Consider the following 260,876-nt stretch of genomic DNA (forward strand, 5'->3'; position numbering starts at 1 on the left):
GCATAATGGTCATTTGGCATAATGGACGTTTGGCATAAAAAAATATTAGAAAAATAAACATAAAGAGCTTTTTTTTGAATGGTATAAGGCTACCCATGAGGACTTTTCGTGATGATAGGACTGACAGCTAAAAGTGTGAATGCAACCGAAATGAAAGAGTAAACAAATCATGCGAGTGTTATCGAAGCTTCACATTTTCTTTTGTAATCGAAAAGTCACTCCGATCGCGAAACGTCTAAGGCACATGGTAAACAAAGAAACCAGCTGATCGCAGCTGTCTCATGGATTGCCTTATTCAGTTGGAGTGCCTGACAGCTAAACTTATCAAGGCTGAGCCCTCGGTCTGGCTTTTGCCAAGTTTCCCCTCTACCAGGACCAATACTCAGACGGACTAATGGCGCCCACATGAACACTGTTTTTTTATTAGTATTGTGACGTGGTAGATTTTGCAAACTACCCATATTCCCTTGCTTCTTAGAAAAGCATTGTGAAAATCAGCAGCTCCATCAATACTTGTTTGATTTAGTAATGTAGTAGTGTCAGACAGTATTCTAGTCGAAATGGTTTTGAGTAATTTGTCATTCAAGTGCTATTCTGATTACTCCTGTCTTTTACGTAAGATTAGAGTCCTAAATGTCAACTGTCGTCAAGTCTTAACAAAATTAGGCTGTTTAGTAATAGTTCTAGTAAATTTCATTATTTGTTGTTAAAAGTATTTATTGGTCATTACGTTCATATATCCTTAACACTTCAGTCGTCGCGCTGTTGTATTTTGTACAACACTGTTGAAAAAACTTCGCTTTTCGTTCACAACAGCAGCGTGGTGGTTATGACGGTGGCAAACCGCGCGACGACTGGAAGGTTAAAGAAAAAAGACGCTTTCCTTGTCTGTTCAACAATTTTTCGAAACCAGCAAGTGAACCCTAATGATCGATCTCAGCGTGTTACCACAGACAAACAGACGTAACACTTAGAACAAATCTCGATCCAAATCATAGTCACGAGGACATGTACGCCCAATGCTAAAATTAGTGTATTTGGCCGACGGACCAACAGATGGCGGTAGTGTGTAAACGTCAAACGTGAACAAAAACGATGCGAGCGCTGCGGGTGGCGGATTGGCCACCTACCATATTTTTGAATCGACCGTTAAAAAGGTGGTCGATGGACAATGATGAGAGTGTGACGTCTGTTTGTCTGTGGTGTTACTTTCCAAAGTCATTTTTATAGTGAATATTGAAGAGTAAAGTTACCTTAGGCTTCTATTACAGTCTCCTACAAGATTCACTTTTCGGTGGCAAATGCAATGCTTCACAACGCCTACTTTCTACTTGTAAATTTTGTGAAAATGAAGCTGGAATTAGATTACTGCCCATAAATGCATAACAGTCCCACGTGACTTTTTGTCATTTTTTAGTTAATTACGGGAAACGTCATTAAATTGAATGTACTTTCATTGTATTATAAGAAAATAATACGTTTGTTCTAGAAATGTTAAAAACAATATCGAACTTGGTCTGTCCCACGTTACTAATAAACGCATGTCAGTCTCGCGACTTGTGTGATAAGGACTAGCGACAAATTGTGTTGCTAAGTAAGTCAAGTAAAGGAAAATATACTTATCCACTATTGTTGCCGTAACCCAGAGTGGTCAGAAAAAATCTACGACACACTTAAACGGAAGAATCGTTTGATTCAGCCAGATGAAATACAAAGCTATTGGATTTCCTTGGATCGTCTTCCTCGTACTTGTACCGACGCCGTCTTTGAACATCCACTCGTTCCCCTCGTTCCACGCACTGGCGTATATAGCTGGTTTGCTCTCGTGAATCCAATGCCTGGAGCAACGTGCTAAGACGAATACGGGGTTTCGGTATTTTAAGCCTGTAGCTCATTATACACCCACAAGTGACAAGCTTTACTTGATGCGATAATCGACATTTCTTGGCGTTGTGTGTCGCTATCATTTTTTTTTGTTCTCTTGCGTTTTTGGCAAATCAACGGCTTTTTGACTTCCGTCTGAGCCCATTTCATCAGTCCCCGTCACATATATAGTGTCCAAGGATTTTAAATAGCTTACCCAATGCTACGTCTTCGGTGGAAACTGAAATATGCCGTCGCCGCCAGCATTGCCGTCCTTATCGTCGAAGCCAGCGATCTTGTCTTCAGAGCCCGCGTCATTGTCCAACGGGACGCCATCGGCCAAATTCCTGCACTCATCCTCGGAACTATCAGAAGTACCATAACTTTTCAAATAATCGAGAGCAAACATTTTCGCGACTTTGAATACGGACACTAAACTGTCAAATCAACAATAGCTGTGTTCAACGAGCTGCTCGAACTTGGTTGCAACCACTTGCGAGTCAGCTTTTGGTGTTCATTGAGCCACTCCAACCTACTTCGAGTCGCTCGGGTTTGTGTTCATTGAGCCGAGTCCAACCAACAGTCGCAGTCCGAGTCGCTCGAAACAGGTTGGAAGCTAGAGTCCGAGCTAGTTCAACCAGCTCGCAGTAGCTCGTGTTTTTGACGTTTAAAAACGTAAACATTCAGAAAAAAAGCAAAATTCCGAAGCGATACGGATTGTTAAGTGCGCGAATTTTTTTTCACGTGGAATTCCGGTAAATTAGTAAAAAGAGTAAAAAGAGCGTTCATTGAGAAAGCAGCTTGGAGTTGCTCGAAGTAGCTTTGACAGTTATTTGTTGACAAAAAATACGAGCTAGTACAACCAACCCCGAGCAAGTTCGATCAAAGTCATTGAACACAGCTAATAACACACATGTGAAGACCGATGCATCATAGTAAGCACTGATACTGTTATGCGTTTATTCTCGTACATTCAAGAGCAAATAAACGCATATCAGTCACGCGTACATTTTTCCGTATATTAACTAAATATTTGAGAAAATTAATAAACAAAATGTATGTAATACTGTAATCAATAGTTCATTGCACCATTTGAGTTCAAATTTGGGTGCGAAAACATCGCATTTTCAATATAATTGGAGTAAAGAAAGCATGCAGGTGTTCAAGACTTCTATCGCGTTTTTCTTGGGTGCGCTGTTTTGTTAGTGTGACTGGTATGCATTTATGGGCAGATTATTTATACCCCTGTTACAAAAGAGGTACTTCTTATTATGGCAATGTAAAAACCATATTAAAATAAGATTGTCGCCACTTATTTCTACTCAGTGAATCTACTAGTCATTTTCCTAAGAGTTCCTAAGTATTCCCTACGTCGTATATGACAACGATGTATCTTGCTAGCTAATAGTAAGAGTAGCTATGGATCATTCTGGTTAGCAAAAGGCAAACTGAACGTCACCAATAGTATTAGAGTCAACTTCGAATAGATTAATTATTTGAAATGGGCATCAATTCTATCAATGACGCAGAATGTCCGTTGGATCACATCCGAGATATTATTGCGTCTATGCCATATGAATTATGACGCGGCATTAGCAAAAAATGCCAAAATGTGATACCACCACTACAGGTTACGCCTTTGGTTTCCATCATATGGACTAAGGCGGCATCCACAAATTACGTAACGCTCGAAGGGGGGGAGGGGGTAGACTCCAGCGTTACGACTCATACAAAATTTAAAAAAATTCTATACAAAAAGCGTTACAGAGGGGGGTGGGAGGGGGTCGAAAATTTCTTGTTTTAGCGTTACGTAATAAATGGATGCTGCCTAATGGATTATGCCCTCCCATCGCGGCAAGGTCGCATAACCAAGGGGAGGGTGCTACTTAAAAGAAGAGCTTGTGATCAAAAGAAGGGAAATCGTCGATGAAAATGTTAGCGGTTATAATGCCAACGTATACGTCCTATAGGAAAGAAGGCAAAATTGTCAATGAAAATGTTAGTATTTACAATGCCAATCACTAGTTAAACAACTGAATTAGAAAGAACTGCATATGATAAAAAGAAGGAAAAATCACATATGAGAATGTTAACAATGATAACGCCAAAAACATAGTTTTATCAGATTTTCACTGGTGCGCAAATTGCAATAATAGGAAAATAGGTAGTATCCATAAAAACTTTTCCTCACTCAGTTTTCAATGATTATGCCAAACGTCTATTATGCCAAATGACTATTATGCCAAACGACCGTTATGCCAAATTATTTTATGCCAAACGGCTTTATGCCAAATGACTTTATGCCAAATGACGTTCCCCCCTCCTAACAAACATCTCTCGGGCGGGCCGTCCCAAACAGCATCATCTCTCACGCGGGCCGACCCAAACAGCACATGTCGAACGCGGGCCATGCCAGGCAGCAAATGCTGATGAATTTCAACACTCAAACAGCGGGATGCCTAGCAGCGTTGTGAGCCAATCTCGTTGCGTATACCCCCCCTGGAGAAAATATGGACCAATAGGCCTATTCACATGACGTCTCAAATCAGCTGACCAGGATTCCAGTTGGAATCCCGAGGATTCCAGTCGGACTCCCGAGGATTCCAGTCGGAATCCCGAGGATTCCAGTCGAAATCCCGAGGATTCCAGTCGGAATCCCGAGGATTCCAGTCGGAATCCCGAGGATTCCAGTCGGAATCCCGAGGATTTCAGTCGGAATCCCGAGGATTCCAGTCGGAATCCCGAGGATTCCAGTCGGAATCCCGAGGATTCCAGTTGGAATCCCGAGGATTCCAGTCGGAATCCCGAGGATTCCAGTCGGAATCCCGAGGATTCCAGTCGGAATCCCGAGGATTCCAGTCGGAATCCCGAGGATTCTAGTCGGAATCCCGAGGATTCTAGTCGGAATCCCGAGGATTCCAGTCGGAATCCCGAGGATTCCAGTCGGAATCCCGAGGATTCCAGTCGGAATCCCGAGGATTCCAGTCGGAATCCCGAGGATTCCAGTCGGAATCCCGAGGATTCCAGTCGGAATCCCGAGGATTCCAGTCGGAATCCCGAGGATTCCAGTCGGAATCCCGAGGATCCCAGTTGGAGGATTTCAATCGGAATACCAAGGATTCCTGTCGGAATCCCAAGGATTCCAGTTTAAATCCTAATGATTTCAGTCGGAATCCCAAGGTATTGTTCAAATATTACGTAACGCAACAGGGGGAGGGAGGGGGTCTTCCGTTCTGTTATGGTCCACACAAAAAAAAATATTTTTTTCATACAAAAGCTGTTACGTGGGGTAGGGAGAGAGTCTAAACTTGGCAAATTTAACGCAAAATTAATATCATAATATTTGAATCAATCCCAACGTTTTTATATTGAGCTTCTCGAGAATTTTTAGCATTTCGACCACTTCCTCTTTACATCGAGTGTTACGCGCCATGGTCTGGTACTAGTTGGGCACTTTGCGAATCTTTTCTCAAAACCGCAGACCACCAAATAAGTTGCACGCCGATCGATTATGCGCTGAGTTGTGGGTCGGTCAAAACGATTTCAGTCGCTTGCAACTTGAACACAAGAAGGTATGAACAATTTTATTCCACATGTTTTGTATCGATAAAACAATCATGATCGCTCTCCAGTTTAGGACTCGAGCCCTAAAACTGATCCACTTCCTCGGTGAGATGTTTTGACATATCTTCATTTACTTTTTGGCTGGCGCACAACTCGGCGCATGGGCCACCGGCGCGCAACTTGTTGGACAGTCTGCGGATTTAAGTAAAGATTCGCAATAGTTGTTTTTTCAAAGTGGGTACTTTTTATCTATTAGAGTACTTGTTTATATGGTCTATATGTCTCAGGTCTATGAGCCTATGCATGCTATAAAACGTTTGACTTTTACTGTGCGCCCTGTTTTCAAATTGCCCGTGAGAGAGAGCGAGACAGCACCAACACACGGCGCACAGTAAAAGTCAAAATAACAAAAGGATTTATGGCACGTACAGAGGCTCATATGCTTGAATGAAAATTACTTGAATTTGATTAAACCTGAACGAGCGTGCAATGTACTTCAAACCGGGTGGCAGGCAACACTGAACAGCTGCAAAGTGTCAAATTCAATCAGTACGCGTGTGTGTGTGTGTGTGTGTGTCTCGAAAAGCCATCAGCAAGAAAATCCGCGAGTTCCCGTGTCGATAGTCGCGGTCCGAAAACAAGTTTTCTAGCTTTGCCATCCTGCCTCAAAATGTCCGATGAATCAGCCCAGTCAGAACAGAGGTAAGTAGTTTTCCTTTGTTTTCCGATTCGATGTCCCAGTGCAGCGTGTGAGTCACGATTCCAAGTTTACAGGACGAATCTGCCTCGGAAGAATGTTCCAAAATTTTTACATAATCAGTTGCTGTTCAGTCGGAGGATTTTACGAGGGGGTGACAACGGTGATAGTGGGTTGTTGGGCGAGGAGGCAGATGAATGTCCGCCAATGCCGCAAGAATGGACGTTTCAATGTGTGATAAAAAGAAAAACTATAATTGTGTAATCTAAAAAATCGGTAGAATGTTGGAAGATGGAGGCAAACCTAAATGTAGAACAAAATTATGAAAAAGCTTCAATTGAATGTTGGATTTTTTGATAAAAATTACAGAATATTAATTTATTAATCCAATATCAAAGAAGCGACCTTTACCTTGAACTTGTTATCTCCGTAAACAAAAATTTATGTGTGGACTGGACAATTCAATACAGAGTCAGAATTAGGGCGAATGTGAAGACTAATACATTCTCAGTAAAATCGGTTTGAAGTTTGCGGGTTTAATTTTAATTCTATATTATGTTTCCGATCGATTTAATCGCATGATGCATTTTTGTAGGATCCATTACAATATTATTTTTGTAGCAAAACATTTAACTTATTTAAATACAGTCATCTCTCCCTTACTCGATATTGAAGGGACCATCGAGTTAGGGAGGTATCGAGTTACAGAACACAAAAGCAGTGCAACTGCGTTCCAAGGGCACGGAGAAAAATCAGCACAGTTTGAAACAACCAAAATGTTTGTTGTTTTTCAAATTTGTATTTTAGTTGTTTCAAACTATTGTTTTGTTGTTTTAAAACTATGTCATTAGTTTGGAACAAACTAAATGTTTGGGTGATTCTAACTCGAAATATTTGTCAAGTCAACAAAAAATATGTTTGCTCCAAACTAAGATTTTTGGTTATTTCTATCTAAAATACAGTTTATTTTCACCAAATTTTAATTTGTTCAGAGCTGTGATATTCAAACTACAATTCTAGTTTACTTTAACAAAAATACTATGTTGAAGTAAATTGATAACTTGTCTAAAGAAAACACAAACCAAACAACGATTAATTCTATCCTAATTTATAGTATGAACGGAGTGCGCTTTCATTAGCTTTATTCACCATGCTTTTTCAGTTTGTTCAAGTATTTCGTGTTCTGTTCCGAAATAAGAAAAAACAAATCAAGTTCAAGGAAAGACCAACATTTTGCCCTCATGTAAGTAGTTTTTAGTTCGCTAGCCAAAACTGAATTTGATAACAAAAAAAATCAATAATTTATCGTATGTTTCAAGTTCCGGAACCGAATAGAGATGAAGAAGGCTTGCGACATCAATTTAAGGTTGAAACACGTTCAAATGTCGGCAAATTTATATCACCAAGAATCACTAGGTGGGTTGTATATTCTGTTTTATTTTGATATAAAAATAATTATTTCTACTTTTTTCGATTACATTTCAGATGAAAACAGAATTTCCGATAAAGGTCACTGGGGCGTAATACATCATATTTTTTCATGTAAACATTTCATCGATTCAGGTTTCAACATAAATTCCAATTCAAAAATAAAATTATCAAGAGGATCCAATTTTGAGTAATTATTTACAAATAAAAAAAAAAAAACAAAAAATGCAGGGAACGCTTTCTAACGAACATGTCCATTGTTTGATTCAAACAAAAATGTTGGTTGATTCAAACAAAATTGTTAGTTGATTCAATCCAAATATTGGTTAATCCAAAATAATCGATTTGGTTGAAACAACAAACATTTTGGTTTGTTTCAGGAGCTGTCAAATTGAAACAACAAATAGGATGGTTGTTACAAACAAATATTGGTTGAATTTAACTAGACGGCCCCTGAACCATTTACCTAAGATTTTAGTTTGTTTCAACAAACACGGGAAGTAAAAGCAAACTAACTTTTTGTTTGTGCAAAATTCAATGTAGAATGTTGGTTGAAATAAACTAAAGTTTGTTTGTCTTTACCAATATTTTTTCTCCGTGGGAGCATCGAGTTAGCCATGAAAACCAACTGTCATCTTCAGTTTGACAACAGCGATTGCGCCTTTTGACCTCGTCCTTCTGGTTTGACTATCATCAGCTTCGCCGTTCTCGCGTAACAATTCAAAAGGGCCAATCCTCAGATAGTTGACTCTGAGAAAATTCGATTTGAATATTATTCACCACATTTTCAATTCCTATTTTTCAGTATTCAATTCAATCAATGTGATTTCTTGCTAGTTGAGTGACGATTTACTATTACTACACGCTAATAATTGATTTTATTCTGAAAACTGACAAAAATGTGGAAAAAATGATAAGTTTAAATGCTTGTTTAAATAAATAAGAGAGTAATTGGCCTCTCACCATGCTAAGGCCAATAACAGTTTGCGAAATTTTCCGATTATAGGCCCTCTTGATGGAGCGAGAACCAATCATTAGCTTTTTCGAGTGGGAGCCAATGAATGATTTGGAAAAAAGCGGTTATTGGCCGTTTTGAAAACCGAGTTTATAACGGTAAGTTTTATGATTATGTTGACAATGTTTGCATAGTTTGTGGGTGTTGGAAGATGCTATCGAATGGTATCAAAACCCGATTTGTTTACAATTTGATCATTGGCCCTTTAGAACGCAAGCGTTCTGCTACGCTTTATCGCACGAAGCTTTATCGCTAACGCCCTTCTGCACACTCAGTTTGAAATGCGCCCTGCTGCCACACTCAAGCTCAAATGCGCACGTTTACCGCAGAGGGGGAAGATGGGCGAAATTGACATCAGAGTTCGAATCGAAAGAGAATATCAAATGCGCCTTTATGTTTTTCTTACTTATTTCGTGAAAAACGTTATTTTTAGGGGACAGAGGTGCATTATATGATTGCAATTTATCAAACAAACTGTTAGGTGAATAAAACTCAGTTTGTTTACAATTGTCAGTTAGGCCGTTAATCTGGTACTGTATTGAATTTGTTTTAACTCTTATCGGATCATGATTTTATTTTTATAGTAACCCACCTTAGTGAATATGCTCCACATTTCTTTTATTTTTTCAATTATAGGTACATTTATTTTTTTGTTACTTAATTCCTTTATTAGTATCATTTCGAACATTACTTTTTTCATTTCTTATGTCTAGGTGTTCTGTCTTCGGTAACATTGTCATCCTAGTTTGGTACAACTAATTTGAGTGATTATTAACATTTCGTTAACAACATATTTATTACATAATATTATTAATCATTATCATTTGATGTTGCAGTAGTTCAGGATTTGTTACAGATGAATAAATTGAATTAATCTGCTTATAAGAGAAAAAAATTGTCTTGTTAAGCTTAGCACCTATTGTGGTAAATAGAAAATTGCAAAGATTTTTGTCATCCCTGAGGTAACTCAGGTATGACAGATATAAAAAATATTATACAATTTGCTACCAGAACGTTACCTTGAGGATCACCACCTCTTATCTTTCAAACTTGAAATTCTGATAATTAGCCTGAAGTGTGCGATTTGGCAGGTAACTTTGAATTATTTCAACAATGTTTGTTAAAAAATAGCTTTTTTTTTAATTTTACAATCAAACTTTCATGCTAAACATTGTAATATGCTTTTTCTATGTCTATACCTCCAAACCTCAATTTGTTAAGAGCACAAATGTGGAGAACCAAGCATTTTCAAACGGGTGTTTGGTTTTCCATATTTGTGCTCTTGAACATTTGAAATTTGGCTTCGTTTCATCTTCATCTTAATAGCCTTCATATTTGTTGGAACGAATCAAATACGGGCTTCGTGGCTAGTTCGATGTCTAGTGTATTGCATACTTTAAAGGACAATCGTCCACTGGAAGCATTAACGTGTCAGTGTCTTCAAAAATCGTTACACGTAAACGTTTATAAGGTGTCGAATGTCCATGTTTGAACCCGAGCTGTTCATTGACGAACATTAAATTTTCGCTTATGTATCCCCATCATTCTGTTCAAAATAACTTTTTAAATAAAGCTTTGACAGGAATTTTGTCCGGTATTTAAATTGGTACAACCTTGGCATTTTTTCATTTGTCAGGAAAATATGCCAACTAAAAGATTTGTAGTGTGTGCTATAATAAGGGCGTAAGTAAAACGATCGATTTATCTTCGTCGATCCTCTTTTCCGTGAATAAATTGTGAATTCCTAGACTTCATCCATTCCTCAACTATGGAAAAAGAGTGCGCTGTTGTCAGCTCTACTGCCTCCATCGAACAACATTTTGTTCATATTTTTTTTTATTTTTCACTATATTTTTACAACTTTTGCTCACTTTTTTGACTGAACCGAAATGGAATCAAGATGGTGAATGGTTATACTAAATGCTGAGAATCTGAGTAAACCTAGGTGGGAAACCGATAAGTCAGCAATCAAGACAACTGACTTCGGCGAAAACATTTTTAACTTTGGTGCTCGGCACACAGTGTAGCCGAGATACGGGTAAAAATTAGAGTTGACCGAGATTTCAGTTCCAGGTGTTGCCGAAACTCAGTTACAATTATTTTTCAGCGGAGTTTTTAGCAAAATGTGAAAACGAGTAAGTTCAGCAATTTCAAATGCCGAGCTCGCGAATAATTTTTAAGTGTGCAAATAAATACTTGAAATGCTTATTTATTGATTATGCCAATTTCACATCAAATCTCTAAAAAAAAAACAAATAACGGAGATGCCATTTAATGTAATTAACTTTACGTTCAAGATATCACTTTTTAATTATTTGTTAATATATTGCTGCCTCTTAATATGCTTTTTCTCACATTTTTTTAACGCTTGATATAATGTTGTAACAAGTATTTTGTTTTGATGCTCAAAATAAATACAAGAACAGTACATTGTCGTTCCTCCCACACTTTGGGAAGTCATGTCATTAGAATGGCTGTTGTACCAATACTAATTTAATAGTATTTTATTGTCCCAGCGTCCTCACTAAAACTACTTATTAAATCAAAATACAATGTTGCAAGTGCATTCATATCGAAGTATTAGTAGCGAAAATTTCATTATTTTGTATATTTATTCCAGTAAGCTATAAATGTACGAGTATGTACGAAATTCTATGAATATTTTTATCATTGCCAACAACTTTGAAGCAGACATCATGTGTACGCGCTTCACATCAAGAGCTTGAGATCAGCTTGCCATGAGCGCACAAAAATAACCACGCGCTTGAGCACGTGCTATAGTGAGACACATTTTTTAGATCTCATGTAGCAATGTACCTGGGAGGGAGGCACCGATACTACACACGAAATATGACACAAAGTTATTTTGAACTGCAAGAAAACTCCAGCTTGCCAACGACAATCAAGGCAGACTTGATGAAAATCGCTAGTTTTCTTTTGTTGTGTTCCTTCGATCGTTCTGGACAAACATGGAAAAAGGGCGAAAGTTTTCTATGCATTTCATTTTCGTTTTCATTGGAAAAATTAAATATTAGGAATATTTCAATAATTTGTATTCAATCAGAATAAAAAGTGCTATTGTGACATTACTTTTGAATAAGCATGAATAGCTTTTCAATCGATTTTTTGTCACATTTGATGAAATGCAAAAATATGTTTAAATCAATTACGCGCTTTTGTCATGTTTGTCCATTGTTTTAGATCTGGGCTCACAGTGACAGTTCGTGACAGCAGAATCTCGGCTCACCTTGACGTACATAAATTTCGTATCGGTTTCTCCCTCCCAGCAATGTACTAGCTCAAACGATCACATCTGCACTGGCTCATGCGCCGTCTCATGAGAAAATCTCAATGTGACAGTGCATTTGAGCCTCACAGGAGAAGGTTTCAGAAGCAAGGAAAAGGGATTAAAGTATGGATCGAACTGCCCGTAGGCAGTTTCAAAGGACTGACGTGATTCAACGCGGTTAAGATTCTAGAATCTGAATTGAAAAACTTGGGCTGGCCTCCGAAGAAGCATAGGCATAGAACGAATTCGTATGCTTCCGTGGGGTCATTGTACTAGGCAAACATAACTGCATGAAAGTACTCCTAGTAAGCGCATGTGACGAGCCTCACGAGATGTCTCATGAGACTCGCTCACTAGGATATATTTTGTACGTATCTGCATCTCGTGTCTCACATAATCTGTGAGCTGCGATATGGAATATCGCATGGCACACTAGCTCATTCAGGTATACATGAGAAATACGACACTTTGCTTTGAAGGCACGCTGCTAATTTATTTGCAAATATTTGCAGCTAGAACCTTTACAGGTTCATTTTCCTACTCAAACATGATCACTTGGTGGCAGAAGTTCGATTAAATTTGATTAACCCGTATAGGCCTGAGTGGAGGAAAAATTACTAAAAATCTCACCGGTCAGCGAATACTTAACGGATTTCAATTATTTTTTGTCAGTATACTCGTACACATATCTAGTTTCTAAAAGTGGTCAAGGGATCTCGGGAATGTTCTTGTGGCCGGAGTTATTGCGGTGGACCACTGGGTCAGGTCGGGTGACAAGGGTTCTGTGCTTCTATGCCCCTGAAGGTAGGCAAATTTCAAGTCACAGATAATTTCCAGAACCGACTATAATGTGGCCACTATATCAAGGAGTTTTAAGAAAATCGCATCAGCGTAAACCTTCTGATAATCGATTAAATTGAATAATTATGTCAACTGCATTTGGTAGATCCTACAAATGACCATTTTCGGGTCACCGGGATGCCTCACATTTATGATAAAGTGCACAATTACAGTCATCTTTCCCTTACTCGATATTGAAGGGACCATCGAGTTAGGGAGGTATCGAGTTACAGAACATAAAACCAATGCAACTGCGATCCAAGGGACCATCGAGTTAGCCATGAAAACCAACTTTTACTATGGTTCTCTAACTCGATATCGAGATACGGAATATCGAGTAAGGGAGAGTTAACTGTAGTATCTTAACATCTGTGCCAAGCTTATAGGAACGCATTTTAGTGAACTATTGTGTTCAATCTATACTTTTAGAGATTTTAAACGGTTTAGTACCTAACAAATCTAGAGCCGGGCATTAAGTCCGAGTGGCCGCATCTGGTACACTCTAAACGGTGGAAAACTATTAATTTAGAATGTTGAATATCAGATCTTAATGATTTATCCAAATTAAAATGATTGCCATTGGAAATAAATAAGGATAACTTGGCATGTCCCAAACAATTGCGTTTTTCTACCCGACTTGACCCAGTAACCCACTGCACTAACTCCGGCTACAGGAGTATTCCCGAGTTCCTCTGGCCACTTCTAGAAACTAGATATGTGGGTCAGTATATTGACAAAAAATATTTGAATTCGTTAAGTATATGCTGAGTGGTGAGGGTTTTAGTTTTTTTGCTTTCACTCAGGCCTATACGGGTTAAGGCGCCACCCATAAATTACGTAACGCTCTAAGAGGAGGGGGGGTAGGCTCAAGCGTTACGGTTCATATAAAATTTGAAATTTTTCATACAAAAAGCGATACGGACGGGGGGGAGGGGTCGAAAATTTCCTCTTTTAGCATTACGTAATAAATGGATGTTGCCTAAGAACATATTCAAAAACTTACTTCAAATAAAGTGATGTACTTACGAATTAAGTATGTTTCTATCCTCATTACTCACATCAATACTGACTCCTAGATGTCAAATAACACTCTAAAATGTATCGTAAGTGATAGATATGCATCTATACCAATGTTCTGTAATCTAATTTGATTGATAAATCATTTGATTCTGGTTTGGGAAGACAATAAACAAAGTGATGAAATCGCTTTTTTTTAACGTGTTTTTAGCACATGAAAAATACGCTCAATCATTCATAGCCCTACTGTGCACATCATACAGGAACGTCTATTAGTTTTTTTTCAATAATTGAGATCATAATTGATCCATGAGAAGGTAAAGGAATTGATACCAAGACATTGGATTTTTCGATTTACGGCCTCCTATGATATAGATACCTCGCAATATCGGAACGTCCCCACACTACAGATAACAACGGAACATGATTCTCGAAAGCTCAAAAGAGTAAATTGTGATCATTTCAACAGCTAAAAAGTTCAGAAGAAGTTTGAATTATAAATTTTCCTTGACGATTAGTATCATTCCATATATGCAACTTAAACGAACTTTATGACAAAACATTCTCTTACACCCAAACTTTCATTTTTTGGATAAAGTTGTATCATGCGATAAAAATGGTTTTATATATCTCTGAATGCACTAACTCTTCAAAGATTGGTCAATAATAGTATTCAAAAAACATGAGAGAATCCTTATTATCTCTGTGAAGGTTCTAATTAGTATGACCTTTTTAACCTGATTGATTCCGTTAAAAGTTATATAAAACATATCCACTTAATTTTGTTTCTCCATATCTGAAAACACTTACAACTAGTAAATTGTTGTATGGTACAATTGCTTAACCGAACTTTGATCCGCAAAAACAAAGCCTAGAGGCAGGCAATTTTAAATAAGCACGTTTATTGGAAATGAACGGTTTCATGATCAAAAACCAAAGGTTCAATTTTTTTCAAAGATTTAAAATGTTGATGCTTAAGCCGAAATAATAATTTAATAATTCGCAGGGGCAGCCTGCGCTGCATCGGTGACCTCATCCAGATGTTTACACTGGAGAGCCACTTCTGCAGTCAGGGATCTTACATCAACCTCGTCGCCAAGTCCTTCTTGTGTCAGTTGTTTATAGACTGCACCCTTTTGCTTGGCGTCCTGCTTTAAGACTAGGATCATTTCACCAATCCTAGTCGCCTTCTTCTTCTTTCTGGCATTACGTCCTTCCTGGGACAGAGCCTGCTTCTCAGCTTAGTGTTCTTATGAGCACTTCCACAGTTATTAACTGAGAGCTTTCTTTGCCGATTGACCATTTTTGCATGTGTATATCGTGTGGCAGGTACGAAGATACTCTATGCCCTGGGAATCGAGAAAATTTCCTTTACGAAAAGATCCTCGACCAGCGGGATTCGAACCCACGACCCTCAGCATGGTCATGCTGAATAGCTGCGCGTTTACCGCTACGGCTATCTGGGCCCCTCGCCTTATGCTTCGCATATCTGCGCCCAATGGCGATAGCTTCTCCGTGCTTCGCATCGCCTTCAGAACCTCAGCATATTTCGCTTCCTCCGTTTTGATAACGAGGGCCTCACCTAAATTCCTACGTTTGGTTGTTTTTCCTTGGACTTTGTTTTCGGTTTTGTCTTTTCTTTCTTTTTTCCGACTCGTATCCACGGGTTACTGTTGCCTTGCGCCTGTGGTTCCTGTGGATGCACTGCCTGGTTCGGGCTACCCCATGGCTCTTTTTTCTTGGCTTTCTTGGGCTTAGGCTTGGTGTTGGTCTCTACTGTTGCCATGTCCTCTTGATCGCGGAGTTTGGCTCGTGCCAGCTTTTCCGCTCTGGAGGATGGCCGTAGGTCACTTTTCCCTTAGCAACCGTACGTCTTTTCGCCACGTATTCATCCTCGGAAGAACCCCTCTTTCGCATCGCGTATCGAATAATATCATCAGATATATTTGCGTTGCCCACGACTTAGTGTCTCTTTTGCCTTCTACCTTGCCAAGTTGTGCCTTGGCTGTCTTGTAGTGTTGCTTTGCAGCTAGGACTGATCGTCGCAATTTCAGTAGACTTGTTTTTAAGTCTTTGCTGATATTGCTTTTACTCTTAACAAACTCGATGATGACATCAAGTTGTTCAGCAGCTACCTGAATTTTTGGGAGGTACTCCCTATAGTGGTTATCACGCCCAATTGTATGGGTGCCCTGATGTAGATGTAGTTGTGAACCTTAGAGGAAAACAATTTGCACTCTGTCTCGAAAAATACCACGAATCCGAGTATAAATTGTTCAAATTGGGTAATATTTCCATATGCATTTTGATGAGTCTGGAAAGCATGTGCAAGTTTCTTTGAGGAAAACAAAAACAAACTGTGTATGACGAGCGTATGCTAGTCTACGTGTGTTCAAATGTCACTAAGCTCTATTGCGATCGATGGCCTCGATTAGTCCCGACCATCGATCACCTCACATGTTGCACTGGAGCGGCCAGTGTGCTATACAAATGCAGAAATGGTCAATTCGCAATTAATGCTCTCAGTTAGTTACTGTGGAAGTCTTCATATGAACACTAAGCTGAAAATCAGATTCTGTTCCAGTTGAAATGTAAAGCCAAAAGATTTTGTATGGTATTCAGTTGGAGCTGTCTGACAGCTTAACTTGTCAAGACTGAACCCTCGGTCTGGCTTTTGCCAAGTTTCCCATCAACCAAAACCAATACTCAGACGGACTAGGCTATGGTGCCCACATGAACACTGTTTTTTATTCGTATTGTGACGTGGTAGTTTTTGAAAAATACCCATATTCCCTTGCTTCTGAGAAAAGGAAGTATTGTGAAAATCAGCAGCTCCATCAGAATTTGTTTGAAATAGTAGTGTAGTAGTGTCATTACTTATACTGACAAGTCGAAATGGTTTTGAATATTTTGTCATTTAAGTGCTATTCTGATTACTCCTGTTTTTTACGTAAGATTAGGGCCTTAAATGTCAATTGTCGTCAAATCTTAACAAAATCAGGCTATTTAGTAGTAGTTCAAGTTAATTTCATTTTTTGTTGTTAAAAGTATTTATTAGACATTACGTTCATATATCCTTAAAGAAAAAAGTCACTTTCCTTGTCTGTTCGATTTCTCGAAACTAGCAAATGTACCCTAATGATCGATCTCAGCGTCATACTTTCCATAGTCATTTTTATAGTGAATATTTAAGGGTAAAGTTACCTTAGGCTTCTATTATAGTCTCCTACAAGATTCACTTTTCGGTGGCAAATGCAATGCTTCACAACGCCTACTTTCTACTTGTAAATTTTGCGAAAATGAAGCTGGAATTCGATTATTTATACCGTTGTTACAAAAGGGGTATTTCTTTTTATGGCAATGTAAAATCCATATTACAATAAGATTGTCGCCACTTATTTCTACTCAGTGAATCTACTAGCCATTTTCCTCAGAGTTATATTCCCTACGTCGAATATGATAACGATGTATCTAGCTAGTTAATAGTAAGAGTGGCTACGGATCATTCTGGTTAGCAAAAGGCAAACTGATCGTCACCAATAGTATTAATGTCCACTTCGAATAGATTAATTATTTGAAATAGGCATCTATTCTATCAATGACGCAGAATGTCCGTTGGATCACATCCGAGATATTATTGCGTCTATGCCATATGAATTATGACGCGGCTTTAAGCAAAAAATGCCAAAATGTGATACAACCACTACAGGTTACGCCTTTGGTTTTCATCATATGGGCTAATGGATTATGCCCTCCCATCGCGGCAAGGTCGCAGAACCAAGGGGAGGGATAAAAAAATAGTTAATAATAATAATTGATATTATATTTTCATCTGTTTGAAGTTAGTTTTGCTAGGTATGTACAACTCAAAGTACATACAAAATATCTTATTTTTACAAAATACTTTTGAGTATATAATATTTGTTTTTAGTTCTATCTTTATGCACTTCTTTGAACAAAAATGTGTACACATATTTGCTTGCTCATAATGAATCAATTACTCCTATCTACCTACCACATCTTCAACCTCCATCACGCTTCACTGCGCATCGTGTTCTGTACTGGCCAAGCAGTAATTAGTTTGGGACATCCACACAAATTTCAGACGCAAGTAAAGCGAACCGACAATTGGTGGTGGCCCCGCGGTTGGACATTCCGTTGGCTTCCATTGAGATACCGTTCTCATGCAATGTCTGCTTTCGATGAACTGAAGCGTCTCAGCCCGATCGAGTGAGTTGTCTTTGTGAAATTATTTTAGACCTAATTCGGCCAAATTAGAGATCGTTGTAATTATACCATGCTCATGCCTTTTCAAGAATGACGGAGGCACTGATTGGCTCTTTTTAATTTAATTTGCATAATCAGAAAAGAAGACTGAAAATGATATCGAAATTCATTTTGTAGATTTCTTTCTTTTATGTAGTTCGGTTGTGTGGTAGTACAAAATTTTGACTTAGAATTTTATTCGTTGCCCTAGAGGTATCATGTGTTGAAACTCAGACTAAAACGTCTCATTTTCTTGGCATCATTTTATTTTGCAGCGAACTGAAATCTCCAACAGTGCACGTGATTCGTGAGGTATACGAGGGGGAAAACGCACACGAAACCTTCGAACTTGAGCTGGACAAAGCGCTGTATGCCAAGGCGGACTACATCATCATCGAACCAACGCGACTCGGCGAAGAAACGGGCCGCTGGATCGCCGTCGGAAATTGTCTACACAAAACGGCTTTCGTCAGCGGGCTGGCATCGGTGGCGGCCGGTAAGTGAATTGGGGGTTCTTTTCATTTATTACCATAAATTCATCAAAATCTTTAAAGATACTTTTAACAATATTGGAGAACGTCAGTAACGACTACCTGTTAACAAAAATGCAAAAAAGCATAACAACAAAAGCAAATCTCTCTGCCATGGCTTTTCCCCAATCCATACACTCCCGCATGAACTGGTGTAGATGCAGTCGGACTCTGCAGTGGGCCAGTATAAGTGCAACATAATTTCCTCCCCCTTCCCCACATCTGCATTCTGACGTGGCAGGCGCCATTGTTGCCTAAAAATATAAGATCACCAGCACTTATACACTGAGGGTGTCCGTTAGTCCCAAGCAGTAATTCGATTGGTTCCTTTTTTAAGTGCAGCTGATCTGGCGATACTGGAGTAGCACCCAATAGAAAATACCCAACGGGTAAAAAGTTACAGCCATTCAAAAGTGGTGCAATTTGATTCCGTACACCCTTTAAAATGTTATCTATAGTTAACTCCTTGTGAGATCTCTGACAAGACTGTTTTATGCATTACTGCTGATTAAAAGCGGATTTTTCAAGTACCGTTTTGTCTCAAATTCCGAATAGATTCATATTTCGAACACTCGGCTTTTGTATGGCGATTTGTTTGAAATGTTTCGCTGAAATGGCAGTCAATTATTATTGAATATTAACATCTTCCAATCTATTTTATAGCTCGGGAGAAGTTATGATTCTCTAGTTCGAGGTCTGTTAAACTAGCTCAGATTAATTTATTTGCAAAATTGTTCATTTGAATACAATTTATTCGTGCTGTTCGGAATTTGAATCAAAGTGTTCGGAATATGTGTAGAGACGTCTACTTCAGTCTAAGTGTGAACTAATAATGATTGCTTTATTGAATTGAACAGGGTGACCAGCGCACCGGAAATTCGGGAAACCTGGGAAAAAGCCGGGCATCTCAAATCACCGGGAGAAAACCGGGAAATATACTAGAATTTCAATTAATACCGGGAAAATATGGCATAGTAATGTAATGCACAATATTTATATTTTTTTGGATTTTATTATAGTTGCGAATGTCAAGTTAGTCAATAAAGGGTAGTTCATGGAATCATTATACAAATTTTACCACTTGGTCTATTTCAGTAAATAATTAGCCAGGAAATTATAAAACCTTTTAATTAGGAAACATGTTGCGAAAAGTGTTTTTCTTTTATAAAGTTTCATGATAGGGTTCGTACTCAAATTATGTTACGCTCCAATGGGGGGAAAGGTTCAGGAATAGCGTGACAAGCCTTACAACATTTTAGAGAACTAATACAAAAATCGTGCCAAAGGGAAAGTCGTAATTTAGCGTTACATAGTTTGTGTACTATCCCTTACAAATCGCAATCTTTGGATGTTATCAATTACTTTTCTCCAAGCAAGCATGAAATACATTCGATAAAGTCAGATGAGTTGCATTTACAACTTTTTATGAGTTTATTTACAAGTGCTCTCAATATTTTTTGTTGCTAATGATAAGTTGCTGACATCCTTAGAAAAATATTATTACAATCATTTATCGGAAACAACTTATGGGAAAGTTTACCTATTTTATCGAACATTGAAAAGCCTTAAGTTCGCAGAGTATGGGGCCTTCACGGTATATCGTTTTTGTCATGAAGGTCTCTCCTTAGATCCAAGAGCTTCACCAGATCATGTTTTTTTTTCAGAAAAAAATAATTTGCATAGGACTAGCCTGGAATTTATAATTCATAGAAGACGACTGTGTTTTATCGAATTTCATAACATTAAACTGTGTTTTTTTTTGCTATTTTCAGGACTGATATGGCGCGATAGATTAGTTTTTTGTGCACCCCTTTGTGCAGTATCGGTATTTTGTACCGGATTGTACACAATATCGTGGTCTTGCGATCCCTGTGTTCAATATCAAGTAAGTATGGAATCGTTGATTTTTGTTCAATATCTCATTGTTTTTTGTCTTGTTTTAGGTTGAAAAAAATCCTAAAAGTCTGTCAAAAGTACCGAACGTGAACGATTTTTCTTCGCCAATAGTGTTAGTCTACACCAGCAATAAATGCTCCAAATACAGCCATCGGATAGTGACATTGCTAGCCGCTTCATACTGCGCTTGGCGCGTGTATCAGCTCTTTAAGTGAATCTACGTGGTTTGTATTCACTAGATTTTGGTTTGGGAAAGGCTTTCAATCTCGCGATTGAAAGCAACACGCGGGGTTTCAAATCTTATGTATCTTATTATGTTTGAAATTGTTAGGGGATCGGTTTTTAAATTATTCTTTCTGGAGACTTGCACTAAAATGTTTTGGTAGAAGAAAACAAACCATGCTTTTAATGCACTTGCAAATAATTGCAATACAGCATGAGAAACGTTTTTTAGTGCAACGTTAAGTAAAAACTGTAGAAAGCTTAAAATGTCAGCTAAACAAACTTTAGATGCTTTTGATTTATTCAATTATTCTGTCGCAAATAAGAATGACTAGGTTAAACATGAGTAGCATTGGCATTACTATAAGCTGCTTAGAAGAACGGCTGTTTTCTATGGTACATTCATCTTGGGGGTTGTCCATAAACCACATGGACCAAGTTTTAAGTTTATCTGTCCGCGGTTTTCGTGATATGTCATATGAAAATAAAATGGAACGTGGTCTTTGTTCAGAATTTCTTCCTTAAAAACACCATGTGATTTACGAACGACCTATAAGAGTGTAACCACGTTCATCATAAATGCAGCTGCTCAGAGCTTAAGTGAAAAGTACACCAAAGGCAAAGTAAATTTTTGATCAAAGGCAAAAGTTTAGTTTTGTTTTTGTTTGTTTGTTACATTTTTTTGCTTTTCTTTTGGTTTGTTGAAATCTCAAGTAACCTATGTAGAAAACGAATTACAGAACTGTGATTAGGCGCCAGTCAGAGTGCGATAAAAAAGACATTGATTCGAATCATAGAACAATTAGTGTGGGAAGGATTGTACCCGATGCGAATAGTTGCGATGAGTGTGAGGAAGGAGCAGTTGCATTTATTTGAGCCTTCCTGATTCCTCGTGTGTTCGTGCGTTCCATCGCGTCTTCTCTTCTCATACAGACTGCCTGTACAATTAAGCTGATATCATATTGATATCGATTGTGAATGGGCCAAGCACATTCGTTACTAAATTATTTCATCAGCTTCTCTGTATAATGACAAACCTTCTGGAAAGCAGATTGACGACAATCAAGCTATCTTGTTTGTTCGAAAATATCGTTGTGTCGTTTCGTTTGTGTTTTAGAATAATTTATCAGCCACTAATCGTTTCGTTCAAAGTGAAGCACCAGAGATCAGGTAAAACGTGATATTAGAAACGCAAGGACAAGTTTTATCGTTACTGTTTCCACGCGGGGAGTGAAACAAAGGCGTTATAAAAGGTAATTCAATGCATTTAACTTAGAAATGGAGCAAAAACCTGGATGAGGGAATTGGTCAAATACTTAGCTGCACAATTGTTCTGAGAAGGGAGAAGGTTGGTTTTAGTTTTGCTCAAAGTTTTAGCACTTTTGGTTGAAGGTTTTGGATTTCCTTGCAATGTGATTGGCGTCAGCAAATGAAACACCAATCATATTAGGGTTGTTCGTTTTGAATCATAAATCAAAAGCTGCAAGGAAAAGAGAAATCCACATGCTGTAGTATTATGTTTTAAATTATACGATCTATGCAACAAAGTATGTTGATAAAATAACTGAATAAAACCTTGTAAAAAGTAATTATAAAACAGTCAGAACTATCATGTTAGAATTAAAATAAAAGAAAGTTTAGTTTTGCTAAAAAACGTCTATTGCAATTTATTGTAAAGAAAATCTCCTGGTTTCTCCTGGCGGTGGCTGAATGTGTGTGCCTCGGTTCATTGGAATGTCGGATCACAACTGCAGCGAAGAAATTCAAAGACGTATCATTGCTGGAAGTCGTGCTTTATACGGACCCCACAAGACCTTGCGGTCTGGTAAACTTCACCCCCGTATTACGTGTACCAAGTACAAGACGCTGATAGGACCAGTAGTTATCTACGGGCATGATACGTGGACAATGCTCGAAGAGGACCTGCAAGAGCTAGCAGTTGCTGAACGATGTGTATGTGAAAACGGCGTATGGAGGAAAATATGGCCCCATAGGATGAATGTTGGTACTCGTCGTCACATCCCTTTACCCGTAAACTATCGTGATCAGAATCCGGTTCACCTCTATCTACGACGTCGAGCAACCCCAGCCTCACTTCGCTAACCGCATCCATGCTTGTCGAACTCGTCCATCACCTCCTTGTATTGCTTTCTCGACGCTTACCCTTAACCACTGATTTCGCACCGCAGATCAAGGCGACGATGGAGCGAGTGATGTGCATAGTCCGAGTATCAGGGCCTTTCGTGTTTACTGTTCAACATTGCATTAAAGCAGTGGTCACCAAACTGCGGCCCTCAGCAAAGTTTTTTTGCGGCCCGCGGAGTGATTTTGAATATTGGAGTAGTGTGGCCCGCATCTTGTAATTTCAGAAATTGAAAAGTTCTCTTCTGTAATATCTGGCAAACGTATCTCTGTAGAAATCCAATCGATAATTTTACAGATTTTCTCTTTCTCATGCGTTATGCAGTGGATTGGTTATCAAGAAACGAAGGAAAATTGATACAATTTGTTATTTCTTGAGTTTGTTCGATAATCCAAAGTTTTTTTTCAAGTCTGATATCATCGTTTCTGTAAAACTCCAAAGTTTTCAGCCTTCTCGTAGCGTAGTTTTCAAAGTTCAAGCAAGAAAGTTGTTTTCCAAATAGGTATTCCAAAATAACGCTGAAGTTGTAGTTTGTATGTGGCTAAGGTTTTTTTTATTATATGGAATTTATTCTAATGTTTAACTATTATATCAAAAAATGTTGTTTATACTAGAAGTTTATCAAATATATTTTCATTTTGGAAAAAATAATCCACCCGCCTTATCTCTTGAATCGGTATTGAATTGATGATGATCATGATGTTTCTCTTTTTGAAATCCTATAATTTTCACATGTGAGCGTTTACATCGACACGTTCGGTCGCTTACTATTTCACGGTCGAGTTTTTTTCGCGTTTCTCTTCAAGTAATTGCGCTAATTACTTCCGAAAAATAATGAAAAATATCCCTTCGCTGCCAGTGATTTAGTGGATAGTGAAGATTTTGATAACAGCTGTCCCAGTTAAGTGGAAAAAGAGATTTAGTTTTACAATTGCTCAAACGAAAGGACGCCACACAACGTCGCCATCGTGATAAAATAACCCCACATCAGCTTTCTCACTCGAACTTGCACGCAAGTTCGTTTGCGTCGCTTGCATCTTCTGCTCGAGCCAGTCACTCAAATCGACGGTTGGTTTTCGCGTACGCAGGATAAGAAAATAATTAACTAGCACTTAAAAAGAAACATACGAAATACTCGATTCATTGGTGTTCCACATAATCAACACGCCCCACCAGCGATGTCGCTGAGTGGCGGCTATCCTCCCCTCCCCGGTGATCCTGGAGGAGGGACTGCTAATTACATCGACGGAACGTACACTGGAGCAACATTGCCCAGTTATATGGACCCACAAGGAAACTGCGGTGAGCTGATAGTGCTGCGCATGGAACCAGTGAACGGCAAAATGCCAGAACATCCGTTCACACTACGTCAATCAATCGAGAAAAGGGTAAACGGAAGGATCGAAGGAGCAATTCCTGAAGCTCAGGGCCGGTCATACGCACTGAAAGTCAGAAGTAGGCACCACATCGAAAGGCTTCTAACGATGACGCAACTCACCGATGGTACCGCTGTCAAAGTTTCCTACCACCCGGGACTCAACTCAACACGATGCGTGATCAGCTGCCGCGATCTAATGAAGGTTAAGGATGACAACGAGATCCTTGATTGCCTGAAGGACCAAAACATCATAGGTATCCGTCGAATAACCAGGAAAGTAGGTGAAGATAGAGAACTCACACCCACGGTGATTCTCACCGTAAGTGGAACTACACTTCCCGAACACATCGACATCGGTTACCAGCGTATTCGAACCAGGCCCTACTACCCTGCACCAATGCTCTGCTACCAGTGCTACCAATTTGGCCACACCAGGCAAAAATGGCAGAAGCAAATCCCGACGTGCGGAAACTGCAACCAGGAACATGAACTGACACAAGGTGTTCGATGCCAAAACCCTGCATACTGCGCTCGGCAGCCGTAAATGTCCAGTCTACCAAAACGAGGACGCAATACAGCACATACGAGTGGATAGGGGGTTGTCTTATCCCGAAGCCAGAAGAGCTTTTGAAGCAAGCACTGGTCAACGTTCTTTCGCAGGCATTGCAGTTCATAGCAAAGATAAAACCATCTCGGACTTGTCGGCGAAGTTGGAAGCTCTCTCTGTACAAATGGTTGAAAAGGATAGCAAAATAAAGACTCTCGAAGATCAAATCTCCTCAAGAAATGTTCCCAACAGCAGCAACGAATTCCAGCGTCTCGAAAAACTGATTATTAACCTGCAAAATCAAATACAAAAGAAGGATGAAAGGATCCTAAATCTAGAGAAAGCCTTAGAGAAGGACTCCAGGTTGGATCTGGTCCGCAAGCATGGGACCATTGAGGACCTTGTCGCTAAAGTCTCGCTCCTTCAAGAGACCGTAACTAAAAAGGACAACGAAATTAGAATTCTACGCGCGCACACCAAAACCACTTCTCTCGACAGCAGCAACTCCAAATTACAACGACAGCAACCCACCAAAACTCAAGTCCCCCCCTCATTTCCCGGCTCTCAAGGGCACAACAACCAGAAAGATAGAACAAGCAAGGCAACACCAGTCACCGTAGCGCAGAACCTGTCGATAGTCCCCGCGACGCCGATGGATGTAGTCGCTTCTGAGACCAACACCGGAACAAAACAGAAATTGAGGAAAAAAAAATGCAGAAAAAAACAGCGGCGATCTCCATGCTAAACGAACCAAGGCCAACGAATCAGTAATGTACATCTCCGATACAGAAGATTTTCCAGCACCTGAAAACGATATTTGCAATGAGTCAGAGGTAGAACACCACATTTCGTCGTCTTCAGACGAAGCAATGGAAGAGAGCGTGGCATCAGGAACATTTTAGCAAGCTACGTCCTACCTTTTTCCACCATCCGTAATAACAAATAACTACAATGAGTTATAAACCAAACATTATTTCATGTCGAGATAAAAACAACATGCATCAAACAGAGGACGATACCCCCAACAAACTCCTGAACAAACTTTCCTTCCCCGCTAACATAGCGGCTCAAACAGCACTCCCGAACGTCCAAACCTTGGGATTGGAAACTTCTGGGTCGCGTGATAACTTCACTCTCCCCCTTCTGGACTCCGAGGGACTCATAAACACATCAAGCAAACAAGATAAGGCCTCGGGTAGTCGGGGCCCCACCAGTGCGGAAGACTTTGGTGAACCGGAACTGGTGGACAACCTCCGACATCCGTTGGCAAACTCTTTGGAAATAAACTGCGTTGGAACCATCGGTACTCCGTTTGTAGAAAACAACGGGTCGCGTGATAACATCATACTCCCCCACCCGGACTTCGACAGAACCAAAAAAACAAGCCAGCATGATAAGGTCTCGGACAGCCGGGGCCCCACCAGTGCGGAAGACTTTGCTGGACCGGAACCGGTGGACAACCTCCGGCGTTCGTTGGCAAACTCCTTTGGAACGGTCAGCGAGGGAATTAAGGCTTTGCACTGTAAGGAAAACAACGGGTCGCATGATAACATCATACTCCCCCAGGACGACGAGCAAACTAATAAGGAAAATGCCTCAAGTAGTCGTAGCACCACCAGCGTGAGAGCCTCGTGTGAATCGGATCGTTTGGACAATCCCCGGCGTTTGTTGGCTCCCAGACAGGAGACAGTTTCGCCTGCACAGTTACAATTTGATAATCCTATCCCTCCGGAAGCTCGGTCGGATGCGCAAAAATATGACCAATGGAAGTACAGAACCGACAACGCCGCTATTCCAGCTGCTGGCCCTTCATCCTTATTGACCTTCATTCCTGTGAGCTCAATATCCTCACCGCTAGAAAGACCCACTTTAGCTGTTTCTGCCTGTGAAGATCCATTGCGATCTGCTTCCAGTCTTAAGTCTTCCTGCAAACCCGTAGGACTAGCACGCAGACGAAGTACGCGAACAAGAACCCCTCCCTCACACCCAGACAACGCGAGTAGTAAGAAGACGAAGCATTCATCGCTAGCGATACAGTGGAATATGAATGGCTATTCGAACAACCTTGCTGATCTAGAACTGCTCATAGCAGAGTCTACACCCGTTATAATTGCCCTTCAGGAGATTCATAGATCAGACACCAAAACAATGGAAAAAACTCTACAAGGCCAATACAACTGGATCCTGAAAGGTGGGGCAAACATTTATCAGTCTGCAGCAATTGGAATCCATAGATCAACAACCTACGTTGACATTACTCCTAACTCAGATCTGATCGCAGTAGCAGCTAGAGTTGAATCTCCCTTTCCAATAACCGTTGTCAGTATTTATATACCAACATTGGATTGCAAGAACATTGAGCAGAGGTTGTCCAATTTTCTCGATCAGCTTCTCCCGCCTTTCCTGATCCTGGGCGATTTTAACGCGCATCATGTTAGCTGGGGTTCACGAAGGAACACTGAAAAGGGCTTCCAAATTCTTCGGGCCTCGGAAAAAGCAAACCTTCGTATACTGAACGACGGCTCTCCCACATTCACGCGACCGCTTATCAGTTCCGCCATAGATATATCTTTCGCTAGCGAAAACCTTTTAGGACGCCTTCAGTGGTCAATTTCCAAGGATCCCATGGGTAGTGACCATCATCCGATATCGATCTACTGCAACTTCCCCACACCAAAAACAACCAGACGTCCACGATGGAAATATGAATTAGCTGATTGGCAACTTTTCCAAAATACCATCGAAATCAGCCCTATAGAAGATGATACTCCACTAGAAGGGTTGATTAGCACAATCCTTACAGCAGCCTCCGAAGCTATTCCGAAAACAAGCCCAAACGCTGGCCGTCGGGCGCTAAGATGGTGGTCACCTGAAACCAAGACCGCTATTAAATTGAGGAGGAAAGCCCTAAGAAAAATGAAACGGATTCCGAAAGACCACCCTAACGCAGAAAAAATAGCTGCGGACTACTGTTCAAAACGCAACGCATGCCGGGACATAGTTCGTGCTGCAAAGCGCAAATCATGGGACGAATTCCTGAACGGTATAAGCAGTGACAGCTCATCTTCCGAACTGTGGAAAAGCATAAACGCGTTGCAAGGGAAACGCGGCATCAACGGTATTGCCATTAAAACCAGCAACGGCATCTCCAGGGACCACAAAGAAATTGCGAACATTCTTGGTGGTTTCTTCGCTAAATTGAGCTCTCGGAGCGGTTATAACCCTGATTTTACTCAGCTTGACGATTTTTCGACTACCGTTGAATCCATCTCAATCCCGCGTAGCCGCCCAGGTGATCGATTAGACAAACCCTTTTCTTCTGCTGAATTGTCCTTTGCATTAGGTAACGGTAAAGGAAAATCAGCTGGGCCAGATGACATCGGCTACCCTCTCCTTCGTCACCTTCCACCCATCGGAAAAAGAGTTTTACTTAAAAATTACAATAGAATTTGGGAAGATAGAACTTTTCCCGATCAATGGCGACACAGCCTAGTCATTCCTATTCCCAAAAATGACTCGAATCGTACTGAACCGAGCGGATACCGCCCCATCTCCTTGACCAGCTGCTGTGGTAAGGTCATGGAACGAATGGTCAATCGAAGACTAACACAATTCATCCGTGACAACGATCTCCTCGACCATCGACAACACGCATTTCGCCAAGGATGTGGCACAAACACGTACTTCGCAACACTCGGCCAAGTTCTAGACCAAGGTTTTTATAATGACAGGTTTATCGATCTAAGCAGTCAGTGGGTGCGAGGTAAGGTCAGCTGTGGGGGAGATGGAAGTGACAGCTGGTGAGCTGGCTAGCTGGCGGGTTTGTGTACACTGTTTTTCACTCTATGGTTTCTATGGCGTTGTTAAGGATTGTTTACTGCAAGAAACATAAATACAGTGGAGCGAAAATTTTCACCTGCATCCATGAAGTTTCAAAAACGACTCGAACTGTCGTCATTAATGTAATATTCCAGTACTATGAATCGCAGAAGAAGATGTTCTGATTAAGAGCCATTTATTTTTAAATTCGGAAAGACAAAGCATGGACTGTTGAGTGCTACCACAAACTTGAAAAGATGATTAGGAATTATCTGTGATGTGTACCCCGTGAGAGTGAAAGTAACATTCTATTCCTGCTTTGTGACGCCCTGCACCTGATATCCCTGAATCACAAAAACGAATTCGGTGAAATTAAACTAAAATCAAGTCAAATAAGTCAAAGTATGTGCTTGAAAAGCGATCTTTATCGAAGAATATGTTTATGGTATGTTTTTGTCTGTGGTATGTTGTTTCTATGTAGTGTTAGTTCACAATCAAAACAAACCAGTCAGCTGTTATTTGGTATTTCAAAATGGCGGAACGGGAAATCTGACACATTGGGGTACCTCCCCTCTAGATACCTTGTTCTAGACGACGCCATCGAAAAAGGCCTCCACGTGGACTTGGCCACACTGGACCTTTCAAAGGCGTACAATCGTACTTGGACTCCAGGAGTGCTTAGAACACTGGCCAGCTGGGGAATCAGTGGCAACACTTTTGCTTTCATCCGTAATTTTCTGACGAACAGAACCTTTCAAGTATGCATCGGAAACACGAAATCGAACTCTTTTCCGGAGGAAACCGGCGTACCTCAAGGCTCCGTGTTGGCGGTAACCCTCTCCCTTATCGCCATGAACGGAGTTTTTGAAACGTTACCAAAAGGCGTTTTTATATTTGTGTTTGCGGATGACATTGTTATCCTCGTTGCAGGACACAAACCAACTTTGATCCGCAGGAAACTCCAAAACGCAATCAAAGCAGTACATGATTGGGCACTATCTATAGGCTTCGACCTATCACCATCCAAAAGCCATTTCTCCCATATATGCTCAGGAAGGCATCGCACCAAAAAGAATCCTCCTACCATCGACGGCGAAGAAATTCTCTTTGATGCTACGATCCGCGTCCTGGGATTATACTTAGACCGGCATCTGAGTTTTCAACCGCACTGCGATCGTATCAAAAAACAATGTGAAAGTCGACTGAACCTGCTACGAATTATCACCAGCAAGCACACCAAAAACAACCGCGACGTGGGTCTGCGTGTTACCAAAGCAATTGTCTGCAGCAGGCTACTGTACGGTGCCGAACTGCTGTGTAGAAACTCCGAAAACGTGATCAGCAAACTTGCACCGACGTACAATCGGTGCATCCGCAGTTTGTCTGGACTCCTACCCTGTACACCAGCAACATCCACATGCGTCGAAGCTGGAATTCCCCCCTTCCGATACATTTTTGCGATATCCGTATGCTCCAAAGCTGTCAGTTTCCTGGAGAAAACAAGCGGGGATGACGAGGGAGTGTTCCTCCTCAAAGAGGCAAACAAACACCTTCAGCAATTCGCCCACCAAATCCTCCCCCCAGTGTCCACGGTCCACTGGGTTGGAGATGAAGCGTGGGACTTCTCTCCACCCAGGATCTACTGGACACTCAATACACCAACCAAGCAAAACCTGAATCCCACTTCTGTGATTCCACGTTTCAATGAACTTATCAAAAGAAAGCTGAACGGCTATGAACTCTTCTATACTGACGGTTCAAAGACTTCTAGCGAAGTTGGCTTTGGCATTTTTGGACCCAATATCAATAAATGCGGAGGCCTACCCAAATCCACCTCGATCTTTTCGGCCGAAGCTACGGCTATTCTTTCGGCGGTTACAGAATACAGCTTTACCTGGAAAGCTATTGTTACCGACTCAGCTAGTGTACTGAGAGCTCTTGAGAACCCAAAGAACAAACACCCTTTGGTGCAAGCAATCAGAACAGCTTCAAACAGCAACACCATATATGTCTGGGTCCCCAGTCATTGCGGTATCAAGGGAAATGAAGCTGCTGACAAGCTGGCAGCAGAAGGCAGATCAAAAATACCAGCGCACCCTGAAGTACCTGCAGCCGATTTGAAAATATGGATCAAAACAGTTTATACTTCAACATGGGAGAACGAATGGAATCTAGCTCGAGATTCTTTTCTACGGAAAATAAAAGGTGACACACATCGCTGGACCGACACAAAAAACTGGAAGGACCAAAGAATACTTTCTAGACTACGCTGTGGTTACACTAGATTTTCGCACGACCTCGGATCCCGGGATGGTTTCCTCAAACAATGCTCGGTGTGCTCAACCCATATGTCGGTAGAGCCCTTAATTATAAATTGCCCTGCATTCCAAATCATCCGAGATCAACATGACATCGGCCTGAGCATTAGAGACGCATTATCTAATGACGCAGACAGAGAAAAATCACTAATCGAATTCCTCAAAATCACCGGCTACTACCAATCAACATAGACCTGCGTAACTACTTACAACTAGGTAAACGGATGGGACTAGATGAAACTTGCTTACTGACAGGACGAACGACGATGACACCCCGAAGGCCAGAAACTAAAGAAAACTAAATCCATATTTCAGAATTCCGTAGGAATTTAAGAAAACTTTGATATACGTAAACTCTGTGAAAAATAATCTAATTCTCTCTTTTAAAAGAGACGAACCAGCCCAGGGCTGAAAGTCTCTATAATAAAGTAATTAAAAAAAAAAAAAAATCCTATAATTTTTTACGTTTATCTTTGCACGAAGGATGAACTCTTGAGAATCCAGGGACATCAGTGTTATTTGAAAAGATTATTGAAACCGATAGTAACACCAATAGGCATGCATATCTCAGAAATCTCCTGTCGACCCCTAAAACAAGATGTGACACAATTCTTATTAGTTTTTTTCTTCTAGTAATGTCTTGTAAAGTGAGAGGTTTAAAGATTTCTGTTTTATATTCGATTGTAGTAAAACACGTCTTGATTCGATGGTAGTAACAAAACTTCATTTCTCGAATATTTCACCTAATCCATACATAGCTGAAATTCCCCTAAATTCATTTTTCTCTTTTCATGCTATCTCTCGTTTTCTCTGAGCGAGTTCTCAAGCGTTTGTCACTACTACACTATGATACTACACTTGTATGATCTTCGTGTTGCTAGAAAACTGCTACACATAATTGAAAATTGCAAAGGAAAAGAAATAATCTGAGCACAGAAGGTGCTGTTGAAGTTACGAACAACAATCATTGCTGGCAACGTAGTCTGGCGGTGCAATCAGAGGCTGGTTCATTTTGGCACGAAATTTAGATACGTGTTGTCGTTTCTGGTCGACCCCAATAGTGTCCCATTCAAGTTGAGTAACAACTGTCGATAAACTCAACTGAATTAGTAGCGCCAAGCGATTTTTTTTGTCGACAGTAATTCTAATCGCGTCGTGTTGATCGGACTTATAAAATATATATTATTTACATCTTGTGGCCCGCGACGTGTTTTAAGAGTAAAGTAGTGGCCCTCACAACCAGTTAGGCTGAGGACCACTGCATTAGAGGGTGTGATAAGAAAAGCGGGATTAGCTCCGAGTGGTACGATCTTCAGAAAGCCCGCTCAGTTACTTGGTTTTGCCGACGGCATTGATATTGTTGTACACAACTTTGAGACGATGGCGGATACGTACATCCGACTAAGGGCTCAAGCTAGGCGAATCGGACTGAACATCGATGTATCGAAGACGAAGTACATGATAGCGAGGGGCTCAAGAGAAGACACGGCACGCCTCGAGTTCATATTGACAGTGATGAAATCTAGATTGTCGAAGAATTCGTGTAGTGTGCAGTGAGTCCAATGGTGACCACCGACAACGACACCAGCAGAGAAATTCAGAGACGCATCGTTGCAGGGAATCGTGCCTACTTTGAACTTCGCAGAACGCTTCGATCGAGCAAAGTTCGCCTTCACACGAAAATAACCATCTACAAGACGTTGATTAGACCGGTACTCCTCTATGGGCACGAAACATGGACCCTACGTGCAGAGGATCAACGCGCCTTTGGTGTTTTCGAACGGAAGGTGTTGCGAAACATCTACGGTGAAATGCAGATGGAAGACGGAACGTGGGGAAGGCGAACGAACCATGAATTGCACCAGCTGCTGGGAGAACAAACCATCGTCCACTTCGCAAAAATTGGGAAGTTGCGGTTGGCCTGACATGTCACCAGTATGTCGGATAACAACCCGGTGAAAGTGGTTCTTGAAATCAGCAGACATGGACCGAGTCGAATGGAGACGTCTCCTACGTACAGCAGAGGCCACCCAGGTCTAAACCTGACTGGTAAGTATGCAGTTATTCGCTACCTTGCACGTTAGTGACCTAAGTTTCGAAATCTCGTAGAGCTGCCGTTTCACGGTTGTGGTGTTGAAGACAACGGTGAAAGTAGTCGACGAGAAGAAGAGTTATTCGATGTTGATGGGGTACGGTATCCAATCAACATTTACCAGGCGGCTCCGTTTGCGCATCACACCAGTCTCGTCCACAGACGGGTACAGCTTGTATATTTTACTAGATTTTGAAAGCGTACCATAAATGTCATATGGCCTCCCTTTCGTCTTCTCCAACTGTTGTAGCTCTAATGCAAAAGACTCAGCTTGCGTTTGAATCCACAACGATCTATCGGCAACCACCAACTCGTCCTGCGTCAAAGCTCCTAGTATACGCTCATCGTTTCGTTGAGATCGTCGGATGAATCGATGTGTGTAGGCCATGGTACGATGTAGCTTCTCCCATTTACTGAACGTAGCGACATCCACCAATGACGGTCCTATTATCTGATGCAGGTTACACATCACCTGCTCTTCCTCCGTAGTATCGATCTGATCATCTCTTCCTGGCTATGATTCTTCTGGCTGTTTAAGAAACGCTGGCCCTTGAAACCATCGACTTTCTGATTCAACATCTGGTCCGGTTCCTCATTTGGTTGCGTCATCATCTACATTTTTGTTGAGGGTTTCTTCCGCTACTTGTTGGCATCCGTTATCGAGAGAATTGCACCGATCTGATCGAATCGAAGCAAGAACGGTATTTGAATCGGACCACAGCACACGCTTCGTCACTGGGAGAGCGTACATGGTTACTACACTGTGGAGGAGACGTGATCCTAGAACTGCCGCCTGGAGTTCGAGTCGAGGAATAGTCTTTAGCACCAACACCTTCGATTTTGATGCAACAAGGCTGACTTCAGGACCTTTGGCTGTTTCCACCCTAAAGTATACTGCGCTTGCGTACGCAGACTGGCTTGCATCCACAAATACATGGACCTGCAACTTGGAATAGCTATTCTCTGTTGCTCTACTAAGGTAGCACCGATTATACGAAGTGTATTCAATTTCGGGATAAGTCCAATCCACTCCTTCCATTGCTTCCAGATTTGGTTGGTGATCGGATCATCACATCTTATGCCGGAAGCCCATATATCCTGCACTATTGTACGTCCATGGATCATAAAGAACGAAATCGGCCCCATCGGATCGGAGAAGCTAATGACAGTACGCAAGACTTCTCGTTTCGTTGGAATATGGGAATCCTCCAGTACGTGCAAAGCAAAGCAACGGTGAATGTGTAGATGTCACTGCTAGGCATCCACTTCATGCCCAGTACGGGTTCGACTCGCTCATGTTTATGCATACCGATGTTCTTTTCCGCCTCAAGCGACTCGTCGCCGACTCGTGCGGCTTTCGTCAGATCAAAGGACAAAACGATTCCGATCTCAAAACCTCCTTCGGCGTGGTTATTCTTCACCTGTCGTCCGATCTTTATCGCATCTTCGACGGTTCCAAAACTGTCCAGATAGTTGTCAGCGTGATGACGATGAATGACGGCTTCTGCTGCTCGTGGATACGACGCTTCAAACTCCTTGGTTTTCACGATCTTGATGCATTGGGCGCTGCTCGGGGAACAAGCTGCCTCTATGATGGCTACGTCCACGACGTAAGTCGCCGGCTCTGCTTGTGGATGATCCCTGAACGGATGAAGAATCGGTGAAACATCTCCTTGATGTCTCCGGTTAAAGCATACCGATATAGCCGAAACTTTGCAATGACTGATGGTAGGAATGCCAAGAAGTCTGACTCTTCCTACAGAGCAGTATTCAGGGAAACTCCATCGACCTTAGCCCCCGTCCCAAGTCATCCTTAGCTTGTTCGGCTTCTTCGGGTTCAGGACTATACCCAGCGGCAAATACCAGCACTGGTCAGCGTTGGTTAAGGATAACTCGTGATGAGTTGCCTTGTGCGTTGCCATATTGCTTTTCCTCGTATTCTCGTACTTGCTGTCTGACACGTTCGTACAACGTTTGATCCTGATTCAATCGCTTTTCCAGAGAACACATGCGTTTGTATGCCATACCATAGCTGTTCGGGAACTGTACTTCATCTGTTTTCCACAGTAATCCCGTCTCGAAAGCTCCGTCGATTCTCCTGGTAGTTGTTTCCAGTAACATTCTTGCCCATTTCGTGACTACATCACACTCGATAATACAGGTGATATGCATCCAGCAACCCACTTGGAATCCGAAGAGGAGGATTCCAAGTGGGTTGCTGGATGCATATCACCTGTATTATCGAGTGTGATGTAGTCACGAACCAATTGATTTAATTCTTGATCTTGATCGGTCCATTCTCCTAATTCTCCAAAATGATGCCCACATACGATAGTCGATGCTGGTGTCGTCGCGCATCCGTAGATGCTCCATCCGATGCGGCTCTTGGCGGCTATCGGATCTACCCACTTTCCTTCTCTAACCTTCAATGGCACCGTGAGTTTCAAGTTTTCAAGAACAATCAAGAACTTTGGCGACACCTTTTCGTTACTGCGTATTGGTAAGCCATGAAGATGTGGATATTGACTTCACATTTCTTCGTAATTAGCCGTCTGAGACGGAAGCAGCAAGCCACCTACCGTACGAACGTTGAAGTGTTGGTACTGTTTCCGCGAATCCTGTGCAGCAATGTATGTACTGATTCGTATTGATTTTGGCTCACTTCGCTCAATGTTTCCGGTTCACTACAAATTCGGGTCTGTTGGTCATGCCAGCTTAAGCTGATCTGCTACCGAGTCCTCCAGCAGCGTGATCTTTGATTACACGGCCATTTGTCATGGGAGTTTAAACACTATCGGTATATACCGCTGCACTACATTCAACCTTCCACGAACGTCCATCGATTTGAATCGGCTGCATTCCGTCACTCAATGTCCTTCCATTTTACATACTACGTATGGTTGCTTCGGGTTCCGGGTACCCAAACTGCTGTTAACAGATTCACTTTCAATTTCCACCGCAGATTCCGTATGTGTCTGCACAATACACGCTCCTTTGACTTCTGCTTCTGAACCTTCTCGTTACTTGAAAAATCGTCCGCTACATCGTAGGCAAGTTCTACTACGGTGGTTATGAACTCCCCGAATGTACGCACATCCCGGTTATGTCGCATGCTTTTGTAGGCTGACCACTTGAGCTTGTAATCGACAGACAACTTACCCACCATATCGTGTAACAACGATGGATTGGATAGATGTGCTTGTTGATTACAAGCTCAAGTGGTCAGCCTACACAAGCATGCGACAAAAAGTCGCTAAAACTGGAAGGGTACGATGGGTTGGGCACATTGTGAGAATGCTGGGCAACAATCCCGCAAAAATGCTGTTCACTTTGAATCTGGCCGGTACAATACGAAAAGGGCCGAACCGAGCTAAATGGTTTGACCTCGATAAGAAGGATCTTGGAAGTGTGGGACGATTTAGACTTGAGCATAATTGATTGGTCCGTTTAGAAAGTACAATCAACTCCCTATAACGCAATATCGAGTAATGGACAGTTGACTGTGTATCGTATTTAGTTAAACTCTAGTTAAAGTTCCCATTTTAGTAATTTCAAAAATATTAAAGCAGACAGGTAATTCTGAAAATGGTTCCCGAAAAACTGAGTGGTCTGGAGTTTGCTACAGACGCATTCCATCCAGAATGAGTGGAAAGAATAAAAATAAAAATCGTGCTCGATAGTTTCCGATTTGCAAGGCTGGTAGCGAGTTCACTTTTAATATGAATAGGCTTTTTTTTATTTTGGCTAAGTTTTAAGATAGGTCATCACCAGAACAACTTCATGTCAGTATCAAAATATTGATTCATGGTTTTCTTGTGAAAAAAGCTTGGAAAAAAAGTTAATCTTACATAAAGTTGCACGTAACATGTAATAGTATCTAAGTTATTATTAGTATAGTGTTAGTTCATTGTTATAAAATTAAAGGTTTAAATGAAGTATTCTGTTTGAATATTTCGTGCATATTTTATTAAATTTTTTTTATACCTTGTGAACTAGATGTTAATCTTTTATTGTCGACCACTGAGTTTAAAATATTTGTCGTCGTAATTTGTTTTTTTTAATAAAACCTTTATGGTATAAATCACATTATCTCTTTAAAATTTTGCAAAAGCTATAATATAGGTATTTAACACTAAAACGCAAAACAAAGAATAATGATTCAATCATTTCAATGTTCTATTTGAGGTTAAAAATTTATCATACAGGACAGACTTTATTTACAAACCAAACCTTTATAAATGGCCGGACCTAGAGTATACACTAAGGTTTTTTTACGTCGTACCGCGTAAAAAACCGCATTAATAAAAAACGAAGTAAAAAGCAGTTTTATTTAAAAAACGACGTAAAAAAGTCCTCGTGTTTTTTGACGCTTTATGACCATACATACAAAACATTGTTTTACAAGGAAACAAAATTTGGCTTAGGTTTTTTACGTCGTTTTTTTTTTTCAAATGGCTCGGGTTATATGCGGTACCGCGTAAAAAAAAATTCAGTGTAGGGTAAATTATGTATTTTGGACAGGCTGGAAGCAGTGATCGATTAACTGAATTAGATACAAATATTGTAATTCGTAATGTTAGTTATATGCTTAATATCCCATTGTACCTTGAGTTTCTGGGGAGAAAGCTTTCAAACTGTAGTATTAGCTTCCAAAATAGCGTTTTTTTGCGGGCTGTCTGTCATACATTTCGGACACCTAATATACATTTTGGACACCCTCATGTGAATATAATTTGGACAGAGGCGTTATCTCAATATCCATACAATGGTTTCTTAAAATGACGGTCATATCATAAAGTTTTAAAAGTTTACAAGTGACTTATGCATTTTTTCGCTTATTGGATGTGCATTAGAGTGATGCAAATTTTGAAATGTTTGCTCCCCTACGCTTAAACGCTTTTAATTATGTTAATAAGCATCCTCCCAAAGTTTGAAGTGATTCGGAAGAAATTTGACTGTGCACAGGCCATTTGAAGTTTATATGGAGATTACTATGGAAAACGCCAATCTTTTGTGTTCAGCCCTCTATCGCTTCATCATAATATTTTATGGAAAAGTGAACACATTCTTCTAATGTGAAATCCTCCCAGCTACAACTTTGCCGAAGACCACTTTTTGATTGGACCTCAGGGTAAATTGTTATTGATCATCATAAAGTTGGTTTACATGTATCATGCTTCACTAACTGTTCGGCAGGCAACAGTGGTGCTCCTGGCGGGAAGAATAGATCAAAGTAATCCAGGCTACTATGTTCTACAGCAAAAAAGCAGTGTTGCTCTGAAAGTAATAAAATGATCATCTCAGCATGATTTAGACTTTGTCATCAAAAATAACAAATTTTCCTTACATCCCATCGAAAAGTGGTCTTCGGCAAAGTTGTAACTGGGAAGTTTTCACATGAGATAAGTGTGTTCACTTTCCCATAGATTATTATGACGAGCAGTTAGAGGACTGAACACAAAAGGTTTGCATTTTCCATAGTAATTTACATATAAACTTCAAATGGTGTGTGTACAACCAAATTTCTTCCGAATCACTTCAAATTTTGGGAGGATCATTTTCATCATAATTGCCATCAGGCCCATGACAACCATATATCGATACACAGTGTTCACATGGAGATGTTGACTACGCTAATAGTCGTCCCGTGCCTGTAATATCTTGTGGGAGATTGGGTTCTAAACGATAATTAATCACTTATGACCGAGACTGTGATACGGTAAACGGAATGATTATAAACGCGCGTCTGTTCGGGTGTGCAGTCAGTAGATAAACTGATTCGTTTATTATTCTATCTCCACACTGCTGTTCCAGACAGCCAGTGATGTAGCTAGGGTGGATGCTACAGTTCTCCCCCTTTTAGTTTAAAACATATTTACAATAGAATATGCAGCAAAACCTGACTGCCGCAACCTACTGACTCTCGGCAAAACTCGACTGCCGGAAACTTTCAACAAAACTACGGCTAAACTTCACTGCCGTCTACATTTAAAACGAACGGTAAAACTGAACTACCGAAAACTTTTGAACTCGGCAAAACATAACTACCGATAAACTAGTTCATTAGAACGCCTCCATGGCAAACAAACACAACTGTTCAATAATACACATATTCCACATCTTTCTTCAGACGCTTAGGTCGCTTAGAACGCCTGACACTCTCCTGTCGATTCTTCGATGGTGACGATTGGCACACAGCTCGATGCGACGGATCAGCCTGCGATTCGACCTCCTCAACTGGCAAACTCGACGATCTTCGTAGACCTTCCTCTTCACGTGACACACTTTGACGGCGCGGAACATCTACCTCCGCCTCAGGACTACGGCTTGAAACACCGTTACGACCGCCCCCGTCACTGTAGATGAATGAATCCGAAGGAAAACCGTAAAAGTCCTCTTCGTCGTCGTCGCTAAACCTATCGTCATCGTCATCGTCCTCTCTAGTACGTTTTCTGCGTTGGTTCCTCTCGCTCCTCCCCAAGAACATACCTCGGCGCTTTGGGGTGCCAACCAGCTTTAGCTGATTTCGGTGAGCAGAGTAGACTCTCCCTCCAACGGAAACCTGAAAAACATTTGATGAGATACGTCTGAGAAATTTGGCTTCTAACCATCGTCTAATATCCGTAGGTCTGAAATTTTTATAATAAACAGTATCTCCAGGACGCAACTTGTCAATCCAGTCATGTTTCTTACGACTAGGACTATATACAACACGCTTATCCACTTCCTTGGGCTTCGTCGAATGATGTTTAAAACTATTCTTTGGATGGATTAAATCCAACAGCGTCTTAGGCTTAAAACTAAACAATCTCTCGGACGGAAACGAATGTCCATCTTCCAAACAAGTATTCCGGTAACCAAACAAGAAGTACGAAACCATGTCTTCAGTACTCAAACCAATCATATCCGGATCCAAAAGATACTTCTTTAAACCTTCCTTTACTACTCTGACCATGCGCTCCGCTTGACCGTTGCTCGATGGGTTGTACGGTGGACTCTTCATCACCTTCACTCCATGTTTCTCGAAGAAAACGATAAACTCTTTCGAGCTAAACGGTGGTCCGCCATCAGTAACAACTACGTCAGGTAACCCAAACCTAGCGAAAACGCTCATAAACTTTGAAATGACTTTCCTGGCATCTGTTCCAAACTTCATATATTCAACTTCAATCCATTTTGAAAAACTGTCCTTCTTGCCATCTGCTTGATTTTGGTGATTCCTGAGTGATTCCGATGCAACAACTTCATCAACTGCTTTTGCAAACTAGCAGGAATAAACACACGATCCTGGTACAATAAACAACCATCGACCAGTTCGAGATCTTGATGTTGTGCATAAACGTCCAACAAACAACGTTCCAACTTTTTTGGCCAACCATGCCTCATGTATGAAACAACTCTTTGGATAAACTCGTCTTGTTCTGACTCTTTTGCAATTAAAACATGGTCCAAAGGAAACTCATCGTAAACATTCAAACTTTTGATAAACTCCTGTTGCAACGAAACTGGCACTTCAACTGGTAAAGGAAACCTTGAGCAAAAATCTGCATTGCCCATTTTTGATGACGGTCTGTAAACAATGTCGAAATCGTAGATGTTCAGTTCCATTACATATCTCTGCAGACGCGTCACAAACAACGAATTTTTGCCTTCTTTGCCAAATATGCCTATCAACGGCTTATGGTCGGTATACACAGTAAACTTCTGTCCAAACAAAAACTTGTGAAACTTTTTGATAGTGCTTACAACGGCCAACGCTTCCAAGTGTAAAATTGGGTAGGATTTTTGTGCTTTAGTTAAACTGAAGGAGGTAAAACTAATAGGCCTCTCTTCTCCATTGATTTCGTGAGCAATCACGCCACCTAACCCATAACTGCTAGCATCTGTCACAACAACGACAGGCTTTTTTGGATCGAAAAACACTAAAAGTTTTGAAGACAACAACGATTGCTTACTTTGATCAAACACACGACGACACTCATCGGTCCAGACAAACTTAACGTCTTTTTTGAGTAAACGATACAAACAGCTTAAACGTGAGGATAAATTAGGGATAAACTTACCGTAGTAATTTATCAAACCCAAAAATGCCTTAAGCTCGGTGACGTTGTTCGGAACCTCGGCTCTACGAATCGTCTCGACCTTCTCTGGACACGGCAACAAACCTTTATCAGTCAACACATGACCCAGAAATGGCAAACTTGTCACAAACCACTTGCATTTTTGCAAACTAACTTTAATGTTGGCATTAGAAAGTCGCTCCAAAACCAAATAAAGCTTTCTCAAACAGTCCTCATAATTCTCACCCGCTATTAAAACATCGTCTAAGTAGCAATAAACACCATCAATGCCTTTCAAAACTTGATCCATTACACGTTGAAAAATAGCAGCACTTGAAGAAGCACCTTGTGGCAAACGATTATACGAAAACAAACCTTTGATCGTATTAATTGTCATGATTTTTCTTGACTTTTTAGACAACAACAACTGTGTATACGCTCCGGTCAGATCTAAGGAACAAAACACTTTAGCACCAGCTAGTGAAGCAAACATATCTTGTGCTAACGGCAATGGATAGGTATTCGGGATGATCACCTTGTTGATCGAAACCTTGCAGTCGATCACCATCCTGATTCCACCGTCTTTCTTCACTACAACGATCACCGGCGATGCCCACTCACTCGCATCAATCGGTGTTATGACGCCATCTTTTTCCAAACTCTCCAAATGTTCAACAACTTTGTCCTTTAAACGCAATGGAACGTCATACGCACGCTTGAAAACCGGTGCTGCTCCTTTTTTCAACACTAGATCTGCCTCAAAACCTTTTATCGGAGTAAACAAAGACTTATCAAAAACATTGGCAAACTTACTTTGAATATCATTCACGACACGTTCCTCTGAAGTCGGCAACGACAACTGGTTAAGGTTTGTACCACTGCCAAACGCATTCCTCCATTCAGGGAAAAAGATATCCAGCCAATCACGTCCAAGCAACGGTGTAAACGAACTTCCACAGCGTAAAACAACCAGTTTAACGGATTTCCGTCTTCCGTTCAACTCCACCTGCACTGAAATCTGTCCTTCGACCACCAAACGACTTCCGTTGATCACCGCTAACTTCCTCGTACACTTCTGCAATGGTATATCGCCGAATTCTCCCTCGTACGTCTCCTTGCTGACGACAGAAACTGCAGCTCCACAGTCTATCTCCATTTCGACACGGATACCCTTGATCAAAACGGATCGGAAACACGGTTCGTTGATTTTTCCAATGGAAGAGATCAACAAACATTCCATATCCTCATCATCCGAGACAGATCTGTTCAACCGACGACGCAAACTTTTTTGATACTCCGTCATCTTCGGCTTTGCTGCTGGAGAATCGACAAACTTCACAGATTTTTTCTCCTTGCTCTTCAAGTCGTAGCAGAAACGACGCGTGTGACCATCTCTGCCACAGAAATTGCAGCGAAACTTCCGTGATCGTGATGAAGAACGATTTCTACGGTCAAACGAAACTGATCGGCTACGGCTCCTGTACCGATTACTTGGTCCACGACTCCTACCACGGGATCTCTCACGTGAAACTGTTGGCTCTTGCCTCTTACCAAGCCTGTTCAACACACTCACTCGACCGGATTCACGAGAAACTAGCTTTCGGTTCGCTCCAGCTAGCTCCCTGTTGATGATAATCTTCTCCGCTTTCGCAAGCGTCAAAGCTTCCTCATCAAACAAACGCTGTTGAACATCCGGATCGCGAATGCCACACACAAGCTTATCGCGGATTGCGATGTCCTTAAACTCGCCAAACTCACACAACTCCGCTTGCAGCTTCACAGCTAGAATGAAATCCTCCGCACTTTCAGTAGGGCCTTGAACTCGTTGATAAAACTTGAAACGTTGGATCATATCGCTTTCAGTCTTGTCGTATCGCTTCTTCAACGAATCGGTGATTTCCTTGAACGACACCGTCTTCAAATCCTTTCCAGGAAACAAAAGCTTCAACTCGCTGTACACCTCCTTTCCGCATGCCGCCAGAAACGATGCTTTCTGCTCATTCGCATCCGCCATCTTGTTGTCGATGAACACCCATTCCATCTGCTCCAAATACTGGCTAAACGGAATCGTGCCGGGTACATACGGCTCGATATGATTCACCAACGGCATACTGACAGCGATGAAAAACGACGAAAAACTGAAAACGATTCGACAAACTATTACACGAAATTCAACTACAAATTTATTTCAGTGTAACAATCGAATAAACTTGATCACAACAAACAGTTGACTAAACAAACGCAAAAATTTAAAAACTTTTTTGCAAAACTTTTTTTTGTCCAATTTTGAAACAATTTGTCCCACAGTGCAAAACATAAACTGCTACTGTGTCAAACTAAACACTTTTCAACTGTTTCGAAACGATCGTATGCAACATGCAACGACAAACTTTATCAACGAAACGTGAAACACAAACAAACCAAACAATTTTGTTGCTCAACACTAGCATAAACTTCGGTTGCTATCAAACATGAGCATAAACAAGTGCAACAATCTATCGCTACAAACCAATTTCTCGCGATACAAACTTTGTTGCAAACAAACTTTGGCGCAACACACTACAATGTTGACGAAACAAACTCCTCGTACGTGACAAACACTTCGGCTGTGATTGATTTAATTTTTATTATGCACACACAATGCCGGGTCACAGTACGGGAAAACAAAATGAAACACAAATTCTTTGCTTGCTAGGCAGAAGAAAATGGCTCATAAACTCACTTTAAACACACAAACGGCATGCAAAATAAAACAAGTTTTCTCTTTTGAGAAAAACTTACGGTTTTTGCAGCAAACCTGTGCAAAGTGAAACCAAACCAACTCCTGCAGTGTAGGTACTGCGCAGCGCAAACTGTTGCTTTCCTCCGTCGGCAAAACTGAATCCAACGGGATGAATGGATCGCTTGCAAACAAACTGTTTCCCCCGGTGAAATGCACCAAAAAATCACTGGGAAACCGGAAAACTTTCACTGATTTGCACTTCCCGGGACGCGAAAACAAATCTCCACCTCGTCGCCACTGTAATATCTTGTGGGAGATTGGGTTCTAAACGGTAATTAATCACTTATGACCGAGACTGTGATACGGTAAACGGAATGATTATAAACGCGCGTCTGTTCGGGTGTGCAGTCAGTAGATAAACTGATTCGTTTATTATTCTATCTCCACACTGCTGTTCCAGACAGCCAGTGGTGTAGCTAGGGTGGATGCTACAGTGCCATGGGCCTGATTGACATCGTTTAAGCATAGGGGAGCAAAAACTCCAAAATTTGCATCAGTCTAATATGCATATTAGTGAAAAACAATAATTTCGTTTAATGCAAGCAAATATCCTCAGATCCACGAAAAAACGTCTGCAAGTATGCATGCATGCGACATTCCAGTGTGTTTCATCAGATCAAATTACATCAACTGAACAAAAACCAAATCTATTTTGGAGAACACTTGATTTATGCCTTTTATACTCATGTTAAGATTTTAGATGAACTTAGCTTAAATTTTAGAAATATTTAATCATGTTTCCCCTTTCAAACTTTTTATGAATGCCAATTCTGAGCGCTATTATTGCACAATCGACAAGCATTTCGCTTAATACTATTTATACTATAAAAATGCCGGCATTCAAAAGATTAAATTGAAAACACTTAAACAACAAATGTTTATGCTCTATCGCCACCTTTCTAGGCGAATCCTGACAATATACCTTCCCAACCTCCAACTCCGTAGCACTTATGAGGGTGTCGCTGAGTCGGTGGCCTCTCATTAAGTAAGTGCTACATCAACATTTCCTTCCCCTATCCCAAGTTACGGGCGTGGTCGGGAATAGTGATATTCATGCTTTTAGTATTCTTGTTTATGATTTGAACAAGGTATATTCCCCTGCCTTGTTCCTGAAAGTAGTCAGGATGAGATTATTAAAAAGAAACATGAATGTTGCTAGTATCCAATCTACGAAGTATACCGTAACTACGCTAACGCTAACGCTAAATTCTGAGCGCTATTATTGTATTTAATGTAGGTTCTTGAAATGCACATCCTCTTGCATTCGTAGGTTTCACGGATAATCTGTAGATACAATTTACAATTTTGATATTTTTGAAGCCAGTTTGTAATTGCTATGAAAATGGTCATGTTTAATAAGTAGCATAATGTATTAATAAAGCAATACATAATTTCCCGTACATGTATTCTTCACCATCTCATTGGAAATAAGCATAGAACGACTAGTCTGTCCAAATTATATACGTTACCCTACTTCCTTTTTTATTATGCATGTGTTTAAGAATCTATTTAGGAATGTATGTTATCAATTGTTTCTAAACATATTTTTTACACCCGATTCTGTTTTTGCACGGATTTTTTTTACACGGCCGTGCAAAAAAAGTTACCATTTTTTTTCCGCCAAAACCTTATTTTTTCATGAAACGTCGAGAAATGGTGTTACTTTTTTTGCACGGTTTTCGAAATTTTGAACTGAAAACTTTTTATTTGCACGGTACGCATCCCCCGTGCAAAAACAGAATCGGGTGTACTTCGAAGTTGGGTTAATTAATAAGAATTTTAATACAGAAATGCTTCAAAGAATGTATCGTTTCGATTGAATCGTTTATGAAATCATGCATGCTTTCTTCAAAGAGATGTGGGGTAACGGATTATCTTCTTTGCTTTTTTGATTCACTTCGGCAGGAAGTGTTTGAAAGCCACATAGTTTTTAATTGACAATAATATGCGCATTATTAATTTTCTAAATATTGCATAGTTTATGACAATTCGAACGACTATAAGCCCCAATGTCAAGTGAATCATGAAAGCCTCCAAGTAATTTTGATTGAAATATTAGAAGCTTTGTGCTAATAACTAACAACTATTTTTAACGAACGTTTATTTTGTTAACAAATTTAGATTTTGAAAATCGACCAAGTTGTCCTCAGAAAAACTTTTTTATTAAAAATTTCTCCATCATGAAACTTTGTCCCAAACATCTGTTTACTATCAAGATTCTATGATAAACATCTAAAAATTATTAAAAATGGGGTTTTTGTGTAATATAAAATTTAAGTTTTATTTTTGAATTTTTCATTGAAAAACATATGATATTTTTTCAGTGTGTATTTTTTTTCTTGTAGGCCAAACGGTTTCACTACAACATTTTCATAGAACATTTTTCTCTACAATCAACAGTTTCGTAGTTAGAATTTTTCAAATGCATTGCATGCAAAAATTTATAGGCCATTTTCAAAAGTTATTCTCGTGTCAAAATGATCGATTTTTCTATGGAAAAATAAGTGTGTCATACCAAAAACATGTGTAAAATTTACTGCAAATCAAAGATGGTCGAGTTCTGTGATTGACCGATTTGACATAGAATTCGTCTACATGAATGGGGTAACCAATATATTTTGGACCCCTTGGGCCATTTTCCTGCAAATTTCCCAGTTTAAATCGAAAGGCCAACTCAATTCGCATGCCATTTGGAAAGATAGGACTATTCCGCACTTGCATCAACCTTTTGTACATAAAAAATGTGTTTAATTTATTTGAAATTATTTTAATTTAATCGTTTCATCCATGCAACCGTTACAACACGTTACACACAGAATTGAAGCCGTCAGATTTTTTTTTTTCATATGTAAACAAAATCTTTTTTTCAAATTTCTGAACAAGGAGAGTAGAATTTCTTCGGTTTTCCATTGTCAAACGATTGATTAGACTATGTACAAGTATGTTATATAACTAGTGTCGTGGACTTTGTCGCCAACTGATATAAAATGCCGAGTGTCCAAAATAAATACTTTAACGGTGCAAAATGTATTGGAGTTTCCAAAATAATGAAAAACAATTCTATTATTTTCGACATTTTTTGAACCCTACATGACCGTATGGGTATTTTTATCTCGTAGATCAAGTTTGTCTCTACATTTTGGCATGTTCTTTGACTTGGTTGCGATGTGCAATTAATTAATTGGACCAAAAAACTAAAATCACTTCCTTAGGGGGTCCAAAATACGATCGACCCTAGGGTAACGGTCGTATTTTGGACCCCCTAAGGAATTGATTTTACATTTTTGTCCCAATTAATTAATTGCACAGCGTAACCAAGTCAAAGAACATACCAAAATGTAGAGAAAAACTTCCTCTACGAGATAAAAATGCCCATACGGTCATGTAGGATCTAAAAGACGTCGAAAATAATTGAATTGTGATACACTGTTTTTCATTATTTTGGACACACCAATACATTTTGGACCCTCAAAGTATATATTTTGGACCCCCGGCATTTTTTTTTATCGTTTGGCGACAAAGTCCACGGCACTGGTTGTATAATATGCTTGCCCATAGTCTAATCAATCGTTTGACTATGGAAAAGCGAAGAAATTCTACGCTTTTAGTTCAGAAATTAGAAAAAAGTTTTTGTTTACATTTGAAAAATTTCTGACGTCTTCAATTTTTGTGTGTAACGTGTTGTAACGGTTGCATGGATGAACCGATCAAATTAAATTAATTTCAGATAATATAAACACATTTTCCATGCACAAATGCTTGATGCAAGTGCGGAATGGTCCTATCTTTCCAAATGGCATGCGGATTGTATTGGTCTTTCGATTTAAACTGGGAAATTTTGCAGGAAAATGGCCCAGGGGGGTCCAAAATATATAGAGGTCCAAAATATATTGGTTACCCTATATGTTTAAACTATGGGGTTCACCCAGTGTTTACCGACACATAGTGGGTATGGATGCCCTAGTGTAGATGTGGTTGTGAAACTTAGAGGAAAACAATATGCACTCCGTCTCGAAAAATACCCAGAATCCGAGTCTAAATGTTTCAAATTGGGTAATATTTTCATATGCATTTTGATGAGTCTGAAAAACGTGTGCAAGTTTCTTTGAGCAGTGTTGTCCAGACTCATTTTCCCGAAAATCGAATTGTGAAGCCATGAACTGTTATAACTGTGCGTTGTATTCCTGAGATGGTTGGGCTTGAGTGTTGCACATGGGATCCGGGTTTCGATCTCGGTGGGCCGCAATTCAAGTTTCGGTGAAATGATTCGCACTCACTCACTTACTCATTTCATTTCACCGAAACTTGAATTGTGGCTCTCTGGGATCAAAATTGATCGATTTTGTGTGCAGTACTCAAGCTTAACCATCTGCTTTTCTATCTTAGGAAGACAGAGCATGGTTGTAGTAGTTCGTGGCTTCGTAGTTCGGAAAATGTTATGTTCTATTGACTGTTTAACGACAAACTTGCGACGATCGACGCGCCACCATATTTCATATAACGGAGGAAATTAGAACTAACTTGGAGGTGATGATTTGGAGGTTATTTGGCAATTTGGATTGCTGTCCAAACACTAGCGATTTTGCGGTGGGATGTTGACGTTTGATGACGAATACTCAAATCTCAATCAATCAAGCGCTCCCGCGAGAGCAAACTCATTAGAGATCTGCTACGCAAATCTCATCTCTTTTTCATGCAAAATCACTCAATCACACTCAAGCCGTCAAAAATGATTCAGTCATAAAACACAACAAAAACTCGTAAAAATCGAATTTTGTTATTTATCTTAGAAAGGATTACTATGATTCTATCAACAAACTAACAAGAAATCATTGCTTTCATTGTGAAAACTGTGGAAATACGGGGCAATGATTTTTGCGCTATTGCTGAGTTGCGCGATTGACAACTCACGAATAAAAAATCTCAAGCGTGAATTATAAGAATTTGAATTTCTCACAACACTGGGTTCTACAGACGAGTTGAGAAGATGGGGTAATTTCGATGCGTAACTGAACCGCACTTGTTGTATAATATTGAACTTAAACTTTTCATTAGGAAAGCTGACGTACAATGAATTTTGGAATAATTAATATGCATATAATTTCAACTCCATGAACAACCTGTAAGGAATAGTGATATCCGTGAATAAAAAAGATTAAATTTTCGAATTTTATTTCTCTATTACTACCAACTGTTGCAGTAAATTGTTTCACTATTCTAAGTTCTACAATTGATTCCTTCTTTCACTATTATATTTTTAATTCCGATAATCTGTAACATCTGCGTACATCCATCATTTCGAGTTTGCGTTCGCCAATTTGTTGGATTATATGTCATCTAATATCATTACAACATTTCATTTAGTTCTGACTCTAGTTTTGTTTTCTTATACATGCTCGAAGAATAAATTCATTCCTTTGACGAATGGCTGTTGAAATTCCTTCTTCTAGATTCATTGCAGTTAATTCTCTCCTAGTTTGCAAACAACAACAGTAAAGTGTATGGGAAGATTTGGCTAGATTTGAGGATAACATCAGAGCATGGAAAATACGTACGTCTCATTTGTCGCTACTGATGAGAGAGTTAAAATTGAAAGAAAAGAAAAAGTTTATATTGAACAAGCTTTAGAGTCAAGTAGACGTACCTTACTCATTAGACAATTTTCAACGGACAAGAGAAAACTAGATTTCAGAAAAATAGAGACTTTTGTTTTCATTCTATCATATAGACTTTTGCTCCAAGCAGCAGATCGGCTGAAATTTCATATTTAAAATCCACCTTTGCCATCTCTTTAGCACTTTTCGTTTCAAAACCATTACAGGATTTTCCGATAAAATGGCTAATCCATAAACATGCATTCTTATACTATGCCGAACCCCTGAATCGTATGTTTAGTACCTATCGTATTTAAATATTTCAATGATAAATGATTTTTTGAAAATGATCTGTATCTAATTTTGCAACCTACTGACTCATGTATGTTTGGTTGGATTTGATTATTTTGGTGATGTTTCCTTTTTGTATGGGTTATCCTTTTCAACATTTACGTTTATCTGCTATTATACGTGAATAAACTATAATAGTCTATCATTGTAACTGCAGTCACTTTATTCACAGTCTGACGAATAGAATAACAGCATTCGCTTACTACCGTTCGCATATAAGCCAGAAAAGCATGATGTTAAGAAGTAGCATGCTTGTGTAACAACTTTGGTGTCATTTTCTCACCAGACTTTGAATATGGTGACTTTAAATTGTGACCAGGTTAAGATTTTTTATATGACTTTCGCAGTACTATTCCGTCGTGTATATCAATGCATGAAAGAAATATGGTTTTCCAATTGGGGTTTAATTTGCTTTTTCTCTTACTGGTAGTTTTTGATTTTTTTTTTCAATTTTAAGATGTTACTAGCAAATATTTTGCTCTAACTTATTTCATCATTTGAGAGCTCCTTCAACAGTACTACTAATATTCGACTGGTTAGAGTAGACTACGGTGTTCTGTGTTCGACTTTTGTATGAAATTGGTGTTATATATGTATTTCCCATAACCGATCGTTGGCGAACTTTTTGTATTCTATAAAGTGTATATCCAATTTTAAAACTGAAAACTTGAAAAACATTTCAGTATAATTGACTGTACCGTCTAGTCGTTTCGCTCCAAAATAAAAATGATAGCATATGATAACATGGAAGTGAGCTCAACAAATGCATTATGTTGAAAAATCCAATGACGCGTATACATTTTTAATGGGTATAAAATCAACTTATTTAAACTAGGATTTGGGGCTAGTCTTGGGTGCCAATTCAAACTCGACTTTTTAATGATGGGGAGATCTAATAGAATATCTTAAGTGGAAGTAACTGAATCATTTAACCTTCCAGTCGTCGCGCGGTTTGCCACCGTCAGAACCACCACGCTGCTGTTGTGAACGAAAAGCGAGGTTTTTTCAACAGTGTTGTACAAAATACAACAGCGCGACGACTGAAGTGTTAAAAGAAAAAGAAAACAGTTACTCAAAAATTTGTCAAAAAAAAAAAAAACATTTTTGATTGGTTCAATTGAAGTTTGAATAAATATGTAGGAAATCTAATTTGTAAAGTTAAATACCGTTACCTTCTACCTATAAAACCAAAATATTTTGAGATGACTGGTTGAAAGTCCATGATACAGTTTTATGCAAGTATCATACTAAGTTCCAACTTACATTAAAGAAAAATGCAGATAAAAACAAGTAGAAATATATGTTTGTTCATTATTTTGTTTGGCACATTTTTTTGAAACAGGTAAGTACCTAGCATTCCGTCACAATATTTTCCAATGAATGAGAAATAGTTTCAAACAAATAGCCTTGTCTTAAAAATGTTAAGTTGCTACTATTTTACTGTGAATTCGGCCGATGTTTTAAAATATAATTTGAAATTTTGGTCAATATTTTTTTTGCCTCCGTACGTAGGCGTAACTAAGTGTCTGACCTGCGTTATTTTCACTTATTTTTACTTAAAACTCCTACACTAACTACTTTTGTAAAATGTATTCCATTCGAATGTTCGTAATGTTGATTTCCAATTATGTGATGGATTTTTTTTGCTTGTTTTGTGATCTACTAAAAAAATGATTAATATATCTACTTTTTTGGTTTTTGTTCTCTTGTTTTCCAGTTTGTTGTTTAGATTTAAGTCAGTCTCATTTATGTAAAGTATATGTATTTGATCAATTTGCAACTTTGCGCCATTAATACAAAGAACATGTACAAAACTGAGTATTACAGAAGCGATCGGTTTAAAATTATGCTCAAAAATTCCACTAACTAATGACGATTGGATCAACAGCCGGCAGTGGAGATTAATCTTTTGTATGACCTTCGTTCAAATAGGGGAACTTACGTATTCTCGGCAGCTTAAGGTGAAACAGTTTTGAATCAACTTCTCAGATTGCACTAAAACTTTAAAGGCACAAATCTCGCGAATAAAGCATCCAACAACTGTGCACTTTTTATTTTGGCCTTGTGCACTAGCAGAAAGCTTAAAATAAGAAGATCAGAAACGTTCTTCAACTATTTCTCTAGTTTAGTGCCTTTGAAAACGTGAGTAGGGGCACAAGTCGGCCATTGTGCCAGCCATCTTTGGATTCTGAGATGTTTCACCTTAAGCCGATGCCGTGCTTCTATTATAATTTTCTCGGACATCAGCAGACAAATTCCGTGTTTGTCTATTTACATTTATGCGTTGCTCAATCCTCTATCGATTCACATCGTCAGACTTGTCAAAATGCTTTTGGAAACGTTTTAACAACGCTGCGAACATCCCTTGTCTGTGTGACTATTGTCGGCAGCCTCAATCTCTTCGGCAACTTTCCCATAACAACTGCTGGTGAATCTCTTCGGCAGCTCCAAATCAGTCGCATTTTTGGGTGTGCTCATTTGAATTGATGACATCTTCGGCGATATCGTTTGTTTAGTCTCGAAAATCTCGCCAGCGGGAAGGGGAGAGAACAAAGAGTCATCTGAATGTTTCCACTGACGTGTTTTGATAGAAAAATACTGTGTACCGTAAAATCGGGTGTAATTGATCAGAAGGGTGAAATTGATCATCGTATCACACAATTTTATTTATTCGTAATGGAGCACAAATATCAATGTAAGCTGCAGTAAATGAACGTTGCTTGTCGTAACTATTGTCGAATTGTGTGTTGTGAAGTCTTTTGCGTTAAAGAATGTTTATTACTATGAAAATAACGTAAAATTTCAAAATCATGCACGGTGCAGTATTGACAAACACCTATGAACTTCTATTTATAAGCAAGGATTTGTACATGGTATAAACCAGAAAGTTTGTGAGGATGCTGGAGATGTATCCCTAGACCAGATTTCATCACCAAAACTCGTATAAATTAACTCTTAAGGTTGAAATAATTGAATTTCTGTTAGATATAATTGAATTCCTTAGGAAATTGCATACATTTAGGCGTTTTCGGCGTAATTCTTGAAATTTAACTATTCGTTATTTATATAAATATTGCATTGTTTAGAATTTTACAAGCATATTCGGATTCAACGATCACAAATTTATAATATAGAGTTGTTTTGGAAACTAACAATAATTGCATTGACCAGTGATCAATTTCACCCCGAAATGAGATTCTCTGATTTTTTATTTTAGAGGAATTTGTTAACACTAAAATGACATTAGTTAGAAAATTTCGGTACATAAGTCGATGAGGCTCACCTTCGTACTTGTTTTCCCTCATTTAGTTGTTTGACATTGTTAACATTATAGAAAACAGACTAGAAAAACCGTGAAAAATGATCAATTTCACCCGAAATTACGGTATTTTGCGTTTGAAATTTGGTTGCCGATAATAGTCGAATGGTGCCGAAGCCGTAAGTCTCCCTAGATACTTTTCTGTTTTCCTATTCATGTTTAATTTTGATTAGATAAACCACGCTTACAGCAAATTTTAATATCTTGTTGACCCTGTACCAATTACATCGTTTTCCGTTTTACGTTAAGACTAGAGCTTTATAATACAGTTAAAAATTAATAAACCTGGAAATAAATTTGAACTTAGGCTTAGAGTCAGTCAGTTTTTGTTTAGCGTTCCATTACTTGGGGTTTTCATTACGTTAGAAAGTCAAAATTTTGTTTTCAACTGCCTATAATAATTTCCCTTTTTTGATTTAAACATTTAATTGTTTCCACCTATTCACTGAGAGAACAATCTATCAACAGTTAAGTAAAACATGAATATTAATCCGTATTGCTCTTTCGTGGACTATAACACCAAATCCACGCTCTTGATCTCTCATATTGTTTTTCTTCACACCAACCTGAGATTCAATCAGCTAGCTAAAATATTTTAATCCTGCAACCAGTAAAAACTTTTCAATAAACAATTCCGAGTCAAGAACCGCAATGTGAGCGGCTCTACCGATCAGGGCATTCGCAGTGTGCGGGAGAGCGTGATGTACATCGTAACGGGCCAACGTAAGATCTTGTCTGGCTAACATCGGTGCAATGATGTTATGGACCATTTCGCTGAATGTTGAGAAATACATTGGAATAGGATTATTGTCATTATTGATTTCAACATTTCATATATTTATGTAGGTAGGTATACATATTTTCATCCATATGATCTTACCGATAGACGACTCCAAGGTTAGATTGATCTCTAACGGCGGCCTTGCACAACTCGAGTCGTGCCGAATGCGGTGGAACATATCGATCTTGTGACGATCCACATAGGAGAACGTTCTTGAAGTGGTGCAGGGTAGTACGTTGGCTCAATCTATACAAGAAGCTCTGCCGAGGATCGGGTGCATCTCGTAGGCACAGCTGCAGAAGAGATCCACTCTTTTTCCATTTCTGCATGAACCACATACCTGTGAAGAAAGTATTTTCAATGGAATGCATTTCAAGTATGATGACAGCCATGCTGCCATCTGTATTTTATTAAATTTTTTCTTCGAATGATTTGTTTTAAATATGAACATTGGAGCGATCCTGCCTTGTCTGAAAAAATACGTCTAGAACTCCAAACCATGCACCTTTCTAGGCCTAGTTTAACCGCGGTTAACCCCTCTACCGGCAGCTTCATTTTTACCACAAGAAAAAAATTCAAATCGCTACAACTTTTTTGTTTCCTGTTATTTTTGCACCATTTTTTCACAAGTTCTCAAAAAACTCTTCTAGTTTTAGGATCTGTGTCGATATTGATCATCGGTCATCTGATTTTGAAGATATTCCAAAATTCCTTGAGGGACCGACGCGTATCCATAACCCACGTATATATCTCAGGCTACAGATATTCACTATTCAAAACTATACATTAGTGAGAGTATGTAGTGAAAAAATGAAGCAATTTAATTCAGCCGTTTTTGAGTAATCAGCACAAGAATACGTTGCGAAAAGACACATGGTTTCTAATAGAAAAGTGGCTTCCGCGGCTGACCTCCAGAGCGGAAAAGCTGGCAAGAGCCAAGCTCCGCGGTCAAGAGGACATGACAACAGCCCAGAGGTCAACACCACGGCTAAGGCCAAGAAAGCTCAGAAAAAAAAACCACATGATAGCTCGAACAAGTGCTTCCTCAGAAACGACGGGCGCAAAGCAACAGCAACCAGTGAATACGAATTGGAAGCAAGAAAGTAAGGAAAAACCGGACACGGCGACCAAGGAGTATCTTAAACCGAAAACAGTGAAACGTAGGAACATAGGCGAGGTTCTCGTTATCAAAACGGAGTGGGTGAAATACGCTGAGGTTCTGAAGGTGATGGGAAGCACGAGAAAGAAGGTTTCACCATGGGGCGCAGATGTGCGAGGCATAAGATGGACTATGATTGGTGAAATGATCCTAGGCCCAAAAAAAGATGCCAAGAAAAAGGATATAGCTTATAAGCAACTATGGTAGTCCGAAGCACCTTCTTTCCCGACAAAGTTATCCATAAGGCCACCTGGAGATCACCCGATAATCTAACGGAGAACCAAATCGACCACGTTCTAATCGACGGAAAATTCATCTCTGACAATACCAATGCTCGCACATACCGCTGTGCGAATATAGATTTGGATCACTACCCAAGTAACCACGAAGCTTTATATGAATACTTTTTGTTTGCTCTATAGTATGCTATCAGATTTTGTTTTAAAGTGACATAACCTTTAAGAGCTTTATAAAGCATAATTAAAGTGGAAAAGCGCCCCACAACAACCAAATTAATGCAATACTTGGTAAAGCAGTTTTAATGCACAAGCCCTACTAAAGCATTTATGTTTGTATATTTAGGGTTCATGATGTATATTAGCTTAAAATAATGTATGTTTAGGGCTTGCGTTAAAAATAAACAAAACAATGAATCCATTGACTACCTTTCAATGGTTTTCTTTACCAGCTTAATGATTTTTTTTGTTGGAATCAGGATTCGAGCCCACAACTAGGATGTGCTGGATGCCTGGCGCATTGGTGTCCTGTGCTAAAGCTGCTGATGTAATAAGGTATGATAAAAGTTCCTTATAAACGAAGCCACTGTGTGTTAACATTACTATTCGCCCAGTTATTACGAATAGAAAGAATCCTCTTCGGCGATTAATTTCCTTTCCTCACCAAATGAAACATCAATAGAAATAATTTGATCACTATTCTTTCTCGTAGAGAAAATAACAGAACTTAACCCACAAAACAAAGCCCTAGCGCATTAAACAGATTTCGGGGGAGAGATCGACATTTCCTCTCGCTCCTTATGAATAAGAGTCTCATAGATAAAATACAACAATTTTGAATGAATACATATATCCTTAGGTCATGAAATGGGGGTTCGAGATGAAAGAAAGTCATTTCATTATTCTTCCATATCCCACAAAACGTAATGAGCGAGTGGGAACGTGCTCGATCGTCTTACTTATTTATTACAGATTCGAGTGCGTTTAATTACTTACTTATTTGGCTTTACATCAATTATCTTGATAAAGCCTCGCCAACAATATTTCGCCAATTCCCTCGGTTCATGGCCGCTTCTCTCCATCCTCGACTGTGACCCACGCTCTCCAGGTCCTGGTGTACCTGGTCAATCCACCTAGCTCGCTGCGCCCCACGCCTTCTTGTTCCGACCGGATTCGTGGCGAACACCATCTTTACAGGGTTGTTGTCCGGCATTCTTGCAACATGCCCTGCCCAGCGTATCCTTCCAGCTTTAGCTACCTTCACGATACTGAGTTCGCCGTAGAGTTGAGCGAGCTCGTGGTTCATCCTTCGCCGCCACACGCCGTTCTCCTGCACGCCGCCGAAGATCGTCCTTAGCACTCGGCGTTCGAAAACCCCAAGAGCTTGCAAGTCGAGTGCGTTTAATGAGGTTATGTAATCTTGTATGACAGCATAACTGTATATTCACTCTAAACGCTTAGCATAATGCTATATTGAAATAATGCTACAAAGCATTTACAATGTTAATCAAATGCATCATTGCTTGACAGTTATTGAATAAATGCATGATAACATTAATAATGCAAAAAAAGTTGACTTTCGACCAAATTAATGCAATGTAGTGATCCTTTATAGAGAGATAAGCGGAAGTAAAATGGAATGATTTGGCAACAGAACAGCAGTGCTGATTTTGCTCGGCGTCGAGAATAATATTGTAACACGTACATGACTTCCTCATTGCTAAAAAGTGTAATATGTTTCGGTATAGATCTTTGAGCTACATATCCAAACTAATAAACAGCCAAAATATCAACAACTAAAAATCGCATAGACAAAAATTTAAAAAAGAAAAATATTTCATTATTTTGCTTCATGCAAAATTACTTTTACCGAAATAATTTCAAGCGGATTACATTACTCCTTAAGAAAAGTTCAAAACAAACATAACACATGTTCGTTTGGCTCACACTTTGACAGCTCTCGCTGCTCGATTGGCTCACACTTTCACAGAAATGCCAGCTTCCGCAAATCTCTCTTATAAAGGATTACTAATGCAATGGTATAACGCTTGTGGCTACTTGGGTACCTAGTTGCTGTACACGCTGTACACAGATAAAAATATTTAAATTTCAATGTAACGTATACAGAAGAGCAGTGTTGTGAAACACTCAATTTCTCATAACTCACGCTTGAGATTTTTCATGCGTGAGTTGTCAATCACGCAACTCAGTAGTAAAATAATCATGGATGAGTTGGCTCACAATTTTGACTCATTGTCTCGTATTTCGATAGTTTACTCACACACGGCAATAATTTCTTGTTGGTCTGGTTTAATTATAGTAATCCTTTCTAACGTAAACAACAACATTCGGCTTCCACGAGTTTTTGACGGGTTTGGCGACTGAATCATTTTTTAACGGTTTGAGTTGATTGAGTGTTTTTACATCAAAATATGAAGCGTGAGATTTGCGAAGCAGATCTCTAAGGCGGCATCCACAAATTACGTAACGCTCGAAGGGGGGGGGGGAGGGGGTAGGCTCGAGCGTCACGACTCATACAACATTTAAAAAAAACCATACAAAAAGCGTTACGGAGGGGGGAGGGGGACCGAATTTTCAAATTTTAACGTTACGTAATAAATTGATGCCGCCTAATGAGTTTGCTCTCACGGGAGGGCGTATTGATTGAGATTTGATTGTGAGTCTATCAACACTGCAGAAGAGTATGGTAAAAGTAAATCAAACTCATCTATTGTTACAGCATTACGTTTAATTTTCAACTAAAGATGCCTCAATGTTACATGATCGTGTAAATTTAAAGTGCAATCGATTGAAAAATCTGGACAAACATTTCAAAAGGGCACATCGACATTGGTAAACATTGGCTTTGCAAGACGCTGTTGAGCCCAATTCAACTCGATCACGCTCACCAATACCACTATCAGGAAGAGCTAACACCAATCTTCCCTAGCCGTGTAGTTCCGGCGTATAGAATAGAACTACGGACGACCTGTTCCGGTGGTAAGAGTCCACCAAACGGGGTAACCCCAATTCAAGGTGTGATGCGAAAAACCGTGCTGAGGAATGAATGGTCGAAGGGGTGAAAAAGATGTTCGGCCGTTAACGGAGCCTGTGGGGCACCTGGGCACCCCTCACAGTATTTTGTCCCTTACCGCGTTAATGCAGGGTGATGCGATCATCATCAAGACGGAAGAGTCCAAGTACTCGGAAGTCCTGAAGGCGATGCGCAGTGACGCGAAGCTCGCAGATCTTGGAGCCGACGTACGCAGTGTCAGACGCACTCGTACAGGTGAAATGATTCTCGAGCTTAAGCGCGACAAGGAGCGCAAGGGCGCCGCCTACAAAAGTTTGGCGGAAGAGGTCCTTGGCGAGGGTGTCGAAGTGAGGGCTCTGACGCAGTCAGTGACTCTGAAGGTGATGAACCTTGACGAGATCACCAACGCAGAAGAGCTCGTCACAGCACTGCGGCAACAGTGCGAGATTCAGGTGCCCACCGCTGCCGTTCAGCTACGGAAAGGTCCGGCAGGTACTCAGGTGGCCTTAGTACACCTACCTGTGGCGGACGCAAATAAGTCCGCTAAGGTAGGCAAGATCAAGGTTGGTTGGTCAGTATGCTCACTGAACATACATGAGCAACCGGTGATCTGCTTTAGGTGTAGGGAACCAGGACACAAGTCCTGGGGCTGTAAAGGCCCTGATAGGACCAAGTTGTGTAGGCGTTGTGGTGAGGAAGGTCATAAGGCACTAGGCTGCAAGAACCCTCCCAAGTGCTTGATTTGTTCCGGCAAGTCCGTGAACAACAATCATCCAACGGGAGGCTCAAGGTGCCCGACCTTCAAACGAGCCATTAACGAAAAGTCACAGTGCAGGTAACGCAGCTGAACCTGAACCACTGTGACGCAGCTCAGCAACTGCTGTACCAGGCAGTTGCTGAGTGGGGGACGGACATCGCCATCATATCGGACCCATACCGAGTACCCGCCGGCAACGGCAACTGGGTCGTGGATGGATCCGGAAAAATGGCGGCGATATGGACGACGGGTAAATACCCCGTCCAGGAGTTGGTGTCTACTACCTACGAGGGCTTCGTGATCGCCAAGGTAAACGGGGTCCTCTTTTGTAGCTGCTATGCGCCTCCGAGTTGGTCGACCGAGCGGTTCACGCAGATGCTGGACTGCATGACGACCGTGTTGACAGGGCGAAGGCCAGTAGTAATAGCGGGTGACTTCAATGCCTGGGCCGTGGAATGGGGAAGCCGCATCACGAACCAGCGAGGTCAAATCCTGCTAGAGGCACTGGCCGTGCTAGATGTCGATCTGGCTAATGTTGGTACCAAAAGTACCTTCAGCCGAAACGGAGCGGAGTCGATTATCGACGTTACTTTTTGTAGTCCTGGCCTAACGAGTAGTTCGAACTGGAGGGTAGACAATGCCTACACTCACAGCGACCACCTGGCGGTTCGCTACAGTATCGACTACAACAACAGCAGGCAGCGCGTAGAGGAAGCGGCTAGGTCACGGCCAAGCCCTCGTAGGTGGAAGACATCGTACTTCAATGACGAAGTACTTAGGGAGGCGCTCCGTCGTGAGCGTAACCTACTCGGCCTAAGCGGGGACGAACTGGTAGCGGTGCTTTCGCGTGCGTGCGATGCGACCATGCCTAGGAAAGTCCACCCTAGAAATGGGAGACCACCGACGTACTGGTGGACTCAAGCAATTGCGAACCTGCGCCGTGCCTGCCTACGGGCCAGGAGGCGGATGCAGCGAGCACGTACCGAGCAGGAGCGTGAAGAACGACGGGCGGTGTTCACCGCTGCCAAAGTCGCGCTGAAGTCCGAGATAAGGGCAAGCAAAAAGGCCTGCTTTGAGAGACTCTGTCAGAGTGCCAACGTGAACCCGTGGGGTGATGCCTACAGGATCGTTATGGCGAAGACAAGAGGTGCAATTGCTCCTACGGAGCAATCTCCACAGATGCTGGAGGGGATCATCGAGGGGCTCTTTCCGCGCCACAACCCTAGCCCATGGCCTCCTTTTGTAGGACAGCCGGGGATTGGGGCTGGCGATGAGGATAGAGTAACCGATGAGGAACTTGTATGGATTGCAAAATCCCTAAGCATGGGGAAGGCACCAGGTCCGGACGGAGTTCCAAACCTGGCCCTCAAAGTCGCAATCTTGGAGGCTCCCGGTATGTTCAGATCTGCTATGCAGATATGCCTGGACGAGGGAGTATTTCCAGATGCGTGGAAGAGGCAGAGCCTGGTACTATTGCCAAAGGCGGGGAAACCACCTGGTGACCCGTCGGCGTATAGACCAATATGCTTGATTGACACGGCGGGGAAGGTGCTCGAGAAGATCATCCTCAACAGACTGTTGAGGTACACTGAGAGTGTAAATGGTCTCTCAAGCAACCAGTTCGGCTTCCGGAAAGGGAAGTCCACCGTAGACGCTATTCTGACGGTTAAGAAAACCGCTGAGATAGCACTCCAGCGTAAGAGGAGGGGGATTCGCTACTGCGCAGTAGTGACTCTGGATGTAAGGAACGCATTTAATAGTGCCAGTTGGGCGGCTATTGCCGATGCGCTCCTGCGTCTGGGGATACCCGAGTACCTGTACAAGATTCTCGGAAGTTACTTCCAGAATCGGGTATTAGTCTATGACACAGAGGTGGGTCGGAAGTGCTTTCACATAACCTCAGGAGTCCCGCAAGGTTCCATCCTGGGCCCGGTGTTATGGAATGTCATGTACGACGAGGTGTTGAGATTAAAATTCCCGGCGGGTGTGGTCATCGTTGGCTTTGCCGACGATATTACGCTGGAGGTCTACGGTGAATCGATCGAAGAAGTGGAATTGACTGCAGCCCACTCGATCGCAATTGTGGAGGAGTGGATGAGCTCCAGGAAACTGGAATTGGCTCACCACAAAACTGAGGCGGTTGTTGTCAACAACCGAAAGTCGGTGCAGCAAGCGGTGATCAGTGTAGGCGACTGCACGATCACTTCGAAGCGCTCCGTCAAACACTTGGGGGTGATGATCGACGATAAGCTTACCTTCGGTAGCCACGTCGATTATGCCTGCAAGAGAGCCTCCACAGCTATTGTGGCACTGTCCCGGATGATGTCCAATAGCTCTGCGGTGTACGCCAGCAAGCGAAAGCTTCTGGCCAGTGTCGCCTCGTCCATACTGAGGTATGGTGGCCCGGCTTGGGGCACGGCCTTAAGTACCAAGAGCTACCGTAGCAAGCTAGAGAGTACTTATAGGCTAATGTGCCTGAGGGTTGCGAGCGCGTACCGTACCGTGTCACACGATGCACTCTGCGTCATCACCGGTATGGTGCCTATTGGTATCCTTATCATGGAAGACATAGAGTGCTTCGAAATGCGCGGCACAAGAGGCATACGCAGGACTGCCAGACTGGCCTCCATGGTCAAATGGCAGCGTGCGTGGGACAGTTCCACCAAGGGAGTGTGGACTCACAGGTTGATTCCGAGGTTAGATATCTGGGTCAATAGGCGCCATGGGGAACTAACATTCCACCTGACACAGGTCCTTTCGGGCCATGGTTGCTTTAGACAGTATCTACACCGTTTCGGTCATGCGGGTTCTCCCGAATGTCCAGTTTGTGCAGGTTTAGAGGAAACGGCGGAACACGTTTTGTTCGTGTGCCCGCGTTTCCGCACAATGCGTGACCGCATGTTAGCCACATGCGGTCGGGACACGACTCCGGACAATTTGGTCCAGAGGATGTGTGAAGACGAGTTTGGCTGGAATGCCGTTTCATCGGCTATCACCCACATCGTCTCGGAACTGCAAAGGAGGTGGCGAGTGGACTCGAGGAGTGGCTAGTGCAGACGCTAAACAACAGGTGGTCCAAGGGTTCGCAGTCGGCCACGTAGGTCATACCGGTGCCCTACGGTCGAAATCGACCCTTACAGCGATTAAGTGGCCGCGGGGAGAACATCCTGGTAGCGCTGCTGTCGTGGCGCCGGCCTACTGGGTGGATACGAGCCTCTGGTTGTTCGGGGCAGGTGGAGGCCCCTTCGTCAGCAATCCCAGCTGGTGCTAGCTGATAGGGCCTGAGCCTTCAGTAGGTCAAATTGCGAAGCCCGCAGTATCAGTTCTTGATACCTGCGGTGCAGCTGGGTGCGGGCGTAGTGGTCGACCCTGCCCGCTTTCAGCGGACAACGGGAGGTGAGGACCACTTGGGAAGCTGGCAAAGCGCCAGCATGCTACCTTGGTGGACCCCCCTAAGCGTGTCATCGATGTTCGTTGCTGCATGGCTACGCAGCTAACCTGGAGGATGCGATGTGCAATAGCCCCTCTTCGAAGCAATGCCTTCTTGGTGGTCCCGGAGAGACGAAGGGTTTGGCGGCAATGGAAATGGTTTAGTGGGTCGGGGGTGTAGTCCTGTTTACTGCTTGCATGTAGTAAATGGTCCCTAACCCCACACGGCGTCTGTTGAGCAGATTATCCCCCCATTGCTTAGAAAAAAAAAAAAAAAAAAAAAAAAAAAAAAAAAAAAAAAAAAAAAAAAAAAACACCAATCTTCCTGATAGTGGTGTTAGTTTGCGTGGGAGGGCTTAAAAGGGCTCAACAGCAACGTTTCTGAAAAAAGGCTCAAGACCTCTTGGGCCCTTTTCAAATGTTTGTCCAGAAATAAGCGTTTAATCGTTGACATTTCAATTTATTTTGATGCTCCAAATATAAGTTTAGCTGTGTATGTATGCGCTCAAAACATTCGATGGTGACCAACTCGCGTCGAAGCCGAACGCCGCGGCTTGACATCGAGCGGCTACGGGACTCAAAAGTAACCCAAGAATATGCGCAGAAGTTGGAAGTGGCCCTACCAACGGAAAGGCAGCTTGGCGCCGCCACTCTTAAAGATGGCTGGAGGCACATAAGATCCACCATAGGTTGCACCGCAACAGCAGCACTACGGAAACGACTGGTACGACGGCGAATGCGAGCAGTTGAAGAATGAGAAGAATGCTGCAATCAGGGTTGGGAAAAAATCTGAACGTGAGGTGGTCGAAAGACGGCGGCAGCACTACGACGAGCACCTTAATGGTGATGTACCCACACATCATTTATCCAGCTTTTTACGCTAGCTTGCTATAAACTTTGAATCACCCATTTTTGACTTCTCTTGCGTACACTATGAGCCTCTGTACGTGCCATAAATTCTTTTGTTCTCCTGACTTTTACTGTGCGCCGTGTGTAGGTGCTGTCTCGCTCTCTCTCACGGGCAACTTGAAAACAGGGCGCACAGTAAAAGTCAAACGTTTTATAGCATGCATAGGCTCATGGTCTAATCCACCGGTGTACTAAATTTACTCGGTCTGAGAATTGTGACACTTGAGCGGGGCACGCTCCCGTATGATCCCCACGTGATCTGGACCCGCTCTAGTGTCAAAATTCTTCAACCGAGTCAGTTTAGTACACCAGTGGATAAGACCATAATATCTTTATGGTTTAATCAAAGCAAACCTTGTGATGTTGAAAATTTTCCAATGTTGTTTGTTTGGAACGCCAAACAATATCGTTGTTGCAGGAAATGGAAATTTAAAACTATTTTACTGATTTACTGTTTAATACTAATGTTTTTCATTATTTTAGGTTTGTGATTAGCATTCACCAGAGGGATTGGATCTTGTTATTTCTCGAGATGAATCATATTGTTAACTAAACTCCGTGAATAAGTGTTACAAACAAAACAACGAAACCGAAGAAACTGAATAATTTTGTTCTTGATTTCTCTGTAACACAGGCATTTGAACGAATTTGTGCATTTGGAGAGTTTAGAGGATAATTTCGATCGATAAAACAGCTCAAATCATGGCTGCAGCGGTTCCTGACCTTTTATTAAATAATAACTGGTGTGAACTGTGAAGGAAATTAAGCAATTTTACCTTTTACCATAATGTGTTCTGTTTTCGACGTCCAACACTTGGACTATCCTTCACAAATTCTGGACCTGTGATTAAAACAAGCTAATTCCTTAGCCAGCCCGTCAATCAGGAATGTTTTAAGTCATAAAAGAGCATGTATTTTACTGTTTTTGAACTTACAATTTACAAATTATTCACAGACCATCAGAAGATCAATATCTGGTTTTAGTTCACTTTTCTGCACGAAAGTTTTACGGAAGATATCAAAAATCTAACGAGCGAGCCCGCCAGGGTTACGCTATGTTTGCTGGCTGTGTTTGTCAGAATATTCCACCCACAAAATGCTATTCTTTAAAAAATCTTTATCTCTCTTTGAATGGCTTAGAAACGCTTTCCATTGTGCTCAATTGTGATTGACTGATGCCTAAAATAAAAAAGAATGAAGTTATGTGAAAATTTAGACAGATAAGCAGAATAAAAGAACCGCAGCTGCAAAACAAATCCTGTGAAAATTATCGACATTTCAATCAACAATCTAAAATCGTTGCCTACTAAGACTAAACTATAAAATTGGCAGACAAGAAATGTCAAAGTCAAATCACCCCCCTTTGTTTTATAGCTAGCGTAAAAAGCTGGATTCATCGATTTTAAATCGACCTATGATACAATAGATCGAGAACAGCTATGGCAGATAATGCACGAATACGGTTTCCCGGGCAAACTGATAAGATTGATCAAGGCGACGATAGAGCGAGTGATGTGCATAGTACGAGTATCAGGGAAACTTTCGAGTGCCTTCGAATCTCGCAGAGAGTTACGGCAAGGTAATGGCCTAACAGTGAACAATAAACGTTCAACATTGCGTTAGAGGGTATGGTAAGAAGAGCAGGGATAGACACGAGTGGCACGATCTGCAGAAAGTCCGTTCAGTTACTTGATTTCGCCGACGACATTGATATTGTTGCACGCAACTTTGAGACGATGGCGGATACGTACATCCGACTAAAGGCTGAAGCTAGGCGAATCGGACTGAACATCAATGTGTCAAAGGCGAAGTACATGATAGCGAGGGGCTCAAGAGAAGACACGGCACGCCCTCCACCTCGAGTTTATATTGACAGTGATGAAATCGAGGTTGTCGAAGAATTCGTGTACTTGGGCTCACTGGTGACCGCCGACAACGACACCAGCAGAGAAATCCAGAGACGCATCGTTGCTGGAAACTTTGGACTCCGCAGAACGCTCCGATCGAGCAAAGTTCGCCATCGCACGAAGTTAAGGTGAAGATGAATCGAAGCCAAACTTCAAATTTTCAAGAGCACGGATCTGAAGAACCAAACATCCGTTTAAGCTGAAAACTTAATCGATTGGTCACTAGCTGGTGGTGACCAATCGATTAGGTTTTCAGCTCAAACGGATGTTTGGTTCTCCAGATCCGTGCTCTTGAATATTTGAACTTTGGCTTCGATTCATCTTCACCTTAACCATCTACAAGACGCTAATTAGACCGGTACTCCTCTATGGGCACGAAACATGGACCCTACGTGCAGAGGATCAACGCGCCCTTGGTGTTTCGAACGGAAGGTGTTGCGGACCATCTACGGCGGAGTGCCGATGGAAGACGGAACGTGGAGAAGGCGAATAAACCATGAATTGCACCAGCTGCTGGGAGAACCAACCATCGGCCACCTCGCAAAAATTGGGAGGCTGCGGTGGGCCGGGCATGTCGCCAGAATGTCGGATAACAACCCGGTGAAAATGGTTCCTGAAAACAATCCGACCGGCACAAGACGACGTGGTGCGCAGCGAACAAGATGGGTCGATCAAGTTGAGGACGTTCTGCGGACCCTTTTTTTTCACAACAAGTCAAGCGAACCGGCGCAGTTATAGAAGACATACGAATGAAAACCACAGAGCCAAATCTCAATCGGCGCCCAGGCAGCCGTGGATGGTGAATGTTTCTAACTTTTGCTAGAAGTGCGAGAAATCTATAAAAAAAACCCAGGCCTTAGCCTGACTGGTAAGGTAAGATTATAAGCAACTAGCACAAAAAGTACTTGACGACTAGGTTGATATGTTGGAGCCATGACTGCAGAAGCGACTCTCCAGTGTAAAATTCTGGATGAAATCACCCATACACCAAAGGTCTCGGCTGCCCTCAAAGAGCAGTGTGACATCGACGTAGCCAGCAACCCAGTCAACTAAAATGTACGTATAACGAAATCACCTGGATGCTTTGTATGTGCAACATTTCACTTATAAGATGTCGCGAAAAGGCCTTCTACGTACAAAAATGGAGGCGATATGCGTGCATATATTATGTGATGAATAATAACATACAATGCGAGTGTATAAATATTCCACCGAACTAACCTGTGATCTTATGCGACTTAACTTATGATAACAAATGTCGATTTGACAGCTGCTACGGATTGATTCGACTTGCTTTGTACGAGTGTACGGGACGAAACAAAATGTCCAAATAAACTCAGAAAAGAAGTGTTTTATGCGAGGAAGCTCATCAATCTGACGAGTTTCTCAACGGTGTTTTGCGAGTTTGATGTAATTAATATGAATAAACGAGTTGTAACATGAACTTTCATGCGATTTCTGGTTGTCTGGGAAGGCCACCTATGAAAGGGCTCGCAGGGCATCCAGGTGGCAGCGATTAGACTGCCGGTTGCAGAGGCCAACAAAGCAAATAACTTAGGCATACTCAAGGTGGGCTGGTCAGTTTACTGGCTGAGCATTCAACAGCCTCTTGAAGTTTGCTTCAAGTGCTTCGAGAGGGGCCATAAGTTGTGGAAATGCGACAGAAGTAAGCTGTGTAGAAAATTCGGCACCGAAGGCCATAGGGCAAGCGGACCCAACGGGTGAACCCTAATGTCCGGGCACAAGCGGAGCATCAAAACAGCCAAAACGAAAGTAACATAGTTGAAGCCACTATGATGCAGCCCAATAGCTGCTTTGGCAGCCAGTCTCGGAAACGGAGATCGACTTGGTGTTACTATTGGACCCATACCGCATACCAACCAACAACGGAAATAGGATAACGGATAGGTCTCAACTCTCAACAGTTAGCAGATTTAGGGACGACAGGACGATACCCAATCTAAGATGTAGTCTGAATCCCAAACGACGGTTTTATGATACAAAAATCAACGGCGTGTTCTATTGCAGTTGCTACGCGCCACCAAGGGTGTCGATTAAGGAATTTTCCCAAATTGTCGACATGATGATAGCCGAATTAGCTAATCGGCAGCCACTAGTAAAATCTGGTAACTTTGATGCATGGGCAGTGAAGTGGGGTAGCCCAGAATCTATGAATGGAGAGTTGCGCAAAGAGTGAAACCAAATCTACCTATCGAACTGTCAAACCGTCTACCTATCGAGCAGACCAGCAAAACAGATAGGGGCTGTTTTCGAAGACGAAGAAGAACAACCATTCAAAGAAGTCTCTTCGCGCAACTCTCCATTCATAGACTCTGGGGTAGCCGTTGCACCGACCAAAGAGACCAATTATTGTTGGAATCCCTGGTCGCATTAAATGTACACTCAGAAACACGGGTAGTACCAGAACGACTAAATTTTAGTAATTTATGACTATTTTCTATCTGCTTCTCTTTCATTCTGCAGGGAATTTTATTCCAATTTGCCAATTCACCTGGGTTGAAGCATCGCTAAGCTTCAACCCAGTCGAAATGACAGTTAGTGTGAAAGTTCCCAGCAGAATGAAAGAGAGGCAGATAGAAAATAGTCATTAATGCATAAACTTTAGTAATTCTATGACTATTTTTATTTCTGAGTGTAGAGTTGGCAATTGTGGGTACAGTGAGTACCTTCCGATTATCAACGTGACGTTTTGTAGTCCTAACCTTTTAGGTACCATGAACTGACGCGTTAATGACGGTCATACTCATAGCGATTATCAATCGATTCGCCATAGTATAATACGAGGCGGGCGGAAGGCAGCGCGATGTATCGCGACTCCAGTTGGAAGCCGGAATCGTCGACACGCGACGATCCATTTTTCTCAAAATCTATGCATTGAACCTAACGTCGGGCATAGTGCGCAGGACAGCGGATTTGGTGGACTACCCAGCGCACCTTGCCCGACGTAGCTCCGACGCGTAGATTTGGAGAAAATCCGTTTTTCGCGTGTCGAAAATTCCGGTTTTCAACTGTGTGAATAATAGTTCGCCCAAGCCCGAGGTTGGAAAACAGCGCGCTTCGACAACGAAGTATTCACTGAAGTGCATTTATCATTTTGCATTCTTTTATGCAAAAAACATTCTTTTATCAAGTAATTTCCATCGAGTGTTACGTCCAAACTGGAACAGAGCTTAATCAGAAGCGAAATATTCTATGAGCGTTCCATGATGAATAACTGCGAACTTTTTTTTGCCAATTTACTGTTTTCAAACATGTATATCGCAGCAAGCTCAAAGATACTCTATATTCTGAGATAGAGAGACCCGTCACGAGTTTTATTTAGTAATGCTCTCTAATGTCACAACAATTTTTGAAATTCTTAGCTTGGAAACTGAACGAACACTACGCTTGTTTGGAATCTACCAACATTTTTTGCTATGAGCTCGGTGGTGTTGATCTCGGTAAAAGCTTAAAAAATGCCGATATTTATTTTAAGTTAATCATTATGCCAAACGACCATTATGCCAAACGACTTTATGCCAAACGACCTTATGCCAAACGGGGTACAATCGTACGATGACGTATTGAGGCTGCCCCTTCCGACGGGTATTAAGATTGTTGGCTTCGCCGACGACATCACAACAGTGGTCTATGGCGAATTGATGGAGGAAGTAGAGTTGACACTGGAAACTCGGTACGTGGAACTGCAAATCTCTCAACTTCTTTGGAAGTACTCGCATACTCTCCGATGTACTGAAGACCCGCGGTTTCGACATCGTAGCGCTGCAGGAGGTGTGCTGGACAGGAGCATTGGTGCGAACGTTTAGAGGTAATCATACCATCTACCAGAGCTGCGGCAACACACGCGAGCTGGGAACAGCTTTCATAGTGATGGGTGATATGCAAAGGCGCGTGATCGGGTGGTGGCCGATCAATGAACGAATGTGCAAGTTAAGAATCAAAGGCCGATTCTTTAACTTCAGCATAATCAACGTGCATAGTCCACACTCCGGAAGCACTGATGATGACAAGGACGCATTTTACGCGCAGCTCGAACGTGAGTACGACCGCTGCCCAAGACACGACGTCAAGATCATCATAGGAGATTTGAACGCTCAGGTTGGCCAGGAGGAGGAGTTCAGACCGACGATTGGAAAGTTCAGCGCCCACCGGCTGACGAACGAGAACGGCCTATGACTGATAGATTTTGCCGCCTCCAAGAACATGGCCATTCGTAGCACCTATTTCCAGCACAGCCTCCCGTATCGGTACACCTGGAAATCACCTCAGCAGACAGAATCGCAAATCGACCACGTTTTGATCGATGGACGGCACTTCTCCGACATAACCGACGTCAGAACCTATCGTGGCGCCAACATTGACTCCGACCACTACCTGGTGATGGTGAAACTGCGCCCAAAACTATCCGTCATCAACAATGTACGGTACCGACGCCCGCCCCGGTACAATCTCGAGCGGCTGAAACAACTGGATGTCGCCAATGCGTACGCGCAGCATCTTGAGGCAGCGTTGCCGGATGAGGGCGAGCTCGATAGGGCCCCTCTTGAGGACTGCTGGAGGACAGTAAAAGCAGCCATTAACGACGCTGCCGAAAGCGTTGTCGGATATGTGGAACGGAGCTCAAGAAACGATTGGTTCGACGAGGAGTGCCAGGAGGTTTTAGAGGAGAAGAATGCAGCGCGGGCTGCAATGCTGCAGCATGGTACGCGGCAAAACGTGGAACGATACAGACTGAAGCGGAAACAGCAAACCCGCCTATTCCGGGACAAAAAGCGCCGCCTGGAAGAGGTGGAATGCCAAGAGATGGAGTTGCTGTACCGTTCTCAAGAAACGCGGAAGTTCTATCAGAAGCTCAACACATCCCGCAAAGGCTTCGTGCCGCGAGCTGAGATGTGCCGGGATAAGGATGGGAGCATCTTGACGGACGGACGCGAGGTGATCGAAAGGTGGAAGCAGCACTACGATGAACACCTGAATGGCGCAGAGAACACAGGCACAGAAAGTCAGGACAGCGAAGGCGATGGCTACGTCAGCACAGCGGACAGCGGAAATCAACCAGCTCCCACGATGGGGGAAGTTAAGGATGCCATTCAACAGCTCGAGAACAACAAAGCCGCTGGCAAGGATGGTATCGGAGCCGAACTCATCAAGATGGGCCCGGACAGGTTGGCCGCTTGTCTGCATCGGCTGATTATCAGAATCTGGGAATCGGAACAGCTACCGTAGGAGTGGAAGCAAGGCGTTATATGCCCTATCTACAAAAAGGGCGACAAACTGGAGTGTGAAAATTATCGTGCAATCACCATCCTAAACGCCGCCTATAAAGTGCTATCCCAGATTCTCTTCCGTCGTCTATCACCTATAGCAAACGAGTTCGTGGGAAGTTATCAAGCAGGTTTCATCGACGGCCGCTCGACAACGGACCAGATCTTTTCCATGCGGCAAATCCTCCAGAAATGCCGTGAATACCAGGTCCCTACGCACCATTTGTTCATCGATTTCAAGGCGGCATACGATAGTATCGACCGCATAGAGCTATGGAAAATCATGGACGAGAACAGCTTTCCCGGGAAGCTCACAAGATTGATCAGAGCAACGATGGACGGTGTGCAAAACTGCGTGAAGATCTCGGGCGAACACTCCAGTTCGTTCGAGTCTCGGCGGGGACTACGACAGGGCGACGGACTTTCGTGCCTGTTGTTCAATATTGCGCTTGAAGGTGTCATGCGGAGAGCCGGACTTAACAGTCGAGGCACGAGATTTTCACGAGATCCGGACAATTTGTTTGCTTCGCGGACGACATGGATATTATTGGGAGAAAATTTGAAACGGTGGCAGATTTGTTCACCCGCCTGAAACGCGAAGCAACAAGAGTCGGGCTAATGGTGAATGCGTCGAAAACAAAGTACATGCTGGTTGGCGGAACTGAGCGCGACAGGGCTCGCCTAGGAAGCAGTGTTACGATAGACGGGGATACCTTCGAGGTGGTGGACGAGTTCGTCTACCTCGGATCCTTGTTGACGGCTAACAACAATGTTAGTCGGGAAATACGAAGGCGCATCATCAGCGGAAGTCGTGCCTACTATGGGCTCCAGAAGAAACTGCGGTCAAGAAAGATTCACCCCCGCATCAAATGCACGATGTACAAAACGCTCATAAGACCGGTAGTCCTCTATGGGCATGAGGCGTGGACTATGCTCGAGGAGGACTTGCAAGCTCTTGGGGTTTTCGAACGCCGAGTGCTAAGGACGATCTTCGGCGGCGTGCAGGAGAACGGCGTGTGGCGGCGAAGGATGAACCACGAGCTCGCTCAACTCTACGGCGAACCCAGTATCGTGAAGGTAGCTAAAGCTGGAAGGATACGCTGGGCAGGGCATGTTGCAAGAATGCCGGACAACAACCCTGTAAAGATGGTGTTCGCCACGAATCCGGTCGGAACAAGAAGGCGTGGGGCGCAGCGAGCTAGGTGGATTGACCAGGTACACCAGGACCTGGAGAGCGTGGGTCACAGTCGAGGATGGAGAGAAGCGGCCATGAACCGAGGGAATTGGCGAAATATTGTTGGCGAGGCTTTATCAAGATAATTGATGTAAAGCCAAATAAGTAAGTAAGTAAGAAGTAAGTAGAGTTGACACAGCGCACTCTATCTCCATAGTTCAGGAATGGATAAGGTCTTGGAAACTGGGACTGACCCACCACAAGACTGAGGTGGTGGAGGTCAACAACCGCAAATCTGAGCAAATGGCGCTCATCACGGTGGGTGATTGCACCATAGAGTCCAAGCAACTCCTTAGCAATCTTTTAACGCTTTCGAGGATGATGTTCAACGATTCTGCTGTGATTTCTAGCAAACACAAGCTCCTGGTAGGCGTGGCGCTTTCTATACTGAGAGATGAAGGACAAATATCCCCAAAAGCGCTTACAACAAGCAGAAACCTAGAGTGATTTGAAAGCACGTATAGAGAATTAGCCCTGCCGAGGCTGGTCCCCTGTGCCATTGTTTAAGTCGGAGGAAGCAGTATGTCGAGGCTAATTCTACTACATGTGTCAAAGTGCACTCGCCCTCCTCGAAGTAATACCGTAATCTGTGCATTGTATACACTTACAGAGGGCTGGTTTTAGTGTGTCTTCGGTGGTGAGGAATCCCCATACTCCCTGAGTTATCTTCCAATCAGACCCCTAATTGCAGGTTCCCTCCTTGTAAAAAGGCAATTGGTAAATCCGTAACATATGGCATTTTGGGTAATTCGTTTTAAACCGGTGCTTTACGACAACAATCATAGTGTGTTCACTTTAACATTCACTGAAATGGAACTTCTGTAGACGCATGATAGCTCACCACCTGAAAAAGGGAAAGCATCTTCCAGCTGTCGCGCGGTTTTCCACCGTCAGAACCATCACGCTTATGTAGTGTACGACAAGCGAGGTTTTCCACCGCTGTTGTGCAAAATACAGCAGCGTGACCACTCAAGTGTTAATAGGCTGACCATACGTACCGTATTTAACGGGACTGTACCGTTTTTACTACTGGAACGAGCTGTCCCGTCGTATTATTCAAAATGTTCAAATTGTCCCGTATTTTTAGAAATTGATAATTGGGACAGCATATTAAACAACAATTGAATAAAATTCAGCAATCTAGCAAACAGCGCTTAATTATTTTTGAAAATATTATATCTCAATCATCTGTTTTCTAGTAGTTATTAGTTTCTCATTCAGAATTAAACTTGATGTTTAGAAAGCATATGCTTGTGATTAATATTTTTGGGTTTGTGCTCTAATTTTCGACTGTTTTTCTAAAATTTGGGCCATTATTATTATTTCAGAGGGTGGTGATTGAAACAAAACCTCTCACGACGAGGACCTGGGATCGAATACCAAAACCAAACACTAGCCCAGGGTTATGAAATGCCTGTTGATGATTATGAAATAAATTTCACAATCTCAATAAAAATACAAAAAAATATCATATGAGACCAAAAAAATATTTTCCTAAAAATTTTGATTAAAATTTCGTATGGAATCGCAATGTTTCCCGAACTCGAACCTAAAATTAAGGCTGATTTACTTGAACTTAACAATTTCTTTTCCATGATCTGCCGATTTCCGACGAACACTAGCTGAATCGAATTAGTACGATTTACTCAATAGATATTGGAATGTATTTATATTTATATCATTTGTCTCACTAGACATAAAAAAGTTACCCAACGAAAAAAAATATTGATAAAAAAGCAACTAACTATTGATTTTCAATGACATTTCAAAAAATGATTTTGAATAATGACGCCGTTTTGACAGCTAAAATGTCGATAAAAGCTGTGGGAAAGAAAATGTTAAGAAGACCAATTTTGGAGATAAGGATAACAATCGAACCTATTTACAATCTCCTTTCAAATTTTCTTTGACGAAACTTAGAATGAAACTAAACAAACACTTTTTTTTAATGCTCGTCGATATTATCGACCAAAATTGGAGACCATCGATATCGACGTGTGTTATAAACATATTTAAAATACATAATCCCAAGAAAAAAATTATTGAGAAAAAAGTTACCTACAATTTACTATTGCTATATATTAGTTCACTTTTCAAATCTATCTTCTAAAACCTATAGATCTTGTCATAGATACACTATCTAACCATCATTTTGAATTATTGCTGTTTGCGTTTGACGTGCAAACCTTGGCTAACTTGGCTTCAAATGCGGTAACACAAAGCAATCAAAGGATACTTAGCAACCAGGATCCAAATCACCGCCAACCTAGCAAAGAAAATCAAACTTTGACTTCGCCTTCCTTGTGGAAAATCTTACCGCGTTTAGTGTTTCCGCATTTGATATTTGCGTTTCAAACGCACACAGCAATATATTAAAGGACGATTTCACTATTGATATCGATTAGATTTACGTTTGAAAAGAGTGGATTTTTTCAAAGAATTATAACAATTTACGTATGGTATGGTCGTTATTATTAAAACATTTCCATCTTACTTACCTAAGAGGAAAATTCCCCTTAAAATCGCATTGAATGTTATAAATAATTTTCTTGGAAATGAAATTTCTTAAGAACGCTATTTCTCAGAAATCATCATATAAATTTCTAGCTTCCGAACTATTTTCAAGTGAAACATAAGAAAATGTAGTCTTAATATTATTTTTATTTTTCATGGGCATTATGTCCCTAATGGCACAGAGCATGCACAGTTATTAACTTAAACCTTGTCATTTTTGTATTTGTTACCATTTTTGCATTCGTATATCGTGTGACAGGTACAAAGATACTATGCCCTCGGCAGTCAAAGAAAACTCCATTACGATAAGATCTTGGATCGACAGGGAATCGAATCCAGACAATCTCAGCATGGCTTTACTTTGCAGCCGTGAACATTAACACTAGGCTAAGGAAGGTCCCTATGTACATAGTCTATGAGAGCATTATTTATGTTTTTGTAAGAATGTCCCGTATTTGTTCCTCATTTGTCCCGTTTTTATCTGGTTAGCTTATGGTCAGCCTAAGTGTTAAAGATCACTGAGGGAATTCGATTTGATTTTGCTGTTTAAAAAGCAAGCTGCATGTTTTTTTAGTTTTGCTGCATTACGCACATGAAACTGGATACTTACCCATATTCGCCAGTCCACTGGAGTTATAAAGCGTTCCGAGATGGGGTCCTGATAGCGACAGAAAAGTGTGCAGTCTCGACAGTAGCGGTCGCATCTGTTGCCTTGCCAAAGCTGATCGAACGATGATTGTTCCAAGCGAATGGGCAACGAACGAAATTCTCGTTGGGTTCAGTTGGTATGTTTCGATGTGGTACAGTACTTCGGCTACCAAGCGATCGGTCATTGTTTCAAAATCGGAAAACGTATCGCCCTGGTTGCGCTCCGACATTAAAAACTCCAGATGAGCTCCGGGTAGGCCCAGCTCCAGATAAGTTCGCACTAGCCTTAGATCCGCTGAATTCCCATCAAGTCCGTGGACACATATCACCAGGTGCAACCCGTTTGTAGAGAATGGCCGAAATTCGTCGCTGATATGGAAATACGGCATCTCGGATGCTAGTTTCTGATAGTCCGAATAGATTGATCCAGAGTAGCTTATTTGTTTGCGGAACTCTTCTCGACATTTTTCGAATTCGAGAAGTTGCATGGGTGGATCAACCCGTTTTTTGGTCTCGTCTTCCTCCGGCTTTTGTTGAACCCTTTCTAGATTTCGCATTGATGATTTTCGTTCAGGAGGAATTGGATTTTCTTGAGGATGTTTCATGATACCGTTTTGCTGCGGTATGCTACTGTTGATGGTGGCATTGGGATTGTTCAGAGTTTCTGCACATTTGGCCATTGCGGCCAATTCGCTGGAACTTTGTGATTTAAGTACAGGACGTGGAGCTTTTACTACCTCATAGATGTGGTAAAGTGGGTTGTCGATGGCTTGCACTTCGTATTTTTTGATATAAAGATGCTGATTTATAGGTGGCTGGATCGGTTTGCTGTACTGTGGTTGTTGAATGACTTGTTGGACCGGAACAATTTGATACTGTTGAGCTGGTGGAATGATTTGCTGTTGTTGGACAATCATTGAAGGCAGAGCTTGAGTCTGGGGAACTAGAATAGATGAAGGCTGTTGTGGCTGTGGTTGCACTGGTGGATGTGATTGCAGCGTTTGATGGGGTGTCGGAGGTTGAGGTGCAGCATTTGGTGGAGGATTCTTTTTAGATAAAGTAGGCACCTCTTTCTGAACATCCTCTATCAAAGATGGAGGGTCTCTGAACTCATCTGGCGGAGGTGGAGCCAAATCACGGAACTGTTGAGGAGGAAGTAATCGAAGATCATCGAATACGTAGTCAGAGATATTGGCCAAATCGAAGTCAGATTTAGATTTCTCTTTTTTGGTACTTCTTTTCTGGTGGCGCCCCTCCATTGTAGAATGTTGAGTATTTCGTCTTCCGTCATTACCCTTTTGTATCGAACGTGGCTCATTCCATTCCTTTTCTAGATTGTTCCAGTTTTCGATTTGTACAGAGCTTTTTATGTTATCAGTGTTGGATTTTGATTTCATTGAACTTTGATTGCTTCGAACGAGAAATTCACTGATGTTCGATTGATTACTGTTCTTCCTTTCCACCAACCGAGGCTGCTCATTCAAAAGTTTCAGTAGCTTTTTTCTCAACTGTTCGCCATTCACAATTTTTTGGTCATTCCTGAGTGTATCCGGACTGGATGGACCTGTGCTTCTTCTACTGGATACCCACCCGGATTGCTCGCTCAACGAAGAAGTTGATTCACTACTCGAATGCCTCCGCCTTAAACGTAATGGTGGCTTTGGAGAGTTGCTAAAGGCTGGCGGAGGTGCGAGGTTTGGTAAACTTTCACTGAAACCAGCGGTGCCACCAGCTTGTTCAAGTTCTAAATTTTCCAATTTGAAGGGAACGCTGGCCGACGAAAGAAGTCGTCTTTGTTTGCTGCGAGTTTTAGGAGTGATTGCAGGACTGTTCGAACTGCTTGATTCGTTGGTTCCGTTTGCTCCTTTACTGTTTCGTCGTTGATTGTTGACCATCTGTTTGAAATCGGAAACTCTTATCCGAGCAAACTCCACAGGTCGATGTGGTAATGTATTACTATTTATGTTGGGAGTACCGTTTTGCATTCTCAACATTTGGGATGAGTTGCTACGGGGAATCGTGTTCGAATCGGTTGTGGTGTTGAGTGATCCAGTAGATTGTTGCTTTTTACTACGGATCGGTGGATACGAATTTCTTGGTGGAATTGAAAGACCCATGCTTGCGTTTTTCGGTAGAGAGTTGTAATAGCAAGACTGCAGCTGATGCGCTTGCTGGCCGTTTGATTCATGCTTCATTGGTGTTTGATTGTGGTGCTTTACTTCATGGATGTAGTCTGTTCTGGGCACGGCATAGCCGTTAATCTGTTTGGGCATCCTGTTCAAAGTTTGTACATTGGTTGATGGGTGGTGTGTTACGTCCTTTACTTCGTATATGCTGGTGCTGTTGGAACTATTTGAATTGGTTGTTTTACGAGGATCTCCTGGATTCTTGTATTTTTCTCTGAATTCGTTTATGTTCTTTAGAAGGTCTTCAGCTTGAACGGGGTTCTTCTTAGGCTTTGATGGGATTGCCTGTATAATAGCATTACCTGGTTGATGGTATATGATTTGTTTTTGATTAAAATTATCGTAATTGACATTATGGACGTGTTGTCGGGGAAGTGATGAAGTGTTGTTCTGGATTTCGAGCTGATCCAACGATTTACTATGTCGCGTAGGAAGAGTGCCACCCGTAATAGTCGTTCCTGGGGCGTATACTGCTTTAAACTGATCCCATTGACATTCAGGCTCTAAAAGCGTAGAAACTGAATGCCTAGAAAGAGTTTTAGAACAAATTCCATTCTGTGACGCCGCTGCTGCTGGGGTTATCGTCAAACTTGCTTGCAGAATATCACCTCCTAATGCGTACCGTGTTGTCATTAGTCCCATGTAATTATTACAAATTTTTGGGATTGGCTCAATGTAGCATGATGCAATTCCACAGGAACATTCCTTGTTGTTAATAATGGGTGCAATTTTGTTTGGATGATGGTGGTTTTTCATCTTTCCTAATGTTCCACTGTGACCGTTTAAATGGGGTTCGCTACCGGATCGTCGCTTGCTATAGTCCTTCGAATCCGTATAACGGTCTTCAAAGATCAATGGCAGCGAATTGGCGTCTCCGTCTAATGCAGTGCAATGTACCGGTAAGGGAGGCAGTGATGAAAGATATCTGGATCTCCGTGCCATTTCACATATGGTTACATAGTTTTGGTAGTTGGAATCGTAGCATCCACTAGCAGCGTGTCTCGGATTTTCAATAACGAAAAAACCTTCAGCAAAACGACGAACGCGCAGTGTGTGATGCTTCTTAGCCAATAGGCTATGTACCGAGGGTTGGTTGGCTGCCGAAAGTACTCGCCTCCAATAAAGTATGCATTCTGCACACAGTTGAGCTATATCGGAATTGGCTCGTGCGGCTAGATCGTCTTCGGTATCCATCAGCTGAAAAAAGGGAAATAAATAAAGAAAACTGTTTGCTTACTAGTTTTATAAAAGTGTTTATGGTTGTTCAGATTTCTTGTTGTCTCAAGTTTTGTATACGACTTATATTACAAGCTATGGTGGTTTTAATTATTGTTCCTAAATCTTATTACCTTAAATTCTTAATAGTTCTTAAGTATGAATCAATCATTTTACATTACAAGTCTTCCTACTTGTAATGTAAAAGAATTGACTAATACTTTTCAAGGTCGACAATTAAGAATTTAAGGTAAAACAGAATGTTCAATATTTTCACTACCTAACAAAATAAAGCATAGCCCAGTTGGTAGTGTAACGGTCGTGTTAATACCACTGGTAGCTTATTTGTGGCACTGACTTATCTTTCTTTCTGACTCATCTTGCTCCTTCCTACGTTCTGTTTCTGATTTTGTTCGGGTTGAACCAGTGCGACCAGTTGTTCAATCTTCTATAATAAACCCATGCCATTTGTATTTAACAAGAAATATTGAAACAAATTTCAGGAGAAATCTTTGTAGGAATCCTTAGATTTTTCTCGAGAAATCCCTGCAAGAGTTCGTGGAAGAAACTCTGATAGATACTTAGAAAAAATTCTCAGATGAATATCTGAAGGTATCCATGGAATATTTCTGGTAGAATTCGAGATGGACTGCTAAAGCACTGCAAAAATCTTCTAGAAGAGTTTCTCTAATTGTTAACTTTTTTTTCCAATCTAGAAATTCAAAAAATACCAATAATTTAAAGTTGTCTTCCAAATGCATTTGCAAATTCTGCTATGTCTACCAAATCACTTTCGTTTTTCCAAATGTCTTCCACACTACTTAAATTTCTTCCAATGGAAGGCATGTCTTTCAAACTGGCATCCCTGCTTCCTAGCTATCCTAGCACTTGAAGTCGGGAAAAACTTATTTCATGTATTGAAAACAGCTGCAGCTTCTGATTGAGTCATTTTTCCCATTTTTCCACTTCGACCTCCTCATCATTTAGGACAATATTTATCTATGGAATTTTCTACAAGGTTTTTATTCAAAAAAATCCAAAAAAAAAATCAAATTTTTTCAGGAAAAATTAAGAAATTTCATAAAACAGTCCTGAACTTCTCCAGGAATTTATTTAATGTTATATGACTTAAAGTCATTGACTTTGGATTTTAGTTTATGGCTTCTTCCAGAATTCAACAATTTATTGGAAATCCTTGGCGAATTTTCCAGTTATGCTTCTCTGGATTTTCCATAAAATTCTTCAGTTTATCTTCCACAGACTTCAGTAACATTTTCTACAACATTTTGTTCTAGGTTTCTTCAAGTTGTCTAGGAGTATCCCAGGTATTATTTCAAAGATTCCTCCAGAGTTTCCTTCAGAGTTTGCTTGATGAAATTGTTTTGAAATTCTCCCAGAAACTTTCCCTGGATCGAGGCTTAAAAACAAAGCCATGCTGAAGGTGTCTGGGTTCGATTGCCGGTCGGTCCAGGATCTTTTCGCAATGGAAATTTTCCTTTATTTCTCTGGCATAGAGTATCATCTTCCGAGTATCGAATACTAAAATAGCAGCTTAGGCAAAGAAAGCTTTTTTGTTTTTTTTTTGTTTTTTACAAGGGGGAAATCTGCAAACAGATCCCCTGAGAAGATAACTCAGGGAATGCGGGGATGACGCACCAACGACGACCCGCTAAAACCAGCCTATGCACTGTGCTTGAGCAATTCATTTAGAATTGCTCAAGTGGTGAACAGTGCATCGACATGACCCTTGGACTCAGACCCTCATCTCCCCGGAACCACCTTACGGTATTTCTTCGGGAAGGGACCAGTGCATATAGCACAACACGTGTAGCAGAAGTAGCCTAGGCAAACTGCTTCTCCTAGCCGACTTAAACAATGTTACAAGGGACCAGCCTCGGCAGGGCTAATCCTCTGCAGCCAACTCTTGGTCGGCGCGCCATAGACGCTGCAATTCTAACATAATGTGAGTGACAGCCGTAGTTACTGCATTCCAGCACTCGGCATCCGCACACATTCTCTCTATAATATTGTCGGGGGACGTGTCCCCTCCGCATGTAGTGAGCATGCGACCTCTCACAACAATGAAACGGGGGCAATCGAACACGACATGCTCCGCTGTTTCCTCTACACCAGCACAATTGGGGCACGCAGGAGATTCTGAGTGCCCGAACCTATGCAGGTACTGTCTATAGCAACCATGTCCTGACAGAAACTGCGTCAGGTGGAAGTTCACTTCCCCATGGCTTCTACCATACCAATCTGACACATTTGGTATTAGCCGATGGGTCCATCTACCCTTAGTGGAGTTATCCCATTCCTGCTGCCAGCTTCTGAGCGTTTCCTCTTTACACGTGTCGCGGACTCCTCTGGTACCCCTTTGGTTGAAGCATTGAGCATCTTCCTTGATGATGAGCCCGATGGGCCCCGGCTATGATGCACACGGCCTCTTTAGATACCGTCCGGTATGCACTTGCTACTCTTAAGCACATTATCCTGTACGTGCTTTCCAACCGCTTTAGGTTTCTTCTCGTTATAAGCGCTTTTGACCAGATTGGTCCTCCATACCTTAGTATGGATAGCGCCACGCTTGCCAGCAGCTTGCGTTTGCTGGCAATTACAGCAGAGCTGTTAGACATCATCCTCGAAAGCGCCGCTATAGCCGTAGATGCCCTTTTACAGGCATATTCAACGTGGCTAGCGAAGCTCAGCTTGTCATCAATCATTACCCCAAGATGCCTAAGGGATCGTTTGGACTCTATGGTGCAATCACCTACCGAGATAAGCGCCCGTTGCTCGGACTTGCGGTTGTTGACCACCACCACCTCAGTCTTGTGACGGGCCAGTCCTAGTTTCCTAGACTTCATCCATTCCTCAACCAGGGAAATAGAGTGCGCTGCTGTCAACTCTACTTCCTCCATCGATTCACCATAGACCACTAGGGTGATATCGTCGGCGAAGCCAACAATCTTAACACCCGTCGGAAGGGGCAGCCTCAGTACGTCATCGTACATCGCATTCCATAACAGCGGGCCCAGGATTGAACCTTGAGGTACTCCCGCGGTAATTCGAACGCTTTTCTGCCCCTCCTCTGTGTCATACAGTAGAATCCTACCATCAAAATAGCTTTCTAGAAGCTTACACAACTGCACCGGTACCTTGAGGCGGTGAAGCGCGTGTGCTATTGCTTCCCAGCTTGCGCTGTTGAACGCATTCTTCACATCCAGAGTGACAACCGCGCAGTAACGGATGCCGCTCCTTTTATGCTCGATTGCCACCTCAGCTGTTTGAACGACCGACTGGATGGCGTCCAGAGTAGATTTACCTTTTCTGAATCCAAACTGGTTGTTGGACAGGCCGTCCGCACTCTCCGTATACGGTACTAGTCTGTTGAGAATCAACCTCTCCAATAACTTGCCCGTCGTATCTAGTAGACAGATAGGTCTATACGCCGACGGGTAACCTGGTGGTTTCCCCGCCTTTGGTAGTAGCACCAATTTCTGTCGCTTCCATACATCCGGGAAGATTCCTTGATCAATGCAGGCAAAGAAAGCTATCAGTGAATAACTGTGGAAGTGCTCATAGAAAACTAAGCTAAGATGCAGACACTGTCCAAGTGGGGACGATATGTCAGGAAAAAATAAGGAGAAGAAGAAGAAGTGCTATAGTGCTGACATGCATATTCAGCTTCAAAGTAGTGCTATAAGCCTAAGAGCAGTGTTGTAAAAATGTCTATATCTCAAGCTTGAGATTTTTCACGCATGAGTCGTAGCTCACGCAACTCAACTCGATTATATTTCCACAGTTTTCCACGCAAACCGCAATTTAATTGTGTACTGTTGTGTATAGGACATAATCTCTTGTTTAGAAAGAATTCACTGGGCTTATAAACGACCCCTTAATTTTAGTCTGTTTGGCTGTGATGCGGAGCATGCAATTTTATCTTTTCAACTAATAATTATATGAATATCAGAAAACCATCAAACTCACCTTTGCCGAATCGGCCAACTTTTTCAGTCTTTGTTCGGTGTCCAGGTTGGACAAGGGTGTCGAACCCGTCAGCGCTGCCCATTGATGCGGCAGTACGGTGCAAAATTCCTGTAACGATAGCCTCAGCGATTCCAGTGCTCCCAGCAGCAAGGCACAGATTTCCTTATGGACATTTCGAGCGTGCAACAGGCGACCAGCTGATCCACCGCCGCACTTGGCACCTCCTCCAACTTGCGGTCCGAAGAAGATGGCCTCCAGAGGCCCGGGGGAGTTTCCACCCCGGCAGTTCAACTTCGACCCACCGATCCAGGGTTTTGCCGTCTTTGGGGCACTGGTTGCCATGGCAGAAGGGATGGAAAGAAATAGAACAGTAATTAATACTTCAGCAGTCCTTCCAAAGCTCATTCAGGCGAATGAAATCGTGTTGCAGAAATGAATTGAACGGAAAAAAGGATTGTTTTCTTCTGACCGAGAAACTTGTGGGGGTTGGAACTGGTCGATAGAACATAAGAGGTAAAGAAAAATAACAACATATGAAACGTGTTCCACATATGGATTATCTTATTGTGAGTTTGCAGCATGCAGGAGCTTCACCATCGAAAGCAGAGAGAAAAAGTTGTTTAGCAAAGAGTAATCAACAGTCACTTTATTGACACGTAGTGACAATTATCAGTTTGTTTTTATAGTTTTGCAATCAAGCAAGAATCACCATTAGAAGAGAGTCCAGTTGAAACAAAGGAGATTTTAATTATCTACTAGGCAGCTACGAAAATGTGCACATATTTTTTCAGGTGATAAACATCCTATAGAGCAATAATTTTTTACAATCAGAAGTGGTAACGGAAGTCAGAAAAGTTAAATCATTTTCAATTGGTCTTACCAACTTTGTACACAGTGCATAATGGATTTCCTTTTGGAATTTAACGTTTCAGAAATGATGTTTGATGGAGTGAAGAACCCGGATGAGCAATGATACAAAAATGTATTAAATGAGAAATAAACAAACATTAATTTTAAAGCCAGCATCTAATATATTAAAGCACAAAACATATGGACGAATAAGAACTCAAAATAATAAATGAGCATTGCTTGGTACGCAATTTTTTTGGTGGATGTTCTACGATCCTAGGATGGATATTAGATTTGCTTTTCAGTCTTGACAATATTATTTTATTTTGTGCGAAGATTGTGGATCTTTTCCAGGGACTCGAAAGTTGCAGTTCTTTTGTCCAAGTACCGTAAAATGAGGTGAAGTTGATCACTTTCGAGCGATTCAGTTCTGTTATTCCTAGTAGAATCCATGCATTATTATCCATATATTTTTAAAACATGTACTGGTTAGATATCTATCGAATCATACAAACAAAATTTCTACGAAATGTTCATTTAACTACAAAAATATATTTTAAAAATCAAAAAGTGGAGTTTTTGATTCCGGGGTGAAGTTGATTAATTATTGCGATAAGTTTCCTAAAATAAAGAGATATGATATTCACTAAATTTGGGGTCGCTGAATCTGGATCAACTCTCAAAAATCTTACAACTCAATGACATATCGGTCAATTTTAAATTTGAATGTTGTAAATTACAAAACACACCATATTAAACGCCTAAATGTATGCAATTTTCTTTGAAATTAGCAACTCGCGCGCAAAAAAATACATTTTTTACTCAGAAAATGATTGTTTATTCACAATGCAAACTCAAAACTGGATTCACAGAACATATCTGGAATGTATGAAACAGTTTTTTTAAATGATGTCTTTATATTGCCTTGTCAACAGTTGATTGTTTGGAGAAGAACCCTTCAACAGTTCATCAAGCATTTCATAAAAAAATATGTTTTTCCATGGTATAATTATCTTGAATGTCATACCGAACATAGGAACATCAAGAGCAGCCATCAGGTAATACGACGTCAAAGAAATTGTGCTAATTGAATTCGAATCATAGCTCTCTTGATAGTTTATACATGTGGGTACGTGAATGATCAACTTCTCCCCACTGATCAACTACACCCCGAATTACTAAATTTCGATGCTCAAATAATGATTCGATTTTTTCCACTGAAAAAAAAAACTATCAAAATTGGCTTTGATTGTTGAGGAAAATTCGATCCACCACACAAATACCTGTTCCACCGAACCACGCAGGACAAAATATAATTGAGTCCCCCAAATGGGCCAGAACTTCGATCACATTGAAATAGCAGTTTTAAATTTTGTCAAGACTGGAAAGTCTTGAAACTACAGTCGAAATATCAACGATATGATGTAATGCCTTCATAGCTACATCAGTAGGTTTGTGGTGAAAGGCTTCAATTTTGATTTCGAAAAATTGATGAACTCTCAGTAGATATTTAAGACCTAATTCCTTAAAACCTAGTCATTTCATCAACTCTCAAGGTATTCATAAGAAAATTGGTATAATTCATACGAAATAAGGTTTTCAGGCTGCTTTCAATGGATTTGAGAACATATGGTTGATAGAACAAACAGCAATATTTAAATGAAGGTATACTCGGATCATTTTGATGAAAAGTTTAGCTTGACAGCAGCCTGGCTGCTTGTTGACATCCTGTTCGCAACCCCCAGCCCAATACAATAGTTCAAAAACGTGAAACTCATCAAGCAGCCTTTCTTGGGTGCGTGAATTCTTTAAAGCATTAATGTCATTGAAGGCACCAAATTTGGGAAAAATACAGTGTTAAATAAAACATTTTTCTACTGTAATTTTGGGTTACCCTTAGCAACGGGTGTTTTGCTATTTTCAAGGCTTTTTGCCTACAGCGGCGATGGGCGTGAGTTTCACTGGCTTTGCTGATTGTGAATTGCTTGGCTGGGCTACTGCACAGGAATTTCGAGATTTTTCCCAACCCTGCCAGCAACTCCTATCCCTACCTCCTCGCGGTACTGGCCGGGATATGAGTAACCTTAGGAAAGATCGGGTAACCAACCCCGGTGGGAACTCTGGTCATATGCTGACAGGGAAAGGGGGGTTTGCTTTTGCTCTTGCTTCTGCAAATCTGGAGCGTCTGTAGTCCATGTTAGGAGCGGCTCACAACAGCGTCTGTTGCCCATGTCAGGAGCAACTGATCATAGTCCGAGTGTCAGAGAAGGACTCTAAACTAAACTGCGCACTATGTTCCTCCGAACATTTAGGAGGAATGGTCCTCCGGAAATCTAGGCGGTTGGTGTCAGGCCCTACAAGCCAGTCGTTAAACATCAAGCAACGAATAATCAACGAGAAAATACGAACCGGGACAATCGGCGAAGACCACTGCGACGTAAAGGGACTAGCGATTGGAAGCTCGGTACGTGGAACTGCAAATCTGTCAACTTCATCGGGAGCACACGCGTACTCGCCGACGTGCTGAAAGACCGCGGATTTGGAATCGTAGCGTTGCAGGAAGTGTGTTGGAAGGTATCAATGGTGCGAACGTTTAGAGGTAACCATACCATCTACCAGAGCTGCGGCAACACACACGAGCTGGGAACAGCTTGTATAGTGATGGGTGATATGCAGAGGCGCGTGATCGGGTGAGGGCCGATCAAAGAGAGAATGTGCAAGTTGAGGTTCAAAGGCCGGTTCTTCAACTTAAGCATAATAAACGTGCACAGCCCTCACTCCGGAAGCACTTGTGATGATAAAGACGCTTTTTACACGCAGCTCGAACGCGAGTACGACAGCTGCCCAAGCCACGACGTCAAAATCATCATATGAGATCTAAACGCTCAGGTTGGCCAGAAGGAGGAATTCAGACCGACTTTTGGAAAGTTCAGCGCCCACCGGCTGACGAACGAAAACGGCCTACGACTAATTGATTTCATCGCCTCCAAGAATAGGCCTATTCACATGACGTTTCAAATCAGCTGATCGGGAAGCACTTTGACAGTTCTTCTATGAAAATGACAGGCCCGTGTTAGCACCGGTCCTCCACCGATGTAAACAAATGCATAGACGGATCTGTCACATGAAAAGGCCTATATGGCCATTCGTAGCACCTACTTCCAGCACAGCCTTCCATACCGATACACCTGGAGATCACCCCAGCAGACAAAATCATAAATGGACCACGTTCTGATTGATGGATGGCACTTCTCCGACATTATCGACGTCAGGACCTATCGTGGCGCTAACATGGACTCTGACCACTATCTGGTGATGGTTAAACTGTGCCCAAAACTCTCCGTCATTAACAAAATACGGTACCGACGGCCGCCCCGGTATGATCTAGAGCGGCTTAAGCAACCGGATGTCGCAGCACTTCGAGGCGTGCAGCACTTCGAGGCTGGGAAGAGGGTGAGCTTGATGAAGCCCCTCTTGAGGACTGTTGGAGAACAGTAAAAGCAGCCATCAACAATGCAGCTGAGAGCAACGTCGGGACGTAGGACGGAGTCGACGGAATGATTGGTTCGACGAGGAATGTAGGCAGATTATGGAGGAGAAGAATGCAGCGCGGGTGGTCATGCTGCAGCAAGGGGCCCTTCAGAACGTGGAACGTTATAGACGGAAACGGTAACAGCAGACCCGCCTGTTTCGGGAGAAAAAACCCCGCCTGGAGGAGACGGAGTGCGAGGAGATGGAACAGCTGTGCCGGTCTCAAGAAAAGCGTAAGTTCTATCAGAAGCTCAACGCATCCCGCAACGGCTTCGTGCCGTGAGCCGAGATGTGCAGGAATAAGGATGGGATCATTTTGACGGACGAGCGTGAGATGATCGAAAGGTAGAAACAGCACTTCGATGAACACCTGAATGGCGCTGAGAGCACAGCCAATGAAAGACGGGACAACGGAGGAAATGCCTTCTTCAGTACTGCGGGCGATGGAAACCAACCAGCCCCCACTTTGAGGGAGGTTAAGGATGCCATTCACCATTTCAAGAACAATAAAGCTGCTGGTAAGGATGGTATCGGAGCTGAACTCATAAAGATGGGCCCGTAGAGGCTGGCCATTTGTCTGCATCGGCTGATAGGCATAATCTGAGCAACAGAACAGCTACCGGAGGAGTGGAAAGAAGGGGTAATATGCCCCATCTACAAGAAAGGCGACACGTTAGATTGTGAGAACTTTCGAGCGATCACCATTCTAAATGCGGACAACAAAGTATTATCACAGGTCATCTTCCGTCGTATGTCACATGTAGTAAACGAGTTCGTTGGAAGTTTCAAGCCGGCTTCGTTGACGGACCAGATCTTTACTGTACGGCAAATCCTCCAAAAATGTCGTGAATACCAGGACCCAACGCATCACCTTTTCATCGATTTCTAGGCGGCATACGATAGTAGAGCTATAGAAAATCATGGACGAGAACAGCTTTCCCAGGAAGCTCACGAGACTGATTAGAGCGACGATGCAAGGTGTACAAAATTGTGTGAAGGTTTCAGGCGAACACTCCAGTTCGTTTGGATCCCGCCAGGGACTATGACAAAATGATGGACTTTCATATCTGTTGTTCAATATTGCACTAGGAGGTGTTATGCAGAGAACCGAGCTTAACAGCGGGGGTATGATTTTTACGAGATCCAGTCAATTTGTTTGCTTCGCGGATGATATGGACATTGTCGGCCGAACATTTGAAAAGGTCGCCGCCTGAAACGCGATGCAGTGCAAGTTGGACTGGTGGTGAATGCGACCAAAACAAAGTACATACATGCTAGTTGGTGGGCCCGAGCGAGACAGGGCTCCCTAGGTAGCAGTGTTATGATAGACGGGGATACGTTCGAGGTGGTCGACGAGTTCGTCTACCTTGGATCCTTGCGACGGCTGACAATAACGTTAGTCGTGAAATACGGAGGCGCATCATCAGTGGAAGCCGGGCCTACTATGGCCTCCACAAGAAGCTGTATCCAGAAGGTGGCCAAAGATGGAAGGATGCGATGGACATGGCATGTTGCAAGAATGCCGGACAGCAACCCTGCAAAGATGGTGTTCGTGTCGAATCTGGCTGGTACAAGAAGGCGTGGAGCGTAGCAAGCTAGGTGGGCGGATCAAGTGCGCATCGATTTGGTGAGCGTGGGGCAGAACCGAGGATAGAGAGATGCGGCCACAAAGCGAGTATTGTGGCGCGAAATTGTTGATTCAGTGTTAAATGAATTAAAGAAGGAAAACTTTGGTCAAACGTACATACGCCTTACGTCAATATGTAAAACGTACCGTCTCTACTAAAAGTATATTGTACGTAGGCTATGGTAGAAAAATAGTAAGTAAATTCTACATGAAAACTAAACTTGATCTTAACCATGATTGGTCGCCCGTGGTTGCTACTCCAGTATCGCCAGATCAATTGCACATACACAAGGATCCAACCAGATGACTGCTTGGGACTAACATACACCCTCAGCATGTAAGTGATGGTAGTTTTCTATCTTTAGGTGATAATGACGCCTGCCACATCAGAATGCATACCAATGAGGGGAAGGGAGAGGTGTTAATGTTGCATTAAAACTGGTCCACAATAGACCGGATATACCCCTGCATTCACGCCAGTTCATATGCGGGAGAGTGTAGTTATTGGGTAAGGAAATTTTATGGCGGAGAAGCTTGCTTTTGGTTAGCAGGTCTTGTCCGTCTCTGGTTCTAGTGATTGCTATGAACGAATTGTTTAACTGTGATAGATTGAGAGTGGAAGATAGAACTACTTACTTATTTGGCTTTACATCAATTATCTTGATAAAGCCTCGCCAACAATATTTCGCTAATTCCCTCGGTTCATGGCCGCTTCTCTCCATCCTCGACTGTGACCCACGCTCTCCAGGTCCTGGTGTACCTGGTCAATCCACCTAGCTCGCTGCGCCCCACGCCTTCTTGTTCCGACCGGATTCGTGGCGAACACCATCTTTACAGGGTTGTTGTCCGGCATTCTTGCAACATGCCCTGCCCAGCGTATCCTTCCAGCTTTAGCTACCTTCACGATACTGGGTTCGCCGTAGAGTTGAGCGAGCTCGTGGTTCATCCTTCGCCGCCACACGCCGTTCTCCTGCACGCCGCCGAAGATCGTCCTTAGCACTCGGCGTTCGAAAACCCCAAGAGCTTGCAAGTCCTCCTCGAGCATAGTCCACGCCTCATGCCCATAGAGGACTACCGGTCTTATGAGCGTTTTGTACATCGTGCATTTGGTGCGGGGGTGAATCTTTCTTGACCGCAGTTTCTTCTGGAGCCCATAGTAGGCACGACTTCCGCTGATGATGCGCCTTCGTATTTCCCGACTAACATTGTTGTCAGCCGTCAACAAGGATCCGAGGTAGACGAACTCGTCCACCACCTCGAAGGTATCCCCGTCTACCGTAACACTGCTTCCTAGGCGGGCCCTGTCGCGCTCAGTTCCGCCAACCAGCATTTACTTTGTTTTCGACGCATTCACCATTAGCCCGACTCTTGTTGCTTCGCGTTTCAGGCGGGTGAACAAATCTGCCACCGTTTCAAATTTTCTCCCAATAATATCCATGTCGTCCGCGAAGCAAACAAATTGTCCGGATCTCGTGAAAATCGTGCCTCGACTGTTAAGTCCGGCTCTCCGCATGACACCTTCAAGCGCAATATTGAACAACAGGCACGAAAGTCCGTCGCCCTGTCGTAGTCTCCGCCGAGACTCGAACGAACTGGAGTGTTCGCCCGAGATCTTCACGCAGTTTTGCACACCGTCCATCGTTGCTCTGATCAATCTTGTGAGCTTCCCGGGAAAGCTGTTCTCGTCCATGATTTTCCATAGCTCTATGCGGTCGATACTATCGTATGCCGCCTTGAAATCGATGAACAAATGGTGCGTAGGGACCTGGTACTCACGGCATTTCTGGAGGATTTGCCGCATGGAAAAGATCTGGTCCGTTGTCGAGCGGCCGTCGATGAAACCTGCTTGATAACTTCCCACGAACTCGTTTGCTATAGGTGATAGACGACGGAAGAGAATCTGGGATAGCACTTTATAGGCGGCGTTTAGGATGGTGATTGCACGATAATTTTCACACTCCAGTTTGTCGCCCTTTTTGTAGATAGGGCATATAACGCCTTGCTTCCACTCCTCCGGTAGCTGTTCCGTTTCCCAGATTCTGACTATCAGCCGATGCAGACAAGCGGCCAACCTGTCCGGGCCCATCTTGATGAGTTCGGCTCCGATACCATCCTTGCCAGCGGCTTTGTTGTTCTTGAGCTGTTGAATGGCATCCTTAACTTCCCCCATCGTGGGAGCTGGTTGATTTCCGCTGTCCGCTGTGCTGACGTAGCCATCGCCTTCGCTGTCCTGACCTTCTGTGTCTGTGTTCTCTGCGCCATTCAGGTGTTCATCGTAGTGCTGCTTCCACCTTCCGATCACCTCGCGTCCGTCCGTCAAGATGCTCCCATCCTTATCCCGGCACATCTCAGCTCGCGGCACGAAGCCTTTGCGGGATGTGTTGAGCTTCTGATAGTACTTCCGCGTTTCTTGAGAACGGTACAGCAACTCCATCTCTTGGCATTCCACCTCTTCCAGGCGGCGCTTTTTGTCCCGGAATAGGCGGGTTTGCTGTTTCCGCTTCAGTCTGTATCGTTCCACGTTTTGCCGCGTACCATGCTGCAGCATTGCAGCCCGCGCTGCATTCTTCTCCTCTAAAACCTCCTGGCACTCCTCGTCGAACCAATCGTTTCTTGAGCTCCGTTCCACATATCCGACAATGCTTTCGGCAGCGTCGTTAATGGCTGCTTTGACTGTCCTCCAGCAGTCCTCAAGAGGGGCCCTATCGAGCTCGCCCTCATCCGGCAACGCTGCCTCAAGATGCTGCGCGTACGCATTGACGACATCCGGTTGTTTCAGCCGCTCGAGATTGTACCGGGGCGGGCGTCGGTACCGTACATTGTTGATGACGGATAGTTTTGGGCGCAGTTTCACCATCACCAGGTAGTGGTCGGAGTCAATGTTGGCGCCACGATAGGTTCTGACGTCGGTTATGTCGGAGAAGTGCCGTCCATCGATCAAAACGTGGTCGATTTGCGATTCTGTCTGCTGAGGTGATCTCCAGGTGTACCGATACGGGAGGCTGTGCTGGAAATAGGTGCTACGAATGGCCATATTCTTGGAGGCGGCAAAATCTATCAGTCGTAGGCCGTTCTCGTTCGTCAGCCGGTGGGCGCTGAACTTTCCAATCGTCGGTCTGAACTCCTCCTCCTGGCCACCCTGAGCGTTCAAATCTCCTATGATGATCTTGACGTCGTGGCTTGGGCAGCGGTCGTACTCGCGTTCGAGCTGCGCGTAAAATGCGTCCTTGTCATCATCAGTGCTTCCGGAGTGTGGGCTATGCACGTTGATTATGCTGAAGTTAAAGAATCGTCCTTTGATTCTTAACTTGCACATTCGTTCATTGATCGGCCACCACCCGATCACGCGCCTTTGCATATCACCCATCACTATGAAAGCTGTTCCCAGCTCGCGTGTGTTGCCGCAGCTCTGGTAGATGGTATGATTACCTCTAAACGTTCGCACCAATGCTCCTGTCCAGCACACCTCCTGCAGCGCTACGATGTCGAAACCGCGGTTCTTCAGTACATCGGAGAGTATGCGAGTACTTCCAATGAAGTTGAGAGATTTGCAGTTCCACGTACCGAGTTTCCAATCGCTAGTCCATTTTCGTCGCTGTGGTCTTTGCCGATTGTTCCGGTCCGTATTCTCTCGTTGACGTTCCTGTGCTGATGTGTTTTTACGGTTGGCTTGCAGGGCCTGACACCAACCCCCTAGATTTCCGGAGGACCATTCCCCCTAAATGTTCGGAGGGAATCTATGACAAAAGGTCGAAAGACAAAAGGTCGAAAGGACAGAAGGTCGAAAGACAAAAGGTCGAAAGGACAAAAGGTCGAAGAACAAAAAAGAAGGGACAAAAGGTCGAAAATCTTTTTTCAAAGAAGGAAAAATTTCCCACCATGCAAATCATTTTCGACCTTTTGTCCTTTCGACCTTTTGTCTTTCGACCTTCTGTCCTTTCGACCTTGTGTCTTTCGACCTTTTGTCCATAAACCGTTCGGAGGGCCATAGTGCGCAGTTTAGCTTAGAGTCCTTCTCTGGCACTCGGACGATGATCAGCCGCCCCTGACATGGGGAACAGACGCTGTTGTGAGCCGCTCCTAACGTGAAGTACAGACGCTCCAGGTTTGCAAAAGCAAACCCCCCCTTCCCTGTCAGCATACGACCAAAGTTCCCACCGGGGGTTGGTTACCCGATCTTCCCCAAGGTTACTCGTACCCCGGCCAGTACCACGAGGAGGTAGGGATAGGAGTTGCTGGGCAAGAGGCTAAGGACCGCACAAAGGGGTCTATTTTATTCCTGCAGGTACGCGAGGTACCAATGGTACGCCATGCCCAGCCATTTACCGCGCCAGTGGAAGATAGAAGCAAGTTATAAATACAATTACAAAGCAGCATGGCTCGTTTCTACGTTATTTCCAGGGACATAACGTTTCGCATGAGGAGCCTTCCCATAATTCTATCGATAGGCCTTTGGCATTATATGCCCTACTTACAATGATGCATGTTCTTGTACGAAACCATCATCATAGCTAATTAATACATGTGCTATCAACTATGAAGCATTGGATGCTACTCTTTGATTGCATTCTTGTAACTAGCACTTTTACTCAGGGCTTACAGCTATACAGGCAAAATATAGCTACTAAAGTTTTTTCAACCATTACTTTTTCGATTATTTTGTTAACCCGTATAGGCCTGAGTGAATGCAAAAATACTGAAACCCTCACCGCTCAGCGAATTCTTAACGGATTCAAATGATTTTTTGTCAATTCACTGGCCCGCATATCTAGTTTCTGGAAGTGGCCAGAGGAACTTGGAAATATTCTTGTGACCGGAGATATTCCGGTGAGTCACTGGGTCAAGTCGGGTAAAAAAGGGCTATTTTTTGGGACATGCCAAATTACCTTTATGTATTTGCATTGACAATCATTTTAATTTGCATGAATCATAAGGATCTGATATTCAACATTATAAATGAAGAGTTTTGCACCATTTAAAATTTACCGGATGTGGCCATTTGGACGTAATGCCCGGAAGAACCAGCTGTAGATTTGTTGGATACTAAACCGTTTCAATTCTCGAAAAGTAGAAATCAAACATAATTGTGCACAAAAATGCGTTCCCATAAGCTTGGCACAGATGTTCAGATACAAATTGGCCACTTTTTCATAAGTTTAAGGCGTCCCGAGACCCGAAAATGATCATTCGTAGGATTAATCACATGCAAAACTCATAGCTATCCAATTCAATCTTTACTTAAAAGCTTTACACTGATGCAATTTTCTTAAAATTCCGTCATGAAGTGGCCACATTATAGCCGATTTTGGAAATAATCTGTGACTTGAAATTTGCCAACATTCAGGGACACAAACGCACAGTACCCTTCTCATCCGACCTGACCCAGTAATCGACCGGAATAACCCCGGGGCCAAGAATATTTCCGCGTTCCTCTGTCCATTTCTAGAAACTAGATATGTGTGCCAGTATACTGACAAAAATTCATTTGAATTCATTAAGAATTCGCTGAGCGGTGAGGGTTTTAGAATTTTTGCTTTCACTCAGGCCTATACGGGTTAAATTAAAAGTACTTTTATGGTGCCACAGAAGTAATTATTATTCTGTAAATGAAGATTTTCACTTTTGAATAAGTTAGCTTCTGAAACATTATTCACACGTTGCCCCATAAGTTTCATAAACCATGGCACATTTGAAACTGTTTGAGTGCCAAAAATCCTACAGAATAAATTCAATTTGTCATTTTCGGCGGAAAAGCGCTGGTAAAGATAAATAGAAAAAGGATCGTCCAACAACCTGTGTCAACAGCCTCAATCAAAATTTAATCAATTTGAAAAAAAGGTCAAATGTGCTTCAACCGAAGCCAGTCCACAGAGTCGTGGCTGGCCCCCCCCATAGCTAAGTATTTCCATTTTTCGCGGGAATATTTGCTCCAATATGAGATACCGTTTCCGTAAATTGAAGAACGTCGTACAAAGCGGCCGAGATAATTTCATGCTTCGACTTCAAGCAACACGGAACCGTTGGCTCGCCTTTGTACTTGATGGACGTTAATATCGTTGGGTTCAAAGAAATATGTCCCTTCCTTATTGCCTTTTTCAAGTGCTCTTCCTTGATTATCCCAGCACGAATCTCAGCAACAAGATCCAAATGAGTTTCCAGTGAATTGCGAATTAAAAGCAATTACTTGCCACGAATTCTTGATTGTACGCAACTAAGCTCATTTTACGGAATTTTGCCGAAATCTACAGAGCTCCACAGTTAACTTCCCTAGTAACAAATTAGATGTAACTGGTTTTATTTAAGTCTATAATAGTTTTATTGTTGATTTGCACATTATTTCAGGTTTTAAGTTTTGTGTTGCTATTCGAAACGGATTTCCTGGATTTCATTTTAGTCGATTGGATCCGATTACGTTTTGAGTTGAATATTGGAATTCATTTACGTACGATCATTAATACATAGTCTTAAATTTCGTTTTATGTTTTGCTGAGGAATTTGTGCGAAAGTTTGTACAAAACATATACCGTCGATGGGGGTGACAATGGGTCTGGGGGGTGAGATTGGGTCAAAAGGGAAAAAAATGTTTTATGAAATATTTCAGCTAATAACGTTGATATTACTAAAATTAATAATTCATATGTTAGAGAACATATTATTACACATAATTCATAACAATATACATTTTTAGAAATAGTAGTTTTTGTTTACTATATCAATAAACATGTATGTTGAAATTAGATAAAATTTACAACATTAAATTTCTCCTGTGCAAAGAATCACGCATGTACTTTAACCTCTACCATTATATTAGTAGAAGGTTTAAAGTCTTTTCATTACACTTCACACGTATTTTCTGGAATGTATTTGATTTTTCAACAAAAATTTTATTTTTTTTCGGTACGGTGTTGCGGAGAATTAAAATAATCACTGTTTCAGTACACCTTTGGGGAAACTCAATAGGCTTCATGGCAATGGGGATGAGACTTTGAACACAATTCGAGGGAAAAAAAATAGAAAATTTATGTAAACTTGATGATGAATGTTGTGTTTACATATTTTTTCTCAAAGCTCTTCAATTTTTTGAAATAAACGTTCTTTTAAGTGGGTTTATCATACATGTGAAACATCTTAGATATCTTTTCATCTTGTTTGCATCGTATTTCATCAATATTCTTCAGATGTGAATGGTTTTGCAACCATATTATCAAAAACAAGTTATTTCAATTACAGCGACCCAATGTCACCCCCTCTATGGGGTGAGATTGGGTCATTTTTCATTCACTTGTGGTGCCGCTGTGAATAAATATTTTTCTTTAATGTTTTGAACAGTTGTTAATGTACCATCAAAGTACATACACACCAAATTTGAAGTTTAACCGAGTTAAATTGCAATAATTATTTAATAAATAAATACTACACTTCCCTTTTTGACCCATTGTTACCCCCAACGACGGTATGTGATAAAATTATATGCTTTTTCAAGCAAATTACTGATTTATAAACACGAAAGAAACTGGCTTGCGGTACATGAAATTCGATTGGACATCCAACACACCATACGTTTTTTTATTACTCATTGGGTCATTTACTACAGGCACTCATGTTATGTGGACATTATACAACATTCTGACCACCCCGACGATGTTATTAAAGCTGCTCAATCAATCTTGAGCCTAGGAATTGTAGTATTCCGTTAGTTTGAATAGCTGAAATCAAATGAATTTAAGAAATATTATTTTTGTTCGGTGCAAATTCCCAATAGTTGATAATTAAATGCAAATCGCATTAGAAATCATTTAATTGCGATTTCAGCAACTCAAAGCCACGCAACTTCAGGGTATTCGATTGATTCCAGCCTTCAATCAGCAGCATCTTCAGTCAGTGTCAGTTCGAATGCCGAAAATCCACATTTCCATCACTGCCTTCGCCGCAGATAGGAGACGACGATAAATCATCATGCGATCGAAAAATTGATAAAACATGCTCAAATAGAATTTCCCCCTCCAATCAGAGTTATTGTTCTTGGCAGGCAGCTTTCGTTAGAATCAGTCTTTAGCTGTAACACGAAATGATACTACTGGGAAGCGTTGTCTGTCGATATTATCACAGACAAACAGACGTAACACTTGGATAAAATCCATCGCTCATTTCACAGCATCATTATCTGGTGATCGTGTTGCACGAAATGTTGCTTTGTGCAACACGGCCTGCAGAAGGCGCTAGTGTGAAACGTCAAACACGAAGAAAAACGATGTGCGCGCTTCTAGTTGTGAGCTTTGTAACAAAGCGAATTTGAATATTGAAGGTCGATGGAAATTGCGTCAGTCTTACGTCTGTTCGTCTGTGCTATTATATTGGAAAGCAGTGCCTGAAATGGGTTGATGATAAACTACCACAAACCTGACGGAAGCGATTTGTCGAACCTTCCCAGAATAGATGGAATGACATATGCCGTACATGTAACTGCCGTTTGTTTTCTCGTTATGGCGTGGAAAGTCTTCTGAGAAGGGTAAAAAACAGAATATATTTTTTTTTGTCTCTCGCAAAGCGATTGCGAATTTCGGATTGTGTTTACCCAAGGATAACTGGTTTTGCTGTTCGCCAACTGTTTCCGCCACCGTCGTGTCGTCGAGTGAGTAATGAATTGAGATTTAGTCCCATTTAAGTGACCGGCATGAAAATTAGCGTAATTCCTTGATGCAGTATTCCTGGGTGTATTGAATTCGAATCAAGCTGATTTTCTAACGCCTAAAAAAGTACGTCATTGTTTCCCAATGACTGTTCAGTATTTAAATCACTTAGTCTTTATGTGAAAATTCCGCTCAGTTAGCTTATATTTACAGTGATTGTATTTATCGTCTGTTGTAAACGTGGAACACAGCAGTATTTATTATTTTCAATGAAACGATTTCATTTTAATTGCAAATTCTTTTGTAGTTATAAAATCATGAAGGCAATAAATTAGAAATTTTCTGTACGGCTTCTACGTGAATTTCTAAAGAAATTTGTAAAAAAAAAATCTCCAAGAAGCTCTTTATTCATCCTTATTTCCCACTTGTTCCTCTTCTTCTAGGAAGTTTTTCAAGACTTCCTTTAGAAATTCCACCAAATATTTATCATGGAACTGTTATGTCAATAGAAGTACGCAAAGGAATCGATCAAAGAAGATCAAAGATTTTTAAAGAATAATAAATTCACCAATGCTCAATATTTCGAAAAAAAAAATGTAGAATGCATTTTTTCCAAGAATAATAATATTTTGGAAGAATAATAAACAACAACAGATCATTATGTTTTCAACATTGAGTAATAGATAGAAGTACTAATTCAAAGAAAATTCAGAATAGCCGAATATCACGATAAACGTGGAAAAATAGTTCTATGGGGTTTTACACAACTACATTTGAACTTCTACAAAATTGGTTAAAACAAAACGTCTCGTATACTAATCCGAAAACTGCTAAACAATAAGAACAATGACATGATTAATTTATCCCATATACTACATAAACTAAACATGTTGTAACGCGTAGATAATAATTATCATATAAATAGATTCGTTATTGACTTCTGATGAAAAGTTTGTTGGCCCAAAATAAACTTAACATCCATTGTACAAAAAATATGCTTCGGTTCAATATCTGTTTAACCAAACGGGTTTTCAATCAACCATTACAAAATAAGCTTTCGTCTAAATCAGTGGTTCTCAACCTTTTTGAAGCTGCGACCCCCTTTGAAGTTCGACAAACATTCAGCGGACCCCTAAAATGGATGGTCTCGATATGAAAATGTATGGTAGCCTTCTAAAGATCTCATCAGGAACCAGAATATACCCGTGGCAGGTACACCCAAAAGTCAAGTCTGTAATTAATTAAAAACAGCATTGATACTTAGCAATTCGCCTAGACCTATTCAAATGTCCGGAAATTCCTCAGTCAACCAATATTTTGATTTTTCATGTCGAAAAAAAAAAACTTCTGGTCAAAATGTCAGTCAATTTGGAGAAAATTTAGATGTGCTTCAAATCAATTATGTGGTTTGAAAATTTATAACTACAGAACGGAACACCTAAACTTATCGAAAAACCTCTACTTTGGCTTTCAATTGGCGGTAATACCAAGTGGTTTTGAAGAATGAGTATTGAGTTATTTTTCAAACCTTATAAAAAGCCTAAAAACACATATTCAACTTGAGGCATAGTAGAATCTGTATCAATTGAGCTGAAAATTGGACCAGACATTGTTCTTAGCATGAGAATTCAGAATACTGCTTGACCGATAGATTTTCAGACATTTTTTCAAATATGAACAGGTCGTACATTCATAAGTGCTACATTTTTAGACTGATGTATGTAAGCTGCCCCTACCCTTCCGTAGCTTAAGTCAGCGATTTGGGACTAACTTCTGACTCTCACATCAACTGGATATGTCCTTGCAAAATTTGAGGAATAGAAAGGTGTGATTAAGTGATCACCTACTTAAGCGAGATGCAGATAACTCTACAAATTATCATACGTGTTTACAAACAGATAATGCAATATTGTCTGTTTCATGGACAACGAAACACGCCGCCAACTTTCAAACAGACAAAACAAATCATCGCCAGCAAACAAATCAAAGCAGGTGATGAGCCGTTATGTTGGTAAGACTGGTTAACGTCAAATTCGCAGCGACTGGTTGGCTGGCGACGATTTTGGCGACGGTTTCACCTGCGACGATTACAAATCGTCCCGTTCGATGAGGTGCAAAATTTACAATACTTATACTAAAATCATCTAGAGTCCACTAAATTTACAAAGATTCACAAAATTCAAAAGATTTGAAAAATTTCTTTGGGTGTTCTCAAGCTCTCCATCATAATTTTCGAAATTTTCCCAAAGAAACGTCAGGTGTCCTTCATGCAAACTGCTTGGCCGTTGCAGGAATTCGTAAAAAAATCGCCAGGAATTCTTCAAAAGTCTTGTCTGATCAAGAATCTTTGCAGAAATGTTTATAGGTCAATCTCTCTCATTTTATACTAATAAATTCGAGAGGATTGGTTTGATTATTTAGAAATAGAGAAGAATCTCAAATTTCTTCAATTCCCTCATTAGTTCGCAGAGAAAAAATCATGCAAAGACAGTGAGGTAAAATTTGGATTATAATCTCTTATTCGCAGGAAAACATTGCAAATATTGATCAGTCATCGTATACACACAAATTGAATACCGTGGTGAATCAAAATCCGGACGGTACCAATATCCGGACACTCTAGTTATATTAGTAAATTAGAGTTAAATTAAATGGCAATATGTTTGGTTTTTATTCATTCCGTTAATGATTAACAATGCTTATAACTTTACATTTATTTTTAATCTAGTAACCATCTTCAAATAATTAATAAAAATAAAAACAAATAATTTGTTCGTGTTGAACGTCATTTCGCCGCGGTCTGACTCCAACTCAGGTTTTTACGATCAATGACCGCGCGAACATCGTTTGATTGAAAGAAAAGTTTTGTGAGCTATATTTTATAGCATGTTTTAACCAGAAGTGTTTAAGAAAAGATATTTCAAAAGTTTGGTGACTCCTTTGTGTGTGAATAACTTAGAAATACATATTTATCGGTGCTTCTAGAGACTGTACGGGATTACGAGCCAGTGTTTTAAGATCCGGACATCTTCTAAAAGACCCTGGTTTAATTAGTGTAAGTGAATTTTGTGCAAGAAAAAATAAGAGAAAACTTAAAAAATAGCTTTTTGTAGCTTTGTGAGCATTCGAAATTTAACTCGATGTGAAATAAATAGTGTTAACTTTCATAATAACAGTTCGGACCACAACTAATGCAGTTCAAGCCACACGCTCCTCGGCTCAGGTAATCAAACCACTAATATTACAAACGTGCTATTCTTTTTGACATTATAGGGCAAACGCAGACATCAAGCTTTTTAAATATCTATATTTTATTGTGTATTGATATGATGTTCATTAAAATTAAATATTAAGTGCTATTACACAAATGTCCGGATTTTGATTCATAAGTGTCCGGACTTAAAGACATCGTTTGCATCAGTTGTCCGGATTTATGGACAATACATGCTCAAGTATTTGAATGGTTTTCATGCTAAAATCATGGTTTTTACGAAAAAGTTCATCAGTAGCGTGAAGATCTTGAGTGAAACATGGTTTGAAACAATATTACATTAAAGATACTCTAAAACAACACCTTGATATTAGCATTTGAACATATGTGTCGACTTAAGCGTCCGGGTATTGATGCACCACGGTAGCTCCATTTTTTTAAAAATGAAATATAAAAAATCTGAGCTCCACTTCTAATGCTTTATACAAAACAAATGAAGAAATCTCTACTTCTTGCATTTATTTAACGGCTTCGCGGACCCTCTAAGCAGTTGTCATGGCCCCCTAGGAGTCCGCGGACCACCGGTTGAGAAACCCTGGTCTAAATGTTCTAAAGCCTTTCGAAAAAATGTCTTTGGACCAAATGTCCTGAAGCCCTCAAGGAATGCTTCAACGTACTCTTTTACACATGTTCCTTTCAAACAAAAGTTGATTAAAATACGTAAGAAAGCTATTTTCAGCATATATTGTTCATTGTATTCAGAACTGTAAGGGAACATATTGTTAAACTCAAAGAGAAAATATATTTTCTCTTTTTTTATTAAAAGCAACCCCCCCCCCCGATCTACTTGCTCCTATGGCACATTTTCCCTAATGTCCGCTATGCATGGATTTTGATAGATAGAAGTTATTTGCCTTACTGACCCTTATTGATCCGCTTAACGTGTCATGGAAAAAGGATGCTAATTAAAGATAATATTAGTAAATTCTCCATCCAGGTGATGACATCCCATCTCGACATAACCGATACCTGCCTGATCAAAAATCCCATCATGACATGGTTTCGGTGATGAGCATTTCTCTCTTTATCTGTTGTGTTTCAGAAGTTCTAAAATTAGAGCTAACGAATTTGGGGTGGAATACTGTTTCCACTTTGATACCACCAGTTTGTTTTTTGCTCACCAAGGCAGTTTAATCGTTTGATCTACAGTATTGGGCAATACAATTACAACTTTTTCCTATTTTCCATACAAAATGCCTTAGTTATTTATTTATCAGTAAAGTTGATTTAGACTAGATTGACAAGTTTGCCTAAGATAGTTTTTGTGTAGGACATTCACATTCACATTGAGCCAACGTTGCCTTATGAGTAGTGTGGTACAAACAAGGCAACAGTGCGACGCTAAAAATAAAATCTCTCACTGTTGTTCGTAGACACGCTTAGGAGAGTCGAATTGGGCATCTCAGAGAGCTGAAGGAGATGTAGGGTTGTGAAGGAGAAAATGGGGTCGTGACGGTCTTTGGTTTCAGGTTGGCTGATTGCGCTACAGAATCGTTACCCGTTCTGTGGCGTAGTTGGTTAACGCGCCCAGTCTAGCGTATTGGGAGTCGTGGGATCGAAGCCCACCAGAACGGTTCTATTATTTTTCACAATTTTACATCTCAATTTGTCCAAATTGACTTTTTTGTCTACGACCTTCAGGCATTTTCAAAAACACCGTTGGCTGGTTAAGCCGTAATAGACATGACAACCCTAGTTGAGTCTGACGTGATGTTAAAATGTTCATCTTAATCGATCTATAAATAACCCAGGCATAACTATCTGAAGTTTATCGTTTTGTTTGGAAAATCGAAAAAGTTTCAAATGTGTTGTCCAGTACTGTATGTAAGGACTGTTCATTTTATAAAGTGGACACCTTGTGCATGCTGTATCTTTTTAATTATTCAATGAAATTTCAATCGGTTTTCTGTAATTCGTTTGATTATTATTATGCAATGTTGTGATATTAAAATATTCTCCAAAATAATTAAATTTCACACGCATATGAAACAACGTTTCGAAAGGTCGATTTTTGGAGGTTATCAAAACCAATGATTGTTAGAAATTGGCTGGAAAATTCAACAATCTATATTTTTTTATTTTCAAAAAAGGTTCGTTCTTTGAAAGCAGCATCAATCAGGAGTCTGATGGAAAAAATCAAGTTAGTTTTGGAGCAACAATTTTACAGATATAATAAAATAATTTTTTCCCTATATTTATAGACAAAAATATTTCAAATTTGAAGGGAACTGATATGAGGAGATTTTTTTGATTTTAAGTACGTCCTGACGGAAGTGCTAACATAGTAATAATGTGAAATATAACTTCCGCCTTCATATAGTTACTTAATTAGTCCCCACTTCACATTTAAAGCATAATAGAAAAACAATTGCTTTATTTTTAGAAGACCTTTCAAAGCACAATGACAATCATCAAAATTGGCAACACTGCTGTGACAAAATCGATTTATTTTCCACATATTATTTTCATAATATGTTATTCTGAGATTACCAATTGGAATATTCAGAGAAAAACATTTACAATTTGGTGTAGATCGATAACTATGCGTACATGAATTTAAAAATATGAGACTTTTTAGTAAAACGACTATTAAGAGTAAAATTTATACTTAAGACTGTGATTTAAACCCACGATTTGGCTCTTGCTTATACAAATACAGTTTTGTTTTAGTAATCTAAACTAGTTTTGAGCACGCTTTTTACTTTTCTCATTTGCTGGTAGTGAAAGGATGGTGTATCAGCAAATTTGACCATAAATGGATAAACCAATAAAGTTACCTAATGTCAGAGAATGGTGGAATTTAATTATTTTTTTAAAGCAATTCCTTCGGTAGAATAGTAAAGGCTACAAACATACAATTTGTTCATAAAAATGAGGATTAGTTGAACGATGCGCAGAAAACCGATTATGATTTTATCAATAAATGAAAAAGATATAACATAAACAAAGTTGCTAGATAAATTTATCGAGCAACGGACTCATGTTCCGTAACCGGTCGTTTGAGAACGTTGCGACCCATTGGAAGCCCACACAATAGAAACCTCAGCCAGCGCAGTTGCTGGCTAGTGTAGCGTACTATTTCCATACTGTGGTAGAGTAAACCTGTGAAGAGAAAATGATTAATAAACGTTAATTCAGGTTTAATAAACAGTGAATCAAATCGGATAGCAAATGAATGGTAAGTACTCTATGAAATTAACGTTTATTAATCATTTTCTCTTCACAGGTTTACTCTACCACACATACCTATAAAATAATGCGCTCTCGGGCTACACTGAGAAAAATCTACACGTCAAGGTCGTGTGTTTTACTTATAGATTTGCACAATGAGGAAAACCACATGATTCGAGTGTGGTAGCCATATGGATTTCATCATTGATTTCACGGTATAATAACATGTGTATCAACATTAGGTTGTCATGTGAAACAAACATGAATTTCCAAATATTAAATCATGAAACCCAACTGATTTGTCTATTGAATTCGAAATGTAGTAGCTTTAGATAGTCATGTGTGATAGAACATAAATGTCAAGGGACTGAAAGAAGAAATTTGGTAGAAAAACTTCTGCTCCCCAAAATATGGATCCGAGGCTCCTCTGCTTGTCGCAAGTTCTCTTGATTTTTTTTTCAAACCCGTGAGCCAGCAACAAGCGGGGCGTCGCAAATCCATTATTTGGGAAGCCAGGGATAAGCATATTCCATTTTTTTCGAAACTGAAAGCCAGGAAAATCTGTTAGTGGAATCCGATTTTTCTACTAAACTATACATTATAATCAATGTTTTCTTATAGAAAGGTAGAACTCTCGTATATCGGCCAACTTCACTAATAAAAGAAAAATCGAATTCACAAATTTTCATCTAACACTTTCAGCTTCAAAATTTGCTTCTTCTCTTTGGAAGCATGATGATGACTGTCGTTCGACACGAGGTCCAACCGCAATTCAGTTCACTATGCATCCCATGGGTTGATCACAAACAATTTAGAAGCTTTGAACATGGAAATCGATAGCATAGCTCATCGATTTCATCATAACAATCTCATTGCGCATGCATCCATAGGTTGACACATACGAATCTGAAGAGAAAGCTTCGGGAACTTATGTGGAAAAAATATGAAATCCCTGTTGTCGGTTGATGAATCAATCCATGAAGCAAAACAAAGGGATTTAATGTGTAACACACACGAAGTTTGCAAGAAAATCATAGCAAATCGATATGGACGTTCATGAATCGATCCATAATTTTAAACACACAGATCGAGCGTGTGGATTTTTATCAGTGTAGTCATTGGATATATATAGAAAGCGTTGTGTTTGGATGGACATCTAATTCTTCCGAAAGAGGTGCACTTTGCGAAAAAGGACTACGTGATTATTGAGCTGAAATCGAATTTAGGTTAACTTCTGCGTTCATGAGTCCTCTCATGGCGTAGGGGAAACGCGCCCTAACTAGAGATCAGGGAGTCGTGAGTTCGATTCTCACTGAGAAGACGTGTAACTTTTTCGCAAAACTTCACATCAATTTGTCCATTTAATCCAATTGCAAAATAAATGTAATGTTTAGCTTTCGGTAGTTGTTGAATAATTTTATATAGAAACTGCAAGAGTGTTGATCGAAATGTTAATCGAAAATTGGTCAAGCAATTTAAACCAAATAGGGTCCTAAAGCCCTGTCCCAATTTTAGTTTTTTTTTCTATCTTTATTAACGAGATTTTCAGTCCTGGGCTAGTTCATCTCGGGACCAACGGCTTTACTTCCCTTCCGAAGGAAGTCGTCACTGAATTTTTTAGTGACTATCTCGGGGATGGGATTCGATCCCAGGTCCTCGGCGTGAGAGGCGTGTGTTCTAACCACTACACCAGGTCCGTCCCCATAAATAGCCAAAAGAGATAGCACAGTACTGTCTTCGGCGAAGTTTCAGTGCTAAGTACGATCTACCTTTAGGAGTTGAGGATCATCCTTTTAGTTGAGAACTTGGCCGGTAGGGGCGCTTTGTCTGATTTGCACTATATGAACCATGAGAGATAAGAATGCAAAATTGTGTAACATATGATATATCTAGATCCTGATGTTTTGGAAGGTTGGTGTCTTCGGCAGAGTTGTTCAGTAGCTCAAGGGCTGACATGCGGTGGTCATTCTACACAGCTAAAAATATGTTGTAAATTTAAGTTTATTTTCATGCACATATTTGGAGCATCAAAATAAACGTAAATTTCAACGACCAATCCATTATTTTTCAATTGAATTCACTTTAAATTTACACGACCATGTAACTTTCAACCATTTTTAGTTGAAAATTGAATGGATATTCATTTAAATTTACATGATGCTGTAATAACACACGAATTTGATTTATTTTTACAGTAGACTTCAGTTTACATCACATTGAAAATTAAATATTTTTTTCTGTGTAATACGGAATTACGCCACCAGGCGCTAGTGGGCATTAAATTTTTTGTTTCGCTGATATCTCAGTAGCCTGACCACTTAGAAAGATGGCGTCTTCGGCAAAGTTGCTCAGTATCACAAGGGCTAACATTATTTGAACTGAAAGTTTCGAAATTTTGCCACTAGGCGGTGCTAGTGAGCAGAGACTTTTTGTTTTGCGCATAGCTCTTAAAATTTGAAAATTTGAGGTGTGGCTTCACCTATAATAATCACCTATAATCACCTTAACATTCTAAAACTTCTTCATAAGAAGAAGTAAAGTCACCATTAGGTAAGTGAATTTCGTTCACCTGGAAATCCTTAGAGTTTGCAAGGATTTTGTTCAGCCAACTAACATCACTCAAACTGGAAACATTTGTACAAAGGTTTTTTCCAGCCGGATCGTTCAGCAGAACGAAGAGCTTTCTTGTAAGCCTTGCGAGCCGACTTGAACGACTCTGATCCAGCTGAACGGCGTCTGTTACAACTCCTTCTACATTGTTTCCTGAGTCTATTCAGATCGGAATTCCACCATGGGGTCCCCCTTGTAGGCTTCACAGACCGAAGAGGACATGCTTCTTCAAAAGCTTCCATAATGTAGGATGTTGTAGTATCAACGGCATCATCCAAATTTGGATTTTCAATGGACGGAGAATACCCATGAAATTTGACTACAATCAATTCAATATAGAGTTCCCAGTTTGTTGACCGGGGATTCCTAGAACGCAAAGTCTGCGCAGTTACATTTGAATGTTCAAAGAAGATGTAGCGACGATCAGATAATGATACCTCATCTCATACATGCCAATTCGTCAACTCGTGACTGATTCTATTCGAGCAGAGCGTTGTGTCTAACACTTCTTCTCTATTAGCTACCATATAGGTTGGGCGATTGCCTAGTTAAGTAATCCAAGATCTGCACTACTTAAGTATTCCATCAGATTGGAGCCTCTCAACTTTATCATCTGAGCTGCTCCAGATGATGTGATTAGCATTGGCATCAGTCCAGCTGCTTACAGACGAAGATCAAACTCGCGTAGTACCAGACTCTAATTCTTCCGGTTGTTCTGTACGGCCACGAATCTTGGACGTGGAGGAGGTCGACCGGAGAGCTTTTTAGGTCTTTGAACGTAAAGTGCTGCGAACAATACTCGGCGGTATTGTTAGACAATGGCATCTGGCGGCGTAGCATGAATCACGATTTATATCAAGTCTATAGTGAAATGGATATTGTTAAGTGTTTAAAACACGGCAGACTGCGGTGGGCTTGGCATGTAGCTTTCATGTCGGAGGAACGTCAAGATAAACTTAAATTCAGCAGAGAATCGGGAGAGGCCGTCGCTTCCATTGCAAACCGCGCACATTTATTTATTTGAAAAGACTTTAAGATCGCTTAACGTTCAGGGCGAATGGAAGCAATTAGCCCAGGACCGGGTCCAATAAAGAAAGCTTCTTCATTCGGCATAGATTCAACGCAATAGCAAGGAATTGTTGCCCATCAAGTATCAAGTAGGTAAGTATTTTATACAACTTTGGTGACCTCATAAACAACCAAAAGTTCAGATAAAAGGATATGTTTTGCCTTCAAATAACTATGGAAGTACTCATAAATCTTTAGGCTAAGAAACAAGCTTTGTCTCTGAAGAAAAATAACGCCTGATAAAAAGAGGAAAAAGGATTTAAAATATTGAGCAAATTTCAAACGCATTTCAACTTTTTCGGTGAGAGGTTCATCATATTAAAACAGCGACGATTTGCTCTCTGTTTCCTTTCCTCAGGACAATCATGAAGCAACGATAATAAGTGCCATGGTGAAGCCACTGCTGTTGATGACATTATCATCATTATAGTTAGTGTCCCCCAGTATCACGATACAAAGCAAAATTTCGCAATGGGGCAAGGAAAGTATAGTGAACTCGTGAGCACGTGTAATGGGACGCTATAATGAAGTTGATTTTGACAGACACACGGCGGGTCCCATCAGTAAACACCTATATCGATGATGATGATGGGCACTCCTCGCAAGAGTGACACTGGAAATTACGTCTCGCGTGTATTAACGAATCCATTAACGTGAATCCCCGCAAGCGAATAATGTAATGACGTAAGCGTTGGGTTGTTTGCTAAATAAGAACTGTTGAGACAGGATGTCTGATGATAGTAGTCGGTACTACAGCTGGCAGAAGGATGATATGAATTGAGTTTATTGTATTAAATAAAGATAATTTTTAATCTTACGTTTTTCATATACAAAACCCAAGGGAACATGTACAGCTTTCTAGTTCCAAGTAAGATATTGTTATTTCAGCACTAAATTGAAGTCGCTAGTCAGATAATACTTCTGGTATTGTCACCATACGTTGAACATATTGGCACTGTTTTCAATATCAGTTAAACTATACTTACAGCGCACTACTCCCGATGTTGAAACAGTCGCGGAGGTTGACAATAGAAAATCGATATGCTATTTAGTGTTAGATCCACAATACACATTATAGATATCCATATCATAGGTATCAACTAAATATCTAGGGAAAACTATGTCCTATTTCTTGGTATATTCTTCTTCTTTCCGTCGTTATGTCCCAACTGGGACAGAGCCTGCATCTCAGCTTGTTCTTATGAGCACTTCCACCAGGGGGTAATTCAATGAAACTCGAAAACTCTAACAACAAGCTGATAAACGTGTTTCTTATATTTTTTCCTTCAAGCTCAATAAAAATAATACAAAATGATGCTAAAGATTTCCTCCTCACTTATTTTATGCGGCTTATTCTGAATGGGACAGAATTTAAAACGTTGTTCGTCGCACCATCTGATGAACTTCCAGATATACTATACTGCGTCTAAACACAATTACCATTTTGTCTCAAATTCCGAACATGAGTCATATTCCGAACAGAGGCAATTTCAAAGGTAAAAATTGATATTTTCATAACTCGTCAATGTAGAGGCATTGTCCCATCTGACATGGTATGCTCGTAAGCAAAAGTTGAAAAGGCCAAGCATATTCAAATGTTACAGACAAGTTCAATTCAAATTCAAGAGCCAAAACTGCGGAAAATTTATGGCAATTACGCTTCCGGCTTTATAAATGGTTGACCTAAATTTGAACATATACTTTTCCGTTCTGTTCGCATCAAAACGTTCCAATGCATAAAACGTTTTCCTCAGTTCTTTTTGATGGTTTCCTCGCACACAGTTGCCTATAAGCCGCCACCCATTAGCAATTGTGGCAATCACTCGTTGGTCAGAAACCTTTTGCGTGTCCTCCTGGAAAATAGCTTGCATTCAAGCGTGGAGGCAAGTGCACAATTGCAAAGCCCTTCATTTTTCTGTTGTTGCCGTTGGGCTTCAATGAAGCCGATGTTTATGGGATTAGTAAAGCTCGCCTCATGGCGAATATTCATTCCATTTTATTGTGAGAAAGCGATCGAGGAGTGGACTATCGAGTGTGCAAGATTAAATTTACGTTACGGCTACGAAGGAGAAAGCTGAACGATTTGTACACACGAAAGCTTCTGTCAAGGCTCTTGCTATTGCAATATAATTTTATGACAAATTCCATCCAGAATGAATCGAAAAAATATAAATCGTGTTCGATAATCTCCGATTTGGAATAAATTTCACACATTTTTTTTTATTACACAAAAACTCCATTTTTAATACAGTCATACCTCGATATAACGAAACCTCGATATAACGTAACTCGATATAACGCAATTTTTACCTCGATATAACGTAACATTTTTTTGGCTCCCATTTATTTTTTCTTTTTTTTTATATAAAAAATATGATAAATGAACTACAATAAAAAAATTTCAAGTTTCAATCGCCAACCAATACTCAATCAAAACAATGCAAGCGTTTACTATTACTGAATGCAGTCATAAATCGATATCGAGCTTAATGTTAATACCACCATTTTGTCATTGTTGTACGTATTTAATATCATTCTTCTTTATTTTTGTTGCATTTACGCTCACAAGGTCAAAGTCAGATTAGATTGGTGTGTCGTCGGGCCACGCTGCTACGTGGCAATATACGTAACATATATTTGATATATTTTTTAAATGCTTAAGGAAATATTAAGCTATTGCTTACAGCTATTCTTCAAATGATTTCTCCTAGAATTTGATGTTTCTCATGGAATTTCTCAACTAGAATCATTTTGAGGATGCCTCCAGAGATTCCTCCAATAATTTATTCATGGACTCATCTTAAACTCTCCTGATATTCATGTATAAATCTTAAAACAATTCGGACAGGCATCTTCCAGAAACTCTACTATTTAACCCTTCTGATATTCATGTTCAAACACTTCTGAGATTTTCATAGAAATGGTACCAGGAGTTCCATCAGATTTTATTTATTTTTTCATGCGACCTTGCCGCGATGGGAGGGCATAATCCATTAGCCCATATGATGGAAACCAAAGGCATAACCTGTAGTGGTGGTATCACATTTTGGCACTTTTTGCTTAAAGCCGCGTCATAATTCATATGGCATAGACGCAATAATATCTCGGATGTGATCCAACGGACATTCTGCGTCATTGATAGAATTGATGCCCATTTCAAATAATTAATCTATTCGAAGTGGACATTAATACTATTGGTGACGTTCAGTTTGCCTTTTGCTAACCAGAATGATCCGTAGCCACTCTTACTATTAGCTAGTTAGATACATCGTTATCATATACGACGTAGGGAATACATAGGAACTCTTAGGAAAATGACAAGTAGATTCACTGAGTAGAAATAAGTGGCGACAATCTTATTTTAATATGGTTTTTACATTGCCATAATAAGAAATAAAGCCTGTCCACGATAAATTTCGGACACTGATGGCGGGTGTACCACAGAAAGTTCGAGAATTTTACAGAAAGAAGGATTAACATCCTTGTCAACTGTTTATTTTGTAGATATAACTCTTTTATTCTGAAATAAACAATTGTTTTTGTTGAATTATGAGTAACTTTTTTTTGCTGCCATTATTTGGGTGTCCGAAATTTAACGTGGACAGGCTTTACCTCTTTTGTAACAGCGGTATAAATAATCTAATTCCAGCTTCATTTTCGCAAAATTTACAAGTAGAAAGTAGGCGTTGTGAAGCATTGCGTTTGCCACCGAAAAGTGAAGCATGTAGGAGACTGTAATAGAAGCCTAAGGTAAGTTTACTCTTAAATATTCACTATAAAATGACTATGGAAAGTACGACGCTGAGATCGATCATTAGGGTACACTTGCTAGTTTCGAAAAATTGTTGAACAGACAAGGAAAGCGACTTTTTTCTTTAAGGATATATGAACGCAATGACCAATAAACACTTTTAACAACAAAAAATAAAATTAACTAGAACTACTACTAAACAGCCTAATGTTGTTAAAACTTGACGACAATTGACATTTAAGACTCTAATCTTACGTAAAAGACAGAAGTAATCAGAATAGCACTGAATGACAAATTATTCAAAACCATTTCGACTAGACAGTATTAGTAATGACACCACTACTACACAACTATTTCAAACAAATTCTGATGGAGTTGTTGATTTTCAAAATGCTTCCTTTTCTCAGAAGCAAGGGAATATGGGCACTTTTCAAAAACTACCACGTCACAATACTATTAAAAAAATAGTGTTCATGTGGGCGCCATTGCCTAGTCCGTCTGAGTATTGGTCCTGGTAGAGGGGAAACTTGGCAAAAGCCAGACCGAGGGTTCAGCCTTGACAAGTTAAGCTGTCAGGCAGCTCCAACTGAATACCATACAAAAAAAAAAAAAAAACAAGAAATGGTTCAAATATTCGTCCAGCAATTTCTCCAGAACATGTCCAAGGAATTCCGGATTCTAGAAACCTTAAATTCAACGATTTTGAAATTCTCGAATGGTGTTGAATGCTACTGTGCCTTTGAACAAAAGTTTCACCAAGTAATTTCTTCTGGATTATAATGTGGATTGAACTATGAATTCTTCAAACCATTCCGCTTACGATACCTCATTTTATTCCGGAGTTTAGAGATTTAAAAATTATTCCAGCAGCCCTTTCAAAGAGCAATCCAATTATAATTTTTGGAATGCTTTACAAATTATTTCAAAAAATCGTATAGGTATACATTCAAAAACATAAAAAATAATTTTCTCGGAATTTCTTCAGAAATTTCATTATGAATTTCTGCAGAACCCTCTCCAAATATTTATGCAAAAACCATTCTATGTACTACTTATGTTTCTTCAAGAATTCTATGTGGAACGAAATTCTTCATTGATTCCATCAGGAATTTCAATGATTCTTGTTTTTCATTGGGTTCTTCAAGCAATTCTTGAAGTTATCGTCTAGAGATTTTTCTATGGATTATTTTATTACAAAAATATATTCAGGGATTCGTCCAAAAACAGAGCAAGTTCCCCAGATCCCCCAGAGAATTTTCTTAGCATACTACCAATAATATCAACACGTATTCGTTCAGAAACTTTTTCATTGAACGTCCTTCTAGGATACTTCTTGTTTTTAATGAAGTTTTCTAGTGATTTCTTCATGTATTTTGGAAAAAAAAAAACATTTTTAAAGAGTTCTTGGGACATTTATTCTAAAATTCTGTCAAGAAATTACTAAAGGATTTACTTTAAGAGTTTCACCACGTGCTCCTTATAACACAATTCTTCAAGTTCAATAATTGCCTGCTGAAAATGTTCCTGGACTGCTCAACATTAACTTTTTCAAAGGTTTCTAAAAGATTTCATTTATAAATTGCTTTTAGGGTTTCTCCGAGTATTCAAGGATACCTTCAAGATTTTTCCTGAATACATTTTTTTAAGTGAAAAGGAAAGTATGAAAAAATAAACATGGAAAAATATCGGAAAATTATGTAGGAGAGACTGAAAATACATGTTAGGTCAATAATATCAATTCAAGACCCATTTTAAGCATAAGCATAGATGACCGTACAATTCGTAGTTGTTAGTCCGTGATTGACTAGAACATTCAAAGTTGCACAGAGAATATCAATTCAAGACCCATTTTCTTATCAAACAATACATGTTGAACGAAAATATGAAAACAATATTTTGCATCGATGTAACGTAACCTCGATATAACGTAACAAAAATAAAAATCGAGTAGGGTAGGGCAAGTGTACCATTAGTGGTGCACCTAAGGGAAAACTGCTAAAACACGGTGTTAAGATCATGAAATATATGATTTTAACGTATCATTCGATAGATCTCAAATCCTTCTATCATTCAAATGTATAAAAATCACGATTCATTTGAAATTTCCCTGCAAAAAGCCTTGCACCAATAATAGGAACACTGTTCCTTTAGTGGAGGTATATTTTAAGGATGGTTCCTTTAGTGGCGCAAACCATTGATTTCTTATGGGACCCTCCACTATGGGTACTGATGCACCACTATAGGTGCAAAGGAGCAAAAATGTTAAGCAAAATAATTGTTTTAAATAGTTTTACGGTTAAATTTCATGAATATTATTCGATTACTTGTATCATTTTCGCATCGTACATAATACAAAAATATCACATAATCATTTATTAGTGCGAAACATGCCAAAACACACTACCTCCACTATTGGAGCTACCTCCACTAAGGGAGCGCTTGCCCTATTGTATATTTTTAATCTTCATCATAGAATTATTATAAAAAAAAATATTAAAAATGTCTCCATCATGAAACTTTGTGACAAACATCTGTTTTTAAATTAGATTTAGATATAGATTTTATGATGAACATTTGAAAATTATTTAAAATGGGTGTTTTGTATTATTTTAAATTTAAATTATATTTTTGAATTTTCCATGATAAAAATAGAATATTTTTTCGGTGTATATTTTTTTCTTGTAGCCCAAATGGTTTACTACATTTTCTCCATTCCATCCAACATTTTTTATTCTAAAATCAACAGTTCCGGAGCTACAATTTTTTAAGTTACATGCAAAAACTTATAGGCCGTTTTCTAAATTTATTCTTGAGTCAAAATGCCCGATTTATCTATGGATAACACTTATTCTATCATACCGAAAACAAGGGCAAAATTTACTGCAAATCGAAGATGGTTGAGTTCTGTGACTAACCGATTTGACATGGAATTCTTTTTATATCATTTGATCATAATCACGCGAATTGGCGCAACGATGTAAATTGCCCTTAAATAAAAAATGTCGTAAACAGTAGAATAGTAGTCGCTGCGAAAGGTAAATTGTTTAGTTTCATAAAAATGATGTATGTAAGAAATCTTTTTTTAACGAAATGGACATCACAAATAATGTGTATATAAAGTGTTGAAAGAACTCAAACAAAATCATAAACATAACAAAAAAAGTTCATAACTTTGCGCGCTTATCAATGCAACACACTTTCCACTGATAACGAATCTGAAAAACAGGACAATAAACGATAAACAAAAAAATGGGAGCGAAAAACTAATTTCCTGTAAGACTCAATACAAAAAAAAAAAAAACTCGACAACAAACTAGCAAACCGAATCTGATTGTAAAACATCACCGCTCTTCTGATCCGGTCCATTTTTCTACGTCCACTTACTTGATGTAGGGTTGATGAAGTGCTACCAGGCTGGCATGGATTCCCACGCTGACCGCTGCTAAATGAAAGTAATCGAACAGCACCGGCAAATGGTAATGCAAGCCCCGGCCTGGATGAAAATTGAGCTGCAGGGTCCGGGTCGATGCCAGGCTCAGCACATTTCCCGTCGTTTGCTCGCCGAACCATAGTTCGAGATTGAGCGAGAACTCCGCCCTTTCTATGGATTCCTTCAGATGTCGGCTGTCAACTGTTGGTGAAAATGGAAGCAAAAAAAAAAAATGTGGCCTATTTAGTGCATTGAAATGCTAAAGAAAATTGCACAATTTAATTGAAAATGGAATAGTTTCGTAAACGACATTTCCAATGTTATTGAATCTAAACGATGGTCCTTCGGCATTTCATATATATGCGAAATATTTAAAAAAAAAGTTTACCATTTGGTGTATGTGCTGGTGTTGAACATTTGATCTTTTATACAGGATATTTTATTCAATAGCTAATAGTGATAAGGACAACATAAATATTTTCGGAAATCCGTTTTAAACTTTTAGGATATAAACATGTTCTCGATGACGATCTGTTTTTTTTATATTGAAATAATTCCTGGTTTAACTGAAAGATTGATTCAGAGCTTTTTGTGAAGAAAGAGGGAAAAATATCGAATGACAGATTATTTCCCATCTGAGAAAATACTTCATTGGAATGTACTTTTTGAATTCTTCCATGTTTTTCTTCAAGAATTCTTTCCCAGAAATTTATTCTTAACATAAGAAATCGCTTCCCGTCAGAAATCACTACAAGAACATTTCTCAGAAACTCTTCGGGAAATTTATCAACGATTCCACCAAGAATTTTTCAAGGAATCTTCTAAGGCAACTTCCAGGGCTTTTAACCACAGATTCCTCTAGAAGGAATCCTTCATGGAAGCCTATTTCCATAGCAATTACTTTAGAATTCTTCCAAAAAAAATTTCAGGATTCACTTCAATCATTTTTGGAAGAATTTCTGGATTTTGCGAGGAATCCTCGCGTAACTTTTCAAATGGACCCATCTATCATTAAAAGACTCTCTTTATTTACTTTCTCTTTAATCAATAACTGATCCACATTAACCTCTTCTGCTGCGTTGTATGAAGGGCATTGTCTTTTGAGCTATAGGGAAAGTGTATCAGTATTCGCCACCCTACGGAAAAATATTATTTAAAAATAAATCAAAAAATCTTTGATTACTGTCAATATGTTAAACGAAAGCTTTCAAACCATGTTCATTACACAGAGAAAAATCAGCCCAGTTTAAAACAACTATATTTTTTGTTGATTTTCAACCCAATAAAAGGTTGTTTTTTGTTTGAAACTAATAAGCTGGCTTGGTTGTTTTATTTCTGCTTAACTATTGATATAAGATTGCAACATTGTTTATTTTATCAGGAAAATTGAATACATAATAAAATTGAATTCGTAAAATGGTTCTTTGAATGATACGACTCTTGTGGCTGCACACCTTAATATTTTATTATATGTTATTCAACATGTTTTCGCTATCAAGCATTATGAATTTATTTAGCACGCAACAAAGTATTTTCATTTCGAGAAGTTGTTGGCGTTTCAGTCGGATTTTTGGGATCAAAAACTATATTCTCGTTTCGATCCGTATTGGATCTACTTCAGGAATTTGAAACTACTGTAGTTTTATCGCCAAATTTTTGTTTTTGTAAACTACCAACCGTCATTTCTTGGTTCATCCGTTTTTATCCGAAAAAAAAACCTTTAATTTAAAGTATGGAAAAAAACAAAAACTTGACGGTAAAACTACAATAGTTTTGAATCCCTGAAGAAGATCCAATTCGGATCGAAACGTTCGAAAAGAATAATGTTTTAGATCCCAAAAAATCCGACTGAAACGCAGATGATTTTCTATTTTTTAGGCAACAATGTGGCCTGCCACTTCAGAATGCATACCAATGAGTGGAATGGGGAGAAATTGGTATTGCATTTAAAACGAATCTATGATATTTGGTCGAATGGCATTTAGTCTAATGACATTTGGTCGTATGACGTTTAGTCGAAAGTATTTTTTTGATAATTTTACTGAGATGCATTTTGACGTTTATAAACAGTGATTGGGCTATTGAAAAAGGGAAAAGCATATATGGTACGTGCTATTACATGAGGTAGCATATGCTAGAACAACATGATAAGAGTGCAAGAAATCTGCATTAGTGTACCGGTATTTCTTGAACACACTTCAATCCTTCACTATGCGACGAGCGATATTTTGGGATTCCTTCCCCACAAAATCAACGGACCTCTTACGTTGTTGACGTTACTTGATACATTTTTCTTATTCAATCTTATTCTGTGAGTCAGATGAAGCAAGTCAACTTTTGTCACCAACGTCGGTTCGTCACACTGCACGCGATACACACGTTAAACACATGTTTTTGTATGATGAGTAGGAAAACGTATGCTAGAGGTGGATTTATTTCGTCAGAAGCGTTTCCTTAAAGCCATGGCCTTCAAAATTGGCCCATATATTTAACGTATAAAAGTTCATTTTATGCAGATAGTCCGAGGTGACCTATGCCCAACCGTATCAGGTATGGTCCTTGCATTCCAAATTCTTACCCACGGTTGAACGTTGTAAACTTGATACTTAATAAAGGTCCCGAGCAATCAAGTTGAAGTACTAATTGGATAATGATTAACAGATCATTTTGAAAGAATAAAAAATCAACAGTGCTTGATATTTAAACAACTGAGCAGCAAACATATTTAAGAGTTACTTTTCCAAAGAATGATGATATTTTGCAAGAATAATCATTATGTTTCCAAAGTTGAGCATAAAATAGAATACTATTTCACAGAACACTCAAAATACCCAAATATTACGAAGAACGTGAAAATTATTTCTATATTATTTGACATAGCTACCTTTGAACTGCTTCAAATTGAGTGAAATAAAACGTCCCATCTTTCAATCTAGAAACGACTGAAGAACAGAAATTTGCACAAGAATAATTTATCCTTTATATACACTAGTACATATACTAATCACAATGCGTAGGTAATGATCATCATGTAGATAGATTCGTAATTAACAACTGCTCACCCAAAATAAACTTAAGATCCATTCACCGTTAGAAATTTTACCTCGGTGTTATATCTGTTAAACCAAACGATTTTAGAATCAACCATTACAAATTACTTTTTAGATTAAATTTTCTATAGTCATTCGACCAAATGTCCATTTGACCAAATGTCCCTTTGACCAAATCTACTTTCGACCAAACATCATTCGACGAATTGGGGGTCAACGTGGCGTAGTTGGATACACGTTCTCTTTAAGCGGATGGTCATGGGTTTGATTCCCAGCCCCCCCAAACAAAACAAAAAACAGCCCCTTCCCTCGAAGATGCGTCACGGAGGACGATGCAGAGACGTCCATCCTCTGACTTCATCAGAGAGCAACTGCGGCAAACAGACCCTCTTCGCAGGCAGCAGCCTCAACACAGCACAATCGGCAAACCGGACCAACGCAATGAACAATGGACTATGAATATGGATATAAACAACGACCCACACGATAGTGGTAAGCGCAGATCGCACTTCACATCTTTGTGTGAGATGACGAATCAGGAACCATGCACTATAAATAGATCTAGGCTAGAATACAATACAAATGTTATAGGACCAGTGGTGCCCAAGTGGACAGAGTGGCCGACCAAATAAAGTTGAAGAAAAAAATCATTCGACGAATTTTCTTTCGATCAAATGTCCTAAAGCCTTTAAGACTGGCCCACAGTAGACCGTATATACCGGGAAGGTATAGGGGTAAGGGTAGTTATATGGCAGAGTGGCTTGTTTTGGTTAGCAGACTGCCTGAATCTATGATATTTGGTCGAATGACATTCAGTCGAATGACGGTTGGTCGAATGACGTTTCGTCGAAAGCACATTTGGTCGAATAAGATGTTTTAAAGCCTATTCGATGTTTTAACGTCTATTCGACCAAATGTACTTTCGACCAAATATTAATCGACCAAAGGTCACTTGACCAAATGTTCTAAAGCCGAGTGCCGATACATATGTAGGCGTTATGAAAGGCGTACTATAATGATGCAAGAACGTAAGCGTATGGAAACGGTTTCTTACCCGTCTATGGTTCTAGCGATTGCTATGAACATACACTGTTCGTTCATGTGATAGATTGAGAGTGAAAGATAGAAGCAAGTGAAATATATAACTACGGAGTACGAGTAAAGGTACGGGCCTAGCGTTGAACCCATTACCTTCTGCTTATGAAGCAGTAGCGGTAGCCATTAGACCATCAACGTTTATGGATTCAAAAATATTTCCGTCAATTATTCAAAAATTTCAGGTTGAAAATATTCCTTTTTTTCAAGTAACTGTATTAGTATGATTTCAGGAGTTCAAAAAAAGAATTTATAATAGGTTCCAAGGATATAGGAAATTCAGAAAAGGTTTCTCAAAAGATTCCACCTAAGAACACTCCAGATTTGTTTTAGGGATTCGAACAGAAACAAAGTTAATTTCCAATGCTCTATGCAAAAATTTCTTCTATACTTCGGTTACTTTTCTTTCTATTCTTTAAGAAATTATTTCAGACTTTAAATTATGAAAGCTGGACTAATATCTGGATCGATTTTTGTAGAAATACCTCCAGAAATCAGTGGTGTAACTTCTTAAGACATGCCGTACAAGTTGCTTCATAAATCTTGAAGAAATCAATATAAAATTTATATGATTATACCTACAAAGTGTCGAAGCGTCGGACAAGGTACGATTTTCTGTTTTGATTTTCATAGACTGAAACACTAGTACCGAAGAAGTAGTTGGCATGTTTCTGTAGGAGTTCTGGATAATTAGATTCACAGTGTATTGGGATGCTTTCCCATCAACGAAAGGGTGAAGGTCGTAACCTTTTTCAACCTCCCTTAGACCCTTAACACGGGCTGGAGTACCCCACGGCTTAGAATGTTAGAGCTTCCATGTTGTGAATCATACATATTGATTTGCGGTTGGCTGAAATCCCACTTTCTCCACATTATAACCCGTCCATGTAGGCAATTCGAACACGTCAGTACAATGATGAGTGTTTATATTGTACTGACGTGTTTGTAGTGAGTGTGGAACTGGCTCGTGTGCCAACAAGGATTAGACGTGTTGTTCTTAGTCCGAGGGAGTGACATTTACAAGCCACACTATTAGCTACAAATGTAGATAGTTTCATCATTAATATTTGATGAAGATGAAGAGAATCAATCATATTTTAACTACAACGAAGCTTGAATTATTGTTTTGGAATGTGTGTAAATAACTAAGATCAAATTTGATTAAGACATACGATTTTGTAAAGGTCAGTCTCGATATATCGTAACTCGGGGGTGGGGCAATATGAAATGCAAAGTGTTGAATATGATATCAAAAGATGTAAGCTTTTTTTTGTTTCCTAAATGTTTTGTTTCTCTTCTGTTAGCTCAATTTTTTAACTAATGCTTTTACTAGAATCATTTCAAACATTACATTCATTTGTTATATCTAGATGCACTGTGTTAGACAACAATATCATCCTAATTTGGTAAAACTAATATTAACCTTTGTTGACATTTTGTTAACAACATTTCATCACATTTTATTACATTTAATTAGCCGTAGTAGTTCAGAATTTTTACAGATAAGTTGATTTCATCTGCTTATGAGGGTTACTCATTAGTACTATACCAGTGAGGGAGCTTCAGAATATTTTTAAATTTTTTATTAAATCCTCTGCAGAGTATTCTTTCTGGTATAACAACAGATGGTTCACATTGGTACAGCATACACATTGGCCAGCCTGAAACTTTATGTAAAGATCAAAAGCTTGTTCTTAAGACAAAGTTTCGATTTACTTAGAAAGAGTAAATACAGACATTTATATATTTACTAGTGGTCCCGGCAAACTTCGTCTTGCCATCAAGTAGGCTGTTGAAAAACGCCATGCAAGTCCCGTGTAGAAAATGACAGATTAGTATTCTCCTGTTTTCCCCACTATCCCGAAGACTTTCCTAAACTTTTTTTTCGCACAAACACGTCGGAGCTCTGGACGAATTCAATAGTGAAAGAATCATGTAAGTCCAATCACCCGTTCTCAAGCCATTTCGTGACATACAAACACCATTCCATTTTTATTTATATAGATAGAAGGTTACTGTTCCCGTAACCGACAACAAGAAGTGGTGACTTTCCGCAAACTTAAAACAACTTGCTTTAATCCATTTGGTGGCTTGTATTTGAAAATTCTTAAATTTTCCCTGTTGAGAGTAAAAATGGATTTGCCTACTTTAGTTTTTAGTTCATTCATTTTAAGTTACTTTTACGCACATTTACTACCCACGTCTGATCTCTCTATTTCTGGAAAACGGTCTCGTACGGTACTCTTCACGACGATTATGTTGCTCCTCAAGTATTACAACTACTTCGACTTTAACACTGAGCTTCGTTCTTTAAAACTGAAACTTTCCTGGCAATTAAATTAATCGAATAGTTTATTCTGCAGACTCACAACGTTCTGTTTGTTACGATTCATACTGCATTTTGGATGCATTTTTCTGTTCTGTTTTGCTTTATTCCTTACCATACTGTAGCAGTGACGGCGGGATGTTGAGGGGGCTCGTGGATGACCATTTGTAAAGGAGGCGCGTTTGCTAATTGCGTAACAATTAAATTTTGCTTAAATGCCCTCACTGTGATTTTTGAAAGCTAAATTTTTACCTAGCATGAGTCCTTGATACTTAACTTCATCTATGGTAAATTATTTGTACACAATAAACTGATTTGAAAAGTTTGAATATGATCTTTTCATCTGTTCATAATATATTTCCTTCATTCGATTACATGGATGAAGATAAAAACAATTAGATCCCGCTTCCTTTTTGTCGTCGAACTTTATACATTTTCACTTAGATCTTGTTTATGGTCATGTAAAACACTATCTATATCCGCATCGATAACCACGTCTTATTCCGGGCCCGTTTTCAATACCAAGCATGAGACGGAAGTGTTTTTTCGCACATAAGATGGCTCCTTCAAGTTGGGGAAGTTGGGATAATCGCGTAAGCTTCTGTTGCTCGCAGCTCGCAGTTCGTCCCAACAGCTGGCCAGCTGGTGAGACGACGAGAGGTAACGCTTTCATGAGTGCCATTAGACGCCAATTGCAGCGAGTGCTTTTTAATAGCACTTGGTCGCTACTTGAATAATATCGGGAAACCGTTCATTGTGCGGGCGCTGAACGGTCGATAGACAACGACACTACATGGGAAATTGCATTGTTGATGGGAAAAAATGATCGGAAAGTGTGTCTCTTTAGGATAGTCGGTGTAACATGTTGACTCACTATAGATGGTTGGTTGGTTGCCGTTCACACTATGGGACAGAAATCAAAATTTCGCGACAAAAGGCCAAAAAAATTTTTTTTGTGGAATGAATGTTGTATGAAACCAATTTCTCATTAGTGAAAACATATGTGATTATATAGTGACATTTCCATTATGGCAGGGCAGTTTTTGTCAAATAACTTAGTCAATACAATATTTTGATTTGATTTGAATGTCTTGTGCACACCGTTTAGCTACAAAAGCATGTAAACATATTTGGAATCGATTGATTATTGATGAAGTTATTGGAAAACATAGATGATTTTTTTAGTAGTAGAGAAAAATTGAATTATTCGTAAATTTGTTATTTTCCCACCTTTTAGCATCATTCTCTTCAGAATTAAATTAATGAAAAATTTTATGGAACATGAAAATAGTCAAAAACCAAAATTAATCTTGGTTGAGAGTAGAACTAAGATTAGTTTTAGTTTTAGACCATTTTGATGTTCCATAAACTTTTTCATAAATTTCATTTTGAAGAGAATGAGGCTAAAAGGTGGGAAAATACAAATTTAGGGAGAATTCTTCAAAGTTCATGTTTTAAAACTTGAAAATTCACCTTCAAGTTGCTTGCGCCACCTCTAAACCTGAATATTTTTAGCTCAAATGTATCTTCTTTTGAATCTACTAATATTTTTGGCTCAAATTAGCTTCTTGGAAATCTACTACAGATTTCATCCTAGGGTGGCTTTTTGGAATCCCTGAGCTAACTCAGGTAAATCAGATGATAAAGTGTTGTGTAATTTTGACCCCAGAAAGCTACCTTGAAGAACCTGCTCTTATAAGAACAGGTTTTTAAGCTTTCTAATGCATTAAAAAAATGACCCATGATTTGAAATGCGCTGAAAAATCCATTTTTAAACCGATTTTTGTTCTTTAAGCTTTATATGAAAGATATAATACCGGGGAATGAAGATTTTTTTGTGAGTGGACACAAGAGCACCTCTGGAACCTCTGGATATTAGGTTCCGGGTCATTTGACCGAATGCCGTTTGGCCGAAATTGGAAACAATAGTGAACTACAATTAGCATGCATTAGTAATGAGTTTCAAAGCTGAATTGCAAAGAACAGTTAATTCTTGAAGAAGGATAAATCATCATTGATATACAGCACTTTAGTATTAGTTCTAGGAACAGTCAAAGCTGAAAGAAGAACATTCTAAATGGTAGCAATTATTCACTTCTCTGCTAGCAGTAATAGCTGCTAGCATGTTAGCATTGCGGTTGTAGTCAGCTTTTGATAGTTAGTAAAACTTCTCACGACTTATTCGTCTTTCTGTAGCAACAATCAATCCTTCTGATAGCACTTACTATATTAAATAATTTCTAGCAAACACAAGTTTGGCTTCTTTTTTTCACAATGGAGAAACAGTTAGCTTCTTTACCGTAAGTGTTCACCAAGTCGTTCGGTCTATTTTTTTTAAATAAGACTTTATGAACGTATAATAAGTCTTAGTTCCATTAACTATGAAAAATATTAAAATATGAAAGAACAGCCTATGATTAAAAGAAGGAAAAATGTCTTATAAAAATTTGAGCTAGTGTAATGCAAATATTTTTTATATCAGTATAACTATGAAGAACTGCTGATAATTTAAAGAAGGTAAAAATCCAAATTAGGTAAAGTCAATTATTGCCAATAGTAATGAAATCAGCACAAGTTGCAAGAATAGCCTATGTTTAAAAGAAGGAAAAATTTCTTATGACATTATCAAAAACATTTCAAACCATAGCACACCGTTGGTAGCCCAGAGACAAACCAGCCATAAGCTCAGTGTCTAGACACGCGTTCACAGCTTCGTCCTGAATGCACGTATAGTTTTATGTATTCTATTGGAGCACTTATATAGCGACAAACATGACGTCCCAGACAACCAAAATGTACGCATAACGAAATCACCTGGAGGCTTTGTATGTGCAAAATTTCACTTATAAGATGTCGCGAAAAGGCCTTCTACGTACAAAGCGATATGCGTGCATATATTATGTGACGATTAATAACATACAATGCGAGTGTATAAATATACTCCCGAACTAACCTGTTATCTTTTGCGACATAACATATGATAACAAATGTTGATTTGACAGCTGCTACGGATTGATTCGACTTACTTTGTACGAGTGTACGGGACGAAAAAAATGTACAAAATAACTCAGAAAAAAAGTGTTTTATGCGAGGAAACTCATCAATTTGACGAGTTTATCCACGGTGTTTTGCGGGTTTGATGTAATTAGTATGAATAAACGAGTTATAACGTGAACTTTCATGCGATTTCTGGTTGTTTGGGGTCCTGCCACACCATAAAGATCAATAAGTTAACTAGCAGATCAGTTATTGGGCCACATTAATCCTTGACATCAGCGTTGAAAAAATTTTTTTTTGTTCGTGATTTGGCCAAACGGCATTCGGCCAAACTACCCATTCGGCTAAATGGCGTTCGGCGAAACGGCATTCGGCCAAATGGCCGGACACCTATCCAGAAGCTCATACGCATGTATGGTACGACGGCTCAATTTTCATCATTTTTTCATTCCGATTATCAAAAGCACCAAGCTTACCAACAATTAGATTTGGCCGGATTTAGTGGAAAAATTCCGGAACCAGTTCCGGTAGGTTATGATGTGGACATTTCCAGATCATCATATAGTCCCATCATGTGACAGCTCAAAATTCATGATTTTTCATCCAGATCTAAATAGACACTATGCCAAATTCCAAATATACAATTCTTCTTCTTGTTTCTGGCGTAACGTACTAAACGGGATAAAGCCTGCTTCTCGGCTTAGTGTTCCAATGAGAACTTTTACAGTTATTTAATGAGAGCTATCCTAGCCGATTGAACATTTTTGCATATCGTGTGAGAGGTGCGTTGATACTTTATGCTCTGGAAAGTCGTGAAAATTACCAACTCAAAAAGTTTTTCGATCAATGGGATTTGAATCCAAGTGCCTCAGCTTGGCTTTCCCGAAAAGCTGCGTGTTCACTGCTACGGCTAACTTGGCCTCACAAAAATAACATTGTTACAGTCGAAAACTTCTAACCTTTCCCGTTAGGCCAAATTAGGAAAATTTGAAAATATAGCAAATCAGCATCATTCGACAAGCCATTAATCACGTTTTGTACCTATAAGTACAAAGACGTTTTATTGCTGACGAATAAGAACCTTTGACCTTTTGGGACCAGTTTATATATGGCTTCAGTCCTTCAAGAAATTCTCCAATCTGAGATTTCTCCAGGAATTCCTTTCTCATGGGATTTTACTTGAAATTCCTCCGATACAACCTACAGTCATTTCTTCGGGGATTACACTAGGGATATCATGAGTAATTCCTTCGTGAACTTTTGATCACCATAACTGCCTGCAGGGATTCCTCCAAGGAAAGAGATTTCTGCAGGAAAATCTCTACATTGATTTTTCTAGAAATTTGACAAGGAATTTCAGTAGAAATACCTCTAGTAAATCCTTCATTATTTCCTAAAGTAAATTTTTTATTGGTATTCTCCAAGGGTTTACCCAGAAATTCATCTCGATATTCCTCCAGGAATACTTCAAGCGATTTATACTGATATTCTTTAAGAGATTCCTCCAAATACTCCTTCAAGAATTCATCCAGGAAAAACTACATAGATTCTTGTATAGATGCTTCCAAGTCTTTCTTCAGTGGTTATACTGGGGCAATCTCTTCAAGGATTACTCCAGATATTGCATCTGCATGAATTCATTCAAGGATACATGCAAGGATTTTCCCAGGCAGTCCTCTTTAGGGCTTCATGGATTCCTCTAGAGATTCCATCAGGAAATTTTCCAGGGATTCCACAAAGGACGTTTTCTTTGAAGGATTTCTCCTAGAATTTCTTAAGGAATACCTCCTGGAAAACCGCTAGGTGAATTACTCCAAGGAATTTTCCAGGTAATCTTCCAGTAATTCCTTCAGAGATTCGTTCTGGCCTTTTAAAATTCCCCCAAGGATTCCTTCAAGAATTCTTATAAAAATTTCTTCAAAGATTAACCATGGAATCATTCTCTAGGAATTTTACCAGAAAATACTCTAAGAATTACATTAGGAATGTCTCTAAGTATATTCCTCTAGGAAAATCTCTCCATGTATTCCTCCAGATACAGCCAAACCTCTTTTTACGCCCCTAAGTGGGGGAGCATAAAAATAATTGGAGCGTAAGTATGTATTTTACCAGTGGGGACGTTAATGCCAAGAAGAAGAAGTTCGAATTTTGAGCGTAAAAGGAATTAGCAGCGAGAAATAGCATTTTGTTTGTTCTCAAGGGGTTGTGTGAAGAGGTGGAGCATATCCGTGGTTCTTATCAAGAACATCAATAGGGAGGACGGAAACCATAGTCTGACGCCATTTTGGAATCCAAGATGGCGACTTCCGGTGTGAGGAAATCGCTGTAAACCCATACAATATGGATGTTTTTGGAACGGGACCAATGAGTACATGATGGAAATTGATGTCTGACGCCATTTTGGATCCAAGATGGCGACTTCCGGTTTATGAAAATCACTTGGTAATATGGGTATTTCTGGAACAAGACCGATGAGGAGATGCCGAAAATTGATATCTGACGCTATTTTGGAATCCACGACTGCGACTTCCGGTTTGTAAAAATCACTTGAAACTTAAGCAATGTAGGAATTTTTATAACGGGATCAATGAGTAGAAGACGACTCATAAATACCCATATTGCATGGGTTTAATGTGCTTTCCACAAGCCGAGAATCGTCATCTTGGATTCCAAAATAGCATCAAACATCGATTTCCGGAATCTTCTCATCGGTTCCATTTTAAGAATTTCTAAATGGCATCGAACATCGATTTCCGTCATCTACTAATCGATCCCGTTCCATAAACACCCATATTGCATGGATTCAAAAAGGGTCTTCACAAACCGGAAGTCGACATCTTGGATTCCAACATGGCGTCAGACATCAATGTTCCGTCATCGGTCCCGTTCCAAAAATGGTATATGAGTATATTGCATGGATTTAAAGTGATTTCCACAAACCGGAAGTTACCATTTTGGAATCCAATACGGGTCAAACATCAATTTCCGGCATCTCCTCATTGGTCCCGTTCCGGAAATACCCATGTTACATAGTTTCTAGTAGGTCCTCAGACAGGAGCGTAAGTTGAAATTTTTGGAGCTTAAAAAGAGGGAGCGTAAAAAAGGGGGCGTTAAAAGAATGAGCGTAAAAAGAGGTTTGGCTGTATTTCTATATCTATTCCTTCAGAATTTTTTCCATGGATTCCTCCAAGGATTATCCAAGAATTTCTCAAGAAATATCTCTGCAGAAATTTCTGCAGGGATTCTTCCCACATAATCTTCACAGTGATTCCTCCAAGGATTAGTCCAGGAATTTATCTAGGGATTCCTTCTGAGAAGCCTCCAGGGATTCCGTCAGCAATTTACCCAGATGTATAATACCTTCATCAATTAACCAGGCAATCTTTCTGTGATTCATACAGCAATTCACCCAGGTAATCCTTCAGAGCTTTCCCCAAATTTTTTTTTCCAGAGACTCCTCCAGAGATTCTTCCTGGAAAATCTCTAGAGGGATTCATCCAGAGATTTACTCAGTAATTTCTCCAAGATTATTCCGAAAAATAAAGGAAAATTTTGATGCAGTTTCTTGTGGAATCCTTGCAGGAATTCCTGGCGGAACCTCTGAAGAAATCCCTGGTGATATCTCTGGGTGAATCCCTGAAGAAATCTTCGGAATAATTGCTGGAGGAATTCGAGAGATCCTGGATCCTGGATAAAGCCAAGAACTTTTGTAGAAGTGGTGGAATCCTTGGATGAGTTTCTGGAAATATTTCTGAAGGATGCTCTATAGGAATATCAGTAGAAAACGTTTAAAGAATCTAAGAAGGAATCTCTGGAGGAATTGCTTGAAAAATTCCCGGAGAAATCCTTGCAGAATTTCTTGGAGGAATCACAGTAAAAATTTTACTGGAGGAATCACTGGAGAAACTCTTCGCAAAATCTACAGAAGAATCTTTGAAGAGATATTCCTGCATAAATCTGATATTATCTTTGGAGGAATCCCTAGAGGAACAGTTGACATAATTCTTGAAGGAGTTTTTGAAGGTTTTTCTGGAGCCATATAGGAACCGGTTTAAAATATCTAGTAACGATCAAAAGTTCTCTTGATCCTCAATTCGACTAGTGAGTCCTAAATTATAATTATGCGCGCTTTCAAACTGCAAATCTGTTTTTTAGGCTTTATCGCAATGAGTTATAATAATTTGGAATTGGGTTTCAAAACTTGTTTTTTTTTCAAAATTTTAGATGATTTCAAAATAGGCTTAGAGGGAAGCGAAAAATTTTATTTCCAAAATTTGTGTTTCCCAATATAAAAAATCGTGAGCAGCTACCTTTCAAAGCGAGTACGTTGAATTTGTTGAGCTGCCTTGTCCATACGCTTTAAAAACGGGTAAAGAGAAAGAGATCGTCGTATATAATAATTCGGCCATTCCATGAAAAACCGATCTAGTGGGTCTCCGAATTCCGTGAAAATTTGCTATTTTGTTCCTTATCCGAAATAAGGATACACGTATTTTTGTATTTTTTGATTAGGGTGACCATTTCCGAAATAGGGTGACCAGAAAAATTTTGCGATTTTGCTAAATTTTTATTAAAAAAAAATATAATTTTTGAACCGTTCGACCGATTTTCAATCTTTTTGGACGAAATGAAGGCTAAAGATTTTAACTTTTCAGGAAAAATATAAAATTTCACAAAAATTGTGGTTTTTACATGAAAAAACTCAATAGTTTCCGTTTTTTCGTGTTTTGAAGGCCTCGGGACCAAAGGGGCTATCGCTGTTCTCATTTTTTCTTGAAAGTTTAGAAAATTTTACGTATACTGTCAAATTTTCAGCGATGTATGTTTTTTAGTTTTTGAGATATATTAAAAAATAAAAAATCAGTCATTTTTTATCGGCACACACTGTAGGTCTCAGCGCATTAGATTTGTAATGTTTAAAAAAATCATAACTTTTGAACAGCTTAACCGATTTCCAATATTTTTGTATGGAATGAAAGCTTAAAATTTCAACTATTCAGACAAAATTGAAAGAGATGAGAAGATTCCGGAAATCGATGTTGGATGCTATTTTGAAATCCAAGATGACGATTTTCGGCTTGTGGAAAGCACATTAAACCCATGCAATATGGGTATGTATGAGTCGTCTTCTACTCATTGATCCCGTTATAAAAATTCCTATATTGCTTAAGTTTCAAGTGATTTTTACAAACCGGAAGTCGCAGTCGTGGATTCCAAAATAGCGTCAGATATCGATTTTCGGCATCTCCTCATCGGTCTAGTTCTAGAAATACCCATATTACCAAGTGATTTTCATAAACCGGAAGTCGCCTTCTTGGATCCAAAATGGCATCAGACATCAATTTCCGTCATGTACTCATTGGTCCCGTTCCAAAAACATTCATATTGCATGGGTTTGAAGTGATTTCCACACACCGGATTCTTGGATTCCAAAATGACGTCAGACTATGGTTTCCGTCCTCCCTATTGATGCTCTTGATAAGAATCACGGATATGCTCCACCTCTTCACACAACCCCTTCAGAACAAACAAAATGCTATTTCTCGCTGCTAATTCCTTTTACGCTCAAAATTCGAACTTGGAGCGTAAGTTTTTTACGCTCTGAATTCCAACTTACGCTCCCTTTTTTTACGCTCCAATTTTTTTACGCTCCCCCAGTTAGGGGTTTAAAAAAACACGAAAAAACGGAAACTATTGAGTTTTTTCATGTAAAAAACACAATTTTTGTGAAATTTTATATTTTCCCCGAAAAGTCAAAATCTTTAGCCGAAAGTCCAAAAAGATTGAAAATCGGTCAAACGGTTCAAAAGTTATAATATTTTTAAAAATGAAAATTTTGCAAAATCGCGATTTTTCTGGTCACGCTTTTTCGGAAATCAAAAAATCCAAAAATACGGGTATCCTTATTTCGGATAAGGAACAAAATAGCAAATTTGCATGGAATTCAGAGACCCACTAGATCGGTTTTTCATGGAATGGCTGAATTGATTTGAATTTTAGTTCAATTTTTGCAATTCCATTGTTAAAACAAGAGGAGCATGATGTTTGCGAAGAATTACTACCGATAAAATTACTATGTATGTTTTATATGTACCGTAATCTGGGGTATCATTGATCAGCGGGGTAACATTGATCGGAATGACTCATCTCGTAATAAGTTGGTATCGTCATTTATTGATGAAACATTTCCAAAGCATGAATGTTGCTTCTCTTTCTTATATTTATTAGCTATTAAAAATTAAGATTTTTGTGAAAATTGCTTTAACTTTATGCGTAAATTTGTCAAGATTGCGAAACAATGTTTTCAATGACTCGACCAAAGATTCATGTCTCACATAAGTTCTGCAAGCGATATGAGCAAGGAAAATGCGGTTCTCACTAAAAATGGCATCGCCAAAAACGATTCCGCTCTCAAAACTTATGTTCAATTAGGCAACATTAAAGAATTACAGTTAAGAATGTAGAATTCCCTTAGGAAATTGCCTACCTTTAGGCGTATTCCGCTGTTTTAGGTGTTTTTAATTTTAAAATTACTCAAAAAGTAAATGAGATGTAAGCATTTGGGCATCATATTCGGGTTTAGGGGCCATGATTTATATAAGTAACGACATTTTAAATATTACCGAACGTTGTTTACATGGATGATCAATGTTACCCCAAATCAGATAAATAAAAAAATCACATAAAACATTTTTGTAAACATGCTTAAATCTTTCAAAAAACAAAATACAGTATATAGTCACGAGCTATGGGTGGCAGTACTTGTTTTAAAAATATAAAACTCACAACATTTACATTTGTGGATGAAATATTTAAGAAATATCCTAAAAACTGATCAATGTTACCCCGGATTACGGTATTCCAAAAAGCTCTTAAGTAATTAAAAAATAATGCTTTAAAAAGAATTATTATAAGCGCGCTTATGAATGAAATGCAAATGTACCGTAAGTTATTGTTATTTATTTTATAAATAGTTGTCAAAACAATCTTAATTATCTGTGTCTTCCTGATCATATTTTCTATGCATTTTAAAGTTTTTTTTTGAGAAAAATTTTACTGTATATTTTAAATACATTTAAATGCATGATTAGATATTTTTGAAAATAGTATTTCGTGATATGAAATGTTTTTTACGTAGGTATATTTGAGTTTGTATTACGTTTAGGTTGGTTTGTATGTAGAGTAGTGTTTAATCCTTTGCTCGCGTCACTTGCTCCTGCGGGGGCGGGTGATGTGAGCAGGATCAATCGTGTTGCGCGTCGCTCACGTGGCATGATAAATTAGTGTCGCGGATCGCAATGCAGGCAGAAGTGTTTGATCCTTTGCTCGCGTTAAATCATTTATCATGGTCTAATCGCTTATCAAAGTGAATCCTGTGACCCAACGATCCTCCCCATTACCAAACTTCCTTCCCAGTAACCTTTGTGGAGATGCAGAGGAAAACACGGTCTCCAAATAGCAAAGGTTACACACTAAGATTCCTTCCTCCAATCCCACCTGACTGCAAGGACGTGGCCGGCGCCGTTATTGACCCTGTATAAATAGAGGCACTGAATTATGCACACTGAAGAAGGTTATGACCAAACCCAGCCGAACTTCTAGTTGATACTTTGTGCATTTTCACTGACTCCGGTCAATCAAGGACTAGCAACCATTGATATGTGTAGTCAGCTAAGCTAAGCTATGCGTTTAGGTTGATTTGTATGTACTATGAAAGTACTTTGTATTTTGTCGTAAAATTCCATTTCCGGCCCATAGTGCGTTATAGAAAAATTGTGAATTTTTGCCACCGATGCACGGACGGAAGAGTTCTGGTAAGGATTTGAAACTGAAGATGAGAACGAACGATGGAAGCAGTGCACAGCTCGTTCTCGTTCGAAATAGAACGGATGTTTGGGATGGTTTGTTTGCGATCGAACTAAGATAAATGCTTCCTGGTGTTGTACGTTATGGGTGTGGGCTTCTGTTGGAGCACAACTTGAGTCGGAATGGCTGGGAAGGGTTCAGACAGCCGAGGATTATTTTCCGTTTTCATATTACAAGCGCTTTTGATAGGGAAGAGATCCGGTGAGGATGCAATTGGAGAATCGTTTTCGTGGTGTGATGTGTGGTACAAACTTGAACAGTCCAACATATTTGTGCAGATTTGGAAGGCATGGGTCCTGAAAAGCGCAGAGCAAAACAAACACCGACTAGATTTCGGCCCATGGTGGATGGTGCTTCTAGCTTCTAAGGACATTGGTACAGGTGCTGCAACGTAGTTTGCCTTGCTACGTGAGGACACTGCTTTACATGATGTAAGATTTTTCTATCGAGGCTTTACATGATGAAGCAGAATCCACAAACTTTAGATTTCATGTTTGCATTCGTGTTGTAAAATGCATAAAAGATATGTTGAATACACTATCGTACATGTCATTGGACGGTGGCCTTGGGTGAAAACTATTTTGAAAAATTCAATGTGTATTATTAAATTGCTTAGAAGTGATATCATAGAATTCAAGCTTCTACTTGAAACCAACATTCTTGGAAGGGATCACATTGCAGAACATTTGATTGTCTCAAGTATTCACATAAAATTTAAAGTATTATTCACCGAGTTTTTTTGTGATTTTATCCACCAGGCATGCAACATAGCACATTATCTTTCATTTCAGATATAATTTGGTTAAAATGGTACTATGAAATTCAGAGAATTATGTGGCAAATTAAGCAATTAAATGGCAATACAAGTAGGCAAACTTGCATACAAGTTGACCGAAATAGTCATTTTTTTATTTCCAACAATCAATATCTCAAAAACTAGACGTGCTATGATATTTTGGAGAACGGCAATGGATTCAGCGACCCTTAATTAAGTAAATAGCAGTATTTTGGTGCTTGAGACAATAACGCGTTCCGCAATGAAAGTGGATACAGGCATTTTACATTTGTTACATTCGGCTTGAATGCGATTAATGAAAATACATATATCTAGCATGAGTCCCAGATGCTCGAAATTATCAGACAAATTGGAATTCTTCTCATCGTGACAACATGTCTATATGAAGGTTTTATACAAAGAGCTTTTGTGTGAATATTATAAGTTGAGTTTAATAAGTATTAAGTACTAATATATTGTACAATATTGATATTAGAATGCAACCTTGAGAAACACCAGTTCTTGAAGTAAGTCTGTCGAATTGATACAAACTTAACATTTTTACATTTTGCTGGAAATTATGTCAACTGAAAACTTTTGTTAACCAAGAAAGATAAGCTTCTTTCTTGAAGTTTCTTGATGAGGATTTACAAAATATTATTATCGTCAGAAGCTTAAATATTTTTTGTTTTTTTTTTTAATAGTTTGGGTACATGATTTATTTTAGTTATTTGAAATATTGAGTTTGATCGTAACACTGGCCATTTCCTTACAATATTTACATCGTTATGCAACGCACTCGTGCCACACTTCATTATTTTCTGGTTCAAACTTGATGAATATGTAATGCATCGACCAAGAACAAGGCGAGGCATCGCGTTTCCGACTGAGTGGAGCCACATAAGATTAATTTACTTATGGTACACGATATGGCAGCGTACATATACCTAATTACCATATCGTGTCGCCTGCATAAAACATTACCCGGAAGTCAGTCCGTCCAGTAATTTTCTTCTTACTTCAATTTTCTTTTTCTATTCTCAGGGTGGTGAGAAAATTTCCTGCTGTCGCGGACTCATCGATTTAATCTCAACCATTGATTTTTATAGATTTGAAAATTTTGGTTTAAATAAAGATAGCTTGTACTGATAGTTGGTTTCAGAGGTTAGTTGTCTTTTGAGATTGTGGTATCTAATACATACATATAGGACTCATGAGATCGTTAAAAAAAATGTGTGTTTCAGTACAGAATGTTGGATAATTCCGGTATTAATGTAGGAGTTTCCGATAGAATATTGGAATTATCGTAAAAATCCCAGCTTTATAATGATTGTTTTGTAATTTATAGGGCTTATACCTGCGGAATTCACTATGAAAAAAAGTTGTATTTAATATTATTCGAACTGTAGGTGTCACGGCAATGAACAAGTTCATATTAGGAAGCATGGACAGATAGAGAGGTTTCCTCCCAAAGCGTGGGCTGTAAATTCCAAAGGTCATTAGGGATAATGGGTTTGCCTTCAGTGGAATGCGACACACATTTGAGGCCGGACAGGAAAGAGCTGCATTCAGATAGTACCATATTCGATATGCGCATGCACCTACTTCGTCGTTCATTCATGCCTGTTTGAATCGTATTTAGGTCGTTCAATAAATGACTCATTGTTTTATCAAATTAAAGTGAAGCATAACATAACATAGCATGGTATAGACTGACTGTACATGTCAACGGATGGTACTCCGTGATTGATACGCTTTTGTTAAAAATTGCACTTAGACCTTAATGAATGAGGGTTGGGACTTTTCACTTACTCTCGTAGTTCAAATATTGGCAGTTCTCATATTATTGATCAATCACGGTGCCGACCAAGTCCGTACAGTCAGTTAGGATGGGGAAAGAATGTTAGTGTGTAATGATTGATGTTTCTAGCTACCGAGAATACTTCTGCATCTCCACAATTACTACGGGAAGGGTGTTGGTAAGTGAAGGATGAACAAAAAGAGAAAGTAACAGTATATTGATATTATATTAAACAGGAATAAGGGTTTATGTTGGTAAATGGCTGGGCATGGCGTACCATTGGTACCTCGCGTACCTGAAAGAATAATTTGACCCCTCTATGCGGTCCTTAGCCTCTTGCCCAGCACTCCTATCCCTACCTCCTCGCGGTACTGGCCGGGGTACGAGTAACCTTAGGGAAGATCGGGTAGCCAACCCCGGTGGGAACTCTGGTCGTATGCTGACAGGAAGGGGGGTTTGCTTTTGCTTTTGCTTCTGCAAACCTTAAGCGTTTGTACTTTTTCTAGTTAGGAGCGGCTCACATGTCATGGGGCGGCTGATCATCGTCCAAGTGCCAGAGAAGGACTCTAAGCTAAACTGTGCACTATGGTCCGCCGAACATTTAGGGGGAATGATCCTCCGAAAATCCAGGGGGTTGGTGTCAGGCACTGTAAGCCAGCCGTAAAAACATCAAGCAATGAATAATCAACGAGAGAATACGAACCAGGACAATCAGCGAAGTAAAGGGACTAGCGATTGGAAGCTCGGTACGTGGAATAGTAAATCTCTCAACTTCATCGGGAGTACACGCATACTCGCCGACGTGCTGAAGGACCGTGGATTCGGCATCGTAGCGTTACAGGAAGTGTGTTGGAATCAATGGTGTGAACGTTTAGAGGTAACCATACCATCTACCAGAGCTGCGGAAACACACATGAGCTGGGAACAGCTTTTATAGTGATGGGTGATATGCAGAGGCGCGTGATCGAGTGGTGGCCGATCAATGAGAGAATGTGCAAGTTGAGGCTCGAAGGCAGGTTCTTCAACTTCAGCATAATAAACGTGTACAGCCCTCACTCCGGAAGCACTGATGATGACGCGCAGCTCGAACGCGAGTACGATAGCTGCCCAAGCCACGACGTCAAAATCATCATAGGAGATCTAAACGCTCAGGTTGGCGAGGAGGAGGAATTCAGACCGACTATTGGAAAGTTCAGCGTCCACCGACTGACGAACGAAAACGGCTTACGACTAATTGATTCCTCCAAGAATATGGCCATTCGTAGCACCTACTTCCAGCACAGCCTTCCATTCCGATACACCTGGAGATCACCACAGCAGACAGAATCGCAAATCGACCACGACAAGGTGATGGACTTTTGTGCCTGTTGTTCAATATTGCGCTAGAAGGTGTTATGCGGAGATCCCGGATTAACAACCGGGGTACGGTTTTTACGAGATTCAGTCAATTTGTTTGCTTCGCGGATGATATGGACATTGTCGGCCGAACATTTGAAAAGGTGGCAGACCTGTATACCGGCTTGAAACGCGAGGCAGCAAAAGTTGGACTGGTGGTGAATGCGTCCAAGACAAAGTACATGCTAGCTGGTGGGGCCGAGCGCGACAGGGATCGCCTAGGTAGCAGTGTTACGATAGACGGGGATACGTTGGAGGTGGTCGACGAGTTCGTATACCTTGGATCCTTGCTGACGGCTGACAATAACGTTAGTCGTGAAATACGGAGACGCATCATCAGTGGAAGCCGGGCCTACTATGGGCTCCAGAAGAAGCTGCGGTCAAAAAAGATTCACGCCCGCACTAAATGTACCATGTACAAAACGCTCATAACGCCGGTAGTCCTCTACGGGCATGAAACGTGGGCGCCCACACAACCAGAAGTCGCAAAAAAGTTCACGTAATAACTCGTTGATTCATACAAATTACATCAAACCCACAAAACACGGTGAATAAAATCGTCAGATTGATGAGTTTCCACGCATAAAACGCTTATTTACTGAGTTCATTTGTACATTTTGTTTCACCCGTACATTCGTACAATGTAGGTCGAATCAATTCGTAACAGCTGTCAAATCAACATTTGTTATCATACGTCAAGTCGCATAAGATCACAGGCTAGTTCGGTAGAAAATTTATACCCTCGCATTGTATGCTATTATTCATGACATAATATATGCACGCATATCGCTTCCAATTTTGTACGTAGAAGGCCTTTTCGCGACATCTTATAAGTGAAATGCTGCACAAAGCCTCCAGGTGATTTCGTTATACGTACATTTTGGTTGTCTGAGCGATGCTCGAGGAGGACCTGCAAGCACTTGGAGTCTTCGAACGTCGGGTGCTTAGGACGATCTTTGGCGGTGTGCAGGAAAACGGTGTGTGGCGGCGAAGAATGAACCACGAGCTCGCCCAACTCTACGGCGAACCCAGTATCCAGAAGGTGACCAAAGCTGGAAGGATACGATGGGCAGGGCATGTTGCAAGAATGCCGGACAGCAACCCTGCAAAGATGGTGTACGCTTCGGATCCAGTTGGTACAAGAAGGCGTGGAACACAGCGAGCTAGGTGGGCGGATCAAGTGCGTACCGATTAGGCGAGCGTGGGGCATGGAGAAATGCGGCCACGAACCGAGTATTGTGACGTGAAATTGTTGATTCAGTGTTACCTGTCTAGATGTTAACTAAATAAATGAAGGGTTTATGTCGACACTAGTAGTGACTAACCATCTACGGTTTATTTGAAAATTACATAAACGCGAAGTTGTCACTACCGTTTTGAGTCATATTCCGAACACTTAAGGCCAACAGTGACTTCAAATGCAACTGATAGGCATAAATTAGCTAATATTTGTGTAAATATTTGGAGGACGTTTAAATTGAATTGCAATTGACTGCGATTTCCTGGGAATTTGGTGACATATTTCAGCGAAACATTTCAACTAAATCGTCATACAAAAACCTAGTATCTGTTCGGAAATTGAGACAAAACGGTATAAAAATTGTAATCATAAGCATGAAACGAGCTCAGCAGATGAAAATTCATTCTCGACTCAGTTTTTTTATCAAATTAAAGTAAAGCGTTAATTAATGTGAAGATGCATCGAAGCCAAACCTCGAATTTTCAGCACAAATCTACAGAGCCGGACTAGCAAGTGACCAATCGATTTTCCGCGCAAACGAATGTCGGATCCTATTTTTCTTGATGTCCAGTTTTGAAGTCATTTTTGATTGTATCAAATTGGGTTAAATCAATACATTTTTAGCTTTTTATTTATATTTTATGAACTTATTATATAATCAGGTCTCCTAAAAGCCGCTGCCGCCCACTTTCCTTCCAATTGAATTTCTTAATATCAGTTTTTATGTGATGAGCAATGTGAACTTATTACCTACCTAATTTTATTAAAATCACCAGCTTAGAAATTACGGTGGGCATGAAGAGGGTGACAGCGCTCAATATGAAACCTGACTGTAATAACGTTTCGAGAGTAAATGACCAATATCGGTAGTTACAATCAATTCATTATTCCCAGAGTCAAAGTTTATCTAAACTCACAGACAAGTAAAATTTATTATATCCAGCGGCTTTCAACACGAATGTCATTAACACCAGAATTTAGAAATGATTGCATTCAATTTTTCCCATGAAGGCCCTGAAGGACATAACAGAAGGATTCAGGGCTTAATGAACACATTAAGTCAATGGTTATTTTTTACCGTTATATACCAGTACTTTTCAACTACCCCTAGTTAGTTTCTAAGTTTATTTCAGTACTATGTGCTGTATTTCTGCATGGTGATTATGATCAAGGTGTGTGAATTGTACCCTGTAGCCAGTGATCCTGCCTTGGACACAACATATATATATATCTGATAATATATAATTAATTTCACAACGAAATTCTCTCTCTTTTGCTTTTTAACAAAACTTGAAAACAACCAAGGCGGGTTCATTGATGGCCTCCTAGCCACATTCCCCAAGCGAGATAGTGCATATCCATTATGCCCCAAATCCCCCTGCATAAAAATATTCTTTGAAAAGTGCATTGAATTACCTAGTAAATGTGCCCGGAACATAATAACATCTCGCAGCGACACTTCCTCGTTGCGATACAGAATCTGGAAAACACGTGAGGCGCCACAGTCGTCGATGATGGTAGCGTTGGAGCCTGTCGTGCCTGCCGTAGTCGTTGGGGATCCGCTTTGACCTCCGGTGCTGCTGCCGCCTATGCCACTACTACTGGTATTTCCTGCATTGCAAGCATTTGAAGAATTAGTGGAATTCGGTGTGTTGGCACTACTGGATGCAGATCCCGGCTGTCCATTATTGCCGCCAGTACCATTGGCGGTACATCCGATTGCCGTTCCACTAGCACCACTACCGCCGCTTGCACCTCCACTACTACTGCTGGGGGGAGCCGAGGCCGAGGCATTATTCGCAGATAAAGGCACTCCCGTGGTCGTTGCATCCGGCAGACAGGTCTCCACCTGTACCGGCAACCGGGGTGATACTCTCAATGAACATCGAACTTGATATAATCTGAAAGAGGGTACAAGAGAGCGGAAGGAAAGTGTCATAAAATGCCACAGGCCATTATTTTCTGGAGGTTTATTGCGAATTGAGTGCAACGATGAGAATTTTATTCTACGATGAAACCATTCCTATATAAATGTTTTCGAAAGATTGAATCGATTTGAATCAATATTTGTCATTACCGGTCGAAGCCGATTCATTTCTGCAGAATAATACAATGTTTACGTCGCATTGTGGAAAGCTGTCCAACAATTTTAAATACATACTAAAGACTTCCCATGGACGCTTAGAAGACAACATGTAGATAGAAATAGAAGAATACAAGAAGCAAGAAAACAAGAAAGATGAAAAGAAAAACAACAGGTCGCATTGCACTGTGTTTTAATTCCTCGTTTTCATGCGCTTTTTGAATAGCGCCCTAACCGTTGATTTTAGCGATATAGTTTGTTCGGAGAAGTTTCTTGGTATATTAAGGCGCAACTTTTGACGAAAAAAATTTTGTGATCAATCCACCTAGCAGTGAGATAGAAAAACTATTTTTTCAAAACATTTAGATAGACATATGGTGTCTTCGGCAAAGTTGTAGAATTGGCAATTTGAAACAACTTTGTCGAAGACACAATTTTTCTATCTCTTATACTTTTTGAGATATATGCCGTTGTATGTGAATGACCCCTAAAAATCATATTTTTTATCATAACTTTTTTCCAAGATTTTTAACATTTTTTGTGTTTTCTACAAAGTTGTTTGTCATAGAAAAACCCGTGTTTTTGCTGAACATATCATCACCCTATCTTTTGAAGTAACAAAGTTATTCATGAATTACTCTTTTTTCAAGGGGTAGTTTAGGCCTCTATAACTGGCTTCGGCGCAAAATGGCGCAGACAACTCTTACAAATCATGAAAGTACCTTATCTCCCCTTTTGGCAGTTGATAAAAACTTTTGTCTATAAGCGTCTTTGCATGGGTTTTTACTATCAAACAAATAAGCCTTATTAAAACGAATTCGACTGATAATTCTTTTACTTTAAGAGATAGAGAGGTGCAATGTTCAGCAAAAACACGCGTTTTAAGATGTTTAACAACTTTGTAGAAGACATGAAAAATGTTAAAAATCTTGTAAAAGAGTTACGAATTTTTTAACTTAAAGTACACAAATTTGTATGAAAAAAATAATTTAAAATCATTTTCGATTATAACTTTTTACTTAAATTTTTAACATTTTTCATGTCTTCTACAAAGTTGTTTGATAGTAAAAACCCATGCAAAGACGCTTATAGACAAAAGTTTTTATCAACTGCCAAAAGGGGAGATAAGGTACTTTCATGATTTGTAAGAGTTGTCTGCGCCATTTTGCGCCGAAGCCAGTTATAGAGGCCTAAACTACCCCTTGAAAAAAGAGTAATTCATGAATAACTTTGTTACTTCAAAAGATAGGGTGATGATATGTTCAGCAAAAACACGGGTTTTTCTATGACAAACAACTTTGTAGAAAACACAAAAAATGTTAAAAATCTTGGAAAAAAGTTATGATAAAAAATATGATTTTTAGGGGTCATTCACATACAACGGCATATATCTCAAAAAGTATAAGAGATAGAAAAATTGTGTCTTCGACAAAGTTGTTTCAAATTGCCAATTCTACAACTTTGCCGAAGACACCATATGTCTATCTAAATGTTTTGAAAAAAAAAATAGTTTTTCTATCTCACTGCTAGGTGGATTGATCACAAAATTTTTTTCGTCAAAAGTTGCGCCTTAATATACCAAGAAACTTCTCCGAACAAACTATATCGCTAAAATCAACGGTTAGGGCGCTATTCAAAAAGCGCATGAAAACGAGGAATTAAAACACAGTGCATTGTTGGAGACCCGTATCTTAAAAGATTCTACAAATTGTTGACTTTTGGTTTAGGTATATATCTTAGCATTGTACAATACTAGATGTCAGTTAATTATGAATCGATTTCGATAACATTTGGAAACCACTTCAAATGTTACTTGAGTTTCAACATATATTTTTTTTAAATATAGAATGTCCCATAAAGGATAAGTACGAGTTCGCTATATTCAAATAACAATAACTGAACTCTCGTTCAATATCTGATATTCACACATTTATAGAAGGATAAAGTGAGGAAAACGCCAAAGTCTTAACAATTTCAAAACCGGATATTGATCTTGCTGAAGCCTCTAGCTATCGTTCAATTTTGATAGAAAACAAGATATACACATTAAAAATACACTGATAGGGTCGATGTACCAATAGCCACATAGCTAAGAACAAAAATTCGTATAAAATCGAAAAATAACGCAAGTGTCATTATTTTTACATCATCCGATAGCTTTTTATCTTGGTTTTATGGGAAAAATATGAAAACTACGAAAACTCAAATGTTTGTATTTATCATCGCGTGTGCCACTATAGGAATACATTTGCCTATAGTAGCACTATTTCTAATTTCTGTTCCTATAGTAGCAACTTCCTTAGCCGAATGGTTGGAGTCCGCGGCTACAAAGCAAAGCCAAGCTGAAGGTGTTTGGGTTCGAATTCCGGTCGGTCCAGGATCTTTTCGTAATGGAAATTTCCTTGACTTTCCTGGGCATAGAGTATCATCGTACCTGCCATACGATATACGAATGCAAAAATGGCAACTTTGGCAAAGAAAGCTCTCAGTTAATAACTGTGGAAGTGCTCATAAGAACACTAAGCTGAGAAGTAGGCTCTGTCCCAGTGAGGACGTTAATGCCAAGAAGAAGAAGAAGAAGTAAGGACTGTTCATTTTATAAAGTGGACACCTTGTACATGCAATATCTTTTTAATTTATCAATGAAATCGAAATCGGTTTTCTGTATATCGATCGACATATACTGTACAATATTATGATAATAAAAAAGCCACAAAAATAATAAAATTTTACACTAATAAGGCAACACGTTTGAAACAGTCGATTTTTGGAGGTTATCAAAAACAATGATTATTAGAAATTGATTGGAAAATTCGACAATCTATAATTTTTATTTTCAAAGAAGGCTTGTTCTTCGAAAGCATCATCAATCAGAAGCCTTCACAAAAATATTCGGTTATTTTTAGAGCAACAATTTTTCAGATATAATAAACTCATTTTTTTACTGATTTTTAAAAGAAAAATATTGCAATTTCCAGTGGAACTGATATGAGTAGAATTTTAATGTTTAAAGTACGTCCTGTTGGAAGTACTAATATAGTATTAATATGGAAAATAACCTACGCCTTCATAGAGTTGCTAATCTGGTCCCCACGTCACATTAAAAGCACAATAGAAAAACAAACGCTTTATTTCCAGAAGATCTTCCAAAGCACAATGACAATCATCAAAGTAGGGAACACTGCTGCAATGAAATCGAATTTATTTTCCAAGTATTGCTTTCATAATGTGTTCTTCTGAGATTACCTATCAAAATATTTGGAGAAAAACGCTTACATTTTCCATTAGATCGATAAATATGCGTACAAGATTTTAAAAGTATGAGGTTTTTTTAATAAAACGACCATAAAGGGATAAAATTATACCGAAGAATGCGGTTAAGACTCGCGATTTAGCTATCAATTATACAAATATAGTTTTTTTTAGTAATCTAAACTAATTTTTAACACGATTTTTAATTTACTTTTTTGCTGAGAGTAAAAGGATGGTATTAAAGCAAATTTAGCCGTAAGGGATCAATCACTAAAATGACCTAGTGTCAAAGAACGGTGGAATATTATTAATATTTTTTAAAGCGATACGTTTAGTAGAATGATAAAGGATAACAACATACAATTTGTTCATAAAAATGAGGATTTTTGTTATGCGAAAAAAAAATGCTTAACTTCGATGAACAGTTTTTCATAGGAGTTTTTGGAAAAACTATTTAGTTCTTCAACCAAAAGCATTTTGTAAGATTTTATTTTTTCATAATATTGTTGAATAATAGTTGAACGATGCACAGAAAACCGATTGCGATTATATAAATAAATGAAAAAGATGTAGCAAAAACAAAGTGTCCACTTTATAAAATAAACAGTCCTTAGCACTAGCATCACGGAGCAATTCCACCGAACATGACGAATTTTTTTTTAAATTTAATTTTTGTACTTTTTGAATCGCCTGAAAATTTGCATACTTTATGACCAAAAATGCCATTTTGAGCCTTCAGACCGCCATTTTGAACCTCGCCTTATTTTTGAGAAGGGCGTATCGGAAAATGCATAGCAAATCTTTAAAAACCTGTAACTCGAAAACGGTTTGTCCGATCGATTTGAGATCTTGTACAAAGTTGTAGGTATTGCTTAGGACTATATGGAGAAAAATATGCAGGGTAAAAAAAAGTTACAGATTATTTTTTATTTCAAAAACAAAATTTTAAAATCGATTTTCTCCAGAAACGCAGTTTCGATTTTTTTTTATTTTTTTATATGTTTTAGGGGACAACTTATGTGATTTATTGCACAATGTTTCAAAATGGAAGAATTATGGACAAAAAAGTTATGACTTGCAAAAATTGCAATCGATAATAACTTAAGTAAATTTTTTCTACGTTGCATCAATTTCGAGATATACTCATATTTATATAAAATTTTCAAATAAAAAAAGAAAAATAGGCCCTTTTCAAACATATTTCGTGTTTCTCCATTCCAGAAATATTTTATTTTGATTGAGTGAATCGTAGCTGAATTGTTTATTGTTTGATCAAAACCTATATACTGAAGTATTTAAAAAAGTATGCACGGTAAAAAAATATAAACGAAATTTTCAAATGATAATTTGAAGTTGATTGCTCTTAAAAACCGCGAAATCGATGTTTTTGATTTTTGGATATCTTTTGCAGCACATTGTTTGTAATTTGTTGAACAATGCCTCAAAACGGAAAATTTTTGGGTAAAAAATAAATTATTTAAAAAAATAAATAAAACGAATTTATGTAAAACAATATTTTTGGTGCGTTTTTTTAAGTACAGAACATTAATCAAATATTTTTAAATATGAAAAATTTCTATCGGAAAATACTCAAGTAAAATTTAGCTGAGATGCATCACTTCCGAGATATACACGGAAAATCTAAACGTGGCATTAAAATGTGATTCTATCACAACGGTATACCTTTGGTCCCCAGGGCTAAGCCCGGCTAATGGGTAAAGCCCTCTCATCGCGGCAAGATCGTACAACCATGGAGAAGTAGTTTTTTTGTTTTTTTATTGTGTTTTTGTTTTTTATTTGTTTTTTTTTATACAGTGGGATTCCGTTTTTGGCATGCTCCGATTTTGGCACCCCCCGATTTTGGCAAGAAAATGGATCCGTTTTTGGCAACATTTTTCAATACCATTAAAATTTGTAATTTTTTGTAATTATTATCATGTCTGTTGCTTCAGTCATATAAATAGCATGTCAACTCCACACCGATTACATTCCAGATCTCCATTTTCGTCGATGTTTCCCCAAATCTCACCAATCACTAAGGACTCGCGTACCTGCTTATTTACTTCAGAATTGTCATTGGTCATACATTGACAACGTTTCATGAGGCCAATAATCTCCACCAGTATCTCAACTAAAGACCAATCTCTTTTGATAGGCATTCATATTGAGTGACCAGCCCACTTGAGTCTGCCAGTAGGTGATACAATAAAATACACTTTTCTTCAGATTTGGAACAGCTTGTTTGAACAAAGCAGCAGCACCGACATAAGAGCAACACAAAATCTATGACTCACACAGAGTTACAATCATAAATCTTGTCTCATCTTTTTAACTCACTGTCTTTATTATTATGGATTTACATACATTGCGTATGTAAAAACACAACGCAATAACAGATACAAATATGTACAGCAAAATATCGTGTATCATAACTTATAATTAATTTCATTAAATAACATGAAAAACGCGAATACAGCCCAAACTACAAATTATTCTCAATCATATCAATGAAGCGTGCGATAAATACGACTGAGAGTGTTTTAGCTTTTTTGACTGTGGCATTGGTTTGTGTATTGATCTTTCTGTGTCAACTATTTAAGGCGAAGTAGGCCGTCATTGAAATTTGTACGCGTCGTTGATGATTGTTGCTAATTCATCTCACGATTTCTAATTAAAAAAACATCAGTTGGTTTTGCACTGACACACCAGAAAAAGTATCAGCATACTTTATGCATGTTAGCGCGTACAGTGATACTTTTTCAAGCCAATATAAACTATCAAGACTGAGTTTCATCACTTTGATATGCAAGCTAAAAAATCATCATTGAATGACGGGCTACTTAGCCTTAAAGCTACGTTCCTTCATTTCTAGAGACTCTGTAAGGCGTTAGATTTTTTAAGAGACGATCCAGAATTCTATACAAGATTGTTAATCAAGGATACGGGTCTCAACATCATCGAAATGTTCCTTACGAGCTGCGTCTATGAGTTTCCTAACTGTACCCTGGTGAATCCTTAAGGGATTCTTGGTTCTTGTGTGACTGAGAAATTTTGACGAATTCATGAGGATATCTGTAGCTTCTAAGTGGATACTGAGGGCTTCTTGAGGGATCCTTAGAGTATATAATTGGTTATGGCGAATTATGTACAATATCTGGCAATTCTTAATAAACTCTAGGGCGTCCTGTAAATTTTAAGTGGGATAATGTGAATTTCTAGTAGTATTTTTAATATTTCCGACGAAAGCTTGAGGAGTTTGAATAGGTTCCCAGAGGAATTTGAGGTGTGCTAATGGTACCCTAATAATAATTAACTTTATTTTTTTTTCATCGGAGGCTTGAGAATTTTCAGCAACATCGCAGCGAAATTCCAAAATGTTAACTACTAGCAAAATCCTTAGCAAGATCCTGAGAACTCTATACGAAATCCTACGGATGCTTGGCAAGATGCTTCAGAGCTCAGGCCGTTTTTCTGTAGATTTCTTATGAGAACCTGAAGATTCCTATAAGGTTCTTGAGGTTTCATAACAGGATCCTGTAAATTTCAGTTGATTTCATTAGGTAGGTGTGAACATATATCATGCTCAATTAAAAATTATTTCAAATAAAAATTAAATTCTACAAAATTACAAGTCACATTTATGCATCATCTCATGTTCATGTTTGCCCTTTTGACTGCAGTCAACCATTCATTATAAAATGCTTTATTTTATCAGAAACATAAATTGAAAGAACAATTCTTAACTTACAGATTTTATTCAAATTTTACGCTAAAGTCCGAAAGTTAAACTGATTTTAAATGTTCATTCAATTAGAAAAAAAAGCTAATGCCGTTTTGCAATACCCAGCGCTTTCGATTCGTAAAAACGTCTTTATAAGAAAACAAAAATATTTTGTTATAGTTATAAGAAAAGGTCCAGTTCTTGAATAAAGGTCACTTATGAAATTATTGGTTTTACAAGGCCCTTTTATGCAAAAATTATACACAAAGCTTCTAAAAAATAATTGAAGACGTTGAGGCGTACCAGGCGTCACCAGAAAAACGTTTGCCAGATTTAACATTATGGGGCCATAGATTCATAGCATAGTATAACCCTTCGGAAAAATGCTTCGAAGTGAACCTTTTCAAAGACTCAACGCCTTTTGATTCCATTAAAATGATGTATCAACATTGTAATAATTTGAAATATGGGTTCCGATTTTGGCAACTGAAAATTTCAACTTTGTTGCCAAAAACTGAATCCCACTATATATATATATATATATATATATATATATATATATATATATATATATATATATATATATATATATATATATATATATATATATATATATATATATATATATATATATATATATATATATATATATATACTGCAATTTTATTTCTTAATTATAACAACTACTTTCTTGTTATCGTCACAGAATTCCTTTTGCTACATTATTTAGCCCGAAAGATGTACGAGATTTACTTGTTCCTTTCAATGACTGTTTAGCTTGTGTTGCCAAATACCTGGATGAATTAAATGTATCCATTATTTTCTGAACCGTCCATGACCTCGGTTATATTGAAAGTAGTTGGAGTTTTTCGTTCCTGGTAATACCGTCTTTAGAAAATTTATCTTTAATTTGTGCAATCATTTCATCAAACTCGTTAACCTTATCTCTGTCAATTTCATCAATTGTTTTTAACTTGAATATTTCTCTTCTTATTTTTTTATTAACTTCTTCATATTTTCGCTTTACATAATTTATTGAATTCATTTTTTTACGATCAATTGGAGATGTTAAAATACTGGAAATTGATTTGTTAAAAATTTCAATATTTACACTTTGTGAACATTATCCTATTTCAGAATCAGTCGTATTGACCGAGGTCATTGACGGTAAATTTACCAAAGACTCCTGACTTGGAACATTCATTTCAGTATCAGAAGTTACATGTTCATCACTGCTCGATGTGTCATCGCCACTAGATAGTTGAGTACAATTAGACAGTTTTAAACGACAAGAATCACATATTTTAAGCTTACTATTTAATTTATTCTGTTCAGCAAATCCCAACAAAACCAATTTCTGAATATTATCTTCCGTAAAATTTCGACAATGTTTAGAACAACTTTGTTTGAACACTTTAATACATCTTGAACTGATATAACTCATTGCGAAAAAATGATATTTGTACAGCTTCACGCACACAAAAATAAATACCGCAGTAAAACGCCTCCTTAATCCACAATATAATGCTGTATCTTCTCTCGTAGCACATCAATTTCACAGGCAAATAAACAATCACTGAACAATCACTGTTGATACAACACTTTTTTTATTTGAAGATTTTATATAAGTATGAGTATATCTCGAAATTGTTCCCTAAAACATGTCCAAAAATAATAAAAATCAAAGATGCATTTTCATAGAAAATCGATTTTGATTTTTTTTTATTAAAAAAACCTGTCATTATTTTTTACCGTGCATATTTTTTTTCCAAATAGTCCTAAACAATACCTACAACAACCGCAAAATATATCCAAAAATTAAAAACATCAATGTTGCGGTTTTTAAGAACTATTAGCTTCAAATTTTCATTCGAAAATATCGTTTATATTTTTTACCGTGCACTCTATTTTCAATACTAAAGCATAAATGTTTTGATCAAACGATAAACGATTTAGCTACGATTTGCTCAATCAAAATAATTTTTTTCTGGAAAGGAGAAACACGAAATATGCTTAAAAAGGGCCTATTTTTCTTTTTTATTTGAAAATTTTATATAAATATGAGTATATCTCGAAATTGATGCAACCTAGAAAAAATTTATTTAAGTTATTTTCGATTGAAATTTTTCTGTACCTTCAAATAATCACATAAAAATTATTGTTTTCCTCTATTTCGATTTTTTTTTCAAAATCTGTAATTTTTTAATAAATCATAACTTTTTTGTCCATAATTCTTCCATTTTGAAACATTGTGCAATAAATCACGTAAGTTGTCCCCTAAACATATCCAAAAATAAAAATAAAATCGAAACTGCGTTTCTGGAGAAAATCGATTTTAAAATTTTGTTTTTGAAATAAAAAATAATCTGTAACTTTTTTTTACCGTGCATATTTTTCTCCATATAGTCCTAAGCAATACCTACAACTTTGTAGAAGATCTCAAATCGATCGGACAAACCGTTTTCGAGTTACAGTTTTTTAAAGATTTGCCATGCATTTTCCGATAGCCCCTTCTCAAAAATAAGGCGAGGTTCAAAATGGCGGTCTGAAAGTGCATAATGGCATTTTTGGTCATAAAGAATCTGTATGCAAATTTTCAGGCGATTCAAAAAATACAAAAATAATCGGGTTTGCGAAACGGCGTGGAACCGCTCCACGGCGTTGGCAAAATACTTATTAAAACCGTATGTTTACAAAACTATTATATTTTTCCTTCAAAGTGTGGAACAAAAGCTTTCGTTTTATGTAAAAAAAGTTCCTAATTCATCAATTATTTCGTATAATGAAAAATAGTTTCTCTCAGTAGTGCTACTATAGGAACAATAGGTTTACTATAGGCGCAAGGGAGTTAAAATTTTTAGCAAAACTAATTATTTCGATCATTTTTTGAACAAAATCAAGCTGTGTTTCAATGGTAGGGGAATTAGGGGCATAATGAACACGTTAAGCAAATGTTCGTTTTAAGACCCTTAAATGGCAATGTTTTTAATTTACCCCCGGCTAGTTTTCAAGTTTGATGTTAGTACGACGTGCCACATTCATTCATAGTGATAAAAATCATATCATATGTCAGAAAAGCGAGATAGAAAATTGGGTCGAAAACAAGGCTGGTAAAAAGGTATCGGGGCGAAATGAACACCTGTATGAAATTTAGGTATTCCAACATATTCAATGACTGTCAGTCATTCCGATAAGCAAAAGGACTCTCCCTCAATCATAATAGCTAAAAAGAACCTTTCTGGGTTCGTTACTTTGCTCAAAAATTAGATTCTTCCACGGTCTTGCTTATATACCAATTTGAAACTGAGAAAAATTTTAAGTCAAATTTGTAAGAACAATTGAAGCAAAAAATATTTTTTTTTACCGTCAAGCATTTCAAATGCATTACAGATTTCATGCAGAGAATTTAATTTTGATGAAATATGTGTATTATCAGATATTGAGAGGGTGTCCATTTCGCCCCGTATGTTCATTATGCCCCTAATCCCCCTACTTAGATAAATAGCTCCTGAACTTCATGTCAAAAAATGTTTTGAAAAGAATTATAGCAAAACGGCCGTTAAAAGCCACTAGTGCGACTATAGGGGCTATCCACTAAGGGAACACCGACCCTTATAAAAAAGAAATCATGCATTCCTTTTTTGTGGTCATATGTTTCACTAACAAGAAATAATAATCACCTTGTAAATCAGATCGATTTATAGCAGCTATCAACAAAAATTGTAACAAATGTATGTGTTATAAGTATAATAAAGCAACATAGTAAGGCCATGTTCAATAAGTTACAAATCGTATGGCGAGTTACAAAAATTATGTAGCAGAGTTACAAAGCTAAAGAAATCCTAAGGAGTCCCATTTTTTATGAGAAAAACCAAACTGTGGAAACCTCAATTTAAACACCCAAATTTGTTCATTTATACTCTCAGAAGCTACTGTGAAATTATGAACAAAATCTGGAAATTAAGGGGGAAGGGGTAAGTGAAGGCTAAACGAGCTTGAAGTTTGGATTGAAAAATTGACAAAATATATTGACGAATAAAAGTTGGGTTATATTTCTACAAAACTTGGAAATCGGAAAAGCTAATTCTGACTTGCTGTCCGCCAGTGATGCATTTGAGCAGTAGAAGCATTAACCTAAGAATGCTAATGTCGCTACTGTTCGTGTTACCAACATCTAGTTTGCCAATAGAAATATTAGTAGTAGAACGCTAATAACGTTGTTGTCACAAAACTGATTTTAATTATTATTACCTTAAATCATGGATTTCCATTATTTGTTCAATACCATGTCGTTGTTTTGGTTTCTAAAATTAATCTGACACTTTGAGGCCCCGGTACTCAAGCTGTCAGTTCATGGCAAACTAGATGTTGGTAACACGAACAGCAGCGACATTAGCATTCTTAGATTAATGCTTCTACTAGTTTGCCACGCGCTGACAGCTTGAGTACCGGTCCTCAAAGTGTCAAATAAATTTTAAAATCATCCACTACAACATGGCATCGAACAAACATTCAAAACATACAGTTAAAGGTGATAATAAACTAATTCAGTTTTGTGAGAACAGCGCCATTAGCGTTCTACTACTAATATTTCTATTATTTGAACGCGTTCAGTTCGTGATCCAGTTCAATTTTTGGAACGGAGTGATCAAGTAGGCTTACTCATTGTTCAGTTCAAAAATTTGAACTTTAGTTAGCAAAAATTTGAACGCAGATTGTTCTGACAGGTTTTTCGGCATCTTACCGTGCCAAAGTTGTTTATGAGGTGATCAAATCAAGATATAATATATTAGTTTATGATTGAATTGATTTTTTTTACTGATTCAAGAAATATTTTCCAAGTAAATACCCAAATCTATTCTTTAATTTCCATTGTATTGCTTTGCGATCTGATTCGAGAGCAGCGACAGGCTCTGGCTCGCGAGTTCACTGTCTACTGCGTTATCGGGCAAAATCTGATCTTGAGTTTTGGCTCGCGTTTAGTTCAAAATGTTTCACAGTGTCCGCTAAATGATGTAAAATTTAAGATGATTCTAGTAAAACCATTTTTACTACATTTTCAACATAATCAAAGATGTCTGGTAAACGTCAATTTTGAGCTTTCAAAGAAGATTTTGAAAAACTTAACCTCACATTTATTCGTCAATAGAAAAAAGGTCAAATTTGGGGTGGTGGCATGTGGGATAAAAACGAGCGGCGGGGTAAAGTGAGCAATTGTTTGACTCAGAAAATTTTACGTTTACTGTCAAATTCTCAGCGATATATTTTTTGAAAATAAAAAATCAGTCTTTTTCATCGGTACACACTGTAGGTCTCAGTGCATTAGATTTTTTATTTAAAAAAAAATCATAACTTTTGAACAGCTGAACCGATTTCCAATTTTTTTTAATGGAATGAAAGCTTAAGATTTCAACTTTTCAGACAAAATTGAAAAATTTGAAAAAAAAAATGTTTACATGAAAATAAATATAATTCTAGTTTTTTTTTTTTAGAAATTTGCATTTATTTTAAAGTAAAAAAATATTTTTTCAAAGTTTTTCAGCAAATTTTTACGGAATTCGTTGACTCACTAGATCGGTTTTTTGTGGGCTTCGTAGCCGTGCGGTTAGCGGCGTCGGTCGTTTAGGCGTACTGTGCTACGGAGTGTGGGTTCGATTCCCGCCCCAGTCGGAGAAAACTTTTCGTCAAACGAAAAATTCTTCGCTGGTCCACTGGTCGTTCCGTGTGTCCGTTGTCTAATGTTAGTTATGTTCAGTCTGTGCAGCCTATGGCTGAAGACGGTGTAAATTGTCTTTTTTTTATATCGTGTGGCAGAGACGATGATACTTTATGCCCAGGGAAGTCAAGGAAGTTTCCATTACGAAAAGATCCTAGACCGACCGGGAACCCAGACACCTTCGACATGGCTTTGCTTTATAGCCGTGGACTCTAACTTTTTGGCTACATATGCTGATGATTAAAGGTAAAGTCTGTTCTTTGTAACCTAACTACCATGACATTAACATTAATTTCGATTTGATCTAAAAATCTCAAAACCTAAAATCATGCTCCACCCGAACTTCTACATCAAAAAAATAGCTATCAATCGATAAACGACCAACCTATTTCTTCAAATGACTAAGCTATTTAGCCAATGACTGATATTTTTCGCCTGCAATGCAGGTGTTGCCACTAGTGAAGCAAATCTCTTCTGAAACGCATGCAGAACGATTATTCGACATTCAAAATCTGTGCCCAATATTGTGATAATTTGCGGAAGCAAATGCAGTCCAATTCAAAACTTTGTGCATCGTACGTGTAGGTGAGTTTTGCCACCACAGCACAGGCATATCAGCTCATGTTAAAAGCTTGCTAGAGTTGCACTGTTCTCGGGAGATTAAATTTTGAATGTCTCCTCCATATGTCATATTCGGGACGAAGCCTTTCTCTTTGGTGTGATTTATCTTAATCCTGGTTGTGGTTTTTTGCCTACCCCAGTGTGGTCAATTATTCCGGCGTAAACCGCAAACAAAGTTAGTCAAAGGATAGACCTGCCTATAACTGCATATCAGTCCCACATGGAAAAAGTGGGCATTGGAAAAAGCAGCAGTCAAACTGAGTATTTCATGTAAATGTTCTAAACTTCTAACTCTGGATGATTTTCTCTGCTTTGAAACAGATATGTGACAACTTTGTAACCTTGTTATCCTGTAACTGTTTTGATGTTGTTTTCGTGTATGAACGATTAGAACTTGATAGATTATCATACAACCATCAAAGCGAATGAAATATATCAATATAATATCAATGATAAACCAGAGAAAAGTACAACCCTTATCATAGCATACCTAAACTGTTGAATTTAAATCGAACCGTTTCGAATTAAGCAACACTTGAAAATCGGAAGCGTATGAGCATAAACCGTGAATATAATACATATTGCATGGTGCACTGCGAGGCACGTCCATGTTTTTCTGCATTATTGATAGCACATGGGAACCGTTTTCGCTCGCATGGGTTCTATTCTTCCGATTTCCATTTGGCCGCGCATGGACACATATCCACATGTCCGGATACCGTCATGCGGGGTGACATTGGGCCAAGAGGGTGTTTGTTGGCTACTCTCTATGCATCAAACTGATACCAGAACAATAAAAAGTGGCATGCTTCAAGAATGCATTATAAATAGTCGCGATAGTTATAACATGCTATGAAAAGGGCGCTCAAAGTCACCCCTAGGTTCAATGTCACTCCACACGTCCGGATAGCTAGCAATATACAGACCTAACAACAGTAGTGGCGAGGCGATGAAATTTTAAATACAGTGCGACAGTTCCGCCCAGACTTTCCGGCATTCTTGCCGGAACAAGTTTGGAATCTATTGGAGCGTGGTTTGTCGGATATGATGTTTTATCCACCAGTTGGGGAGTGACGGGTTGAATTCGATACATTCGGTAACGCTAATATCGAATCGCAATGGCTTTGGTGATACTTTATCGTAAATGCGTGAGAAAAGAGATGTGACATTGCAGAGCTGCAAGGTCTGAAAATCAGTCGATTTTTTATTCATTATCTACAATGATTATGGCAACCTCTTATTTTAAAATAAAGATTAGACTCAATGTGTGCTGAACGTAGACTCCGCACAAAAATTCGCTTCATGAAATTGGAAAACAACAAGACAGTTAATGTCAAAATCCCATATAAAATTATAATCAACGTCGGTTGCCTTTACCCACAACTTTCAAGATTGCGAGTTACCGTAATTTTGAGTGAAGTTTTCACTGTTTTTCATTACTGTTTCCTATAATGTTGCCAACGCCAAACAACAAAATGCAGGAAAATAAGCACAACGGTGAGTCTTATTGGCTCATGTATCGAAATTTTCATACTGGTGAGATTTTAGTGCTAAAAATCGTCTCTAAAATAAAAAAATACAAGGGATCCCATTTCGCGGTGAAATTTATCACTTGTTAAAACAATCACTGTTTGTTTTGAAAACAATTCTACAAACTTAATTTGAGCTCTCTGAAATCAAATATGCATGCTAAACTCTTAACATTGCAATATTTAAGGAAATAATAAACAAATAAATTTCAAGAATACCGCAGAAAACGCCTAAATGTAGGCAATTTGCGATGTAATCTCCTGATGTCTATCAGAAATTCAATTCTCGATTACTTTTTCAAATCGACGTTAGCAACTTTCATACGGTTTTGAGAAAGTTAATTATAAAGAATCACAACCTTTCTTCTAAAACTGTTTTAAAATGAATCCCCTTTTTAATATTTTTTACAGTATACATTAGGTTGCGAAAGTGGAGAATCTTACTTTCGTCGTTTTGTAAATCCCGTTCCAAAAGTAAAAAATCGAGTTGGTTTAAAGCGGAACGTGTCGAATTTCGTCTGCGAAACACGTAGGATCGATAAAGTAAGTTTGTTAACTTTTCTAACTTGAGTCTGTTTGAATAAGTCTTCGAGAATTATTTCAACACAATGAGCAAATTGGTAGGAATTTCGATGATAAAAATCTGATTTGGGGATATATTTTAAGCATCCTTACAAACTTTCAGGTTGACACCATGTCCATATACTTGTATAAAACAAGAAGTTCATAGATGTCTACCAATACCACACCGCCCACGCTAATTTAATTTAACATTATTTTTATTGATAAAAACATTCTTTCATACCAAAAAACTTCACAACACGCAATTGCTCTATTAGCAAGAAGTAAAGTTGAGTGACACGGTGATTGATTTTACCCGAATTTACGGTACTTCTCAAACATCTTGAAAAGAAGAGTCACAAATTTTTAACCTATTGCGGCATAAAGCTGAATGATCCGTTAGTTGTGTTTGATCCTTCGACCTTGGCGCTTGCTCCTGCCGTGGCCGGCGATGAGGACAGGATCAAACATGTCGCGCGTCGATCGAGTGAAGTGAAAAAGTGCCGCTTACGATTAGTTCTTTTTGATCTTCCGACATTGACGCTTGCTCCTGGGGAGTGCGTCAAGAAAGCCCCAGCAGTCGTCAGTTGTTTTCCCTCACGGGTTGCGCGCCTATTTTCTCTGAGTGTTTTTATATAGCTAAGCAAACGAGTGACGCTGAAAGAGGATTGTTGCTGCTCAAGGATGACGGATCAATTGGTGAGCTCGTTTCATGCTATTGTTTCTAATCTATAAAATATGTATGACTGCACTTTTAATCGTTAAAACGGTGAGACGTAAATATGATTTTTCAAAAAAATATGAATGGTTTGTCACTGTGAGCGTCGACATAAACACTGATTCACAAATGATTTCTGCCTAAATTTTTTTTTATTAAAAACACCTTCTTCATTTAACCTTTATATTTGTAATTAAAAAAAACTTTGAATGGTTCGACACTTCAAGTGTAGACTTCCAAAAGGTTCACTTTATTCAACAAACTTTGAAAGGTTCGTCACCTCAAGTGTCGGCATATTTTTTCTCTACATAGATATTGTTCATATCGAATGAAAATATTATATTTACATATAAGCATGTTTATATCTCACAAATAATTATTTATCATGGTCTAATCGCTTATCAAAGTGAATCCTGTGACCCAACGATCCTTCCCATTAACAAACATCCCTCCTAGTAACCTTTGTGGAGATGCAGAGGCAAACACGGTCTCCAAATAGCAAAGATTACACACTAACAGTCCTTCCCCCAATCCCACCTGACTGTAAGGACGTGGCCGGCGCCGTTATTGACCATGTATAAATAGAGGCACTGAATTATGCACACTGAAGAAGATTATGGCCAATCCCAGCCGAACTTCTAGTTGATTCTTTGTGCATTTTCACTGACTTCGGTCAATCACGGAATAGCAACAATAGTCTAAGCTAAGCTAAGCTAAGCTAAGCTATTGCGGCATAAAGCTGAATGTTTGTTCAAGGCCTCTCAAGTGGCTTAAAAACACCTGAAGATATCAAATTTTTGATTGACTTTTGAAATGGTTCACTGGATTCTCCCCTTGAAGATTACACATATATCATTGAAACAATAAAATTATGTCCGCGTGGACTTTTTAAGGGTCTGGGTGATTTGGTATAAACCCATTTGACATAAGGTCACTTAGCATAATACCATTTGGCGAATATTTAGCATATCAGTCATTTATCATAATAATCATTTGACCTAACATTGTTTCATTAAGAATGGGCATATTCCAAAAAAAAAAATGTGCTTATGCAGAATAAACATTATTCCAATGACAAATGACCCTACGCCAAATGGATATATGACCCGCTTATCTTTTTTAATGCACCTATATGTCTACAAAATCCCTGTAAATAATGGTTTAGCATTGGAAAAGTTAAGCTTATCTTTATGTGATATGGAAGTATTTCAGGAAACTTGGAAGTAATTTCCAGAACTCCACTTAAAGCCGCAGGCGCCAACAGTGGGATCATAGCACCAACAAGTGTATAACAATTTTTACTGAAACTCCAGGGTTCAAGGATCCAAACTCAAACGAGTTAAAAAAAAATTCGTTTATCGAAATGGGCACCTGTTGACAGCGTGTGTGGCGCTGCTATTACAAAATAGATTTTTGTTTTTGGACTTACTATTTAAGTTTTTGATTGTTTGTTTAGTGCCATATTGCAGAGAATGTTTTATTTTGGTTCAAGAAATTGATTTGACACTTATAGACCCGATACTAAAGCTGTCAGAGCGTGGCAAACTAGATGTTGGTCACACGAACAGTCGCGACCAAGGTATTTATAAAAAGGTACATTGATCTAAGCAGTCAGTGGATGCGGGGAATGATAAGCAGCGAGGGGGTAGAAAATGACAGTTGGCGAGTTGGCTGGCTGGCTACTTCCTTTTCCCTCCGCTGATTGATCTCGTTTCCATGGCACAATTATTATGTTATTATGTTTTCAAAAACAAATTGAAAATGTATGCTCTAGCAAAGACAAAGATTCTGAGTAGAGAGGTTGGTAAGCGTATTTTCTGGTTTAAATCCATGTCTTATTTCAATAATCTACTTCTAGAATGTCGGGATAGTGCATTGACACGAAATTCATATTCAGAAAGGACCTATGGACTAATTCTGTTACTGCTAATCTGTTGTGGAATGGAAAATGTCAGTTTGTTTGGCCACTGTGCTTTACTCGGTTTTATTTCAAATTGATTGATAACTAAATAATATTCTTCTTTTCAGACTGTTTCTTGCAACGGTGACAGACAAAATAGAGCATGAAAGTCTCTGAAATGGTGTCTCATTTTGATCGTTTTTCGGAGTTGATCCGTCAACACTGATTTTTATTTGCAGATTATCTAAATGTTTTTGTTGTACCAGAAAAAGGTACAAAATATAGTTTTTGTTCTTTGAGTCTTCGTGTACAAATTTGAATTCTACCCACTTGCATGAATTGCAACAGCTGTGCAAAAATATGATGAGGTTTAAATATTTTTATAGTATGTAACCGTACATACATTGCCCATACTCGCACAACAGTTCCATTGATATCGGAAATATCATAGAATATGGGACTGTTCTTCGAGCCGTACAACCGGTGATTACAGTTACTGCAATGGAAGGTGTACTATTGTTCCACAACTGTTTTCACATCATGTTACTGAGAGAAATAATTACATTACATATTAAGGTCTTTAATTGCATCACCATCGAGTCAGCTTCTTGTAATGAAAATGTATGACCAGCACTGAATAATTTAAAGAAGTAATTCGAAAACAGAATTCTCAAACTGCGGTTGCTTGACAGGAAACAAAGCGAAGTGGTTTAAGGGGAAACATGTTGCTAGGATCTCAAGGCTTGCTGACCTGATGAAGCATAACAAACCAGCCAGCTGTCTGATTGTTTTCCAATATGGCGGAATGCCCTATTTGACACATTGAACTACCTCCCTTTTAAATACCTTGGTCGCGACATTAGCATTCTTAGGCTTCTACTGGTGGAGTTGATATACATGGTGCCGTTATTGTCAGAAAATAAATCTCCATCTTATCTGAGCTCTCCAGTCGTTTTCTATGGCTAAGCCTTATGTCTATTCAAAATATTAAAAAACAAAATCGTAGGGCCCGTTTTGAAGCTACGTCCTTTTGAAGTTGTAAGTTCACAAATTCAAAGGAAATCAGTGATACCCAAAAGGGAACGAAAAATTCGCACCTATTTTTGCATACCATATTTTGGTATCATACCATAAATAGTTTTTACAATAGATCAGGTGTTATTATGGTATTGAAAATATGGTTTAAAACGATCAAAAATACCTTACTGAACTGTTGACGACTGCTCGAGATATTGAATAATATTCAACAGCAATTTACTTCTCCTCGGGTATTCAAAAGGTTTTTCGTTCATCGTGATTATCATAGGAAAATTATAATCAAAACTTGATTCTAAATTGAGTTTTCTAGTTGTTTGTAACCTCTAGGTGCAGCAGTGTTTGGATTTTGAGTCGAATAAGCGGATCGATCCATATTCGGAGAGTGTAACAGTTCGTGAACCATAATCGTTCGTGGTACATCGCAATCGGAGAGTACTATGAATGTTGCTATTCACATTATCGTTTGGTATGTGGCGAGAGAGCTCTCGAACGCTACAACTGTATCGAGCCATTTGGGTGATTTATGTTTTGCATGAAATTGGTAATAACTTACATATTTTCTGGTAATGCAACCTTAAACAACATAATTCTCATCTATTGGATCATCGAACACTACTGTACGTAGCATAGAAAATTCAAGATATTCGCTTCTGTTTCATGATCAGAATGAAAATGTATCAGCGAATGTTACAAGTATTGAAACACAGTGGTCTGTGCAGCTGTGTGTCTGTCTTTTTTCCTTTCGTGGGTCGTTATCTTCAACGATTCGTTTCGTCATTCCTTTCAAGTAACTCAAACCATCAAGACGTTTTAAATAAACCTTCCTGTTCACTACCCGGTGTTTGATTCATCCCGTTCCCGTCCCAAAGTTCCAAGTCCCAATAGTCATGCGTGTTGTGTGAATGCAGGCAGATAAATGGGATGAAATTATGGCTGTGTCAATGATCGTTAAATTTTCCAAAGTCTGAGGCGCAGTTTTGAAATATAATTTCGACCAAATTTTAAATTACGTTCTCTTTAGGTGTAACCATTGCAGTTCAATTTTAATTAGATCAAAGAGGCGTTCCATTATCGTTAATCATGTTCAAATGTTGTCAAAGATAAGCAGCAATTACATGTTATAAAAGATTTTCAAAATATACTTAGTTTTGGTAGGCCCAAGAGCTTTAGGAAATTACGGTGCCAGTTTAATCATGTAATCATATTTGTGACACAATATTCTGAATAATTTGGTAAACTAATTAAACGTTTAAATATAACGTGCTAAGTATACCTCAAATAATATTTCCAGATTTTAAGATTTCGATTGTTAGTTAGCTGTTTGTCATACCTTATTAACTTTTTCTTTTCCGAATTTGATTGTTTGATCACTACTAATTGTTATCATTGGACATTAAATGTGGTGTATTAAATATTAGAAATTGACATAAAAGGCAGCGGTACAAAATGGAAGAAAATAATTAAAAGCATATCCACCGGTTTTTTTTTCTATGGAGTTCAACATCGTTGCAAATTTCCAGACAGAACTTAATTTGAATGATTTGTCTCAAAAATTGTACTCTTCGTATAGTTACAAGAACACGAACAAGGTTTTTAACTTCAACACTAAGAAGTAGTGAGTTCAAGATTAAAAAAAAAAAATAGCTCAAACAGTAAGATTTTTATATTCGACTTTACCGGTTACCGCTTACAATGAAATATTCAGTTTGTATGGGATTTAAATTAGTTTCTGGATGTCCAGCATAATAACTACTATGCCACAGGACAATTTTCGATTTTCCAGAAATAAAAACATGAAAGTTGCCCAGAATTCATAATAAAACTTTTCTTTACCTCATAGTAGCTGTTGAATCTTCTACATTCCAATGTCTAACAATAATATGTGCCGAACTTGAAATGTCTTTTGTGAGCTAAACTGATAAAGAATAAAAAATCAAGCACTGCAAGTGTCACAATTTTGAATTAGAAATAAAAAATTAAACTATATGATATTGAATTATTTTTACCTTTTACCTTCTTTAATTCTGGGATTCACGATGCAGTAGCCAAGCAAAGCAATTTACAGTCACCAAAGCCAATGAAACTCACGTCTCAGGGTTAGGAAAATATCTGAAATTCACTCTACAGTAGTCAAACAAAGCCAATCACAGTCAGCGAAGCCAGTGAAACTCACGCCCATCGCTACAGTAGGCAAAAAGCCTTGAAAATTGCAAAACACCCGTTGCTAAGGGCAACCCAAAATTACTGTAGAAAAATGTTCTACCGAGTACCCCCGTTGGTTTGACCACATTTAATCTGAACACTTTTTAATTTGTACCCCGCTAATTTGCACATCGTTCAGATTAAAAATGGTTCAAACGTCATTTAGCTCATGGAACGTAGTGAAGTGAAATGGAACGTAGTGAAGTGAAATGGAACGCTGTGGAACGGAGTGCAGAATCAAAACAAAACAGTGAAAAAGGTAACCAGAAACACGGTTCTAGGGTGACTAGATGTTCAAATTAAAAATGAATGTATTTCCCGCTGCATTTCCCGCATTTAGAGCCTTCAATGACACTACTGATTTAGAGAAATTCATGTAGCCAATATAGGCTACTTGATGAGATTCACTATTTTAAACTACTGTACTGCCCATAACCGCATATTTGTAACATTCGACAAAAGTAAGCATTGAGTAAATGGGATACCAAGTGTGCATTTCATTGCAGTATGTGAGGAAACTAAAATTTCTAAAAATCACTAAGAAATCAAAAGTGCTTATTTGAGGCTGAAATTTTGTACAACTCATATTGCACATTGGGTGAATAGTCAGAAAATAATTCTGATAGAAATTTCATTTCTACTACATTACAAGTCTCATGTATAATCTCAATGTTACTGTTATGCGGTTACAATTGCCAATGTGACAAAACAACTTGGTTTTTTTTTCGAATTTTCTAGAACAATCTCACAGATTTCAGTAAGTTAATCGAAAGTATTTGTCATTTGATGGCTCTCCCCGGTATTAACTCCAATTTGTCAAAAATGTCGAATGTGACTGTTTTGCAGTTATGGGCAGTGTAGTAAGAGAGCCACGTGATTTTCGCGAAATTCAAGCCTACTACTATTACTATTTCTAGCCCTGACTTTCACTTTTCACAAGCATCTTTCAACTTCTCCTCATTCAGTTTTTGTTTACCCACACCATATACTGAAATTACATTGATGGTTAAGATTGTACTTTACAACAGAAGCTCGATCAAAAAGATCATTACAGTGTACCCCCGTTAATTTGAACGATACCTCATGCAAACCATCGGGGTTCATTTTTAATTTGAACATCTAGTCACCCTAGAACCGTGTTTCTGGTTAACTTTTTCACTGTTTTGTTTTGATTCTGCGCTCCGTTCCACAGCGTTACATTTCACTTCACTACGTTCCATGAGCTAAATGACGTTTGAACCATTTTTAATCTGAACGATGTGCAAATTAGCGGGGTACAATTAAAAAAGTGTTCAGATTAAATGTGGTCAAACCAACGGGGGTACCCGGTATTAGAAAGGAAGATCAGAATTATGAAACAGGTCACAATCGTAAGCTGAAGTTTCTAAAATAGACTTTGAAGCAAAGTGAAGTTTCAATATGGCTGTTCGAGTTTACCTAGTTATCCAGATTCCTTCACTACAATAGTAATTTACGCAACAAGTTGCAGAATGATAATTTTTATAGCACGAGTCGTGCATTTATCCAACGTCTATGGAGCTATGATTTCCTTCGAAATTGCGGACTTACAAATTCAGAAGGGCGTAACTTTGAAACGGGCCCTTTCGCTGTAAATCTCTCTATCGGCAGCATTATATATTTACCACCAGCAAAATTTTGAATCACAATTAGACGGGGTTGGTGGTCTAATGGCTATCGCTTCTGCTCCATAAGCTGAAGGTCATGGGTTCAATCTCAGGCCCGTCCCTTTGCCCTATATCTCTCACTTGCTTCTATCTTCCATTCTTAATCTATCACACTCAAACCATTCATTCATAGCAAACACTAGAACCAGAGACGGACGAGAAACCGTTTCCCTTACGCTTCCATTCTTCCACTCGCATGCCTTTCCTTGCGCCTGATACATAGGCAGTCTGCTAACCACAAAAGCAAACCTCTCGGCCATGCCTTTCCCCTAATCCATACACTTCCGCATGAACTGGCGTAGACGCAGTTGAACTCCACGGTCTACAGTGGGACAGTATAAGTGCAACATCATTTCCTCTGCCTTCCCCACATTGGTCTGCATTTAGACGTGGCAGGCGCCATTGTTGCCTAAAAATAGAAAATCACCAGCACTCAAACACTAAGGGTGCCTGTTAGTCTCGAGCAGTCATTTGGTTGGTTCCTTGTGTGAGTGCAGCTGATCTAGCGATACTGGAGTAGCAATCAAGCTCAAGCCAACAAATTTTTGAATCACAATTACTTTTTTTGAGTAATTATCATTTACGCCGTATCCAGTACACATATATTGGTCAAAATTTTTATTGAAAGGCGGGATAATACTAATACTCTGAAACTTTTTTGCTGATTTCTTGATTTTTACTTTAGACCCATAAGTTCAAAAAGTGCAAAATTTTACTTTAATAATGGTCATTTCATTACATATCACTAGTAATTCATTTTTCTACTTCATTAAACAAGCTTTTTTGCGTTAGTCTAAAACTATACTGCCCATAACTGCAAAACAGTCAGATTCGACATTTTTAACAAAATGGAGTTAATACCATGGAGAGTAATCAAATGATAAATATTTTCGATCAACTTACTAAAAGCTATGAGATTGTTCTAGAAAATTCGAAAATAATACCAAGTTTTTTTGTCACATTGGTAATTATAACTGCATAACAGTCACATTAAGATTATAAATGGGCCTCGTAATGTGATAGCAATGAAATTTCTATCAGATTTTTTTTTTCTGACAATTCACCCAGTATGCGATATGAGTTGTACAAAATATCAGCCTCAAATAAGCACTTTTGAATTCCCGGTAATTTTTAGATTTTAGGTCAAATTTTGTTACACCATATTAGGATGATAGTGTTGTCTAATAACACAGAACACCTAGATATAGGAAATGAATGTAAAGTTTGAATGATACTAGTAAAAAAATAAAAAAAAATGATCAGAATCTACATATAACTTCCAAAACTACAAGAATTTTTCAAAAACTTGTGAAAAAATCGGCGAGAAGCATAAAAGTTATCGCGATTTAAATATTCTTCGTTGGTATCAAAATGATGCTGGTGGTAGACGGGTTAAAGAGAGATATCATAAGAATCGCAGCAAATTTAATCCCAAGGGGCTCGTTAAAACGATAGCTACAATTGAAAATTGTTCACTAAGCGGAACCAAACGGGGAGGCGTGAAGCCATTTGTAATTTCTGCAACGCTGCGTCCCCCGTTTTCGGTATCATCATCTCCGTCGTCACTGTTGGTGACAGTGACAACCCACTAGGGGGTGGGAAGATGATTTTTGTTTCGTGGTTACGTGGAGCAAGAGTCACGACTGGAATAAAAAATAAGCCTGTTGATGTCGAGAGGAAGAACGATGAATTTATGAGACATTTAGCTATCGGAAACACACAAAACTTCAAGATAACCCCGATGCGCAACACTTTTAATACTTTTTTCTCAAATAAATCTCTTCTTCTTCTTCTTGGCATTACACCCTCACTCGAACAGACCATGCTTTTCAGCTCAGTGTTCAATGAGCACTTCCACAGTAACTGAGACCTTTCTGTGCCAAAGTTGCCATTTACGCTTTCGTATATCGTGTGGCAAGTACGATGATACTCTATACCAAAGGAAGTCTAGGAAATTTCCATCACGAACACACCGGGAATTTTCACAGTTTTTCATGTCTGTTTTCTAAAATGTTGACAATGCTAAACAACTGTATGCTGGAAAAAAAAGTACTACGGTGAGCCTCATGGGCTCACGTGCCGAAATTTTCATACAAATATGATTTTAGTGCTGAAAATCATCTTTAAAATAAAAAAAAATCAGGAGATCTTTTTTCGGGGTGAAATTGATCACTAGACATAACGATTGTTGTTAATTTTGAAAACAACTCTGCTTTATTAATTGAGGCTTCCTGAATCCAAATATGTTTGCGAAATTCTCAACAATGCAATATTTATGGAAATAATGAACAATTAAATTTAATGAATACAACAGAAAATGCCTAAAAGTAGGAAATTTCTAAAGAATTCTTCTGATGACTAACAGAAATTCAATAATTTCAAGAAAATATGCAAATTGATATGATTATCGATGATAAAATATGTTTATATGATATATTTCAAGAATCCTTACCACATTTCAGGTTGATACCATGTACACATCTTTGTTTGAAACTAGAAGTTTATAAATGCCTTTCAATACCACATCGAAAACGATTATGGAATTTGACATTACTTTCATAGAAATAAACATGCTTTAACACAAAACACATCATTCGACAATAGTTTGGACCAACAACCTTTTTTTACTATAGGTTACATTGATATGTGTGCTCTATTGGTAAGAAACAAAATCATGTGACACGGTGATTAATTTCACCCTACTGATCAGTTTGACCCGAATTTACGGTACCTTCAGCATAGCAAACATATATCTATTTTTACTAAAAGGTACCTGGATGTTCTAGCATAAGTAGAAAAATAATTAAAGCAAATAGAAAACATTGTGATAGTGAACACTTTTATGTTTTATTCTTTTTACCATTATTTGCAAACACTAATCACGTAGTATATCTGTCAAAACACTTAATAGTAGGCTTTTATGCATTTGTGATGCTATTGTAATGCATACATTTATGTTGATTCAGGACTTAATATTCGTGCTAATGGTTACTTGGGTCTTGGGTATTTACATACATCAATACAGATCAATACCATTAGCGTCTTCTATTGCCATAGATTTTTAGCGGAAGTCGAGCAAAAGAAACGATTGGCAAATTTATCAAGTTTAACAAGCAAATTCTCTCATTCCGGTTGGGATTTGGATTCTCTTCGCTGTCACTGTATCTTTCAATGGTCTTAATTCTGTGTTCTTCTTTGCAAGTGCGTCAGTTCGATTCTACATATGCATGAGGGTAAATAAGAAAAAAGAACCTTACTCGAGGCACTGCGATGCCTTCCTCGACCATGTTGTTGTGCTTTTGCGATAAAGACATATTGTGCCTATCACGTACAGCCTAAACCAACATTCGACATCCGCACACTGGATTATGCGACCTAACGGGAAGAGCGAGGAGAGTACCGATTGATGGCAATGCGAGTTTAGGGTCGTTGGGTTTGTTAAGACGGATTCCATGTCAAATCGGTCAGTCACAGAACTCGACCATCTTCGATTTGGATTAAATTTTGCACATACTTTTGGTATGGTAGAATAAGTATTTTCCATAGAAAAATTGATCATTTTGACTCAAGTGTAACTTTTGAAAATTTGAACCGTTTGGACTATAAGAAAAAAATATGCACTGAAAAAATATTTTATTTATTTTCATAGCAAAATCAAAAACAAAACTTGAATTTTAAATTACACAAAAACCCCATTTTTAATATTTTTTAAATTTTCACCATAGAATCTCCATAGTAAATTTATGTTTAGGACAAAGTTTCATGATGGAGAAATTTTTAATGAAAAAGTCTCTCTAAGAACAACTTTTAGTCGATTTAAAAAAATTTGATTTTTTGTCAAAATAAATACGTTTTGATGTATTTGCTGTACGTTTGCATCTTGAAATGATTCTTAGCCATAATGATTATAAAAATAATTTCTCTAGAAGTAGCCATTTTCGAATTATATTGAGTTTAATGCAAAAATATTGTTTAAATATTAAAATAGTCCATTTTCCTAAGTTATTCGCGGCGTTTCTCCATTAATAATAATACGTTTTCGAGAATAAAGACCATATATCTTTCCACTTACTTATTTTCCTTGTTGGAGAACCACGAATAACTAATGAAAATGGCCTATTTTAATATTTAAATATTATTTTTTGCATTAAACTCGATATAATTTAAAAATGGCTACTTCTAGTGAGATTATTCATATAATCATTATGGCTTAGAATTATTTCAAGATGCTTACTGTATCATCAGAACATATTTATTTTGACGAATAATCAAAATTTTGAAAATTGTCTGCAGAAAAACTTTTTTATTAAAAATTTCTCCATCATGAAACTTTGTCTCAAACATCTGTTTACTATCAAGATTCTATGGTGAAAATTAAAAAAAATATTAAAAGTGGCGTTTTTGGGTAATTTAAAAATTCAATTTTTATTCTTGAATTTTTCATAAAAATAAATAAATTATTATTTAAGTGTATATTTTTTCTTATAGTCTAAACGGTTCACTACAACTTTTTCATAGAACATTTTTCTCAAAAAGCAACAGTTTCGGAGTTAGAAATTTTCAAAAAAGTTGCATGCAAAAAATTATAGGACATTTTCAAAAGTTACACTTGAGTCAAAATGATCAATTTTTCTATGGAAAACACTTATTCTACCATATCAAAAACTTGTGCAAAATTTAATCCAAATCGAAGACTATCGAGCACGATTTTTATTTGTTTTCGACTTATTCTGGATGGAATTCGTAAGAAAAAGCACACTGGGTGGCATGAGGCTCATAATGAAAAATGGAAATGCTCCCTACTGACATACATTTCCGGTTTTTGTTTTCGGCTCCAATTTGGAGGATTGTTTGTTGTCGTGAAAAACATTTGCATGAAAAGAGATGAACCCTGTGTATGGTGCAATAAAGCTCAGTTTTATTGCCGATTATATGAAATTTATGATATTTGCAATTCTTAGGAGACTGTCTTGATTTTTTGATTCGCATGCATTTTATATAGAATTAATTGCTGAAAAACTTCAAAGTAGATTTTCTCAAAATTAGGTTTTGCTTCTACCTCCTTCATTTTCATGCCAGGCATCACCAAAAACAAGGAAGGCTTTCGTCTTTACAGAACTGGTAGCGGTTAAGCGCGTTAAAAATAGGAAATTGAAGACCTCTTGTGACAGGAACTATAAAAACAAAACAAAGCCGGAGGTAAGAGTTTGATTCTTCATAGCATCAGAGCATACATATCTCTATCATCCAAGACTTATTATTATTATTATTATTATTATCTTTATTAACGAGATTTGCAGCCCGAGGCTGGCTCATCTCGGTACATCCAAGACTTTTTTTTTAGTATTCCTCGTGATGAATTGCTGTATGTGTTTTATTCATGATTTTCACGAGAAATTTCAGAAAAAATGTGATATGAAGGTTATTATGGAAATTTCTGAAGGAGTTCATTTAGTGGTTATCACTCAAGGAAATCTCCTCGAGTTTTCCTTTGAAATTAATCCAAGAATTTTATTTAAGGTGAAGATGAATCGAAGCCAAACCTCAAATTTTCAAGAGCACAAATCTGGAGAACCGAGCACCCGTTTGGGCTGAAAACTTAATCGGTTAGTCACTTGCTAATGGTGACCAATCGATTAAGTTTTCAGCTAAAACGGATGTTTGGTTCTCCAGATCCGTGCTCTTGAAACTTTGAGGTTTGGCTTCGATTTATCGTCACATTAAAATACCCCAAGAATTCAACCATTTTTTTTAATCATCTAAATTCTTACATTCTTCTTTAAGATTTTTTCTCAATAAAGCCCCAACTCTTCCAAGATTTCACACAGTGATTTATCCATCGATTTCCTTAACATCCTCAAAACGTCTTCTGAAATTCAATCAACAACTTTTTTAGAAATTTCTAGGGATTTCCTTTAAAATTGTCTTTCAGGATTAATATGGGAGTTCAACGAAGGATTTTTCTAAAGATACCTTCATCAATTACTTCAAAGATTCCTTATAAGATTTCTACAGAAGTTTATCTAGTAATTCTTTGAGATTTTCTCAAGTAAACCTTGAAAGTTTTTTATGAATTCTTCCAGAAATGTCTCCAGGGAAATGCCAACTATTTTCTGAAGAAAAACCTAGAGTAACAAATGATAAAACTTGGGTAAGTTTTAAAGTCACCTTCAATTAACAAGGATCTCTAAAATAACTCCTGAACTATTGAATACGTTTTAAATGATGTACTAGTTATTGCTAAGATAAGCGAAAAAAAAATCAATAGGATCTCGGATAGTATACCGCAGTGCTTTCTGAAGAAATTTCTCGAACAGAATTTCTATAGGAGTTTGTGTGAGAATGATCAGAAGAATTATTGGAAAAATTGATGTAGTAAAATTTGGTGTGAAAACTCAACAAAACTTTTTCATAGGAATTTTTGTAGAAACTTTTAAATTTTTTTGATAAAACTGCATGAGTAATATTTGGAAGAGATGCCCTTTAAAAATAGAATTGTTCGAAGAACCCCTCAAAGAATTTAAGATTTCTGGGAAGAATCGTGGATAATTTCTTGAAGGAATCCACATAAACAGGTGGAGGAGTTCTTGAAGTGTTTCTTGAAATACCCTTCAAGCTACTTATTTTTCAAAAACTTTGGAAAAAACCTTCGTGGATTATCACGAAAGAAATTCTGCAGAAATCTTTGGAAAATCTCCTAGAATAACAACTGGAGAATTTGGTTGGAGGATTAGGGAAAAATATCTGGAGGAAATTCTACGATAGATTAGAAAAAAAAACAAAATAATACTTGAGGAAATTACTCAAGATAGCAGCTTCGCTGTTCTTAAGGATTTCCTTGAGCAAATTCTGGAGAAATTCTTTTAAGCATCCTTTGACAAAATCGCTGCAAGAATTTCTGAGATAATTGATAGAGAAATCTCTACATGAATTTGAGGAAAGAACCCTGTAGCAGAACCTGAAAGTATTTTAAATAAAATCTTTATGAAAATTCATGAAACACTTTTCGAAAAAAGATACTTTAGAGACCATTTTTATAAAAAGAGATACCTTAGAGAGCTTTCAGTAATAATTGAGACTTTTAAGGCTAAGTAGCCCGTCATTGGTTTTGGCAACAATGATGACTTTTCAGCTTGCTTTTCAAAGTGATAAAACTCAGCCTTTATAGTTTATATTGACTTGAAAAAGTATCACTGTGCGCGCTAACATGCTTAAAGTATGCTGATACTTTTTCAGGTGTGTCAGTGCAAAACTAACTGATTTTCTTTGATTCGAAATCGTGAGATGAATTAGCAACAATCATCAACGACACGTACAAATTTCAATGACGGCCTACTTCGCCTTAAGAGGCCAGATAGAGACCAAGTCTCTAAAAACAAACCTACTAGCAGTCCTCTCTTTAGGATCATTAGATTCAAATTTTGGTAGCTTTCATTATTAAATTGAATCCTTTTTAAATCAATTTTATTTATTATGTTTGACAAAAATAGACCAAAATGCTTGCCTTTACAACCAGTAAGGTTGTTCTAATTTTCTCATCCAAGATAATAAATAAATGAACAGCAATCTGTACATTTGCGATGTTTTTTTCTTAGCACCAAGAAACTGAAGATGCATGAAAAATGTTTCATCGCCCAGAAACTCTATCAAATATTTCACTGGATTTTTTCAACTGTTCTCCAAAATAAAATAAATTAAAGAAGTTTTTTGTTGCAATTATTTATTACTGTCAGTTTCCCGCTATATAGATTTTCAATCGTTCTTCTTATGAGCTAGAACTTTTCAGGGCTATGCACAAAATATGTCACGTTTTACTAGAATACTATAAGAAACTTTACCGTGTCTACCATCCTCCATAACAATAATTACGACGTTGATTGAGTTGTTATGTAGGTATGTTGAACATGATCATGATGATCAATAGTTTAATGTAATTTTTGCTATTTTTCATCGCAACGGGCTGTTTTTCATCACGCTAAACTGTCATGAAACTTCCCTGCACTGAGTTATGCAGTGCGGTAATGATCATTGCACAACTGAAATCAGTTGCGTAATGAATATTACGCAACGCCTTTTCATTATGCAACTGTTTTGAGTTGCGTAATGAATCATTTCCAATTTTCACATCACAAATCACATAACAGTTTTTAGAAATTGCAAGATAATGGTTAAAATCATCCCAATATGATTTCTGATGCCCTCAAGTGGTCTTCTACTAAATTTCAAAATATGTTGTACGTAACTCGCTGCAGAACTCGATTTTACAGCAATCGTCGTAATTATCAACCGACTGACGACACGTCCTATAAAAATCATCATTCGGCAACTTGTTCCGTGAACCACTATTTCGAGCTTTCTGCTGATCTTGTTTTTTGTTTTGTTGAATCGTGGGTAGGACAATCCTTTGATTGTCAGCCTACCCAGGTTTTTTGTGCGTAGTACATGTCCTAACTACCCTACCCACTTCCTGTGCACTGTAATAAGGCATTTAGTTCACTTAAACAAAAGTGATCTAAATAATATTGAAGCTTTGGTAAAAGCAAGACTTATGTTGCTTTAAAATGTCTGATATCTATGACGTAAATTTGTTCATTTTTTTAAATCTAAACACAACACGAGAGTTCAATGTGCACTGAACAAAATAAATGTTTTGGCCCAGTTGATATGTTATTAGGGCAATTCGCCTAATGTTGAACGGCTAAAAACGTCGCCTATTGTTGAACAACCCGTGTATTCCTTATGGCGTGTTCAACATTTAGCGAGCATTTTGACCGTTCAACAATTGGCGATTTACCCTATAGGAAGAAGAAACTAGAATATATATTTCCAATGTATGCTTTATTCTCGTTGATGGACTCTCGGAACTATCACAGATGATGGAAATCGCGCTCATAGTCAACGTTCCTCATGGGAAATTAAAACACCCTAATTTCTCCTAGTAGTAGCACTCCTTTCGATTCTATGACACTACCCCGAACGCCACTACCCCGAATGCCACTACCCCGAACGCCACTACCCCGAAAGCCATTACCCCGAATGGGTCATTACCCCGAACGCCACTACCCCGAATGGGTCACTACCCCGAACGCCATTACCCCGAATGGATAATATTTTGAGACATATTCTGTTTAGAGAGTGGGGAGATAATTGTACGATTCATTTTGAGTATTTCACGAGTTTGGCTCAAAAATGTATTTTTCAAATATTAGAAGATAAGAAAGCAGCTAGTTGTTCAGCAAATAATTTTTACACACTAAGTTTTGTCCTCTAATTTTGGGAAGATTCACACAGCCACATTGCAATGCTCTGAAGAACAGCCTATTTCTAAAAGAAGGGTGAATTTATTATGAGAAGTATAGCTATAATATGTACAAAATTAGGATGTAGTAAAGTCTCTCATTGGACGTCGGTAGCCACTTCCTTTACTCATTTTATAGCTGTCGGGAATTAAGATTAAGATCTTCTTAAAGATTTTGTTTCGTAAACGATGGTAATGGAAGTTCACCCTGAGATAGTCGCTGCAAAAGTTGTTCTATGAACCCACCTAAAAACAAACCTAATAAACGACCGTTCCGCTATTGCACTTGTGAACTTGTACATGTTAGAAAAATCGGCGGCCTCTGATTTACGCTACAGTAAGAACTTTTGTCGATTTGTGGGATCATTAATTTGAATTTCTGTGAGATAACCACAAAAAAAAAAATTTTTTTTGATTCAAGATAATGAAGAAATGATGATGGCAGAAAAGTGGTGAGTAAATCCATAAGAGGCGTCTGTTTTAATACAAGAAGATAAAAGAAAGGGAAAATTTCCGATTAGAATTATAGCAGGAATCACTTTAGTTAATGCTTTCAAGATATATTTCTTTATAAAAAGCTGTTCTATATGGAAATATTGATGACTAGCTTATCCAACAAAAACATGAAAGAACAGCCTATTTAAAAAAGAAGGGCAAATTTCTGGTGAAATGTTTGCAGCTATGACGTGAATGATCACTGTAACAACGTGATGCTATGACACAACCTATATTCATAAGAAAGAACAATATTTGTTCAAAAACAAAATTGAAATATGAACACCACCAACAAGTCCACATACCAGTGATTACGCATCTGTTCAGAAACACCATATTTAGGGTTATGGATTCGAATTCCTTTCGGTCAATAAAAGGCTTATTTTATTAAAGCCCATTCGTAACGCTGAAGGGAGCGAAAAAGTTTGTGGGTGGTTGTCCTCAAAATGTTACAGCCCATTCACAATATGTAGAATTTCCATACAAAAAAAAAGTATGAGGGGGTGGGTAGGTGTCAAAAATGGCAATTGTTGGCGAAATGAAATTTGTTAATGAACCCTTGAATTGCGAAGGTGCCCACTGAGCTGATAAACAGGTACTGTCTCAGAAAAAATGAGAAGAATATAGTTGCCATCAAGATATTTCGAAAGAATAAATATATGATGAACATTTTACCGACGAATTTTACGTGCCATTAATTACCAGCCTTCATTAGAGACGCATTTTTGCACGCAAAACAAGATACTGTACTGTATCTCATACTATTCGGGGTAATGGCTTATTCGGGGTAGTGGCGTTCGGGGTAATGACCCATTCGGGGTAATGGCTTTCGGAGTAGTGACCCGTTCGGGGTAGTGGCGTTCGGGGTAATGGCGTTCGGGGTAATGGGATGGAGCCCTCCTTTCAGAAGTGAAGTCAGCAAGTCAGTCGTGCGACTCTATGACACTACCCGAACGCCACTACCCCGAATGCCACTACCCCGAACGCCATCACCCCGAAAGCCATTACCCCGAATGGGTCATTACCCCGAACGCCACTACCCCGAACGCCATTAACCCGAATGCATAACATTTTGAGACTTATCCTAGTTAGAGAGTGGGGAGATAATTGTTCGATTCCTTTTGAGTATTTAACCAGGTTGGCTGAATAATGTGTTTTTCAAGTATTATAAGATAAAGCAGCTAGTTTTTCAACAAATAATTTTTACATACTAAGTTCTTTTTGGATTTGTTCTCTTATTTTGGTAAGATTCACACAGCCACATTGCAATGCTCTGAAAAATAGCCTATTTCGAAAAGAAGGGTGAATTTATTATGAGAATGAGAGCTATAATATGCACAAAATTAGGATGTAGTAAAGTCTCTGATTGGACGTCGGTACCTACTTCCTTTACTCATTTTCGTAGGTGTCGGGCTACTAGCATTAAGATCTTCTTAAAGATGTTGTTCCGTAAATGATGGTAATGGAAGATCATCCTGAGATAGTCGCTGCAAGTGTTGTTCTATGGAATTTGCTTAAAGACCAACCTGATAGACAACCGTTCCGCTAAAGAAAACCGGCGGCCTCTGATTGATTTTACAGTGAAAACTTTCGTTGGTTTGTGGGATCATTAATTTGAATTTTGATGAGATAAACACAAACAAAAATGTTGTTGATTCAAGGCAATGAAGAAATGATGATGGCAGAAAAGTGATGAGCAAATCCATGAGACACCTGTCTATTTTAATACAAGAAGATAAAACAAAGGGAAAATTTCTTGTACGAATTATAGCAGGATTCACTTTAGTAAATGCCTTCAGGATATATTCATTAAAAAAAGCTGTTCTATATGGAAATATTAGTGACTAACTTATCCAACGAAATCTAGAAAGAAGAGCATATTTAAGAAAGAAGGGCAAATTTCTGGCGAAATGTTTGCAGCTATGACGTGAATGATCACTGTCACAACGTAATGCTATGGTATAACCTATATTCATAAGAAAGTAAAATATTGATTTGAAAACAAAATTGAAATATGAACACCACAAAGAAGTCCAAATACCGGTGATCACACAGCTGTTCATCAAGACCATATTTAGGGTTATGCATTCGAATTTCTCCGGTAGCGGATTTTATGCATTGAGCATTTCCTTGACGTCCCTGGGCATAGAAACACATGTACAATATTGGTAAATTGACAAGGAAAGCTCTAAGTCAATAAAAGGTTTATTTCATTAAAGGCCCATTCACAAATTTCGTAACACTGAAGGATGTAAAAAAATGTTGTTGGTGATTGTCCTCAAAATGTTACAGCCCATGCACAATACGTCAAATTTCCATACAAAAAATGGTACGAGCGGGTGGGTAGATGTCAAAAATGACAATTTTTGACGTTATGAATGAACCCTTGAACTGCGAAAGTGTCCTCTGAGCTGATAAACAGGCATTGTTTCAGGACGAATGAGCAAAAGATAGTTGCCAACAAGAGAGAATAGCTGACATATAAAATAAGGGAAAACATATGATGAACATTTTACCGAAAAACTTTACGTGTCATTGATTACCAATTCTCATAAGAGACGCTTTTTTACTCGCAAAACAAGATACTGTTTTATATCTCATACTATTCGGGGTAATGACCCATTCGGGGTAGTGACCCATTCGGGGTAGTGGCGTTCGGGGTAATGGGATGGAGCCTAGTCGTACACAATACATCAGTAACAGTAACATATACTCCATAGTATGTAGGTGGGTTCTCATAAATTAAGTTTCATCTTAAGTAGAGCAATAGAGTAGTGGATCATGCAAAGAGGAGTGAGTTTTTATGACGAGTCTCGGAGAAGTATGGTAGTATCAAAGTCCTAACAACCTATATAGGTGGTAAAATGGAACGTACATCAAAACTCATTCACAGTGGGTGTCCTCCTCGATGTCACACCTTTCCGCTGCAGAAAAGCAGCCAACTGACATCGTTGTCGTCATTATACAAATAAGGAAAATGAAACATGAGCAAGCACAAATTCAAACACACAGTATTGTTAGCTTTGGCAAATGGGAGGGATTTTTTGAGATTCCATTGGGATCTATTTGAATTCGTGTAATCAGATAGGACATTGCTGCCCTCACATCTTAATTGATTATTTTACGCAATAAATGAAACAAAAAAATGAATAATACTTTTAATAAGCAAGCTAATAGAGCTTAAGGTGGGTTGGGAGAAAACCTATCTGTAAAACTGTTGCCCTTCCTAAGCTTGTCTATGTTGAACCTCGATTCTGAAGTAGTCGCGGTTGGATGATGAACCATACACGCTAAGATTCATTAACATATTCGTTGTGTGAATTTCAATCGGAGAAATGCATTTTCGTCGGTTTGAAATATGCTAAAAAATCATAAAAATATCTTTGTACTTCAAACTTACGCAAACGATGTGTAAATTTATTTTACCGTGTGTCAGTTCGCTTGGGCGGTGTTGTGCTCTGTAACATCGTTCGTTTGCTCCGGTTGATCAATGTTGCTGATGCACGATGGCTTTTGCTCATATTGTGTTCTTCTATGAGCTCTTGTATATTTTATCCTGCATCCTTTAATAATGGGAAGAATGACGGTGATTATTATTACTGGTAACACCCTTTTCTTCCTGTTTCGTGATCATCAGTCAACGGGACGCTCCGAAGCGTGATGGATAACTGGGTGACTGGAATCAGAACGGTTGGGGGTTTCTGAGTTTTTCGTTGCATCTTCGGAGCATGCTTTGAAATGGCATTGCAAAATGCATGAGCATTTTTTCTAGGGCTTGTAACTGACACACATACCGGAGAGTGAAACACAATAGCAGGCTTGAACGTTCGTGCAGAGGGAAAGTAGAAAAGATTTTTCCAGGATGCCAGAAAAGTCAACACCCTTGAAGAAATATTATTCATATGTTACGTGTTCATATGGACACATTGACACATCCATAGAGAACTATGCTGTTGAATCATAAGTCTTATTATTTTGTGCTCTGTAATTTGCTGAGCTTCAATTTGATTTCTTTTGAAAAAAAGACTGCAATATATTATCTACGTATGTACAGTGTCCGTTTGATTTTGGAAAGAAATCCGAAAAACTTGTATTGCCATAATCCAATTGTGCCAATATCGAACAGTGTTTTCATGGTTCATTTTACATTATATATCGTTAATTGAATTACAAAATCATTCTGCAACTTTAATATTGATTAAATTTTAGAAATTGTTTATCGTCTTCTTCTTGGCATTAACGTTCTCACTGGAACAGAGCCTGCTTCTCAGCATAGTGTTCTTATGAGCACTCCCACACTTCTTAACTGAGAGCTTTCTTTGCCAAAGTTGCCATTTTCGCATTCGTATATCGTGTGGCAGGTACGATGATACTCTATGCCAGTGGTTCTCAACTTTTTTGAAACTGCGACACCCTTCAAAGTTTTATAAACTTTCCGCGGACCCCTAAAGTTGATGATCTATAAACGAAAGTTCATGAACAGTTTTCAAACATTATTCATAAATCAACAGATTCTTGAAATACACGCCTGATATTTTTCTCTGTAATTCACCACAGATAATGGAAGAATCCTTCCAAGATCACTTGAAGTGTTAATAAAACGTCTTTCCAAGATTCCGATATAAAACTTCTGAAGGATTTTACGAAATCCTACAATAAATCAGATTTCAACTATAAAATACTTTAAGAAATGTTTCCAACATATATGTAGGTGCCTAGAAAATATATTTATTCGAGAAACGTCGTATTTTTTACTAGATTTGAAAGAGTTCATCAGATACCAAAAGTTTTAACAGAATCCACGAAGTTCTCGTAAATGAATTTTCAAAAAAATGTTGAGATTCGACCTCTACTATGTTTTTTGAATTTCTAAATAATTTATCTATTGGGCTTTTTAGAAATTAGACAATAGCTCTTAAAATATTATCAAAAATCTCGTTGAGAATGTTCGTAGTTTTTTTTTAAGTTTACTGCTGTGACTATCTTTAGAAAATCTCATAAAAAGACCATGCTGATGTATTTAAGCAGATTTCGTTAATAGTTTGAGTGAAACCAGTGATTTTTATTTTTTTTTTTAAATCCCGTGAATAATTTTTTAAGGAGCTCTCCAGAACCTTTTTGAGGATCTCACTAAGAAAATGGTGAAATATGTCAAGGATTAGCCCTTTAAAACACCAGGAATTTTCTTACGTATTTTGCTTGGAAAGATGTTAATTTTGTTTTGCCACTTGCACTGAAAGCTAGGCTTGCAACCTCATATGGACAAATTACATTATAATTATTTTATCAACTGTGTAAATGAAACAGTCGATTTTCTAATATTGACAACAACACTTCACTAACCATGAGCTCTTGCAAAACAAGCGAGGTAATAAATTCATCTAATTTATTTATCGATACAAAAGTAACACATATAAGAAAAATAGCTTCGCGGACCCCCTGAGAAGTCTTCACGGCCCCTAGGGGTCCGCGGACCACCGATTGAGAAACCCTGCTCTATGCCCAGGGAAGTCAAGGAAATTTCCATTACGAAAAGATCTTGGACCGACCGGGAATCGAACCCAGACACCTTCCGCATGGCTGTGCTTTGTTTCGTATGGCTAACATCGAACCGTCCCAAAAACGAACGGTCACTGCACACAAATGGACGCCAAATGTTTGTTTGCACATAACTTCAGAACGGCTCATTTGTTGAACCGGGTCTATTTCGTATGATTAGTTGTCACGCAAAGAAGGTTTATGAGGTTAAAAGCATAGTAAATTCTACTGGCATTGTGGCAGTAATTTCAAAACGGTTTCCCATTGGCGATGGTAGTTGAGTGATTTTGAATCGATGTTTTGATCCCGAACAATCGCTTTTTTATTCGATGCTTGAAGTTAGATTGTATCAGTTATCTTCATTCATTGTTTTCTTTGGATTCAACATAATGGAATAAATGAATTTATTAAAATTTAACTTAATTTTTAGTTAGCTTTGGAGTATGTCATGATTTTTTAAATTGAAAGTGCGATTAATCTTATATGAATGGGTTTAGTCTCATTTTAAGAGCTTGGTTCTTACTTACTTACTTATTTGGCTTTACATCAATTATCTTGATAAATCCTCGCCAACAATATTTCGCCAATTCACTCGGTTCATGGCCGCTTCTCTCCATCTTCGATTGTGACCCACGCTCTCCAGGTCCTGGTGCACCTGATCAATCCACCGTTTCATATTTTCTCCCAATATTATCTATGTCAGGGTTTCTCAACCGGTGGTCCGCGGACCCCTAGGGGGCCGTGAAGACTTCTCAGGGGGTCCGCGAAGCTATTTTTCTTATATGTGTTACTTTTGTATCGATAAATAAATTAGATGAATTTATTACCTCGCTTGTTTTGCAAGAGCTCATGGTTAGTGAAGTGTTGTTGTCAATATTAGAAAATCGACTGTTTCATTTACACAGTTGATAAAATAATTATAATGTAATTATGTCCATATGAGGTTGCAAGCCTAGCTTTCAGTGCAAGTGGCAAAACAAAATTAACATCTTTCCAAGCAAAATACGTAAGAAAATTCCTGGTGTTTTAAAGGGCTAATCCTTGACATATTTCACCATTTTCTTAGTGAGATCCTCAAAAAGGTTCTGGAGAGCTCCTTAAAAAATTATTCACGGGATTTAAAAAAAAAATAAAAATCACTGGTTTCACTCAAACTATTAACGAAATCTGCTTAAATACATCAGCATGGTCTTTTTATGAGATTTTCTAAAGATAGTCACAGCAGTAAACTTAAAAAAAAACTACGAACATTCTCAACGAGATTTTTGATAATATTTTAAGAGCTATTGTCTAATTTCTAAAAAGCCCAATAGATAAATTATTTAGAAATTCAAAAAACATAGTAGAGGTCGAATCTCAACATTTTTTTGAAAATTCATTTACGAGAACTTCGTGGATTCTGTTAAAACTTTTGGTATCTGATGAACTCTTTCAAATCTAGTAAAAAATACGACGTTTCTCGAATAAATATATTTTCTAGGCACCTACATATATGTTGGAAACATTTCTTGAAGTATTTTATAGTTGAAATCTGATTTATTGTAGGATTTCGTAAAATCCTTCAGAAGTTTTATATCGGAATCTTGGAAAGACGTTTTATTAACACTCCAAGTGATCTTGGAAGGATTCTTCCATTATCTGTGGTGAATTACAGAGAAAAATATCAGGCGTGTATGTCAAGAATCTGTTGATTTATGAATAATGTTTGAAAACTGTTCATGAACTTTCGTTTATAGATCATCAACTTTAGGGGTCCGCGGAAAGTTTATAAAACTTTGAAGGGGGTCGCAGTTTCAAAAAGGTTGAGAACCACTGATCTATGTCGTCCGCGAAGCAAACAAAATGTCCGGATCTCGTGAAAATCGTGCCTCGACTGTTAAGTCCGGCTCTCCGCATGACACCTTCAAACGCAATATTGAACAACAGGCATGAAAGTCCGTCGCCCTGTCGTAGTCCCCGCCGAGACTCGAACGAACTGGAGTGTTCGCTCGAGATCTTCACGCAGTTTTGCACACCGTCCATCGTTGCTCTGATCAATCTTGTGAGCTTCCCGGGAAAGCTGTTCTCGTCCATGATTTTCCATAGCTCTACGCTGTCGATACTATCGTATGCCGCCTTGAAATCGATGAACAAATGGTGCGTAGGGACCTGGTACTCACGGAATTTCTGTAGGATTTGCCGCACGGAAAAGATCTGGTCCGTTGTCGAGCGGCCGTCGATGAAACCTGCTTGATAACTTCGCACGAACTCGTTTGTTATAGACGACGGAAGAGAATCTGGGATAGCACTTTGTATGTGGCGTTTAGGATGGTGATTGTACGATAATTTTCACACTCCAGTTTGTCGCCCTTTTGTAGATAGGGCATATAACGCCTTGCTTCCACTCCTCCGGTAGCTGTTCCGTTTCCCAGATTCTGACTATCAGCCGATGCAGACAAGCGGCCGTCCGGGCCCATCTTGATGAGTTCGGCTCCGATACTTTCTTTGCCAGCGGCCTTGTTGTTCTTGAGTTGTTGAATGGCAACCTTAACTTCCCCCATCGTGGGAGCAGGTTGGTTTCCGCTGTCCGCTGTGCCATCGCCTTCGCTGTCCTGACCTTCTGTGTCTGTGTTCTCTGCGCCATTCAGGTGTTCATCGTAGTGCTGCTTCCACCTTTTGATCACCTCGCGTCCGTCCGTCAAGATGCTCCCATCCTTATCCCGGCACATCTCAGCTCGCGGCACGAAGCCTTTGCGGGATGTGTTGAGCTTCTGATAGAACTTCCGCGTTTCTTGAGAACGGAGCTTGGTTCATTAAGTATAAAAAACTAGTAATCGAATCAATTCAGTAACATCAATGTAAAGGATTCGATTAAATCAGTGAATCGATTGATCAGTTCAAATTATAATCAATTCTGTAACATCGATTTTTTGGTCAAGTTTGTCCAAAGTTAATTCCCACACATTTGTTTTTTATTTGACAAAAGCAAAACATCACTGTATCCATCACGAAGTTCGCGGTGACAGTTAGTTCATTATATGTATTCATGTCCTTGAGTACAAACACTAAGGCGTAGCTTTTTTTTCAAAAGTCCCTAAAACCCAAAGTTTGTGTGCTCTTCTTAATTCAAATCTCAAAATTTGTCATTTATAGTCAACTCTCCCTTACTCGATATTCGAGGGATCGCAGCAAGCCATGCGCCCGAGCGGCTGCGTTTTGAATTTTGCGTCGCGTTTACTTCGTCCCGCATTCTTTTTTTTTTAATTCGGCTGGTGAATAATGTGATTCGGCGGATGGCGCTATGCCACTTACAAATGTGGATTATGTGGAAACATATTATCAAAGTGATAAAAGTGTTTTTTTCATTTAAGATATCTGACGTCATCCGGATATTTTTTTTTCTTTTGTGATAAACTAAGATGAGAAAGCATGAATTCATTTTGCGCGACTCTCTGCTTTATCTTCTGTGTGTGTTAAACGTGTTGATACAAAAATTGAACGTGATTCGTCTATGCTCGGTTCAAAATGATGCGTGCGGTGCGTGCAACGCTAAGTTACGGCTTACGTTATTCACGGATTTCAGAGGAGTTTCAAAAAAGGAATTTTGTGAGTTTGCTCTGATCAGCAGCGCATGATCATAATGCGTAAATATTAACCATTTGTCGGACAGAACGTCTACCGAACGTATCCTATGGTATTACCCTTTCAATCAACATTCCTCAACATCCCGTAACAACCATGAGAGGTCGTAGAGTTCCCAATCCAATCCAATCCAATACGCAGAAACAAAAACATTGGCATCTCCTATTCTTGTTGCAACAATTTTATTCCGCAGCATCGGTTTATCACACCTTGCACATAATATGGCAATGATCGATCACCACGTGCTCAGCAATTTTCTTGGCTTAGCAATGCAATTTTTGAGAACTTCCTCCGTCTTGGTAAACATTGACACACTATTGAACAGCATTCATAAAACAAATTTGGATTTGTGTTTAAAATAACTAATTAATCGCAAGTTGAAATTAAATTAAACTGATTCATCGAGAATGAATATTGAATGGGTATTTAGGTTACTCTAATCACTAATGACATTAATCATGAGACAGTGCCGATCAAGGTCACCTTCAAACTGATTTTTTATCTGCTTGTGTATGTGTTAGTTTTCTGGACATCAATATCATAATTTTAAATTAAATTCTTACCACAATTTGGGGCCCTTATGAACTCGGGGCCCGTTGCGGATCGCACCTACCGCACCCCCCTAGCTACGCTTCTGCTACCACGATGGTTCCTTGGATCGCATTTGCACTTGTTTTGTGTTCTATAACTCGATACCTCCCTAACTCGATGGTCCCGTAAATATCGAGTTAGAGAGAGTTGAATGTATAACCTTCAATGAAGCTTCCATAACTTTGTTATTTTTCAACGTCAATTTCAACTTCAACTTTTTTCTTTCAAAATTGAGTTATTAAAAAATTGTAGGCCATCTAACTTGTTTTGAATTTACACTAGTAGGTTAATAATAATAGTTAATAGTAGTTTTATCCATTTTTTTTCTTCATTTTACTGAAAAAATGAACTTTGTTAGCCTTAACTTCATGAATATTCAACCGATTCCAAACCTTTCTGCATGCGTTTAAAGATAACTGGATTGTTTTAATAATATATAATTAAACAATCGTTTTGGCTTAGTCATTTTACAACAACATTTCAAAAATGTGTGGAAAAATCTATTTATGTGATCAAATAAGTTTTAATATCCAAACTTACATTTCAGTTAACAAACTATTTTTTTAAGCATCTTTCTACATCTTCAAGCTGACTATCGCATAAATTCTTTTTATAATGTACAAAAATGTTTTAACGTGAAAAATCCTTTTAGATGAGCATAACCAGTTATTAGCCCTAGTCCCTAGTTTACTGTCGCGCACCATTTTTTACTTTCAACTTTCAAGCTAAATACCGTTTTGACTCATATTCCGAACACTTAAGGCCAGCAGTGACTTGAAACAACATTTTGATTCAAATGCCGAACACTGTGCTTGTTCTGTCTCATATTCCGAACACCTTGATTCAAATTCCGAACAGCACGAATAAATCATTCAAATGAATAATATCGTAAATAAATTTATCTGAGCTTGTTCTACTGGTCTCAAACTCGAGAGTCATCACTACTCTCGTAGTGAAAATTATATTGGAAAGGTTAAAATTGAATTGCAATTGACTGCCATTTACTTGTTATATGGGGATATATTTCAGCGAAACATTTCAACCAAATCGCCATACAAAAACCGAGTGTTCGGAGTTTGAGACGAAACGGTATACATCACAGCAAGCGTAAATCGCTATACCATTACCTATGTTATCAAAATTTGCACCAGCGCGATAAGACAAATTTTACAAAATGGCATACCGTTTTGACTCATATTCCGAACACTTAAGGCCAGCAGTGACTTTAAATGCATCTGATGGGCAAACATTAGCTGATATTTGTGAACATTTTGATTTTTTCGTAAACCTCAACAGCTAGATGTTGGGGGAGCAGATAAAAATATTTATTTAAACTTGTTCAGTATTATTTTCACCTAAAAATATGGCACAAAATTTTGAATCAAATGCCAAACATTGCGTTCATTCTGTTTCATATTCCGATCACCTTGATTCAAATTCCGAACAGCACGAATAAATCGCATTCAAATACCGTTATGACTCGAAATCCAGACACTTAAGCACCGCATTAATTTCAAACATAATTTCAAAAATTTATGATAATTAATTCCATAATGTACTGTGTATTTTCACGTTGTTAAATGGTTATTATTTGGCAAAGTGTAATAAAAAAAGCAATTATTTATTCAAAAAGCGTTTAAATATGCGAAAACAAGAGATGTGTCTTGCTTCGAAATCCGGACACCCATATAAGGTTGATTCGAAATCCGGACACTTTTGCTTCGGATTCCGGACAATTCTTTTTGACGAAATTGTTGCATATTTTGTAAAAAAAAATCAACTCATTAACTATATATTTAAGGATTTTGAACAGTTCACTACACGTAATCATAAAAGTTTCGAGTCGTAAATAACTCTGAAGCTACTAGAAAGGTAAAAACAGTTATGGAAAAATTGCTACTCTCCACTTTATGGCAACTATAAGATGCAGTCCAATACGCACTGAAATGTGTGAGTATCGATACGCATTTCGTTCTTTTATTTTTGTTAAAAATATCTTGATGCCTACAACGATACATTAACATCTATAACATACAATTGAAGGTAAAGAATAGTTTAGTGCATAAGTGTTACAAGAAAATTTAATTTTATGTTATGAAAAAATGTAAAAATTATCAAAGTGTCCGGCTTTCGAAGCGTCCGGCAAATTCGAAGCAAAACGGTACATTATTTCATAAATAAATTTATTTGAGCTAGACTTACTTACCTCGAACTAGAGAATCATCACTACTCTCAAAGTATAAAATAGATTAGAAGACGTTAAAAATGAATTGCAAATGACTGCCATTATCTGGTTATTTATTCAGCAAAACATATCAACCAAATCGTCATACAAAAACCGAGTGTTCGAAATATGAGATAAAACGGTATAACTTTTTATTAAAAAAACATGCATCTCATTTTTACATATTTTATGTAAAACTAGCTCAATAAACCGTAATAAACCATCATAGTTTGAGAACCGATACCAAAAGCGTTTCCCTCACCGAAAGCAGTCCAACGTAGTGGTCCTTTTCATGACTGTTGTTGAGAAATCATATTCAGTCTGAGCTAGCGACATTCCAGGCATTTCTTCAGGAGAAGGTATTGGCCGATCATCCCTGGCATTCCGAAGAGGAATTGCCCACCGCAGCATGGATCCTTCAACCGAAAGGATTGCCCTCGTCAACTACTGTCCGTGATCGGACATAAATATCTCCGAATTATGGCAGTTTAAGTTGAGGGTTCTTCAATTACTGTTTTGAATATAACTACCGAAGGGTTCACCAATTCGAATGCACCAATTCGAAAACAGAATGCAGTTCCTTCACTTATTCAAGAGGAGCTTTCGAACGAGCATAAATTTAAATATTTTGAAATACCAAGTGTTAATAGTGGGCCGGTCTTCGCAAGAATTACTCAATATTAAAATATGTTGAATATCAATTATATTATATTATTATATTATAGTTATATCAATGTCATTTTTGCGTATCTCAAGAATCAATAACTCAAGTGGAATTAAATGGTATAGAACTAAATTCGGTTTTTCATCTACTTCAAGAATCGAATTATGTATTTCTAATAGTTTTTGAGTCGCTGAATATAATGCCGTTCTCAGAAATGTTCCAGCACACGTCACAATTTTTAGCTACAGGTCGCCAAAAATTTGTGAAATACTGGTTTAATTGGTGTTTACATGAGATTTATATTATGATGCAAAATAGGACTTAAACTTTCGATTTAGACATAATTTAGTTGAAATTGCTCGATAAAATTTAAATTAAATTGATTTTTTTCAACATGCTTGCAGTCTCCATACAAAATTCTTCGTTCCACTTATATGGCAAAATTCAATACTTTTAGTCAATATCTCAAAAACTAGACGTGCTAAGATATTTTTGAAAACAGTAATGGATTCAGCAACCCTAAATTGAGTAAATAGCGATATTGTGGTGCTTGAAACAAAAAAGTGTTCCGCAGTGTTATTTGACTTAAACTAGTAAAAACTCAATAATTATTTTGAAGCGTATTTTGAACTATTTAAAAAATTAAGAAAATTCTTGCATCGTATATTTTTAATGCCATATTGCTTTGTAAAAAGTATTCTAATTAAAGACTCCGATTATTTTCATCCCCAAAACATAATTAAATTCAGATTCATAATCCCTCTAAATTCTTTTCAGCCCAATTTCAAAAAACATGTTCCACTTTCGCTAAACGAGGCCGCAACAAAAAAAAAATACAAATCGTACCCAACCACATTCAGCTCAAGAAGGGCCAAACACCAATTGGAAAACGTGCAATCACAGATGCGTGAAATAAATTCGGGAAACCAATTGTTCCATCGGCCATTAGGCAAACGTCCCAATTTAGGCGAGAGTTTCCCGTGGAAAACGGCTCGTCCGAGAAAACGAGCGACCCCTTCTCGACAGGGTGCGCCGCGGTACTTTGTATGAACGCTTTTTCCCCTATAGTGATGATTTACGACGGCCGCGCTCTGTTGTTGGTGCAACTATTGCACAGTGGTACTTTGGGATTGGGTTTTTACGACGAGCAGAGGAATCAAGGGAAGGAAAAAAAAGTAGTGTAACTTATCGTGTAAATTTGATTAAAAAATAAAAGCAAACAAATACTTGATATTGTATTGTGCGTTCTACAATAAGAACGTAAATCTCTTCCTCTTTATCGATTTCCTCTTTTGTTAATAAAGGTACCGTGATTTATTTTTTAGGCATATTTTTTTCAACTCAGACGCAAAAATACTTTGCTTAAATTAAATCCTTACAAACTTATTCACATACATTTTCGTGCAATAGTTTGGAGTCACTGCCTAAAACAACTATCAAAATTGTTTAGTCGATATCTCTGGGAATACACGTCTAATGTAAACTCTTTATGGCTCATTAGAAAGGCGAAAGGTTTTTCTTCTAAAAAAATAGTTTGACCAGCTTCTGAACGTCATATTTCCCATTGTATCCAGACGAATAACTCACCTACATGAACATATATTCGGTTAAAGTACTCTTATCACTGTCATGTGGTTTTCCAAATTCGTATTATATCCGATATCCCTGTTTCGTGATCAATTGAAATGTAGGCTTTGGGCATTGAACTAATGCATCATATCTAACATCAAACCCACACCCACTTTTGGGGTAATTTTCCATTTCGGCTCGTTAGTAGCAGAGGATTGGTCAATCCGCTCTATGTGGGTGGAAAATGGGGCGCCCCTTGGGGAAGTGTTTTCCATTCACTAAATGCAAATTTTCAAATGATCTACTCTGCTCTCCATCGTATGTTAGTGCCCGGATGGTTTTGCACGTTGCGCTCGATAGACCAGACCGGGTGTGAAAATATTCAAATCAGCTCCGAGCGCAAATAATAGATAACTTGCTGACACACCATGAATCGTTCGGATTACCATTTCGGAGTGGATTTAAACGACGGAGGAACATGATTCCAAATATTCAACCAATACCGCACCGCAGCTTACCGAGAGCCGCCGGTGCCCTGAGCAGACGAAAAAAAACTTGTGCTTATCTTTGGAATTTATTTGAAAATTGTTATTGGAAAAGTTGCCGTTAAAGAATGGGGATTATGTAACGCGACGCAATTTCTGGTGAAACTACGAACACTGAGTACTCGTTAGCCAGATGTTTGTCCGTGAAAATGTATGTGATTACACGGATGCTGGTTGATAAACGATGTAGATGAAAACACGTGATTCGGATGAAATTTGGGAAATAACTTTCCATTCGAAATCGAACTTTTCCCATTAATTTTCCATTACACTTCCTTATAGCGAATCGCATGCAGACAGTTTTGTAGTCACATTTTTTTTTATTCAGCCGAATTCTTGGTGCAACGACGACTATCCATCAATTATTCAAAAAGTAATAGAGCAGTAGTCGTAAGGCAGTAGTACGTAACGCTAAAATTGGAAATTTTTGACCCCCTCCCCCCTCCGTAACGCTTTTTGTATGAAAAATTTCAAATTTTTGTATGAGCCGTAACGCTTGAGCCTACTCCCCCCTCCCCCTAGAGCGTTACGTAATTTGTGGATGCCGCCTAATGGAAAAGGCAAACATTTGCAATGGAAACATGAGGAGCTCCTGATCGGATTTTGATTTCAGAGTGTAACTTCCAGAATCTTCTATATTGTGTCATTATTTTAACTTATATTAGTGTTCATCCTTAGGTAACGCGGATATGTTCAGGAAACGGACGATCTATACAAATTATGTGTTCAAAAACCACGATGAAGATCCGGAAGGAAATTCCAGGAAAAACATGGGAACATTCTTGAAAAATATCAGGAAATATTCCAGATCAATCTTAATAAGGAACCGTGGGGTAAGTGGATGCAGTCAACTTCATTGTTGTGTACAGCTAGCGTTAATAATGTAATTCAAACTTTTTTCTGTGGATAACAAATGAAGGACTAATATTCTTCAAATCGTCATTTATTTCGATTTTTCTGTTGTTATGTATTGAGTATAATGGACTTGAAAATTTGCGACAAATGATCCACTTGCCCTACCATGGTGATTATTGATTGTTCCTAACAATGTTTCATAAAAACTCTCGTAGTTTAAAATATTAGTTACATTTACTTTTGAATAACAAACTAAAATCCATTTATTCTAGTTATGAATATATTTGTATCAAGTGTCTATAACAATTTATACGATTAAATAAGGTACGATTATATGCTTTCAATTGGAAAATTAGTATTTTTTGCTATTTTGCAACTCAGCTTAGATAAATAACGAAAAGTTTCAAGTGATTTTTTTATACCAGAAAGGTTAAAATAACTTTTAGGTGGATTAATTTAAATTTTCTTTGATCAATATGACAAATTTAAGCTGAGAATGAATAAAGTTAAAGGAAAACAACATTTGCGAATATTAAAACTTATTAAAATTATCGTAAGCAGTCTGTCAATAAAAATAATAATACTTGATCCACTTACCCCACCCCATTTAAAAGTAGAGGTAAGTGTACCATGCACAATATACCTGTATTTATCTATAAAAATCACATATTATTCATTGTGATTCATTCAATTAGAACTAAAATGCTCACCATCTGTCGAAAAAACTAATAGTATTCGATTTTAGAACAGAGATACAATGGGTTTTTGATTGATGAAAAACAATTTTCAAATTAATTGATTTTTGCAGCTAACAAATTTGCTTGTGTTAGTGTACGTGTAGTACTAGTTTTGCAATAGTATCAGTGTGGATGCAAGAATATAACCTAAAACGAAGCAATGGTGCGAAAACATTCAACATATTCGAGTATTTATGCTTAATATTGACGAATGATCCACTTATCCCACTGATACACTTCCCCCACTGTACCTTAATAACATAGAATTTTTATGTTTTTTATTTTAACTATTTTGAACATGATGCTAAAAACTGTGCATAAGAAAATCTTCAATAGGGTTTTTTCACGCATTTATATTCGGTAAATGGCTGGACATGGCGTACCATTGGTATCTCGTGTACCCAGAAGAATAAAATAGACCCTTTTATGTTGTCCTCAGCTTCTTGCCCAGCAACTCTTATCCCTACCTCCTCTTACTTCCTCGTGGTAATGGCCAGGGTACGAGCGTCTGTACTCCATGTTAGGAGCGGCTTATAACAGGCGGCTGAATATCATCCGAGTGGCAGAGAAGGACTCTAAGCTAAACTACGCACTATGGTCTTCCGGAAATCTAGGGGGTTGGTGTCAAGCCCTGCAAGCCAACCGAAGAAACACATCAACACAGGAACGTCAACGAGAGAATACGAACCAGAACAATCGGCAAAGACCACAGCGACGGAAATGGACTAGCGATAGGAAACTCGGTACGTGGAACTGCAAATCTCTCAACTTCATCGTAAGTACTCGCATACTCTCCGATGTACTGAAGATCCGCGGTTTCGGCATCGTAGCATTGCAGGAGGTGTGCTGGACTAGAGGGTCTTGTTTCCCGGGCTCGCAAAAATCCCGGGATTCGGGATTTTATTTTTCAAAATCCCGGGATTTCCCGGGATCCCGGGACAAAAATCAAATGCTTCCAAAACGACTTTAGAACGGCCGGAGCGGGTATTGAAGCAATGTTTAGTTCTATAGAGCAGAGTCATAATAACCAAACCTGTTTTTGAAGGTTTAGTTAAATATAAGTATAATAGACAAAACCAATGCTATCTCAGATTTCGTTCAATAATATTTCTCCAATTTACAGTTGAAGTCAATGGGCATTTTTTAAAGTAATTTGAAACGAAACGTAATGCATAAAGTAAAGGTACAGATGATACCAATCACTCTCAAATTTTACAAAATCTACTCCAATGACTTTGCAACTTATTTACATTGTTGTGTCATTGTCATTAAAATTATTGGCATAACAGCCAAATAATTCAACAGTATTTTCTAGTTCAACATGAAATTTCGGGAAATCCCGGGATTTTCGTAAATATCCCGGGATTCGGGATTTTTGAGATCCCGGGATTTCCCGGGATTTTTGTCCCGGGATTCCCGGGACAAGACCCTCTATGCTGGACAGGTTCGATGGTGTGAGCAGGTCCGTCACACTCGGGCTCAGATTGGGTACCACTTCTAGTACTGCATTTCGTTCCTCGGTAGGGGCTTTGGTGCGAGCGTTTAGAGGTAATCATACCATCTACCAGACCTGCGGCAACATACGTGAGCGGGGAACAGCTTCTATAGTGATGGGTGATATGCAAAGGCGCGTGATCGAATGTGCAAGTTAAGAATCAAATGCTGCAAGTGCAATTTTTTTTTAATTTTGTTGTTTTCTAATATCATTTTAAATGAATCGTATATTAATAAATTTTGGGGTGAACTGTTTAAACGGATTTAGATGAAAATGTTGCAAAAATCAAGTGTCAATATCATGTAGATTATATTCTAGACAGCCTAAAAATTTACAGGCCGAGGCCAAAATTTAAATTTTCGAGTTGCCTCTCTTTTGCTTTCATCCGTTGTTGAAATTTGCATTGCTTTTAAAACTAAGTATGTCAAACAACCTCTTTTCAATTTTTATTTGTAACTCAAGAGCAATATTCATCTTTATGACTTGGTTTAGGAACAAGCGATCGAAAGACAAAAGGTCGAAAGGACAATCAGTCCGAACTTATGTCATAGATTCTAGAAAATTGACAAGTTCATATTTGTGCCAATGACAGACGCAATAGAACATTTCATAAATCCAATATTCCAACCCAATTGCAATAGCGATGCAATGTTGACACTATTGTCCATGTGTTTGTTGTGAGAATTGACAGAACATTGCTTTTGTTTGCGATGGTAAAACAGAATTGCCGATAAATATTCTCAGATTAGCAGCCAGTCTAGGGCTGAAAATCTCGTAAATAATGATAAGAATATAAATAATAATGCTGACGAATATATACTTCCTTTTTAAATTGATGTTAGAAAAAGTGCAAATGAATTCATACAAAGATCAAAAGGTTTCATTCATAACAAACCTACATGTGGATTTCAGTGCTTTTTTTTCAAATGCGACCGGGTTTTTTTTAATTTAACTGTTATCCATCTATAAGTATCCACCTATTATAATAACAAATAAAGCAACTATTTTCAATAAAAAAATAAATTATCAAGATTTGCAATTTATGTGCAAGTACATACTACATTTGAAAAGTTTCCGGTATTTCACTTTTGTATCTACGAGTAACACCGCTAGCGCATGACGGCTCACCATAGTAGCATGTCCGAAAGAACTTGAAACTATTGAGAACCAGAGCTACAGGTCCAAAGCCCTGATAAAGGTGGATGGTTGTGATGGCTATGACCGTGGTCATCATGTAAAGAACAAGCGGACGATGCTGTATCGTGTCAGCATCGAGGAGGCAGCCCCTCTAGCACGATGTAGGTAGCGCAACCCTGGTTAGGTGGCCTATCGAAGACTCTTCACCAACCAAGAAAGGCAAAAGTAGAGCAAACGGATTGATTTTACGGCAACAGACCCGGCAACGAATAAAGGACAACGATTGGAAAGTTGGATCTTGGAACGTGAGAACTTTGAATGAACCCGCGCGTGTTGGGCTCCTGGCTCGTGAACTGCGGAATGTCGGCGTGAACGTGGCAGCTATCCAGGAAATACGCTGGCCGAGAACCGGAGAACGCGAATTCCGAGCGGTGGACCCCATCGCCAACACTTCATTCAAGTATCACATCTACTACAGCGGTGGCGACAGAGCAGAGCGTGGGGTTGGCTTCATAGTGGTTGGGAAGCAGATGAAGCGAATTATTCGGTGGAAACCGGTAAGCGACCGAATCTGTGTGTTGAGAATGAAGGGCAAGTTCTTCAACTACAGCCTGATCAGCATATATGCGCCAACGAACGATAAGCCCGATGACATGAAGGATGAGTTCTATGAGAGCCTGGATAAGGCCTACGGAGAGTGCCCAAAACAAGATGTCAAGATAGTCATCGGCGACGCAAATGCGCAGATCGGGAAAGAAGATTTCTTCCGACCCGTCATTGGAACAGAAAGCCTTCATTCCGTTACCAATGATAATGGCCTGCGGCTAGTAACCTTCGCTGCTGCTAGAGGGATGCCAATCAGCAGTACATACTTCGCGCGAAAGAATATCCGCAAACACGCCTGGCGACACCCGAGTGGCGATGCCTGCTCCCAAATAGACCACGTGCTGGTTGATGGGCGACATTTCTCAGATGTCATTGATGTCAGGACCTTCCGAGGCCCTAATATCGACTCGGATCATTATCTCGTTGTAGCTAAAATTCGGGCGCGGTTATCCAGCGTCACGAGTTCCGCAACACACAGAACGCTACGCTTCAATATACAACGCTTGTCGACTGATGGGGTAGCTGCGCAGTACCGTCAGCAACTAGACGAGAAGTTGGGAAGAGTCAACGTTGCTGGAGACGTCGACAGCCTGTGGGACCCTATCCACTAAGCTGTGACAACAACGGCGCGGGAAGTGATCGGCACTGGTCAACGACGAAGACGGAACAACTGGTTTGATGAAGAGTGCCAGAGGGTGACAGACATGAAGAATGCCGCCAGAAGCCGTATGCTTGTGGTCGGTACCCGACAGAACAGAGAGCGGTACAGGGCAGCGAGAGCCGAAGAAAAGCGAATCCACCGCAGAAAGCAAAGGCAGCACGAAGAAAGTGTGGTAGCTGACGCACAAGAAAGCATGAACCGAAATGATATGCGGAGATTTTATGCAACGGTCAATGGTGCGCGGCACAATACCGTACCAGTGCCCGCCATGTGCAATGACCGAGAAGGGAATTTGCTGACCGATAAAACGGCGGTGGCTGCCAGGTGGAAGGAGCACTTTCAGCAATTGTTGAATGGTAAGAATGGAAATGTAGCGAGGAACAGGATGAACATAGATGATGACGATCAAGCTGTGGACCCACCGACCATAGGAGAGGTTAAAAAGGCTATCAGCGAGCTGAAGAACTGTAAGGCTGCTGGGAAGGACGAGATCCCGGTCGAGCTTCTCAAGCACGGAAGCGAGCAGCTTTACCAGTCGATCCACCGAGTACTTCTGAAGGTATGGGAGGACGAAGAATTGCCCACCGGCTGGTTGGATGGCCTCATTCGCCCTATCTACAAGAAAGGGCACAGACTGGAGTGTGCCAATTACAGAGGAATTACCCTGCTGAATTCGGCGTACAAAATTCTGTCGCGCATCCTGTTTAACAGACTGAGACCGCTCGAGGAGTCCTTCGTCGGCGAATACCAAGCTGGTTTTCGTGAGGGCCGTTCGACAACGGACCAGATGTTTAGCTTGCGAATGATCCTAGACAAATTCCGGGAGTATAACTTGCAGACTCACCATCTGTTTATTGATTTCAAGGCGGCGTACGACTTAGTGAAAAGAAATGAGCTTTGGCAGATAATGTCTGAAAATGGTTTTCCGGCGAAACTAATTAGGCTGATACGTGCTACGCTGGATGGTTCGAAATCAAGTGTTCGGATCGCAGACGAGGTGTCAACCTCGTTCGTGACGTTAGACGGATTGAAGCAGGGAGACGCACTTTCGAATTTACAGTTCAACATTGCACTTGAGGGTGCTATTAGGAGATCTGGCGTGCAAAGAAATGGCACTATTATCACAAGGTCGCACATGCTCCTTGGCTTTGCGGACGATATAGACCTGATTGGAATCGATCGCAGGTCAGTGGAATAGGCCTTCATGCCTCTGAAGAGGGAGACAGCGAGGATAGGCCTGACCATCAATTCTACCAAGACGAAGTACATGGTTGCAGGTAGAGATAGAGTCAGGCATGGTGGTGTAAGTGCTGAGGTAGTGTTTGATGGGGATGTGTTTGAAGTTGTTGAAGAATTTGTTTACCTTGGAACACTTGTGACATGTGACAACGACGTTCCCCGCGAAGTGAAAAGACGTGTTGCGGCTGCGAATAGGGCCTTTTACGGACTACGTAACCAGCTTAGGTCCCGCAGCTTGAAAACCGAAACAAAATTCGCCCTGTATAAAACATTGATTCTTCCGGTGGCTCTCTACCGGCACGAAGCGTGGACGTTGAAAGAGTCAGACCGGAAAGCTCTCGGTGTTTTCGAGCGTAAAGTGCTGCGGACAATACTCGGTGGAAAACTCGAAAATGGTGTGTGGCGCAGACGCATGAATCACGAGTTGTATCAAGTGTACAAAGATGCGAATATTATCAATCGTGTAAAATACGGCAGACTTCAGTGGGCTGGTCACTTAGTGCGAATGTCGGAAGAAAGAATTGCGAAAATAATATTCAGCAGAGAACCAGGTAGAGGTCGGCGGCTTCGGGGAAGACCACGAATACGCTGGCTGTACGCAATGGAATAGGACCTGGCGACCCTAAACGTTCGGGGCAACTGGAGAAGTTTCGCCCAAGACCGACGAAGATGGAGCTCTACAATACGCTTGGCAATGGCGTGATGCTACGCTGTAGCCATCAAGGTATCAAGGTAGGTAGGTATCTACGAGTAAAAAGAGAAATCTCGCATAATTTATGATCTCGTCCCAAAAGCCATAGGTGACCAAGTGTGTAGCTTGTTATTACTGAGCAAACGAATTGGTTTACACTTTATTTCACAATGCTACGATAAAGAGAAGATCCTCCTCTGTCTCCCAGCGGTGACAGTAATAATTAAAATGACGCTTGAGAACGTTTTGCGATTATGCGTATATCATAAGTCATTTATGCTTATAACAGCTCTTTTGACCAAGAACAACTTTAATTTCCATGCCATGGTATTCAAAGGGTTTGATCTTGCAGTTTGTCCCGTATATCCATTAGAGTGGTTCAAAAAATCGTTTTTGCTCCACACCGCTCATTAGATTTTAGACCAAATTCTGAGTGTCCTCTCAAAATTTGAGCTCTTCTGGATGAAAACTGAGACTGCACAAGCCCTTTTAAGTTTATATGGGAATTACTATGAGAAAAGCAACCAATTCATTCCATTGGTAATAGTGTTTGCCCATGTGCTGTTGGAGATTAGAGCTTCGTTGATACTGTGAGATACATTCATCAGCTACAATTTTGCCGAAGGCCGTTTTTAAATCGGACGCCCAGGGAATTAGTTATTGATTTTTGAATGAGTTGTAAAACTTTGGGTATAATTATTGGGCTGTTCTGCAGGCATCACTGGATATATGCAGTAAAACATAGTAGCCATGATTTGTGCGTGCTATCTTTCGCGCCAGGTGCACCAATGTTGCCTGTTCAGAAGTTAAATGAGCACTGCTGAAAAATTTGTGACTGGATATAAATCAATAACTAGTTACTGAGGCGTCCGATTTAAAAACGGTCTTCGGCAAAGTTGTAGCTGATGAATGTATCTCACAGTATCAACGAAGCTCTAATCTCCAAGAGCACATGGGCAAACACTATTACCAATGGAATGAATTGGTTGCTTTTCTCATAGTAATTCCCATATAAACTTAAAAGGGCTTGTGCAGTCTCAGTTTTCATCCAGAAGAGCTCAAATTTTGAGAGGACACTCAGAATTTGGTCTAAAATCTAATGAGCGGTGTGGAGCAAAAACGATTTTTTGAACCACTCTAATATCCATACGTTCAACGCAATATGCGTCGGTACAACAACAGCCGGATCCTATTCGTGGCACTTTTGATTCACTTCGGCAGTGGGGTTTTTTGAAAGCTACAAAGCTCGTATTTGGCCTCAATATGCGTCGTAAAGAAGCGCTTCTTATTGCAAAGTTTCAGAAAGTTTGGCCGAGAAAAACCCCCATGCCAAAGTGAATCATGAAAGTGCCCAAGTGGTTCTTTTTTTTCTATCTTTATTAACGAGATTTTTAGCCCTGGGCTAGTTCATCTCGGGACCAACGGCTTTACTTCCCTTCCGAAGGAAGTCGTCACTGAAATTTTTAGTGACTATCTCGGGGATGGGATTCGATCCCAGGTCCTCGGCGTGAGAGGCGTGTGTTCTAACCACTACACCAGGTCCGTCCCCTCCAAGTGGTTCTGCACCCTATCCATAAATACTTTACACAAAATAAAAAAAAATTCTTGACCCTCCGACCATTTTTTTTATTTTGGTCGCAAATGAAAGAGCAAAGTCTAATTGTTTTTAGTTTGAAATTTCAGACTTACCTATTATTTGTAATAAAGTTGCTAATAAAGACACCGTGACAATCATAATAATTTAATACATGAGAAATATTTTAAAGTGATAGAAAACATAAAGATACCAAAAAAATGGTAGTTTTGGCCGCTTCTTTATATGGAGCCCGATCATTGTGTAACTATCCGTCATCAACGATGTAACGCGACTGAAACAACCGGATGTCAGGACAGCGAAGGCGATGGCTACCTCAGCACAGTGGAAAGTTGAAACCAATTAGCTTCCACGATGAGCGAAGCCATTCAACTGCTCAAAAGCAACAAGGCCGCTGGCAAGGATGGTTGGCCGCTTGTCAGGTTTTATCGACGGCTAAAGATGGTGACGGACCAAATCTTTTCCGTGCGGCAAATTCGAAAATATCGTGAGCATCAGGTCCCTACGCAAAATCTGTTCATCGATTTCAAGGCGGCAAACGACAGTATTGACCGTGTAGAGCTATGGGTGATCGTGGACGAGAATTGCTTTCCTGTGAAGCTCACAAGATTTATTAGAGCTACGATGGACGGTGTGCAAAACGGCGAGAAGATCTCGGGCGAACATTCCAGTACGTTCGAGTCTCGGCGGGGACTACGACAGGGCGATGGACTTTCGTTCCTGTTGTTTAATATTGCGCTAGAAGGTACCATGCGGAAAGCCGGACTTAATAGTCGAGGCACGATTTCCACGAGATCCGGACAATTTGTTTGCTTCGCGGACGACATGGATATTATTGGAAAAAAATTGAAACGGTGGCAGATTTGTTCACCCGCCTGAAACGTGAAGAAACAAGAGTCAAAATACGGGCTAATGGTGAATGCTTCGAAAACAAAGAACATGCTGGTAGAAACTAAGCGCGACAGGGCCTACCTTGGAATCAGTATCACGATAGACGGGAATACTTTCGAGATGATGGACGAGTTCGTCTACCTTGGATCCTTGCTGATGGCTGGCAACAATGTTAGTCGGGAAATACGAAGGCGTATCATCAGTTGAAGTTGTACCTACTATGGGCTCCAGAAGAAACTGTGGTCAAGAAAGATTCACCCCGCATCAAATGCACGATGTACAAAGCGCTCATAAGACCGGTAGTTCTCTATGGGCATGAGACGTGGACTATGCTCGAGGAGGACTTGCAAGCTCTTGGGGTTTTCGAACGCCGCAGAGCGCCGAGTACTAAGGACTATCTTCGGCGGCGTGCAGGAGTACGGCGTATGGTGGCGAAGGATGAACCACGAGCTCGCTCAACTCTACGGCGAAGCCAGTATCGTGAAGGTAGCTAAAGCTGGAAGGATACGCTGGGCAGGGCATGTTGCAAAAATGTCGGACAACAACCCTGTAAAGATGGTGTTCGCTTCGAATCCGGTCGGAACAAGAAGACGTAGGGCGTAGCGAGCTAGGTGGACTGACCAGGTATACCAGGACCTGGAGAACGTGAGACGCAGTCGAGGATGGAGAGAAGCGGCCATGAACCGAGTGAATTGGCGAAATATTGTTGGCGATGTTTTATCAAGATAATTGATGTAAAGCCAAATAAATAAATGAATACATAACGCTAATCAAAGAGCGCAATTGCATCAAATCAAGTCGTTGTCTTCAGCGGGGAAAAGTAAACAAACTTACTTTATCAATCCAATGTGTTTCACAGACGAAAAACGCTCTAAACCAACGTGATTTTTTTTTCACTATTAGAATGTTTAATTTTAGGATCTACAAAACGGCGTGAGTAAGATTTCCCACTCTCACAACCTAAACATTACTTTCACCGTTTTGTTGTATGGAGAGACAAAGTGACTTAACCACGAATCAGAACACTACTTGGCTCGATTTTACACTGGTACTAAATCGACGCAAGTAACTAAATGAAACGGCTTATCATTTTATCATACATTTTTTTGTGGGCAACGATAGAATCTACCTAGTATTTGAACGCGAGCTGATTGCATGCAAAATTTAAGCAATGTTCACGGCGAAAAATGTTAAGAAGGGGATTCATTTTAAAACAGTTTTAGAAGACAGGTTGTGATTCTTCTAAATTAATTTTCTCAAACCCGTATGAAAGTTACTTACGTCGATTTGGAAATGTAATCGAGAAATACACAATATACCAAAGGATGGGCTAATATTGACCAAAACAAAACCACATAATGGTCCTTGAACAATGCTTAAAATCTCATCACAAAATAAATATTGTTCAGGATGCTGCCGCTAACAGCCCATGGACAATTCGAATATGACGAATCCCTCTTTTTCCGCTCTTTTGCACAATGAATATACGTACAGTTAGGTGTGGTTTTTGAATGGCCCTCTACCTACTAGGCTGAGACGAATCTCGAAGAAAAAGGAGAATTTCGGTTTCGCAAATCACGATCCTCCTCCAGAGCCGGGGTGAACCGGGGAGAGATGGTTGAAAAACTTATTTCATTTTAGTTTCGAAAGCCACCGGTGAGGAGCTGGAAGGAAGGAAACGTTTGTTCTCGCTCCTGCACCATTGCTCTGGTTTTCATTAAAATTGTATCTTTTCACAGAACGTTGACAAGTCAAACCAGGCAGGTCGAGTTCGGCTTTGAGACACAACGACTTATTTTTTCGACGTGAAATTGGGTCTCCAAGCGGGAGAGGAAAAGATGGATGTTTTGACGAGCTCGGTCTGATACGTTGAAATGGATGCGGAAAATTTATTCATTCGCAATCAGCATAATAGGAAACGATTCAACCAAACTTTGAAATAGGTACGAGCACAACTTTATTCCATTCGAAACGATCAAGCTCCGAATCGCTCGCTAAAGTTGTCTCATGGATGCTTTTACTCCATGCAACGCAACGAATTTGGTATTCCCGAATCGAAGTTTGTGCTTTTGTGGATGTGTTGCGCTGTTAGACGAATCGTAAAATATATCGTTAATGACCCATTTCTATGCGGAAGAGGCATCCGATAATGCTATTCTGGCTTGCAATCTTGTTCTTCATCGCATTGCGTCCCGATTGGGACATAGTTTGATTCGTATGTGGTACAGCAAACTATAACAGCACTTTTATTAAAGTGATGGGGGTGACCCATTTCGCATAAAGACGTTTCGCATACGGACGTTTGGCATAATGGACGTTTTGCATAAAGCAGTTTCATACAAGAACAGGTAGCATTTTAAAGAAGGCATATAATTCTGATTATGCAAAATGTCCATTATGCCAAACGTCCGTATGCGAAACGTCTTTATGCGAAATGTCCCACCCCCCTCTATACCGATTAAAACAAAGAAACTATCCAAACTAAATTGATCCACAAATCCTGGCGTCTTATTACCTTATAGTAGGGTGACCCATAATCACCAAGCTGCAGAAATCTTGATTTATTGTTCTAGTCCCAAAACAACATCTATGAATGTTCGAATAAAATCCCTAAAGTTTAAAGGGGCAGTCAACGCGTAACAAATTTGTATAGACGTAATGGAGATAATGTACGTTCCGGGCCTTTCTTAGCCGAGTGGTTAGAGTCCGCGGCTACAAAGCAAGGGTTTGAATCCCAGTCGCACAAGGATCTTTTCGTAATGGAAATTTCCTTGACTTCCCTGGGCATAAAGTATCACCAAACTTGCTACACGATATACGAATGCGAAAATGGCAACTTAGGCAAAACCTCTCAGTTAATATCTGTGGAAATGCTCATTGAACACTAAGTAGGCCCTGTTCCAGTGAGGACGTAATGCCAAGAAGAAGAAGAAGGGTATAGAAAATAGACTGTCGAAAAATTAACTTTTTCAAAAACAACTCTTTTCGTTATTATAACAGTATAAGCTTTAGAAGCATTATTGAACATGTTTTTAAAAAATGTGTTTTCACCTTAGTATTCACACTTTTTACGAAGAGAGTCATCCTGATCGCTGTTTCCCCGTTGATCAATGCTACCCGGTTCTACAGTATTTGTTTTGTCTTGAGTTATTTACCCAGCACAACCACAAGTGAGTTAAGCTTTTGACCAAAATAGTTACCACTCCAAGATTCGTTCAAAATGGTAACCAAAGCTGAGTGCTGCATGACACGTTCAATACAATTACGCAACCACCTTTAGTCACACAGCAAAGCGAAAATGGTAGGTACACACCCTTTTCTGCCATCATCACACCTAGGCGAGCCCAGGAAGTAATTTAATCGCAAATTGGATGAAGCACTACATCAGAACACAATAATGTAATAAACTGCTCGCTCTGCTTTCGTGAGTGCTCGCAATTGGCGAATTGAGGCTTTCAAATTTGTGGGTATGGGCAACATTAAATCACATCTATTTAATTCATTTTCTTCGCAAGTATGATACAGAAAGAAATTATAAAATTTTGATTCTACCTTTGCAGGCATATTGAACTTTATTATTAGCCATGAATACAAAAGACGTGTTTTCACTGCAACATTTCAAAAGTTTTCCGGATTTCAAAAGTTTTCATTTAAATATTCGATAAAAGTTTTTCGTTCATCCAAAACTGTGTAATATTCATAGACAAAGCATCAACTTACCCTCTCTGGAACAGATCAACATTGTAGAACTTGTACAGCTCCACAGCAAATTCAATCGTCGCCTGCAAATCTGCCATAATCCCCGTTTCTGAAGTTTCCGTCCCTGTAGTAACTAATGGATCACAATTGGTTATGCGTATCTGCACCACAAAAATCCAAATTTCTTTCCAGGCCCTTCCACTCTTGGTTCTCCCTGTTCACTAAACCGTGTCACGGTGTTTATCCCTCATTTAAGATGCTCATTTTCACTAACGACTCTTCCGCCACCGCACTGGCGTTCATTCTGGACCTGCTTCCGGCCTTGTGTTTTCACAGATTTTCACTTCACTTTTCTTTTCTTGCCATTTATTAGTATTCACCTCCCGCCTCACCCAGATGAGACCCTTCATGGATCGAATAAATCTTTCCGTTGCCAGGGGATCCTTCTGTCAGGCCGAAGTGATGCAAAGTTATATCTTGCCTTCTTTAATTTTCCTCGAAATGTTTGAGGATTTAAACGTTTATCTCCTATCACGTCTCATTCATCGCCGTCCAATTTCATTCCAGCCAGGCACATAGACTTTTCTTTCTTGTCCGCATAATCGTCTCGACCCACAACATGTTCGTATATTTCTTTCAAGTTGGTGATTCCGGTTCACATAATAAATCGTTTCCCTATTGAGAAAAGATAGAGAGAAGATGATGGTATGATTAGTTCTTTTAAGCTTGGGTTTGTTGAAAATGAGAACCTGAAAATTTTCTGTTTGTTGATGTAATGAATCAATATTCAAGCGATTTGTACAAACTACGTTCAACAGAAATGATTTATTTATTATTATATTTGTTTATCTAATCTAAACTAATCTAAGCGCTTTCGCAGTCAATAAGCATCCTGGAAATGTTAGGTATTTTCTTGTCAGTATTAATATTTGCAGTATATCAGCGATATTATACAAATATTAAATGGCCAGCCCCACTGTGCAGACTTTGGGTTTGAAGACAATTGAAAAAATTATGACGATAACCTAATCGCATGAATTATTAATAGACAAAATAATTCAATTCAAGGAAAGAAGAAACGAGGACAACCGTACCAACCGTTTCGATTCAGGGTCATAGGTAATATAGTTGGGAGTGGCGTTGCTAAGAAAGTTAATGCACACTCCATTGTTGTTCTCCTGGGTTGGGACATAGGCATTTCTTTTTCATGTCCTGGTTCAAGAGCCTTGGTTTAAGTGCCTTTGCTTGCTTTCTGAAACGAGAAGAAAACTTATGCTACTTTTTTTTCGCAATAAAGGAACCAAAACTGTTTCCCATAAATTATAAAAACATTTGTGCAAAATAATAATCAGATTTAAAAAGTATTAGTCTCAAATGTTGTAACAAAACTAGATTAGAAATAACAAGAATATGAATACTTGATTCATTTGACCAAATATAAGACAATGTGTGCAATTTGATCAAAAATTATAAAATTGGGTATTGAAAATGATCTTACCAAATTTCATTAGTATTCCAACATCTGGTGTGTTTGTACTCCTGGATTGTGGGTACCGCTGTTACCACAATGTTACCACTTTGCAGTGGCCAGTAAAAACAGCATTTTTCACTTTTATGAGCCTTGGTCTATTTGTAAATTTTTCCGTTTGCTACGCTTGTACTCGGACGCCAAGACTCACACTAAATTTTTTTCTTGTTAATCCACAAGCCCACGCAACTTCCACCGACTGAACTCGGGCTTACACATTGATGGAAGTTCGGCAGCAGGAAAAACAGCAGCGCTTGAAAAATCTTCTCAGTAAGGACAATTTCCATTACTGCTTGATGCACACACTTTTATATTGTGCTTAATAACGTAATAAATGCAGCAAATAATCAAATATTGAATATTACAAAAACATAAAAAATTGTTGAAATTGACGGAAGGCAATTTTTCGCGTCCTTTGTTGAGCACAGTACGCTTCAATCTCCTTTATTATTGAATTAGTTTATTATTACAATCTTATTATAAATTAAATCATGCTTCTCACAAAACCACAGAGACTAAGGTTTTAGCTGAATGAATATACGAATCTCATTCATTTAGCCAAAAACTTTACCTCGGTGGTTTTCCGTAAAAATTCGTAAATTTAGTAAACAGTTGAGAAAACTCAAACACACATGGGAGACCACCCTTCTCTTTCGGGCAACTAGAGAAGTATCGCCCAAGATCGACGAAGATCGAGTTCTACAATACGCCCGGCAATGTACAGGGGAAATAATTTAGATAGGCAAAATTTTACCTAAACTCAAATGCGTATAACTTTATAAAAAAAATGATGAAATTGGTTGCATCCGGAAGCAGTCGACGGCAAATTTGGTCTAGTTTAAGGAACTTGCTTGGCCACGTATATTGGCTACCGGAAACCGGAGATGTTCCGGATTTTCCGAGGTCATGTCAAAATGTCATTTTTTCAGCTGATTGTATTTTTGTGTGGAGTGAGTAGTGTTTGATCCTTCGACCTTGACGCTTGCTCCTGCTGGGGCGGGTGATGAGGGCAGGATCAAACATGTCGCGCGTCGGTAGTGAAGCGGTGGAAAAGTGATCGGTTCGTTAGTAGTGTTTGATCCTTCGACCTTGACGCTTGCTCCTGCTGGGGCGGGTGATGAGGGCAGGATCAAACATGTCGCGCGTCGGTAGTGAAGCGGTGGAAAAGTGATCGGTTTGTTAGTAGTGTTTGATCCTTCGACCTTGACGCTTGCTCCTGCGGGAGCGGGTGATGAGGGCAGGATCAAACATGTCGCGCGTCGGTAGTGAAACGGTGGAAAAGTGATCGGTTCTTTAGTAGTGTTTGATCCTTCGACCTTGACGCTTGCTCCTGCTGGGGCGGGTGATGAGGGCAGGATCAAACATGTCGCGCGTCGGTAGTGAAGCGGTGGAAAAGTGATCGGTTCGTTAGTAGTGTTTGATCCTTCGACCTTGACACTTGCTCCTGCGGGAGCGGGTGATGAGGGCAGGATCAAACATGTCGCGTGTCGGTAGTGAAGCGGTGAAAAAGTGATCAGTTCGTTAGTAGTGTTTGATCCTTCGACCTTGACGCTTGCTCCTGCGGGGGCGGGCGATGGGGGCAGGATCAAACTTGTCGCGCGTCGTTCGCTCAGAGCAATGAAAAAGCGCCGCGGATCGCTAGTAGTGTTTGATCTATTGATCGCGTTGCTTGCTCTTGTGTGGGCGAGTGACGAACACTTGTTCGGCGTTTAATGCGATTATCGAATTATTTCGCGAATCCGGTTAGGCGTGATTATATCATGGATCGCATCACCAAACATTGGTGACTCCCAGATCTTTACTTTATCCCACTAACCCAATATCCTCTCCATGACAACCGTGGAGATGCAGAGGTGATATCGGTCTCTAGTAACAACGGTAGTCACACTAACATTCCTTCCCTTCCTCGATGAACGTAAGGACGTGGCCGGCGCCGTTATTGACTTTTAAATTTGAGCTCTCGATTTGTGCACATTGAAGAATGGTAAGCTAATCCCAAGCCCCATTCATTAATTCCCTGTGCAACTTCGATTGTTCTGGTCAATCACGGAGTAGCAACTACGAATTGTACGGTCATCTATGCTTATGCTTATGCTTATGATTGTATTTTTGTGTGGAGTGAAGTTGTACAGATGTTTATAATATTCCAAGAAACTAGAACTAATAGAAAGTTGAATGCCGGTGGACGCGTTAAGATTCGTTGAAAATCTTCGAAAATATGATCATTCCCTTAAAAGTGGTTCCGAAAAATATGGTCAGTCATGTTTGTATATCCAATCATGTACCTATATTGCTGTGTGCGTTTGAAATGCTAATATCAAATGCGGGAACACCAAACGCGGTAAGATTTTCAACAAGGAAGGCGAGGTCGAAGATTGATTTTCATTGCTAGGTTGGCGGTGATATGGACTATGGTTGCTAGGTATCTTTGTGTGGTACTTTGTGTTACCGCATTTGAAGCCCAGTTAGAATTAATTTGCACGTCAAACGCAAACAGCAATATATTATCCGGAGCTACATCCGAGTGAGCATCAAACTTCAAGATGATGCTTCCGGTAGCATATTTAGAACCATCAGACGAACTGACCACTCCATAGTAGGTTTCAGGTGCCCTGGGGGAAGTGGCCAATTAGGAAAATGTTCGGAACCATATCAGCATGGCCAACAAACTTCAATATTTTTTAAGGTGATAATTCCGGATACATTTCCAAAACCACCGGCAGCCATGACCACTTTTTAGTAGGTTCGAGGTACCCCGATGGAAGTGGCCAATTTCACACATGTTGGAATTATATCAATATGGGTAACAAACTTCAATATTTTTAAAAATCATGCTTCCGGAAGCAGTTCTAAAATCATCGTCTACCATGAATAGTACCGTGCTGCATCAATATCCGGACGCTTGAGAGGCACCAAATGTTCCAGTTCAATTTTCACTACCTTATTTGCTCATATGATTATAGAGTGATTTTCATACAATTAGTTTAGGCTCATATCTTCATGAAAACGAAAAACATTTCAGTAAAATTAGCAAAATAGTATGTAAATCGTGAAAATAATTTAAGCATGTCTTGTTCTTAAACCCGGACACATGAATCAATATGCCGGACACTAGTGAATCAAAATCCGGACATCTCAATTTAAACTGACCATATTTATATAAAATGCATTGAATTCAACTAGAAAACGGTTATGCCGGTAATGTTATACATACTCCCGTGCAAAAGTTTGGGTTCACCCCCTCAAAAATATACAAAAGTGTTCTGTCCATATCTCTGTGATAACACATCCAATTGAAACTCTTTGAGCCGCATTCGAAAGGCAAAGAGTTATTCTTACTTCGTATGTATTTTTCCAAAAACATTTTTTGAATTTTGTATACTAATTTTTTACTTAAAGTTGTGACACTTTTCAAAAAACACACTGAAAAATTATGTTTAATTTACTCAGCATTGGGTCGACCAAAATTTTAAATCAAAGTGTCATTAGAATCGTAAACTTATATTCTTTGAAGAGACCCCACGAAATTTTGGAGGAAAAGTCTGGAAAGTATTCAAAATCAATGAAACAGTCAGTCAAGTCATCGTGCAAAAGTTTGGGTTCACCCCTCAGTATGATGCAAATCGTGCAAAAGTTTGGGTTCACTTGAACTTACTTAAATCTGTGAAATCTCAAACCAATTATGTACGCGCCATTATTTGCGCTCAAAAAAGCTTTAAACTATTAAAATCGAAAAATGGCAGACAACATGGACAAATTAAATATGATTTTTCAGTGTGTTTTTTGAAAAATGTCACAACTTTAAGTAAAAATTTAGTATACAAAGTTCAAGGAATGTTTTTGGAAAAATACATACGAAGTAAGAATAACTCTTTGTCTTTCGAATGCGACTCAAAGAGTTTCAATTGGACGTGTAATCACAGAGATATGAACAGAACAATTTTGCATGTTTTTTAGGAGTTGAACCCAAACTTTTGCACGGGAGTGTACGTTTGCTTTGTAATATAATATAATGGATAACTTTATGTTTAATTAGAACATGTTTACCTCCATTCCTTGTTTGTGGGTCGATGCTGAGAATATGCTGCAGCGTCACTGAAAGCATCGTGATTGTAGGCAGTTTTTCTGCGCAAACTAATTGCCTTATCATCGATTGTATTGATAGCCACCATAGCTTTCAGTTTTCCTCAAATATGCTTCCAAAATAGTACTATATACAGCAAATATATTGCGCTATCAATTTGTGCCAGCTAGAGAACCACTGGCTCACAATCCCGGACAGCGTCTTTTTGCTTTTGTATTAGTTAATTTTTACACCGAATCACTTTTTTCCTGCAATATAGTTTACAATCTATCATCATATTCACTATTTTGAGCAGTAAAACTAATATTTATTCACACATTCGCGAATGAACCAAGTCTGAAAAGTTTATCAGAAACTTCACAACAAGAACTTGAACAACGCAGGAAAAATGCAAAACTGAAGTTGCGAATTTGTTTTCATTTTTATTCTTTTTATTGCAAAGCTTACTTGATGGCAAATTATTGTCAAATGATGAAATTAGTTTAAATGTAAAGATATAAGCGAATATAACTAGATTTTTATTAAATTTAATAGTTAAATCAATATATACCGATTGAGTGCCCGGATATTGGTCCCGTCCGGATTTCGATTCACCACGGTACCACGGTCATAGAAAATAGCTGCTCTGTAAATACTTCCAGAAGCATCACCTTCAAAAATCTTGATGTTCGATACCCATTTCAATGTGTTTCTGGACATTTTTTGAATTGTCCACGTCCCCCGGGGCACCTGGAACCTACCCTAGAGTGGTCATGGCAGCCGGTAGTGCTAAAAATGCTTCGGAAAGCATCTCCTTTGAAAATCTTGAAGTTTGATGTTCATACTGATATGGTTCCAGGTTTGTGCCTAATTGGCCACTTTCTCCAGGGCACCTGGAACCTACTATAAAGTGGTTAGTGTATCTGATGGTTCTGAAGTTTGATGCCCACTTGAATATAGCTTCAGATAATATATACATGATTAGAAATACAAACATCTTCGTCTTCTTCTTTCTGGCGTTACGTCCCAACTGGGACAAAACCTGCTTCTCAGCTTAGTGTTCTTATGAGCACTTCCACAGTTATTAACTGAGAGCTTTCTTTGCCGATTGACCATTTATGCATGTGTATATCGTCTGGCAGGTACGAAGATACTCTATGCCCTGGGAATCGAGAAATTTTCCTTTACGAAAAGATCCTCGACCTGTGGGATTCGAACCCACGACCCTCAGCATGGTCATGCTGAATAGCCGCGCGTTTACCGCTACGGCTATCTGGGAAATACAAACATGTCTGACCAAAAAAATGAAGCATGTTTTACGGAAATGGTCATATTTCTGAAGATTTTCATCAAATCTTAATGCGTCCGGCGGCATTCAGTTCCTTTTAGTTCTAGTTCCTGGGAAAATTGTAAACATCACACCGCACAGAAATACAAGCGACAGAATAAATGCGATTTGGACAATCCGTAACATCTCCGGTATCCGGTGGCCAATATGCATGACCGAGCAAGTTCCTAAGACTAGACCAAATTTGCCGTTGACTGCTTCCAGTTGCATCAAATTTCATCTTTTTTTCATAAAGTTGATTCACTACTGTGATGGGACGCTTATGCAAAATTTGTCCCATTAAGAGAATGAAAGCATAAGCGTCATTTAATGAGCGTCTCAATTATTACACATTTTCATTATAAACACCCAATGTCTATTATTTTGTCCAGTTAGTAGTTAGCTGTTGGGTGTGCCGATAAAATTGTTTATTTAAACTTGTTTAGTATTGTTTTAATGTGAAAGTATGGAACACCATTTTGATTCAAATGCCAAACACTAAGTTCATTTTGATTCAAATTCCGAACAGCACGAATAAATCGCCATAAAACCAAATATTTATCAAAGCAAATACTGAGCTTATTTAACTGGTTTTACTACTCCCAAAGGATAAAATAGATTGGAAGACGTTAAAATTGAACTGCAATAGACTGCCATTTCTTTGTAATTTGATGACATATTTCAGAGAAACATTTCAACCAAGTCGCCATACAAAATCCGTGTATCCGGAATGAGTCTGTTCGGAATTTGAGACAAAACGGTATTATACAAAAGTTTAAGTCCTATTTTCATGCTCGGTGGATTAAACTACTAAAAAGGTTATTAAAACAAAGTTTAAACTTCGTTTGGACGTCTATGAAGTCTGTGTATTATACAACTTTGACGACCTTTAGCACAAAGTTGTGATGTGTTGGAATATTCCTGAGAGTAGCAACGTTTTCTCCAACCTCAAATTTACTGCAGGTACAGGAAGGCCATTAGCCGAGTGGTTAGAGTCCGCGGCTACAAAGCAAATCCATGCTGAAGGTGTCTGGGTTCAATTCCCGGTCTGTCCAGGATCTTATCGTAATGGAAATTTTCTTCGATTTCCCTGGGCATAGAGTACATTCGTACCTGCCACACGATATACGAATGCAAAAATGGCAACTTTGGCAGAGAAAGCTCTCAGTTAATAACTGTGGCAGTGCTCATTAGAACACTAAGCTGAGAAGCAGACTCTGTCCCAGTGAGGACGTTAATGGCATAATGGAAAAAAGAAAAAGACATATAATGATCTTCGAGACACGCATTCGTTGAAAGTTAGATCGAAATTGTCAATCATTGCGCATGAAACCAACAATCAAAAAGAAAATTTACCCCATTCTTCGATATAGCTTAGCTTAGCTTAGACTGACTACTAGAGTGATGCAAATTTTGAAATGTTTGCTCCCCTATGCTTAAACGATTTTATTTATGGCAAATAGCATTCTCCCAAAGTTTCAAGTGATTCGGAATAAATTTGACTGTGCACACGCCATTTGAAGTTTATATGGAGATTACTATGGAAAACGCCAATCTTTTGTGTTCAGCCCTCTAACACGACATCATAATATTTTAGGTAAAAGTGAACACACTCATCTTATGTGAAAATTTCCCAGCTACAACTTTGCCAAAGACCACTTTTTGATTGGACCTCACGATAAATTGTTATTCTTCATCATAAAGTTGTTTTGCATGTAGCATGCTTCATCAACTGCTCGGCAGGCAACAGCGGTGCTCCTGGCGGGAAGTATAGATCAAAGTAATCCAGGCTACTATGTTCTACAGCAAAAAAGCAGTGTTGCTCTGAAACTAATTGAATGATCATCTCAGCACGATTTGGACTTTGTTATCAATAATAACAAATAATCCTTACGTCCCATCGAAATGTGGTCTTCGGGAAAGTTGTAGCTGGGAAGTTTTGACATAAGATGAGTGTGTTCACTTTTACCTAAAATATTATGATGGCGTGTTAGAGTGCTGAACACAAAAGATTGGCGTTTTCCATAGTAATCTCCATATAAACTTCAAATAGCGTGTGCACAACCAAATTTCTTCCGAATCACTTCAAATTTTGGGAGGATCATTTTCATCATAATTAACATCGTTTAAGCATAGGGGAGCAAAAACTTCAAAATTTGCATCAGTCTACTGACTACACATATCAATGGTTGCTATTCCGTGATTGACCGAAGTCAGCGAAAATGCACAAAGAATCAACTAGAAGTACGGCTGGGATTGGCCATAATCTTCTTCAGTGTGCATAATTCAATGTCTCTTTTTATACAGGATCAATAACGGCGCCGGCCACGTCCTTGCAGTCAGGTAGGATTGGAGGAAGGAATGTTAGTGTGTAACCTTTGCTATTTGGAGACCGTGTTTTCCTCTGCATCTCCACAAAGGTTACTGGGAGGGATTTTTGTTAATGGGGAGGATCGTTGGGTCACAGGATACACTTTGATAAGCGATTAGACCATAATAAATAATTTGACGCGAGCAAAAGATCAAACACTAGACAATTTACCCCATTCTTCGGTATAGAAGAAAAAGTGGAAGGACAAGTTACACAGGAAAAACATTCGCACCAATGTTTACGCTCGTTATTCTTTTTCGGTTCAGAAGGCGTGATAAGTGGGCGGCTGATAGGAAATGTCTACACAGTTCCCTTTTCGTTTCGAGCCTTGCTCGTTTTTTATGATTTGCCACACTGGAATGCTCCGATATTGCAAAATATCATTCTTTGATTTGGTGCCTTTATCAAATGGAAATATCAATATATTTTGTATGAGTTATGTATAGGGTAATTCGGGGCAGCATACAAGGAAGAAATTCTTGACATCTTATTAGGTTAGTTGTTCACAGATATAAACACAATGAATTTCTTTTCTAGTATTACGAAGTTATCATGAATGCAGTTTTAAGAGTTGTTCTAAGAATAATATTCAATTTTTATGTATTGAGTTTTCATGGTAAAAATATGATAGATAATTAAGAAACCTCAATTCCAATTAGAATTGCCCTCTCGGGATAATCTAGCAAAGATGGACTTTCATAATTTGCAACTTTGTATGCTGAACACGCCAGTCTAGCTGTTACTTATAAAAAAATCACACATCGTTTTATAGAATTCTTTGAATTTATTTGTTGATACCTAAGACAAGCCCTGACAGATCAAGTGCAAAAATGAAACCAATTGTTTTTCAAAAAAGATTTCTCATTGATTGTTTTGACAAAGGCCTACCTTCAAATCGTTGGGTTGAATTACAACCGGGCATTTTGTAAAAGTATCCCAGCATTGCTAATTCAAAAACTAACGTTTTTACACAAAGTTTAAGATTCTTTCATGAAAACTTTTCAATTCAAATATACTTGTATTTTAAATTGCTTAGCCCGATAGGTCCCTAAAATTCTAAAATAAATAAAGCAACTGTGTGCGGGCGATAATTAAGTCGAGCTTTTATCGAAAAGCGTATGTGCGGGCGAAAGCTCAATTGTTATTCTTCAAGTAACAAAAAATTAAAAAAAAAAACAGTGATTGCTATCTAGAATGACACGTTAAAATCGTAGTGAGACGCTATTGAAAACAGAAGACAATCGCAAGTCAGATCAGACACTGATACAGACAACAAAATGCAGCCTCTAAATTCTTGAAGAAGGCGAAATATACGCCGACACGTTGGAAAGTTGTAGCAAAAACCGTTTTAGCTGCTAAAAGACTGGTAGACTCGATTAAACACATAAAAACATAAACAAGGAATCTTAATAGGGCGATATTCAAAACTGAAAAGACAATAGATGGCACTTTTTCAGTGCTAGTAAAAACGAAATCCTGAAGCAAAGAAAGCACCACGGAAGATGAACTGAACACGAAAAGTTATGTATTTACATTACACTTGATTTCTAATCACTACTTTTTTGATCCAGTTTCTCTATTGCAAGTAATTTACGTTTTTCATTATTTTCCATACGATTTGACAGTTCTCCGACTACCATTCTTCCATGCGCTTGTGTTGAAAGTTTGAGAAATTTGAGAATCCAGCGTAGCGCGATCAGTGAGTGGAATACAAACATCAGTGTCGCCGTTCGGCGGCCGGTAAGAGAAACTGAATGTTCGAAGGGTTGTTGTCTGTAATTTTTGCCGCTGGCGCCAAATGTTAGCGTTTAGTCGTTACCCTATTGTTAGCATTGTAATTGAAATTGTATTAATTTTCTCAAAAATATATCTGATTTTTTTTTTAAATATAAATCTAAAGTAGGTTGCATTCTATAGTGCACTGATTAAATGATACGTGCTCAAAGAACACCAAACTATGAGCATCGGAATTCAAATTTATTCATAATATGGTTTTAATAAAAGAATTAGTAGAACTACACATTGGTCGCAAAGTCATATCTAGGAGGACCAAAATGGTTGCGCCTAAACCTTCAATTTTTGATATATGATGTCTTTGGAAAGTTTCTCTATATTTTTCAAACATTTTTTTCTGTGTTGAAAAATTAGGGTGACCCGCGAGTTTATGGTTCGCGAGTTTTTTTCAACCAAATAAATTAGGGTGATCCTAAAAATCAGTGTTTTCTTGATTACTTTTTATACGAACATTTATCGGGAAAACTTTGTTCCGAGCGCTTTTGGAACTTTTTATATTTTTATAGCTCAACTTTTTGCCGAACAAACTACTGTTCTATCTCTTATGGCTGCAGAGTTATCAGAGATTTTCTTCGAAAAAGTTATTGTTTTCAGGTCTAAATCGGATTTTATATCTTTTGTCGCCATTAGAAAGATAATATTTTTCACTATACATTTGAAAAAAAAAAACTGTGAGGACGTTGTTTTGTTTGAAGAGATTAACAAAATTTTGAATATAAAATGTTTTAAACAAAAATCGTGCAAAATTGAAAGTTCTGAAAGTGTTGTAATAAACAGTTTTCATAGCAAATCAATTTTCCTTCTTTCAACTCCTTAGATTCCGCTTACTGTGATCGATCTAATATCAGTACACCCGATTCTGTTTTTGCACGGTTTTTTTTACACGGCCGTGCAAAAAAAAATTCCATACATTTCCAACCAAACTCTTATTTTTGCATGAAACGTCGAGAAATGGTGTTACTGATCGAAGTGTGCCGTGATATCAAACGGACGCAAAAAATTGTCTCTGCCGTCAAAAATCTGTAGAATTTTGACTATTTCTATCTTTAGACTGTGTTTTTATTAAATTGTTATGTAAAAGAAGAATACAGTGAACAAAAGTGAAAGTGCAGTGAGTGATTTGATGTGTGTTTCTGGTGCGGAGTTTTCGCTAGATTTTAGCTGCCGTATCTAGAACGGAATGCATTTTTGCATCCAGAGGAGACAGACGACTGCCATGAATCAATCCGGTGAGTTTGTTCCAATTACTTGAAACTAGCATCTTAGAATCTGTTAGGTTTTGTGCGTTCTGAAATGCATGACGATGTAAAGTTATTTGCTATGCCTTTTTCGCGTTTCCGGTTGTAGTGCGGAAGGTATGTTAAATATACGCGTTCCAACATGTCAGTTGTCAGGAAACTGGCTGTGTGTTATCGTTTCTAGCTCAAATTTTGTTCCCGTGTTTTTTTGTCGCTTGTTTATAGAAATGAAAATGTTCTCGGTTTGCACGTTCCGGTTGATTTATTGTTAGCCACCGCGTTCTGCTTGCACGACTGTTACCCGCGTACATATTCAAAACAGTTTTTTTTTTCGGAATTATCCGATGACACTAAAGGGATCGGTTCTGCTTTGTATTTTATTGAGCAGAAAACTAATTATCATCACATAATTAAGCATTATTTTCTCTTTTGATTGCCGACTTTCAAAAGATTAAATTGAAAAAAAAAAAAACATAAATAATACATGCCCTGGGTCATCGCCAGCTTTTCAGGCGAACCATGACCTAATACCTTTCCCAACTCCTCCTCCGTAGCACTTATGAGGGCGTCGCTGAGTCGGTGGCCTCTCATTAAGTAAGTGCTACATCAACATTTCCTTCCCCTATCCCAAGTTACGGTAAAGATGGGCGTGGCCAGGAATAGCAATATTCATGCGCTTGGTAATATTGTCCAAGATTGGGTCAAGGTTTTTCCCCAGCCTTGTCTCTGAAAGCGGTCTGGATGAAATTATCAAACGAAACATTAATATTGCTAGTATCCAATCTACGAAGTATACCGTAACAACGCTAACGCTAACGCTAACGAAACGTCGAGAAATGGTGTTACTTTTTTGCATGGTTTTTAAATTTTGAACTGAAAACTTTTTTTACACGGTACGCATCCATCCTCACAGTTTTTACCATGAAGAGAGAAAAAAATGATCTGTCTAATGGCGATAAGAGATTGAGAATCCGTTTGCGCCTTTCAGAGATATCGGAATTTGATCACTTTTTCCAAGAAAATCTCTGATAACTCTGCAACCATAAGATATAGAACAGTAGTTTTTCGGCAAAAGTTACGCAATAAAACGTTCTAAAAGCGCTCGGGACAATTTTTTTCCGAGAAATTAACGTATAAAAAGCTATTAGGAAAAAACTGATTTTTCAGGACCAGATAGAAATTCAAGAGATAGAAATTTGAATTCTTCTGCAAAATTGCTTCAAATTGGTTGTTCTAAAACATTGTTCAACATTATATAGGCCTAAATGCGTCAACAAAAAAAACACATACTCTGATCTCGTAAACCAAGCGGGCCACTCTAATTCCACATCACCGAAAAAATTGTCTGAAAAATATGGAGAAACTTAGCCGAAGACACCATATATCTAAAATTGACGGTTTAGGAGCAATCATTTTTTCTTATTTTCAAATCATTTTTTCTTACTTTGGGACCAATGTGCACTGGATTCTATGTCGTTACGGTAGTTGGGTGTAAAACATCAGGGCAGTTGCAGCTGAGCTGTCACGTCCTGTCCTAGTTCGAAACGATCCTGCACATTGAGATCAATCAAGAGCATAATTATTTAAATCTCAGATTAGAAAGATGATGTTAGAAGACTATTTGCTATTCTACGATGTCATGCACACGACTAGCAACAGAATATTCTGCTCTTTTGGATTCCCTCTAAATTTAAAATATTTTTTCTCCAATCGTGAATTTAAATAGTTGTTTTAATATCTCAAAACTCAATTCCAATAAAGTTGATTTTTCAGGAAGATTTTTGCTTATAATGCTATTGAAGGACCACGCCTACCAAATATTGTTTCAAACAAAGTTTTCATATTCGATGTATGTATTTGAATAGAGAATAGCAGCGTCTCTCATGCCAAATAAAATGATTTAACTTATGCTGATGAATTGTGAGCATAAGCGATGCTGGTAGTAAATTATCTCACTATGTCCCTGAAAAGTTTTTGCATTATTCCGGATCTCAAGTTCCCCGATTAAAGTGGCAACTATATGAGTGATCCTGAAACCTTACTTGTAGCATATTTATTTCAAAACCAAGTCAAAAAAGTAAAATATAGGTAAATAATAAGTAGTTTTAAATATAAGTAAATATAAGTGTTTTGGGTAACTTTGGCTCACTGATGGGGCAAAAGATCGTTTAAGACAATCTCAAAAACTGTAATAACTATAAATGGGTGAATATTTTGACATAAGTTGTAGCCAATATGTTGGAGGTTCATTATGTGGTACTTATTGATTTTCAATTGTTTTAGTTTTGCGGAAATATTGATTATAACACTAAGGTTAAACTTTTGCCCTATCGTACTCTATCCCTGTCAAAATTTATATGCGTTTTTATTTGTAGGAAACAAAATTCCTGTATTCCACCTCAGTTCAAAGAACAAGATTGTCATTGTAAATATGTTTCAGAAAATATGTTTAAGTTCGACGAATGGTTTTTCTTATGATAATCATTGACAATTAACGATTCAACTACATATCAAGGTGTTTTTTTATTTCTTCATCTTTAAAAAAAAAAATATGGTACTCAGAGCTGCTTATCAGTATGAAACTTTATGTGTGTAATAAATTTGAAAAAATAATGTATATTTCAGCGTAGGTGCGATATTTTTATGATCTGTCAAAGGCACACATGAGTTGACGAGCAATTGTGTTGCTCAGGGTATGCATTCAACGTAACGTTTATATTGATTTTCAACAAAATTTAGTTAAATGTTTTACCTTCTTGTTTCGTCGTCAACCCCTCCGTAGAGCATTAATTAAATAAAACTCAATTTGTCGCTAATTACACCTTCCAGGAAGTTAGGAAGACACGTGAACCTCGGCCTGTCGCTTTGGCCATGCCGCTCACTCACTCACTCACGGTCTGGTGGATGATGTGTTTGCAACGTAACGAGGTCTCGCTTCCGTATTTTCGACCATGTTAGTTTCTCCAGACTTCACTGACAAATTTTAATAAATGTCAAAATCCTATGTGCAAACACATATAACCTCCGGCGCCATCGTTTCTTGGTAGAATATTGCCTAGGCAAGCCGCATTAGTGGAGGCATAAAGAGGGCGAACATTTTGATAGGATGGAATAGGTACTCATATCTTGTTGTTGGTGGATAACTTCAAAAAATACACCCACAAGCTGAGTAGACTAAATACATTGCTTTCACCCACCGTGAGGATAAAGTTTCCTCAAGGCCAGTTTGCTGTATTATAGTGGGTTGAAATGGAACGACAGCACTGTAATTCTTAGTGATATCTTGTTCCTGTTTTTTGGCATTACGTTCCTCCTAGATTCTCGGTTTTTGAATGGTAAAGAGGACGAACTGTTTAATTTTCTAACTGTTAATAACATACGTATAGCAGTTATTGCTGAATTTTATTTGCAACCTAGATCCAAACTCAAAAGAAATCCAAACTTTTTTGGTTAACGTAATGATCAGCTTGATGCAGCATCATTCATAGGCGTATATAATTTGATTCAAACTGCATACTAAGCTTCTGTGAATGTTACCGTAATCTCAACAGTTGAACAGTTCGGTAAAATAAAATACCGTAATTCCGTCGAAATTTTACAGATTCCGGTGATTTTTTACCGAATACTGTAGAAATTTTCCGTACTCCGTTAATTTATTTCACCGAACTGTTCAGCTGTTGAGATTTTACAGGAATCCATAAAATAATTTAAGTGTGTGGTTTGTGGAAATTGATTCGCAATAAGACATAAGAATTTGTGACTACAATGTCAAACATTGCTCATGGGAAAATTTGCAACGGCCGAATTTTATTTGACGAGTGCTCTTCAGCATATTTCTCAATGGGGCTGTGCACAAAAGTCATTCGGTCTCTTTCACTCCTCTGTAAAATTAGTAAAAAACAAGGCCAGTAAACGTCAAAATCCCATGCAAAATCAAAACAGTGTAGAGCCCCATTCAATACCCTGATTGGCCTACTGGTTTTTCTTCTTCTAGAAACCTTTCTACGATTGACTTGGTCTTAACAGTAGAAGCATTAAACTAATGTCACTGCTGTTCGTGTTACCAACATCTTGTTTGCCACGAATTGACAGCGATGATCAATTTCACCCGAATTTACGGTACCGGGCCTCAAGGTGTCAGATTAATTTTAAGAACCAAAACAACATCATGGTATAGAACAAACAATGAAAAACCATAATTTAAGGTAATAACAATTGAAATCAGTTTTGTGACAACTACGCCATTAGCGTTCTACTACTAATAGTTCTATTGTCTTAACCCACTTTAGTCACATTTGTTACCTGTTGATTACTCACGCTGATTTCGATTCTGATCGTGTCCTCGACAACTGCCAAATCATATACTTTGGGTTAATTATCAGTACTGCAAGTCTGAGAGAATGGAAAAACTGGACTTGGTTACTAACATTTGACACTAATAAAAATAAATAAATAAATAAATAAAGTAAATAAAAATGTAAAGGCTTTTGTTTGTCACGAAATAGCTTGAGAACGAGCCAATGGACTTACCGTATACTTTCACTGTTAAGTTCTTAAAGTGAATCAATATGTTCGTACGTAGAAAAAGTTTGGGAAAGTTTTCAGAAAAGTAGAGAAAACGAGAGAAAATTAATCTGTTTTATTCCATTGTAGTTTGAATGACATTTTTCATCCGCCTACTTGATGGCTAGGCAAAGTTTGTTCTTACCACTAGTATATAATTAAAAATGTTGGAACACAATGCATAATTTATTAAATTTTCTTCTTAACAACACCATCAAAGTTAGCCAGTTTTACGGTACAGGAAAATCTAAAATGCAACAGAAATTCTCATCACGACATAATAACAAATCCAAACTGTCCGACCAGACATAATAAGCACATTCTTGCCGGGAAGTTGAGTCTTGTTTAATCACTTCCGACCGCATGAACATAACTTCGCCGCCAACTCAACAGAGCGGCCATTTAATTCCGGTTGTATGCTTTAGGTATATGTACGTCTACCATTCGTCATCCTCTGTTGACTGTTGATGTTGGTTGTGGTTTGTTTCATTCTGAGAGTTCGAAAACCACAACCACCCATACCATTCGATGTGGATTCCACCATAAAAGGTGGAAATAAACTCGCAATATCTAATCACAATGATTTCCACGATTACGGTCTGACGAGTTTCAGCGTCACAAGAACCCACATGTGCAAGGTGGGTGGTTTGTAGAATAAATGAAGTATTTTTCTCTTTGACTCAAGCCTTCAAAGGTCAAAAGTCAGATGCGGACGAATATCTCAGTGAGTGCCCACAGCAGGTCCACCGGCTCCACACGTAACCCAAATGCCGGGCACCTTTAGTTTACTAGATATGTACATCTTGCACATGCTCGTGTTTTTCAACAACAAACCTCCGAAATGTCTGCACGCGTTTTCCACCCACGTTGGTTGTGTAGTAGAAACGAAATAAAAAAAATTCTCTCCAGTGTAAATGCACACATTCAGGGAGGAAACCCTTGCAAGAGATTCCCATAGGTGAGCATAGATTTTCCGAATCCGGCTTTGATACTCTCGCGCTCTCTGGGTGCTTATACACCAAGCTGGGCGGTTGATGATCCGATGTGACGCTGATTCTGGGTTACTCATATAGGCTCAATCACACTCATTCCGGTACATTCAGCGGAGATCCTTTGCATTGCTTCGAAACAGTGTGGCCGAATAATCAACTTATTTTAAATAGGACGTTTGACCTTTTTTTCCGATATTTACAGGAGGTTAACGTATGAATGATAATGTGTTCAATTTGCTTCCATCTGTCAGTTTTCATTTTTTTCACTATGGTCATTTTTTATATTATACTAATAAAAATAGCCTTGTTTATGATTAAAACAGTTATGATTTAAAAAAAAAATGTACTTGAGTACTTACTAGATAATAAATTCATCTGACTTAACTTTCATCGTAGCAACATGCCTTATTGAGATATTATTGGAGATATTATAGGAGTTGAATTTTGGAAGCATCTTATATTTGGTGTATGGCCATTAGGCCGAATGTCGTTTGGCCGAACGCCATTTGTCCGAATGCTATTTGGCCGAAAGGGTCGTTTGGCCGAAATACGAACAAAAAATAATTGAATTGCTACATTTGATGTATAGGATTCATAGGTGTGGCCCGATAACATCTAATTAATTTGATGTTTTGTTTATGTGACGGGACGTCATGTTTGTCTATAAAGAAATTATAATATAACCCGTTAACTCAGGAAGAAGTTGTGAGCTCCCCATATCGCGTCAAGACTCTAAGCTGAGGGTTGATTTGCCCCTGGTGTGCTGGAGTTTCAAGTGTCGTCTTAAGATTTCATGATATTTTTTTCATACTTCAAAACCTATTCCTTTGAGTTATACTGGTTTCATTATTGCTGTTTGCGTTTGAGGTGCAAATACAGTGTAACTGAGCATCAAACACGGCAACACAAAGTAACCAAAGGATACATAGCAACCATAATCCTTATTACCGCCAACCTAGCAAAGAAAACTTATCGTTGACTTCGCCCTGTTGAAAAATCTGACCGCTTTTGGTGTTCCCGCATTTGATATTTGCATTTTAAACTCACACAGCAGTACAATTGGCAATAATTTAATGGCTTTAATTGGCTTAAATCTTGATTGAGAATTTTTCCTTCTTTAAATCATTGGCAGTTCCTTGTAGTTATACTGCTATAGCCACTATTTGCATTATATTATGCTATTCTTTCGAAAGGGAAGTATTTTTGAAAGTTATTAGACTTGAAGCTTAAAATACTTTTACAAAGAGTTCTGCTCAAAACATATTTTTTTAGCTCAAGGGTTAACTTTGGCAAGATGTCTTCTCCACCAAGATTAAGATTGCAACGTATGAACTGAACTCTAGAAGAAGTTTACTGTTTCTCTGTTGTGAAAAAAAGAAGCCAACACTTGTGGTTGCTAGAACTTTGAACTAATTTACTTCGTACGATTCGAGTGTTCAAAGCAAACCGATCCAGAAGGACGAATTTGTTATAAACCGTTTTAATTATTGTCAAATGCTGACTATAAACGCAATGTTGGAAGCTATACCGCTAACAGAGAAGTGAAAAGTTGCTTACATTTTGGATGTTCTTCTTCCAGGAATGTCTGTTTCTTGAACTATCACTAAGGAGCTATTTTTGTAAATCAATAAAGATATATCGGGACGGACCTGGTGTAGGGGTTAGAACACATGCCTCTCACGCCGAGGACCTGGGATCGAATCTCATCCCCGAGATAGTCACTAAAAATTTCAGTAGTGACGACTTCCTTCGGTATGGAAGTAAAGCCGTTGGTCCCGAGATGAACTAGCCCAGGGCTAAAAATCTCGTTAATAAAGATAGAAAAAAAATATCCTTCTTTAAGAATATGCTGAATAAGTTCTGTACTAAGATTTGAAAAGGGCCCAAGAGAACTTGAGCCTTTTTTCAGAAACATTGCTATTGTGCCCGCCCACGCAAACCAACACCACTATCCGAAATATTGGTGTTAGCTCTTCATGATAGTGGTATTGGTGAGCGTGACCGAGTTGAATTGAGCTCAGCAGCAGCTTGCAAATCCAATGTTTACCATTGTCGATGTGGCCTTTTGAAATGTTTGTCCAGATCTTCTTTGAAATTCATTACAAATGCATGCTAACTATAGTTCACTATTGTTTTTAATTTGGCCGAGTGTACCAAATGGCATTCGGGAAAAAACGACGCTTTCGGCCAAACGGCATTTGGCCAAATAACCCGGAACCTTATATTTTTGCAAGTTTGATGAGAAAAATTTGCAAGCTTTTTTTTCTTATACAGATGATTCGAAGTCTTTGTCCTTTGGTGGTAGGACAGTATCATCTGCAAGCAGACATTTTTGACACCTCATGGTAACTTAGATAAATCAAATGTAGAAATATTTTACAACATTGATCTCATTATTATGCCTTTAGAAACGATTGCTCTTTCAAGCAGTCTTGTGGTTTCCTCAAAAGCCAGTTCCCCGAAAGGGGAACGGCCGTATACGTTTGGCATAATGGATATTTGGGATAAAGAGAGTTATATTCCTTCGCCAAGATACTACATGTTGTTGTATGGAACTTTATTATGCCAAACGTCCTTATACGAAACGTTTTTATGCAAAATGGGCAACCTCTTTCCTCCAATACTCCGTTTTCCCTACTTAATTGTCTATTTCCACGAAAAGATATTGACACTCAGAATTGTTATAAATTATGCAAGGTGGTGAATGATCCGGTCATCTAATATGCACGCTTACCAATTTGATTGAAGATTGTTTTAAATTTCACAGTTCTCAGCATTTTTGACAATAAGTGTTTGATTGACAATCACTATCTCTATCTTATCTTTATCTTGTTTCTAGCTCTTTTGGGAAAACGGGTCATTTAAGAAAATGGCATTTGCTTATGCAAACCTGAATCAACTCTATGTTGGGAGCGGCTCACAACAGCGTCTGTTCCCCATGTCAGGGGCGGCTGATCATCGTACGAGTGCCAGAGAAGGACTTTAAGCTAAACTGCACACTATGGTCCTCCGAACATTGGGGGAATTGTTCTCCGGAAATCCAGGGGGTTGGTGCCAGGCCATGCAAGCCAATCGTAGAAACACATCAGCACAGGAACGTCAACGAGAGAATACGGACCGGAACAATCGGCAAAGACCACAGCGACGGAAAGGGATTAGCGATTGAAAAGTCGGTACGTGGAACTGCAAATCTTTCAACTTCATCGAAAGCACACGCATACTCTCCAATGTACTGAAGATCCGCGGCTTCGACATCGTAGCGCTGCAGGAGGTGTGCTGGACAGATTCGATGGTTCGAACGTTTAGAGGTAATCATACCATCTACCAGAGCTGCGGCAACACACGTGAGCTGGGAACAGCTTTTATAGTGATATGCAAAGGCGCGTGATTGGGTGGTGGCCAATCAATGAACGAATGTGCAAGTTAAGAATCAAAGGCCGATTCTTTAACTTCAGCATAATTAACGTGCATAGCCCACACTCTGCAAGCACTGATGATGACAAGGACGCATTTTACGCGAGTACAACCACTGCCCAAGCCACGATGTCAAGATCATCATAGGAGATTTGAACGCTCAGGTTGGCCAGGAGGAGGAGTTCAGACCGACGATTGGAAAGTTCAGCGCCCACCGGCTGACGAACGAGAACGGCCTACCGTATCGGTATACCTGGAGATCACCTCAGCAGACTGAATCGCAAATCGACCACGTTTCGATCGATGGACTGCACTTCTCCGATATAACCGACTTCAGAACCTATCGTGTCGCTAACATTGACTCTGACCACTACCTGGTGATGGTAAAACTGCTCCCAAAACTATCCGTCATCAACGATGTACGGTACCGATGTCCGCCTTGGTACAATCTCGAGCGACTGAAACAACCGGATGTTGCCAATGCGTACGCGTAGCATCTTAATGCAGCGTTGCCGAATGAGGGCGAGCTCGATAGGGCCCCTCTTGAGGACTGCTGGAGGACAGTCAAAGCAGCCATTAACGACGCTGCCGAAAGCATTGTCGGATGGAACGGAGATCAAGAAACGATTGGTTCGACGAGGAGTGCCAGTTGGTTTTAGAGGAGAAGAATGCAGCGTGGTCTGCAATGCTGCAGCACGCGACAAAACGTGGAGCGTTATAGACTGAAGCGGAAACAGCAAACCCGCTTATTCCGGGACAAAAAAGCGCCGCCTGGAAGAGGTGGAATGCCAAGAGATGGAGTTGCTGTACCGTTCTCAGGAAACGCGGAAATTCTATCAGAAGCTCAACACATCCCGTAAAGGCTTCGTGCCGCGAGCTGAAATGTGCCGGGATAAGGATGGGAGCGTCTTGACGGACGAAAGAGAGGTGATTGAAAGGTGGAAGCAGCACTACGATGGACACCTGAATGGCGCAGAGAACACAGGCACAGAAGGTAAAGGCTATGTCAGCATAGCGGACAGTGGAAACCAACCAACTCCCACGATGGGGGAAGTTAAGGATGCCATTCAACAACTCAAAAACAACAGGGCCACTGGCAAGAATTGTATTAGAGCTAAACTCATCAAGATGGGCCCGGACAGGTTGGTCACTTGTCTGTATCAACTGATAGTCAGAATCTGGGAAACGAAACAGCTACCGGAAAAGCAGGCATCAAAATTATCAGATAGACGATGATACTATCATCTATCTGATAGACAACTGATACTATCAGTTCAGCCAGATGATACTATCCCTTCCTGTCTATCTCTGATAGTATCACTGAGAGAACGGTTTCTATCAGAGATAGAGGATAGAGAGATAGTATCCCTATCCCAAAAATTTCTCATCATGATACTAACAGTACAACATCTCTCAATTAATAATGATAGAGTTTCTATCTCAATCAATTGATAATATTATATAATAAAAATTGTTGGACTATGGGCCTAGAAAATTAACTAAATTCCATATTTAGCGGTTTCAGGAGTGTAAGAATCATTGAAAACCCATACAACATGGGTATTTTCGGAACGGGCACGACGAAAAAATGATGATAATCGATGTCCGACGCCATTTTGAAATCCAAGATGGCGGCCTCCGGATAAGTAAAATCATTGAAAACCCATGCAATATGGGTATTTTCGGAACGGGCACGACGAGAAAATGATTAAAATCGATGTCCGACGCCATTTTGAAATCCAAGATGGCGGCCTCCGGATAAGTAAAATCAAATGAAACCCATACAATATGGGTATTTTCGGAACGGTCGTGAAGAGGGAATGACGAAAATCGATGTCTGACGCCATTTTGAAATCTAAGATGGCAGCCTCCGGGTTAGTAAAATCGTTGAAAACCCATGCAGTATGGGTATTTTCAGAACGAGCGTGAAGAGGAGATGACGAAAATCGATGTCTGACGCCATTTTGAAATCCAAGATGGCGGCCTCAGGATTAGTGAAATCATTGGAAACCCATGCAATATGGGTATTTTCCGAACGGGCACGACGAGAGGATGACGAAAATCGATGTCCGACGCCATTTTGAAATCCAAGATGGCGGTCTCTGGATTAGTGAAATTATTGGAAACCCATGCAATATGGGTATTTTCGGAACGGGCGCGACGAGGGGATGACGAAAATCGATATCCGGCGCCATTTTGAAATCCAAGATGGCGGTCCCCCGGATGAGTGAAATCATTGGAAACCCATGCAATATATATACCCATGAGAACTTTGAGTTACTTCTATTAGCTCTTTCCCATTATGCGCAAGATTTTGGTTTCGCTTTTTGTTTCAATGGATAGATAGGGATAGCTATGGAAATTTGCTGATAGTATCTTTTTCCCCAAAGATAGATGATAAAGATATGCTTGATCCATCAGTGATGAAAAAATGCTGATAGTATCTCCATCCGTCTATCAATTGATAGAGATAATATAGTCTATCTTCTATCCATCATTTTTCAAGAAGTGATAGTATCCCTATCACTACCCATAGGGATAGTATCATTTGATAGTATCAAAAGATAGACGTGATCCTGACTGAGCTGTCAACGAACGAAAGTGAACCAAGTCTGAGTCGACAAACATGCTATGATTCATGCTGGCGAACTGGTTCCGGTTTCTGTTGCCGTTCCGCTACCATTGCGTTTGGGCCTTTAATCACAGCCACTTTTCCAACGTTTGGATTAAAATTTCAACAAATGTTTTACAAAATTTAACTCTTATTTTTCTCATGCTATACTTTCTTTCCATATTGAACATTGACTCTAAGTGAATCTATTTTTTCAATCATTTTTTTTTAATTATATTTACTATACCAAAAGTGGTTCGATTTTTTTTTTAAATAATATTGTAAATAACAAGTTTGTTGAATAAATTCTTAAGAAAATGTAGAACAATTTGAGTTTATGAAGAAACCAGAAGAACAGAGAAGAGTGAAACGTGGATCTGAAAAGAACTACAAGCAAAGTGATTTTGAATTTTGACTTACTTTTTTTATTGAAAATAATTAGTAGGTTGATTGTGTGCCTATTTTTGTAGAAAATCGGTGAATTTTTATAACCTGTTTATTTGATTTGACGTTTATCGTCAGTAATAACAAAAAGAATAGTACATAAATTTTTAGGGCAAAAAAGAGTACGTCTGGTAACCTTAGTCTAGCCACAGTTTGTTCGTTTGAATGGTGTTTCTCATGTGTTGCGCAAAAGTTTTAGTGAAAACTTTAGATTATTTCAGTCGTGGCCTAATTTCGCCAGTAATAAACTTGTATTCCGAAGAATTCCGTAAGTAATTGTTCGAAAAGCTGATGGAGTATTAAGTAGAGGAGAAGATTACTGAACTTGATGTTGGAATTTCGATTCTCGTTTACATTTTTGTTTTCTTTTTTTAATTTAAATATATTGCAATAAATCGCAATTTTGATATAACTGAAATATGTTGCAACAGACTCCGCCTTTTGCGCTTTTTGCGTTGCTATTCAGTGTAATTGTAAGTCATATTTTCAACAATTGACAACTCTGATTAGTTTCAAGAGATGATTTTATTCTTGAGTTGAAACAATCAGTGCTGCTTGTGTAGCTTGTTAAATCAAGTTATCAGGGTTCTACGTCAAATCTAGGTTTCACTTTCTGTCGTGTGAGATGTAATACTTACAAGGTCATCATTTTTTAAAATTCTCCCATTCTGATGAACGCGATTGTAAACATAGAACTGGCATCCCTGAATTAGTTCACATTTCCCGACTCGACTACATTCCTTTCACAACTTCTTTTTCACGCACACTGTATTCGTCTGGACGCTTCTGCCAGCCGTTCTTCTCTTTTTTCTGCTAATCCCTTTGGCCTTTCGAAGGAGCATCTTGCAAATTTTTAGGGCGAGTTCATCACTCGTTTTCGCTATTTCACTAAAAGCGTTGTCTGGGTTCACTTAAACACGAGGGCGGTTCTACAGATGTATTAATTCGTAGTCTCTAGAAATCGTAATACGGTTCGGAACGTCTAATTAACATAATTAAGATCACTGCATATTTCCCATTCGGGTGAGGAAATTCACAAGCGAACTAAAGATCATTTTACACTTATTTCTTTCTCTCGAACTGCAGTTGAAACATGCTTTAAGTATCCTTTTCTTGAAAATATAGCACGAATCCGGAAAACGCACCTAAGGGTTGAAATTTTTACAGCTGCACCCACTTATTTTTTTCGCAGCAAAGGATGCGTGCAAAATTGGCCTCATACTGACGACTAAAATCTTCTTCGATGTTCCATTGATCTGTATCACAAGTGCTCAGCAGACAACCCCCTAGCTCTAGACTGCATTTCCAACAACAACGCTAACCGATGTCACAATTTGCACAACTCATTTTCCCCACCCTGAAAATGGGCGGTGGTAAACGCATTTTCCGTAGTTTCACAATTAATTAGGGCCAATGGATTTTCACTCGAACTTCACACATACCTGGCAGGACACGGAAACCAGCTGTATGATTGTTTCTACTTTCCTTCACTCATGAGCTTTGAAATCCACACCCCATACTTGAAATGCCTAGCCGCGCAAAGGTATCCTAGTCACACTTGGAGCAGCTGGGCTGGGAGCCTCTTGTATCCTTTCTCTCTCTTCTCCTGCCGCCTAAAAGGTCCCCGAAACTGACTGCTGCTCTAAGTGACAGCAGACTATTCCCCGGTGGTTCCGAGCTGTCGGAAGGTTGTTCGGTTTCTGAAAATGGGATACTGATTTTCCATTTAGCCAGTCAGTGGCCTTTCTACCGTAGAGTGAGTGACTGGAGAAAATGCTCCAGGTGGGAAATTTCTCTCTGAGAACTCTGGAGGACTCTTGTCCTCTCATTGTTCCATTCATTCATGGTTTTTATGATGCACGCGTGGGAGGACTACACTATTATTATTGTTAAAGTTGTGTGTGTAAGCTAGATCCACGCGCGGGAAAATTTGACAATCAGGTGATAATAATGGGTACTAAACATTGCTGTCCTTTGAGAATCATTTTACCCACGCTTAGTACAAAAGCAAAATAGTACCAATTGAAAGCACTATGGGCGTATTTATAAGAGGGAATTGAGCGGGAAACAAACATGATGCATTTTATCATATATCACCGAGTTTATTCGAACCAAAAGTTCGATAACGTTCAATCAAATCCATGGGTAGGGCAAACATAGTTATAGTTTTCCATTACTATTCGAAGTTCAAATAGAGTTAAGATTACGTCACTTGCTATTTTGTATACCGTAATCCGGGGTAACATTGATCAGAGTGTTTCGGAGGGCCCAAGCAAGACGCTTTGTTTTCGGGACGCCGGGAGTTGTTTTTCGTTTCGCGAGTTTTGCTGGGCAGTGTTTCGGAGGGCCCAAGCAGGACGCTTTGTTTTCGGGACGCCGGGAGTTGTTTTTCGTTTCGCGAGTTTTGCTGGGCAGTGTTTCGGAGGGCCCAAGCAAGACGCTTTGTTTTCGGGACGCCGGGAGTTGTTTTTCGTTTCGCGAGTTTTGCTGGGCAGTGTTTTGGAGAACCCAAGCAGGACGCTTTGTTTTCGAGACGCCGGGAGTCGTTTTTCGTTTCGCGAGTTTTGCTGGGCAGTGTTTCGGAGGGCCCAAGCAGGACGCTTTGTTTTCGGGACGCCGGGAGTCGTTTTTCGTTTCGCGAGTTTTGCTGGGCAGTGTTTCGGAGGGCCCAAGCAAGACGCTTTGTTTTCGGGACGCCGGGAGTTGTTTTTCGTTTCGCGAGTTTTGCTGGGCAGTGTTTTGGAGAACCCAAGCAGGACGCTTTGTTTTCGGGACGCCGGGAGTCGTTTTTCGTTTCGCGAGTTTTGCTGGGCAGTGTTTCGGAGGGCCCAAGCAGGACGCTTTGTTTTCGGGACGCCGGGAGTTGTTTTTCGTTTCGCGCGTTTTGCTGGGCAGTGTTTCGGAGGGCCCAAGCAGGACGCTTTGTTTTCGGGACGCCGGGAGTTGTTTTTCGTTTCGCGAGTTTTGCTGGGTAGTGTTTTGGAGAACCCAAGCAGGACGCTTTGTTTTCGGGACGCCGGGAGTCGTTTTTCGTTTCGCGAGTTTTGCTGGGCAGTGTTTCGGAGGGCCCAAGCAGGACGCTTTGTTTTCGGGACGCCGGGAGTTGTTTTTCGTTTCGCGAGTTTTGCTGGGCAGTGTTTCGGAGAGCCCAAGCAAGACGCTTTGTTTTCGGGACGCCGGGAGTCGTTTTTCGTTTCGCGAGTTTTGCTGGGCAGTGTTTCGGAGAGCCCAAACAACGTTTTCGGGACGCCGAGAAGCTTTACGGTTCGCGTTGTGTGAGTGCGAAAAGATATCCGTGTTAAGTCGAGGATGGATTACCAACTGGTGAGCTCGTTTCATGCTTATAATGACACATATTTTCATGAAAACGTTTTTTTTTTTTAATGTTCAAATAAACTTTGAATGGTTCGTCACTACAAGTGTCGGCATTATGCCTGTTTTATATAATTTCAATATACATATATTTTCTCTCTTTATCATTACTAAAAACATCTTTTGAATGGTTCGAAATTATGGATGTTGACGTATATTTAAAAACTCCTATCAAAAACTTTTCATCTCGAGACAATAATGTACAGCGTTACTCTTCTGTAATTTTCAAACAAACTATGTTTGGTTCGTCACTAAAAGTGTCGGCATCGTTCCTTTTTCATATTATTTAAAATATATACATATATATATATATTTTTTTTTTGCCATTACTTAAAACATTTTTTGAATGGTTCGACATAATGGATGTTGACGTACATTTTATATCTTCTACCGAAAACTTCTCGAGACAAAATGCAAAACTAGCTTTAAGTTTAAGTTGTATTTTCCCTCCTTATCCATGGATCGCATCACTGACCAATGGTGACTCCCAGATCTTTTCCTCCCTCACTAATAAACACCCTCCCCGTGGTGATTGTGGAGATGCAGAGGTATTCTCGGTCTCTAGAAGCAACAATCATCACACCCTAACATTCCTTCCCCACCCCAACTGACTGTAAGGACTTGGCCGGCGCCGTTATTGATCAATAATATTAGATCTGCTAAAGTTGTACTTCGAAAATAAGCGGAAACTCCCATCCCTTATTCATTTGGATCGTAGTGCAATTCTTACCAGTTCCGATCAATCACGGAGTAGCAACCATTGACATGTACAGTCAGTCTATGCTATGCTATGCTATGCTATGCGTAATCCGGGGTAACATTGATCATTTTTTTGAGTTTTTCTCAATTTTGTCATTTCACAATACAAATGTTACAAGTTTTATATTTTTAAAACAAGTACTGGCACCCACCGCTCCTAACTTTATACCTTATTTTGTTTTTCGAAAGATTTAAACATGTTTAAATAAATGTTTTAAGTGATTTTTTGATTCAGCTGATATGGGGTATCATTGATCACCCAAGAAAACAACGTTCGGTAATATTAGAAATGTCGTCACTTACTAAATATGAATAAACTTATAAAAGATTTGACAACGAAATCGTTTTCGGCGATGTCATATTTAGTAAAAACCGCATTTTTCTTGATCACAACGTCTGCAGAACTCATGTGAGACATGAAGTTTTGGTAGTGTCAGTGAAAGTGCTAGAAATCATTGATTCAAAAAGTTGACAAATTTACGCATGGAGTAAACGCAATTTTGGCAAAAACCTTAATTTTCATTAGCTTATGAATATAAGAAAGAGAGGTATCAGGTATCAGAAGGCCGGCTCCAAAGGCACGTTCCCCACCAGTTGGGAGATTTGTGCCATCGCCATATTTGAGCCTATTTCATCATCTACCCGATGGGAGAGGAAAGGGAAGGGAAAGATGGGAGGAAATAGGAGTGGGGTCCCTTGAAGAGGGAAGATCGCATAAACGAAATGAGAGCATGTAGCTCCATACCACAATGGGTTCGAACAGCGCCCTAAAAAGGGCACTGCAAAACGCATGAGCGTAAAGAGAGCCTATAGCTCATTACCACAGCGGGTTAAGAATAACAGGATGTCCTGAAGATTCAGGCTTCTGTATTCAGTTTCACTTAATAAGTGTTTACCAAGTAATTGGAATCGCATTTGCGCAAAAACTGGACAGTTACATATCAGGTGATACGAAGTCCCATAATCGGAGTCACAACTATCACACACAAATGAGTCAGCACGCTGAATATTTGCCATGTGATAGTTGAGTCGGCAGTGGCCTGTCAACGCTCTGACCAAGAGACTGCAATTCTGCTTTGACAGATTTGTTAAGTACTTCGCCACCTTTGGAGATGGCTCAGTAATATACAATTTTGTTTGACGACACGACTCCAAACTATTCCAATATTGCTTGTGCTGAGTTGCCGCCCAAGAGTTTATCTGAAGCTTCACCCAGCACTTCGAAATTGGAATAGCCGGCTCAGGGCCAATGAAGTCATGCGATGCTCCATCGCGAGCTAGCTCATCAGCCAATTCATTTCCAGCGATGGAAGAATGGCCAGGTACCCATACAAGGTTTACAGAGTTGACTGAATTCAGTTCCTCAATTTGAGTTCGACATGCGATAACAAGCTTCGACCTTGAGTTGGCCGAAGCGAGAGCTTTTATAGCAGCCTGACTATCTGAACAGAAGTATATGACTTTACCCATTACGCGCTGTTGAAGTGCTGATTGCACTCCACACATAAGAGCAAATATTTCCGCCTGAAAAACGGTGCAGTTTCTACCAAGTGAGTAAAACTGATTCAGCCTTAGCTCACGAGAATATACTCCTGCACCAGCTCTACCTTCAAGAAGGGAGCCATCAGTGTAACATACTATATTGTTTGATATACTTCTTTCCAAATAGCCAGACGTCCACTCTTCCCGTGAAGGGAATTGTGTGGTAAATGTCCTGTAAGGAAAGTTACAAGCAATTGTGAGATCACTTGGAGCAAGGACAATTTTGTCCCAATTTACCAAAAGTGGAAACAACGAAGTGTGTGTAGATCTACGATTCACTGGATTTTTTTCCAGTAGATCCAGTACCCATAAACGGTAAGAGCAAGAAAGTGCTTCTTGTTTAAGATATATGTGTAGTGGCGCAACGTCGAAAAGGGCCTCGAGCGCTGCTGTGGGAGTTGTAGAGAACGCTCCAGACATCGCCATCAAGCACATCCTTTGGAGATGGCCTAATTTTGATTGGATTGTTCTCACTTCGCCCTTTTGCCACCACACAAGACATCCATATGCCAATATTGGTCGAACAACTGTTGTGTAAATCCATTTGATATATTTGGGTTTGAGGCCCCAAGTTTTACCAAAGGTTCGCCGGCATTGACCGAAGGCCATACAAGCTTTTTTGACTCTGAAATCAATGTGAGCTGTCCATAAAAGTTTGGAATCTAGAATGACTCCGACATACTTTACTTGATCAGTCACATTAATCTCAGTGCCAAAAAGACGTAAAGGTCGAATTCCATCGCGGTTTCGTCTTTCCATAAAAAGAACAATTGATGTTTTATTCGGGTTAACAGAAAGGCCATATTGGCGACACCAACTCTCGACTACCTGAAGAGCACTTTGCATCAGGTCGAATAGGGTGCTTATGCACATACCAACTATCAGAGCTAGATAGTCGTCGGCAAATCCATAAGTTGGAAAACCGCAATTATTGAGTTGCCTCAATAGCGTATCTGCTACGAGATTCCACAAAAGTGGTGACAAGACTCCCCCTTGGGGGCATCCGCAAACACTCAATTTTCGAATAGCTGCTTGACGCAATGTCGAGAAGAGATGTTGGTTTTTGAGCATTTGATGAATCCAATTGGTAATCATTGTAGGTAGCCCATGGTTTCGTGCGGCTTCCAATATGGCATCGAAAGACACGTTATCAAAGGCACCCTCAATATCCAAGAAAACACCCAAGCACGATTGCTTCTGAGCGAATGCTTTCTCGATATCGTATACAACTTTGTGTAAAAGAGTCACAGTGGACTTTCCAGATTGGTAAGCATGTTGATTCACATGAAGAGGCATGTTTGCCAAATAAACATCACGGATGTGATGATCGATAATGCGTTCCAGACATTTCAGAAGAAAAGAGGTCAGACTGATTGGTCTAAAACTCTTCGCTTCCTCATACGACGCACGTCCTCCTTTTGGGATAAACTTTACAGTAATATCACGCCAGGATTTGGGAATGTACCCGGTAGCAAAACTGCTTACAAGTAGCTTTTTCAAAACATGTTTGATAGACTCAAATCCCTTTTGGAGCAGAACAGGATAAATCCCATCCGCTCCTGGAGATTTGAAAGGAGCAAAACTATTAAGTGCCCATTGAATCGATTCAGTAGTTACGATACTGCGAGCCGAGGCCAGAGACTCGTAACTACATGAAAAGACATTTGGTTCATCCGTAGATGCTATGTCCACACATCCGGGGAAGTGTGTATTGAATAAACATTCTAAAACTTCTTCATCGGAAGAAGTAAAGTCACCATTAGGTAAGCGAATTTCGTTCACTTGGAAATCCTTAGATTTTGCAAGAATTTTGTTCAACCGACTGACTTCACTCAAACTGGAAACATTTGTACAAAGGTTTTTCCAGCCGGATCGTTCAGCAGAACGAAGAGCCTTCTTGTAAGCCTTGCGAGCTGACTTGAACTTGAACTTAAGTAATCCAAGGTCTGTACTACTTAAGTATTCCATCAGACTGGAGCCTCTCAAATTGATATCCGAGCTGCCCCAGATGATGTGATGAGCATTGGCATCACTGCCCACAATCAGCGGAAGGCCTTTTGTTACGCACTGTACAACAACTCGTTTGAAGTCATCCGTTGGGGATGGTTCATCATGTGGTAAATATACCGAACAATAGACGTATTTCCTGTTGAGGTCACCAACAGAAACATCGATTGTGACAGCACATACATCTCTGGTAGTTAACTCAGAAATGAGTGTAGCAACGATTGCTGTATTAACGAGCACGCATGCGCGGGGCATGGAGCGCGTGTTTGCCATTTCAAGCTTGCTAAAAGTAGCAAAAACTGGGTCCACAAGGTTACCTAGATAGAAGTTCCCTCTACGAAAGTAGGGTTCTTGAACTAGCGCCACTTGGGCTGCACCATTTTGCATGAGTCTGCAAAGATTGATCGTTGCTGTTCTTTTATGCTGAAGATTGATCTGAGCTAACCTAACCGTAGCTACTACCCAAACTAGGCAGGATTAAGCTTTTTGCAATCTCAGCACGAAAAAGACCAGCAACGAAAAAACCAGATCGGTATCTATTAAAAGTCGCCAAAGGCGAAAGAGCACAGAATACACTATGTAAAACACATAATGCGAATCCATATAGGTGATAATTTAAATTAAATGTCAACATATTCATAATCCCACCCTTATTAAGCCTCAGGATAGAGACTGAAGAAGGGCAGCCGATTATCTCGGAAAACACAAGGTCACCTGCACCATTGCTCCGGGTAGCACAGGAAGGACTCAATACTGTGGAGGGCGCCCTGGTACCCCACAGGCTCCGTTAGCGGTTAGGTTTTATTTAGACCCCCCTAACCATTCATTCCTAGGCACGGTACGCATCCCACCATAAATTAGGGGTCACCTGTGAGGTGGACTTTTACCACCGGAACAGGCAGTCCGTAGTGTTAATTCTTAGCCAGTTGAAACAACCGCTACCGACACTACGTGGTTATCTAGGCTGCTCGGGAAAAGGAGGTTAATATTGATGATTAACTCCTGACATGCCCAAGCAGCCGCCAAAAAAACCGCATTTTTCTTGATCACAACGTCTGCAGAACTCATGTGAGACATGAATTTTTGGTAGTGTCAGTGAAAGTGCTAGAAATCATTGATTCAAAAAGTTGACAAATTTACGCATGGAGTAAACGCAATTTTGGCAAAAACCTTAATTTTCATTAGCTTATGAATATAAGAAAGAGAGGCACTATTCATTCTTCGAAAATGTTTCATCAATAAATCTTTATTTGAACTTTTTACGAGATGAGTCATTCCGATCAATGTTACCCCGCTGATCAATGTTACCCCGGATTACGGTATTTAATTTTAGTTTGGTCTACTTATTTTGTCTCAAAAGAAAGTTTTTTTTTAATTTTATGATTGAAATTTAAATCCCTACGCTAGTTTATCTTTGAGCCAAGAGCTTTACTTCTCTTTCGAAGGAAATCATCACTATAACCTTAAGATAATAAAATACTTTTTCTGGGATGAGATTTGATCCCAGGTAGTCGGCGTGTCTTCAATCAGTTGATATCTATAAAATTCCATGCTTAAAGCCAAGAATCAATAGTTTCATATGATTTTAGTCGATCCAAACGAACAAACTCAACAGTGACTTATTCAATAAAAGTTTGAAATTTTGATATGTTTCTCAATATGAATATGAAGTAATTCTTAAAAAGCTGTAGCTACGACTTCCTTTGGGAGGAAAGTAAAACCGTTGGTTCCGAGATGAACTAGCCAAGGGCTGAAGATCTCGTTAATGAACCTGACTGTGTCTCAGGACCCTGTCCCGAAAACCTGTCAAAGAGCATGTTTGAATGTTGCAAATGGAAACACAAAATCAAACATGCATCTACATCATCAAATTAAAAATGCACAAGTTTTGGTAAAGGTGAAATACTTGAGATTTAGAGCAACAAATAAGATTTTTTTGAACATGTAGGTGTTCAAGAAAACTCAGCTTTTTTTTTAGTGTTCGTTAACACACAAACAAATCAATTGCTAAGAACGCACACGAAAATTTCAAAAATAGATTGTTTTTCTTTTTGTTTTGACCCAAATTAGGTGTACATGTCCAAAACCTCTTAATGTTTGCTTTATAACTCAAGTATTTCACCTTCATCAAAATTTGCCCAATTTCAGTTTTCAAGATACATTTGAGGGATTCCACGGAGGCATGCAAGTCGATTCTGATCGACCATTTCAAAACTATCTGAAACTTTGCACAGTTTTTCAGTTCCATCTAAATCGTCATTTTCCGATATCAAATCTTCAAGTTGAGTCACGACTAACTTTTCAAAAGGGTGTATGTGAAAATGGTTCAAAAATATTCAAAAAGCTGCACAGCAAAAACGGTTCGTTCGATTGTTAGACAACTAAAGAAACAAAGTTAGACAACTAAATAAAGATTCCAAAAAAAAATATACACAGTAAAAAAAAATTTTTTTGCATTAAAAAACATCATTTTTGTCACAAAAACTCAAATATCTCAAAACCCTATCGGAATACCAACGTAATTTTTTGAGGGAAAACGGTCCATTATATTAGCTATCTACCATTTGGTGATGGTAAGCCAATAAACAAAAAAGTTATGACATTTCAAATATTTCACAAATTTGACACCTAGTGAATTTTTTTTTTTTTTTCATTGTTAATTTTTTTAGGACCGCAGTTTGTTGCTGAATTTTTTGTTAAGGGTACCACATGAGGTTAACAAGTTGTTTTCATGATATTTTATTTAATTATTCATAACTATTATAGCATCTATTAGAAAGTTAGACGCGATCCAGTGTTGTGATCTAAAGTCTTGATAGTGTCATATTTTTTATTGTACGTAACTGAAGAAAAATTCTCTCAATAGTGTTGAAACCTTTTGATAAAAGAAACCTATAAGAAATCTAATATTGAAGACAAAAGCTACAAAAAAAGTTTTCTATACAGGTATACGACTAGTTTATCTCGTAGAGAACAAGGCGGGTCTATACCCAGGTGATCTAGTATACGTAAAGCAGGTCGGTTTTCTCGGCGCTGGTTTTCTCCACAAAGGTCAAATCTGATTACACCTGGGTATAGACCCGCCTTGGTAGAGAATAGACTTTGTTAATCATATTTGGGAGAAAGCGAGTAACTTCAACAACATCAAAAACATGATAGGTACATACCATGAACATACACACGAAAAAGCTAAAAATATACTACCACTATGGTTATCAAAGATTTAATTGTAAAATGTTTCTTCAGTCAAGCAAACGACACCAAACTAGTCAGTAAAAACTTAAAAGTGATTTTGTTTATTAAAATCTAACGAGCAACATGAGTAGTCGCTTTCTCAACTGTTGCAGGCCGTTTGCAGAAAAAAAGTGTTCGAAAGAGCTACGAAATCTCACCGAAAGCACCATAGATAAACTGAAAGCGGCTGGTTATGCTCCAATGTCTACATTGAATATAAATTTACGCATTTGTACGTCCTGCCGTTTAAACGTTGACAAACGGGCAATCTGTACATCATCGGTGGATCAGGTTGCAGGAAGTTCGAAAACAACAACAACTGAGGAATTACTAGATGCACCGACAACAACTGAGGAGTTACCAGAAGTACCAAGTGCAGATAGTCTTGCCACGGTACCATCAGCGACATCTGTTTCAACAAATCAATCAGAAGATGAGTGCATCCAGAAGGTCAACATCGAACGCTTCAACGAAGGGATAGCTGGAATAAAAGTGACTCCGATTAAATGGACGAAGATGGGTTACGTCAATTATCCCGAGAAAAAATACCGTGAAATCAACGAAGCTGTACGAAGAAACCTCTTCAAATTAGGACCTGAGGATGTGGAAAATACAGACTACGATGAGGTAATTATGAGTATGAAGGAAAGGTTCTCGAATCTAGCCACGACAAGGAAAGAAAAATTATTGATTTTGTCGATGCTGCCAAGCTCGTGGTCTATTCAAGACGCCATTGATGAGTTCAAAACCAATAGAAATACAGCAAAAGAGGCAAAACAATTCAAAAATAACTGTCTTGCAACCAAAAATGCTAGGTCGAGTACTTCATTAACAGATGAGACAAAAGAAAAAATAATTCAATATTTTGAAGACGATGAAGTAAGTAGAGCTATGCCTGGCCAAAAAGATTATGTATCTGTAAAAAAAGATGGAAAGCGTCAAGCAATCCAAAAACGATTAATGATGACTACTTTGAAAGAAGCGTATACACGCTTCAAGGAAATTAACGAAAATATTAAGGTAGGTTTTTCCTCATTTGCAAGCCTTCGTCCAAGGCAATGCAAGCTTCTATCCAATTCAGGAACACATAATGTTTGTGTGTGCACAACACACGAAAATATTAACCTAATCTTACATAGTTTGAAAAGAATCAATTTATCAAAGGATATTAAAATGTTAACTGGTAGTCTTTTGTGTGAAAATACAACATCGAATTGCTATCTACGATCTTGTTCGGATTGTCCAAATTCATCATCATTGGAAAATGCTTTATTCGCTGAGTTTGAAGAAAATTATATTGATCAGTTATCATTTGAGCAATGGGTGACCACGGATAGGTGTGACCTAGAAACTATTGTAAAACCTGTAGATGAGTTTGTGTCATTTTTTTGCTTGAAATTAGAAAGTTTAATTCCTCACGACTTTATTAAAACAGAGCAATCCCGCTTTTTAAAAAATACGAAAAATACATTACAAGATGGTGAATTTTTAGTCATTTGTGATTTTTCTGAAAACTATAGCTTTGTATTGCAAGATGAAGTGCAGTCCCATCACTGGAACGTACAACAAGCTACAATTCATCCATTCGTTATTTATTTCAATGGAAGTACGCAAATTGAACATTTTAGTTTTATTGTAATTTCCGAAGATTTAAGACACGACTCAGTATCTGTAAATTTGTTCATTGCCAAAATGATTAACTTTTTCGCGTTGATAAGGATAAAGAAATCAGAAAGATATATTTCATGTCTGATGGAGCAGCATCGCAGTACAAAAACCGTAAGAATTTTTCGAGCCTATGTCAATTTAAATCAAAGTACGGAATTGATGCAGAATGGCATTTCTTTGCTACGTCACATGGCAAAGGTCCTTGTGATGCTATTGGAGGAACCATAAAGCGCATGGCCACAAGAGCAAGTTTAGCCAAAGAACGTGAGCATCCAATTAAAACTGCAAAAGAACTATTTGATTGGGCGAATCGCAGAAAAGAAGAAGATTTAACAAAATTATCATTTTGTTTTACTACTACTGAAGAGTACGAATTAACGGCATCAGAGCTCAGCGAGCAATATAATAACGCGAAAACGATCCAAGGAACCCAAAAATTTCACTGTTTCATTCCATTGTCAGAAAATAAAATTAAAGCAAAACTATACTCGAACTGTACTGATAATGATGCAAAAGTGTTCGATATTGTAAAAGAATTGAATAACAAAAAATAAATAAATAAGTATTAATAAAATGTTTTCATGATCTCATAATGCATACCCAAATCCAAAACTTTCAAAGTTTATATATAACATTTAGAAACTCATCGATCATACTCTAAAAAAAAATATCCTGGTAAAAAAAAAATTATTTTCGTGTGATCTGTTAATTCATTTTAACTTATACATATATACATATACATATAATATTTATACATATACATAATATTTATACATATAATATACATAATACTAATGAATACATGAAAACGACTTGTTTAATTCACGCAAGGCCCTTAACAATAAAATCAGCAACAAACTGCGGTTCCCGTAATAATTTAAACCGAAATTTTTTTTTTTCTACTAAATGTGAAAATTGTGACATGTTTGAAATGTCATAACTTTTTTGTTTATTGGTTTACCATCACCAAATTTTTATGGTAGATAGCTAATATAATGGACCGTTTTCCCTCAAAAAATTACGTTGGTATTCCGATAGGGTTTATTTGGGGGATATTTGAGTTTTTGTGTCAAAAATTATGTTTTTTAATGCAAAAAAAATTGTTCTTGAAAGTAGTCAGGATGAGATTATTAAAAAGAAACATGAATGTTGCTAGTATCCAATCTACGAAGTATACCGTAACTACGCTAACGCTAACGCTAACGCTAACGCAAAAAAAATTGTTTTTACTGTTTGTATTTTTTTGGAATCTTTATTTAGTTGTCTTACTTTGTTTCTTTAGTTGTCTAACAATCGAACAAACAGTTTTTGCTGTGCAGCTTTTCGAATATTTTTGAACCATTTTCACATAGGTGTTGAAAAGTTAGTCGTGACTCAACTTGAAGATTTGATATCGGAAAATGACGATTTAGATGGAACTGGAAAACTGTGCAAAGTTTCAGCTCAATAGAAAAAAATGAATTAAAAAATTTACCAAATTTTGGTGCTGTTGCTTGGAATCACTCATTTTTCTGTTAGGTAACTCGTTTTTACCTAGATTTTTCCTGAATGGAAATGTATTTTTATCTGTCGTTAATCCCATTAAAATAACAACTATCCTTTTACTACCTAAAAAGGCATAACTGTCCCATATGAAAAAGTAGGCATTGAGAAAATAACACTCCACACTGCAGTTTTATTTAAACTTTGTTCTAAAAAAATGGTGAATATGCCCAAAACAAGATCTGCACCACCAGCTAATGACCAATCGATTAAGTTTTCAGCTTAAACGGATGTTTGGTTCTCCAGATCCGTGCTCTTAAAAATTTGAACTTTGGCTTCGATTCATCTTCACCTTAAATTAGGCAAATTTAAATATGCACACGTATCCTAGAAAATCTAATCGACTCTTCTTACAAAAAATATGTTTATGTATTACAGTTATCACTTTATTTGTCAAACTCAAAAATTACGTCAAATATTTTTGACACACGTAACAATTAGAGGTTTCACAATCCTGGGCTTTCCATTTGACTTCGTCGTTGTCTAGCACCGCCACCATGCACATATTATTACCCGCGATGGAGCTCGGCTCATTGTCCTTCCAGCGGGTATACTTCGTTAATCCTCCAACGGGACGTAATTCCGATAGCCAAATCCACGAGTTTCGTTTTCCGGCGTCAGTTGCACCAAGCCACACATTTTTGCCCATGATCATTTTACTATTGTCCGTGAGAAGTTTAGCCAGCATCTTCGAGTCCTGAGTGGATTCATCCGAAGCTAGCTGTTGCGTTTGTCCTATACAGTATCGAAAAGCAACCCAGAAATTGCCCTGGAAAGAGAAGAGAATTAACGTGAAACGAAATGCTTGCAATGTGCATTATTACAAAATAACAATATTTGATAGTTTTACTGTGATAGGCAACAATGTTAGTTCTTACCGCATTGGAACCGCATCTCAAAGTGTAGCTGACACCTCTTTGTTGGAATTCGTTTGGGTCGATTGAAGCTCCATTGACTGCACTGGGTTTGACAGCTTAATATATAAATAAAGTATAATTTTGATGTTTATTGAACGTACTTCAATATGAATGTGTTATCCACTTACGAGAGTAAAGTTTAACTTGCTCATCTCGAATATCTATCTGGTCTGTAATAGTTTCCTCACTCCAGCCGATTTCTTGGCACGTATAAAGAATAACGAAAAATAAAATTGTCCGATGCATTCTGTGTGCATAACAGGAGTGCTGCTAATTTCGACAAGATTACGATTTTATATCGATGCTTTGGTTCTGAATTGCGTGATGGTTCGTATCCTGTGATTTTTTTTTACAAACCGGTTGTGCTTATATTTGATTGATTCGGTTATTATGAGCTTATAATTAGTTGGTAGAAATTCGAGAAAAAGGAAACGTTTTCTTTACGACAATGGAATAGTACCTACCGGATGTATCATATTTTTTATTTCTAAAGAAAACACCAATAATATCATCATTTTTAGTGCATCGTGAATTATTCCGTCACCATCGTAGTCTATTTTCTAACGTAGGTTTATTGACCTTTAGGCTACGGGTTAGCGAATGATTTCAAATTTATCGTATCTGAGCAAATTCAACTTTTGAGGTTCGTTCCACTTTTAGCTCTAATATTAAGGATTCACAGAAACCCGAGGAAAATCTCAACAGCTCCATGCCATCCTGGAGATTTAGTTTTAAAGAACTACACACTTGAACCATTTTACGGATCCCTGTAAAATCTCAACAGCTGAACAGTTCGGTGAAATAAATTATCGGAATGACGGTGTTTTATTTTACCGAACTGTTCAGCTGTTGAGATTAATAAGTAAAATTTTAACACATTTTCCTTATTGTCACTTTCACATGGAAGGTTTTTCAAAATTTTGAAATAAGTTGATTAGTGCCAAACTGGACCAAATGCTTAAAAATGATTTCAGCGAAATGTACGCCAAGGATTAGGAATACTGAAATAATTGCATGTGTCGCCGTTATAGTGAAATGTGTATAATTATTTGATGAATCATCTGTATCAAAACTGCATTGAAGAAATCAGAAATATAGGAATCCTCGACTTATCTTTTCAAAGCCAAAATACAATCTAGTGCGGTTTGTCAAAATAACCTACTTTTAATATTTGAAATTTTTATAAGAATACCGAGTTACAGAAGTAAACTTACATATTAAACTTAGTAAGGGAACATAAAGTTAGAAGCGTATTGACTTACGATTTTCTGTAACTCGACATTTATCTTTACTCCTTGTAATGCGAGAGCTTTTCAAACTAGTATACTTTCATTTCTTTATTAGTCGATACGTTATTGTTTACTTGGTAATTTATTTAGTTAGTGTTACATCAATTAATTTGATAAAACCTCGTTAACGATGTATCGCCAATTTACTCGGTCCATGGCTACGTCCCTCCAACTTCGATTTTGGTCCACGCTCTACAGATCTTGTTGCACCTGATCAAGCCACCTCGCTCGCTGTGCTCCCCGCCTTCTTGTGCCAACCGGATTCAACTCGAATACCATCTTTGCAGGGTTGTTGTCTGGTTGTCTTACAACATGGCCTGCCCAGCGCACCCTTCTGGCTTTCGCCAGATTCTGGATACTGGGTTCGCCGCAGAGCCTAGCGAGCTCGTGGTTCATTCTCCGCCGCCACACACCGTTCTCCTGCACACCGCCAAAGATGGTCCTAAGCACCCTTCGTTCGAACACTCCACGTGCTTGCTTCATGTCCATAGAGGACCACCGGTCCTATTAGCGTTTTGTACATGATACATTTGGTGCGGGGGTGAATCTTTCTCGACCGCAGCATCTTCTGGAGCGCATAGTAGGCGCGACTTCCACTGATGATGCGTCTCCGTATTTTACGACCAACGTTGTTTTCAGCCGTTAACAAGGATCCGAGTTAGGCACCAAGCCGACTTTTGTCGCAAACGTTTCAGGCGGGTACAGGTACAGGTCTGCCACCGTTCCAAATATTCTGCCGACAATATCCATATCATCCGCGAAGCAAACAAATTGCATGGATCTTGTGAAAATTGTGCCTCGGTTATTGAACTCGGCTCTCCACATGACAGCGATGTTGAACAGCAAGCACGAAAGTCCATCACCCTGTCGAAGTCCCGGCGGGATTCGAACAAACTGGAATGTTCGCCCGAAATCTTCACGCTATTCTGCATGCGTTGGGACTTGGTACTCACGGCATTTCTGGAGGATTTGCCGTACAGTAAAGATTAGGTCCGTCGTCCAGCGGCCGTTGATGAAACCAGATTGATAGCTTCCCACAAACTCATTTGCCTTTGGTGATAGACGACGGAAGACAATCTAGGATAGCACTTTGTAGGCAGCATTCAGGATAGTGATCGCACGATAGTTTTCACATTCCAGTTTGTTACCCTTTTTGTAGATGGGGCATATGACCCCTTGCTTCCACTCCTCCGGCAGCTGTTCCGTTTCTCAGATACTGACAATCAACCGGTACAGACAGGCGGCCAACCTCTCCGGGCCCTGTTTGGTGAGTTCAGCTCCAATACCATCCTTACCAGCGGCCTTTTTGTTCTTGAACTGGTTGATGGTATCCTTAACTTCCCTCAATGTGGGGACAGGTTGGTTTCCTTCACCCACCGTGCTGACGTAGTCACTTTCTCCGCTGTCGCGATCCTCTACGCCTGTGTCCTGAATGGCACAGGTGATCACCGTACTGCTGTTTCCACCTTTCAATCACCTCACGTCCGTCCGTCAAGATGCTTCTTGGTGTTACATAAATTAATTTGTTAAAACCTCGTTAACGATGTTACGCCAATTTACTTCGTCCATAGTTGTGTCCCTCCAACTTTGATTTTGGCCCACGCTCTCCAGATCTTGTTGCACCTGACCAAGCCACCTCGCTCGCTGTGCTGCACGCCTTCTAGTACCATCTGGATTCGATGCAAACACCATCTTAGCAGGGTTGTTGTCCGGTAATCTTACAACATGCCCTGCCCAACACACCCTTTCGGCTCTCGTCACTTTCTGGATACAGGGTTCTACGTAGAACCTGGCGAGCTCGTGGTATATTCTCCGCCGTCACACCGTTTTCGAGCACACCGCCAAGGATGGTCCTAAGCACCCGTCGTTCGAACACTCCACGTGCCTACAGGTCCTCTCCCAGCATGGTCCGTACTTCATATCCATCACCACTCTTTTGTACATGGTACATTTGGTGCGCGGATGGATCTTTCTCGATCGCAGCTTCTTCTGGAGACTTTCACTGATGATGCGTCTCCGTATTTCTCGACTAACGTTATTGTTAGCTGTTGATTCTACCCCATTACCCCGAATCCCATTACCCCGAATGCCATTAACCCAGACGCCATTACCCCGAATTCCAAAACCTCGAACGACCCATCACCCCGAATGACATTACCCCGAATTCCAAAATCATGGGGAAATGTCATCAATATCATCATGTCAAAATAATTGTGAATTCGGGAAAATAGCATTCGGGGTGATGGAATTCGGGGTAATGGTACATTCGGGGTAATGGAATTCGGGGTGATGGGATTCGGGGAAATAGCATTCGGGGTAATGGGGTAGAATCGAATTCCTTTATAAATTCCTACCGAAAGTTTAACTGAAATTCCTCATGGGATTCTATCAGGAGTTCCTACAAAGATTCCATCAGTGATTCCTCTGAGAATGATGAGTTCTTCTTCTTCTTGGCGTTACGTCTTCACTGGGACAGAGCCTGCATCTCAACTTAGAGTTCTACTCTAGTTTTATCAGAAGTTTCTCCAGGGATTCTACCAGGAGATATTTCAGAGATTCCACCTGGAATTCCTCCATGGACTCTGTCCGTCGTTGCTCGAGTTCTAGTAGTTCTTCTCGGGATTTTAACAGAAATTCCTTCAATGATTCCATACAGAGTTCCTTCAAGAATATCTTTACAAATTCTTCCAAAGATTCCTTTAGGGGTTCCCCCAGGGATTTCACCAGGGGCTCCTGTATCTATATTATCTGTTTTTATGTATCTGCATCTGGATTCTATCGGGAGTACCTTTAGGGCTTTCATCAGAGTTCTTCTGGAGATTTCATCATGAGTTCCTCCAGGGATTCTATCAAGAGTTCCTTCTGATATTTTACCCGGAATTTTTCAAGAGATTAAATCAAATGTTCCTCGAGGAATCCCATCAATGTTTCTTCTAGAAATATTATGAGGAGTTCCTATCTGGAAACTTATCAGGATTTTTACCAGGGATTTTATCAGGAGTTTCTAAAGGGATTCCATCAGAAGTCCCTCCAATGATTAGGAGTTTTTCAAGAATATCTATAGATAGGAGTTCTTCCAAGGATTCCATCAGGAGTTCCTCCAAGGATTCCATCTGGAGTTCCTATAGGAATACTATCAGGAATACCTTTAGGGCTTCCATCAGAGTTCTTCTGGGGATTGCATCAGGAGTTCCTCCAGAGTTCTTTTAGAGTTTCCACCTGAATTGCCTCCAAACTTTCAATTAGAATTTCCTCCAGAGATTATATCAGGAATTCCTTGAGGAATTCCATCAGGACTCCTTCTAGGGATATCATAAAGAATTCTTCTAGACTCTTACAGGAGTTTCATCAGAAATTTCTTCAGGGATTCTATTAGGAGTTCCTTCAGCGATTGAAAATGGAACTTCTCCAGGGATTCCATCAGGAATATATCTAGCAATTCCATTAGAAGTTTCTCCAGCAATTCCATCAGCAGTTCCTTCAGAGATTCCACCTGGAATTCTTCCAGAGATTCTATCAGGGGTTCCTCTAGGGATTCCATCACTAGTTAATCTACGAATTTCATCAAAAATTCCTCCATCAGGAGTTCCTCCAATAATATATTTTGGATTTCCTCCAAGAAATTCCTCCAGGGTTTCTTCTGAGATTTCACCCGGAATTCCTCAAGAGATTCTATCAGGAGTTCCTTCAGGAAACTTATCAGGAATTCCTCCAGAAATTTCATGTGGAGTTCATCTAAAGATTTCATTGGGACTCCTGATTCTATCAGGAGTTCCTCTTACAATATCTTTATATTCCTCCCAGTAACGATTCCCCAACCTCTAATCTACCTGTCCCACGAATATAAATTCTAGAATTTCAGCAACAAATTTGCATGCAATGAGCAGAGAGTTGTTAGAAAGAACGATTTCAATAATTTACTCTTTGATTAATGTTTGATTTATATTTTAAACTAGTGGTCCCGGCAAACTTTGTCTTGCGATCAAGTAGGCTGTTGGAAAACGTCAAAAAACCCCGATACAAAATGACACCTTAGTCTTCTACCGTTTTCCCGATTATTCCGGAGACTTTCCCGAATTAATTCCTCGTACGAACACGTCGCAACCCTTGTCGAGAGCAACAGTGAAAAACTTGCGTCAATCCTTTGACCCGTTTTCAAGCCATTTCGTGACATACGAACACCACTCCATTTTTATTTATATAGATTTGTCGAAATAGGCATTTTTAGAATCATAGAACAGGTAGAAAATGAGGTTACGATTCGCCACTGATTCCTCCAAGGATTCCATCAAGAGTTCCTCTAGGTATTCTATCAGGAATTCCAATGGGGATTCTGTTAGGAGTAGCTTTAGGGCTACCATTAAAATTCTTCTGAGGATTTCATCACGAGTTCATCCAGGAATTCCATCAAGAGTTCCTTCAGAGATTCCAGCTAGCATTTCTTCCGAGATTCTATTAGGAGTTCCTCCAGAGTTTATATCAGGAGGTCACCTACGACTAACATCAGGATCTTCTTGGGATATCATAAGGAATTTGTCTAGGCATTCTATCAGAAGTTCCAGCAGGAATTATATCAGGAATTCCTTCAGGAATTTCATCAGAAGTTCCTAAAGTGATTCCATAGGGAATTCTTCAAGGGATTTCGTCAAGAGTTCCTCCTATGATTTCATCTGGAGTTCCTGCAAGAATTCTTCTTCTTCTTGGCATTAACGTCCCCACTGGGACATAGCCAGCTTCTCAGCTTAGTGTTCTTATGAGCACTTCCACAGTTATTAACTAAGAGCTTTCTTTGCCACAGTTGCCATTTTCTCATTCGTATATCGTGTGGCAGGTACGATTATACTCTATGCCCAGAGAAGTCAAGGAAATTTCCTTTATGAAAAGATCCTGGACCGACCGGGAATCTAAACCAGACACCTTCAGCATGGCGTTGCTTTGTAGCCGCGGATTCTAATCACTCGGATGGGATGCCTCCAAAAATTCTTCAAGGAATTAATATATCCAAGGATACTCAAAGGTTATCAGAAATTCCTCCAAAGATTTTTCCGGAAATGTCTCAGGATTTTATCACCGGAATAACTCTACAGATTCCATCGGAAATTTCTCAAGGAATTTCTAACAAAATATCTTCAGAGATTCTTGGGTCTTCAGATTTCAGAAATTAATTCAGCAATTTAACCAAAAAAAGTCGCACTATCAGTCAACTGCAGTTACTCTCAATAGTAACTTGTCGTCCTGAAAATATGCGAAAAATAAACAGGGGTATACCACAATAGATCAACTTAATGGTCGCAGTGGTTCAAATCCCAATAAAAGAAAAAAAAAAAAAAAAAAAAAAAAAAAATTATGAAGATTTCACAAGTTATTAAGAAATCCATCAGTATATCCTCAAGTGACTCTGTGAGGAGTTCCTCCTAGGATTCAAAAAAGGAATTCCTTCAGCGATTCCTCTGAGAATTTGTTAATTGAATCCAACAGGAATTGCTTCGAAAATTTCGCTAGGATTTCCTCTAGGCATTTCAACTAAAAACCCTCCAGGAATTTCCCTAAGGATTCCACCAGAGGTTCATCCATGGATTGGATCTGAAATTCGCCCAGATAATTCTCCATGATTTCCATCAGGAAAATCTTCAAGGAATGAGCTGAAACTCTCATAGGGGTTCCAATTAAAATTTCTTTAGAAGCTTCACCAATATTTTTCCGTTGATTTCACCGGAAATTCAAGAAAATCTTCTGAAAGTTCTTCCAAAACATTCTGGAAAAAATCCTTCGGTTCCTTCAGAGATTTCACCAGTATTTCATCTAACTATTTCTTCCGGAATGGTGTTTTTTAAGAAATTTCGCCATGAGTTCTTCCAGGGTTAAGAATATCAATAGAGTTTCGCTAGAAATTCTTTACCAGAAAAATCTAATACAGCTTCGCCAGAAGTTCTACCAGAAAATACGTCAATGATTTGACTAGGATTTTTCTTCTTAGAATTTTTCAGGATTATCAGAAATTCCTCCAGGGTATCAACAAGTTCATATTACTTTTTTTCTGGAAAACAGCGAGAGAATCGAACAGCAATTCCACGAAGGGTTGAACTTCAAGTTGAATTCCTTGTAGGATTTTTTGGAAAATATCTGCAAAAAATCATGGAACAATTTATACTGAAATCATTGGAGGAATCACCAAAGAAAACACTGGAGAAATTCGCTTGGAAAATTCCTTAATATGTCTCCGTAAGAACTTTTAAAGCAATCCGTTAAGGAGTTTCTACAGGATTCTCTAAGGCAATTCCTGGTGGATTCCTTGGAAAAAATCCTCCAAGATATACTGGAAGGAATTGATGGATTAATTCCTTTAGGAATCCTCGGAGAAATATCCGGTAGATTCTTGAAGTAATTCATTCAAAAATCCAAGGTCGAATGCCTCGTAGGTTCCCTCAAGGGATACAAAGAATAATCTTTTAAGGAAACACTGGAAGGATTCATAAAATAATTTATTGAAGATTCCCTAGAAGAATCCCCTGAAAGTAACCTGAGGGAACCTCTAGAAAAATTGCAAGCGGAATTCCTGGTGAAATCCCGTGTGTGAAATTTGTTTTGAATTCTTTTGCAGTATTTCTTGCTGAGTTCCCAAAAGCTTCCTGGTGGAATCTCAAGATGAATTCCTTAATGAATCCTTGGAGAAATTTTGGGTGGAATCACTGTAAGAGTTCCTGAAGTGAATCTCTACATGTATTTCTGTAGGAGTTTTTGAAAAATTTCCAGCAAAAGGGAAAGGTTTTTGATGCATTGGAGAAATTCCTGGTGGAATTATTGATGGAATTTCTGTAATAATTACTTGAGCAATCTGTATAAAAATTTCTAGAGGAGTTCCTAGTAAAAGCGCAGGAAAAAAAATCCTTATAAAATCTGTATAAAATTTCTTGAAGTATCGATGGAGGAATTTCTAAATACATCTGTGGAGGATATTTTGGAGGAATTCTTGAAGGAAGCATTGAATGAATAAATCCCTCGGAAGTGTTTGTGTAAATCTCTGGAGGACTCTGTAGAGAAAATTACAAGAAAGAATCGCTGAAGAAATTCCTTTTGGTTGAATTAAAGGAGGAGTCCTAGGAGAAGCCTTGAAAAAAGTTCTGGTGAAATCTTTATGGAAATTTCTGGTGATAACTTTATTGAGAAGTATCTGAAACAATTCGTTATGTGGTTCCTGAATAATGATATAACTTTTAGAGGAAATAAAGGAATCTTTGAAAAATTGTGATAGTAATCTCCGGAAGAATTCTTGAAGTCAGCCAGTAAACTCTGAAAAATTACTGAAGAAATCACTTGTGGATTTTTTTGATCTTTGAAGGAATCAGTAGAGGAAACCCTGAATAATTAGCAGAAGAATCTTTGAAGGAACCTTTGGAAGAAAGCCAGCCTGAAGAATTTTCCTCGGAGGAATTTCTGGGTAAATCTGTGGATAAATTTCTAGAGGAATTGTTGATGAAATTCCTGGTAGAATCTCAGGAAGACTTTCTGGTGGAACCCCTAGTATAATCAATGGTTCTGGAAAGACTTCAAAGTAGAATAATTAGAGGAAACCGCTAAAGATTCCGGATACAAGCTTTAATGAACTTACCCTAGCCATTCTCATATCGATGACTGCTCAGAATAATCCCCGAAAGAGATCCCTCATAATTTTAGAATTCTGCCGGAAAACTTCGCGCGCATTGTAATTGTAATTCCTCCTCAATATCCATTTCTTCCGATATATAAATTCTGAAAGTTCTGCTCTTTCTCACAACGATTATTGTCATAGAAATATTCACCCCCACTGCCACAGAAATCGAAAAAAATAACAATCACTATTCACTACGCTTGCCGAGAACATTCAAAACATGCGAAGAAATATGGTGTTGCTGCAACAAACTTTGACAGTCGGTCAAACGGTTGCAGCAACATAAATCGGTTTGACTAACTTGGGGGCGGAGTCAATGTTGGTCAAACCGTCTGAGCGTCTGTGGGCTGCATTAAGGATAAGAATATGAATGTGGGATTCATAGCCGTGCGGTTAGTGTTACAAAGCATTTAGCCGCATCGAGTCAAGGAGTGTGGGTTCGATTCCCGCTTCAGTCCGAAAAACTTCTTGTCAGGAATGTATACCGACTGTGCCACTGGGCGTTGCATGCTAGTCCGTTGTCTACTATGATGCTTCCTTCAAAGGGCAAATCGTCCACAGGAAGCATTAACGTTTAGATGTCTTAAAAAAAGAATAACAACAGTTTGCCAACACATATGTATATTTTGGTATTCAACTCTCTCAAATGTGAAATTATCGAAAACACCTAGAAATTTTAAATCCGTTCACTTGAATTTTGACGGTTTTACACGCTCTGCTCTTCGAATGTGAGGGTTTCCATTAAAACCTATCCTTTTCAAGAAGGAGTAGAACAAGTAAATTCAATGAGGAGGAACAAGTTTATCGTCCTCCAAATAATTATTCCAGCCATAATCACCATTTTATATAAAAAATAGTGCACCACCGAGTTGCTTTCGATTTATGGAAACATATTTTGGAAACTAAAACACATTCGTATGATATTCAGAAAAAAAAGTAATAAAAGTGCCCTCAGCAAATCGTGAATAATTCCAAAACGCATGGAATTAGAAGTGCATTGTCTTTGGCAAAATTTTTCCCTGCCAAATTTTGCATTTTTTTTCATGATGAATTTAACTAGCTATGTGTTTGATACCCACTTTTGATGCTTTAAAGTAAGAGTGAACTGAAAAAAACATTGTTTTGGAATGTTCGGAAATCAGTGTGCAAAATGTTCATACAAAACATACAGTGAATGATTTTTCTCAGATAGTTGGTACCCCTAGGGATCCGCAAAAATTCAAAAATTAAGGGTGTCACGAAATTTTGCTGAGCTAAAAATGTTTTTTTGATATTGGTCACAAAAATTGGACTCACATGCATAACTTACAAGGAAAATGCTGCTTCTATACAGTTTTTTTTTTCATAATAGTTGACCACCCATAATTATTCGTGTAGAGTAGAAGCACCGGTTTAAGCCATACGCCAGTTGTAGCCATAGTGGATTATACACCGTTTTACATAGCCAATCAGCATGGAACCTTTTGTGATCAGTAGATCACATTCAAATGATAGAGCTACATTCATTTACTCGTCCAAATTGATTCAAACATAAGACAAACAATTTATTTTCCTTATAATTTTATCTCCCATACACCTAATTTAGACAGGGCACTCCTAATTTGGCCACTCTCATGAGAAATCAATGCGATTGGCCAATTTAGGAACCGAAGTTAAATCTCTGGCTGAAACTGGTTCCGTTGGCCTATATTGACCAACGGGATTTTCAAAGCGAAAAAAATGGTTTTAGCTCAGTTTTGACATTTTATACAGATAATATGGATTGAATGCTTGCATTTGACATATTTGTAGTATAAATACGGCTTCCCGTTTAATTTTTAGGGACATTTTCTCTTAGGCTGGCCAAAACCGGGAAACCTACAGGAAAATAAAAATGAAGTAAGAAAAATGTAACACCTAGTTATGGCTAAGGGTCACAATTGAAAATTTATGAGAAAAAACCTATTCTATTAAAATAGTGTTATAGATGTAATAATATATGTGTCAAAAATGCATTTTGAAAATTATATGACCACTTACGCATAATTGTAAGTTACATGAAACATCTTCAATCTTTAAACTTACAATGCTCATGGTAGAGCTACAAACTGTTTTGACTGTTCACTGTTGAAATAGGTTGATATTATTTTTCCAACAGGAGCAATGCAGTGTTGCCAGATTGTCCAGTGCGAATTCGTCATAAATCATGACAATATTTGGACAATTTGTTGTTTTTGTAGGGAAGCATGCATGCATTCATGGACTAGTTAATTTCTGATATGTGCATTCAACACATTAATATGGTTTATTTTCCATTTATAAAATAGAAGCATTTATATGAAAGATCCATGATTTTAACAAGTTTGCTATGTTTCCACCTATTACAATGCTGATCAAATTTAATTTAAGCAAAATTGTCTTAGATCATTAGACAAATATAAGAAATGATGTTGTTAAAATAGATAGACGATATGCTGGACGAATATCCGTGATAAACGTGAAGAATTTATAATATGCACAAAAATCATCATTACCGCTATTTAACCTGGGAATTATTTTCAGCTATAAATTTATTTACAGATCCATAAAAACTGCATAGTTCGTACATTCGTACGTTCGTACACAACGATAAAATCTTGCAAAATATCTTGCGGGTTACGCAAAATAATTTCAAACACTTTTATCTTGTTTTATTATGTGAATTCACAGAATTTGCTAATATATCTTGAATTTGTTTTCAAAATATTCTGAATAATGTTATTCAAATGTCATCATTTTCTCAACAATCTTCTTTTATTCTAGTATCTTTGACTTATAGCTTGATTTGAAGCTCATTTTATCATAATGTTTCTTCATTTTAAGCTAATTTTGTTTATTTTTTGAATAATTTTATCGATTATAATTATTTTATTTTGCTTGTAACACTGTTGTCAAAAAATTCCATGCACCATCCAATTTTATGCAATGAGGTACTATGCTATCTTTGAAATTAAATTGAAATGTAGTTGGGTTATATGGCCATATAATATATCTTTGCTCAAAGTGGTCATATCTTTCTGAAAGGCACTTTTCGTCACATATGTCCATTGCAATGCATTGTATTTATATGTAATATGAACTATGATGAAATTATTTCTCACCCTCGAATTTACATTCGTGGCCCTTAACCACAATGAAGTATTAAGCTCATCCTATTTCATTATTACTTATTTTGCTGCATAGAAAAAATTATGGGTGGCCATATCATTACGAAAAGCAGTATACATGAAATTCAAGCACCGAAAACATCATGCTGCTCTGTTAAGGTGCATCTTATTTCAATGTTGTGGTGCGTTTTGTCTCAAAAAAGCCGATCATCGTGCTCCGCATAAATAATTATTAGTGTTTGATAAAAGTTAAATTTTTCAACGATTCACTATAATTAGGGTTAAAACTCGCTTAGCAGCATTCAGATGAAACAAAAACCAACTAAACACACTGCAAACATGTTATTTGGTCCTCATTTCAGAACATCTTCCTTAACTGGTGTATTTTATCCAAGGTTCTCCTACTAGCGATGGGCGATTTTGAATCGATGTTGCGGAAATCGATTGTTTCGTTCCGATCAATCGATGTAAGGAGCACTCAAAATCATGTGAATCGATTTTCTGCTTTCGACTTTTTATTTAAAGGTTCGAATTGATTAGAACTCCTTATTGAGTTAATGAATTATAAACCTTGTTTTGAGTCAGCCTTGAAGTGGTTAAAATCAGTTGGGAAAAGTTCTGAAATTCACACTACAGTAGGCAAGCGTAGCAAATCACAGTCAGCGGAGCCAGTGAAACTCACGCGTATCCCTGCTGTAGGAAAAATGCCTTGAAAATAGCATTTTTATTTTTGTACGCTGCAAAAATAATAATTTTGACCATAAATGAGTAAAATGATCACATATAAGCAATATATTTGAATTAGGAATTTAGTGTCCGGTACTGAGGGATCTCACCCTAAAACCTGCAGACATATCATTTTCGAAGGATACTTTAAGAAATACAATAAAAAAAAAACGATCAGGACAAAATTTAAAATCACTGAGTCTTTTAAAATTTCAGATAAAACAGTTTTACACATCATGATAAGCAAACATTTTCGTCGAAAGATCATTGACCGCAGAAATCGAAAACCGGCTCAAAGCAAAACGAAATATTGTGGGCTGGATAAATGTGTCACACTGCCATTGACATTGGGTTAGGTATTTATGAATCCTTTAATTCCCGATTTTATTTGACCGCCTTGAAGAACAACGTTGCAGTCGTCGTAACCGGTTTGCACCAAAATGTTTTTTTTTTTTATAAATCTCCAAACAGTGATGCAACGATATAAGAATAAATTCTTGAACAACTTCATTTCATTCCGCAAAGCGTTCAGCTAAACATGGGTAAATTTGTGCTGATATGTTGTGCAGTAACTGCATTATTTCGAGGTTCTTTGGAATCAGGCGAATCACATCCAGGGTGTAAGTAATTACATATAAAATATTTGATTTTATTTATTTATTTTTCTTTATTATTTAGCATCTGAATCTCATGAAAAAGACGATGGGAAAAGATACACGCTTTACTGTCCTAATAATAAGGTGATTGCATACTTGATGTATATTTGTTAAATATTTAATGCACATCACAAGTTTTTTGTTGTAGCCAAACTTTTTTGAAGCATTTCGGTTGTGCATGGACAAGTACCAGTTTTTAGCCACGGATGAATCCGTCGAGGATTCCAAAAAGCTAGCAGATTTGCTTGCCAAAAATAAAGTCCAGCAACCGGTGTGGCTCAGCGGAACGGATTTGGGTCAACCAGGATCGTGGATATGGCTATCGGTCATGCTTCCCGTGGGCGGTGTGTCCAGCTATGTGCGCTGGAAGGATAATGCCCCCAATCCATCCAGTTGTATGACCGCGGAGTTGGACGACAATAATATCAAATGGTCTACAAAGCCATGCAGCCAAACTGCTTGCTATGTTTGTCAAAGTTTTGGATGAGTGATATTGAAATTAATGTTTAATGCAGATTAGTGATGTTTTCAACATTTTCCGATGAATGAATATGAAAATATATGAAAATTTACTTTACATGCACAATATGTTTTAAAAATATGTAATAATATATATGTGTGTTTTTACGATGACATCTAATTACTGTTGCTTTTTATTATTATTCAAATGTGGGTTTTCACATATTTAATAACGTTTAAAATATGCTTCGTCAGCAAAGAAGTTTTGTTGTTAGAATTCATAAACCAATATCTCCATATCTCCATCTCCACATCTCCAAACCATATCTCCAATATAAACCAGACTGAACTCAGGAGTTTCTTGAAATGTCCAATTCAAATCACACTTGATTGAGGACTAAATGAGCGTTTGCATGCTTCGTTTGTTCTAAATTCGAAATCTAAACTCCAATATTGCATCAAAATTTCAAACATATTACATCGCAAAAGAAAGTGATCTTTGTTTGGCTTTGTTCATCAATATTTAAACTACTAATAGCTTTAAAATAGAAGATCAAAACGTTGGATTACTATTTCTTCAGTTTAGTTCCTTTGAAATCGCGAGTAGAGGCACAACCATGGGTACAAGTCATTGTGACGGACATTTTTCGATTCCGATATTTTCACCTTAAGGTGAAGATGAATCGAAGCCACACTTCAAACCTTCAAGAGCACAAATCTAGAGAACCAGATTGTGGTTGTAGCAGGAAACTTGATCGATTGGTTACTCGCTGGTGGTGGCCAATCGATCAAGTTTCAGCTCAAAGTTTTGATGCATCTTGACCGTATCTCAAGAATAAATTTAAATTTGGTTATTCTATATGTTGTTTTATTTTCTATAATAATCTGGTTCAATGATTATATCCTTAATTTGACAAATAAATACGTGAGTATGTTAAACAATGCAGAAAAATTGACATTTCGAATGTTTGGGGTACGTTTTTCTGAAATCATTTTAAAAGCACTTGGTCCAGTCTGTCTGAACACCGGCCAACTGATTTTCTTATATTCGGAAATGTGACATTATTCAGCAATTATCATCATCTATGTACAAAATTTCAATGAAGGCCTACTTCGCCTTAAGCGGCTATATCCAAACATCTTCGTAGAGTTTAAGCATTGATGACTATTAAAACTCTACGAAAAAGTTTGGATATAGTCACTTAACATACTCATGTGTGTAGTAAATGGGCCAACAGCAAACGGAAATACTGATCAAACCGGTCAAACCAAGAGAAACTGAGAATGTAAATAAAAGATATAACGGAATCGGATTTGACAGGAAGTATATAGAAGAATAACACTGCACAGTAAAATGTTCGAAAATAGTTTAATATTACCCAGTCGGTAAAGTAGGTTCGAACCGTGCTTCGAATAAGGGTTCGAATATACACTGGAAAAACAGCAATGATGATGAGTGGAGAGTCGTTTGAAAAACGCAAAAGGTGAAATGTGTAGAATCAGGAAAAACGCAAAAAAGCTGCTGCGGAAGTGAATTGCAGCATCGACGGGCAGCGAATCAGGGCAATAGAGGAAGTAAAAAGCTAAGGTCATTCAGTGTTCTAATTTTGGCGAAAGCGGACGCGTTTTGGATCTCTGCGAAAATTTCGGTGTGTGATTCGGAGTTACAGTTCGGTGTTTTGCTGGGAAAATTTGAATAGCGGCTACGAATACGACATGGCGGAGTCGGTGGGTAGGTATTTTATAGCGTCTTACGTGATATTTGGTGAAATTAAGTAGTGAAATTTGTCAAACAGCGTGTAATGTGATTTCAGAATACTCTTGCATGAGCGAATTAATGGATGGAAAATCGTGATAATATAGTAATTGACATGTGTTGGTCGAAAATTTGTAATTCCCATGTACTGGGTGAAAACAATTGTTTTTTTTTTTCTCGTAATTCCCAATTATTGGGTGGAAAATCGTGATAATATTGTAATTTCAACGAGTTGGATAAACATTTGTTTCGTAATTCCCATGTACGGGTGGAAGAGAAAAAAAAAATCGTAATTCCCAATTATTGGGTGGAAAATCGTGATAATAGTAATTTCCACGTAGTGGATGAATATTTGTTTTCGTAATTCCCATGTACAGGGTAGAAGAGAATAAAATTCGTAATTCCCAATTATTGGGTGGAAAATCATGATAATATTGTAATTTCCACGTAGTGGATGAACATTCGTTTCGTAATTCCCATGTACAGGGTGGAAGAGAATAAAATTCGTAATTCCCAATTATTGGGTGGAAAATCGTGATAATATTGTAATTTCTACGAGTTGGATAAACATTCGTTTCGTAATTCCCATGTACGGGTGGAAGAGAAAAAAAATCATAATTCCCAATTATTGGGTGGAAAATCGTGATAATATAGTAATTTTCACGTAGTGGATGAATATTTGTTTTCGTAATTCCCATGTACAGGGTGGAAGAGAATAAAATTCGTAATTCCCAATTGTTGGGTGGAAAATCGTGATAATGTTGTAATTTCCACGTGGTGGATGAATATTTGTTTTCGTAATTCTCATGTACTAAGTGGAAGGGAATATAATTCGTAATTCCCGATTGTTGGGTGAAAAATCGTGACAACTTCTTAATTCCCACGTGTTGGGTGGAAAATATTTTAATCTTGCTATGGTCGTTGTCTCCGTGATTCCCAATCACTGGGTATATTGTCGTGGAAATTTCTAATGTCTTGAGTGGAAAGTACATATTTGCGTAATTTCCAATTATTAGGTGGAAAATCGTGATAATATTGGGATTTCTGCATGAGTCCTTTCGTAATCAAAATATTTGAGATTTTTGTAATTTTCCTGCATGACGATATGAATGGAAAGTCATTAATTTTTTTCTCGATTCCCATGCAAAGGGATAAAAATGAGGGTTTTTTTGAAATTTTCGTAATCCCCATATGATGAGTGGACAATTGCTTAGTAAATACTAATTAAAAAAGTGCTGATTCTCAAAACATTATTCATTTGATAGCGTTTTAAAACGAGTGGTATAACGGTGCCCTTCATTGTTTTCAGAAAATCAGCCAAAAAAGAAGACTAAACTTCTGGAAATGGCTCGAAAATTAGAGGCAGAAAAAGCGAAGTCTGCGGCGCTGGCGAAAAAGTTAAAAAAGAGCAAAAAGGAGAACCAAGAGTTGGTGGAAACTATGCAAAAACAGATGGCAAATGACGGAGCATCTACTAGTAGCGGTGGTACCTTTGGATTCGACGGTGGGAACGAGTTCACCAGCACCCAGAACGTACCTAGGATGGACCAGGATGATAATCGGATTATCTCAAGGAATATGACAGGAAATAGTCAAGAGGAGTCTCGGTTCTTGTCGTCAATGAACCAACTGTCGGTTGCATCCATTAACGTGCCAGAATGTAAACCGGCAGACGATGGGGACATTCATAGGCAGACATATGAGCTCTGGAAGGATCTTTTGATCGACTCAATGCATCTGGCCGGAATCGATGACGAACATACAATGTTCACAGTGTTTAAAGTAAAGGCTGGGATTAAGCTACTCGAAATATTCCGGAACACAAAGTCGCAACCGAATGATCCGGACAGTGAAACAAGGCCGTTCTCTAATGCAATGCAAAGACTCAAATCATATTTTGGGTCAGGATCCGACATCATGTTGATGAGGAGAAAACTGGCCTTGATGGCACAGAAAACCGATGAGACAGATTTGGCGTTCATAACCAGAGTTGGCTCAATGGCTCGCTTGTGTGGTTATGATGAAGAAAAGGAGTTCGAGGAGATTGCCGCAACGGTTGCTGAGCATGCCCATCATAAGGAAGTCCGCACAACGGCATTGAAGATGCTGAGCAAAAAAGGTTCCTTTACAGATCTTGTCGATAAGGTGCGAGAAATTGAGTCGATAAGATTAAACGAAGAATACGTCATGCGTAGGCGAGGAAAAGCGACTCCAGCATCGGTAGCTGCCATAGGCACTCCTTTTGGTCAACCAGGATTTCAAGAGCGGTCTCTACCGGATCAAGCCTATGCTTCTGCCAGGAATGTTTCTTTGCGTCGGCAACAGAGACCCATGGATCGTTACCAAGCCAGATCTCATCCTTACCAACGAGTACAAAGGGCTCGAGATGGCTGGCGGGCGCCTCGTGGCGGTCTACACAAGACAGGCAGATCGTTGACAAAATGCTGGCGATGCGATTTCTTCCACTCACCGGACGAGTGTGCAGCCAAGGAAAAGATTTGCAACTATTGCGGCAAGCTTGGTCATATTCGACGAGCTTGTCGAGCTCGTTTCATCAAAGTTGAATCTCAAACATTCGGTCAGCGTTCCATGAAACCCAACGATGATTCTCCAAAACGTGTAGCAGCACTGGAGACACCCGATGACGTATCTGCGGAGGAGGAAAAAGTGAGTGAAATAATTGAAAACTAAAACGGTGAAAGATGACATATTCATTCGACTGGTTAATTTTCTATTTTATCATGAGCAACCTGCAAAACTGAACTTCAATAGGTTGCATAAGGTTTTAAGTTTAAAAAAAAAAAATGAACTCGTTCTACGTTTCGTTTGGATTTTTCATGAAGATGTTGATAAGCATTAAATAAAAAAAATGTATTCCTTAATATTTGGTTGAATATTTTGTAAACATTTTGAAAGAAAGAAAACCATTTTGAGTGAAATGTCATCAGAATTTTATGGAAGACATAGTCTATTAAATCAATACTACTTAATAGGACGGAAAAGCAAAACTCATTCGAACACGGGAAAGCACTTCGGATAATGCATCAGAAAAGTCTGATGCAGTAAAAGTAGCCATAGCCGGCGGCGAAAGCGAGAGGGGTTTTGATGAGGATACGAATCAGATTTTGGAAACAGGGGCTGAGTTAATACAACGAGTAAGTATCTCTTAGAAGCTAATAGTGAATCAGTCTAATTTTTATCATATGACTAGATTCGAGCAACATCAAGCGATTGTGACGAAGGATACATAAGGGCCAGAGTAGCAGGAATGATGTGTACTTTTTTAATTGATTCAGGAGCACAGGTGAATACTTTCACCGAAAATATGTTTCAGAAATTACTTGCCAGCTCTGAATTCAGTAAGGAAGTACTCAATATTCAGAACTCTGGCGATCGTCCTCTAAAAGCATATGCTACTGAGAAGAACATCGATGTCCTGGCTACATTCGACGCATATCTACACGTAACGGATAATAGGCCAACGTTATTGGAGAAATTCTACGTTGTTAAGGAAAGCCGAGCGCTCCTAGGTAGATCAACAGCGTTGAGGTACAACATACTAATGCTTGGGCTTAAGGTACCTGTGCATACAGAGGATACAGACACGAGTAGGCTGTTTATGTGTACCAGTGCCATTTCTTCGATTCATGTGGACCAGATCTTTCCGAAATTCAACATTCCCCCGGTGAAAATCTACTACGACACGACTAAGCCCCCTTGTAGAAATATCTTCTCAAATATACCCCTGGCAGTCAAACCACTGGTTGAGCAAAGGTTAAAGGGACTAGTTTCTGCAAATATCATTGAACCAGTCATCGATGGCATGGACACTACATTCTGTTCATCGATGCTAGTGGTCCCGAAAGGGAAAGATGATATTCGCTTGGTCATCGATCTACGAGGGCCAAATCAGTACATACATCGTACGCCGTTCGCAATGCCCACCTTAGAGAAGATTCTTGCTGATTTAAACGGTGCGCAGTGGTTTTCAACGATCGACTTGGCCAACGCATTCTTCCACATGGAGTTAGACGTGAGCTCGCGACATCTTACCAATTTCTTTACGGAATTTGGTATGTTCCGTTGCGTAAGGTTACCTTTCGGCCTTTGTAATGCTCCCGACCTGTTTCAAGAGGCCATGCAAAGGAAAATTTTGGCCGGTTGTAAAGGGTGCAAAAACTACCTCGATGATATACTGATATTTGGGACGACGAAAGCAGAACATGATGAGAACCTCGCCGCGGTACGTGCATGCCTGGAGAATCACAACGTTAAGTTGAATGAGGACAAGTGTACGTTTGGTAGCCAGTGTGTAGCTTTCCTAGGCTTCACTCTGACTCCAGCAGGATGGAAAATTGAAGAAGAAAAAGTTGATGCCATCAAAAATTTCCGCAAGCCCACCTCATGTGCCGAAGTGAAAAGTTTTTTGGGTTTAATCACCTTTGTGGACAAATTCATTCCACATCGTGCCACTAAGTCGGAGTACCTTCGATCTTTGGCATCATCAGACGTGTTTTACTGGACCGACGATGAGGAAAAAGAGTTCATCTATTTCAGAGAGGAAGCGCTGAACACGATTAAACGTTTGGGATTTTACAGCCCCATTGATCGTACCGAACTGTTCGTCGATGCATCCCCGGTAGGGCTAGGAGCGATACTAGCGCAGTACAACACAGAAGGAATTCCAAGGATAGTGGCTTGCGCCTCCAAATCGCTAAGTGTAACCGAACAGAGATATCCACAGACTCAGAAAGAAGCCCTGGCTGTGGTGTGGGCTGTGGAGAAATTTTCGTTTTATTTGTTGGGTCGAAGCTTCATCATTCGCACTGATGCAGAGGCGAATCAATATATCTTTAATTCGAGTCACAGATTGGGCAAAAGAGCGGTGTCTCGAGCTGAAAGCTGGGCTCTCAGACTACAACCCTACGACTTTACAATTGAAAGGGTTCCTGGTTACCAAAACGTAGCGGACGCATTATCAAGGTTGATACCGGCTTCACAACAAGATGAACCATTCAACGACGATGAAGACAATCATTATCTGTATGCACTGGATCCCAGTTGTATGCAGATGACTTGGAGTGAAATCGAGGTGGCCTCTGAAGACGATAATGAGTTGGAAAAGCTGAGAGAAGCAATTGGATCTAATATCTGGACAGCAGAAATACGAGGATACGAGGCTCAAAAGAAAGGTTTGCATACACTTGGACCCCTCATATTCAAGAACGACAAAACTATTTTACCAGCTGTACTGCGGAAAAAGGCGTTGAGTTTGGCTCATGAAGGCCATGTTGGCGAAGTAGCGACGAAACGTATAATGCGACAATTCTTCTGGTGGCCTCGAATGTCTACAGAAGTATCACGGTTCATAAAGCAATGCGAGACGTGTGCCCTACTATCCAAAAAGAATCCACCATTACCACTAGCCAGCAGAATGCTACCGGAGGGTCCCTGGGAAATTTTACAGATCGATTTCCTCTCGGTACCTCATTTCGGTTCTGGAGAATTACTAGTGGTTATCGATACATATTCCCGTTATTTATGTGTTGTAGAAATGAAGGGTCTGGATGCTGAAAGTACCAATCAAGCTCTCAGCGAAGTTTTTCAAATGTGGGGGTGCCCAATAGTCATCCAAAGTGACAACGGACCACCGTTCCAGAGCACGGCATTTACTCAGTTTTGGCAAGATAAAGGCGTTGAGATCCGAAAAGCAATACCATTAAGTCCACAGTCAAATGGTTCGGTCGAACGCCAAAACCAAGGCATAATCAAGGCACTGGCAGCATCAAGGCTCGACAACCGAAATTGGCGGCTTGCTTTGCGAGAATATGTACACCGACACAACACGCTCATTCCACATT

At 39.0% G+C, this 260,876-nt stretch overlaps 3 protein-coding genes across 5 annotated transcripts; 2 read left to right on the top strand and 1 right to left on the bottom strand.

Annotated features, from left to right (window-relative positions):
• Positions 1 to 5,980: 5,980 nt before the first annotated feature.
• LOC5575065 (transmembrane protein 11 homolog, mitochondrial) lies at positions 5,981 to 22,215 on the top strand. 3 transcript variants are annotated; one of them, XM_021843158.1, is made up of 5 exons: positions 6,018 to 6,129; positions 17,819 to 17,943; positions 18,255 to 18,475; positions 20,282 to 20,394; positions 20,453 to 22,215. In XM_021843158.1, exons 2-5 carry the CDS (start codon positions 17,903 to 17,905, stop codon positions 20,618 to 20,620), a joined length of 543 nt encoding a protein of 180 aa, XP_021698850.1. In that variant the 5' UTR covers positions 6,018 to 6,129; positions 17,819 to 17,902; the 3' UTR covers positions 20,621 to 22,215. The 3 variants fall into 3 exon arrangements, with proteins under 3 accessions (XP_001661787.2, XP_021698850.1, XP_021698849.1); XM_021843157.1 differs by having other exon boundaries at positions 6,036 to 6,129; positions 17,787 to 17,943; XM_001661737.2 differs by lacking the exon at positions 17,819 to 17,943 and having other exon boundaries at positions 5,981 to 6,129.
• Positions 22,216 to 53,365: 31,150 nt separating this feature from the next.
• On the bottom strand, positions 53,366 to 226,003 carry LOC5575064. Its single transcript, XM_021843159.1, has 8 exons — positions 224,954 to 226,003; positions 199,992 to 200,645; positions 138,211 to 138,695; positions 114,204 to 114,450; positions 82,312 to 82,642; positions 74,886 to 78,306; positions 53,911 to 54,151; positions 53,366 to 53,804 (listed from the first exon to the last, which is right to left on the bottom strand). Exons 2-8 carry the CDS (start codon positions 200,066 to 200,068, stop codon positions 53,612 to 53,614), a joined length of 4,995 nt encoding a protein of 1,664 aa, XP_021698851.1. The 5' UTR covers positions 200,069 to 200,645; positions 224,954 to 226,003; the 3' UTR covers positions 53,366 to 53,611.
• A 26,975-nt stretch (positions 226,004 to 252,978) lies between these two features.
• Positions 252,979 to 253,287, top strand: LOC5564292. Its single transcript, XM_001648587.1, has one exon. The coding sequence runs from the start codon at positions 252,979 to 252,981 to the stop codon at positions 253,285 to 253,287; it is 309 nt and encodes a 102-aa protein (XP_001648637.1).
• The last annotated feature ends 7,589 nt before the right edge of the window (positions 253,288 to 260,876 follow it).

Source organism: Aedes aegypti, chromosome 2 (assembly GCF_002204515.2).
Source record: "Aedes aegypti strain LVP_AGWG chromosome 2, AaegL5.0 Primary Assembly, whole genome shotgun sequence".
NCBI lineage: Eukaryota > Metazoa > Arthropoda > Insecta > Diptera > Culicidae > Aedes > Aedes aegypti.

Bases quoted from the DNA above. Each gene is read 5' to 3' on its own strand.
- LOC5575065 (XM_021843157.1), top strand. From the start codon at position 6,105: ATGAATCAGCCCAGTCAGAACAGAG. The intron at 18,476-20,281 runs GTAAGTGAATTG...TGCTATTTTCAG, and splicing joins GCTGGCATCGGTGGCGGCCG to GACTGATATGGCGCGATAGA. The intron at 20,395-20,452 runs GTAAGTATGGAA...GTCTTGTTTTAG, and splicing joins ATCCCTGTGTTCAATATCAA to GTTGAAAAAAATCCTAAAAG.
- LOC5575064 (XM_021843159.1), bottom strand. From the start codon at position 200,068: ATGGCAGATTTGCAGGCGACGATTGAATTTGCTGTGGAGCTGTACAAG. The intron at 82,643-114,203 runs GTAAGTGGACGT...CATGGCAACCAG, and splicing joins CTTCATCAACCCTACATCAA to TGCCCCAAAGACGGCAAAAC. The intron at 53,805-53,910 runs GTAAGATCATAT...CTCAACATTCAG, and splicing joins AACCTTGGAGTCGTCTATCG to CGAAATGGTCCATAACATCA.
- LOC5564292 (XM_001648587.1), top strand. From the start codon at position 252,979: ATGGACAAGTACCAGTTTTTAGCCACGGATGAATCCGTCGAGGATTCC.